Source organism: Podarcis erhardii (genome assembly GCF_964252035.2).
Source record: "Podarcis erhardii genome assembly, chromosome: 2".
In the NCBI taxonomy this organism is placed as follows: Eukaryota; Metazoa; Chordata; class Lepidosauria; order Squamata; family Lacertidae; genus Podarcis; species Podarcis erhardii.
In genome coordinates, this window is record NC_138498.1 from 121,305,035 (window position 1) to 121,585,286 (window position 280,252).

Below are 280,252 nucleotides of genomic sequence, written 5' to 3' on the forward strand. Positions count from 1 at the left end.
AATAATCATTAAAACCAATAACAAGGGGGTCCTTCCTCCTGGACCTGGTCCTCACTGACGGAGGAACTGAGTCACAAAGTGGAAGCACTGGGACCCTTGGGAGAAAGTGATCCTGTTTTCCTGGGTTTCATGATGCAGAGCCAAGAGAAACCCAAGTGGAGTCAGACATGCAATCTGGACTTGAAGAACGCTGATTTCCAGCAACCAAGATTGTGGTTTTATCTTGTGAACCGCCCTGAGATCTACAAATGAAGGGCAATATACTAATTTTGATGATGATGATGTTTCTTCTCTGACAATCATTCGCAGCTAAGTAAGATTGCCTTCCATGAATGCGATCTTAACAGTGGGTCCATAAAGTGACTGGGGAGGCCAATTCTGGATCCACACATCTTCCACAGTGGGGACCTAGGTTTCCGGGCGGGAGTTGATCACAGTGAGGGTTTGCCAAGCGTGCCTCCTTCTTAGCACGTTTCTCCCTTTCGTCCCAAGTTCCAGCGTCTTCAAAGTCCAGGACACCTTTGGCAAAGGTTGTTCTCCAATTGGAGCGCTCTCATAATGTTAAATTAGATCATCAGCACCATTTATATCCCCCTTACATGCTAAAATGTAAGCTCTGCCTCAGCTGTCATCTGGGAGCACCCATTCTAGAGGACGGCCTCCGTGGGAGACAAGAAGATGGGTCATATGGCAACCCTAAATAAAACAAGGAAGCTGAAAGGCACGGCCAATAAAATAAGCTGAACATGACAACAACAAAATCCCACGTATAACAAAAAGTCAGAAGATCAGGATAATGTCCTACAAATTGATTGACTGATTCTATTTTTATGCCGCTTTTTATTCAAATAAATCCCAAAGCGGTTTACAAATGAAAGATAAAAATAACATAATGACATCACAGCATAAATTGTATAGAATACTTTACAAATCATCAGTAAAACAATCACAAATCTTAAATAAAACAATTACCATCTATGTAACACTATTAACAAAACAACTAAAAAATAAGCTAAACATCACAGTTACATCAAGAATCATATTATAGGATTCATAGAGTACGACAGCATCCATATCTATAAAACAGTATTAACAACATTAACAGAACAGCAACAGAATAAAGTGTTGAATTTGTACATGTGCTCTCCCCTCCTCTATGACTCATAAACTTTCTTTCTATTTAAAGCATCAAAATACAGCTGCACATGATGTTCCTTGCGATGGAGGTGGTTAGCACAAAGACTGTCTCCCCTCACATCCTTTCTGCCACTATGACACTTCCATTTTCATAACTGAAAAATGGAATACCAGAATAAGACTAGGCTGCAATTTGGAGGTTAGGTAATACTTGAACGTGTGTTCAATTTTCATTAAAAATATCATTAGTTAACATATCTACATGATCAGTGTATTTTACAAATACTTGTAAAATCAGATTAGGCCCTTAAAACTGGTTTCCAGTTTTCTTAGAGAAAATGCCTTATTATTCCACAGATGGTAAAGGACTTATTTGCAAATGTCAAAAATGTTTTATTCTCTGTAACAAAATTGTTTGGAGGGTTTGCAATAAACTTGGTACACATTATCACTTATAGTGGGAATGTCAGTTAGTGCGAGATTTTTGGAATTCAGTTTTGACAGAAATGATAACTATTAATAGAGGAGCTATTGTTCGTTGTCCAAAACGCTACAGAATATTTTTGATGATACCAATGTCAAAATAATTGGCCTCATATAGGATCTGGGCAGCACAAAGTAATTAAAACACAAGGGAAAACAACCCAAAAGCTTGCACTCACTCTGGAATATAGCTAAAATGGAGAAAGTTCCTCAAAATTTTGAAAAGGACTAGAACGTCCAGACATTTAAAAATATGATTAAGCATTTCATTTTCAAGTAAACCCTCAACATAAGCCTGGTAAAGATGGAACTATACAGGATGATCTGATAAAAGTGATAGTCTTTAGTTGGTCTTTGCTATTTTAACTCATGTGCCTATCTTATGCTTTTGTTTTTCACCTTTTTCATCTGTTGTTATCATTGTTCTTTTTTATATAATTATTCTCCCTCTTCGCTCGCCTCTATCAATACCTGGCTCCCGGCCCACTGCTCGAACTCCTGCCCCTTCGGGACACTGGCTGAACAGGAAGGTTCAGAGCAAAAACCCTTCTCTCCCCCACAATAGAAGGCAAATGGGGCTCAGACCAAGCAAATGTCTATTGTAAAAAAACTAGAGTTAAGCAAATACAGTACAAAATTAACCAAAGATACAGTAGTGAATTCTAACACTGAGCACAATATTTGCCCTGGTCTTCGTAAGAGTTCTTCGTAGAAGTAATCATGGTCTTTTCACACTCCAAGCCTAAGATGTGAGTAAGATAGCTACTGCGACTAAAGCTCTTTCCACACTCCAAACACTCATACGAACATTTGTCTCCTGTATGAGTTCTTTTATGTCTAGTGAGGTGACTACTCCGAACGAAGCTCTTTCCACATTCCAAACATTCATAAGGCTTTTCCCCTGTGTGACTTCTTTGATGCAAAGTAAGGTTGCAGCTGCGACTGAAATTCTTCCCACACTCCAAACATTCGTGAGGCTTTTCCCCTGTGTGAGTTCTTTTATGTCTAGTGAGGGAGCCACTATCACTGAAGCTCTTCCCACACTCCCAGCATCCAAAAGGTTTCTCCCCTGTGTGGGTTCTCTTATGTCTTGCGAGGTGCCTACTCTGATAGAAGCTCTTTCCACATTCCAAACATACGTAAGTTTCCACTCCTGTATGGCTTCTTTGATGCAACATAAGGGAGCCTAGGCGACCAAAGTTCTTTCCACACTCCAAGCATTTATAGGGTTTCTCCCCTGTATGAGTTCTTTGATGCTGAGTAAGGGAGTAACCTTCCCTGAAGCTCTTTCCACACTCCAAACATTCATAAGGCTTTTCCCCTGTGTGCATTCTTTTATGTCTAGTGAGGCTGCTACGGTCACCAAAGCTCTTTCCACACTCCAAACAGTTATAAGGTTTCTCGCCTGTACGAGTTCTTTGATGGAGCTCAAGGGGGACACTCCGACTGAAGCTTTTCCCACACTCCCAGCATTTGTGTGGTTTTTCACCTAAGCGCAGTCTCTGAGGTGAAGTAAGCCTTGAGCGAGAAGCAAACATCTTTCCACACACTTTACATTCATACCTCCTCTCCTCTCTGGTGATCTGATTTCTGTTAACCCGAGAGGCAGCAGATTCACTCCCTGCCTTCTGCATTGGTCTCCCCTCTTGTGTGTTGGTTCCATCTTGAACCCCCAGCTTCCTTTGCTCCTCAGCTGTTTCAGGCGGCACTTCTGATGGGTCCGCCTCAGCCAGGATCCCCCAAACGTCTCCTGGTGGATTAAAAGGAAAAACTGGTAAAATGCTTCCTATGGGCATTTGGCTGGCCACTGTGAGAACTGAATCCTGAATTCAGTAAGTAAGACTTTGCTCTGAATCAAGTGTTCTTTCCTCCAGGAGAAATTAACAACACTCCTTCTAGTGAGCTAGTTGATAGTGCCACCAACAGGAATCCATACCTTCCATAGCTACTGATTAAGGAAAAAAGGATCCTTACCCAGAGAGGCCACCATCTCATGGATCTCTAGCATGACCTCATCATACAGAGCTCTCTGACCTGGATCAAGCAGGGCCCATTCCTCGTCAGTGAAATTCACGGCAACCTCCTTGAAGCTCACCGGCCCCTGGAAGAAGAAAGCAATTCCCTTCCTTGTAGATACTCCAAGGCAAGGTGTGGAAAACATTTCCCCTCCACTCACACTCCAATGGGGCAAGTGGGGATTTTAGCTGCAGCGCTCAGAAATCACCACTGCAGATAGCTCAGCAAAGACCCAATTTGTGGAAACTGTGAAATGTGTCCATTCCGTGTTAGGGACAGGACTCAAAGCAAAGCTGCCAATATCGTTGTGCAGGTATACGGATTATGGTGCATCTGCCTCTGCAATACTGTATGGTTCTGGTTGCCTGACCTCAAAAGCAGATTTGTTGACCCAGAAAACGCTGGGAAAAGAAATAAAAAGATCTTCTAATTTAGATGTACAGAGTTATGCACAGTGCAAAGAAAAGGGAGAGATATTATCAATCCTCTGTGATAATATTGTAATCCAGGGCCATCCAATGAGACTAAATGTGGGTGGCTCCCAACAGAATATTAAAAACACAATAAAACAGCAAACATAAAAAGCTTCCCTAAACAGGGCTGCCTTCAGATGTCTTCTAAAAGTCAGATAGCTGTTTATTTCCTTGACATCTGGTGGGGGGGGGGCGTTCCACAGGGAGGGCGCCACCACTAAGAAGACCATTAGAAAAACATTGAACAAACTATAGGTTTCCCTGCTGGCAATAAGAAATACAGAAAAACGAAGCTGCCAACCCACTTCCTCAGAAGCCCAGGTGTAAGAGGCCCTAAGGACTCCAGCTATCCCCAACATCTCACCCCCAATGATCTTTCCCCTACCTGAGCAGGGCACATGGTGGTCGCTTCCTCTCCAGGGTAAGGTAGGGAAGATTCACACTGTAGCTCAGATGCAATTGTACAGCCTGTGAAAGGGAAGTGGTGGCTGAATGAAAACATTGAAGATAAAATTTCCTAATTTGCCCAAATTAGCAAACAGGCCCTGAAAGCGTAACACAGGCATAGGCAAACTCCGGCCTTCCAGATGTTTGGGACTACAATTCCATCCTCCCTGGTCCTGTTAGCTAGGGATGATGGGAATTGTAGTCCCAAACATCTGGAGGGCTGGAGTTTGCCTATGCCTGGCGTAACATGTGTTTGAAGAGATTTATTTTGAATATGTCAAGACCAGTAAATGCATTACAAATTCCCAACTGCAATATTACGAAAGAGAAACCAATGGCGCATTATACACTAGAAAATGTGGAGAAACAAGGGGGAAATAACCAACAGCATATGCAAACAATGGTTCTGGAAATTCAAAATATGAATATACAGCTTATGTCTACTCAGTAAAAGAATATGCAAGGTCATGATTATCTACAACTTAATCAATGCTGGCCTGTCCTAACTCCACCAGCTGACCTAAAGTCACGGCCATTTAACTGACATGAAAAACACAGCTACCAGTCCAGAGTGAAACTACTGGCCTTAGATAAGTGGTACTAGAGACCAATCTGCTATCCTGGATATAGGATCCAGAAAATTTCAAACAGAGAAACAGGTCAGAAGAAAAATATTGTAAGTTAAGGTTTCCATTCTTAGGCTGCATTCTTTGACCCCATGAAGGTCACCCACCCACCAAATTTGGTCTACAGTTGAGTGTGGGAAGAAAAGAAGATCTGGATTTGCCCTGCTGGGTGATAAAATATTTTCTACACCTGTTCAAAGGCAAAGAGCGCACAGCAATGCATGATTTTAGGGGAAAATATATACAGAAATGCATTACATTAGGGCAAATATAAGAGGAAAATTGGAACTAAAATGCTAACTAAATTTTCAAGAGGTCCTTTTGTTTCATAATATGTCAAAACTAAATGCAACTTAAATTTAACACTGGGGGAAAATGAGACACATAGATAAAACTAAAATCGAAAGGTTTGTTGATGCCTATTGGATTTTTTAAAAAACCCTTTCGCATACTTTCTCCCAGCATATTTCAATGCAGCCAGAAAGAGAAGCTGAGAGGGAGGAAAGAAGCAAAGAACAGTGGGAGCAAATGTATTTATTACTTAGTTAGCTATTTTTGTTTTTAGAAATGATGGCTTTAGGCTTATTGGTTTCCACATGGGCCTGGGAATTTTAGCTGCGTTCTCTCTTTTAATGAATGAATTTATTATTACGGTCACAGACCAGTTCCTCTCTTTTAATTTTATCTGCGTTCCACTTGTGAGATTTTTTTTTATTTGAAAAAAGCGGTTTAGAAATATTGAAAATAATATAAAAGAACTACAGCTGCAGCTGTCCAGGATACATTCCTAAGGACCAGCCATTTATTTTAAAATGAAATATTTTCAGTGCAGAGGAGCACTTTTGTTCTCTAATGCAAAACCTTTTTTCTCTCTGATTGAGCTCCTCTTCTGCCCTATGGGAATCCCAGCTCATTCCTCCTCCTTCCTCTCTCTTTCCTCCTCGGTCCTTCCCTGCGGAGAAAGGAGGAGAGAAGATCTTCTGGGAGGAGTCTATAAGTTCCTCCAACCCAGCGCCTAACACAGGAAGTAATACCAGAGACCGGAAGCGGAAGCTCCTTCTCTGGCGCCGGCTTTCCTTCCGCTCTAGGAATCTCAGCTCCGTGGCTCCGCTTAACCCTAGCGGAGCCGACAGGCGGCAACCTCCCCCCCCCCCTTTTCTTTTTTCACTCTGGGAGCCTTTTTGGCTGAGGAGCAGGTTGCAAAGGCTCAAAGTTAATAAAGAATATACAAAATACAAAAAACAAGAAAAATAAACAAAAACGTTTCTTTTTTTTGTTTTATTATGTATTTTTGTATGTATGACTGTTACGGCAAAAATCCAGGTGCGGAATTACCCTTGCCACCCGGCTCGTCGGACGGAGTCCGCGGGTCCTAGCGGAGAAATGAGCTCAGCCGGAGACAGGAGCAATAAACGGAGATCCAAAGTTTATTGCGCAACAGGTTCAAAATGGCATTGAACCCCGATAATGGGGCGACATAAACTTTTAAAAGTTCCCTCCAAGTCCCAGAATACAGTGCAGAAGACGTCACGAATGCATCACAGAAAGGTGGGGTTACACAGATCAGCACTTCAGTACAGTGGGTGGGGGTTTACACAGATCAGCAGTTCAGTAATGTAGGGGTAGCATGGATCAGCAGTTCCGTAACGTAGAAGTAGCATGGATCAGCAGTTCCGTAACGTAGAAGTAGCATGGATCAGCAGTTCCGTAATGTAGGGGTAGCGGAAAGAAAGAAATATGCATAAACGTTCCCTGAGTACAGGTGATGGCAAGACAATGGCGGAGATATGCATCGCCCATCACCTGGCATTGCCCGGAGAAAGGGCTTGACGGAATGATTTGATCAGATTAGGGTCTTCCTGGGTACGTGACCTGCCGCTCAGGGGATTATGGCAGTGAGGCGGCAGCATGGAGTCCAGAGGGGAGAGAGTAGAATGATGTCAAAACGGATAAAATCGGAGCTTTGGCTGATTTTATATCATTTTCCGGAGGTTTCGGCCGCCTCGCCGGCCAAGTGTATATTGTATATTGGAAACGGAAACAAATGGATACATTGTAACCTGACTTTGACAGTTTTACGAGGTTGCTGGAGGTCGCTGGTTTCGGTTCCATTGTTCTCGCAGCGGGGAGCCGTCATCAGCTCGTCAGGAGGTTAAATGAGGCGTGCAAGAGCTCTCTGGGCTAGCTGCTGCAGGGGAATGCACGCTCTTGATTGGCTGAGGCGCAGCCATTATAGTCAATGGAGGATGTAGTTCGACACGGTCAACCCGTGAATAAAATAGGGCGAAGGAAAGGCATAGAAAAGAAGGGCTTATTTCGCCCGTATATGAAAGGAAGAATATTGTTTCATAAGGTCAAGGGGTAGAGTGTGGTGCAGGGGTATAGTGTGGTGCTTGTGCGACAGTGTGGGGGTTTCAGGAACTGGGCACCGTCGAGGTCATCGCCTCGGGCCCGCTTTCCAGAGGAGGAGGAGGAGGAGAGGAAAGGTACCCCCCCCTCCTTCCGTATCAGTCCCCCATTCGGAGATAGATTTGCATTAAAGTTCTGTAAGAACTTGCAAATCCTTTCTCCGCACCCTAAACCCCTGTGATTTCGTACTCCCCTTCCCCCAGGTGTCTCATTTGCACATATTCGGGGAAGACGGGGGCGCTGTGAGAACGAGAGTAGGCTCGGAGAGTAAGAGGGGTGGATGGAGCAGGACAGCGGAGAAGAGAGCAGCAAGGAGAGACACAGTGTATAGCACAGCAGAGCACAGAGATGCAAAGGACAATAACAAGGGCAGTAAGCAATATCACCTTAAGCAGCTGCCGGAGCCATCCGAGCTTGGGTAACCATCCCCATAAGTCTATGTCGGACAGTCCTTCATGTCGTATCTCATCCAGCTTCCCTGCCAGTTCGTGAATATTGTTTAAATGTCCGGTGATATTCAGAGTCTGATCAGTCACGTATGTACAGCACTCAGTGCCTATTAGGGCACATGTCCCTCCTTGACTGGACAGGAGAAAGTCCGTCGCAATCCTGGTCTGTAAACTAAGTTGTCTCACCTCTGACAGCTCTGACATCAAAGAATCTGTGATTTGGGTTGCCTCTTGCATGAACTTTAGAAGGATGTCAGTAAGCCGGAGGATGTCCACATGATTAGAGCCGGCCCCATAGGCAGGGAAGAGTGCTCGACCGACAGTCTCCCCATTAGCAGCGACATCGGACAGATCTGACAGCCCCTTCTGTTCTCTCTTATTCCTCTGTCTTCCAGGGGGTAGGTGTGGGACTACCCTTATACCGGGGACAATGTACCCGACAAAGCAGGAACCAGACATATGTGGGCTCACCCAGGTGTATGCGCGATGGCCACATATCCAGAATAGGCCGCTGAGGTAGGATTCCATCCGTCCGGACGCAAAGGCAAGCAACAGCATGGAGTCAGCGGGCTGAGGCTGCCAGGTTGGAGGGTGTCCGATAACGGCAGTCCAAGCAAGGGTGAGATTTGGGAATGTGTGGGATCCGGTCATATCAGTAACGGTGACATGGCCGGTGGGTAAGAGTTCTATGTTGGAGGTGCAGGTGCTGGACCCAATGAAAGTCCCTTCTCCGGTGAAAATGCGACACAGGGGTCCCTTTGTAGGGCCAGTAAGGTAGAGGTATTGGTGGGTCAGGTTCAGGGCAGTCAAGTTCCAAGAAGCGACGTCTCCGGACCGGAACTGTTCAGTGGTCACAGGTACCGGAACAAGGGGAAGACTTTGCTGGAGGTGGCTGGGTGCGTGTGCACATATCCAGCACTCCGGATAAGGTGCCTCTTTAGCCACCTGGCCAAGAAGTTTGATGTAAGAGTTCTGTTCCCAAGAGGATAGGAGATCCTCCCCCGGAAGGGCGGGATCTATGCCGAGCTGGCGAGGTGCCGTGCCGACTGGATGAAGTGGGTCGGTGGTATTGAGGAGTCGCCTGTCCTTGGCTATGCCCCCGCACCTCAGAGGACCAACGTTATCCCAAGTGGGAGAGCGTGAGGGATGCGCCGGATGATACCACCCTTCTAAATACTCTGCCCCTCTCCAGTCGTGGGTGACCCCAAGGTTCCAGAGACAGCAAAATCCTCTCAGGCAAAGTCCTTGTAGTTGGGGTTTTCGGGGTTTTGGGGTCATGAGGAGGCATTGGAATCCGAAAATGAAGTTATCAGAGGGGTTTGTCGAGTCGGTGTAGGACGAAACGGCCCCTCCGTTTTCGACTTCGGTCCAATTTGGGTTCCTCAGGAGTTCGCCGTTGCCATAAAGGAAATGAGTTCCGTTCCTACAGGTGAGGCGGTAGTAGGAATGGTCAAGGGTAACTGCTGCTGACCCAATTCGATGTACATATCTGTCTCGGATGAAAAGTTCCCAGTAATCGTTGTCAGTTAACCGGGGTACCAAGGAATGGCGTAACAATGTCCGGGACTCTGGGAGGCAAAAGTCAAAGTCCCCCATTCGTGCGGGATTTAACTTCCCACCGGTTTCGACTCTATGGTAGTCCATAAAATGGTAATCCGTATCTAATCCGGTGCAATGATCCATGGGTGTAGCTGGAGATCGGGCCAAAGTTCCATAAACGATAGAGATGAAATAGAGGTTCATAATCAAAGTGCGGGAATGGTGAGGCATTGTCAAAGGGGAAGAGTTATCAAAAGCGCGTCGTCAAGAGGACTGTCGGAGGCGGACTGTCAGAGGAGCAAAGGAGCTGTCAAGGGCGCGCTGTCAAAGGAGCTGTCAAAGGCGCGCTGTCAAAGGAGCTGTCAAAGGCGCGCTGTCAAAGGAGCTGTCAAAGGCGCGCTGTCAAAGGAGCTGTCAAAGGCGCGCTGTCAAAGGAGCTGTCAAAGGCGTTTCAAGCGTAGTTTGATAGTGTTGGGATCTGGGACGATCTCGGATGTCCAATTGGGTGGAACTGTGTCTGGTCCGGTCTGTTGGGCCCGATTTTGGCCCCGATCTGGTCCGGTCTGTTGGGCCCGATTCTGGCCCCGATCTGGTCCGGTCTGTTGGGCCCGATTCTGGCCCCGATCTGGTCCGGTCTGTTGGGCCCGATTCTGGCCCCGATCTGGTCCGGCCTGTTGGTCGTCGTCGTCGTCGATGTATGAAGTTGGTGGAGTGGGAGGGGTCGAAAAGGTGAAGTCGTCGCCGACGTCTTCCTCCGTCTCCGTGGGGGGTGGCGATGACTTACACCTGGTGTGATGTAACCATGAGTGTTTCTCACCTACTTTCACGGCGGTTGGCGATGTCAGGAGGATTTGGTAGGGGCCTTCCCACGCTGGTTGAAGGGGTGCCTTCTGATAGACCTTGACAAGGATCCAATCGCCTGGTTCGAAGGAGTGGGCTTGGACGTCGATGGGCAGGTTTTGTCCTTCGATGGCCGCGTAGTGGTGGAGACGTTGTAGCTGTGTCTGGAGCTGAATAACATAGTTAGTGAGCTCTGCTTCTCCTAGTTCAAGTTCTGAGAGTGGAAATAAAGTGTTGTAAATGGGAGGGGGTCTCCCAAATAAAAGTTCATATGGAGATAGTTTCAATGGTCCAGTTGGGGCACTCCGTATATTGTGGAGAACTAGTGGAAGTGCGTTTACCCATTTCAGTCCAGTGAGTTTGCATAGCTTTCCTAATTGTGTTTTAACTTCCTGGTTCATGCGCTCTACTTGGCCTGAAGACTGTGGGTGATAAGGTGTATGAAGGTCCCATTTTATTTGTAGGGCTTTGGCCACCAGTTGTACTATTTGAGCTGTGAAATGGGTTCCTCGGTCGCTGTCTAGTCGACGGGGTACCCCAAATCGAGGGATAATGTCCTGTAGGAGGGCCCTGGCCACTACAGAGGCGGTGGGTTTCTTACAGGGAAATCCCTCTACCCAGGAGGAGAGTTTATCGACTATGATCAAGGCGTGTTTGAAACCCTGACAGTGTGGTAAGTCGATAAAATCTAATTGCAGACTTTCGAAAGGGACGAATGCCCATAGCCTGGCTCCTGGCGGTGCTCTGGGTTGTCGTTTGGGGTTAAAGGAGCTGCAGGTAACACAGTTCTTTGACGCGGTCGTGGCTGCGACTGCAAGTCCGGGAGCGTACCAGGACCTTTTAACATGTTCTATCAGTCTCCCTTTTCCCCAGTGTGTACGTTGATGGAGGACCCTCACTAATTTTGGAACCCAGGCCTTTGGAAGGACAGTTCTGCCATCAGGGAGAACCCAAACGTCATTTTGTTCGATTGCGCCCACAGAGCGCCAGAGAGTCTTTTCTTCTTCGGGGGCTTCTTTGTAAATTTGTGTGGGATCTATGTTGAGTGGGATTTGTAAGGCTTGGAATTCTGATTCGTTGTTAGGGGGGCGGAGTGCGGCTGATTGGGCTGCTCTATCAGCTCGCCTGTTACCCCTCGAGATAGGGTCTTTACCACGGGTGTGAGCCTTACAATGGACCACTGCGATTGCGGTAGGTAGGTGGATAGCAGTCAGTAGTCTCTCTACCAAGGCGGAATGTGAAATTTTAGAACCCGCAGCGGTTAGGAAGCCTCTTTGTAACCATATCTGCCCAGTTGTATGGACTAGTCCGAAACAGTATTTACTGTCGGTGTAGATTGTAGTTCGCTTGCCTTCACTGATTTCACAGGCACGTATGAGTGCTATTAACTCTGCAGCTTGGGCACTGTATTGCGGGTTTATCGGATTAGATTCTACCACTTCAAAGTCCGTGACTACAGCGTATCCTGTTTTCCTTTCCCCTTCCACAACTTTTGAACTACCGTCTGTATAGAGTATTAAGTCTGGGTTCTCTAAGGGTAGGTGATCTAGGTCTTCTCTGGGTTTCTCGGCTTGGCGGACTATGGTCGCGCAGTCATGGTGTGGGGTTCCATCCTCGGGAAGAGGAAGAAGGGTGGCTGGATTGAGGGAGTTAACTCTCTTTATAGTGACGTTTGATGGTGTTAGTAGAAGAGCTTCATACTTATTTAGTCGAGAGTTTGAAAAATGATGACAGCCTCTCAGAGTTAATAGGGTGGAGACGGAGTGGGGCACATGGACGGTGATTTCATGTCCCAGGACTGTTTCCTGAGCCTTTTCAAGGAGGATCGCGGCGGCGGCTATGGCTCTTAGGCAGCTTACTGCCCCTTTTGCGGTGGTGTCTAATTGGAGACTATAGTATGCTACGGGTCTTTCTTGGTCTCGGAAAGGCTGAGTCAATACCCCTGAGGCTACCCCCATTTGCTCATGGATAAACAAGTTAAATGGGATCCTGTAGTCGGGTAAGCCTAGGGCAGGGGCGGACCTCAACTCTCGTTTTAATCGTTCAAAAGATTTGTATGCCTCTTCTTCCCAGACTAGGGTGTCTGGATGATCTTGGCGGGTCATTGCGGATAGTGGTTTTGTTATTTCGCTATAACCCGCGATCCAGGCTCTGCAGAAGCCAGCCATTCCTAAAAATCCTCGAAGTTGTCGTTTAGTTTTTGGAAGGGGAATTTTAGTGACTGCTTCGATCCTATCGGTTGCTAAGCTTCGGGTGCCTACTCCTAGGATATGCCCGAGGTACTTAACTTCTTGTTTGCAGTATTGCAACTTTTTTGGTGATACTTTATGTCCCTTTCTGGCTAATTCCGAAAGGAGATGCTTGGTGTCTTTTTTACATGCTTCCTCACTGGTGGAACAAAGGAGAAGGTCATCTACGTAAAGCAAGAGGGCGGAGCTTGCTGGGAGATGGATATCCTGTAAATCCTGGTGTAAGATGGCCGAAAATATTGCAGGTGATTCCACATATCCCTGGGGTAATCTTGTCCAAGTTAATTGACTGGGTCCCCAGGTAAAAGCGAAAAGGAATTGGCTAGCTGGGTCCAGAGGAATACTAAAGAAAGCGGAACACAGGTCTGCAGCAGTGTACCATTTGGTTTCTGCTGGAATGGCGTTCAAGAGGGAGTTTGGGTTGCCCACTACTGGATGGCGGGGTATCACGAATTGGTTCACCAGCCTCAAGTCCTGTACAAAACGGTATCGAACTGGGGCGCCCTCTGTCGATGGTTTCTTTACTGGGAGTACCGGAGTATTACATGGGGATGCACAGGGAATCAAGATACCTTTCTCTAGGAAGTCTTCTATCATAGGAGTTAGTCCCTCGATGGCTTCCTTGGGCAATGGATATTGTTTAGTACATGGGAAAGGCAAATCAGTTCTGTAGGTGATTTTTACTGGGGCTGCCGACAATAGGAGACCTACTGAGGTTGACTCAGTGCCCCATAGAGAGGAGGGCAAGTCACTTTCCAGTTCGGGAGGGAGTTCCGGAAATTGTCTGTCAGTTTTTACTTCTTCAATTATCCCTTGGAAAGCGGGAATGGATTCTTCTGGCATGTATAAGTAGATGCCCTCTTCGGAGCATTTGATGGTTGCATTTAATTTACAAAGTAGGTCCCTTCCTAAGAGGTTTACTGGGCTGCTCGTTAAAAGGAAGGTATGTTCAGCCAGTAGGGGTCCGAGGGTGACTTTGGTTGGACGTGATAATGGACAAGTACGGGGTATCCCATCTAGACCCATGACTTTCCTTGTCTCCAAACTTGGTTCCAAGTGGCTATCAGTTAAGGTGGAGTAGGTAGCTCCGGTGTCTAATAGACACTGGTATGGATGGCCGTCTATTTCAATAGTACAAAATGGTTCTTCGGAGGACAACGTTAGAATTGGGCAGATTGTTTGGGTTTGATTGGGATCCCCTTCTAATTGTCAATAATTCTCTTGGTCATCTGGAGGGGGTTGGTTAGGGGGGTGTAGGGGAGGTGTTGTAGCGTCCGTCCACGGGTGTGTGGATGTAGTGATTGCGGGCATTTGGGTCCTTGGTCCCGGTAGGGGTCTTTGGTTTTGAGTAGGGGCATTTGAAGGCGGCGGTTGTTTGTAGGGGGCAGGAGCCGCCTGAGGGTTATAGGCGACGGGCGGTGGGTTCCCATATCTATGGGTTGCGTTAGGATGCGGTGTAGCGTAAACCGTGTTATTGAGGTAGGGGCAAAACCTTCTAATGTGTCCCTCTTCTTGACAATAAAAGCATCCACTGGTAGTAGGTCCCCAGGGTCTATGGGGATTGGAAGACCCTCCTCCCCGTGTTCCCCTTCCTCGGGCGAAACCCCTGCCCCTGTTAGAGTTTAATTCCATGCTGAGGGCAAGGACTCGTTCAACTTCAGGTTTGGGATCTTTTTTCTTCCTCTCGTCTCGTGAGTTATATATTGATTTAGCGATGGAGAGGATTTCGCTGATGCTCTTTCCATCGTACCCTATTTGCAAGTTTAGGGCTTTCCTAATATCAGGGCAAGCTTGATCTTTAAAGAAGCCTTTCACTATTACTTCGTGCTGCGAGTTCTCTGGATCTATTCCTCCCCAGGTCTTTATGGCGGACACCAATCTCGTATAATAATCAGACGGGTGTTCATTTGCCCCTTGAAGCACGGTCTGGACTTTCGTCCAATTGACGGTGCGTTGTCCGGCGGCCTTAATGCCGTCCAAAATCGCCTTTTTAAACAAATTTAGGCACCATATCCCATTTGTAGTGTTGTAGTCCCATGTTGGTTCGGTGCGGAGGCATTGGGCCGTGAGTGCTTCTAGACCTGCCGGGCGACCTGTCTGGTAATCTGGGAGTTCAATCGCTTCGCCAGCTTTGGTTAAAATGTCTGCTTTCTCGGCTTCATTGAAAAGCGCGTTCAAAAGAACATGAACGTCTGGCCAGGTCGGTTTATGGGTCGAAAATATCGCGCTGACCTGGCGGTGACATTTATCCGGGTCGTCTCTTAATGATGGCATTTGATTCGACCAGGTTACTAAATCCGCCGTGTAGAATGGTTGGTGGGTATATACCATTCGGGGGGGTCCGTCTGGCTGCAACGGCGGGATTGGCAAAGCCCTTAAGGGCATCTGGACGGCTGTAGAGTCCGGTTGCCTGGACGTTCCCGGGGCCCCTTCAGGTCTGTCTAAGGGGTTTGAGCCTTCTAGGGTAGCATTTTGTATTTCTCTGGTCAAAGAATTGATGTTTTCTGAGATGGCGTTCTGTATCTCTCTTGCTCGTGCTAAGGGGCTAGTGTTTTCTGCGGTAGCACTTTGTACCTCCCTGGTTCTTGTTAGGGAGTTAAGGTTTTCTGAGGTGGCATTTTGCATCCCTCTGGTTCGTTGTCTGGTCATTATTTGGTTCGCTCCCCCCCGCGCTCCTTGTTCCCCTGTCTCTTCGCTGCTATCGTTACCATCCTGGTCATTGCCCTGACCGTTGCTTGGGGCGGATGGAGCGGTTTGTCTGTAGTAGAAGGGAATGAGCGCTTGTTCCACAGAATCATCTATAGGGTGACCTTCGTAAGGGGGCGGCAGGGACGGCCTTCCATGATTTAAGATAGGCAGTTGGTAGGTCGTAGCTCCCTTTGTAACTTGGAGCAATCCTCTGACTGTTTCAAAGGCGGCTAGGTATTCTAGTTGACGGGGTTTTTCTTCTATCAAATAGTTTCTTAGGTATCTCAGGCGGCCTTCATTAAAAGAGCCACTTGTTGGCCAACGCAACTCGGGCTTCGCGGAGGCTGTTCCGGCCGGCCAGGTTTCCCTACATAGATCTTCTAATTTCTGCCTCGATAGCAAGTTGTGCCCGGGAATAGACTTCCAATAAGAGATGACAAACTCAAGAGGGGAGTCGGGGTCTCTCTGGGATTCAGATGGCTTCCTTGAAGCCATCCTCCCGGGGCGAGCCCGCTCTAGTTTGGAAGCTTGGGTACCCATTTTATTCACGCGTGTCTGGGTAAGAAAAGGAGAAGGGAGGTCGTTAGGGGTTGCTTAGGGGTAAGAGGATTTTCAATAAGGGGTTTTGAGAGCTCTTTCTACCTATTCCTTATTTCTTTCTTTCCTATTTTCAATTCCTGGGGTTCCTTTTCCACTCTGCCGAGTCCCGCCCAATCCTCCCTGGGCTATGCCTCCTGGCAACCTCCTACCTATCGTCAATCTCAGGAAGAGGGGGCCCTACTGAACGCCCGCGTAGTGCGGTGCCAGATCGGGTGGTCCCTTGATAGAGTTTCGAACGGAAAATCCCCCTTGCTTTCGGAAGCGGGCTCACGCACGATTCACGTGTTACGTGGCTCGACCGGTGCGGCTGGGATTGATACAGACAGCAAGACCCCTTCCTGCCCCCTCCGTAAGGGCGCTCGGGAAGTTCGGAAAAGAATTCCAGCCCCTTGCTCTCAACTAGGATGTCCGTTGCGGGGAGTCGGCTATCTTTTCAAGCCGGGTCTCTCCGTCTTATTTTCGGACCCTAATTGGTGCGGCTGGCTGGAGAGTTTGGGAGAAGAAGGAGATAGAGCTCAGAACCCCCCTTTTGGGTCGAGCGGTGGTCCACGTTACCTCTCGCCGAACGGACCAAGAGAAGAAGGGTGAGAGAGATCGATAGAGAAGAGGGCAGAGAATTCAGTTGCCAGGAGATTCCAACCCCCTTATCCACCAGTGCACTGGGTTTCTCTACTATACTCACGAGTCTTCAACGTTGATCCCGGGATCGATGAATATGCCGGCCGGATTCCTTTTGCTCCCCGGCTGAACCCCTGGGGCGTTTGATTACCGCCCGGAAGATGGCCGAGGGTCCTAAGGATCTTCCCAGGCAAATGGCCTGGTGCCGGCTGAAGACTTCGGGGCCCCCGGTCAGCAACACGGGAGAACCGCCTCGCCCCACGTTGGGCGCCAAATGTTACGGCAAAAATCCAGGTGCGGAATTACCCTTGCCACCCGGCTCGTCGGACGGAGTCCGCGGGTCCTAGCGGAGAAATGAGCTCAGCCGGAGACAGGAGCAATAAACGGAGATCCAAAGTTTATTGCGCAACAGGTTCAAAATGGCATTGAACCCCGATAATGGGGCGACATAAACTTTTAAAAGTTCCCTCCAAGTCCCAGAATACAGTGCAGAAGACGTCACGAATGCATCACAGAAAGGTGGGGTTACACAGATCAGCACTTCAGTACAGTGGGTGGGGGTTTACACAGATCAGCAGTTCAGTAATGTAGGGGTAGCATGGATCAGCAGTTCCGTAACGTAGAAGTAGCATGGATCAGCAGTTCCGTAACGTAGAAGTAGCATGGATCAGCAGTTCCGTAATGTAGGGGTAGCGGAAAGAAAGAAATATGCATAAACGTTCCCTGAGTACAGGTGATGGCAAGACAATGGCGGAGATATGCATCGCCCATCACCTGGCATTGCCCGGAGAAAGGGCTTGACGGAATGATTTGATCAGATTAGGGTCTTCCTGGGTACGTGACCTGCCGCTCAGGGGATTATGGCAGTGAGGCGGCAGCATGGAGTCCAGAGGGGAGAGAGTAGAATGATGTCAAAACGGATAAAATCGGAGCTTTGGCTGATTTTATATCATTTTCCGGAGGTTTCGGCCGCCTCGCCGGCCAAGTGTATATTGTATATTGGAAACGGAAACAAATGGATACATTGTAACCTGACTTTGACAGTTTTACGAGGTTGCTGGAGGTCGCTGGTTTCGGTTCCATTGTTCTCGCAGCGGGGAGCCGTCATCAGCTCGTCAGGAGGTTAAATGAGGCGTGCAAGAGCTCTCTGGGCTAGCTGCTGCAGGGGAATGCACGCTCTTGATTGGCTGAGGCGCAGCCATTATAGTCAATGGAGGATGTAGTTCGACACGGTCAACCCGTGAATAAAATAGGGCGAAGGAAAGGCATAGAAAAGAAGGGCTTATTTCGCCCGTATATGAAAGGAAGAATATTGTTTCATAAGGTCAAGGGGTAGAGTGTGGTGCAGGGGTATAGTGTGGTGCTTGTGCGACAGTGTGGGGGTTTCAGGAACTGGGCACCGTCGAGGTCATCGCCTCGGGCCCGCTTTCCAGAGGAGGAGGAGGAGGAGAGGAAAGGTACCCCCCCCTCCTTCCGTATCAATGACTTTGTAAAATCTTAATAAATATTCTTAAAAACAACAACAAAGTTAATAAAGAATATGTCGTTTAGGAGGTTTACAACTATATAAAATACATACCTACCATGTTAAAATACACAATAACCATCTCATCTCAACATTAAGACTTCCTTGGTTCAAATATACAAAAAGCCAAGCAAGCTGAAAGGCATGGCCACTGAATCAGGCCAAATAAAAAATTCCCCTTCTAAAACGAAATGTCAGACTTTTGGGGGGGGGGGTGATTTTATTATTTTTCTTTTAAAATTGTTGTTTTGTGACAAATCTATACATCCTTTCCGCAGTGGGTGGTACTAGTGAAAGATGCAGGTCCTGCGACATTTTCATAACAGAAAGATGGAATACCAAGATAAGACGATGCTAGAATCTGGAGGTTAAGTGACACTGTTGTCTGTGGAACTATAATTAAACAACCATTTGTTGAAATAGCTGCACAACCGGTGTAGAACAATAAAATACTGTTATAAGAATTTTTAGGTCTTGTGGTTGTTTAGTCGTGTCCGACTCTTCGTGACCCCATGGAGCAGCGGCTTCTCCTGCATGACAACTCCAGCTCTTCCTCTTGCTTTAAGCCGCTCCTTGACCGTGGAGACAATGTGGGAGGGGATGGAGGGGACTGTGAGGCTGGACTCTACAGTGGTGCCCCGCAAGACGAAAAACTCGCAAGACGAAAGAGTTTTCCGTTTTTTGAGTCGTTCCGCAAGACGAATTTCCCTATGGGCTTGCTTCGCAAGACAAAACGTCTTGCGAGTTTGTTTCCTTTTTCTTAAAGCCGCTAATAGCCGCTAATAGCCATGCTTCGCAAGACGAAAAAACCGCAAGACGAAGAGACTCGCGGAACGGATTAATTTCATCTTGCGAGGCACCACTGTATCTGGGACTTTTGTCTTCCGCCTCTGAGCCTCCTTGAAATTCCTCTCCACCTCTGATTCCCCAGACTTCTCCCCTCCACCACCACCCATCTCCTGCCTCCAAGGGTGGCAGAGACCAACAATTGATGGCCTGTTCCCCTGCATTTTCACCCTGTGCCCCTGCCCAATTTCTGGACTCTTTTTTTAAAATAAATTTTATTTTTAACTTTTGACTTCCCTCCCCTCCCTTCTGCAGTTATTTATTTCGTATCTTTTTGTTACTGCATATCCAGTTCAAATAAATTTCTAATTTTTCCCTTATCCTCCCCTTAATTATCTCTTACTGCATATGTTTTTATCAATCCCACTGACGTTTTGTTTACAATGTGTCCTCAAATAATCAATAAATTTTCCCCATTCTATTTTAGTTGATACCATTTAGTTGATATCCCTTCTTGTAACTTGAAGCTATTGGTTCGAGTCAAACCCTTCAAAGCAGGAGAAAACAAGCCTCTTCCCTGTTCCATGTGACAGGCATTGTGATATTTAAAGATGGCTATCATATCTCATTCTCTTTTCCCAGCTAAACATACCCAACTCCTTCATAAGGCTTGTTTCCCAGACCCTTCATCATCCCAGTTGCCTTCCTCTGCAAACGTTCCAGCTTAATAAATCTCTTCAAAGTTTTTTTATTAATTAAATAATGTTGTGTTCATAATCCAGAGCCCAGGCCAATGTGCACAAAGAATAGGAAGTTCAGCTCTTTATTGGCAAAGCATTCGGTTACATCAGCAAGGGATATATGGAACACTTCTGCTAGTGTTAAAAAATAAAGGTGTGCTAATAGGTGTGCCGATATACCTCAGGTTCTTCTACCTACCTCTTGACTAGATTTCTGCAATACATTATATGTGAAGCTCTTTGTGAAGAAGGCTCAGAAAGTGGCAGCCAGATTCCCAACTGCTGCATGATGCTCTGAGCATATAAAACCTTCCTTCAGGATCAGCCCACAACCTGCATTCATCATCTGAGGCCTTTTTCACTCTGCATTCCTCCAAGCGAGATCCAGAGAGGTGGCAAGCATGGGACTTTTAGTGGTGGCTCCCATCACCCCAGGAGGCTACTTTGAGGAGGCAACAATATTTATTTTCAACCAGGCTTTTGGCATTTAACTTGCAGAATTTTAGATATTCTTGTCCTCTTTAAGGGGCTCAGGTATGCTTTCTACGTATACATGATTTTTTGGATTTTACTTTGATACAGCTGCTCACAGACTCTCATAGCTTCTCCCCACCTGAATGCAACGCAGCAATGACTTTTATACATGTCTCTGCACATACACACATTCCTGAGATAAAGGATGGATGAGTCAGCAGGCAGACACCCGGCCTTTGACCGTTGCAAGGTTACGCAGTGTACCTGGCACTCTATCTCTCAACATCCGGATGTGGAGGAAACAGCAGCACTCATTTATAAAATTACACAAACACGCCTGATCTGGTGTGCACAAGCAACCGGCAATTTCTCTTGTACGACAGCTCCAGCTATTATTATTTATTATTACACTCATCATTTTATTAAATTTGTATACTGCCCTATACATGCATGTCTCAGGGCAGTTCACAGGATAAAATCACAATATATAAACACAAAATATATACCGTATTTTTCGCTCTATAAGACGCACCAGACCACAAGACGCACCTAGTTTTTGGAGGAGGAAAACAAGAAAAAAAATATTCTGAATCTCAAAAGCCAGAACAGCAAGAGGGATCGCTGCACAATCCCTCTTGCTGTTCTGGCTTCTGGGATAGCTGTGCAGCCTGCATTCACTCCATAAGATGCACTTTCCCCTTACTTTTTAGGAGGGGAAAAAGTGAGTCTTATAGAGCAAAAAATACGGTAATCTAAACAACCCCCCCCCCTTTTTTTAAGGGGATTGGATGTCAATCAGCCTGAGGCCTAGTTAAAGAGCTTTTGCCTAGTGTGTGAACCTCCCCGAGGGAAGTATTCCACAAACGAGGGGCCACCGCAGAAAAGGCCCATTCTCATGTTGCCACACTCTAGGCCTCTCATGGAAGAGGCACATGAAGAAGAGCCTCAGAAGATGACTTCAGGGTCCACATAAGTGCTTATGGAAAGAGGAGGCCTTTGTTGCTGTTGCTTTATGCCCCTTGTTGTCAGTGGCGACAGTGGGTGAGGGGATGGAGGAGAGTCCAATGGCAGGACTCTTTCTGGGACCTTCCGCTATCTATCCAACCCACCACTTGCAACTCCTTCCAGAAAAAAAGGCCACAAACTGTTTCCTACTGAAAAAGCAGGTTGAAAGCAAAAACCCTTTCTCCTCTAAAATGGAAGGTATGCAGTGGTGCCTCGCAAGACGATATTAATCCGTTCCGCGAGTCTCTTCGTCTTGCGGTTTTTTCGTCTTGCGAAGCACCCCTATTAGCGGCTTAGCGGATTAGCGCTATTAGCGGCTTAGAAAAAGGGAAAAAACTTGCAAGACTCGCAAGACATTTTCGTCTTGCGAAGCAAGCCCATAGGGAAATTCGTCTTGCGAAGCACCTCAAAAGACGGAAAACCCTTTCGAGTTTTTCGTCTTGCGGGTTTTTCATCTTGCGGGGCACCACTGTACTGGGCTCCAAAGGCCTCAGAACAAGTAAGAGCTGGAGATAAGGGAATTCTAACACTGAGAAGAATCTTTCATTTGCTCTCTGCAGGAACTCTTGAGATCACTGAATCTCCTTCCACCTTCCAAGTGTAACATGTTTCCCTTTTATGACTCGTTAGATGTAAGTTAAGGGAATCTCTATGACTGAAGCTGTCTCCACCCTCCAAGCAATTATAAGGTTTCTCCCCTGTATGAGTTCTCAGATGCTGAGTAAGGTGGCCACTCTGACTAAAACTCGAGCCACACTCCAAACATTTATAAGGTTTCCCCCCTGTATGAGTTCTTAGATGCTGTATAAGGTGACCATTCCAACTGAAGCTCTTGTCACACTCCAAACATTTATAAGGTTTTTCCCCTGTGTGAGTCCTTCTATGTTTAGAAAGGGACCAATTAGCACTGAAGGTCTTTCCACACTCCCAACATCTATAAGGCTTCTCCCCTGTATGAGTCCTTTTGTGTCTTGTGAGCACGCTACACTGAATAAAGCTCTTTCCACATTCCAAACATTTATAAGGTTTCTCCCCTGTATGAATTCTTCTGTGTCTAGTGAGGTGGATATTCTGCCTGAAGCTCTTTCCACACTCCAAACATTTATAAGGTTTGTCCCCTGTATGAATTCTTTGATGCTTTATGAGGGAGTCACTGTGCCTAAAGCTCTCTCCACACTCCCTGCAGTGATAAGGTCTCTCGCCCGTATGAGTTCTTTGATGCAAACTAAGGTGACCACTCTGACGGAAGCTCTTTCCACACAACAAGCAATTATATGGTTTTTCGGCGGTATGACATATTTCCTGAAACGTAAGGTAGTCTATGCAACTGATGTTCCTTCCGAGCTCCAAACATTCATAAGGTTCCTCCCCTGTGTGAATTATCTGATTTTCGTTAATCTCAAAATCAGTGGATCCCCGCCCAGCATTCTGCATTTCTGTCCCCTCTTGTCTGTTGGTAACATCTTGAACCCACAGCTTCCGTTGCTCCTCCTGCTCCTCAGGAATTTCACATGCCACTTCTGACGGTTCTCCCTCAATCCAGATCCCCCAAACATCTCCTGATGGATTAAAAAGAAAACCTGGTAAAATGCACATCTGCCCATACTGGACTTTAATGTGGCCTTGAATCGAGGGCCTTCTCGGTCGTGGCACCCGCCCTGTGGAACGCCCTCCCACCAGATGTCAAAGAGAAAAATAACTACCAAACTTTTAGAAGACACCTGAAGGCAGCCCTGTTTAGGAAAGCTTTTAATGTTTAATAGGTTATTGTATTTTAGTGTTCTGTTGGAAGCTGCCCAGAGAGGCTGGGGAAGCCCAGCCAGATGGGTGGGCTATAAATAATAAATTATTATTATGATGATGACTGGCTTGTGTCTGTATTTTTATTTTATTTTACATTATCCCCAGAACATCCTCCTCATCCAACAGTAGCCCAGCCTTCCTTCTCTTAAATTCAGAAACATAGTGTGGAGAAACAAAATAGAGTGGTTTTTAAAGTTGCCAGTCTTTCCTGCTCTTGCCACAGGGGCTAGAGACTTCAAAAAACATGCACACAAATTGTCTGGTCCCTATGGCAGGAGTGAAGAACCTTTGCATGTCTCAAGATGCTGTTAAACTGCAGCACCCTTCAGGCTCAGCAAGCAAGTCCAGGGACAGACAGGGTGATTCAGAACAGTGATTCAGCATTGTATTGGCAGGGGACAAGGGGGGTCTGCACACCTGTCTTATGGGCACAAGGAGGCCCTTGGCAGCAACCCTGCTCAGGGGCAAAATAAGATTTGCAGGGGTTTGCATCATCATCATCATCATCTTCATCATCTTTTATTTATACCCGGCCAGAGCAATTTAAAATACAGGTTAAAATATAATTTAAAATGCAGCCTCATTTTAATAGTAGCCCACAGATCAAAACCATAAGGGGAGGGAAACATAAGGGTCAGACTGAGTCCAAACCAAAGGCCGGGCGGAACAGCTCTGTCTTGCAGGCCCTGCGGAAAGATGTCAAGTCCCGCCGGGCCCTAGTCTCTTGGGACAGAGCGTTCCACCAAGTCGGGGCCAGTACCGAAAAGGCCCTGGCCCTAGTTGAGACCAATCTAATCACCTTGCTACTTGGGACCTCCAAGGTGTTGTCATTTGTGGACCTTAAGGTCCTCCGTGGGGCATACCAGGAGAGACGGTCCCGTAGGTACAAGGGTCCTAGACCGCATAGAGCTTTAAAGGTCAAAACCGGCACCTTAAACCTGTCCCTGTACTCCACCGTGAGCCAATGCAGTTGGTAAAGCACTGGGTGAATGTGATCCCGCGGCAAGGACCCTGTAAGGAGCCTCGCCGCGGCATTCTGCGCCTGCTGGAGCTTCTGAATCAGCTTCAAGGGCAGTCCCGCGTAGAGAGAGTTACAATAATCAAGCCTGGAGGTGACTGTCGCATGGATCACTGTGGCCAGATCAGGGCGAGAAAGGTAAGTAACTCATAGCCAATGTGTCCATTCTCTGATGCCTATATCAGATGCATGTCCTGCTTTTGGGCTTCCTCTGGGCATCTGGTTGGGCTACTGTGAGAACAGAATTGTGGACTACATAGGCCTTTGCTTTGATCCAGCATGGTTCTTCAAATGTTCTTTGGCCCAGAGGAAAATCCCAACACTCTTTCTAGTGAGCTAATTGATAGTACCACCAACAGGAATTTATACCTTCCATAGTTATTGATTTAAGGGGGAAAGGGATATTTACCTAGAGAGGCCACCATCTCATGAATCTCCAGCATGACCTCCTCATACAGAGCTCTCTGGTCTGGATCCAGCAAGGCCCATTCCTCATTGGTGAAAGTAAAGAACAGGTCCTCGAAGCTCACCGATTCCTGGAAGAAGAAAAAAATCCCATTCCTTGGAGATACTTCAAGGCAAGATGTGGACAGCATCTCTCCTCCACTCCCACTGCAATGGGAGATGGATTCTACCTTTAGTGGTCAGAGATCAGCAAATGCAGATTTAATCTACCCATTAGCTCAATGTTTTTCAATTTTGGGTCTGCAGCTTTTGTTGGACTACAGCTCCTATCATCCCTGAGCACTGGTCATACAGTGGTACCTCGCAAGACGAATGCCTCGCAAGACGAAAAACGTGCAAGACGAAAGAGTTTTCCGTTTTTTGAGCCGTTCCGCAAGACGAATTTCCCTATGGGCTTGCTTCGCAAGACGAAACGTCTTGCAAGTTCTTGCGAGTTTGTTTCCTTTTTCTTAAAGCCGCTAAGCCGTTAATAGCCGCTAAGCCACTAATAGCAGTGCTTCACAAGACGAAAAAACCGCAAGATGAAGAGACTCGCGGAACGGATTAATTTCGTCTTGTGAGGCACCACTGTACTACCTGGGGATGATGGGAATTGTAGTCCAACAACAGGTGAAGACCCAAATTTCTCGTATCCAAAAATGCAAGAAGTGCTTTTGCACTCACCAGAAGCTCAGCTCTGCCCTCACCAGTCCTGGAAGGATCCTTTAAAAAGGTCCCATATGCTCAGAGACTTTGTGCCTGTCCATTGGGGGATATAGGAAGCCCAGAGCACTTGTTCTTTTATGAAGACGAATGTAGTGAGACCATTGATCCCCTGCTGGTGAGGCTCACCGACCTCCCGGAAAAGCAAAAATTTGAACTTGTGTACAGATCTGTAGGCGCAGACCATCCCCCAACTCAAACTAGTTCGTTAAGAAAATCCCCACACTCAGTTCCATGGTGACTCTGGGTCATCTCTCTGCGGTAGCTTATCTTAAAGTTTTAAGTGTCTATACGCTTATTGCATTTATAAATTTTAAATTTATTGTTGTACATTGTTTTAAATGTTTGTTTTCCTTCTAGGATTGTACCTCCAAGTGTGTTTTATAAGCTGGTCTCCGGCCGTAATAAATTATCTATCTATCTCCGTCAAGCCAACCCACTTCCTCAGGCAGCACCCTCAGAAACACAGGGATAAGAGTCAGGCCTTCGGTTTCAAGGAAGGGCGCACTCCAGCTATCCCCAACATCTCTACCTGATGACCTTGCTCCTACCTCAACTGGATGCATGGTGGTCGCTTCCTCTCCAGGGTAAAGCAGGGAGGGTCCACAGTGTTGCTCCAATGCCATTGCACAGCCTGTGAAAGGGAAGTGGTGGTCATTGAAGAAGACATTCCAAATTTGCCCCAATGCACAAGAGGCAATCAAATAGGCAATCAAATAGGACCTGAGAAGCTAGAGTTTTTGGAGAGATTTATTTTAAATACCTCAACAGAAGACTAGTAAAAGCCTTTGAACTTATGAAAGGCATGAGCAAAAGATTATCAAACAGAAATCAGCAGCACATCACACATTGAGGAAGCGTATCAATGAGGGAGAAATAAGCAACAGCATATGCAAATGGTGGTTCTGGAGTTGTAAATTTATAAATATACAGCTTAACTTTAAAACTTATGTCTACTCAGAAAATGAATAGGCAAGGTTAAAATTATCTACAATTTAACCGTTGCTGAATTCTCCATAGGCCTGCCTGAACTCCACCAAAATACACAGCCACTGAACTGACGAAAAAAACTCAGCTACCAATCCAGAGTGAAATTGCAGGGCTTAGGTAAGTGGTATTAGAGATAAATCTTGTATCCAGGATATAGGACCCAGAAAATTCCAGAGAATCAAGCCACGTAAAATTATCCCAAGTTACATGAGGAAGAGCTGCATAACGTTTTCCATTGTTTTAGGGTGTACCTTGACCCCCCCCCCCAGCTCTTTTAGGAAAAAGGAAACACAAGGTTTTGTAGTAGCTGGTGGCAGGGAAAGAGGGAGAAAGATCTGGATTTGCTCTGCCAGGGGATAAAGGGAAAGAGCACATAGAAAGGCATTATTTTAGGAAAAATTATATACAGAAATGCATTATATTAGGACAAATAAAAATATTAGGGAAACTATGTGTTCATTAGTAGAAATCCGCACTAAAACGCCGGCAAATTTGCAAGAGGTCCTTTCTTTTCATAAGATGTCAATGTCTGGGTGACTAAATTTAATACTGGGGGAAAGGAGACACGTAGAGAAAACTATAATTGAAAGAAAACTGCCAACAACTAATGGCTTTTTGAAAATCCTTCCCCACGATCTCTCTCTGCAACCCCAAATTTTGCAAACTTGCCCAGCACCTTTCAGAGCAGGCAAAAGGGACGCAGAGAGGCAGGAAAGAAGCGAGGAACTGTCAGGGTAACAGGACTTATTATTTAGCTTTCTTTGTTATTAGGAATGAGGCCTTTGTGCATAATAGTTTCTGGGTGGGTTTGTGAATTTTAGTTGTGCTCTATTTTTCTTTTGACCTGTGTGCCGCCTGCATACTCTTCTGATAAAGGGTTTAGATATTTCGAAAATAAAATAATGAAATAATTAGTAGATAAAACAAAACAAATTCCTTCCAGTAGCACCTTAAAGACCAACTAAGTCAGTTCTTGGTATGAGCTTTCGTGTGCATGCACACTTCTTCAGATACACTGAAACAGAAGTTTCCAGACCCTTCTATATAGTGAGAAGGTGGGGAGGGGTATTACTCAGAAGGGTGGTGGGAATGGGTGATTGGCAGATAGCTGTGATGAGCCTGTGGACGACTCTTAACCCATTCCCATTCGACTCTTCACCCATTCCCACCCCCCTTCTGAGTAATACCCCTCCCCACCTTCTCACTATATAGAAGGGTCTGGTGACTTCTGTTTCAGTGTATCTGAAGAAGTGTGCATGCACACGAAAGCTCATACCAAGAACTGACTTAGTTGGTCTTTAAGGTGCTACTGGAAGGAATTTGTTTTGTTTTGACTATGGCAGACCAACACGGCTACCTATCTGTAATTAGTAGATACATTCCGAGGGACCGACATTTTTCTATGAAATATTCTCAGTGCAGAGGAAGACGTTTGACTCTCTATTTAAAAACCTTTCTCTCTCTCGGGCTGAGCTGCGCAGCGGGGTCCGCCTTGCCTTCCTCCTCCTCCTCCGAGGCTCCTCTCCTGCCCTTTGGGAGTCCCAGCTCTTCCCTCCTCCTCGGTCTCTCCTTTCTCGCATCTGACCCGCAGGCGGGAGGAGAGGCCGCCTTCCCTGCGGAGAAAGGACGGGAGAAGATCCTCCGAGAAGCCCCTCTAGGGAAAGCAGCCGCCTCCCTCCGCCACCTCCCACAGGAAGGACAGACCCGGAACAGGAAGCGGAAGCTCCTTCACCTCTCGCGCCGGACTCTCTCCTTCCGCTCTAGGAATCTCGGCTCTATGCCTCCGGTTAACCTTTGCGGAGCCGAGCGCCAGGAACCTCTTGGCTGCTGCTTCGGGAAAACAGCGAGGTTTTGCCTGGAATGCCCTGCAGGATCAGGCCCCGAGTGCACGATCCTCTACTTCAGCAGGTGCCCCATGCAGGATCCAGTGACCATGGGCAGCCTTGGTACCAGACAATCATCATCAATATTATTATTATTATTATTATTATTATTCGAGAGTCTGAGATTATAGAAAAGATAATCTTTACCATTAAAGAGATTAAAGAGGCATTAAACTTCCATATGATGAAAATATATGGATATGAATAACTATTTTAAAATACAGTTACAGATAGATAGCCGTGTTGGTCTGCCATAGTCAAAACAAAATAAAAAAATTCTTTCCAGTAGCACCTTAAAGACCAACTAAGTTAGTTCTAGGTATGAGCTTTCGTGTGCTGAAGTATCTGAAGAAGTGTGCATGCACACGAAAGCTCATACCAAGAACTAACTTAGTTGGTCTTTAAGGTGCTACTGGAAAGAATTTTTTTATTTTATTTTAAAATACAGCAAATAATCCTAAAAAGATGTAACCAGGTCTTCACCTCCTTTCCCTGAACTTTACCAGCTTGTTATTGTAAGGAGAACCAGTTCTGAACAGGTACCTTGGTTTTTTTCCATTTCCCCTCATTCTGGGAGCCTATTTTGCTGATGAGCAAGTTACAATGTCTCAAAGTGTTGCGTTTAGGAGGCTTACACCTATATAAAATACATACATATATACACGTTAAAATGCACAATAATTTGGTCTCCACATCCTTAAAACATCTTTACTTAAAATACATAATAAAACAAGCAAGTTGAAAGGAATGAGCATTAGAATCAGAATAATACAACTGCAGAGTTAGATTGAACCCAGGGGTCATCTAGCCCAACCCCCTTGCAATGCAGGAATCTCAGGAAAGCATCCATGACAGGTAGCCAGCCAAACTCTGCTTAAAATACTCCAAGGAAGCAGAGTCCACAACTTCCCAAGGGAGACCAGGAGACCGTTCCAATGTCCAACAGTTCTTACTGTCATAAAGTTCTTCACGTTTAGTTGGTTCAAGTCCTGCCCTTCAGAGCAGGAGAAAACAGGATTGCTCTCTCTTCCATGTGATAGCCTTTTAAAATATTTGAAGATCATATCTCCTCTCAGTCTCCTCTTCAGGCTAAACATACCCAGCTCCAAGTTCTCCTCCTAAGGCTTTCCAGCTTGACAAAATTCTTAAATTGTGGTGCCTAGAATTGGACACAGTATTTCAGATGTGGTCTGACCAAGGCAGAATAGAGTGGGACTATTACTTCCCTTGGTCCATGGGGTCACGAAGATTCGGACACGACTAAACAACAACAACAATTACTTCCCTTGACACAAATTCTGTGGATGCAGCCTAAAATAGCATTAATTTCCTTTTTTGCTTCTGCTGCATCACACGGTTGACTCATGTTAAGCTTGTGTTCTACTAAGGCTCCTGGATCCTTTTCACATGCACTGCTAGAAAATCAGTTGTCCCTTATCTTCTATTTGTGCTGCAGGTTTTTTCATTCTATTCAGTTCATTAAAATGCCAGTGTGGTGTAGTGGTTAAGAGCGTAGTCTCGTAATCTGGGGAACCGGGTTCGCGTCTCCGCTCCTCCACATGCAGCTGCTGGGTGACCTTGGGCCAGTCATGCTTCTCTGAAGTCTCTCAGCCCCACTCACCTCACAGAGTGTTTGTTGTGGGGGAGGAAGGGAAAGGAGAATGTTAGCCGCTTTGAGACTCCTTAAAGGGAGTGAAAGGCGGGATATCAAATCCAAACTCTTCTTCTTCTTCTTCTTCTTCTTCTTCTTCTTCTTCTTCTTCTTCTTGGCAGCATCTCCCTTCTGAAGGTTCCTTGGGCTGGAGGTTGGGGCTAAAGCAGGTGAACCACACACAGCACAAATATATCCCACCAAGAACCCTCCCCTAGTCTGGACATTTCAGAAGCATAAAACTTGAAACCCTCATGAAGGAGAAGAAACATGCAGTCTGAAACTGTGTCCCTTTGACTAACATGTAAAAAAAAGTCTGGAAAATTAATGAACCTTCTACCCTGTTGCGGTTTCTTGACAAAGTCCTAAGATTTATTATACAGTTGTAGCTTGGTTTTCAAGCAGCTTAGTTATCAAAAGATTTGGCTCCCAAACTTCGCAAACCCGGAAGTGAGTCTTCCAGTTTACGAACGTTTTTTGGAACCTGAACGTCTGACATGGCTTCCGATTGAGTGCAGGAAGCTCCTTGGTTTTTGAACATTTTTGGAAGTCAAACAGACTTCTGGAATGGATTCCATTCGAGAACCAAGGTACGACCTTTTTTTAATGAGCATTTATTCGTAAGGGGCTAAACGTAGTAAAAACAGAATCAACCCAGACTTCATGACAACTGGAAACAGAAACAAATAGCAATGTCTTGGACAATGAAACAATTACAAGGGCTCAGGGAGACCTTTCGTCCATGAAGAGGGTGATCTGAGAGGCTACGCTCTTTGGAAAGATATAATGTATGTCAGCAGATTACCAGGTAAAGCATTCCCATCTATGAAGGATATCAGCCTGGCGACATCGAAGCGAAATTCACAGCACATGAATAAATCTTGGGGAAGGGTGAAATATGGAACAGCATATGTAACAAATGATTAAGTGCAAAAAATAAATTAGAACATGGATATGTAAATTTTACTCAGAAGAACAACCTGCAGCATAGCCACTACAAGGAATCATTCTATTTTATTATTATTTTGTAATTTCAGAAGAGATGAGAGATAAATATCAGAGCCTATAGGTAAGATGCAGATAAAAAAGGCTGGGAAACTGAAATGGGGAAGTAGGCAACCCCACTTGGAACTAAGCAAAAATATGGAACAATAAAATTTTATACATACAAGATTCAAAAGCAAGGTCTCTTTCAAGGTGTTAATTAATTAACTAAATTTTTGTTCCTAACCCAGAGCCCCAGCTCAATGTGGACAAACAACAGGAAATTCAATTCTCTATTGGCAAAGAACTAGGTTACATCAGCAAGGGATAAATTAACACTTCTGCTAATGTTAAAAGAAAAAATATGGTGGACTAACAGGGCCCACCATATACCAATGCACAGACTCACAAGAGACCTCAGGTTCTTCTACTAACACAGAGCTTTCCAAACTTTTCATGTTGGTGAAATGATTTCTAGACATATGTCATTTTGTGACAAAGTAATTCAGTTTTACTAGCAAACGGAAGGTTAAATGAACCCCTTTCCAGCCATGGGAGGAACTCAGGATACAATCACAACCTAAAAATGTGAAATATATAATCATAACAAAAATACCCCCCCCAAAAAAAACCCACCCCACATTCTAAAAGGGCATTAGATGTCAATCAGCCAGAAACCTGGTTAAGGAGAAAGGCTTTTGCCTAGTGCCTAGGCGCCAGGTGAACCTGCCCGAGGAAAATATTCCAGAGACAGGGAGCCATTGCAGAAAAGGCCCGTTCTCATGTTGCCACACTCCAGGCCTCTCAATGGAGGCAGCACTTTAAGAAGGGTCTCAGAAGATGACCTCAGTGTCCAGGTATCTTCATATGGAAAGAGACGGTCCTTGTTGCTATTGCTTAATGCCCCTCATTGTAAGTGGAGACAGGGTGAGGGGATGGAGGAGAGTCCAATGGCAGGACTCTTTCTGGAACCTTCTCTTCCGCCTCGGAGACTTCCTGCAACCCCTCTCCTGCCTTCAGTTTGGCTCTCCTCTACGACCACCTCTTGCCTCACGGGTGGCACCGAACCTCCCTGTAAATCTTCCACTATCCATCACTCAAACCCCTGCCCATCCCTCGCACTGGCTTAAAGAAGAATGCCCACAATCTGCTTTCATACTGAAAAAACAGGTTGAAAGCAAAAGCCCCTTTCTCCTCTAAAATGGAAGGCATATTGGGCTCCAAAGGTCTACTGTAAAGGTAAAGGTAAAGGTACCCCTGCCCGTATGGGCCAGTCGTGACCGACTCTAGGGTTGCGTGCTCATCTCGCTCAAGAGGCCAGGAGCCGGTGCCATCCAAAGACACTTCCGGGTCACGTGGCCGGCGTGACGAAGCTGCAACTGGCGAGCCAGCACCAGTGCCACACACGGAAACACCGTTTACCTTCCCGCTATAAAGCGGTACCTATTTATCTACTTGCACTTAGGGGTGCTTTCGAACTGCTAGGTGGGCAGGAGCTAGGACCGAATGACAGGAGCTCACCCCGCCGCGGGGATTCGAACCGCCGACCTTACAATCAGCAAGTCCTAGGCACTGAGGTTTTACCCACAGCGCCACCCGCATCCCAAAAGGTCTACTGTAGTCTATTGTAAAAACTGGAGATAAGGAAGGGGATTCTAACACTGAGTAGACTCTTTGGTTTGCTCTCTTAGGAGCTTTTGAGATCACTGTATATTTTTCTACCTTCCAAGCTTAAGATATTTCACTTCTATGGATTATTTGATGTGAGTTAAGGGAATATCTGTAGGTGAAGTTCTTGCCACACTCCAAGCAATTATAAGGTTTCTCCCCGGTATGAGTTCTCAGATGTTGAGTAAGGTGACCACTCTGACTAAAACTCTTCTCACACTTCAAACATTTATAAGGTTTTTCCCCTGTATGAGTTCTTAGATGCTGAGTAAGGGAGCCACTGAAGCTCTTTTCACACACCGAGCATTTATAAGGTTTCTCCCCAGTATGAGTTCTTAGGTGTTGGGTAAGGTGACCACTCTGACTAAAACTCTTGTCACACTCTGAACATTTATAAGGTTTTTCCCCTGTATGAGTTCTTAGATGTTGAGTAAGGGAGCCACTGAAGTTCTTTCCACATTCCCAGCATTTATAAGGTTTCTCCCCTGAATGCCTTTTTTTGTGAAAAGTAAGGGAATCTAGGCGACTGAAGTTCTTTCCACACACCAAACATTCATAAGGTTTCTCCCCTGTATGAATTCTTTGATGTTTAGAAAGGGACGAACTGACTGTGAAGCTCTTCCCGCACTCCAAACATATATAAGGTTTCTCCCCTGTATGTGTTCTTTTATGTATGGTGAGGTGACTATTCTGACTGAAACTCTTTTCACACTCTGAACACTTGTAAGGTTTTTCCCCTGTATGAGTTTTTAGATGCTGAGTAAGGTGAACACTCTGACTAAAACACTTGTCACACGCCAAGCATTTATAAGGTTTTTCCCCTGTATGAGTTCCTCGATGTTGCAAAAGGTGGCCACTCCGGCTGAAACTCTTTCCACACTCCAAACATTGATAAGGTTTCTCCCCTGTATGAATTCTCATGTGTCTTTTGAGCTGGCTACGGACACTAAAGCTCTTTCCACATTCGGAGCATTCATAAGGTTTTCTCCCTGCATGCCTTCTTTTATGAAAAGTAAGGGACTTTATGTGACTGAAGTTCTTTCCGCATTCCAAACATCTATAAGGTTTGTCCCCTGTGTGAGTTCTTTGATGGCGAGTAAGGGTGCCATTGTCACTAAAGCTCTTTCCACACTCCCAGCATCTATAAGGCTTCTCCCCTGTATGAGTTCTTTTATGTCTTGTGAGCACGCTACACTGAATAAAGCTCTTTCCACATTCCAAACATTTATAAGGTTTCTCCCCAGTATGAATTCTCTGATGCCTAGTGAGGGAGTCATTGTGCCTGAAGCTCTTTCCACACTCCCTGCATTTATGAGGTTTCTCGCCTGTATGAATTCTTTGATGCAGAGTAAGGTGTTCTTTCCGACTGAAGCTTTTTCCACACTCCCAGCATTTATATGGTTTTTCTGCTGTATGACCTCTTTTATGAAAAATAAGGTAGGCTCTGTCACTGAAGTTCTTTCCACCCTCCAAACATTCTTTAGGTTTGTCCCCTGTGTGTGGTATCTGATTTTTGTTAACCTGAGAAGCAGTGGGTTCCCTCCCCGCCTTCTGCGTTCGTCTGCCCTCTTGTCTGTTGGTTCCATCTTGAATCCTTAACTTCTGTTGCTCCTCAGCTCTTTTAGGTGGCCCTTCAGATGGGTCCCCCTCAGCCAGGATCCTCCAAACATCTCCTGGTGGTTTAAAAAGAAAAGCTGGTAAGATGCTGCAAAATGCACACCCGCCTATACTGGCCTTTAATGTGGCCTTGAATCTGCTTGTGTCTGTACTTATTTTTATTTTACATCATCCAACAGATACCTCACCTTTCCCTTTCTCAAGTTTGGGTGGATAAAGAGGGTTTTCTATAAAAATAATTTTAAAAAAGTTTTTTAAAGTACCCAGTTCTTATGAGAGGAATGGGGAATCTTTGTCCCTCCAGATGCTGCAGAAATACAACTCCTATCAGCCCCAGCCAACATGGGCAACAGCTAAGTTGTGGCTCAGTGGTATAAGGAAGGCTGAAGCTTCTTGATCCTGCCACAGGGATTGCACTGACTACCAGTTAGTTTTCATCTTCGGTTCCCTTTACCTTCAGGAATCAGCCCACACCCTACATTCATCATCTGAGGTCCTTCTCACTGTGCCCTTCTTCTAGCAAGGTACCAATTGTGCCAACACAAGCATGGGGCTTGGAGTGGTGGCTCTGCCCAGGGAGGCTCCCCAGGAGCCAATCACTGGCTAATTTTAGGAGGGATGCATTAATATTTCTTTTCAGCCAAGCTTTGGTCCTTTACCTTAAAGAATTATAGTGGCCTTAATTTTTGCATCCTATAATAACTTGCTTTTGAGTTGACCTTTCATGAAAAAGCAACTAAATGCAATGAATAGTAATGCATACTATCTGCCACACCGTCATTCTGTCGTGTATACTGCTAAGCAAGCTATGTGATTAAGCAGTCTATGACTGACCAAAAAGCAGTAACTTGCAACCAGCACACGTGAGACCCCTTCAGCCTTTGTTTCCATGCCATGCAGTTGTAAGCACAATCCTATCCAAAAAGCAAGTTCACACCCCACCAAATCAGAACTAGGGACCTCAGTGACCAGAAAAAAAAAGAATCAAGGAAAGTAACTCTTAATCTACAGTGGTGCCTCGCAAGACGAAAAGAATCCGTTCTGCGAGTCTCTTCGTCTAGCGGTTTTTTCGTCTTGCGAAGCAACCCTATTGGCGGCTAAACGGATTAGCGCTATTAGCGGCTTAGCGGCTATTAGCGGCTTAGAAAAAGGGGGGGGGAGCGAAAAAAAATCGCAAGACTCGCAAGACGTCTTCGTCTTGCGAAGCAAGCCCATAGGGAAATTCGTCTTGCGAAGCGCCTTGAAAACGGAAAACCCTTTCGTCTAGCGGGTTTTTCATCTTGCGAGGCATTCGTCTTGCAGGGCACCACTGTATATGTCTTTTCTTTGATGTCTATAAAATCATATACCAGAAGTGTGACTGTGCATCTGAATGCTGGACAATGTAGAACTTTGCTTTGACCCAACCGGGTTCTTCATATGTTCTTTTGTACAGGGGAAATGAAGAACGCTCCCTCTAGTGGCCAACAGGAGTTCACACCTTCACTAGCTATTGATCCAGGGGGAAAGGATCCTTACCCACAGAAGCCACCATCTCATAAATCTCCATCATGACTTCCTTGTACAGCGCTCTTTGGCCTGGATCCAGCAGGGACCATTCTTCGTCAGTGAAATGCAAGGAGACCCCCTCAAAGCTCATTGATCCCTGGAAAAGGAAAGCAATTCTCTTATTCATAGTTCATCCAGAGTAAGGTATGGAAACCTCTCCTCTGCAATGGGCAACTGGATATATTAAGTGTTCAGAAATCACCCAAAGCCGATGGAATTTACCCATTAGTTTAAGAATTCTAAGTCAAGTATTCTAACAAAAACATGTCACAAGTCTGTGAGATTGCCCAATTTCCTTTCCTCCAAGAGGGATTTAGTTTCCAGGAAACTGCAGGTTAGTTAGTTTCATGTTTGTTTTGGGGAAACTGGTGGAAATCATTATTAAAGACAATGACATAACCAAATGTACGTAAGCAAATTTATATAGTGCACCTTCAAGCAAAAAAATCCTAACTTAACACATCTGCAAATGGGATCTGAATTGGTGATGACTGAGAAGGAAAGTGACATTTGGGGTCATAGCTGATAGCTCAGTAAAGATATTGGCACAGGGTGTGAAAGTAGTGAAATGGGTCAATGCCATTTTAGGGAAAGATTCAAAACTAAGCTGCCAATATCATAGTGCTGATATACAAATCTATGGGGCAGCTGCCCTTATAAAACTGTATGGATCCAGTTGCATGACCTCAAAAAGAATATTGTAGATTCAGAAAATGTTGGGGAAAGAACAAACAAAATAATTAATGTGTTGGAAAAATATGAGGAATTACTAATCTGAAACAAAGGCGCTTGTGGGAAAATATGATAGAGATGTTAAAAGGTATGCATGGTATTTAGAAATAGGAGAGAGGGGCCGTTTCTTCCTCTAGGATGATACTGTAGTCCAAAGCTGTCCAATGAAGTTAATTGTGCACAGATTAAGGACAAACTAAAAGAAGCACTTTTCACAATGTTAAACTCAGCAATTCACTAACGCAATATGCAGTAATGGTCACCAAGTTAAAAGAGAATTAGGCAAATTCATAGCAGATAAGGTTATGATTGACTACCAGCTATGATGACTGTGCGCTGCCTCCACTTGTTTTGGGTAGTATATTCCTCATTGCCAGTTCCTGGGAATCACCTGAAGAGGCATGTTGTACTCAGCTCCTGATTAAAAATTTCCCAGAGGCATCTGCTTGGTCACTGTGGGAATAGGGTGCTGGACTAGGTGGGTTAATGGCCTGATCCACCAGCTAGGCTCTTCTTAGGTCATGTTCAAGGTTTCATGAGCAAAACTCAGTCGAGTAACCCACTTCCTCAGAGGCAGAAGCCTCAGAAGCACAGGTGCAAGATTCGGGCCCCTGCAAGAACGCTCTCTATAACAAGTACAGACCCATCTCTCCCTGATTATCTTTCCCCTACCTTAGCTGGATGCATGGTGGCCACTTCTTCTCCAGAGTAATGTAGGGAGAATCCACAATGTTGGTCTGATGCCACTGCAGTGTCTACCAAAGGGAAGGTCGCCAAAGAATTCATGAAAACATTGAAAATGAAGTATTTGCGCACGCGAAAGATTATAAAACAGAAATCAGCAGCACATTACACGCTGAGGTAATGTGAATATGCAAATGATGCATAGGGAAATAGTAATATAAAATAGTAATATAAAAATTAACTTTTAATCGTATGTTTGTCTGCACAGAAAAACAACAGGCAAGGACGGAATGGATCTCATGGACAGCTGAGATAACTCAGTCAGTAGAGCATTAAACTCTTAATCTCAGGTTGTGGATTCGGGCCACAAAGTAATGTGCAAACCTGCCCAGCACCTTTCACAGCAGGCAAGAGAGAGGAGTGAAGGGAGAGAGAGACAGTATTTATTATTTAAAACCGATGCCTTTATGTATATTAGTTTCTGCATGGTTCTGTGAATTTTAGCTGTGTTCTGTCTTTATTTTCATCTGTGTGCCACCTGCATGCTTTTCTGAAAAAGGGTTTAGATATTTTGAATATGAGTTAAAGTAATTACAAGTTATAGATAGGTAGCCGTGTTGGTCTGCCATAGTCAAAACAAAATAAAAAAATTCCTTCCAGTAGCACCTTAAAGACCAACTAAGTTAGTTCTAGGTATGAGCTTTCGTGTGCATGCACACTTGTGTATCTGAAGAAGTGTGCATGCACACGAAAGCTCATACCAAGAACTAACTTAGTTGGTCTTTAAGGTGCTACTGGAAGGAATTTTTTTATTTTGTTTTAATAATTACAAGACACATTCTGAGGGAACCGACATTTGTCTAGGAAATATTTTCAGTGCACAGGGACACTTTTCTGAGGAAGAGCTTAGATACCTTGAAAACATTTAATAACTACAGCTGCTACTGTCCAGGACACATTATTAAGGACCAGCAATTTATTTTAAAATGAAATATTTTCAGTGCAGGGGAGCAGGGCCTCAGTTTTCTACTAAAAACCCCCCCTCTCTCCCTCCCTCCCTCCCTCTCTGGGGTCCAGCTGCGCGGGGTCCGCCTGGCCTTCGTCCTCCGAGGAGGCTCCTCTTCGGCTGCCCTCGGGGAGTCCCAGCTCTTCCCTCCTCCTTCCCTTCCCACATCTGACCCGGAGGCGGCAGGAGGAGAGGCAGCCTTCCCGGCGGAGAAAGAACCGGAGAAGATCCCCCGGGAGGACGAGGAGGGCAGAGGAAAACCCAGCGCCCCCGACAAGGAAGGAAGGGGAAAAAAAGAAAGGCTGGTCGGGACAGGAAACGGAAGCTCCTCCTCTGGACTTCCCTTCCGCTCTAGGAATTTGGGCTCTATGGCTCTAGTTAACCCTTGCGGAGCCGAGAGGCTGCTACGGGCAGAGAGGGAGCAGTGGCAAGCCGATTTTGTCTGGGAAGCTTTGCAGGATCAGGCCCCGAGTATAGGATCCTCTCCTCTGAGGTGCCCCATGCAGGATCCAGTGACCACTGAGAGCCGGGGTATCATATGTACATAACACACCCTGCATTTATATGGTTTTTAACCCAAGTGCACACTGATGTGAAATAAGCATTGAATGTTATGGCAATCTCTTTCCACACCTCCAACAGTCATACTTTGTATCCTCTCTGCGAATTTAATTTTCTTCAACCAGAAAAGCACCATTCATTCCCCGCTTTATGTTTCTCTCCCCTCCTGTCTGCTGGCTACATTGTGAACCCCTTATTAATGTTACTCCTCCTGCTCCACGCTTCTTTCCTCCAAATATCTCCTGAAAGACCTAGTAAGTTTCCAAGCAAAATTCAAACTTGTCGATACTGACCTTTTAAAGCCCTAAATGGCCATGGTCTGTAGACCTGAAGGAACATCTCCATTCCCATTATTCAACCCAGACACTGAGGTCCACAACCAAGGGTGGTCCCCGCAATGTGAGAAGCTACAGGGAACCAGGCAGAGGGCCCTCCCAGTTGTAGCATCCACGCTGTTGAATGCCCGATCATCAGATGTCAAAGAGATGAGTAACCTTGATAACCTTTGGAAGACATCTGAAGGCAGCCCTATAGAAGGAAACCTTTTAATGGGAGATGTTTTTATATACAGTGAGGGGGGGGGAGTATTAGATCTCCAGCTAAATTTGCCCATTTGCCCTCTGATGAAGAAATGACCAGTCCTTAATTTTAATTGTAGGTTTATTGTAGCTGTGAGAGGCAGAACAACAACATCTTTATTCAACATCTTTATCAACGACTTGGATGATGGACTCAAGGGCATCCTGATCAAATTTGCAGATGACACCAAACTGGGAGGGGTGGCTAACACCCCAGAGGACAGGATCACACTTCAAAACAACCTTGACAGATTAGAGAACTGGGCCAAAACAAACAAGATGAATTTTAACAGGGAGAAATGTAAAGTATTGCACTTGGGCAAAAAAAATGAGAGGCACAAATACAAGAAGGGTGACACCTGGCTTGAGAGCAGTACATGTGAAAAGGATCTAGGAGTCTTGGTTGACCACAAACTTGACATGAGCCAACAGTGTGACGCGGCAGCTAAAAATGCCAATGCAATTCTGGGCTGCATCAATAGGAGTATAGCATTTAGATCAAGGGAAGTAATAGTGCCACTGTATTCTGCTCTGGTCAGACCTCACCTGGAGTACTGTGTCCAGTTCTGGGCACCCCAGTTCAAGAAGGACACTGACAAACTGGAACGTGTCCAGAGGAGGGCAACCAAAATGGTCAAAGGCCTGGAAGCGATGCCTTATGAGGAACGGCTAAGGGAGCTGGGCATGTTTAGCCTGGAGAAGAGGAGGTTAAGGGGAAATATGATAGCCATGTTCAAATATAGAAAAGGATGTCACATAGAGGAGGGAGAAAGGTTGTTTTCTGCTGCTCCAGAGAAGCGGACACGGAACAATGGTTCCAAACTACAAGAAAGAAGATTCCACCTAAACATTAGGAGGAACTTCCTGACAGTAAGAGCTGTTCGACAGTGGAATTTGCTGCCAAGGAGTGTGGTGGAGTCTCCTTCTTTGGAGGTCTTTAAGCAGAGGCTTGACAACCATATGTCAGGAGTGCTCTGATGGTGTTTCCTGCTTGGCAGGGGGTTGGACTCGATGGCCCTTGTGGTCTCTTCCAACTCTATGATTCTGTGATTCTAGGAAAAAACCCAGAAACCCAGAAGACAAAAGTCAGAGATTGACGTGCACATTGGACTTTAGGTGGACTTGAAACTGCTTGTGTCTCTATATTTTATTTTGCCTGTTCTACACAATATCCATTTCCTTGTCTAATGCAAGCCCACTCTTCGCCTTCCTATGTTCAAACTGCCATGATGAAAGCAGAAGCCAATAAACCAAGAAAATCTAACATAAATCACTGCTACTCAACTGTGGACATTAGGAGGCAGTCTGGACTCAAAAGGCCTCAGAGCAAGAAAAAGCCTATGATTAAACAGAGGGAGGTAGGCAAGATTAAAATCAAAGAAAGCTAAAGAAAGAAATTCTAACACTGAGCACAATCTTTGGTTTGCTTCCTGTAGGAGATCTTGATGTGACTGAAGATCTTTCCCCACTCCAAAACCTTCTAAGATGTTTTCCTATGAGTTCTTTGATGCCGGGTAAGGGAGATACTGTGAGAAAAGCTCTTCCCACACTGCAAACAGTCGTAAGATTCGTCCCCTGTATGAATTCTTTGATGTTTAGTAAGGTGGCTGCTGCAATAGAAGCTCTTTCCGCATTCTAAACACTTATAAGGTTTTTCCCGTGTGAGTTCTGTGATGTTTAGTAAGTGTTTCACTGTGACTAAAGCTCATTCCACACTCAAAGCATCTATAAGGTTTATCTCCTGTGTGACTTCTTTTATGTCTTGTGAGGTGGCCACTTTCATTAAAGCTCTTTCCGCACTCCCAGCATCTATAAGGTTTATCCCCTGAATGGGTTCTTTGATGGCTAGTGAGCTGCCGACACTGATAGAAGCTCTTTCCGCATTCCAAACACTTATAAGGTTTTTCCCCTGTGTGAGTTCTGTGATGTTTAGTAAGGGTGCCATTGTCACTAAAGCTCTTTCCGCACTCCCAGCATTTATAAGGTTTATCCCCTGTATGAGTTCTTTTATGTCTTGAGAGGTGGCTACTACGAATGAAGCTCTTGTCACATTCCAAACATTTATAAGGTTTTTCTCCTGTGTGACTTCTTTCATGCAATGTAAGGGAGTCTTTGCGACTGAAGCTCTTTCCACACTCCAAACACTCATAAGGTTTGTCCCCTGTATGAATTCTTTGATGCTTCGTGAGGGAGTCACTGTACCTGAAGCCCTCCCCACAGTCCAAACATTTGTATGGTTTTTCACCTGCATGCGTCATTTTATGTTTAGTGAGAATGCTCCTTTGAGGGAAGCTTTTTCCATGCTTCAAGCATTCATACGGTTTGTCCCCTGTATGGGTTGTATGATGCATATTAAGGGAGCTACTATTTCTGAAGCTCTTTCCGCACTCAAAGCATTTATGAGGTTTCTCACCTGTATGAGTTCTTTGATGCAAAGTAAGACCACCACTCTGACGGAAGCTCTTTCCACACTCCCAGCATTTATGAGGTTTGCCCCCTGTATGAATTCCTTCATGCGAAGTAAGGTGACCACTCTGACGGAAGCTCTTTCCACACTCCCAGCATTTATAAGGTTTTTCTCCTGTATGTGTTCTTTGATGCTTATTAAGGTAGTCACGCCGACGGAAGATTTTTCCACACTCCCAGCATTTATATGGTTTTTCACCCGAGTGCACTCTTTGATGTGAAATAAAAGTTGAGTGAGAAGGAAATCTCTTTCCACACACAGTACATTCATACTTCTCTATATGAATTTGATTTTCATTAACCCGAGAAGAGGTGGATTCCCTCCCCACCTTCTGCATTTGGGTCCCCTCCTTTCTGTAGGTTCCAACATGAAGCTGCAGTTTCCATTGTTTCTTCTGTTCCTCAGGTCTTTCAGATGCCACTTCTGATGGTTCTCCTTCAGTCAGGATCCCCCAAATATTTCCTAAATTATTAAAAAGGAACACTGGTAAAATGCGGTGTCTGTAATGATAATAATGACGATGATGATGATGATATTATTATTATTATTATTATTATTATTATTATTATTATTATACCCACCCTCCCTGGCCAGAGCTGGGCTCAGGGCAGCTAACACCAGTAAAATTACAATAAAACATAATAGGTCCATTCAGTCCCTCATCTGGCAATTGCTGCAGCTACCAGCGAGTGTCAGAAGATTCAGGACGCAACCTAACATTATGCTATGGAACTGATTGAAAAAGAATTTTCTTCACACCACCATTCATGGGCATAGCCAAGGAGGGGTGGGGGGGCAGCTCCCCAGATCAAGTAAAACATTAGAAATACATAACTAACTGACCAATCATGCCAGTTCTGCCTCCCTAACAAAAGTCCTGCCCACCCACCAAAAATCCCGCACCCATGCCACCATTGAAAAACATTCCTTTCCTTTTCTACTTTTTATCTCTCACAGCCCAGAACTCTTGCCCTGCAACTTTCCCGGTTTTCTTGCCAGGGGGGCTTCCTCACTCTCAACATCTCCCCCTCTCCATTCTCTGTAACTCACCAGATCCCTCTGGGGGTCCTGGGAGGGAACAGTTTTTACAGTTATACACAAACTAAAATAACCACCAACCCCAACTAAACATTTATAGTAAAGGTAAAGGACCCCTGGATGGTTGAGTCCAGTCAAAGGCGACTATGGGGTAGTGGCACTCATCTCACTTTCAGGCTGAGGGAGCCGGTGTTTGTCCACAGACAACTTTCTGGGTCATGTGGCCAGCATAACTAAACAGCAACGGGACACCATGATGGAAAACATTGCATACAGAAATGTCATTTACCTTCCTGCCGCAGTGGTACCTATTTATCTACTTGCACTGGCGTGCTTTTGAACTGCTAGGTTGGCAGGAGCTGGGACAGAGCAACGGGACCTCACCCCGTCACAGGGATTCAAACCGCCAACATTCTGATGGGCGAGCCAAAGAGGCTCAGTGGTTTAGACCACAGCGTCCCTAAACATATAACTAACACCAACTCGACAAAAACAAAACAGGGGAACCCAAACTAGAACTGTTTAAAACATTATAAAACATTTTTGCCATTTGCCCCCAGCCCAAGAGTTGTTCCAGCAATGTCCCAGTGGCCTCCCAGGAGCCTCTTTAGGCTTTTCAAGGTGAGTCTGGGCTGCGCCGCCTAGGCCAGGTGGAAATGGGCCTTGCAGCAGGGAGCAGGTCTCCCTTCCAGCCCTCAGGGCATGGTAGGCATGGTAGTGACCTGAAAGCAGGTCCTAAGGGGGCTGTGGAAGCCTCATTATGCGTGGAGCTCCCAGTCACAGTTTCCATGGTAAACGTGGGGTGTCTTCCTCCTGACCCCCACCAGAGAAGAAAGGAGGAGTGCTGTCTGAAAATGAATTTTTTCACCCCACCATTAAAAACCTTTCCTTTTCTGTTTACCTTTTATCTCTGCCAACCCAGAGCTCTGGGCCTGCAGCCTTCCTCGTTTTCTTGCCAGGGGGGCTTCCTCACTCCAAACATCTCCCCAGATCCCCCTCTCCACTCTCTGCAACTCACCAGATCCCTCTGGAGGTCCTGGGAGGGAACATTCAAAGGTGGTGGGAGACAGCCTCACCAGGTCAACCGTCCATCTTCCTCCTTCCATCCTCGCTAGGTTTGCAGGATCAGACACTTTCATCCTTCCTGAGGAGCTCTGAAGGCAAAACAAGCAGCATTTTCCTGGGATGGAAAAAAAAAGGAAAGGGAGCCTCAGAGAAGCTGCAGGGATTCCTCTGCCCTAGCTATTCTCCTGCCCCTGGAGAAGCTCAAATGGGGCATCCCCTCAGCAACGGTCCCCAACAGTTTTTAAACATGTTTTTGTGATTCCAAATTAATCTGTCTGCTTCCTCTATCCTTTCTTAAGGCTGGCATGGTTCACACATTATTGACCGGAAGGTACAACCCATTGAACTCAGTGGAGCTTACTTAGGAGTAAATCTGCAAAGGACTGCTGTGCATATTCTTCCTCTTCTGACACCCAGAAACACATCAGTCCTCTTCCCCTCCCTTCCTCCAGTCAAGACCTTCTTGCCTCCCCCCCCCCCGTCTTTTCTGCTCACTTGGAGGAGGGTCCATCCATTTCTTCTCATTCCCTCCCCCCCAAACCCCCTGGAACTCAGCTGACCTATCCCAGCCTTAACGGGTACTGGAGGTGGGGAGCCCCAGCTCAGGTCATTTCTAGGATCACAGATCTTTGAAACTATTTTACAGAACTCAGAAGTTTAAACAAGCTGCAGGTTCCTGGGAAGGCAGAAGTAAATGCAGAAGGCAGAAGTAAATGGAGCCTGAAGGGATTTTTCTTGCCACCATTTCCTTGTTTCCACTCTCCATCCCTCTGCTTCTGATTTAAAAGAGAGGTAGAGCTCAACTACATACTGATGAACACCCAGCCCAAACCCCCTTATGATCTCTCCCAGCGGCTTCATGTAGATGTTTAAAAGCATGGGGGAGAGGATAGAACCCTGAGGCACCCCACAAGTGAGAGCCCAGGGGTCTGAACACTCATCCCCCACCACCACTTTCTGGACACGGCCCAGGAGGAAGGAGCGGGACCACCATATAACAGTGCTCCCAAATCCTTTAAGACAGTCCAGAAGCATGTCTTGGTTGATGGTATCAAAGGCCACTGAGAAATCCAGCAGAACTAGGAAACAACTTTCACCTTTGTCCCTAGCTCGCCGGAGATCATCGACCAGAGCGACCAAGTTAGTTTCAGTCCTATGATGAGGCCTGAATCCCGATTGGAAGGGATCCAAATGGTCTGCATCCTCCAGGCATGCCTGGAGTTGTCCAGCCAGATGGATGGGGTATAAATAAACTCCTCTTCTTCTTCTTCTTCTTCTTCTTCCACCTGCTCAATCACCTTGCCCAAGAATAGAAGATTTGAGACTGGGCAATAGTTGGCCTTATTGGCCGGGTCCAAATATATTTGTTTAAGAAGCGGTTTAATAACCACCTCTTTCAATGGGTCTGGGAAGGCTCCTTCACAGGAGAAACCATTCACCATACCGCAGAGCTCATCACCCAGCCCTTCCCAGCTCGCTTTTATGAGCCAGGATGGGCAAGGATCAAGGAAACTGGTGGTTGGTTCACTTGTCCAAGCAGCTTGTCCACATCCTCAGAGGTAACATTGGAACTGATGCACCTTGACTAGACAGGACTCTAGCACGTTCCCACCCAGGCCCTGTTCCCATGGTGGAGTCTACGTCTTTCCGAATCCGAGCCACTTTATTTGTAAAATACTTTGCAGGAGATCTTGGGTTCCTTACCAGGCCCTAATGGCGAAGGTTGTTCTGTTAGATTGCGAACTACCTGAAAGGGTCTCCTGCTACTGTTTACTGCAGATGCAATAGAGGAGGTGAAGAAAGTCCTCTTCGCCATTGCTATCGCCACTTGGTAGGCTCAACGTTGAGCTCTAACCTGTGTCCGGTCCAATTCAGAATGAGTTTTCCACCGCTGGTGCTCTAGCCGTCTCAGAGAACGTTTCATGACCCTCAGCAGTGGGGAAACCCATGGGGCTGTCAGGGCTCCATGCAATCGGAGAGGACCCTTTGGAGCCAGGCAGTTGATAGTCCTAGTTAACTCCGCATTCCAGCAGGCCACAGGGAATCAGCTGAAAGGCCATCAACATGGGATAAAACATCCCCTACCACTCTCTCTGGAAACCATTTGGATCCATTAAGTGGCAGGGGAGGACCATCAGAATCAGTCCCACCTCCCTACAGAAGGGAAGGGTCGCAGAGAAGTCCAGTTGCACCATGAAGTGATCCAACCATGGCACTTCTTTTGTTTCGCTTTTACTTAGTGTCAGATCACCCACATCCATAGAGGTGAACACCAGGTCTAAGGCATGTCCACGACTATGAGTTGGGCCAAACCTATTCAGGGACAGCCCCATGGAGGCCATGCTTTCCACGAAGTCCAGAGCAGCCCCTTGTAAGGTTGTGTTGGCATGGATGTTAAAATCCCCTAGGACAACCAAACTATGTGTCTCCCGGAGAACATCCGCCATTACCCGAAGCAGCTCGGGCAGGGAATCCTTGGTGCAGCAGAGAGGTTGGTGCACCAAAAGGAATCCTGTACTGTCCCTATTGTCCAACTTCCAGAACATGCACTCAGAAAACTGGGTCTTCCCAGTAAGACGCCTGGTGTAAGCTAATGACGTCCTAAAAATCACTGCAACCCCCCTCTCCACCCATATAACCTGGGCTGCTGTGCATAAGAGAAACCTGGTGGACAAGCAGTGGCAAGGACAGGCCCATCTGCTTCATCCAACCAAGTCTCTGTCACACATGCCAGGTCAAGTCCTCCATCCATGATCAAGTCGTGGGTGACAGCGGTGTTGTGAATCATTGACCTGGCATTGCACAGCCGCACCTTTAGGTCATGTTGGTCTCCCTTGCCGATTCCAGTATTCTCCCAGTCAAGACCAGACCTGGAGGCAGGGATAGTCTTCAAACAACAACTAAACCTGCCTCCTCGATAATGAGATGGTCTGGTCTTAGTGTATCTCCTCCTCACTGATATCAGGTGTGCCAGTGCATCTCTCCCCTCCCCCCCCCCCCGCCCAGCCTGTGTAACCTGCCCTAGCTATTCTGTTGGCTGGGGCCAACTGCCAGGAAGCCCTGACTCTCTCCCCTTCAAAACAGAACACAAACTATACAATAAATCAATAAAACAGGAGAAACTAACTAAAAACAACTATTCACAATTATTCTGAAATTAAACTAGTCCCCAGCGCTAACTAAATGTTTATCCCACACCCAAGAGAGCAAAAACAAAATAAAAAAAAACAAAAAATGTGAAACGCCACAGATTAAAAACTATTAAAAACCCCCAGAGTTTGTTCCAATGAGTCTGGGCTCATCAGGACTCACAGCAGGGCAATGGCCTCCAGCCTCCCAGGAGTCTCTTATGGTCCCTGCTCCCAAGGCCAGGTGGGAAAAGGCCCTGCAGGTGTTAACGGAAAAATCCGAGGGCTCCCTTGGACAAAAAACAAAGACACCAACCAGGATTACTTGGAGCAAAACAGCAGCCTGTAGGCTTGGCCTTTATTGATCTGTTGCAACAGAGTGCTCCCCTCACCTGCAGGAGAGAGGAGGACCCAGAAAAATGGTGTGCAAGGCCTTATAAAGATTTTTGAAATTGCCGCCCTGTAGATCAAGACCAGGGACGCGGGTGGCGCTGTGGGTAAAACCTCAGTGCCTAGGACTTGCTGATCGTCAGGTCGGCGGTTCGAATCCCCGCGGCGGGGTGCGCTCCCATTGCTCGGTCCCAGCGCCTGCCAACCTAGCAGTTTGAAAGCACCCCCGGGTGCAAGTAGATAAATAGGGACCGATTACTAGCAGAAAGTTAAACGGCGTTTCCGTGTGCTGCACTGGCTCGCCAGATGCAGCTTGTCACGCTGGCCATGTGACCCGGAAGTGTCTGTGGACAGCACTGGCCCCCGGCCTCTTAAGTGAGATGGGCGCACAACCCTAGAGTCGGACACGACTGGCCTGTACGGGCAGGGGTACCTTAGATCAAGACCGCCCCCAGAAACATCACACATACATCACAGAAGGGGTGTAACCTAAGACCACCTCTCAGATACATCACACCTACATCACAGTCTAAAACAGAAATTTTAATATTGTTTTTTCTCCTGTTTTCGTTTATCTCCTGTCTGGCAGGTTACTTGATTGGATTTCCTGGGTAGCCTGGCCAGTCTTTTGTAATGATAAATACTTAGTTCCTGAGCCAGGTCACAGGCTCACACCCTATTCAAATACAGACATGCCCTTAAGACAGGATTTGTGAAGGAAAAGACAATAGGGAGGCTTTTCCATTTTGACCTTGCAGAGAAAAGATTTGGTCAGTTTAGGAATCAAAATGGTTCCAGGTTGGCCTTCCTGTGCTGATCTATATATGTGCTTGGTTGGCACACTTATGAACATTGCCATATATTTAAAACCATAAAATTCCTATGATACGGAAGGGGGGGCATGCCTTCTTCACCTTCTTCGCTACAATATATCCATTTATTTCCAATTGTCAATGTCAAAAGGGATTAAAATCTATAAAATTCATAGAAACTCAACGTGCCAATTTGCTCAATTTCTCTAGGACTCCATGACACCTCCCCTGTCCTCCATAATCCTTCAAGCAAGGTGTCAAGACCCTAATCCTGTCAAATCACTCTGCCAAATCTTTCCTCCGGGCAATGCCAGTACATGGACCATTGTCTTCTCATCACCGGTACTCAGGATGTGCTTATCTGCGCATATCTCCAGCTCTGCATATTCCCCCTCCCTCCTCCATATGTTAATCCTGTGTAACCCAACCTCTTCTTAATGTATTCATGATGTAACCTGTGTAACCCAAATTCTTCTTAATGTCTTCATGATGTAACTGGGATGTATTTTGCACTGTATCCTGGGACATGAAGGGAAGTTTTAAAAATTCATGTCACCCCTTTCTCGCTGTTCAATCTCGCCTTGAACCTGTTGCGCAATAAACTTGGATCTTCTCCAGCTTGCCCCTGTCTCCGGCTGAGCTCATTTTCCCCCGCAGGCACCCGCGGACTTAGTCCGACGAGCTGGGTGGCAGAGTAGCCTCGCACCCAGATTTTTACCGTAACACCTATCACACAGGGAATGGCCTTCAGGACCCACAGCAGGACAATAGATAAAACACTATAGCCCCCCACACCCTTCAGAGTAGCCTCGCACCCAGATTTTTACCGTAACACCTATCACACAGGGAATGGCCTTCAGGACCCACAGCAGGACAATAGATAAAACACTATAGCCCCCCACACCCTTACCTGGGAGTAAGGCCCACTGAACTCAGTGGTGCTTTCTTCTGCATAGACACTTAGATACTTACTAGATGCAAGGCAGCAGCACCAGATGAATCCACTGGGCTGGATCCCCCCCCCTCCAACTCAGCTACTTACTAGATGCAAGGCAGCAGCACCAGAGGAATCCACTGGGCTGGATCCCCCCTCCAACTCAGCTACTTACTAGATGCAAGGCAGGAGCATGAGAGGAATCCACTGGGCTGGACCCCCCCTCCAACTCATGCAGGCTGGACCCCCCCTCCAACTCAGCTACTTACTAGATGCAAGGAAGCAGCACGAGAGGAATCCACTGGGCTGGATCCCCCCCTCCAACTCAGCTACTTACTAGATGCAAGGAAGCAGCACGAGAGGAATCCACTGGGCTGGATCCCCCCCTCCAACTCAGCTACTTACTAGATGCAAGGCAGCAGCACCAGAGGAATCCACTGGGCTGGATCCCCCCTCCAACTCAACTACTTACTAGATGCAAGGAAGCAGCACGAGAGGAATCCACTGGGCTGGATCCCCCCCTCCAACTCAGCTACTTACTAGATGCAAGGCAGCAGCACGAGAGGAATCCACTGGGCTGGACCCCCCCTCCAACTCAGCTACTTACTAGATGCAAGGCAGCAGCACCAGAGGAATCCACTGGGCTGGATCCCCCCTCCAACTCAACTACTTACTAGATGCAAGGCAGCAGCACGAGAGGAATCCACTGGGCTGGATCCCCCCCTCCAACTCAGCTACTTACTAGATGCAAGGCAGCAGCACGAGAGGAATCCACTGGGCTGGACCCCCCCTCCAACTCAGCTACTTACTAGATGCAAGGCAGCAGCACGAGAGGAATCCACTGGGCTGGACCCCCCCTCCAACTCAGCTACTTACTAGATGCAAGGCAGCAGCACGAGAGGAATCCACTGGGCTGGACCCCCCCTCCAACTCAGCTACTTACTAGATGCAAGGCAGCAGCACGAGAGGAATCCACTGGGCTGGACCCCCCCTCCAACTCAGCTACTTACTAGATGCAAGGCAGCAGCATGAGAGGAATCCACTGGGCTGGACCCCCCCTCCAACTCAGCTACTTACTAGATGCAAGGCAGCAGCACGAGAGGAATCCACTGGGCTGGACCCCCCCTCCAACTCAGCTACTTACTAGATGCAAGGCAGCAGCAGGAGAGGAATCCACTGGGCTGGATCCCCCCTCCAACTCAGCTACTTACTAGATGCAAGGCAGCAGCATGAGAGGAATCCACTGGGCTGGATCCCCCCCTCCAACTCAGCTACTTACTAGATGCAAGGCAGCAGCACCAGAGGAATCCACTGGGCTGGACCCCCCCCTCCAACTCAGCTACTTACTAGATGCAAGGCAGCAGCACGAGAGGAATCCACTGGGCTGGATCCCCCCTCCAACTCAGCTACTTACTAGATGCAAGGCAGCAGCATGAGAGGAATCCACTGGGCTGGACCCCCCCTCCAACTCAGCTACTTACTAGATGCAAGGCAGCGGCACGAGAGGAATCCACTGGGCTGGACCCCCCCTCCAACTCAGCTACTTACTAGATGCAAGGCAGCAGCAGGAGAGGAATCCACTGGGCTGGATCCCCCCCTCCAACTCAGCTACTTACTAGATGCAAGGCAGCAGCACCAGACGAATCCACTGGGCTGGACCCCCCCTCCAACTCAGCTACTTACTAGATGCAAGGCAGCGGCACCAGACGAATCCACTGGGCTGGACCCCCCCTCCAACTCAGCTACTTACTAGATGCAAGGCAGCAGCACCAGACGAATCCACTGGGCTGGACCCCCCCTCCAACTCAGCTACTTACTAGATGCAAGGCAGCAGCATGAGAGGAATCCACTGGGCTGGATCCCCCCCTCCAACTCAGCTACTTACTAGATGCAAGGCAGCAGCACCAGAGGAATCCACTGGGCTGGACCCCCCCCTCCAACTCAGCTACTTACTAGATGCAAGGCAGCAGCACGAGAGGAATCCACTGGGCTGGATCCCCCCCTCCAACTCAGCTACTTACTAGATGCAAGGCAGCAGCATGAGAGGAATCCACTGGGCTGGACCCCCCCTCCAACTCAGCTACTTACTAGATGCAAGGCAGCGGCACGAGAGGAATCCACTGGGCTGGACCCCCCCTCCAACTCAGCTACTTACTAGATGCAAGGCAGCAGCAGGAGAGGAATCCACTGGGCTGGATCCCCCCCTCCAACTCAGCTACTTACTAGATGCAAGGCAGCAGCACCAGACGAATCCACTGGGCTGGACCCCCCCTCCAACTCAGCTACTTACTAGATGCAAGGCAGCAGCATGAGAGGAATCCACTGGGCTGGATCCCCCCTCCAACTCAGCTACTTACTAGATGCAAGGCAGCAGCACCAGACGAATCCACTGGGCTGGATCCCCCCCTCCAACTCAGCTACTTACTAGATGCAAGGCAGCGGCACCAGAGGAATCCACTGGGCTGGATCCCCCCTCCAACTCAGCTACTTACTAGATGCAAGGCAGCGGCACGAGAGGAATCCACTGGGCTGGACCCCCCCTCCAACTCAGCTACTTACTAGATGCAAGGCAGCAGCATGAGAGGAATCCACTGGGCTGGATCCCCCCCTCCAACTCAGCTACTTACTAGATGCAAGGCAGCAGCATGAGAGGAATCCACTGGGCTGGATCCCCCCTCCAACTCAGCTACTTACTAGATGCAAGGCAGCAGCATGAGAGGAATCCACTGGGCTGGATCCCCCCCTCCAACTCAGCTACTTACTAGATGCAAGGCAGCAGCACGAGAGGAATCCACTGGGCTGGATCCCCCCCTCCAACTCAGCTACTTACTAGATGCAAGGCAGCAGCACCAGAGGAATCCACTGGGCTGGATCCCCCCCCTCCAACTCAGCTACTTACTAGATGCAAGGCAGCAGCACCAGAGGAATCCACTGGGCTGGATCCCCCCCTCCAACTCAGCTACTTACTAGATGCAAGGCAGCGGCACGAGAGGAATCCACTGGGCTGGATCCCCCCCTCCAACTCAGCTACTTACTAGATGCAAGGCAGCGGCACGAGAGGAATCCACTGGGCTGGACCCCCCCTCCAACTCAGCTACTTACTAGATGCAAGGCAGCGGCACGAGAGGAATCCACTGGGCTGGATCCCCCCTCCAACTCAGCTACTTACTAGATGCAAGGCAGCAGCACGAGAGGAATCCACTGGGCTGGACCCCCCCTCCAACTCAGCTACTTACTAGATGCAAGGCAGCAGCACGAGAGGAATCCACTGGGCTGGATCCCCCCCCTCCAACTCAGCTACTTACTAGATGGAAGGCAGCAGCACCAGAGGAATCCACTGGGCTGGATCCCCCCCTCCAACTCAGCTACTTACTAGATGCAAGGCAGCGGCACGAGAGGAATCCACTGGGCTGGACCCCCCCTCCAACTCAGCTACTTACTAGATGCAAGGAAGCAGCACGAGAGGAATCCACTGGGCTGGACCCCCCTCCAACTCAGCTACTTACTAGATGCAAGGCAGCAGCATGAGAGGAATCCACTGGGCTGGATCCCCCCTCCAACTCAGCTACTTACTAGATGCAAGGCAGCAGCATGAGAGGAATCCACTGGGCTGGATCCCCCCCTCCAACTCAGCTACTTACTAGATGCAAGGCAGCAGCACCAGAGGAATCCACTGGGCTGGACCCCCCCTCCAACTCAGCTACTTACTAGATGCAAGGCAGCAGCACGAGAGGAATCCACTGGGCTGGATCCCCCCCTCCAACTCAGCTACTTACTAGATGCAAGGCAGCAGCAGGAGAGGAATCCACTGGGCTGGATCCCCCCCTCCAACTCAGCTACTTACTAGATGCAAGGCAGCAGCATGAGAGGAATCCACTGGGCTGGACCCCCCCTCCAACTCAGCTACTTACTAGATGCAAGGCAGCGGCACGAGAGGAATCCACTGGGCTGGACCCCCCCTCCAACTCAGCTACTTACTAGATGCAAGGCAGCAGCAGGAGAGGAATCCACTGGGCTGGATCCCCCCCTCCAACTCAGCTACTTACTAGATGCAAGGCAGCAGCACCAGACGAATCCACTGGGCTGGACCCCCCCTCCAACTCAGCTACTTACTAGATGCAAGGCAGCGGCACCAGAGGAATCCACTGGGCTGGATCCCCCCTCCAACTCAGCTACTTACTAGATGCAAGGCAGCGGCACCAGAGGAATCCACTGGGCTGGATCCCCCCTCCAACTCAGCTACTTACTAGATGCAAGGCAGCGGCACCAGAGGAATCCACTGGGCTGGATCCCCCCCTCCAACTCAGCTACTTACTAGATGCAAGGCAGCGGCACCAGACGAATCCACTGGGCTGGATCCCCCCTCCAACTCAGCTACTTACTAGATGCAAGGCAGCGGCACCAGAGGAATCCACTGGGCTGGATCCCCCCTCCAACTCAGCTACTTACTAGATGCAAGGCAGCAGCACCAGAGGAATCCACTGGGCTGGATCCCCCCCCTCCAACTCAGCTACTTACTAGATGCAAGGCAGCGGCACCAGAGGAATCCACTGGGCTGGACCCCCCCCTCCAACTCAGCTACTTACTAGATGCAAGGCAGCAGCACGAGAGGAATCCACTGGGCTGGATCCCCCCCTCCAACTCAGCTACTTACTAGATGCAAGGCAGCGGCACGAGAGGAATCCACTGGGCTGGATCCCCCCCCCCAACTTAGCTACTTACTAGATGCAAGGCAGCGGCACGAGAGGAATCCACTGGGCTGGATCCCCCCCTCCAACTCAGCTACTTACTAGATGCAAGGCAGCGGCACGAGAGGAATCCACTGGGCTGGACCCCCCCTCCAACTCAGCTACTTACTAGATGCAAGGCAGCAGCAGGAGAGGAATCCACTGGGCTGGATCCCCCCCTCCAACTCAGCTACTTACTAGATGCAAGGCAGCGGCACCAGAGGAATCCACTGGGCTGGATCCCCCCCCCAACTTAGCTACTTACTAGATGCAAGGCAGCAGCACCAGACGAATCCACTGGGCTGGATCCCCCCTCCAACTCAGCTACTTACTAGATGCAAGGCAGCGGCACCAGAGGAATCCACTGGGCTGGATCCCCCCTCCAACTCAGCTACTTACTAGATGCAAGGCAGCAGCACCAGAGGAATCCACTGGGCTGGATCCCCCCCTCCAACTCAGCTACTTACTAGATGCAAGGCAGCGGCACCAGAGGAATCCACTGGGCTGGACCCCCCCCTCCAACTCAGCTACTTACTAGATGCAAGGCAGCAGCACGAGAGGAATCCACTGGGCTGGATCCCCCCCTCCAACTCAGCTACTTACTAGATGCAAGGCAGCAGCATGAGAGGAATCCACTGGGCTGGATCCCCCCCTCCAACTCAGCTACTTACTAGATGCAAGGCAGCGGCACGAGAGGAATCCACTGGGCTGGACCCCCCCTCCAACTCAGCTACTTACTAGATGCAAGGCAGCGGCACGAGAGGAATCCACTGGGCTGGATCCCCCCTCCAACTTAGCTACTTACTAGATGCAAGGCAGCGGCACGAGAGGAATCCACTGGGCTGGATCCCCCCCTCCAACTCAGCTACTTACTAGATGCAAGGCAGCGGCACGAGAGGAATCCACTGGGCTGGACCCCCCCTCCAACTCAGCTACTTACTAGATGCAAGGCAGCAGCAGGAGAGGAATCCACTGGGCTGGATCCCCCCTCCAACTCAGCTACTTACTAGATGCAAGGCAGCAGCATGAGAGGAATCCACTGGGCTGGATCCCCCCTCCAACTCAGCTACTTACTAGATGCAAGGCAGCAGCACCAGAGGAATCCACTGGGCTGGACCCCCCCCTCCAACTCAGCTACTTACTAGATGCAAGGCAGCGGCACCAGACGAATCCACTGGGCTGGACCCCCCCTCCAACTCAGCTACTTACTAGATGCAAGGCAGCAGCACCAGACGAATCCACTGGGCTGGACCCCCCCTCCAACTCAGCTACTTACTAGATGCAAGGCAGCAGCACCAGACGAATCCACTGGGCTGGATCCCCCCTCCAACTCAGCTACTTACTAGATGCAAGGCAGCAGCACCAGACGAATCCACTGGGCTGGATCCCCCCCTCCAACTCAGCTACTTACTAGATGCAAGGCAGCGGCACCAGAGGAATCCACTGGGCTGGATCCCCCCTCCAACTCAGCTACTTACTAGATGCAAGGCAGCGGCACCAGAGGAATCCACTGGGCTGGATCCCCCCTCCAACTCAGCTACTTACTAGATGCAAGGCAGCGGCACGAGAGGAATCCACTGGGCTGGACCCCCCCTCCAACTCAGCTACTTACTAGATGCAAGGCAGCGGCACCAGAGGAATCCACTGGGCTGGATCCCCCCCTCCAACTCAGCTACTTACTAGATGCAAGGCAGCAGCATGAGAGGAATCCACTGGGCTGGATCCCCCCCTCCAACTCAGCTACTTACTAGATGCAAGGCAGCAGCACCAGACGAATCCACTGGGCTGGATCCCCCCTCCAACTCAGCTACTTACTAGATGCAAGGCAGCGGCACCAGAGGAATCCACTGGGCTGGATCCCCCCTCCAACTCAGCTACTTACTAGATGCAAGGCAGCAGCATGAGAGGAATCCACTGGGCTGGATCCCCCCCTCCAACTCAGCTACTTACTAGATGCAAGGCAGCAGCACCAGACGAATCCACTGGGCTGGATCCCCCCTCCAACTCAGCTACTTACTAGATGCAAGGCAGCAGCACCAGAGGAATCCACTGGGCTGGATCCCCCCCTCCAACTCAGCTACTTACTAGATGCAAGGCAGCAGCACCAGAGGAATCCACTGGGCTGGATCCCCCCCTCCAACTCAGCTACTTACTAGATGCAAGGCAGCAGCACCAGAGGAATCCACTGGGCTGGATCCCCCCTCCAACTCAGCTACTTACTAGATGCAAGGCAGCAGCACCAGACGAATCCACTGGGCTGGATCCCCCCTCCAACTCAGCTACTTACTAGATGCAAGGCAGCGGCACCAGAGGAATCCACTAGGCTGGATCCCCCCCTCCAACTCAGCTACTTACTAGATGCAAGGCAGCAGCATGAGAGGAATCCACTGGGCTGGATCCCCCCCTCCAACTCAGCTACTTACTAGATGCAAGGCAGCAGCACGAGAGGAATCCACTGGGCTGGATCCCCCCCTCCAACTCAGCTACTTACTAGATGCAAGGCAGCAGCACCAGAGGAATCCACTGGGCTGGATCCCCCCCTCCAACTCAGCTACTTACTAGATGCAAGGCAGCGGCACGAGAGGAATCCACTGGGCTGGACCCCCCCTCCAACTCAGCTACTTACTAGATGCAAGGCAGCGGCACGAGAGGAATCCACTGGGCTGGATCCCCCCTCCAACTCAGCTACTTACTAGATGCAAGGCAGCAGCACGAGAGGAATCCACTGGGCTGGACCCCCCCTCCAACTCAGCTACTTACTAGATGCAAGGCAGCAGCACGAGAGGAATCCACTGGGCTGGATCCCCCCCTCCAACTCAGCTACTTACTAGATGCAAGGCAGCAGCACCAGAGGAATCCACTGGGCTGGATCCCCCCCTCCAACTCAGCTACTTACTAGATGCAAGGCAGCGGCACGAGAGGAATCCACTGGGCTGGACCCCCCCTCCAACTCAGCTACTTACTAGATGCAAGGCAGCGGCACCAGAGGAATCCACTGGGCTGGACCCCCCCTCCAACTCAGCTACTTACTAGATGCAAGGCAGCAGCATGAGAGGAATCCACTGGGCTGGATCCCCCCTCCAACTCAGCTACTTACTAGATGCAAGGCAGCAGCATGAGAGGAATCCACTGGGCTGGATCCCCCCTCCAACTCAGCTACTTACTAGATGCAAGGCAGCAGCATGAGAGGAATCCACTGGGCTGGATCCCCCCCTCCAACTCAGCTACTTACTAGATGCAAGGCAGCAGCACCAGAGGAATCCACTGGGCTGGACCCCCCCCTCCAACTCAGCTACTTACTAGATGCAAGGCAGCAGCACGAGAGGAATCCACTGGGCTGGATCCCCCCTCCAACTCAGCTACTTACTAGATGCAAGGCAGCGGCACCAGAGGAATCCACTGGGCTGGACCCCCCCTTCCAACTCAGCTACTTACTAGATGCAAGGCAGCGGCACCAGAGGAATCCACTGGGCTGGATCCCCCCTCCAACTCAGCTACTTACTAGATGCAAGGCAGCAGCATGAGAGGAATCCACTGGGCTGGATCCCCCCCTCCAACTCAGCTACTTACTAGATGCAAGGCAGCAGCACCAGAGGAATCCACTGGGCTGGACCCCCCCCCTCCAACTCAGCTACTTACTAGATGCAAGGCAGCAGCACCAGAGGAATCCACTGGGCTGGATCCCCCCCTCCAACTCAGCTACTTACTAGATGCAAGGCAGCGGCACGAGAGGAATCCACTGGGCTGGACCCCCCCTCCAACTCAGCTACTTACTAGATGCAAGGCAGCGGCACGAGAGGAATCCACTGGGCTGGATCCCCCCTCCAACTCAGCTACTTACTAGATGCAAGGCAGCGGCACGAGAGGAATCCACTGGGCTGGACCCCCCCTCCAACTCAGCTACTTACTAGATGCAAGGCAGCGGCACCAGAGGAATCCACTGGGCTGGACCCCCCCTCCAACTCAGCTACTTACTAGATGCAAGGCAGCAGCATGAGAGGAATCCACTGGGCTGGATCCCCCCTCCAACTCAGCTACTTACTAGATGCAAGGCAGCAGCATGAGAGGAATCCACTGGGCTGGATCCCCCCTCCAACTCAGCTACTTACTAGATGCAAGGCAGCAGCATGAGAGGAATCCACTGGGCTGGATCCCCCCCTCCAACTCAGCTACTTACTAGATGCAAGGCAGCAGCACCAGAGGAATCCACTGGGCTGGACCCCCCCCTCCAACTCAGCTACTTACTAGATGCAAGGCAGCAGCACGAGAGGAATCCACTGGGCTGGATCCCCCCTCCAACTCAGCTACTTACTAGATGCAAGGCAGCGGCACCAGAGGAATCCACTGGGCTGGACCCCCCCTTCCAACTCAGCTACTTACTAGATGCAAGGCAGCGGCACCAGAGGAATCCACTGGGCTGGATCCCCCCTCCAACTCAGCTACTTACTAGATGCAAGGCAGCAGCATGAGAGGAATCCACTGGGCTGGATCCCCCCCTCCAACTCAGCTACTTACTAGATGCAAGGCAGCAGCACCAGAGGAATCCACTGGGCTGGACCCCCCCCCTCCAACTCAGCTACTTACTAGATGCAAGGCAGCAGCACCAGAGGAATCCACTGGGCTGGATCCCCCCCTCCAACTCAGCTACTTACTAGATGCAAGGCAGCGGCACGAGAGGAATCCACTGGGCTGGACCCCCCCTCCAACTCAGCTACTTACTAGATGCAAGGCAGCGGCACGAGAGGAATCCACTGGGCTGGATCCCCCCTCCAACTCAGCTACTTACTAGATGCAAGGCAGCAGCACGAGAGGAATCCACTGGGCTGGACCCCCCCTCCAACTCAGCTACTTACTAGATGCAAGGCAGCAGCACGAGAGGAATCCACTGGGCTGGATCCCCCCCTCCAACTCAGCTACTTACTAGATGCAAGGCAGCAGCACCAGAGGAATCCACTGGGCTGGATCCCCCCCTCCAACTCAGCTACTTACTAGATGCAAGGCAGCGGCACGAGAGGAATCCACTGGGCTGGACCCCCCCTCCAACTCAGCTACTTACTAGATGCAAGGCAGCGGCACCAGAGGAATCCACTGGGCTGGACCCCCCCTCCAACTCAGCTACTTACTAGATGCAAGGCAGCAGCATGAGAGGAATCCACTGGGCTGGATCCCCCCTCCAACTCAGCTACTTACTAGATGCAAGGCAGCAGCATGAGAGGAATCCACTGGGCTGGATCCCCCCTCCAACTCAGCTACTTACTAGATGCAAGGCAGCAGCATGAGAGGAATCCACTGGGCTGGATCCCCCCCTCCAACTCAGCTACTTACTAGATGCAAGGCAGCAGCACCAGAGGAATCCACTGGGCTGGACCCCCCCCTCCAACTCAGCTACTTACTAGATGCAAGGCAGCAGCACGAGAGGAATCCACTGGGCTGGATCCCCCCTCCAACTCAGCTACTTACTAGATGCAAGGCAGCGGCACCAGAGGAATCCACTGGGCTGGACCCCCCCTTCCAACTCAGCTACTTACTAGATGCAAGGCAGCGGCACCAGAGGAATCCACTGGGCTGGATCCCCCCTCCAACTCAGCTACTTACTAGATGCAAGGCAGCAGCACCAGAGGAATCCACTGGGCTGGATCCCCCCTCCAACTCAGCTACTTACTAGATGCAAGGCAGCGGCACCAGAGGAATCCACTGGGCTGGACCCCCCCCTCCAACTCAGCTACTTACTAGATGCAAGGCAGCAGCACGAGAGGAATCCACTGGGCTGGATCCCCCCCTCCAACTCAGCTACTTACTAGATGCAAGGCAGCAGCATGAGAGGAATCCACTGGGCTGGATCCCCCCCCAACTTAGCTACTTACTAGATGCAAGGCAGCGGCACGAGAGGAATCCACTGGGCTGGATCCCCCCCTCCAACTCAGCTACTTACTAGATGCAAGGCAGCGGCACCAGAGGAATCCACTGGGCTGGATCCCCCCCTCCAACTCAGCTACTTACTAGATGCAAGGCAGCAGCACCAGAGGAATCCACTGGGCTGGATTCCCCCCTCCAACTCAGCTACTTACTAGATGCAAGGCAGCAGCACGAGAGGAATCCACTGGGCTGGATCCCCCCTCCAACTCAGCTACTTACTAGATGCAAGGCAGCGGCACCAGAGGAATCCACTGGGCTGGACCCCCCCTCCAACTCAGCTACTTACTAGATGCAAGGCAGCGGCACCAGAGGAATCCACTGGGCTGGATCCCCCCCTCCAACTCAGCTACTTACTAGATGCAAGGCAGCGGCACCAGAGGAATCCACTGGGCTGGACCCCCCCCTCCAACTCAGCTACTTACTAGATGCAAGGCAGCGGCACCAGAGGAATCCACTGGGCTGGATCCCCCCCTCCAACTCAGCTACTTACTAGATGCAAGGCAGCGGCACCAGAGGAATCCACTGGGCTGGATCCCCCCCTCCAACTCAGCTACTTACTAGATGCAAGGCAGCACCACCAGAGGAATCCACTGGGCTGGATCCCCCCCCCAACTTAGCTACTTACTAGATGCAAGGCAGCGGCACCAGAGGAATCCACTGGGCTGGATCCCCCCTCCAACTCAGCTACTTACTAGATGCAAGGCAGCAGCACCAGAGGAATCCACTGGGCTGGATCCCCCCTCCAACTCAGCTACTTACTAGATGCAAGGCAGCGGCACCAGAGGAATCCACTGGGCTGGATCCCCCCTCCAACTCAGCTACTTACTAGATGCAAGGCAGCAGCACCAGAGGAATCCACTAGGCTGGATCCCCCCTCCAACTCAGCTACTTACTAGATGCAAGGCAGCAGCAGGAGAGGAATCCACTGGGTTGGATCCCCCCCTCCAACTCAGCTACTTACTAGATGCAAGGCAGCAGCAGGAGAGGAATCCACTGGGCTGGATCCCCCCCTCCAACTCAGCTACTTACTAGATGCAAGGCAGCGGCACCAGAGGAATCCACTGGGCTGGATCCCCCCCTCCAACTCAGCTACTTACTAGATGCAAGGCAGCACCACCAGAGGAATCCACTGGGCTGGATCCCCCCCCCAACTTAGCTACTTACTAGATGCAAGGCAGCGGCACCAGAGGAATCCACTGGGCTGGATCCCCCCTCCAACTCAGCTACTTACTAGATGCAAGGCAGCAGCACCAGAGGAATCCACTGGGCTGGATCCCCCCTCCAACTCAGCTACTTACTAGATGCAAGGCAGCGGCACCAGAGGAATCCACTGGGCTGGATCCCCCCCTCCAACTCAGCTACTTACTAGATGCAAGGCAGCAGCACCAGAGGAATCCACTAGGCTGGATCCCCCCTCCAACTCAGCTACTTACTAGATGCAAGGCAGCAGCAGGAGAGGAATCCACTGGGTTGGATCCCCCCCTCCAACTCAGCTACTTACTAGATGCAAGGCAGCAGCAGGAGAGGAATCCACTGGGCTGGATCCCCCCCTCCAACTCAGCTACTTACTAGATGCAAGGCAGCAGCATGAGAGGAATCCACTGGGCTGGACCCCCCCTCCAACTCAGCTACTTACTAGATGCAAGGCAGCGGCACCAGAGGAATCCACTGGGCTGGATCCCCCCTCCAACTCAGCTACTTACTAGATGCAAGGCAGCGGCACCAGAGGAATCCACTGGGCTGGATCCCCCCCTCCAACTCAGCTACTTACTAGATGCAAGGCAGCAGCATGAGAGGAATCCACTGGGCTGGATCCCCCCCTCCAACTCAGCTACTTACTAGATGCAAGGCAGCAGCAGGAGAGGAATCCACTGGGCTGGATCCCCCCCTCCAACTCAGCTACTTACTAGATGCAAGGCAGCAGCATGAGAGGAATCCACTGGGCTGGACCCCCCCTCCAACTCAGTTACTTACTAGATGCAAGGCAGCGGCACCAGAGGAATCCACTGGGCTGGATCCCCCCTCCAACTCAGCTACTTACTAGATGCAAGGCAGCGGCACCAGAGGAATCCACTGGGCTGGATCCCCCCCTCCAACTCAGCTACTTACTAGATGCAAGGCAGCAGCATGAGAGGAATCCACTGGGCTGGATCCCCCCCTCCAACTCAGCTACTTACTAGATGCAAGGCAGCAGCACCAGAGGAATCCACTGGGCTGGACCCCCCCCTCCAACTCAGCTACTTACTAGATGCAAGGCAGCACCACCAGAGGAATCCACTGGGCTGGATCCCCCCCCAACTTAGCTACTTACTAGATGCAAGGCAGCGGCACCAGAGGAATCCACTGGGCTGGATCCCGCCTCCAACTCAGCTACTTACTAGATGCAAGGCAGCGGCACCAGAGGAATCCACTGGGCTGGATCCCCCCTCCAACTCAGCTACTTACTAGATGCAAGGCAGCGGCACCAGAGGAATCCACTGGGCTGGATCCCCCCCTCCAACTCAGCTACTTACTAGATGCAAGGCAGCAGCATGAGAGGAATCCACTGGGCTGGACCCCCCCTCCAACTCAGCTACTTACTAGATGCAAGGCAGCAGCATGAGAGGAATCCACTGGGCTGGATCCCGCCTCCAACTCAGCTACTTACTAGATGCAAGGCAGCGGCACCAGAGGAATCCACTGGGCTGGATCCCCCCCTCCAACTCAGCTACTTACTAGATGCAAGGCAGCGGCACCAGAGGAATCCACTGGGCTGGATCCCGCCTCCAACTCAGCTACTTACTAGATGCAAGGCAGCAGCACCAGAGGAATCCACTGGGCTGGATCCCCCCCTCCAACTCAGCTACTTACTAGATGCAAGGCAGCAGCATGAGAGGAATCCACTGGGCTGGATCCCCCCCCTCCAACTCAGCTACTTACTAGATGCAAGGCAGCGGCACCAGAGGAATCCACTGGGCTGGATCCCCCCCTCCAACTCAGCTACTTACTAGATGCAAGGCAGCAGCACGAGAGGAATCCACTGGGCTGGATCCCCCCCTCCAACTCAGCTACTTACTAGATGCAAGGCAGCAGCACGAGAGGAATCCACTGGGCTGGATCCCCCCCTCCAACTCAGCTACTTACTAGATGCAAGGCAGCAGCATGAGAGGAATCCACTGGGCTGGATCCCCCCCCCTCCAACTCAGCTACTTACTAGATGCAAGGCAGCGGCACCAGAGGAATCCACTGGGCTGGATCCCCCCCTCCAACTCAGCTACTTACTAGATGCAAGGCAGCAGCACGAGAGGAATCCACTGGGCTGGATCCCCCCCTCCAACTCAGCTACTTACTAGATGCAAGGCAGCAGCATGAGAGGAATCCACTGGGCTAGGCGCTGGGGTGGATCCCCCGCCCTCCGTGCCTTGCAGAGCCAGACTGCTGCACTGGGGCAGTTACAAGAAATAATCAAAACCGGAGCCTCAGGGATCGCCCTCCCCAAGTGGAAACAAACCGAGAAAATGCACAAGGGGCGGAGCGATAGGCCACCCCCCCTGCCCTGGTTGTGATTGGCCCAAGACAGGAAGCGGAAGCCCTTCCTCCTCTGGCTACGGACTCCCCTTCCCCTCTAGGAATCTCGGCCCTATGGCTCCTGTTAACCCTTGCGGAGCTGAGTGGCAGGAACCTCTTGGCTGCTGGGGCGGAGAGCGAGGAGAGGCTCCCGGATTCTGTCTGGAAAGCCCTGCAGGATCAGGCCCCAGGGCAGCAGGATCCTCTCCCCCAGCTGGTCCCCCATGCAGGATCCAGGCACCCCTGAGAGCCATAGTATCATTATTATTTTTTATTATATGTACAGTATATGCCTCCTTTTCTCCAAGTCTGGGAGTCAAGGTGGCTTTCAGATAAAGCAGGAAGACCTATATAATCCTTAAAAAGGAATTCTACTCTAATAAAGATAGAAAGAGCTATTGAAGACATAAAACATAAACGATAAACATAAAAAGAAGCAACAAGGGGGTCATCTCTCTTGGACTTGGTCCTCACCTATAGGGAGGAACTGACCCACGAAGTATTTATGGAACTGACCCACGAAGTATTTTTATTATGTAGCAGGAAACGCCCCCCCCCCATCATCCAGTTTGTGCAAACTTCACACACACTCACACTCACGCGCTGCATGAGCCACACTTCTGTTATAAATTCATAGAAAAATCAACCATACATGGGATTTGCACTGTTCCATTTTTATTTTATTCCATGTGACAAGGACTATCAAAGGGGGGTGGCTTGGTTCTGGTCAGCCATAATCCCTTCACCATCTCAGCACATACACAGGAGCCCTGCCCAGTTGTTATGCCAACCCTGATGGTCCTAGACAGAAGACAATCAAGATCACAAAGAACTTCCATATAGGAGTGGATTCAGCTTGGACTGGAACAAAGGACAATGATCAGATCTTCCCTCAGGGGGCAGAAAACTGCGACTACCTTTTGTCTTCAGAGAATAATTCCTGGGAGGGGGAAAGGGGAAACCAGCCAGGTGACAGGACACTCAGGTTACCACCACAACTCCTCCCTCAACCCCTCCTTTCTGTAATGTATGCATGAGGACAGAGGTGCCTGGCATTCTCTGGTCCATGGGGTCACGAAGAGTCGGACACGACTAAACGACTAAACAACAACAAATGCATGATGTTTCTGGGGGTGGGCTTGACCTAGGGGATGGGAATTTCAAAAGTTTTTATAAGGTCTGGCACACCATTATTCTGTGTCTTTCCTCTCACCTGCAAGTGAGGGGAGCACCCTGTTGCAACAGTTCAATAAAGGCCAAGCCTACAGGCTGCTGATTTGCTCCAATTTACTCTGGTTGGTGTCTTTACTTTTTGTCCAAGGGAGCCCTCGGATTTTTCCGGTAACTATATTATTATTATTATTATTATTATTATTATTATTATTATTATTAAATTTCCATACCACCCTATATGTGCAGATCTCAGGGCAGCTCACAATATAAAATCAGAATATAAAAACAAAATACATAAACAAAAACATCCCAATAACACTCCCCCCCCCCAAAAAAAAACCACCAAGTACTGGGATCTTTGTGAGGAAGTGACCCTTTCCAAGTAGAATTGGATCCTGTCTTCCTGGGTTTCATGAGGCAAAGGCAAGGGAAAACCGAGTGGAGTCGGTGACGCACTCTGGACGCCCCCCCCCCCCCCAAAGGACACATGTTTAAAGCAGAGCCAGCTTGGCCAGAACCCATGGACATCATCATTACCATTTGTATTAATGTTATGGTTTTTTGTGTGTGTTTTTTAAATATTTATTGACATTTCGGAAATAATACAATATAAAAAATTATGTTTTTGGCCTTCCTTTTTCCAGGACAGGAAATCAAGGCAGGTTACTGTTAAATTGGAAAAGAAGTGATTAAACTTCAAGAGAGTTAAAATATATATGGATATAAAGGACTATTAAAAGTATTGATATTAAAAATAATAAAAGGACAGCAACACCAGCCTTTTCCTCAAAAACAGCCAGTTCCCAGAAGCTTATTTGGCATAAGGTCTTCACCTGCCGGCAGCCCATCTGACTTCTCTAGGGCAGGAGTTGCAAAGTCTGGCACTAGCCTAATCCTCCATGAATGGGCCTCATCCTGTAGTTCATGTGCTGTAGGAAGTGTCTTATCTCCTCAGGTTCTGGAGTTAACAACTGGTGGACAGAAATGCTTTTCTAACCACTTTTTCTAACCCATGCATTATTTAAAATTGTAACACATATAAAAGCATCATGAAACATCAAACATTAAAAACTTCCCGACCCAGGGCTGCCTTAAAATGTCTTCTAAAAGTTGTGTAGCAATTTATCTCAATGACAACTGATGGGAGGGAGTTCCACAGGGTTTGGTTTGACCAACACCTACATGACCAGTGTAGGAACGATAAAATACAACTAAAATCAGCTTAGGCCCTTAAAATCTCCAGTTTCCTTAGGGTAAATCCCTTAAAATTATTATAAAGATGCGTAAGTGCAAAATACGGAACGTTAAATGCAAGGAATGTTTTATGTGCCAAAGGAAATAAACTATGTATTTGTAAATTTACGTAACTCTCCTCTGGAAATCAATCTGCAGCATAGCAACCATAAGGAAGATTTCTGTGTTTTGCAGCCTCTGGAAACACCTGAGAGATTAATGTCATATCCTATGGGACGGATGCGGAAGAACAAAGATGTGTAGGAAAAACTGGAAAATGAAAATGGGGAAGTAGGCACCCCACCTGGGAATAAGCAAGAATTTTAAACAATAAAATTATATACACATACATATATATAGATATAATTATATATGTGTTTATTGCATGCATGCTACAAAAACAGGATCTGATTCAAGTTGTTTATTATTATTATTTATTAACTTTGTGTTTATGATCCAAAGCCCCCCCCCCCCAAGCTTCAAGCCCAAGGGGTTGACTGTCTCGGACACACAGCCCAAACAGAACAAGCAATGTGTAGCTGCAGGTAGGTAGCCGTGTTTGGTCTGCCGTAGTCGAAACAAAATAAAAAAAATCCTTCCAGTAGCACCTTAGAGACCAACTAAGTTTGTTATTGGTATGAGCTTTCGTGTACATGCACACTTTGTATCTGAAGAAGTGAGCGTGTGCATGAAAGCTCATACCAATAACAAACTTAGTTGTTCTCTAAAGTGCTACTGGAAGCAATTTGTAGTTTTGTTCTTTATTAGGAAAGCACTCCGTTACATCAACAAGTTTTGGGGCCACAGCAGGACCACAGGTCCAGCACCAAGGGCCTTCTGATGGTTCCCTCAATGTGAGAAGCTACAGGGAACCAGGCAGAGGGCCTCCCATCAGATGTCAAAGAGATGAGTAACCTTGAAGACATCTGAAGGCAGCCCTATAGAAGGAAACCTTTTAATGGGAGATGTTTTTATATATGTTGGGAGCTGCCCAGGGTGGCTGGGGCAACCCTGTTAGATGGGCGGGGTACAAATCATGGCTGTGGTGGTGAATAAAAAAAGAAAGCTGGTAAAAGACTGTGTAAAGTCCTCATCCACTCTGGACTTTAAGGACTTGAAACTGCTTGCCTCAACTAGGCTGGCCTCAACTAGAGCCAGGGCCTTCTCGGCTGCGGCTCCAATCTGGTGGAACGCTCTGTCACAAGAGACTAGGGCCCTGCGGGACCTGACATCTTTCCGCAGGGCCTGCAAGACAGAGTTGTTCCACCAGGCCTTTGGTCAGGGCGCAGCCTGACTCCCTCCTCTGGCAACCTGCACAGAATATTGCTTAATCGGTTGCCATTAATTTGATTTTAATTAATTTTTATAATGAATATTTTGAATGTGTGATTATTTGATTGTTTGATTATTTGATTATTGTTAGCCGCCCTGAGCCCGGCTTCGGCTGGGGAGGGCGGGATATAAATAAAATTTATTATTATTATTATTGTGTCTTTATATTTTATTTTGCCTCATCTACACAATATCTCTTTCCTTGTCTAATGCAAGCCCACTCTTCGCCCTCCTACGTTCACACTGCCATGATGGAAGGAGAAGCCAATAAACCAAGAAAATCTAATACAAAACCCTGCTACTCAGCTGTGGACATTAGGAGGCAGACTAGGCTCAAAAGGCCTCAGAACGAAGCAAAAGCCTATCATTAAACATAGGGAGGTAAGCAAGATTAAAAGCAAACAAAGATAAAGAAGCAATTTCTAACACTGAGCACAATCTTTGGTTTGCTTCCCGTAGGAGATCTTGATGTGGCTGAAGATCTTTCCCCACTCCAACTCCTATGTTTTCCTATGATTTCTTTGATGCCGAGTAAGGGAGCTACTGTAAGAAAAGCTCTTCCCACACTGCAAACAGTTGTAAGATTCGTCCCCTGTATGAATTCTTTGATGTTTAGTAAGGTGGCTGCGGCAACAAAAGCTCTTTCCGCATTCTAAACACTTGGAAGGTTTTTTATGTCTTGTGAGGCGAATACTGTCACTAAAGCTCTTTCTGCACTCGCAGCATCTATAAGGTTTATCCACTGTATGAGTTCTTTTATGTCTTGAGAGGTGGCTACTACTAACGAAGCTCTTGTCACATTCCAAACATTTATAAGGTTTTTCTCCTGTGTGAGTTCTGTAATGCTTCGTGAGGGAGCCATTGCGACTGAAGCTCTTTCCACACTCCAAACACTCATAAGGTTTCTCCCCGGTATGAATTCTGTGGTGCTTCGTGAGGGAGTCACTGTGCCTGAAGCCCTGCCCACAGTACAAACATTTGTAATATGGTTTGTGCCCTGTGTGGGTTGTATGATGCATATTAAGGGAGCTACTGTTACTGAAGCTCTTTCCGCACTGAAAGCATTGATGAGGTTTCTCTCCTGTATGAGTTCTTTGATGCAAAGTAAAGTGACCACTCTGACTAAAACTCTTTCCACACTCCCAGCATCTATAAGGTTTATCCCCTGTATGAGTTCTTTTATGCCTTGAGAGGTGGCTACTACGAATGAAGCTCTTGTCACATTCCAAACATTTATAAGGTTTTTCTCCTGTGTGACTTCTTTGATGCAAAGTAAGGGAGTCTTTGCGACTGAAGCTCTTTCCACACTCCAAACACTCATAAGGTTTGTCCCCAGTATGAATTCTTTGATGCTTCGTGAGGGAGTCACTGTGCCTGAAGCCCTGCCCACAGTCCAAACATTTGTATGGTTTTTCCCCTGCATGAATTCTTTGATGCTTCATGATGGAGTTATGGGACCTGAAGCTCTCCCCACAGTCCAAACATTTGTATGGTTTTTCACCTGCATGAATTATTTGATGCTTCGTGAGGGAGTCACTGTGCCTGAAGTTCTCCCCGCAGTCCAAACATTTGTAATTTGGTTTGTACCCTGTGTGGGTTGTATGATGCCTATTAAGGGAGCCGCTGTTACTGAAGCTCTTTCCGCACTCAAAGCACTGATGAGGTTTCTCCCCTGTATGAGTTCTTTGATGTGAAGTAAGGTTACCACTCTGACTAAAACTCTTTCCACACTCCCAGCATTTATATGGTTTTTCACCCGCGTGCACTCTTTGATGTGAAGTAAGCGTTGAACGATAAGGAAATCTCTTTCCACACACAGTACATTCATGCTTCTCTCTGCAAATCTGATTTTCATTAACCTGAGAAGCGGTGGATTCCCTCCCCACCTTCTGCACTTGGGTCCCCTCATTTCTGTAGGTTCCAACTTGTACCCGCAGTTTCCGTTGCACATTATGCTCCTCCACCCTTTCACGAGGCACTTCGGATGTTTCTCTTTCAGTCAGGATCCCCCAAACATCTCCTAATGGATTAAAAATGAAAACTGGTAAATGCTGTGTCTCTATCAGGCCTCATCCACAGAGGACTTTTAATGCTGAATTTAAGCTGATGCATCTCTATTTTTCATTTTGCATCATCCCCAGAAAATCCTCCTAATCTAACTGGCAGCTTGCCCTAACCTCTCTTAAATTCAGAAACATAATGTAGAACAGAGTTTCAACCTTTTCCTGGCCTTGGCCCCCTTCTGCCCTTGTTTTGTTCCTGTGGCCTCCCATCCAATCCTACAGGTAGAAAGGTAGCTATTCAAATGTTTTGATTGTAAATAGAACGGCATTTCTGTGCGTTGCTCTGGTTTCACCAGAAGCGGCTTAGTCATGCTGGCCACATGGCCCAGAAGCTATCTGCGGACAAACGCCGTCTCCCTTGGCCTATAGAGCAAGATGAGCGCACAACCCCAGAGTTCTCTGTGACTGGACCTAACGGTCAGGGGTACCTTTACCTTTTAAGAAAAAGTGGGACATTCCAGGATCGAATCTGAAAACTGGGATGACTTTTGTAAATCTGGGACTGTCCCTGGAAAATAAGGACACTTGGGAGAGTCTGCAAAAGGGACACCAGGAGTTCTGTATATATGGAAATATTTTAAAAAGCAACTGGTCCTTATCTTGTCTCAGGTGCCAAGGAACAATCAGCGGTGCATTTTCAGGCTCCTGATACATATCCTTTGCAGTCACATCCTGGTCCCTGCACGTCCCACCCCTGAGGCCACATATGTAGGGCGGCAGGACACGGTTTGAGGAAAATGGCTTTGTGGGCTAGAGAGGGACTGCCGCCATGACCCACAAGTCTCTCACTGCTGACCTGGTAGCTTGGCTGCTGCAAACCAACAAAATCTGTCTGAATACTCAGCCCATTCAGTCCCTGATCTGGCAATTGCTGTAGCTACCAGCGAGTGTCAGAAGATTCAGGACCCAACACAATATTATACTCTGAAAAAGAATTTTCTTCACACCACCATTCATGGGTGTAGCCAAGGAGGGGTGGGGGGCAGCCCCCCAGATCAAGTAAAACATTAAAAACACATAACTAATTGACCAATCACGCCAGTTCTGCCTCCCTAACAAAAGTCCTGCCCACCCACCAAAAATCCCGCGCCCATGCCACCACTGAAAAACATTCATTTCCTTTTCTACCTTTTATCTCTCACACCCCAGTAGTCTTGCCCTGCAGCCTTCCTCGTTTTCTTGCCAAGGGAGTTTCCTCACTCCAAACATCTCCCCAGATCCCCCTCTCCACTCTCTGCAACTCACCAGATCCCTCTGGAGGTCCTGGGAGGGAACATTCAAAGGTGGTGGGAGACAGCCTGACCAGGTCAACCGTCCATCTTCCTCCTTCCATCCTCGCTAGGTTTGCAGGATCAGTCACTTTCATCCTTCCTGAGGAGCTCTGAAGGCAAAACAAGCAGCATTTTCCTGGGATGGGAAAAAAAAGGAAAGGGAGCCTCCAGAGATTCACCTGCCCTAGATAGTTTCCTGCCCCTGGAGAAGCTCAAATGGGAAATCCCCTCTGCATCAGTCCCCAACAGTTTTTAAACATGTTTTTCTGTTCTGTCTGCTTCCTCTATCCTTTCTTAAGGCTGGCATGGTTCACACATTATTGACCGGAAGGTACAACCCATTGAACTCAGTGGAGCTTACTTAGGAGTAACTCTGCAAAGGACTGCTGTGCATATTCTTCCTCTTCTGACACTCAGAAACACGTTAGTCCTCTTCCCCACATTGGCAACCGTAAGAACAGAATCCTGGACTACATGGGCCTTTGCTTTGAACCAACAGGGGTCTTCGAATGTTCCTTTGTCCAGGAGAAATTACAACGTGCTTTCTAGTGATCTCATTGATGGTACACCAACAATAATTCACACCTTTGCTAGCTATGGATTAAGAAGAAAAGGATCCGTACCCACAGATGTCATCATCTCACGAATCTCCTCCATGACTTCCTCGTACAGAGCTCTCTGGCCCGGATCCAGCAAGGCCCATTCCTCGTTGGTGAAATGCACAGACACCCCATCGAAGCTCACCGATCCCTGGAAGAAGAAAACCATTCCCTTCTTTGTAAGCACTCCAAGGTAAGGTGTTGTCTTAAGTATACTACTTCTTCTCAGCAGGTGAGAGGGGCCAGGGTCAGCGGCTGTACCCGGAGCTGTTTTACGGGAACCAGGTCCAAACTGTCCAGCTGGAGTCCCAGCTTCACGGCGCGAGTGGGGGCAGCAGCTACCGACCGAGCACCCCTTCTCTGCGCACCTACAGGTCCCAGCACCTGTACCTCCAGCCCAGCCCAGCCCCCACTTCTCCTGCTCAGACGGCCGGGGGCGCTGTCTTGCCCAACTCCGCCTTGCTTTCGGGGGTGGCCCTCAAGGGGCAGTACGTGGAGATATCGGCCCTGCAGGCGGCGGAGCTTCCCAAGCTGCCAGCCACAGGCCTGCTGTACCAGGCTCCCCCTCCTTCCTTCATCTACAGCTCAGCCTTCTGCAGCAGCCAGCTGGCTCCAGAGCAAGCCCTGCTTCAGGTGCGCCAAGAACTTGCATCCCCCTCCGAGTTCTACCCAGCCGCCCTGGGGCAAGGCAGCCAGAGCAACTTCCTGACTGCCCCAGGCCCCGGCCAGCAGGTCCTGTTGCCCGTGGTGGAGCCGCCCCAGCTGCCCCCCGTGGTGAACTTTGGCTCCTTGCAGCAAGCGCCACCTTCTGCCCCTGCCCCTCCGCAGCCACCGCCTCCCCCCCACATGCCCCTGGTGTCCGTGGCCACCCAGGCTCTGCGGGCGCCCGGGCAGCTGGCCGGGCGCCTTGTCTCTCCAGCCGTGCGAGCCTTTCCTCACGGCGGAGTGGGCCGTAGCGAGCTCCATGCTCTGGAAATGAAGCCGCTACAAGATTACAGAAAACTCAATGGCCTGGGGTCTCCAGGGGCCCGGCCCCCCTCTGGGGGCAGGCCTTTCTCTGGAGGCTTTGGTGCCAGGCTGAAGTCCCCTGGTTCTGCCTATGGTGGTATCTTCCGTGCCCAGCGCTTTGAGGTCTACCAGCAGTCAGACGTCCTGCGCTGGAATCCCCGCTCCTGGGAGCGAGCCGCTCCACCGCGTGACGGCACGCCAGCACGCCGCCTTGAGCCAGACGTGCGCTCCCACACTGACAAGCAAGACCCCAGTCTCTCCAGCCACCATTAGCCCAGGATGCTGAACCCTCCCCTTTTTGATTCTGTTAACTTCCTCCCCCCTCTCCTCCCCAAGATCGTGGGAGGGCTGTTTGCAGGGGTTTGTTCCTCTCCCCCCCCCCCTTTGGTGTATCCTGAATACGGGGTGTCTCCTTAAACTCCTTTTCTGTTTGTATGGGGGGGTGACACTGGAATTTGCCCCTTGGAGTAGGGGTGTTAGACACTTAGTGGGTGCTCAGAGTGTAATTTGGGAGGGGGGCAAGGATCAGGATTTTGGGAGGCTCCCTGCTGAATGTATATTTGCTTATTTCCTTTGGTTTCACCCGAGTTTATTTTTCTGGTAGGGGGCTCTGTTGCCCTTTGATCTGAGGGGGGAGCAGCTCTGAGGTTTGGAGTGTAAATATATATAAATATGAACGTGTCGGGGGGGTCTCTCCTCTTCCCTCTTCTATTTATGGGGGCGGGGGGGAGGTGAGACTGGAAGCCTGTCTCCTCTCCTATTTGCTCCCCCGAGTTTGAAATAGGAAGCATTGAGTTTTTAAAAAGGTGGTCGAGCTGGTTTGTTTAATAAATAAAACCAAAAAAGTTGTTTAAAAAAAACCAATAAAATAAAAAGTCAAAAAAAAAAAAAGTATACTACTTCTAATACCCTTCTGGGGTATCTAGAGGCCGTATAAGAGATCTCTCTCAGGCGATCTTTATCGGTCAGAGGAAGCAGAGCCCAAGCAGAGTACAGTGGTACCTCGGGTTACATACACTTCAGGTTACAGACTCTGCTAACCCAGAAATAGTACCTTGGGTTAAGAACTTTGCTTCAGGATGAGAACAGAAATTGCGTGGCGGCAGCGGGAGGCCCCATTAGCTAAAGTGGTGCTTCAGGTTAAGAACAGTTTCAGGTTAAGAACGGACCTCCAGAACGAATTAAGTTCTTAACTCGAGGTACCACTGTATATTGATAGTAAAGCGGCTGGAAAGCCCGATCTTTATTAAGGGAAATAAAGTGCTGCAACCTGGTCTCCGCTCACGACACGCAGGAGGGAGGAGAACCCCGAAGCCCCTATAAAGACTTATGAAATCGCCCCCCCTCTTGCCCAAGACCAGCCCCCCAAACCTCATACATACATTCCTCCTCCTCCTCCTCCTCCTCCTCCTCCTTCCTCCGTCTCTCCTTCCCCGCATCTGACCCGGAGGCGGCAGGAGAGGCAGCCTCCCCGGCGGAGAAAGAACGGGAGAAGCTCCTCCGCAAGAAAGAAGAGGAAGGGAGAGGCCCCTCCACGTCAGGCTTTTGAATTTCAATTCAAAATCCTTTATTAGGCATAGCACACCACACATTGACAAACAACATATACAACTGTATAAAATACGGGTACAGCAAACACAATTTATCCTATCTGTAACTGGAACAATTTATCCTAGTCCTATTCTTAACTCCCAGAAATTAATGTACATGAATAATATAATACAATTTAATATGAAATAAAAATACAACACAGCAACGTCACCTACCATTAGAAACCACTAAATCTCTTTATCATGGCCCATTCTTTCATCATGGACAGCTCTCAAAAATTCGGCCACTATTAAAGTAACTTGATCATCGCCATCCGCCAGCATGTCCTGGACCGTTGGTTGAGTACAAATCTGTTTTTTGAATTTTAGGGCCTCATATAATTGTATTCTGGCATAACTACCAAAATCACAGGAGAAGAATATATGCTCCAGAGTATCGAGTTCCCTTTTCCCGCACCTGCAGAGACGCTCAGACTCTGGGATAGCTAAATATCTTCCTCTCACTACCACCGAGGGAAACATGTTGAATCTGGCCAACATAAACAGCCTACATGATTCATGATTCTTCAGATTTGTCATGTATCCCTATTGGAAATCTCTACACAAAGGGAGATTTAAGTGAATGGGAGAGCAGGTGCTGTGCTTTGCAACCTCAAGCATGGCGAGAGCACTTTTTTCTGTGAGAGTCTTCCTAATAATTTCCCATGTATCTTTGGGATCAGAGATTTCAAAGTCAGTTAGAATGAGCCCTATAGAATCCAGTTTTCTCCTACATATCAGTGATAGATTGTAGATTGCACTATCACTTAAGAGATCGTAAAGTAGAGAATTAGGGGATAGGGCTCTATAATGGAGGAAGATCCAATATTTCAAGGTCCTCAGCCATGCTCTAACTGATAAAGGCAATATTCCCAGCTCACAACATATTGTTTCATATTTTGCTGAGTTTGCAAGTCCTAATAATGACCTCAGAAGGGAAGCGTGAAATTTATCCAACCTCTTGAGGTCACCTGAAATCCACACTGGTGTGCCGTAAAGAAGTTGGGCACACAGTTTCATATCAATCACTTGCAATACAGCTGGGATGAATCTGTTTCCTACTGGAGAAAAAAAATAGGATTTTATATGGTGAGCTGTCACTTTGGCCTTAGCTATAGCAGCACATATATGTGTATTCCAATTCATATTATTTTTGAATGTGATTCCCAGATAATTGAAGTGCTTAACTTCCTGTATTAGATGTCCATTAATTATACATCCTTTTGGGTTCCCTCTCTTTCTGAATTGCATAATCTTTGTCTTCTCATAATTAATTTTGAGATTATTAAGAGACCAGTAGTTTGAGAAACTCTTAAATAATTTTTTTAAACCCAAAACAGAGAGTGAAATAATTACAGCATCATCTGCATAAAGTAGTAGAAAGAGTGGGCAATTGTTTAAATAAGGAATATGAGTGGTTGCGTTTTGAAGGAATAATGGTAGGTCAGATAAAAAAAGATTAAATAGGGTAGGGGCCAATATACAGCCTTGCCTAACTCCACGATTATTCAGAATAAGACCTGCGAGTCTACCATCTTTAGATACTTTAACATATATTTGGTTATTAGACTGTAAACTTTGAATCAGTGTAAGTAAATGTGGGTCAATACCAAGGTGTTCTAGTTTAGTCCATAGTTTGTTGCGATCAACCGAATCAAAGGCACTTTTTAAATCCACAAATGCCACAAAGAGTTTCCGTTTATTTCTCATGACATATTTATCCACAAGATGACTTAACACTAGACACTGGTCAAGAGTTGACGAGCCTGCCTTAAAACCAGCCTGCTCTTTACCAGGTAGGCCTTTTGTCAACATCCATTCTTCCAATTTAATAAGCAGAGATTTGGCATAGATTTTGCTTATGCATGGTAGCAAACTTATAGGCCTGTAATTCTCTTGGCAATTCCTATCACCTTTTTTAAAAATCGGTACCACTATTGAGTTGTTCCACGACTTAGGTACAAGGGCTGATTGATAGATAGAATTAAAAAGCGGCACAAGTTTAATGGCCCACCATTCTATATCTAATCTCAACAGATCTATTGGGATGCCATCCATGCCTGGTGATTTCCCTTGCTTAAACGAAAAGATTATCCTTTTCATCTCCTCAACAGTAATTTGGAATTGTGTGGTTTTTGCCAAAGAAACTTTAAAATTTTCCTTTTTACAAACTTGGTGATCATAAAAAACAGCAGTAAAATGTGAAATCCAAACCTCATCACTTATATTAGGGAGCTCAGTGGTATCTTTTATTGAGAGAAGTGACCAAAAAGTTTTAGTATCTTTAATTTCTAATGCAGTAACAATTTTGGACCATTTGGCTAGTGCAAACTCAGATTTTTTTCCAGGAGTACGTTCTTAAAAGCATTTTTCATTTCAAAATAAGTCTTCCAGAGACCTTGAAATTTGGTAATGTAGACTTCTTTTAGACAAGTTCTAAGTTCTTTCTTATAGTTAATACAATCTTTTGAATTTAAAGAATTATTGTGGCCTTAATCTTTGCAACCTACAGTAACTTGCTTTGAGATGACCTTCCTTGAAAAAGCAACTAAATGTGTGGTGTAGTGGTTAAGAGCGGTAGTCTCGTAATCTGGGGAACCAGGTTTGCGTCTCCGCTCCTCCACATGCAGCTGCTGGGTGACCTTGGGCCAGTCCCACTTCTCTGAAGTCTCTCAGCCCCACTCACCTCACAGAGTGTTTGTTGTGGGGGAGGAAGGGAAAGGAGAATGTTAGCCGCTTTGAGACTCCTGAAGGGGAGTGAAAGGCGGGATATCAAATCCAATCTCTTCTTCTTCATAATATCTGCCACGTCATCATTCTGTCATGTATACTGCTAAGCAAACTATGTGATTAAGCAGTCTATGACTAACCTAAAAGCAGTAAATTGCAACCAGCACACGTGAGACCCCTTCAGCCTTTGTTTCCACGCCTTGCAGTTGTAAGAACAATCCTATCAAAAAAGCAAGTTCACCTCCCACCCAATCAGAACCAGAAACCTCATTGGCCAGAAAAATGAGAATCAAGGTAAGTCACTCTTAACCAATGTGTCTAATCTTTGACTGTGTCTGTAAAATCACATTTCACAAGTGTGTCTGTGTGCATCTGAATGCTGGACTACATAGGATTTTGTTTCGACCCAACAGAGCTCTTCATACATTCTTTGTCATGGGGAAATTAAGAACAACCCTTCTAATTGATATTACACCAACAGGAGTTCACACCTTTGCTAGCTATTGATCAAGCGGGAAAGGATCCTTATCCACAGAAACCATAAATATCCATCATGACTTCCTTGTACAGCACTCTCTGACCTGAATCCAGCAGGGAGCATTCGTCATCAGTGAAATGCAAGGGGACCCCCCCAAAGCTCATTGAACCCTGGAAAACAAAAGCAATTCCCTTAACTGTAGTTCATCCAGAGTAAGGTATGGAAACCTCTCCTCTGCAATGGGAAATTGGAGATCTTAAGTGTTCAGAAATCACCCAAAGCCAATGGAATTTACCCATTAAAGAATTCTAAGTTAAGTATTCTAACATAAAAAAATATGTACGGTAACTTGTCTGTGAGACTGCCCAATTTCTTTTCCTCCAACAGGGAAGCCAATGTAAGGGATTTAGTTTCCAGGAAACTGCACGTTAGTTAGTTTCATGTTTGTTTTGGGGAAACTGGTGGAAAACATTATTAAAGACAATGACATAACCAAATGTACGTAAGCAAATTTATATAGTGCATCTTCAAGCAAAAAACATCCTAACTTAACACATCTGCAAATGGGATCTGGATTGGTGATGACTGAGAAGGAAAGTGACATTTGGGGTCATAGCTGATAGCTCAGTAAAGATATTGGCACAGGGTGTGAAAGTAGTGAAATGGGTCAATGCCGTTTTAGGGAAAGATTCAAAACTAAGCTGCCAATATCATGGTGCTGATATACAAATCTGTGGTGCAGCTGCCCTTAGGAAATGGTATGCATCCGGTTGCAGGACCTCAAAAATAATATTGTAGATTCAAAAAAAACATTGGGAAAAGAACAAACAAAATAATTAAGGCGTTAGAAAAATATGAGGAATTACTATCTGGAACAAAGGCGATTATGGAGAAATATGATAGAGATGTATAAAGGTATGCATGGTGTTTAGAAATAGGAGAGAGGGAGGTGTTTCTTCTTCTAGGATACTGTAGTCCCAGGACATTCAGTGAAGCTAATTGTGCGCAGATTAAGGACAAACTAAAGGAAGCACTTCCTAACACTGTTAAACTCTGCAATTCACTAAGGCAAAATGCAGTAATAGCCACCAATTAAGAGAGAATTAGGCAAATTTGTAGCCTGTGCCAGCACCCATCAGTGCCAGTTTCTTTTGTCTGCCAACCCAATCATCTTTATTGGACACTTATAAGAATACACTACAGCACTGACAATATAGGACTTGTATTTTGTACATACTGGACTTGGTGGTCAACTGAAAAGTTATGTTTTATTATATGATGTCACAGTGTTGATTTTGACACTATGAGAAGAGGCATCTAATTTTTGATAAGTAGTTTCTAGTAAATAACTTGCATTTGTTACTGTAAAGGGATCAGGGGTTGCTTGTGCATAAGCGCCAAACCGCTCCAAGCTGAGTAGTTGGCTAAAACTTTCCCTGACCGGACAGCCCTTACTTCGTGGCTGCCTTAATCACTGGCAGAATCCGTCAGTGGGTGTTTCCTGAACTTTTCCAACATAAGAGCTCCTTGACAGAAAGTCTCCGCCTGGATTCCCTGCGCGACAGCTTTCTGCGCAGAGTGGGCGTCCCCAGAGGAGGTCCTGAGCTCTCTCCACTGGTCTCGCTGGAAGCGTCCCTCCGCCTTCTCTCCGACTCCTCCTCCTTCCCTTCTTCCTCAGCGGAAGCTCTTCCTCTTTCCCTGCTGGTTCCCTCCCCAGCATCCGAGAGCCTCTCCACCCCCCTGAGCTGCGATGGCAGTTCCCTGACAGTTACCATACGGCCTATTACGTTCACGTGCTTTTACAACTGACCACCAGCCATGATAGCTGTGCACTGCCTACACTTGTTTTGGGCAGTAGATTCCCAATTGCCAGTTCCTGGAAATCACCTGAAGAGTGCTGTTGTACTGAGCTTTTGGTTGCAAATTTCCCAGAGGCATCTGCTTGGTCACTGGGGGAATAGTGTGCTGGACTAATCCACCAGCTAGGCTCTTCTTAGGTCATGTTCAAGGTTTCATGAGCAAAACCCCCTTCCTCAGAGGCTGCAGATTCAGGTCCCTCTGTTACTAGGAAGGACCAATTCCAGAGGTCCCCAACATCTTTCTCTGATTACCTTTCCCCTACCTTACCTGGATGCATGGTGGTCAAGAATTCATGAAAACATTGAAAATGAAGTCCCTAATTTACCCAAATGGGCAAGAGTGTGGTGAACAAACAGGACCTGAGAGGCTAATACGTGTTTGGAGAGATTTATTTTAAATAAATCAACAGAAGGCCACGAAATGCCTTTTAACCTATGAAAGATATGAGTGAAAGGGTATCAAGCAGAAATCAGCGCACATTACACACTAAATGTGTAAAAACAAACAACAGAATATGCAAATGATGCATGTGGAAACACAAAATATTAATATAAAACTTAACTTTTAAACTTATGTTTGTCTACTCAGAAAAAAGAATAGGCCAAGTCAAAATCATATCCAACTTAGCTATTGCTCTCTCATATAGCTTACCAATATACCCAGCTGATCTAAATACACATCCACTGAACGAATCTCATGGACAGCTCAGTCAGCAAAGAATGGAACTCTTAAATCTCGGGGTGGTGGATTCCAGCCACAAAATCTCCACAGCACTTTGCACAGCAGGCAAGAGAGTGGCATGAAGAACAGGGAGGTGTGGGAAGGGAGTAATTACAGTGGAATCTCAGGTTACAAACTTAATTCGTTCCAGAGGTCTGTTCTTAACCTGAAACCGTTCTTAACCTGAGGTGCACTTTCGCTACTGGGGCCTCCCGCTGCCAACTGAAGCTCTTGTCACACTACAAACATTTGTAGGGGCTATCCATTGTATGAATTATCTTATGGCTAGTGAGGTGACAACTCTGAATGAAGCTCTTTCCACATTCCAAACATTTATAAGGTTTTTCTCCTGTGTGAGTTATTTGATGCACAGTAAGGGAGTCTTTTTGAGGGACGCAGGTAGCGCTGTGGTCTAAACCACTGAGCCTCTTGGGCTTGCTGATCTGAAGGTTGGCTCGAAGGTTGGTTCGAATCCCTGCAACGGGGTGGGCTCCTGTTGCTCGGTCCCAGCTCCTGCCAAGCTAACAGTTCAAAAGCACATCAGTGCAAGTAGATAAATAGGTACCACTCCAGCGGGAAGGGAAATGGCGTTTCCGTGCGCTCTGGCACTCGTCACGATTTTCCGTGCGCCAGGAGCAGTTTAGTCATGCTGGCCACATGACCCAGAAAGCTGTCTGTGGACAAACGCCAGCTCCCTCGGCCTGTAAAGCAAGATGAGCGCTGCAACCCCAGAGACGTTTGCAACTGGACTTAACAGTAAGGGGTCCCTTTATCTTTACCTAAGGGAGTCTTTGCAACTGAAACTCTTTCAACACTGCATAGAGTCCCCTGTATGAATTCTTTGATGCTTCATGAGGGAGTTACTATATCAGAAGCTCTCCCCACAGTCCAAACATTTGTAATATGGCTTGTCCCCTGTGTGGGTTGTATGATGCATATTAAGGGAGCTAATGTCTCTGAAGCTCTTTCAAAGCATTAATGAGGTTTCTCCTCCGTATGAGTTCTTTGATGATCAGTAAGGTGACAACTCTGACTGAAGCTCTTTCCACATTCAAAACAGGTATAAGGCTTTTCCCCTGTATGAGTTCTTCGATGCCGAGTAAGGGCGCCACTCTCACGGAAGCTCTTGTCACACTCCCAGCATTTATAAGGTTTTTCTCCTGTGTGACTACTCTGATGCAAAGTAAGGGAGTCTTTGCGACTGAAGCTCATTCCACACTCCAAGCACACATAAGGTTTGTCCCCTGTATGAATTCTTTGATGCCTTGTGAGGGTGCCTTTGTGCCTGAAGCCCTCCCCACAGTCCAAACATTTGTGAGGTTTTTCACCTGCGTGAGTTCTTTCATGTCTAGTGAGGATGCTCCCCTTATGGAAGCTCTTTCCACACTTCAAGCATTCATACGGTTTGTCCCCTGTGTGGATTGTGTGATGCCTACTAAGGGAGCTACTCTGACTGAAGCTCTTTCCACACTCCCAGCATTTATGAGGTTTCTCCCCTGTATGAGTCCTTTGATGCGAAGTAAAGGAGCCACTATTACTAAAACTCTTTCCACACTCCCAGCATTTATGAGGTTTCTCCCCTGTATGAGTCCTTTGATGCGAAGTAAAGGAGCCACTATTACTAAAACTCTTTCCACACTCCCAGCATTTATGAGGTTTGTCCCCTGTGTGGATTGTGTGATGCCTACTAAGGGAGCTACTCTGACTGAAGCTCTTTCCACACTCAAAGCATTTATGAGGTTTCTCCCCTGTATGAGTCCTTTGATGCGAAGTAAGGGAGCCACTAAAACTCTTTCCACACTCCCAGCATTTATGAGGTTTTTCCCCTGTGTGGATTGTGTGATGCCTACTAAGGGAGCCACTATTACTAAAACTCTTTCCACACTCAAAGCATTTATGAGGTTTCTCCCCTGTATGAGTCCTTTGATGCGAAGTAAGGGAGCCACTATTACTAAAACTCTTTCCACACTCCCAGCATTTATATGGTTTTTCACCCGAGTGCACTCTTTGATGTGAAGTAAGCGTTGAGTGATAAGGAAATCTCTTTCCACACACAGTACATTCATGCTTCTCTCTGCAAATCTGTTTTTCATTAACCTGAGAAGCAGTGGATTCCCTCCCCACCTTCTGCATTTGGGTCCCCTCCTTTCTGTAGGTTCCAACTTGAACCCGCAGTTTCCGTTGCTCCTTCTGCTCCTCCGCTCCTTCACGTGACAGTTCTGATTGTTCTCCTTCAGTCAGGAACTCCAAAACATCTCCTAATGGATTAAAAAGGAAAAGTGGTAAAATGATGTGTCTGTATAAGGTAGGGGTCGGCAATCTACAGCTCCTGGGCCACATCTGCCCAGGGGGGGTCATTTAACCAGCCCCTGAGCCACCCCCGAACCCTGCCACGCGCTCTGCAAGTCTCTGCACGCTGCGCTAAACCATCGCGGCGACTCACTTCCGCGGCACTGGCGGGGCTTCCTATTGGATGCAGCAAACTCCTGCAACCAATAGGAAGCTGGAGGCGCCTTCTCCACGACAGAAATAGTGTCTGCAGGGGGGGGTGTTCTCACAATCCTGCGCTCGCTGAGATCTCCGGGGGAGTGAACCAGCCCAGGCTCAGTAAGTTTGCCGACCCCTGGTTTAAGGCCTCATCCACACAAGACCTTTAATGCTGATTTGAGGCTGCTTGCAGCTCTATTTTGCATTTTGTACCATCCACAGAAAATCCTCCTCATCTAAATGGCAGCCTGCCCTTCCCTTTCTTAAATTTAGAAACATGATGCAGAGCAGAGTTCCCCCATCTTTTTCCAACCGTGGCCCCTTTCCGACCTCAATTCCTTCCTGTGGCCCCCACCCCCTTCCTACCGGTAGAAAGGTAGCTACTGAAATGTTTTGTTTGTAAATAGAACCTCTTTTATAATTTATTTATCATAATATTTTTATGATATATACAAAATACAACTACATAAAATGATAGGAGCATAATGAAATGTTGTTGAAGCAGATAAACATAAGAATCATAGAGCTGGAAGGGACCCCAAGAGTCATCTTTCTAGTGCAACCCATACAAACGTAGGGATCTCAGCTGTAGCATCCTTGACAGATGCCCATCCACCCTCTGCTTAGAAACCTCCAGGGAAGGAGAGTCCAGAACCTCCAGAGGGAGATCTTTCTTGTACTGTATTATAAAAAGTAAACAACACTTATTTGATCCCAGTTATTTGACACAGAGCAGGAAACCTACAGATAACAGTCCAAAAGCATACCGTCCAACATTTCTCCGATGAAAATAGATACGTTCTATTCCAGAATAATAATAATAATTTTACTATTATTACCCCACCCATGTGGGACAAGAAGCTACAGTTAAGTTCAAAATTGGGAAAGGCGTACCTCAAGGCTGTATATTGTCCCCCTGCTTATTTAACTTATATGCATCATGGGAAAGGCTGGGCTGGCTGAATCCCAAGCGAGAATTAAGATTGCCGGAAGAAATATCAACAACCTCCGATATGCAGATGACACAACCTTGATGGCAGAAAGTGAGGAGGAATTAAAGAAACTATTCATGAGAGTGAAAGAGGAGAGCGCAAAATATGGTCTGAAGCTCAACATCAAAAAAACTAAAATCATGGCCACTGGGCCCATCACCTCCTGGCAAATAGAAGGGGAAGAAATGGAGACAGTAAGAGATTTTACCTTCTTGGGCTCCATGATCACTGCAGATGGTGACAACAGTCACAAAATTAAATGATGCCTGCTTCTTGGGAGAAAAGCAATGACAAACCCAGACAGCATCTTAAAAAGCAGAGACATTACTTTGCCGACAAAGGTCCGTATCGTTAAAGCTATGGTTTTCCCAGTAGTGATGTATGGAAGTGAGAGCTGGACCATAAAGAAGGCTGCTCGCCAAAGAATGAATGCTTTTGAATTATGGTGCTGGAGGAGACTCTTGAGAGTCCCATGGACTGCAAGAAGATCAAACGCATCCATTCTGCAAGAAATCAGCCCTGAGTGCTCACTGGAAGGACAGATCGTGAAGCTGAGGCTCCAATACTTTGGGCCACCTTACGAGAAGAGAAGACTCCCTGGAAAAGACCCTGATGTTGGGAACGATGGAGGGCACAAGGAGAAGGGGACGACAGAGGGCGAGATTGTTGGACAGTGTTCTCGAAGCTACGAACCTGAGTGTGTCCAAACTGAGGGAGGCGGTGGAAGACATGAGCGTCTGGCGTGCTCTGGTCCATGGGGTCACAGAGAGTCGGACACAACTATACAACAACAACAACAACACCCCGCCCATCAGATTGGATTGCCCCAGCCACTTGGCGGCTTCCAACATATATAAAGACATAATAAAACATTGAACTTAAACTCTTCCCTATACAGGGCTGCCTTCAGATGGCTTGGAGGTTGCATAACTCCATACCCTCCAACATTTCTCTGGGACATCCTAAGGAAAAGCAGGACATTCCAGGATCAAATCAGAACCTGGGATGACTTCTGTAAATCTAGGACTGTTTCTGGAAAATAGGGACACTTGGAGAGTCTGCAAAAAGGACCACAGGGAGTTCTGTATATATGGGAGAATTTTAAAAAGCAAGTGGTCCTCACTGACCTAGTGCAAAAAGATCTAGTCACCCGGAGGAGCAGTGGCTGCCTAGAAAAAACACTATAGCCCCACGCACCCTTACCTGGGAGTAAGGCCCACTTAACACTGTGCTGCTTTGTTCTGAGTAGACACTGAGTTATTTACTAGATGCAATTCAGCAGCACCAGACGAATTCACTTGGCTGGGCGCTGTGGTGGATTTCGTGCCCTGTCTTGCAGAGCCAGACCAACACTGCCGACAGACCCTGCGGCCTGATCTGCTAGGCACTGGGGAGAATTGCACCCCACCTCTTGCGGAGTCAGACCCAGGCTGCCACTTGGCCTGGCACTGGCGGAGCAACAAGCAGTGGTCAAAACAGGAGCCTTAAGGATCACCCTCTCCAGCTGAAAACAAACCAGGACTGCTCCAAGAAATGCAAAAAGGAAAAAAATAAATAAAAGTAGTGCTAGGCTGCCCCCTGACTTGGCTGTGCATCATTGAGCAGATATTCAGTCAATCAGGATTTTTAAAGGGGGGAAAATGATTGTAAGCGGTTTAGTCCTGCTGGCCACATGACCCAGAAAGCTGTCTGTGGACAAACCCTGGCTCCCTCGGCCTGAAAGAGAGATGAGCGCTGCAACCCCAAATTAGCCTTTGACTGGCCTTAGCCGTCAAGGTGTACTTTACCTTTTCTTCACCTTTATTTGACACAGAGGGAGAAACCTACAAACAACAGTCCAAAAGCATACCTTCCAACTTATCTCTGATGAAAATAAGTACGTCCTATTCCATAATAATCATTTTACTATTAATACCCTGCCCATCTGACAGGTTGCCCCAGCCATTCTGGGCAGCTTCCAACATATATAAAAACTTAATAAAACATTTTAAAAACCTTCTCTACACAGGGCTGCTTTCAGATGGCTCGGGGGTCGGATAACTCCATACCCTCCAACATTTCTCTGGCGAAAACAGGGACATCCTAAGGAAAAGCAGGACATTCCGAAATCAAATGAGAAACTGAGACGGCTTCTGTAAATTCAGGGCTGTCCTTGGAAAATAGGGACACTTGGAGAGTCTGCAAAAAGAGCACAGGGAGTTCTGTATATCTGGGAGAATTTTAAAAGCAAGTGGTCCTCACTGACCTGGTGCAAAAGATCTAGTCATCTGGCGGAGCCCTGGCTGCCTAGAAAAACCACTATAGCCCCACACACCCTTACCTGGGGATAAGGCCCACTGAACTCAGTACTGCTTTGTTCGAAGTAGACACTTAGCAATGTTCTAGATGCAAGTCAGCAGCACCAGACGAATCCACTCGGCTAGGCCGACACTGCCAACAGGCCCTGTGCCCTGATCTCCTAGGCGCTGGTGTCGATTGCACCCCACGTCTTTCAGAATCAGGCCCAGGCTGCCACCTGGCCCAGCACTGGAGGCAGCTACAAGCAGTGGTCAAAACAAGAGCCTCAGAGATGGCCATCTCCAGCATGAAACAAAACAGGACTGCTCTAAGAAAATGCACAAAGGAAAACAGAAGAAGTAGCGCTACGCTGCCCTGGTGGGCCACCCCCTTACTTGCTTGTGATTGGCCGAGAGGATAGCCAGCCAATCAGGATTTTGAAACCAAAACAGAATGATTAATGGCTTTTTCCATTTTCTTCTCACTTCCCTCTGTCGCTTCCTAGCCTCATGCTGTACAGCCCCCCAATTTATATAATTTTCACCTGGGACCCCCTTGGAAAATCCTGGGGCCCCTGTTGGGAAACACTGATGTAGAGAAACAGGATAAAGAGTGTTGGTTTTTTAAAAGTTGAAAGTCCTTAAGGGAGGAATTGGGAACCTTTGGCTCTCCAAATGCTTCTGAAAAAGTCCCATCAGCTCCAGCAAACATGGACAGTCAACAGAGAGGATGTTGGTATTCAGCAACTTCTGGGAAGGAGCCAGGCGTCCCTACACCTGTCTTATAGGGAAAAAGAGGTCCTTGTAAGCATTCTACTCAGGTGGCAGAATAAGATACCCATCACGACTCTTTCCTCTCCCTTCCACAAGCAGAATCCAGAAATAATTGTGCTGCAGGATAACAGGTGAACATTTACTGGACAAGGGTCTTAGAACATGTTTGGGAGCCCGAACAGTAAGTTGGGTGTCATTTCCCCAACAGGCTTAAGCACCTCCCCCCTCTCGTACACAACCCTCCTGTGTAGGCTCAGTTCCCAAAGCACCTGGCTCCTCCTATTCTTCCTGTAAGTTGTTGGGGGCAGAGAGGAAGTTCAGATCCATGCCACTCCATCCATTCTGTCCTGTACACTGCTTTGCAAGCAATGCATTTAGGCCGACTAGGACTCTCCCCCAATGCAATAAATCACAACCAGCACACAGCAGACCTCTTCAGCCTTTTGTTTCCGTGACATGCAGTTGTTCACCCCTCACCCAATCCAACAAGAGACCTCCCTGGCCAGAAAAAAAGGGAAATCCAGGCAGGTAACTCATAGCCAATGGGTCCATTCTTTGATGGCTTCCTATAGACATCTGGTTGGCAAGCATGAGAACAGAATCCTGGACTATGTGGGTCTTTGCTTTGAACCAACAGGGGTCTTCGAATGTTCCTTTGTCCTGGAGAAATTACAAAGTGCTTTCTAGTGATCTCATTGATGGTACACCAACAATAATTCACACCTTCGCTAGCTATGGATTAAGAAGAAAAGGATCCGTACCCACAGATGTCATCATCTCACGAATCTCCTCCATGACTTCCTCGTACAGAGCTCTCTGGCCCGGATCCAGCAAGGCCCATTCCTCGTCGGTGAAATGCACAGACACCCCATCGAAGCTCACCGATCCCTGGAAGCAGAAAACCATTCCCTTCTTTGTAAGCACTCCAAGGCAAGGTGTTGTCTTAAGTATACTACTTCTAATACCCTTCTGGGGTATCTAGAGGCCGTGGAAGAGATCTCTCTCAGGGCATCTCTATCGGTCGGAGGAAGCAGAGCCCAAGCAGAGTACAGTGGTACCTCGGGTTACATACGCTTCAGGTTACAGACTCTGCTAACCCAGAAATAGTACCTTGGGTTAAGAACTTTGCTTCAGGATGAGAACAGAAATTGTGCTCCGGCGGTAGCAGGAGGCCCCATTAGCTAAAGTGGTGCTTCAGGTTAAGAACAGTTTCAGGTTAAGAACGGACCTCCAGAACGAATTAAGTTCTTAACCCAAGGTACCACTGTAAATTGATAGTAAAGCGGCTGGAAAGCCCATCTTTATTAAGGGAAATAAAGTGTTGCAACCTGGTCTCCGCTCACGACACGCAGGAGGGAGGAGAACCCCGAAGCCCCTATAAAGACTTTTGAAATCGCCCCCCCTCCCTCTTGCCCAAGACCAGCCCCCCAAACCTCATACATACATTCCTCCTCCTCCTCCTCCTCCTCCTCCTCCTTCCTCCGTCTCTCCTCCCCCGCATCTGACCCGGAGGCGGCAGGAGAGGCGGCCTCCCCGGAGAACAAAGAACGGGAGAAGCTCCTCCGCAAGGAAGAAGAGGAAGGGAGAGGCCCCTCCACGTCAGGCAGCTGCGTCCCACAGGAAGGAAGGAAGGACTGGCCCGGAACAGGAAGCCGAACCTCCTCCTAGCGCAGGAATCCCCTTCCGCTCTAGGAATCTTGGCTCTGTGGCTTCGTCTTAACCCTTGCGGAGCCGAGCGGGAGGAACGTCTTGGCTGCTCCTGGCGGAGAGCGAGGAGAAGAGTAGAAGCCCTGCAGGATCAGGCCCCGAGTACAGGATCCTCTCCTCCAGCAGGCGCCCCATGCAGGATGCAGTGACCATTGAGAGCCATAACATATGCCTCCTTTTCCCCAGGACTGGGAGTCAAGGTGGCTTTCAGATAAAACAGGAAAACTAACATAATCCTTAAAAAGTAATTCTACTCTAATAAAGATATATACATAGAAAAAAACTATTAAAAATAGCTAATAATCATAGAAAGAAGTAACAAGGTTGTCCTCTCTTTTGGACCTGGTCCAAACCTACAGAGAGATACCGAATTATTATTATTATTATTATTATTATTATTATTATTATTATTAAATTTGTATATACCCGCAGGTCTCAGGGCAGTTCATAAAATAAAGTCACAATATGAAAACAGAAGATACACTATCAAAACAAAAACTACCCAATAACTCACCCCCCAAAAAAACAACAACTCAAGTACAGTGGTACCTCGGATTACATACGCTTCAGGTTACAGACTCCGCTAACCCCAGAAATAGTACCTCGGGTTAAGAACTTTGCTTCAGGATGAGAACAGAAATTGTGCTCCGGCGGCGAGGCAGCAGCAGGAGGCACCATTAGCTAAAGTGGTGCTTCAGGTTAAGAACAGTTTCAGGTTAAGAATAGACCTCCGGAACGAATTAAGTACTTAACCCAAGGTACCACTGTACTGGGATCTTTGTGAGGAAGTGACCATTTCTCGGTAGAAAGTGACCCTGTCCTCCCAGGGTTCATGCTGAGCGGAGTCAGAGATGCACTCTGGACTTTAAGAAGGTTGATTTCCAGCAAGTGACATCTAGAACCCCCCCCCCCAAAAAAAGGACACATATTTGAAGCAGAGCCAGCTTGGCCAGAACCCATGGACATTCTCCTTACCATTGTTGCAAAACTGCTAGGCTGATTGAAAACTCACATGCAGCAATAGAGAAAACAAAGAGTTCCTTTATTTGTAACCGGCAGCAAAGTGGCTCAGAATACTCAGCCTCGAGCAACAGGTTCCAGGGGCTTTTATACCCTTTGGCCTTTCAGCATCTAGCATTGAATATTCATATACTGCAGCAAAATTTAACCAATCATTTTGAAGGAGTGAGGACCAGGGGTCCACCTGGGTCCACTTTGGAGAGCCAGGCTGGAGCCATTTTATAAGCTGAAAGCCATCTTAGAAAGCAAACTAAAAGGCTAAAAGCTATCTCTCTTCTGTTTGCAAAAGCATTCTTTGCAAATGCAGCAAATGTGGTCTGAGCACTTCACACCTGCTCTAGCTGCTGACCCAATTCCAGTAAACAGACCGAGAATAGAGCGAACAACAGGAAAGATGTAGCCCACCACAAAATAAGGTGAGAACACGGATGGCCGATGTGGTTTTACCAGGAATTGCAAAGAGGTCAGATAGATTTTAAACTTGCAGCGCCACCTAGTGGATAACGCAGCCTGGAACCGAAGGGCCACCATCAATTCTTTAATTGGTTGAGCAGGAATGTGTAAGGGGTGGGTCAAGGGCTGAACTGTGCTTTTGCCAAAAGGTATAAAAGTTGTCTGCCCCTGGTGTTCGTGGGCATTCTCTCATTTTTGCTGAATGTACCCACTTTGCTTTGCTTGTCTGACAAATAAACCAAAGTCAATAAAAATATTGCTGCCTGGATTTTTCCATTCTGGTCTAGATTCTGAATTTACAGAATCTGAAGTCTCTAACATTTCTGGTGCCACAGGTGACTCGGATCAAGGACCTTAAGTCCTCAAAAAGACCAGAAGGCAGCTCCCTTGTCCTTTTCTAGGCAGGGCGCAGGGGAAGAGCCAATAGGCCGCTTACTCCTGGCGCCACCGAGGTTTTTCTTCGGAGGAGGGCGAAGCCAATTTGGCCCTTCTGCTGGATCCTGTGAGAGGAGACAACGGATTGAAGGACCGAGGTTGGGAGAACAGGGCAGAGACCAGCCGGCTGGGGTGAGTACATGGGCAAAGGGCCCTGAGGACATAGGAAACCTCCTTGGCTAAGGAGAAGGGACAGACTGATCACCTGTCCAGCGTGCTTGGTGGCAGTAAGGGTAGAGTTGGCCCCTGAAAACCACCCACGCTTAAGGATTTAAAGGTATAAGGAAGGCAGAAAGGAAAAAGGGGGGGAACCGGGAGGCTAGTGTGTGGTACAGCGTCCAGTGAAAGAGGCACTTGGTGCATGTGTGTGTGTAACCCCAGGGTATTCCCCTGGGGTAGAACCAATAAGTACTTCGTTTCCCAGCAGCGCGAGCTCGACTGGGCAAGGAAAATTGGGAACTGCATGTGTGTGTGTTTGGTGTTTGGGGACGCTGCACAAGGACCATATTAAATATGGGAGGGGGTGGCTCGAAAGGTCCAATAACTCCCCTGCAATGCATGCTGAACAATTTCAAGAAAGGATTCAGCGGAGACTATGGCATTGTGATGACGCCAGAACGCTTGCGCACTCTGTGTGAACTGGGAAGAAACATAGAGGCTCTAGCTGGGACAGGGCAACAAGGAGTATCTCTTTGAGGCTGAGTATCTACTTAGGGAAGAGTTTCAGACTCAGATGTAGCTCTGGGAGCGATGGATGGGATCGCTCCAGAGATCCCTTAGGCTATCCAAGTTAGTATATAGAACTAGAGTGCATACAAAGCTTTCAGATCTCTGGACCTCAATGAAGGCAAGAGTTCAGCCAGGCAGAGCTGGAGAATTCTCTGCTGAGCTGTGGCTTTGGTAGTAAGGCAAGCCTCCTAGTTTCTCCAAAGCCCATTACTGAACTGGGAAGCACATGAGCCTTGCAGACCTCCAATAGTTTTGATCCCTATAGTAACTACAGCTTGACCAGGGAGGCCAACCTAAATCCCAGAACTTAGTTAGGGAAGAGCTGGGTACCTCTGTGACCAGCGGCAGTTTGGAACACATCAGGGAAACCACCAGCAGCCCCCTAGCTTCTCTGATGACCAGTGAGAGGTGGTCTATGGCTAGGAAATACGAAATGCTTTCAGACCTATAGCAGTTACAGTTGAGACAGGGAGGACAATTTAATTGGTGTTCTTAATCAGGCACCAGCTGGATGGCTCAGAGCTCAGGTGTGTCTCAGAGAACACTGTAACAGACCCCTGGTTTGAGGCTTAGGCAGAGGAGCCTCAAGAGAAGACCTGCATCTTTGTGGCCACCACAGTTGACAAGTTAGTTGCCACAGAAAAAGGATGAGGGAACAGATGAAGAAGCAAGCCGGACACCTGAAGCTGACCACAGGGTGTGAGCAGCCAGGGTCAGGTGTCTGCTGGCAGAGCTACTAGAAGTTTAAAAAAAAAAAAAAAACCTGCATAAAAAAGAGGAAGAACTTTCTCCATTTAACTTGGATGAGTTTGTGAACATGGATGAAGTTCTAGAGGTTTACGTGATAATAGAGAACCCCCCCACCCCCCTGGCTGAAGAAATATAAGACTGCTCAATGAAATTAAAGGAGCACAGGCAGGAAAACGCCTCAAGAAGCCCATTTACCAGGGATCCGAGGCAAAAGTGCCGTGGTGGCCCCCTTGGGAGGACAGGGACAGCCCCATATCCTCAAAGCTCCACCGCTGCCCCGATATGCGGCCCCAGGAGCCGAAGCAGGAAAGGGGGGGGGGCTGCCAGCCAGCCCAGAAGTACACAAGGCAGAGCCCAGTGACCAGGTCCTGGATGAATTATACCCCAGTCTTACAGAATTGAGGAAAAAGATGAGCAAATACAGAAGTTCGACCACTATGTATCGAGATGCTGCAGACGCTTATCACAGGGGTCGAGAAAAAGCCTTTTGAAAGTACCTAAAACAGTGCAGATCCAATCAGCCCACGTCCAGTGTAGAGGCAGGGACAACAGTCCTGACCCCCCTTCGCGTGGTTTTTGACAATCCACCACCTCCACCCCCTGCACGTCCGGCAGGTCAAGACGGTGGTCAAAATGTCCTTGCCCCACCTGCCCCGCCACCGCAGCCTAGGACATTCACCCTTCAATATGTCCCCTTCACCACCATTGATTTGATGAATTGGAAGACCAGACCCACACCCCTGCGTTCGCTGAGAAGCCCCAGGCAATTGTGGACTTGCTGTCCTCTATATTTGCAGCACATGAGCCTACCTGGACAGACTGTCAGCAATTGCTGAACACTCTCTTTACTTCAGAGGAAAGGAGGAGAATTAATACACAGGCTCTAGAACACCTAAAAGAACAGCAGGTTCAGGAGGCAGAGTGGCCTCAACGATATCCCTTAACCAACCCACAGTGGGACCCAAATAATGTGGACAATCGCAATGCTCTAAGTACCTATCATAGGACAATGTGCAAAGGACATTAGAACCAAAATCCAAAACAGCCTGGGTTCCAGGACATGTCCAGATCTCAGCTCATGGCCATCGCCCAGAAGGTGTTTAAACAAAGAGGAGAGACTGAGAAGAGGGAGAAAAAAGCAGTGGAGGAAAGAAAAGGCAGCAGTGTTAGGCACGGCAATGGCTCACAGCACAGGGATCCGAGGGGTCCGCCGTAGCCATTCAGAGACCCGCAGCCAAGGGGGAGGAAGATGCCTGCTCAGCAACAGCAAGGCCATAAGAATTACCCCTGTAAAAGGCTGCATGGAGCCAATTGGGAAGTCTGGTCAAAATGCATGTATTACTGACTGGCAGAAAAGCAGCTATGGGAAAGTACACAGGCTGAAACAGGCTTTGCCCAGCCCATTAAGAAGTTTACAGGCGCAGTGGAGGCTTGTGAAGCAGACGTGGTTGATGCTCTTGAGCAGCCGTGGGTTGTGTGGCAAGCAGTGAAGACGGCATGTCAGGCCGCAGTAGAAGCCAGACCAGAGGGACCTAGAGGATGCCCAGAAAGAGTACCAAGCCCAGAGGGGGCTGAGTACCAAGCCCAGAGGGGGCTGAGGTTGCTTTGGGAAGTTGTTTCTATGGTTCAATGCATCTGTGTGATGGACTGTGTGTTGGAGAAAGGCTGAAAAGGCAGTGGCAAGCTGTTCCTCAGGCAATAGAGCACCCAAAAGTGGGGGTGCAGGCCAGGCAAGCCATTCCAAGAGTTCTGAGGAGGCCAAAGTCTCCAAGAGTTATTTGTCCTTTGAGGTGAAGTCCAACAGCGAAAGGCATTGCCATGCAATTGGCAGCTGGATGCAAGGCTAACATCTATACTGATTCTAAATATGCCTTCTTAACCCTGCATGCGCATGGCGCCCTATGGAAAGAGCCGGGAAAGCTCTGAAATACGGTCCAGAAGTTGAGACGTTACTAGAAGCTGTATGGGCCCCCAAAGAGATTGATGTGATGCACTGCAAAGGCCATAGCAGAGGTCGGGACATGGTCACCACCGCCCTCAACCCAGCTACCCTGTTGCCGGTAGGAGAAGGTGAGGAGCAGACACACGATTGCATTGAGATTATGGACACAAGACTGGACCAGGAGAAGTGGCCAAGGGAAATCGATTGGCAGACAGAGTGGCCAAGGAAGCAGCCCGGTAACCAGCCCCAGCCTCAGTTATTGGAGCAGTGGTCCCAGAAGCGATCTTAAGCACTGCTAACAAACCAGATACTATGAGTCCACCCACATGAGGCCAGATGCCACAACCAAGCAGCTGGAGAAGTATGTCTATATAGCCAACCTTTATCAACTTGCAGCCCAGATTTCCAGGAAATGCCTGCTATGCCAAAAGAATAATCCCAGAACTCACTCCAGATGATGTGGAACCGCGTTACACCCTTGATGAACGGCAGTGGGCCAGCCAAGAAGGAGCAACGCTCCAGGAAGGACCAGACAGCCGTGTTTTTGGTGCCCCAGCATCTGGCCAGCGTGATTGTGAAGAATTACCACGAATCCACCCATTTGGGAAGCCCAGCTGCTAAAGCACATAACTAACTGCTGCTATATCCCAAAACTGTGTCCTGTGCACCAACCAAGAGACTGAGATCACCCTTTGAGCTTTTGTATGGCAGGCCACCTCCTTTCGTCCGAGACATCCCCGCCAGTTTGGGGCAGATGAAAAAATCACATCACCCAAGGACAAGTGCAATCCCTTTGTTTGTCGTGTGTGTGTTTGCTTCCTTTCCAGGTATTCCCTCGAGTGTACATCGTGCAGTCCCGCGGCAGTCTCACTGAGCCGGTTCACCAGTTCCTCTGGGTGACAGCGTCTGGCGACCCCCTCATCCCCAACTGCAGTGAAAGTAGCCGAGGTGATCCCCTGGGTACATCACACGCGTCTGAAATCCTGCTGACCCTCTGAAGCTGATCATCACCTTGTGTTTGACGCTACCGGGAATGCGTTGAGCCACGGGCAACGAGATCCTGCGACTACTCATCACAAGGACAGTCACAAAGACTTTATCTTTTCTCTCTTATTTTCTGTATTGATTTGCTCTATGTCTTATTGCCCTGACCCTACCGAGCCATACCAACCCTATTGGCCTGCTGACCTCTGCTATGACTGGTTCGTCTTGCCGGTGGTAAGGGACGGCATACGCGTTGGCTCTTGGGAACGAGGGTTCAATAGGGCGGCCGCAGTACAGCATCCCACTCTCCCACTGTGGCTCTTTATTCACTGCATTGCCCAGCGCACTTGGATGTGGCTCCTCCGGAGAGCTGCAGGATCGGTCGAAATCTATCGAGTTCTAGACTGCTCTTGTGGTTGTGGGAGAATAGCCCGCTGGTTACATGGTAAAGCGATATATCAACCCCATTTGACAAACCAGGCCAAAATCTTACTCCAGGTGTTGCATGGGAGGGTGTCTGAATCAGGTGCACATTAAAATTGCTGAACAGGTGCCTGTAAATTCTGCAGTCCCACCTCTGATTATTGTGGTGGCTCGAGTCTCCCAAAATCCCAGAATACTGCCTGAACTATTGGGCCTGGTAACTCCACACCTAATACCCTTGAATGTGGCAGGGTATTCTTGTGGCTGCATAAGAGTTGCCACCCAGTAGACAGACAGGGCACCTAGTTCCAGAAGAATTGGATGGGAGGGGTGCCCGAGGGCAGCATCCCCAGGGTAGAGACTTGCTCTCCAGCAAATTTAGAGGCACCACTAGGACTTTTGGTATTGGGACCAGAACCCCTTGATATAGTCACCCCGTGTGTCAGGCCATTGCAGGGGTGGATATATTCTTGTGGGTGCAACATCATTTACGTGGAAGAAGAAGCCCCTTTTGGATATAGTACTCTCCCAGGAGACCACAGGGGTCTCCACCCACCGGGAATGGTTGGGAAGTTGATCCAAGTGGTAGGAGCTTCCGAAATAAGGTGGAGAGTCACCCCTGAGGCCCAGCAAATAATTGAATATGAATATCAGTGGGCCCTTCAGCAGTAAAAGAATATTAGGAATGACCCCGAGTATTGGTGGGAGGAACTATGGAAATATTGAGGTTGGTGGGTAGGAGTGGTATGTACTGCCCTCTTTCTTTGGATGTTCATGTATTTTTGCTGGCATTGGCCAAAGCGGGAAAGAGTCCCCTGGCCTCCCATGCCAACTTTTCCCATCTGGCTCTCTATGATGTGGTACCTATTGATCCATCAAAACGAAAATGATGAACCGGAATTGGTCAGCATTTTCGTGATGGAAAGGGGGGAATGAAGGAGTGAGGACCAGGGGTCCACCTGGGTCCACTTTGGAGAGCCAGGCTGGAGCCATTTTATAAGCTGAAAGCCATCTTAGAAAGCAAACTAAAAGGCTAAAAGCTATCTCTCTTCTGTTTGCAAAAGCATTCTTTGCAAATGCAGCAAATGTGGTCTGAGCACTTCACACCTGCTCTAGCTGCTGACCCAATTCCAGTAAACAGACCGAGAATAGAGCGAACAACAGGAAAGATGTAGCCCACCACAAAATAAGGTGAGAACACGGATGGCCGATGTGGTTTTACCAGGAATTGCAAAGAGGTCAGATAGATTTTAAACTTGCAGCGCCACCTAGTGGATAACGCAGCCTGGAACCGAAGGGCCACCATCAATTCTTTAATTGGTTGAGCAGGAATGTGTAAGGGGTGGGTCAAGGGCTGAACTGTGCTTTTGCCAAAAGGTATAAAAGTTGTCTGCCCCTGGTGTTCGTGGGCATTCTCTCATTTTTGCTGAATGTACCCACTTTGCTTTGCTTGTCTGACAAATAAACCAAAGTCAATAAAAATATTGCTGCCTGGATTTTTCCATTCTGGTCTAGATTCTGAATTTACAGAATCTGAAGTCTCTAACAATTTGGGACAGCACCCTTCCTTTATTCCTTATAAGCTTACTTCCTGTTACAGTTAGGTAGTTGTGTTGGTCTGCCATAGTCGAAACAAAATAAAAAACAATTTCCTTCTAGTAGCACCTTAGAGACCAACTAATAACAAACTTAGTTGGTCTCGAAGGTGCTACTGGAAGGAATTTTTTAAAATTTTGTTTAAGCTTACTTCCTGTTATTGCAAAGAGCTCAGCATTGCACAGAAACTGTTAGGCACTCTGCAATTTCCATACAAGGCTTCTCCTTTTCTTGCTTTCAGCGTTTCGCGGATATTGCAATGTAAGCTTAAGCAATGGGGTGGGTTTGCTTAGCCCGGATTTGCAAATCTGTCCCTGGACAAATTCCGTCCCCAGAATGTCCCCAGATGTGCAAATCTGTCCTCGGGAAACATGGCAGCGGCAGCCTCAGCAGCTGGGAGCCAGCCTGGTAGCGCAGTTGGCTCTGGCTGGCTTCAGGAGCTGCTCACTGTCCGCTGCCATGGCGCCCGCCATTTTTCCTTGCTGGAACATATGGCGAGGAAAAATGGCGGGCGCCATGGCAGCCAACTGCGCTACCAGGCTGACTCTAGGCAGCTGACTGCCACTGCTGCTGCCACTGCCAAAGGGGAACCAGGGATGTCCAGCAGTACAGATCTCCTGTCCCCTTCCCCCTTTGTTTTGACTGATGGGCGAGGGTCTGGAGTTGTGGGTGGTTGGCCGTTGCCCAGTTTTTTAAAAAACTCTGCGCATTGATGTTTCACAGGGTGTGAAAGAAAGGCTTTGCACCTTTATACAATATGTATGTGTGCTTGGGCCCAGGGTCTTTTGCCTCACCATCCCCACTACTGACTCCCTGTTGCTACTCAGCTTAAAACAAAAAAGTGTCCCCGGATTCATTGGAAAAAATCTGGTAACCATAGGTTTGCTGCCTATGTGTCTGACTGCTCAACAGGATATGGCTGCCACACCATTTATATTAATATTATTATGTTTATGGCCTGTGTTTTTCCAGGACTGGAAGTCAATGCAGCTTACCGATAAAATAGAAAAAGTAGTGATTAAATTCCAAGAGAGTTAAAATATATATGGATATAAAGAATTATTAAAAGCATTGATATTAACAGTAATAAGTTGACAGCAACACCAGTCCTTTCCTCAAAAACAGCCAGTTCCCAAAAGCTTGTGGGCATATGGAGGTCTTCACCTGCTGGCAGCCAATATGGCTTCTCTAGGGCAGGGGTTGCAAAGTCTAGGACTAGCCTCATACTCCATAAATGGGCCTCATCCTCTTTTAAAGCCACCATGTTTCCTGTGAGAGCAGATTCTGTAGTTCATGTTCTGTATGAAGAAGCAATACAGTATCTTATCTCCTCAAGTTCTGGAGTTAATGACTGGGGGACAGAAATGCTTTTCTGTCCACTTTTTCTATCGGATGCATTATTTTAAATTGTAACACATATAAAATCATAATAAAACATCAAACATTAAAAACCTCCTGACACAGGAGCTTTTAAATGTTTTATTATGTATTATTATTATTTATTGAGATGTCTTCTAAAAGTTGTGTAGTTCTTTATCTCCTTGACATTTGGTGGGAGAGCGTTCCACAGGGTTTGGTTTGACTAATATCTACAACGAACAGCGTTGGAACGATAAAATTCAAATAAAATCAGCTTAGGCCCTTAAAATCTCCAGTTTCCTTAGGGAAAACCCCTTAAAATTATTACACTGATGCGTAAGTGCAAAATATGGAATGCTAATTGCAAGGAATGTTTTATGTGCCAAAGGAAATAAACTATGCATTTGTAAATCTAACTCTCCTCAGGAAAACAATTACAGATAGGAAAACAATCTGCAGCATAGCAACCATAAGGAACGTTTCTGTGTTTTGCAGCTTCTGGAAAGACCGGAGAGATTAATTTCATATGCTATGGGACGGATGCGGAAGAACAAAGATGTGTAGGAAAAACTGGAAAATGAAAATGGGGAAGTAGGCACCCCACCTGGGAATAAGCAAGAATATTAAACAATAAAATTATATACACATTCATATATAATTATATTATTATATATGTCCTTGGGCACGCATGCTACAAAAGCAGGATCTGATTCAAGTTGTTTATTATTATTATTTATTAACATTGTGTTTATGATCCAAAGCCCCCCCAAAGCTTCAAGCCCAAGGGGTTGACTGTCTCAGACACACAGCCCCAAAATTAAAATGGGATCTCGGCTAGCAGCACATGGGATAAATCCCCATATGGGATAAATCCATGTCTTCTTTTGTAACTACAAGCTAAAGCATGTCTTCAGAGAGCATACTGTGAACTGAATGTAAGTAAACTATTCATTACTTATAAGGAAGACTCTTGTGTCTTTATTCTTTTAGGCGGGAATCAAAGGGGTTTTACCAGGAATATACTCCAATCTGGGCATGCCAGATTGGATAGCTTAGAGATTCATATGAATCTGCAAACTAGTTTCTTGCTGTGTAAATGGGGAATGAGCTCTGCTATATGTAACCCACTAGCATGAGTGCGGAAGGATAATATATAATCAATATAGCCTCTCCTACGATCCACAACATTCCCACACACATACCCCTCAAGTGCTTTTGCCTGGCTGGAATAGGTCACTAAATTATGTTGTTGCCCCTTGTATGCAAAGATGGACTCAAGTGGGAGTAGAATTCTCTGGCTTGTTTTGTGGCTGGAATGCAAAACTCACATCACTTTCGTCTCCGGCCATGTGGCATGTGGTCCCCAGCTGGTTTTTATTTTATTTAACAAAAATCGCATAACCGTAGTAAAACCTCTTGGTGGGTTTCAAGAAATATCAATGAAAAGTATCAATGAAAACAGTTCAAAACAACGGAAAACATTTACAGATGACTGAAATTAAGAGCGAAAAGGATTCAAAGGCATCAACATCTACGTGTTGTTTTAAGCCGGAGCGAAACAGAGAACAGCAAAGGCATCTGTCTGGTCTCAATAGGCAAGGAGTTCCAATGTGTAGATGCTGCTGCACTGAAATATTGATTTTTCACAACTAAGGATTATGTGGCACTGGTAACATTGTCCATTCTGAAGACCGAAGCAGTCCCATGGGCTTATATGAGAAAGGCAACCCTGCCTACAAGGGAACACACTTTCTCCCTGCATGCCTAGCACCGGGAGGGCACCATTCTCCCGTTTAAGGTAGTGTGACACAATAGTGCATAAAACAAGACCACAAGAGCCACCAGGTTGTTCTGAAACAAAAGTTTGGGATAACACCTAAAATCATACACACATAACCAGTTATCTGATAAGAATAATTTAACGTAGCAAATAATTTAAAAAAAACAACAACACCCATGCAGTGCAACACCTGCAAAGATAGAATCAATATTATTCGATATAATAAACGCTATTAGATACATATATTTGCCATTATTTGTAAACTGTTTTCCAGCATCAGGTATTCAAGCCAAAAAGTGGCTATACATACAGATAGGTAATGAGGTCCACTCTAGAAGACCTAAAGGCCAAAAAGCATTTGACGCCCAGTAGAGTTTTGATACGTTGCATATATTTGGCTAAATTGTTTTATTAGGTTTATTAATTCCATGTTTATTATTTCTTGTTACCTATGAACTACTTTAAATCGCTCTTACCAAACACTTGGTTATGTGCATATGGTTTTAGTTCTGATAATAATAATAATAATAATAAATTTTATTTATATCCCGCCCTCCCCAGCCGAAGCCGGGCTCAGGGCGGCTAACAACACTAAAACAATACAACATTATAAAACATTATAAAAATGAGTTAAAAACAAAATTAATGGCAACCATAAGCTAAAGTCTTGAAAAGATTGCCAAAGGAGGGAGTCAGGCTGCGCCCTAACAAAAGGCCAGGTGGAACAGCTCTGTCTTGCAGGCCCTGCGGAAAGATGTCAAGTCCTGCAGGGCCCTTGTCTCTTGTGACAGAGCGTTCCACCAGGTTGGAGCCGCAGCCGAAAAAGCCCTGGCTCTGGTTGAGGCCAGCCTAACCTCTCTGTGGCTTGGGACCTTCAAGGTGTTTTTATTTGAAGACCGTAAGTTCCTCTGTGGGGCATACCAGGAGAGGCGGTCCCGTAGGTACGAGGGCCCTAGGCCGTATAGGGCTTTGAAGGTTAAAACCAGCACCTTAAACCTGATCCTGTACTCCACCGGGAGCCAGTGCAGCTTGTATAGCACCGGATGAATGTGATCTCTAAGCGAAGACCCCGTAAGGAGTCTCGCTGCGGCATTCTGCACCCGTTGGAGTTTCTGGGTCAGTCTCAAGGGCAGCCCCACGTAGAGCGAGTTACAATAATCCAGTCTGGAGGTGACCGTCGCGTGGATCACAGTGGCTAGGTCAGGGCGAGAGAGGTAAGGAGCCAACTGCTTAGCTTGGCGGAGATGAAAAAATGCCGCCTTTGTTATAGCTGCAATCTGCGCCTCCATAGAGAGGGAGGTATCGAAGATTACACCCAAACTCTTAACGGATGGTGCTGGCACTAATTGCACCCCCGCAAGAGATGGGAGTTGCCCCCTCAGTCCCAAGTCGTCCCGTCCCAGCCAGAGGACCTCTGTCTTCGAAGGATTTAACTTCAACCGGCTCCCACGAAACCATCCAGCCACAGCCTCCAAGCATCTGATCAGTGTGTCTGGGGCCGAGTCCGGGTGGCCGTCCATCAACAGATAGAGTTGGGTGTCATCAGCATACTGATGGCAGCCCAGCCCAAAACTCCGGACAAGCTGGGCGAGGGGGCGCATAAAGATGTTAAAAAGCATCGGGGAGAGTATTGCACCCTGGGGCACACCACACACCAAGGAGTGGCGGGATGACAATTCCCCCCCAAGCGCCACCCTCTGTCCCCGACCAGAGAGAAACGAGCGCAGCCATTGAAGGACTGTGCCCTGGATCCCCACGTCGGCAAGGCGGTGGTCTAGGAGTTCGTGATCGACCATGTCGAAGGCTGCTGACAGGTCTAGAAGAATCAGCAGCCCCGACCCGCCTCGATCCAGCTGCCTGCGGAGATCATCTGTTAGGGCGACCAGAGCCGTCTCGGTCCCATGACCAGCGCGGAAGCCGGACTGGAATGGATCCAGAGCTGATGTTTCATCCAGAAACCTACCAAGCTGTTCAGCAACCGCTCTCTCAATCACCTTACCCAGGAATGGAAGATTCGAAACCGGGCGGTAATTGGATAGATCTAAAGGATCTAATGATGTTTTCTTTAAGAGCGGGCGCACCACTGCCTCCTTCAGTTCCCCTGGGAATGTCCCAGCGCCAAGAGACAGATTGATGATATCCCCCAGGGGGCCCCGCACCTCGTCTGGACACGCTCTAATCAGCCAGGACGGGCACGGGTCGAGAGGACAGGTGGTGGGCTTTCCAGCTCGGAGGAGTCTGTCCACATCAGCTGGGGATATCCAGTCAAAGTGGTCTAATACTGAACCCGAGGACAGTCGAGGGGCCTCCAGTTCCTTTATTGTATCCAAATTGGCAGGGAGGTCATGGCGGAGCAATAAGACCTTCTCCGCAAAAAAGCTCGCGAATGCCTCACAGCTGTGTGTCGAATTGTTATTTAAATTTGGCTGTCCTTCAAGGGACGTTAAAGACCGAATTATACTAAATAATTGCGCCGGGCGAGAGCTAGCGGATGCAATGGAGGCCGAGAAGTAGGACTTCTTAGCGGCCTTCACTGCCATCTCATAGGTTTTCATAAAAACCCTATAAGATGTTCTTGAAGCTCCGTCACGGGCACCCCGCCATACTCGCTCTAGCCGTCTGAGGTCCCGCTTCATTTTCCGGAGCTCCTCGGTAAACCAGGGAGCCCGGTTTCTGCGGGGTCGCAGAGGGCGCTTAGGTGCGATCTCATCGATGGCTGCCAGGAGCTGGGTATTCCAGGCCTCAACAAGCTCAGTCAATGAGTCGCCAGGGGGAGAAAGGTCCCGCAAGGCTTGACGGAATCTATCAGGGTCCATCAGCCTCTGCGGGCGAGCCCAAATTGGCTCGCCACCCAAGCAGGGTGGGGGTGGAACGTCAATCCTGGCTTTCAGAGCATAGTGATCAGACCATGGCACCTTCATTGAAGGAAACATGATCACATCTATACCGATGCCAAAGATCAAATCCAGCGTGTGGCCTGCTTGATGTGTGGGGCCCGAAACAAACTGGGAGAGCCCTAGTGTCGCCATGGAAGACACCAGGTCCAGAGCCTGTGAGGAGGGAGTGGCATCAGCATGGATGTTGAAGTCCCCCAATACCAATAGGTTAGGGAACTCCAAGGCCCAGCCAGCCACCGCCTCCAGCAGGCCTGACAGGGTGGCTGCTGGTGTGCTAGGTGGCCGGTACACCAGCCAGACAGCCAAGCTCACCTCGGAGCCCCACACTAGGCCAACACATTCAATGCCGGGGATCGATGGCGAAGGTAGAGCCCTGAAAGAACAATCTTCCCGGATTAATAACGCCACCCCTCCCCCCCGGCCCACAGTCCGCGACTGGTGAAGGACGGAGAAACCCGGGGGCGCCATCTCTCGTAAGGGAACAGTATCCCCTTCACGCACCCAGGTCTCAGTCACACATGCCAGGTCAACCCCCTGCGAGGTGAAGAAATCTCGCAGGGTGGCGGTTTTGTTGCCTATAGACCTGGCATTGCACAACACCAGTGACGGAGGTGAGTAATCCTTGCTCACCCTACCCTCGTCTCTCGGGATGGGGCGCAGATTGGAAGGGGTACGAGCATATCCGTATCTCGATCCCCTTCGCCTATGACATCTGCCCCCACCGCCATACCTCCCTCGCCCCTGCACAGTAGGAATCCCAAGCCTAATATTCGCCTCCATTTACAGAATATAAAAACAAACAAATAAAAACAATTACATGAAAACAAAACCAATCCCCACCCCACTCCACAACCACCCAACCCTGACCCAGAATAAACCAAAACAAAAAAACCCTGACCCAAAATAAACCAAAACAAAATAAAAATACATAGATAAAAACCACCGCTTATGGTGGTACAACTAAGCAAAAAATAAAAACCGTTTAAAACATATAAAAACACTTCAAACAACCACTGCAGCAGCACTAGTGTCCCCCAAAGCTGCGGCAGTGGTAAGCGTGGGCCCCGCCCCCTGGCCTGATGGAAAGTGGGCCTGCAGGGGGAAGAGCCCTCCCCACAGATGCACGGCAAAGCGGCAGCAGCAATGATTCCAAGGGCTCCAATGCTGAGATGGAGTCTGGGGCCCGCCCCCAGGCCCAAGGTGGAGAATGGGCCTGCAGGGGGAGCGGTCCTCCCCAAGACTCACCGGCAAAGCGGCAGCAGCAGTGTTCCGGGCCTCCTTGGAGTCTTTTATGCTGGGGTGGAGTCTGGGGCCCGTCCCCAGGCCCAAGATGGAAAATGGGCCTGCAGGGGAAAGAGCCCTCCCCACAAACGCACGGCAAAGCGGCAGCAGCGATGTTCCAAGGCCTCCTTGGGGCCTTATATGCTGAGGTGGAGTCTGGGGCCCGCCCCCAGGCCCAAGGTGGAGAATGGGCCTGCCAATCCATTTCACCACAAGAGTCTTCCATGCATTTTGCGATCGGGTCTGGTGTTCAAAACCTCCCACCTCCCTTGTTCCACCTCCTCCCCACCGTTGCCGGCCTAAGCGTTTTGGCTTGAGGGGAGACAGGACTTTGCCCTTACTCCTGGCACTAGGTTGCCACCCATTTGCCCTTGCTCCCCGAGGGCTGGGACTTGGCTTCCTGTGCTCCTAGCACGATGGACGGGTGCTGTCTCTGTAGGTGCAAGCGCAGGCTGCTGGTACTATAATGTGCTGCGTCTCTGCCCCTACTCATGACCCGCCTACAGTGGCTGCAGACAGCAGTGCTGGGATCCACTCCCACCTCAAAGTGGTCCCACACGATGCTCTGCCGCTTCTGTGGTGAATCAGGCTGGCTGCCTTCGGTCTGGGGGGTCAGCGCCACCCCAGGAGCAGTGGGGGAACCGTAGGAGGTACCCCCTTGCAGCACAGGTGGGATGTATTTCTGCTGCTCCTGCTCCACAGGGCTCCAGACAGAAGCACCTCTGTCTAGGGAAGAGGAGTGGAAGAGATCTTCATCTTCAATCAAGCTGAGGGCATCTAATACAGACACTTCCTCCGATAAGCTGATGTCCACCAGTGGGCTGAGCTCTCTCCCTTCGCTCACTAAAGTGGATGACTCTGCAAGACTGCTGCTGCCGGGGCCTCCTGCCTCTTCAAACAACACCCCGGCAGTAGGAGAAGGCTTGTCCCCGCGACCAGAAGATTCAGGAAAGTTAGGAATCGGGAGAGGTGGCTGATGTTGCCCAACACAAGCAGTACTAGGAGGAAGATGGACTAATACGACTGGGGGCAAATCAGTCTGGACTGTGTTGCTGCAGCTGTTGCTACTGCCAGCCGTTCTGCCTTGGGTAGGCCTAGTAATAAGGTCGCAACCGTGAGGAAAGACCTTTCCGTGCTTGAAAGTTTTATGTGGCTTTTCCCCCGTGTGGATTTTTTGATGAGAAGTAAGAGCTCTTTTCTCTGTGAAGCACTTTCCACACTCCAAGCATTTGTGTGGCTTCTCCCCCGTGTGACTTCTTCGGTGAGTAGTGAGATGTGCCTTCTGTGAAAAGCCCTTTCCACACTCCAAGCATGTGTGCGGTTTCTCCCCAGTGTGAATTCTCTGATGAGTAGTGAGATGTGTCTTTCGTAAGAAGCTCTTTCCACACTCCAGGCATTTGTGTAGTTTCTCCCCCGTGTGAATTCTTTGGTGAATAGTGAGATCTGCTTTCTGACAGAAGCTCTTTTCACATTCTGGGCATTTATGCGGTTTCTCCCCCGTATGTATTCTCTGATGGGAAGTGAGCCTTCTCTTCTGCATGAAGCTTTTTCCACACTCCAAGCATTTATGTGGTTTCTCCCCCTTGTGGATTCTCTGATGGAAAGTAAGGTAAGCCCTCTGACCGAAGCTCTTTCCACACTCCAAACATGTAAATGGCTTTTCTCCTGTGTGAATTCTTTGATGACTAGTGAGATTTATCTTCTGACAAAAGTCCTTTCCACATTCCAAGCATTTATATGGTTTCTTCCCTGTGTGTGTCCTTTGATGAGTAGTTAGGGCAGAACTGTGTCGAAAGGTCTTTCCACATTCCAAGCATTTATATGGTTTTTCCCCTGTATGGATCCTTTGATGAGTAGTTAGGGCCGAACTGTGACGAAAGCACTTTCCACATTTCAAGCATTTATGTGGTTTTTCCCTTGTGTGAATTCTTTGATGAGAAATGAGACTTATCTTCTGACAGAAGCTCTTTCCGCATTCCAAGCATTTATACGGTTTTTTGCCTGTGTGGATCCTTTGATGAGTAATAAGTGCAGAACTGTAACGAAAGTCCTTTCCACAATCCAAGCATTTATGCGGTTTCTCCTGCGTGTGAACTCTTTGATGGGTAGCGAGATGTGTCTTCTGACAGAAGCCCTTTCCACATCCCAAGCATTTAAATGGTTTCACCCCTACATGGATCCTTTTATGGGTAATGAGGTCCAAACTTTGACAAAAGCTCTTTCCACACTCTAAACATTTGTATGGTTTCTTTCCTGTGTGGATTTTGTAATGGGTTCTGTAACAGTTCTCCTCCACGACTTCTTTATACAGAGCTTTCTGGTCAGGATTCAGCAGATCCCACTCCTCCTCAGTAAAATACACAGAAAACTCCTCAAACAACCCTAGACCCTGAAAGAAAGGAAATAGTTGCTACTTTATAGATAACTATGGGGATGAGGGACCAACTCCCTTCTCTTGCGGGGGCCCAATTAGTGCTATTACCTTCCGTTAAGAGTTTGGGTGTAATCCTTGACGCCCAAACATGGAGGCGCATGTTACAGCAACAGCCAAGGCGAGATTTTTCCACCTTCACCGCTTCAAGCAGTTGGTCCCTTACCTTTCCCGCCCTGACCTGGCCACAGTGATCCATGCAATGGTCACCTCCAGGCTTGACTACTGTAATTCGCTCTACGTGGGGCTGCCCTTGAAGCTGTCCCAGAAACTCCAACGGGTGCAGAATGCTGCAGCGAGGCTCCTCACGGGGTCTCTGCCATGGGAGCATATTCACTCAGTGCTTTTCAAGCTGCACTGGCTCCCGGTGGAGTACAGGGTCAGGTTTAAGGTGCTGGCTTTGACCTTTAAAGCCCTCCATGGCCTAGGACCCTCGTACCTACGGGATCGCCTCTCCTAGTATGCCCCACGGAGGACCTTAAGGTCCATAAACAGCAACACCCTAGAGGTCCCGGGCCCTAAAGAAGTTAGATTAGCTTCAACCAGAGCCAGGGCCTTTCAACACTGGCTCCGGCCTGGTAGGAACGCTATGCCTCATGAGACCAGAGCCCTGCAGGATCCGATTTCTTTCTGCAGGGCCTGTAAGACAGAGTTGTTCCGCCTGGCCTTTGGCTTGGAGCCAATTTGATTCCTTCCCCCTCTTTCTTTTTCCTTTTTCCTTCTCCTCCTGTGATGAGGCCGCATTTTAATATTTTAATTTTTCAATATTTTAATGTTGTATTTTAATTTTAATTTAATTCTTCTAAATAGCTACCCTGAATCTGGAATGCATGGTGAAGGTAAAGGTAAAGGGACCCCTGACCATTAGGTCCAGTCACGAACGACTCTGGGGTTGTGGCGCTCATCCCGCTTTACTGGCCGAGGGAGCCGGCGTACAGCTTCCGGGCGTCATGTGGCCGGCATGACTAAGCCACTTCTGGCGAACCAGAGCAGTGCGCGGAAACGCCGTTTACCTTCCCGCCGGAACGATACCTATTTATTTACTTGCACTGTTTGGGGTGCTTTCGAACTGCTAGGTTGGCAGGAGCTGGGACCGAGCAACAGGAGCTCACTCCATTGCGGGGATTCGAACCGCCGACCTTCTGATCAGCAAGCCCTAGGCTCTGTGGTTTAACCCACAGTGCCACCCACATCCCACGGAATGCATGATACCAGGAGTGAAATACATTGTTTGAAGGTACTATGGAATATTTGAGGGCTTCACATCTTTTATCTCTTTCACATGAGGCAGCTGTAGAATGGAAAAGGGAGGAGTTTAAAACAGCCAGCTTTTTTTATTCAGGGTCTCCCCCTTCTTACCGTACTCAAACAACATCAGAGGTTAGAGTAAAGCGGGTGTCGAGGGACAGACAAAAAGGGGGGGGAGGGTTTAAAAAGGCAGAGGTTTGAGTAAAGCACTGGTGGAAAGACAAAGAGCAGTTGGTCCTTAAAAAAAACCAAACCAGTTTTAACAAGGAGAAAAATCAATGATGGGGAACAACACAGACGCTGACACCAAAAAAGCTAACACAACTAATCTGTTCCCAACTCCCTTCTTGCTGTATTTGAATTATTCTTCAAAAACTGCCATTTTCCTGTGTGTCCTCTGCTTCCACTGTACTGAAAGCTCTGTTGTTTAAAATCATCATTCTCCGAAACGGTGAAATCAGCCATGATTAAGTGGGCACAAGATATTGGTCATAACATTATGTTTGCTGACTGGGAAAAGTTGTGGACCACCGGAATGAAATTTACGGCATGTAATGCCTTAAGAGAGAATATTATGAAAATGATTTATAGGTGGTACATGACCCCAGTCAAGCTTGCAAAAATCTATCATTTGCCCAATAATAAATGTTGGAAATGTAAAGAAACTGAAGGAACATTCTTTCACCTTTGGTGGACGTGCCCAAGGATTAAGGCGTTCTGGGAAATGATATATAATGAAATGAAAAAGGTATTTAAATATACCTTCCTGAAGAAACCAGAGGCCTTTCTCCTGGGCATGGCCGGCCAATTGGTGTCAAAGAAGGATAGAACGTTTTTTATGTACGCTACAACAGCAGTGAGAATACTCATCGCAAAGTATTGGAAGACACAAGATCTACCCACCTTGGAAGAATGGCAGATGAAGGTGATAGACTATATGGGACTGGCAGAAATGACTGGCAGAATCCGAGACCAGGGAAGAGAGACAGCGGAAGAAGATTGGAAGAAATTTAAGGACTATCTTAAGAAACATTGCAAAATTAATGAATGTTAGAATGACGTTGGTTTAGAAATTATGTGGTTTACAGCTGTAATGGTTAAGTAAAAAGAAAAGAAAGGCTAAAAATTAAATGAAAAATAAGGGAGAGGATTTGCTGAATTAATAATTAGAAATTGGAATACAGAAAGGGGAGGTATTACGAAGTCGGGGAAATAAGTTACAAGAAAATAAGGGATTGAAATTATACTTGTTTTTGTTTTTTGTTTGTTTGTATTGTTGTTTTGTTTTTATATAATCTTTGAAACTTTAATAAATATCTTTAAAAATAAAAAATAAAATCATCATCTTCTCTCTGTCCCTCCACCCCCAGCTTTACTCAAACTTCTGTCCTTGTTTTCCCTGCCCCTTTCAGTGTCTCTTCCCTTTTGCTGTACTCAAACTTCTCCCTCTCCCATTCTTCAGCTGCCTCATGTGAAAGAGAAGAGATAAAGGATGTGGAGACTTCAAATATCCCATAGTTCTGTGCTCAAATCTCTACTATTGTTAAATACCACAATTTTCCTCACAGTAGTACTCCATCCCTGCTTTACTCAAACCTCTGTCATTGTTGACAAACACCCCACTCAGCGTCCTTCACTTCTTGCTCCCATGCCAGGGCCAGTACTGTTGTGCAACCTGCCTTCTCTTTTGTTCCCTTAATGGACTACCAAAACCCATAACATTCTCCAAAGAAAGATTATTATTGTCCTGAGGAACTTAAACATTCTTCAATGGCATTCACAGCCTCCTAGGCAGGCTGCTTTGAAAGAAGAAAAGAGGAGGAGAGAAATCTGTTTAGGGGTGAGCAGAAGAAAAAGGTCCCTAGGTGGTTCCAAGCCTCTTTCAACGCTGATCGATCCACCTACCTGATCCGGTTCCACAGCAGCTGCTTCTTGACCATCGCAAAAAGGAGAAGCCCGAGGAGGTCTTGCCAGCCTCATTTCATCACCTGTGAATGACAACCATAAGTGCGAAGCCAGTAGCACTGGTTTAAGTTCTCAAGAATTGGATGCCAATTCACTTTTGAACCAAGTTTCCAAAGAACAAAAACACATCCCAAGAATTTATAGCATAATCAATAGAGGGAGATGGAGTTAGTCTTTACCCAGTGAGGTGGCATGTCTGTCTATCTCCTGAACATTATCCCTTTGCAAGAGATTGCACTTGGTCTCTGACAGAACCTTCTCCGGCGCAGAGAAATCTTCAGACACTTCTGCAAATGGCCCCTTTACCTGAAATAACAATAAAGGGATCAAAGACAGAAAACGGGGAGAAGGATTAGTAAAGGCACACTAGAAATAAAAGGTCTTGGTCGTTGGGACATTCCTACGTGGATGAATCCCAGAAAAGATTTGACAATTACAGAGAGCGTTAGCCCACTGTCCCTCAGATTCTGAGTCCCTTGGAAGTCCCAGGACAAAACTATATTTTACCTGCAGCTCTGCCTGCTTCTTCTCCTCTGCCTGGCTCAGGAGGAAACCTTCGGCCAGGGCCACTGCCTGGCAACAGGTCTCTGCTCCACATTCCCTTACCCAGCTCTCAATTTCTTCTGGGAGGATGGTCAGGAACTGCTCCAGAATCACCTGGTCCAGGATCTGATTCTTTGTGTGTCGCTCTGGTTTCAGCCACTGGCAGCAGAGATGGTGGAGCTGGCTGCACACCTCTCGGGGCCCTTTGGCCTCTTGGTGGCAGAACTGTCTGAAACGCTGGCGCTGCACATCTGAGCCGGGCGTGTCCTCCTTCCCCAGGACCTTCTGCACTGTTCTTTCCCAGAGTTCCCTGGGGCCGCCTGCCTGGTTTGTACAAGGACTTCTTCCTGCTTTGTGGGCAGCTGAATCTTCCTTTTCCATCCTTGATCTCTACTCTAAGGAAGTCTCTGACTGGGCCCAAAATACCTCTCCCTTTTCTGCAAGAGGCTGTCCAAAATGGAGGTTCTACCAAGTCCTGCAAAATGAACAAATGGTTTGGTGAGTGAATTATACCTTTCTGAAGAGGAAGATTTCCCCTGGAAATGTAGATGAGTCTGAATATCAACCAGGACCTCCCCCAGAAGTAAAGGCAGTTAGATGCTAAGACCCAGAGAAAAATGAGACTTGTTGGCGAGTTTCCTTGAAGTATTTGTTCTGGTTGAGACTCAGAAGATCCCTCCCAGTGGTCTGTCCTCTACAACTAAGAAGAGCCTGGCTGCTGGGTCAAGACAAAGATCCATTTTGTGCAACCTCTTGTTCTCACAGTGAAGATGAAGAGTTTGGATTTGATATCCTGCTTTGTCACTACCCGAAGGAGTCTCAAAGTGGCTAACATTCTCCTTTCCCTTCCTCCCCCACAACAAACACTCTGTGAGGTGAGTGGGGCTGAGAGACTTCAGAGAAGTGTGACTGGCCCAAGGTCACCCAGCAGCTGCATGTGGAGGAGCGGAGACGCGAACCCGGTTCACCAGATTACGAGTCCACCGCTCTTAACCACTACACCACACTGGCTCTCTCCAATGCGAAGCCTGCAAGAAGCACATGAGCACAAAAGCAACCGGTATCTAGAGGCATCCAGTCCCTGGCGCTGGAGGTGATATAGCTTTATACAATCATACAATCATAGCTTTATACAATCATAGAATTACAGAGTTGGAAGAGACCCTGAGGATTATCTTGTCCAACTCCCTGCAATGTAGGAATATGCAGCTGTCCTGTACAGGGATCAAACCGGCAACCTTGGTCAACTGTCAACTGTCATGAAGCTTAGTTTAAAGAAAAGCAGCCACGACGCTGACACAAAACACCACACAAGAACTGAAGCATTGACACCCAACCACCGACCCCACTCACCATGCCCCTCCCCCCTTTCTTCCTACCCTAACATTGTACACAACACTAATGCCTCACAGCAAATGAAACTGATCTGTAGAAAACGCAACTTGAAAAAAGAGACAATACATGTATTTTTTTGTAAATTAAGAAATCTTCTAAAAAATATTTTAAAAAGAAAAGCAGCCACTTAACTAATGAAATGGCAACTGATTAACTTTCAAACTCTCTTGTGCAATAAATGTACATTTCTAGAATTACACAACTTTTAGGAAGACATCTGAGGGCAGTCCTGTATCGGGAAGTTTTTAACGCTTGATGTTTTTATTATGTTTTTATATATACTGTAATCCGCCCAGAGTGGCTGGAGAAACCCAGCCAGATGATTGGGGTATAAACAATAAAATTAGCTGTTGTTGTTGTTATATATTTGTTTCATGCAAAGACAGAACATTTCTCTGCAGTGCCTGCTATCTGGTATACATTCTCAACACATGGAGGCTCCACTCCTCTGGGCAGAGATATATTTCCCCCCTCCTGCTTTCTTCTCATCCCATTTAAAGTTTTGCACCGACTCTCTAAGACGTCAGCCTGGATAGCTCCGTCGGTTAGAGCATGGTGCTAAGACGTAATGCCAAGGTTGCATGTTCGATCTCCCTTTGGGACAGCTGCATATTCCTACCTTGGACCAGACGATCCTCGGGGTCCCTTCCAATTCTACGATCCTGTGAATCTCTTCCCTCTGGACAGGGCTCAGTAATAATAATAATAATAATAATAATAATAATAATAATAATAATAATAATATTTATACCCCGGCCAGAGCCGGGCTCAGGGCTTCTAACAACAGTAAAATTACAGTAAAAACATAATGGGGGGATATTTAAAATACAGGTTAAAATGCAGAAATGTGCAGAAATGCCCCAGAGGACAGGCGAGAGACTTTCCACCTTCCCAATGTGAAGCACACCCAAACCCTCCTTTCTTCCAGTTGCTGACCGGATCTCTCCCTCCCTCCCTTTCCCAGGAATCACCCCCAAAGCTCTCCCGACCCGACCAGGAGGAAAACACCCGGGGCAGCCCCTGCCAGAGCCCCACCCCCCCCACTCGAGAAGGCGGGGCTTCGCCAGTTGCTCTGGAGACACCCGAACCCCGCCTTCTTCCTCCTCGCGTCCTCTCTAGGAATCTCCCTGCCAGGCATTTCTATTATGCCGGGAGCCTGCTCTCTGTGAGAATGGTGCGTCCAAAACACTATGCAAAGGCTTAATGCTGCAGAATAGGGTCCTGGGATGTCATGTGCCGGAGGCAGTTTTCCCCCCTCCAGATTTTTTCACTTAGGAGCAGCTTATGCTTCTGTCCGCCGCAAGAGTCAGTCTGTCAGTATTATTTATTGAATTTATATACTGCCCTATACCTGGAGGTCTCAGGTATTAGTCCGTCTCAGATACTACTACTACTACACCTGGCTTGAGAGCAGTACATGTGAAAAGGATCTAGGAGTCTTGGTTGACCACAAACTTGACATGAGCCAACAGTGTGACGCGGCAGCTAAAAAAGCCAATGCAATTCTGGGCTGCATCAATAGGAGTATAGCATCTAGATCAAGGGAAGTAATAGTGCCACTGTATTCTGCTCTGGTCAGACCTCACCTGGAGTACTGTGTCCAGTTCTGGGCACCACAGTTCAAGAAGGACACTGACAAACTGGAGCGTGTCCAGAGGAGGGCAACCCAAATGGTCAAAGGCCTGGAAGCGATGCCTTATGAGGAACGGCTAAGGGAGCTGGGCATGTTTAGCCTGGAGAAGAGGAGGTTAAGGGGTGATATGATAGCCATGTTCAAATATATAAAAGGATGTCACATAGAGGAGGGAGAAAGGTTGTTTTCTGCTGCTCCAGAGAAGCGGACACAGAGCAATGGATCCAAACTACAAGAAAGAAGATTCCACCTAAACATTAGGAAGAACTTCCTGACAGTGAGAGCTGTTCGACAGTGGAATTTGCTGCCCAGGAGTGTGGTGGAGTCTCCTTCTTTGGAGGTCTTTAAGCAGAGGCTTGACAACCATATGTCAGGAGTGCTCTGATGGTGTTTCCTGCTTGGCAGGGGGTTGGACTCGATGGCCCTTGTGGTCTCTTCCAACTCTAGGATTCTATGATTCTACTACTACTACTACTACTTTATTGCTTATACCCTGCCCATCTGGTCAGGTTTCCCCAGCCACTCTGGGCAGCTCCCAACAGCACAACAGAACATCAGACATTAAAAACTTCCCTAAACAGGTTTGCCTGTGTCATAAGAAACGCCGCCCCCCCCCCCAAATCATTCAGTTTGTACAAACTTCACACACACTCACACTCACACACTACATATGCTACACTTCTGTTATAAATTCACATAAAATCAACCATACATCGGATTGGCACTACTCCACTTTTAATTTTACTCCATGAAGGAAGGACTACAAAATGGGGAAGGTTTGATACAGGGCAGGCATAATCCCTTCACCATCCCAGCACATCCCAGCACATCCACAGGAGCCCTGCCCAGTTGCTATGCCAACCCTGATGGTCCTAGACAGAAGACAATCAAGATCACAAAGAACTTGCATATGGGAGTGGATTCAGCATGGACTGGAACAAAGGACAATGATCAGATCTTCCCTCTGGGGGCAGGAAACTGCAAACTCCCCTCTGTCGCCTGGAAAGTACTCATGGTGAGGGGGAAAGGGGGAACCAGCCAGGTGACAGGACACTCAGGTTACCACCACAACTCCTCCCTCAACCCCTCCTTTCTGTGATGTATGTTTCTGGGGGTGGTCTTGATCTACATTTGACAAGGTGCCCCATGACACTCTGATGGTGTTTCCTGCTTGGCAGGGGGTTGGACTCGATGGCCCTTGTGGTCTCTTCCAACTCTAGGATTCTATGATACAGGGTGGCAATTTCAAAAGTCTTTATAAGGTCTTGCACACCATTTTTGTGGGTCCTTCCTCTCACTTGCAAGTGAGGGGAGCACCCTGTTGCAACAGTTCAATAAAGGCCAAGCCTACAGGCTGCTGTTTTGCTCCAAGTTATCCTGGTTGGTGTCTTTGTTTTTGTCCAAGGGAGCCCTTGGATTTTTCCGTTAACACCTGTTACATAAATGCGTTTCATAAATGTGTTTACATAAATGTGCGGTTTTCTCCCAAATGAAGTGCAGAGTGCTTGAGGACCGGGACATTCGCAGGGAAACCAAAATGCTTGTTTACAAAGCCATTGTACTACCAACCTTACTGTATGCTTGTGAACCATGGACCACTTACAAACACTATCTCCAACTTCTCGAAAGATTCCATCAACGGTGTCTCTGAAAAACCTTACACATCACTTGGGAGGACAGGCGAACTACTATCAGTGTACTGGAAGAAGCTCGCAGGCCAGTGTTTCCCAGTTGTCAGTGTTTATAACTACATTTTTTAAAGATTTGCCTTGAGACAGTCTTTAAACCTCTCGTTGACCACCAGCATTACACTTTCAATTTTTAAGTTCGGAATACAGTAGTTGCTTTGGAAGATGATAATCAGGCATCTACACATCATGATCAGTCCAACAAAGTTGATGTTGAAGAATCATTGCTTCAACACTGGTGATCTTTGAAACCACCATTTATAAATGGTGCAAACTAACGTGGGTGTAGCCAGGATTTATGTTGGGGGTGAGAGCAGGAAGCCCACCTGTTAATCTTCCTAGGTCTAGCAGATTCAGAAAGAAACGTCTCAACCACAGTTCATAGAATTGTGGAGTTGTAAGGGACCCCGAGGGTCATCTAGTCCAACCCCCTGCAATGCAGGAATCTCAATTAAAGCATCCCTGACAGATGGCCATCAGTTGTTTTAAATTATTTTCTTGTGACCCCCAAGTGCTCAGAAAAAAACTCTCAAAATCTTCCCACAATTTCTACTTCTAGTTAGCATTTTTATTTATTTACTTGATTTAGGGGGAGCTGTCCCCCACTGCCTACACCCATGGAAAATAATCATTCCAGCGACTGGCAAGTCAAGAGAGTTTTAAACAGCTGCATAGGCAAGTGTGCACACCGACACACACACACACACACACCACACACACACACACAACACACAGGTCTTGGAAGAGAAGCGTTGAAGTAAAAAAAAGAGTATGCCTGACTTGGTCATTCCAGAAAACCGGAAATCCAAGAAAGTGGGCAGCCTAAATGAGTGAGTGGCAGAAGATGGTTTGGTCACAAGTTGTAACCATGAAGGCGATTTTTGCCATCTGGTGGTATAGATTTCTTAGACGGACACAAGATGCACTGACAACAATACAGACACCAGAGACACCTGGGGAATGCTGAAAAGCTCTACAGTCTCTATTTTTGTAGATTGACCTTTTTACATTTGCTTTTTACATTTGCCTTGTTTGTGCATAATTTTTTTTTAAGGGAAAAAAAACCAGCAAGGAAAGAGAAGCAGAGTCTGGACAACAATAAAAGAAATTGGACAGATTTATTTATATCAAAGCTCAAAACTGGTGAAAATATGCAAGCTCAGCAACAGCTGAAATATAAGGAATGTATGAGTGACAGACCAGAGAACAATTAATAGATGGAAAACAAATTACCGTAACCAAACAGCTATCAAGGAAATATGCATATTACAAAAGGGTACCCACAATCCTGTCCCATGACTGAACTTTAACACAAGGCTAGTTCTTTTATTTATCAGGCTGGACTAAATGTTTTCTCTATGCCTGAAAGTGCACGTTTAGAGTTTTTGTATCGTTCTATTTTGCTTTTCTCCCAGGAGGTCAAGGTTGTGTACACTGTATTCCCTGCACCTTTTTAATTTTTACAACAGCCCTGAGAGGTAGGCTAGGCCGAGAATTAGTAGCTCAGGGTGCAGCCCTAACCTAAGACCCACCAGGATGGGCGAGTTTTGATGTGGACGTAGAGCATCTCTGGCTCACTTGACTATGTCACATAATTCAAAACCAGATATACCCGTGTGATATGGCAGAGCCAGACAGGGAAGGACTTAAGGTGGGTCCTAATTCCATTTGACCTGGCAACCCAGAGGAAATCACACAATCCTTTTTACCAGTGTTGTCACACTTTTAAAAGAGGAAGCCAATGTAGGTTTCTTAAAGCAGGCTTTCTGGGAGTGGTACCAGGGAGCGGGTGGGGACTGGATTCTAATTCTGTTCAGCTTCTTCCTGTCCGGACTAGTTAAAATCCTTCTAGGCGTATGCTCAGCGGAAGCAGATTTGGGGGAAAACACATGAAAACAGCATTTCCTAAGAAACAGGATATACTACCAGGCAGAGGGCCTTCTTGGTGGTGGCGCCCGCAAGTTATTAATATTTGATGTTTTATCATGCTTTTAATATTCTATTGGCAGTCACCCAGAATGGTTGGGAAAACCCAGCCAGATGGGTGGGGTATAAATAATATATTACTAATTAATTATTATTATTATTATTATTATTATTATTATTATTATTATTATTATTATTTCTTCTTCTGATGTTGGCAGAGAAGCATCACCGCCACTGGTGCTGATTACAGATATGATTGTGCCATTTTGGGGTGAGAGCTCAAAATCAATGCCACAAGTGATGGTGCTTTACACCGCTGGCAGAAGCAGCAGGGCAAGTGGGGCAGCCTTGGGTGTGCCAACTTGGGGGGGGGGGCCTTCTGCCACCTGAAGTAGGACCACTTCTGCCCTCAGGACTCTACTCAAGCCATCCCCCATCCCCCATTCCTTGCCAGTTTAGCTCTAATCTGAAAGCGGAGTTCAGCTGTCTCAGACTCACGTTCCATATTCAGACTGCTTCTACACTTTCCAAACTACAATCATTTAAAAGGCTTCTCCCGTGTGTGAATTATTTGATGGGAAGTGAGATTTGACTTGCGAGTGAAGCTCCTCCCACACTGCAAGCATTTATATGGTTTCTCCCCAGTGTGAATTATTTGGTGAGTGGTGAGATGGATCTTCTGTGAAAAGCTCTTTCCACACTCCAAGCATGTATGCGGTTTCTCCCCAGTGTGAATTCTCTGATGAGTAGTGAGATGTGTCTTCCTTAAGAAGCTGCTTCCACACTCCAAGCATCTGAACAATTTCTCCCCTACATGGATCTTCTGATGGGTAACAAGGGCAGAATTTCGATGAAAGCTCTTTCCACACTCTGAGCATTTATATGCTTTCTGCCCGGTGTAAAGTCTTTGATGAGCAGAAAGATTTTTCTTCTGACGGAAGCTCTTTCCACACTCCAAGCATTTAAACGCTTTCTCCCCTGTATGGATCCTGTGATGATTAACAAGGGTAGAAGTGTTACGAAAGCTTGTTCCGCACTCCAAGCATTTATATGGCTTCTCCCCTGTGTGAATTCTTTGATGTGACGTGAGATTCGTCTTCCGAGTGAAGCTCTTTCCACACTCCAAGCAGTTATATGGTTTCTCTCCAGTGTGGGTTCTCTGATGAGTAGTGAGGTGTATCTTCTGTGAGAAGCTCTTTCCGCAGGCTAAGCACTTAAAAGGTTTCTCCCCTGTATGGATCCTCTGATGAGTAAAAAGGACATAATTTTGGTGAAAGCTCTTTCCGCACACTAAACATTTATATGCTTTCTCCCCTGCGTGAGTTCTTTGATGAGCAGTCTTCTGATGGAATCTCTTTCCAAACTGCAAGCATCTGAACAGTTTCTCCCCTGTGTGAACTCTTTGGTGAATAGAGAGATGTGTCTTTCGTGAAAATTTCTTTCCACATTCCAGGCATTTAAATTGTTTTTCATCTGTGTGGATTTTGCAATGAGTTTTCAGTTTTGATTTAGAAGGGAAACTTCTCCAATATACAAAGCCCGTACTTGCTTCTTTTCTCTTTTGCGTATTTTCTTGGACTGGGATTTGATGGCTCACGCTGCCATGAGAAGAAGGGGACTTATTCCTCCCCTTTTCTTCCCCTTCAGGTTTCCTTCTCTGAGCTCCTCTCTGTATACATGTGTCCCATTCTGCAAACACCCCATGTGGTTCTCCCTCATTTTTGGTTTTCCATTCATGTCCTGTCACAAAGAAGAGAGGAAACTATTAAGAACCTGAGGTACAAATGGAGTTCCACAGCTAGCTGGCAGTGACACATAAAGCTTGTGATAATGGAGGAATGGAAAGATCTTAGCTGCAAAGCAGGTCTTATCATCCATTTATCAGCTATTTTTAACACCATAACTGCCAGCCAGGATTCTATACTCTATTCTATTGGATCCATAGAGACCGGAACAAAACTGTCACCTCAGACATGAAACTCCCTGCGGGATCTCAGGCAGCCACTCTCTCTCAGACTAGGCTAACTCACAGGGTTATGGAATGGGCAAATCATGGAATAATCACGTATATTCTCTTTTGGCAGAAGCTCATTACAGCCGTACCTTGGTTCCCGAACACCCTGGGAGTCGAACGTTCTGCTTTTCAGGCATAGAGAAAACATTTAGTCCAGCCTGATAAATAAAAGAACTAGCCTTGTGTTAAAGTTCAGTCATGGGACAGGATTGTGGGTACCCTTTTGTAATAAGCATATTTCCTTGATAGCTGTTTGGTTACGGTAATTTGTTTTCCATCTATAAATTGTTCTCTGGTCTGTCACTCATACATTCCTTATATTTCAGCTGTTGCTGAGCTTGCATATTTTCACCAGTTTTGAGCTTTGATATAAATAAATCTGTCCAATTTCTTTTATTGTTGTCCAGACTCTGCTTCTCTTTCCTTGCTGGTTTTGATTGGCTGTCATCAGTTTAAAAGGGAAACCTGACCAGCAGTGATGTGGTGGTGTAAGAGAAGCGTGGTCAGAGAGAGAGAGAGAGAGAGTTTTCCTATTTGCCTTAAGGTGCAGCCAGGTACTCTGTTTGACTGTATGAACTGCTCGTGTATTATAGCCTGTAGATATTTTTATATATAGCTCACAATAAATATACTGCATTTAAGAACCTGGAACTCTGAGCACTTCCGCTAAAGTGCCGCAAAGAATTCGTGACACAGACTGGAAGAAAGGGAACTGAGCTGCTAAAATAGAGGAAATGTGCAAACCGGCCCATTATTTTAGGCTCTAAATGCTATTCTCATCAACTCTGAAAACAAGGAACCTTACCAAGAGAGAAAGCATTCCTACAATTCTCCTCCATGACTATTTTATGCAGTGCCCTTTGGTCAGCATCCAGCAGATCCCACTCCTCCTCTGTGAAATCCACAGCAACCTCCTCAAACAACACGGGACCCTGAGAGAAAAGGAAATAGTTGCCTTGTTGTAGGTAATCTTTATTTTAAAGGTAAAGGTAAAGGGACCCCTGACCATTAGGTCCAGTCGTTTCTGGGGTTGCGGCGCTCATCTCGCTTAATTTGCTGAGGGAGCCGATGTTTGTCTGCAGACAGTTTTTCCGGGTCATGTGGCCAGCATGACTAAGCCGCTTCTGGAGAACCAGAGCAGCACATGGAAACGCCGTTTGCCTTCCTGCCAGAGCGGTACCTATTTATCTACTTGCACTCTGACGTGCTTTCGAACTGCTAGGTTGGCAGGAGCAGGGACCGAGCAACAGGAGCTCACCCCGTCGCGGGGATTCAAACCACCGACCTTCTGATGGGCAAGTCCTAGGCTCTGTGGTTTAACCCATAGCGCCACCCGTGTCCCTTATCTTTATGTTATTTACCAGCAAAATCCAGACTATGCCTCAAAGTAAGATGACTTGAGTATTATCCTGCAGAACTTAAACCTTCTTGAGGGGCACCCACAGCCTCCCTCGTGGGCAGTTTGACAAACTCAAAGAGAGAAGGTTACATTGGAGGTGAGCAGAAGACAGAGGAACCCAGGCTGCCCCCTAACGTCTCTCCCCACAATGACCCTTCCCCCTACCTGATCTGGTGCCACAGCAACTGCTTCCTGTCTGTTGCGAACAGGAGATGGCTGAGCAGGTCTTGCCACCAGTATTTCTTCACCTGAGAGACAAAGATGGTGGGAAGGAAGTAGCACGTGCTTGTCTTAGCGGCTAAGTGACATGTATCAGGGTAGGACACACTGACTTTACAAAATGTCTCCTCCATTGTACTTATTTTTTTATCTACCTTGACATTATCTAATTAACATTAACACTGGCTATCTTAACATAATATATGAAAATGCAAGGCCCAATTCCACCTGGCCCACACTCACCCTGAACAGCTAAAAGGCTCCTGGGAGGCTGGAAGGACATAGCTGGAAGAACTCTTGGGTTGGGGCAACTGGCTAAAATGTTTTTGTATGTTTTAAACAGTTCTAATTTTGGTTCCTCTGTTTCATTTTTGTTGGGTTGGTGTTGGTTAAATGTTTAGTTGAGGTTGGCAGTTACTTTAATTTGGGTATAACTGTAAATTGTTTGTTGTTGTTGGTTTTATTTATTTATTGGTTTGTTTGTTGCTGGCATAGGATATCTTGTTTTTAATGTTTGATGTTTGGCTGTGTTTTATATGTTGCAAGCCACCCAGAGTGGCTGGGGAAACCCAGCCAGATGGGAAGGATACAATTAAAATATTATTGTTATTATTATTATTATTATTATTATTATTATTATTATTTATTTGTTCTCACGGCTTGAGGCCTCAAATACTGAAACCCACTCGTTTTTCATCTTTGGAAAATGATGGGGGGAAGCATCTTCCCCTGAAAGTTTCGGGAGAATGTAAGAAGAAGAGTTTGGATTTGATATCCCGCCTTTCACTCCCTTTAAGGAGTCTCAAAGCGGCTAACATTCTCCTTTCCCTTCCTCCCCCACAACAAACACTCTGTGAGGTGAGTGGGGCTGAGAGACTTCAGAGAAGTGTGACTGGCCCAAGGTCACCCAGCAGCTGCAGGTGGAGGAGCGGAGACGCGAACCCGGTTCACCAGATTACAAGTCTACCGCTCTTAACCACTACACCACACTGGTAAGAAGATTCCATACATTTCAGGAAGTTCAGGTTCATTCTTACTGAGTAATGCAGCACCTCCACTGCTCTCCAGAACGTTTCTCCTTAGCAGGAAGCACTCTTTCAAATCAAGTGAAGAATTCTCTCTCTCAGGAAAATTAGCTGCCACCTCCGCAAAGAGACCCTTTACCTGAAACAACAATGAAGATATCGAAGACAGTGAATGGGCAGAAAATTAGAGAAAAGGGCAAAAGGTCAAGAGGAGTTTGGGACATTCCTCCGCAGATGATTTCCAGGAAGTGACTGGTTCACATTCTGGGCCCCTTGGAAGTAGCAGGATGAAACCCTCTCTCACCTGCTGCTCTGCCTGCTTCTTGTTCTCTGCCCAACTCAGGAGAAAACCTTCGGCCAGGGCCACCGCCTGGGAACTAGTCTCCGCTCCACATTCCCTGACCCAGCTCTCCATCTCTGAGGGAAGGACGGTCAGGAATTGCTCCAGGATCACCAGGTCCAGAATCTGAGTCTTTGTGCATCGCTCTGGCTTCAGCCACTCATGGCAAAGGTGGTGGAGTTGGCTGCAAACCTCTCTTGGTCCCTCGGCCTCATGGTAGCAGAACTTTCTGAATTGCTGGCGCCGCACATCTGAGCTGAGGGTCTTTTCCCCATCCAGGCCGGCTGAGTCTTGGTCTTCCATCTTTCTTACTGTTCCAAAGATGCCTCCAACTGGGCTACAGACTCCTGAAAAGCGGAGATACAAGGTTGGATTAAGGAGCTGAGGGACCCTCCTTCCTCCAGGAAGGAACACATGAAGTAAGGTAGCACAAAATAATGATTTTGGTATCCTAAAGGTTATCAAATTTATTACCGCGCAAGCTTCAGTATACTACAAAAGAAAACCCGTGGTATTTCACAACTCTCAGCATAACACCTACAGAATATATTTCACTACCCTTATAGAAAGAAAACACTCTGACCTTCCTTTGAGTTGTGCTTGTAGGTTTAATGGTTTTAGTCATCTCTTGTTGTTGGACTTTAATATTATTGGGATGAATGTTGTTTTACTGTTTCCTGATGGTTTTATTTCTTACGTAGCAAAAGTTAGCAAAAGTTTTGAATTAAAGCTGCCACTCTGCTGAATGAATCTTAGTTGATTACTTTAAGATTTACTTAGAAATATTAACATTCATTTAGAAATATTCCAATTGTTTACTGGAAACAAAATCATATTGCTTCCCTGTATCTGAGAACTAGTACACTGCTTCTCTAATGTGAATATTCTATTCCTCTCATTCACTGCAATATCCCTGGCCCAATATTTCCCTAACTGGACCAGGGTTTTGTCCACCTCTCTCTCTTTCCCTCTTTGTCTGTATCATCGATGGAGAAAAACACACCACATTTCTATCCAGTTGCGCTCCAAAATTTCTTTCAAGTATCACTGGCTAGGACTGTTCTCTGCTAGAGTTTACAGGCTCCATTTTCAGCCTGTAACCAAATGTCTGCAACTGTTTGTTGACTTTTAATGTACTGTTTTCAATTCTCTTTCATAAAAGCAGTTTGCTTCCTTTGAATCAGTCTCTCTCTCCTGCCTTTGATTAAAAGGGCACAATTTTTCAGTAATGCCCATTGTGAAAAGATCCCGTTTACACTTCAGGGGTTTCCATGTCTGTAAGTGACCTTGTGCAGTTGTGTGACTAATGAATTCTATCTAATGAAGAAAACGTACAGACAGGAAACCCGTGCAAGTTAAAGAAAGCCATTCAAGAGCTAATTCCTCACGATGCAGCTGCAAGGCACTTCGTAACTGCCTTGGCAGCGTTGCTGGGCAGAACTGGCACAGTCAGGCTGGGTAGGTAAGGGGCTCAGGTTACAGCATTCAAGGGCAGAGAACATAGAGCACTCTGGAGAGAAGCATTGGAACTAACACCTTTGAGGAAGAGTCACAGGACTCCATTGCAAGAGAATTGCAAAAGAACTCTTGCCTTGAGGACTTTGGCACAGCAAGGGCTTCGTAAGCAAAGAAACCGTCTGGGCTCAGAGAGGGAAAGCTGCTTGTAACATCTTGTAAATAAATAAGTGTGTATAAAGCGTTGGTGTTGGGCTAGTAAAGACTGCCCACCTAGCAATTCGAAAGCACGTCAAAGTGCAAGTAGATAAATAGGTACCACTCCAGCGGGAAGGTAAACTGCATTTCTGTGCGCTGCTCTGGTTCGCCAGAGGCGGCTTAGTCATGCTGTCCACATGACCTGGAAGCTGCCTGTGGACAAACGCCGGCTCCCTCGGCCTATAGAGCAAGATGAGCGCACAACCCCAGAGTCGTCCGCGACTGGACTTAACGGTCAGGGGTACCTTTACCTTTACCTATAAAGCATTGGTGTTGGGCTAGTAAAGACAATTAGTGTTGTGTTTTCATTTGTGGGAAGCTGCCCAGAGCGGCTGGGGTAACCCAGTCAGATGGGTGGCATAGAAATATTATTACAGTGGTACCTCGGGTTACATACGCTTCAGGTTACAGACTCCGCTAACCCAGGAATAGTACCTCGGGTTAAGAACTTTGCTTCAGGATGAGAACAGAAATTGCGCAGCAGCAGGAGGCCCCATTAGCTAAAGTGGTGCTTCAGGTTAAGAACAGTTTCAGGTTGACTGAATTAAGTACTTAACCCAAGGTACCACTGCATTATTATTATTATTCTTACCACTGTAATATTATTATTCTTACCACTGTAATATTATGATTATTATTATTCTTACCACTGTAATATTATGATTATTATTACCACTGTAATATTATGATTATTATTACCACTGTATTAAATGCAGTTTACCTTCCCGCTGGAGTGGTACCTATTTATCTACTTGCATTTTGTATTATTGATTTTCTGCTAAACAGCTGCTTCCTGCGATGAGCTTGAATGAGCTTCTGCAGTGCAAACACCCAGGAAGATGCACAAGCATCTTCAGCCATGGGCTGAAATAGGTTTGCTCTTCGTAGAGGTGCCCCCTCCCTCTTTTTAACAGTTGTCACCTGGGCATCTCCCTTCCCTTCCCTTCCCGTCGTATTTTCCTGCCTTGCCTCTTGTCGTCCCCGCCCCCCAACCCGCCTTCCAGCCCGGCAGACTCAGACCCACAAACTGGAGCCTCGAAGGCCAGGAAGGGGGCTCACCGGATCCCGCGAGGAGCCACCGGGCGGCCAAGGCACGTCCCTCCAGGGGGAAAGTCCCGGCAGGAAGGCGAGTTGGGTGGGAGGGGCCTTCGCTCTGGAGGACTGGCCGCCCCTTCCCCCGCCCGCCTCGCCTTTTACCTTCCTCTCTAGGAATCCAGCTGAGCTCATTTTAACCCTTAGGAGGCCACGCGGCAGGATCCCCGTGGGACGTAGGCTGAAATATACTCAGAGTCGCAAAGTGATTTCATGCTCTTTATTCAGCTCATAGTGATGTGGAGGAATGAATGAAAGTCCCCTCAAAGTATCTGCTTTATATACATTTTTTACACAATGGGCTGCCCATGATTGGCTAATTCTGGAATTCTACTGTAAGCCAATCAGGTTGTGGATTCACTTCTATCTGGAGCATGATTGGGTGGTTCCTGCCAACCAATCATACTGCTGCATTGTTCTAAGACCAATCAGACTGCTGCATTCTGGATCCTATTGTTCTAGGACCAATTAGACTGCTGCCTTTTGGATCCTATTGTTCTAGGACCAATCAGACTGCTGCCTTTTGGATCCTATTGTTCTAGGACCAATCAGACTGCTGCATTTTGGATCCTATTGTTCTAGGACCAATCAGACTGCTGCAGTTTGGATCCTATTCAACTCAGTACATAACATAGGCGAAGAGCCCGGCTGGTGGACCAGTCTAGTCTAACTTCTTACTCTTGAAATATTTTATGAAACAGCGGCCTAGAAACAAATAATGTGTAAATAAACGAGGTAGAAGGCCCACTCCAACCTCACCTCGAGTTGGGTGCCTTAATTATTGTTGTTTTTGTTAGCCGCTCTTCACCACGTGGTCCCAGGGTGGGTCAGAAAAATGTAAAACGCAAAATTAAAAACCAAATTAGTCACAACTATATGGGTGTGTGTGAGAGAGAATGTAATTTGGTCTACACACACACACACACACACACACACACACACAAACACAACATATATATATATCTCCCAGCCCTTTAGCAATTTAACCTAATGGTTATCAATCAATCAATCAATCAAAATAATAGTTATAATAATACCCTGCCCATCTAGACTGGGTTTCCCCAGACAGTCTGGACAGCTTCCAAAATATATAAAAGCATATAAAACATTAAGGAGCTTCCCTACACAGGGCTGCCTTCAGATTATCTTGTAAAAGTTGTGCAGCTCTTTTATCTCCTTGACATCTGGTGGGAGGGAGTTCCACAAGGCGGGTGCCACCACTGAGAAAACCCTCTGGCTGGTTCCCTGTAACCTCACTTCTCTGAGTGAGGGAACTGCCAGAATACCCTCGAAGGAGGACCTTGGTGTCCAGGCAGAACGATGGGGGTGGAGATGCTATTCCAAGGCTTCAGGGCTGAGGCCATTTACAGCTTTCAAGGTCAGCACCAACACTTGAATTGTGCTCGGAAACATACTGGGAGCCATTGTAGACCCTAAAGGCGGTGTCAGCGATTCTATGGCTGTGATTCATTGAAGGGTTTAGAGTAGACCTTTTGGGGCTCTTCCATCTCTACAATTTTAAGGTTCTCTCTTGTGGGATGGTGGGGGATTATCGCTACCAGTCCAAGCAGGACATCCACCCCAAGCGCTGGTCTAACACTTCAGCTGCCCCTCATTCAGATGCAACAGAGAGCTAAAGCTTGGTGTCACCTGCATATAGATAATAGCTCCAAGAGGCTTCTTATAGTTAGGGGACAGGATGGAGCCCTATGAGACACTCCCATGGCATTGACCAGAAAGGTGCCATGACCACTTTCTGGAAATAGCCAGAGATAGGAACAGATCAACAGTGCCCTAAAACCCCACCTCCCTGAGACACTCCAGAAGAACACTGGAATCAACTTTTGATAAATCTCAACAGGGGCAACCAAAGCAGTTTCTGTATCATGACTAGGTCTGAAGCCAAAGTGGAACAGATTCAAAAATTATGCCAAAAATCCGCCTCCATCTGCTGCCATTTTGTGACTGGTGGGCCTCAGTAATTTTCAGCCATCTCAAGTGGACCCTGGGAGTAGAAAGTTTGGGCACCTCTGCTGTGGACTTTTGCATTGGGTCTCTGGAGACCCGAGTTCGGATCCCAGCTCAGACATGAAGCTCACTAGGTGGACTTGGGCAATCACTCACTCACCCCCAGCCTAGTCTACCTCATGATTTTTGATTTTTATTGTTATTCATGTTTTTATACTGTATTTTATGCTGCTTTTATAATTAAGTGTTTTAAAGTGTTTGAAATTTGTTGTTAGCCACCCTGAGCCCGGTTTTTGAACCGGGAAGGGCAGGCTATAAATAATTTATTATTATAAGGTTGCTCTGCAGAAGAACCACAGAACCACCACTTGCCACCCTCTTCCAGAGCAATGGCAGGATACCGACATGATAAAATAAAGAGTCCTTGTCATTTTCAGGCAGCAGGTTCTAAGGTGACTCCCTGACTTCTCCAGTTAGGATGTTGGGGAAAGCGTTTGGATGTGCTGGGCACGAGGCCTTGGAGATGCTACCAGTCAAAGCAGGCAATACTGGCTTAGATATTGGGTGATTTGGGGCAACTACCCAAAGGATCCTCTGGTCCCATACCTGGCAACTTCATTTTGCTGATGTGGGCACTGCTGAGAGTACCACAAGCACCAGACTGGACTGGACACCTTCATCTGCCCCAGCTACAACAAAACATGTCTCTTCTGCATCAAGCTCTACAGCCACAGCAAGCGCTGCAGCCTTCCGCCAGCTTGACTTCATCCCAAAAGGCGCACTCCTCCATTGTTTCCTGAGACAGACGCATGCCAGCACTGTGGCTTTGGAAATCCAATGCCCTTGTTCATTCCCTTACTGAAGGGCTGGATAACCTCCAGTCTACAATTTGTATATTTTGTATTTTATCTGTACCGTTTTGAAACGCCTCAAAACTGTGAACTGATTTGTAAAATGCTTCAACTAATTATTTTATTTATTTATTAAATACACAACAACAACAACAACAACAAAAACAACCACCACCACCACCACCACCACCCCTGATACATTTAAAAGGCCATAGAATAGATTGTTTAATCAGCCACAGGACTGGTTGAACAGGAATGTTTTTGCTTGGCGCCTAAGGATATTTAACGAAGGTGCCAGGCGGGCCTCCTCGGGGAGAGCATTCCACAAACAGGGAACCACTGGAGAAAAGACCTACTATCATGATGCCACTATCCAGACCTCTAGCAGAGAGGGTGTATGAAGAAGGGCCTCAGACGATGACCATAGGGTTCAGGCTGGCTCATAGACGGAGAAATGGTCCTTGGGGTTATTACAACCTTGAGCCATTTAAGGCTCTGTAAGTCATAACCAGCACTTTGAATTGGGCCTCAGATGATGATCGCAGGGCCTGGTTTGGCTTATACGGAGACTGCTTTGTAGAAACGCTGTCATTTGAGGTGGAGTATCTTCCATCAGCTTCAGTTGGTGGCCCAGCTGTTCCCCTATCTGGACAGGGATAGCCTAACACCTTTAGTCTAGGCTCTGATAACCTCAGGGTTAGATTACCGCAGTGTGTTATATATGGGGCTGCCTCTGAAGATGGTTTGGAAACTTGAGCTGGTACAGAATTGAGCGGCCAGGTTGCTCACCGGGGCAAGACAGTTTGAGCATATAATGTCAATCTTGGCTGCCAGTTAGTTTCTTGGCCCAATTCAAAGTGCTGGTTATGACTTATAAAGCCTTAAATAGGTCAGGACTGTAATACCCCAAGGACCACTTCTCCCTGTATGAACCAGCCTGAACCCTGCGATCATTGTCTGAGGCCCTTCTTTATGTGCCTCCTCCACAAGAGGTCTGGAGGGTGGGCTCTGACAGGTGGCAACATGAGACCAGGCCTTTTCAACAGTGGCTCCTCGTTTGTGGGATGCTCTCCCTAGAGAGGCTTTGTAGAATTGACTTTGTTTTTACAAGTTTGTAACATAATACTACTGCTATTGCCGATAAATGGATTTATATCTCAGGCCATTCTATCAGGATTCTCACATTCTACAACGGATCCAGTCTTCCAATCTGTATTTATCCCCAAATGGCCCTCAGGACTCTGCCCCATCCCCCACCAACTCAACTCCAATCTGAAATAGGACAGAATCGCATTCCATATTCTGATCATTTCTCTAGCTCCCCTTCTGAGTGAATTCTTTGAAAAGCAGTCTCTTATTACTAAAGCATTTTGTACACTCCCGAAAATTTATGGTTTCTCTCCTGCGTGGATTTTTTTATGAGAAACGAGACTTATCTTCCGCGTGAAGCTCTTTCCACATACCAAACACTTAAATGGTTTCTCCCCGGTGTGAATTCTCTGATGAGCAGCAAGTGATTCCTTCCGACAAAAGTTCTTCCCACAGTCCATGCATTTATGCGGTTTCTCTCCTGTGTGAATTCTTTGATGAGCAGTGAGCTGTGTCTTCTGACAGAAACTCTTTCCACACTCCAAGCATTTGTATGGTTTCTTTCCTGTATGGATTCTCTGATGATTAACAAGGGCAGAACTGTGGCGAAAGCTTTTTCCACACTCCACGCATTTATGTGGCTTCTCCCCTGTGTGGATCCTTTGATGAATACTGAGGCCTCTGTTTCTCTTAAAGGCCATTCCACACTCCAAACATTTAAATGGTTTCTCCCATGTATGAATTATTTGATGAGTGGTGAGGTTTGTGCCTGTACTAAAGGTCTTTCCACATTCTAAGCACTTAAAGGGTTTCTCCCCCGTGTGAATTCTTTGATGATTACTGAGATTTATCTTCTGACAGAAGCACTTTCCGCATTCCAAGCATTTAAATGGTTTCTCCCCTGTATGGATCCTTTGATGGGTTACAAGGTCAGAATTTTGACAAAAGATCTTTCCACACTCCAAGCATTTATGTGGTGCATCCTTTCTGTGAATTCTTTCATGATAAGTAAGATGCATTTTCCAATAGAAGCTCTTTCCACATTCCAAACATTTGTATGGTTTCTCCCCTGTGTGAGTTATTTGATGATGTGTTAGGCTTCTGTTTCTACTAAAGGTCTTTCCACATTCCAGACATTTGTATGGTTTCTCCCCTGTGTGAGTTCTCTGATGAGTGGTGAGGTGTGTCCTTCGACAGAAGCTCTTTCCACATTCTGAACATTTATATGGTTTCTCCCCTGTGTGAGTTCTGCGGTGGGAAGCAAGATTTGTCTTCTGAGAAAAGCTCTTTCCACACTCCAAGCATTTAAATGGTTTCTCCCCTGTATGGATCCTTTGATGGGTAACAAGGAGAGAATTCTGAGAAAAGTTCTTTCCGCACTCCAAGCATTTATGCGGTGTTTTCCTTGTGTGGATCCTTTGATGATAAGTGAGATGGATCTTCCAACAAAAGCTCTTTCCACATTGCAAGCATTTAAATGGCTTCTCCCCTGTGTGAATTCTTTGATGAGTAGTGAGATGTGTCTTCCGGAAGAAGTGCTTTTCACATTCCGAACATTGGTATGGTTTCTCCCCCAGGTGAATTCTGTGATGGTTAGTGAGATTCCTCTTCTGAGAGAAGCTCTTTCCACACTCCAGGCATTTGTATGTTTCCCCCCTTGCGTGAATTATTAGATGAGTAGTGAGGCTTCCGCTTCTGTTAAAGGTCTTTCCACATTCCAAGCACCTATACAGCTTCTCTCCTGTGTGAATTCTCTGATGAGCAGTGAGATGTGTCCTCCGACGAAAGGCCTTTCCACATTCCAAGCAATTAAATGGTTTTTCTCCCGTGTGAATTCTGTGGTGTGCTGTCAGATTTCTCTTCTGAGAGAAGCTCTTTCCACACTCCAAGCATTTATGGGGTCTCTCCCCTGTGTGGACCCTTTGATGAATACCAAGGCTTGTGCTTGTATTCAAGCCCTTTGCGCATTCTAAGCTTTTGTGTGGTTTCTCCCTTGTGTGGATTTTGTAGTGAGTTTTAAGTTTAGATTTAGAATGGAAACTTCTCCAACATACAAAACATGTAATTGTTTCTCTTCTGTTTTGCGTTTTTTCTTGGACTGGGATGTCATTGGAGTCAGTGCCCTGAGAAGCAGGGGAATGATTCCTCCTCTTCTGTCCTTCTGTTTTCCTTCTCAGCTGCTCCCTCTTCATACATGTGTCTCTTTCTGCAAACACCCCATGTAGTTCTCCCTGATTCTCAGTTTTCCATTCATAACCTGCTTCAAAGAAGAAACGGAACTCTTAAGACAATGGAACCTCAAATCTTGACAACCACACACAATTCTTTTGATAATGGAAGAATGCAAAAATGGAAAAGTCTTAGCTGGGAGGTAAATCTTCCCATCTGCTCATCTGCCTCTATTAATACCTTGACTGACACCCAGTGTCCTATGTATTATTGGATTAGATACATGAAAGACTCAAATTCAGATCCCAGCTCAGATATGAAGTTCACTGAATTGTACTCAGCAATCATCCTCTCTAAGTAGCTCAACTCAAACTGCCAAACAACCCCATGCATTCTCTTCTGAACCCCTTGGAGCAAAGTGGGATAAAAATGAGGAGAGGCCCTGTGATTCAGAGCAATGCATTCAGAAGTACCCGCAACCTGCATTCCCACCCTGCCTTCAGAGGGTGCGTAACCCCATCAAGAGCAGGCTGTCTCCCACCCATCCAGTCTAGGGAACCTCTCCCAGTAAGAGTGCCTCAGTCTTATCTGGATTGAGCTCCATCTTATCGGTTCTCATCCAGTTCATTAGCGAGGCAAGACCACGGCCCAGCACAAGACACCCACTGCCTCATCTGCAGGTGTAAAGGGGCAGCAGGAATGTGTGTCATGAGCACATTGTGGACAATGAACTCCGAAACCCCTGATAAGCACACTCAGAGGTTTCATGTGGATGTTAAACAGCATGGGGGATAAAATAGAACCCCCCATGGAAGACTCCAGGGGACCAAAGAGAAATCCCCTGGCATCACCCTCTAGAAATGACTATCCAAGTAGACCTGGAATCACTGCAAAGCTGAGCAACCCACTCTGACAACCACTCTAGAAGGATACCATGGTTGATGGTATCAGAGGCTGCTGAGAGATGGAAGAGAATTAATGAGGAAACATTCCCTCTGTCTCTCTCCAGATGTAAATCATCACCAAAGCTGGGCCATAGCTGGGCCTAAACCCTGACTGAAATGGATCTAGTAAAGTTATTTAAGTTACTTATATAATATAGTCTAAATCATATAATCATCAACTAAACAAACTGGGAGCCTTACTGAGAGAGACTACCATCCCACAATTCTCTTCCATGACTTCGTTATGCAGTGCCCTCTGGTCAGGATCCAGCAGAGCCCATTCCTCCTCTGTGAAATACACCGCCACCTCCTCAAAGGACACCGGACCCTGAAGAAGAAGAAGAAGAAGAAGAAGAAGAAGAAGAAGAAGAAGAAGAATCGGAGGAGGAGTTGGAGTTTGGACTTGATACCCCGCCTTTCACTCCCCTTAAGGAGTCTCAAAGCGGCTAACAATCTCCTTTCCCTTCCTCCCCCACAACAAACACTCTGTGAGGTGAGTGGGGCTGAGAGAATTCAGAGAAGTGTGACTAGCTCAAGGTCACCCGGCAGCTGCATGTGGAGGAGCGAGGAAGCGAACCCAGTTCACCAGATTACGAGTCCACTGCTCTTAACCACTACACCAGGATGGTTAGAAAATTCAGTGCTTAGACTGCATGCAAATTACATGCTCCCATGCTGAATGTGGAGGAACGGGGAAGCGAACCAGGTTCACCAGATTACAAGTCTACCGCTCTTAACCACTACACCACACTGGCTCTCCTCTCTGAAAGAAAAGGAAATGGTTGCCTCTTTATAGAGAACGTAAAAGATTATTGACCACCAAACTCCAGAAGACTCCTGAGGATTCTCCTGCAGAGCAACGAGGTTTGTTGAGGCCCAGGGAAATGAGCAGAAGACAGAGGTGCCCAAGTGGCACGCAGCTTCTGTTCCCCTAGAGATGAGTTCCCCTACCTGATCTGGGTTCACAACAGCCGTTTCCCATCTGTTGCCAAGAGGAGATGGCCAAGCAGGTCTTGCCAGCGCCATTTCATCACCTGCGAGAGATGAAGTTGGTAGGTAGTTTGCCTCCCACATTAAGCAATGCATATCCAAGTACATGTTGGAATGACAAAACGTTTCAACCACTGTGTATATTTTGGATGTTAAGAGTATAAGAAAGGGCTCTTGTTAAGAACTTGAGAAGAGCCTGCTGGATCAGGCCAATGGCCCATCTAGTCCAGCTTCCTGTTCTTACAGTGGCCAACCAGATGCCTTGGGAAACCCCCAAGAGTATCTGAGCACAAAGAGCAGCTCTTCCCTCTTTGGCTTCCAGCAACAAGTGTTGAAAAGGATACTGCCTCTGGCATGAAGACAGAGCATAGCCATCACAGCTAGCAGCCATGAGAGCCTTATCATCCATGAATTTGTCTTATCTTCTTCGAAGTTGACCCGGAAACTACATTTCATCCAGAATGCGGCAGCTAGACTGGTGACTGGGAGTGGCTGCCGAGACAATATAACATCGGTCCTGAAAGACCTATATTGGCTTCCAGTATGTTTCCGAGCACAATTCAAAGTGTTGGTGCTGACCTTTCAAGCCCTAAACGGCCTCGGTTCAGTATACCTGAAGGAGCATCTCCACCTCCATCGTTCTACCCGGACACTGAGGTCCAGCTCCGAGGGCCTTCTGGCGGTTCCCTCACTGCAAGAAGTGAAGTTACAGGGAACCAGGCAGAGGGCCTTCTCGGTGGTGGCCCTGTAGAACGCCCTCCCATCAGATGTCAAGGAAAGAAACATCTGAAGGCAGCCCTGTTTAGGGAAGTTTTTAATGTTTGATGTTTTATCGTTTTATAAATATTCTGTTTCCCAGAGTGGCTGGGGAAAGCCAGCCAGATGGGAGGGTATAAATAATAAATTATTATTATTATATCCCAAGTCAGTGGCCCTCACTGATGCCATCCATCATTTAACCAAATGCTGCATGCTGTACTTTTAAATAACCTTTCCTGAATATTCCAACATTCTGTTTTATTGGATGTCTGTAGGTTCTAGTGTTAGGAGAGAAAAACCTGTTTCCGTTTTCTCCATGCCATCTCTGCACACATTGTATATTTCAGTTGTGTGCAAACACTTGTGTTCCTAACTTGGGCACTTGGCCTGATACCCAAGGACTGATTTAAGTTCTCAAGTAATTAAAATACATCTATCTTTTGAAGTTTGAAAAATGCTGGAGACAACAGTCTTCCCATGATTAAACAACGCTGGGGGAAAGTGTTGCCCCCTCAAAGATTTAAGGGAGTACAAAAGGATCCCATGAATTTCTTACATAATCAATATAGGGAGATCAATTTAATAATATTTACCCAATGAGATGGGATGTCCATCACTCTCCTGATTGTTACCACTTTGCAGAGGACTTTCTCTGGTCGCTTCTGCAGACAAACTCCTTATCTGAAATAAAAGAGGGTGAAATTCAAAGTAACACTAAGGTGTTTGTTCCATCAGTGCAAACATTTCCGCTTGCCTGATGGAATGATCTCCCCTTTAGAGACAGGACAAACGTTTAATGGTAAACAAAGGGTTGGGCCAAGAATTCATTTCATCAGATATTTGGGGGGAAAGGAGTGGAATTTTTGTATATTAACCAGAAATTGGAACCTAAGCAAAGATTAAAGGATGAGGAGGGGAGAATAATAGCAGTGGAAATTAACTGGGAAGGGGAACGTTTCTTAATCATAGGAATATAATAATAATAATAATAATTTATTATTTGTACCCCGCCCATCTGGCTGGGTTTCCCCAGCCACTCTGGGCGGCTTCCATAAAAACCAGAAATACACTAATACACTATGCACCCAATGAAAGAAAATAGGATTTTTTAAAAAAACACTAGAGGAATATACATTTGAACAAAATGATGGCAAAATAATATTAATGGGAGATCTAAATTGAGTAACATTGTTGACAGGAAAATACGTAAAACTGAAACAAAGGAAGGGAAATTACCCAATTCTGTTTTTGATATAAAAAACATGGATCTACTAGATCTATGGAGACTTAAACATCTGATGGAACGTCAATTTACTTATTAATCCTTTGTGAAAAATTCCGCAAGCAGAACAGATGCCGTATGGGCATCTAAAGAATTAGGGCAACGGGTAAAAAAAAAAGAGTAAGAGATATTACCAAGGATATTACCAATCTGGCCCAGTGAGTATTTCAAAGACAGCAAATGTGCAGCAGAATTAGGAAAGGCATGATAGAGGGGAAAGGCCTTAGTGAGTTTGGGACATTCCTTTGTGGGTGATACAGTATCCAGAAAAAGTGTGGCTAATTTAGAGTGAAACCCCCAGCCCTCAGATTAAGAGCCCTTTAGATGAAACTCTCTCTCACCTGCTGTTTCCTGTCCTCTGCCCGGCTCAGGACGAAACCTTCTGCCAGGGCCACCGCTTGGGAAGTGGTCTCTGCTCCACATTCCCTTACCCAGCTCTCTATCTCCGGAGGGAGGACAGCCAGGAGCTGCTTCAGGATCACCAGGTCCAGGATCTGAGTCTTGGTGTGACCCTCTGGCTTCAGCCACTGACGGCAGAGATGGTGGAGTCGGCTGCAAACTTCATGGGGGCCCTTTTTGGCGAAATACACAGCAACATCCTCAAAAGACGCTCGACCCTGAAAGGGAGGGAGGTAGTTGGCTCTTTTATGCAGCTCATAATGATTTTGTCCTACTAGAATCCAAAAGACTACACAAGGGAAATGTTGACTTGCGCTCTTAAGTGGCCTCTGCAGCCCCTCCAGCGGGCAGCTTTGGCAGATGCAAAGAAAATGAGATTCATTTGTTCAGATCCAAGAAGGTGATCAGTCGACAAAGCCTTCATGTGCCCCCTCCTTGAGAGATCCGGAAAGTGGCAACATGAGAACAAGGCCTTCTCTGTAGTGGCTCCCTGTCTATGGAATGCTCTCCCCAGGGAGGCCCGCCTGGTGCCTTCATTATACACCTTTAGGTGCCAGGCAAAAAAGTTCCTTTTTAACTAGGCCTTTGGTTGATCCAATTTACATCCTATGCCCTTTAAAAATGTGGTTTTTTTTGGGGGGGGGCTATTGGGTTGCTTTTACTTTTAGTAGGTATTTTGTGATTTTATAACTTGATTTTATTTTGTGAACCACCCTGACCCCCTTGGGTATAGGAAGGTATAAAATAAGAAGAAGAAGAAGAAGAAGAAGAAGAAGAAGAAGAAGAAGAGGAAGAAGAAGAAGAAGAAGAAGAAGAAGAAGAAGAAGAAGAAGAAGAAGAAGAAGAAGAAGAAGATTATACTTTTCCTCCTTCTTGCCCCTTACCTGATCTGGTTGCACAGCACCTGCTTCCCCTTCACCACAAAGAGGAGACAGCCAAGAAGCTCTTGCCGGTTTCATTTCATCACCTGCGAGAGACAAAATGGTGGGAAGCCAATAGCAACTGCTTGTCCTACAGAAGGTCACATCTCCAAGTACAAGTTGACATTAGAAAATGGCGCATCTATTGTAGATATTCTGAATGCTCCTAACCAGATAGAGGTTAAGTGGCACGTTTTACATACATGCTGACATTTCCAAAATGTCATCTCCTCCATTGGACTAAGTCATACCTTGGTTCCTGAACGGCTTAGCTGCCGAACAAATCAGCTCCCGAATGCCGCAAACCCGGTAGGAAGTGTTGGCAAACGTTTTTCGGAAGCCAAACGTCTGACGCGGTTTGTGCTTGAGTGCAGGAAGCTCCTGCAGGTCCTGCAGCCAATCAGAAGTCGCGCCTAGGTTTTCGAATGGTTTCGGGAATCGAACGGACTCCCAGAACAGATTAAGTTCGAGAACCAAGGTACCACTGTACAGTCATACCTCTTGTTTCAGGTTGCGTCCCGTGGCAACCCAGATGTACCAGAAAGGGTTACTTCCGGGTTTTGCCGCTCGTGCATGCGCAGACACGCAAAATGACATCACGCGCATGAGCAGAAGTGGCAAATCGCGACCTGTGCACGTGCAGATGCGCAGACGCGCAGACGCGGGTTGTGTTCCTTTCACGTTGCAAACAGGGCTCTGGAATGGATCCCGTTCGCAACCAGAGGTACCACTGTATTTGGCATGCTTCCATACATTGTGCGTTTCATTTGTGGGAAACTGCAATTCTCCCTATTTGGGTTCTCAGCCAGAAACCCAAGCACTCATGTAAGTGCTCAAGTATTGAAAACAGGTTCATTTTTTAACAGATTCATAAGGCTATGAAAAGGGGGCCTCCCTCTGAAAGATTCATGAGAACATAAAAGCGTCCCGTGGGAGATGCAGTTAATTCTTACTGAATGAGGCTGCAACTCCCCAGCTCCCCTGAACATTCCTCTTTTGAAGGAAACACTGCTTGGCATCTGACGAAGCTCTCTCTGCTGCAGGGAGGTCAGTTGTTGGTTCGGCAAACAAACCTTTTACCTGAAACGAGGAGGAGATTGAAGTCAGTCAATGAGGTGAAGGATTAGAAAAGACACAATAGAGGCAAAAGGCCTTGGGGAATCTGGGGCCTGGTGCTGTGGGTTATTTCTATTTTTTTAAAAAAAGGTTCAATTACAGGCTGTTTTAAGATTTCCCCCCTTCCGTTTTTGACCCCCCTGGAAGTACGAGGATGAAACTCTCTCTCACCTGCGGCTCTTCCTGCTTCTTTTCCTCTGCTTGACTCAGGAGGAAACCTTCGGCCAGGGCCACCGCCTGGGAACTGGTCTCCACTCCGTATTCCCTCACCCAGTTCTCCATCTCCGGGGGGAGGACAGCCAGGAATTGCTCCAGGACCACCAGATCCAACAGCTCATTCTTTGTGTGTTGCTCTGGTTTCAGCCATTCGCAGCAAAGACGGTGGAGTCGGCTGCAAATCTCTCGGGGGCCCTTGGCTTCTGTGTGGTTGAAATGCCCAAAGGGGAGCTGTAAATATGAGCTGAGGGTATCCTCCTCTTCCAGAATCTTCTGCATTGTTCTTTCCCAGAAGTCCCCACTGCTCCCAACCTGGATTGTATATGGGCCTCTACCGTCTTCAAGAATGACAGAGTTTTCCTCTTCCATCTTGTTTCATCTGTGTTCCAAGGAAGACTCTCCAGTTGACCCTGACAAACTGGAACGTGTCCAGAGGAGGGCAACCAAAATGGCCAAAGGCCTGGAAACGATGCCTTATGAGGAACGGCTAAGGGAGCTGGGCATGTTTAGCCTGGAGAAGAGGAGGTTAAGGGGTGATATGATAGCCATGTTCAAATATATAAAAGGATGTCACATAGAGGAGGGAGAAAGGTTGTTTTCTGCTGCTCCAGAGAAGCGGACACGGAGCAATGGATCCAAACTACAAGAAAGAAGATTCCACCTAAACATTAGGAAGAACTTCCTGACAGTAAGAGCTGTTCGACAGTGGAATTTGCTGCCCAGGAGTGTGGTGGAGTCTCCTTCTTTGGAGGTCTTTAAGCAGAGGCTTGACAACCATATGTTAGGAGTGCTCTGATGGTGTTTCCTGCTTGGCAGGGGGTTGGACTCGATGGCCCTTGTGGTCTCTTCCAACTCTAGGATTCTATGAGTCTATGACCCCAAGAGACTCTTCCCACTTCCGCCCTAGCTGAAAGTGCTACCAAGTCCTGAAAAATCAAGCCATTCCCAGATGGTTTTATTAACCCACCGTCAGAACAGAAAGATTTCCCTTGAGGAACCAGACTGTTTGAAGATACTGGAGGACCTAATAATAATAATAATAATAATAATATTTTATTTATATCCCGCCCTCCCCAGCAGAAGCCAGGCTCAGAGCAGCTAACCAGAGTAAAAATATTACAGCTTACATAAAATCATAATCATTTAATTGAAATAAATTCTAAAATCAATTCATTCTAAAATCAATTCAGAGTCAAATAAATGGCAACCATTGGGCTAGAGTTCTGAGGATTACAAAAGGAGGGGAAATCTTGCATTTTCTTTCATTGCAATTTGAATTCTACAGAAATTTATTGCCTTTCAGTACAGTAATACAATGCACTAAAAAAGGAACGAAAGAAGCAATTGATATACAAATTAAAATCATTCAGCACTCAGAGCTGCTCACTGCAGTTGTTGCAGCAGACAGAAAAAAAGCATTAAGTGGAGTCCACCAAGACCCTCAGTGATTTTCAAGTGGTCCATGTGGGAAAAAGTTTGAGAACCACAGCTATGATTAATTTTGATTCCCAAACCTCCAAACCTTCTCCCTGTTTACTAGATTGCTTTTTTTATTCATTGAGTGGGAAAACATTTAGGATAAATAAGGCTTACTATATTAATGACAGATATCAGAGCCTAAAGGAAATTTAACTGGCTGTAGCAGCAGTATGGGTTTCATCAATTTGTTTCAGGGTTGCTGCATATTAATAAGTAAATTACTAATTAAAAGCACACCAGCAATGGGGAAAAAGAGAACTAGGGCATTGAAACATCATCAATTCCCTATTTATTTCAGGCAGTTGCATTTTATACTATAAAGAAATATAAGAACAAAATTGTGTGGGCTCCACCCTCCCCTGTCCAGCAGCAGGCTAGCCCTCAACAAGGAGCTTTTTCTGCTTTTTCTCTGCGAAGAAGCCCCCTCTCTCCAGACTCAGTCCACATACCCGTCTGCTTAGCAACAAAGAACGAGGCACGCTTAGCAACCTTGCTTCCTGCAGAAGCCTTAGACAGCTGCCTCTGCCTATTCCTTTGCAAATGTCAGATTGGCATACTGGTTGTTGGTTTTTTTAATAAAAAAATATTTAAAGAAAGCTAAAAGCCCATCACCACCACCCTGCCCAGTACGTGTGAACCCCATGTCTGTAGCTCTGTGTCTCCCTATGGGTTGAATGAAATGGGGATAAAGCCCCATTAACCCGCCCATGCTCTCCATCGCAGAATCATAGCACTGTAGAGTCGGAAGGGACCTAGGGGGTCATCTAGCCCAACCCCCTGAAATGCAACGTAGGAATCTCAGCTCGAACACCCACGACAGGTGGGCAGGATGCTGGGCTGGGTGGGCAGGGCTGAGCTCTTGGCAGTGGCATAGTGTGGGGGTGCAGGGGGAGCTGGCCGCACCGGGCGCAACATCTGGGGGGTGCGCTCGCCGCCTCCGGAGTCGCCGAAGAGCCTCGGGTGCAGGCTGTAGCAGAGCCCCATGTCTCGCGGAGACGACGAGCTGTGCGCGCGTCCGGGCTGAAGGCGTCCGGCAGGCAGTGGCTCTCAGTGCTCGCCGCGGAGGGCGCGCCAGGCAGCCCCTCCTCACAGCCCCGCCACCGCCGCCGCTGCAGCTGCTGGGCCGTGTTGCATTTTCCTCACCTCTCTGCCCTCCTCCCCCTCCGGGCAAGCGGCGTTGTTTGGGCGGCAGTGCCAGCGGCAACTCGCCTCAGATCACCTGACACGGACTGGCCGCCGCCGCCGTGGCTACCTTACCGTAAATACCCCAGCCCAGGCAGCAGCAAGAAGAAGCTGGCAGCGGCGGCAGGTTAGGGGTTAGGGGCGCAAATTACTTGCCTTGCCCCGGGTTAGGGGGCGTAAATTACTTGCCTTGCCCCGGGTTAGGGGGCGCAAATTACTTGCCTTGCCCCGGGTTAGGGGGCGCAAATTACTCGCCTTGCCCCGGGTTAGGGGGCGCAAATTACTTGCCCTGCCCCGGGTTAGGGGGCGCAAATTACTTGCCTTGCCCCGGGTTAGGGGGCGCAAATTACTTGCCTTGCCCCGGGTGCTGACAACCCACGCTACGCCGCTGGTGTGAACCCCATGTCTGTAGCTCTGTGTCTCCCTATGGGTTGAACGAAATGGGGATAAAGCCCCAATAACCCGCCCAATCTATCCATCGCAGAATCATAGCACTGTAGAGTCGGAAGGGACCCCAGGGGGTCATCCAGCCCAACCCCCTGAAATGCAATGTAGGAATCTCAGCTCGAACACCCACGACAGGTGGGCAGGATGCTGGGCTGGGTGGGCAGGGCTGAGCTCTTGGCCCCCCCCACCGCTTCCCAGGGGGTTTTCTAAGCCCCCTCTTCCCGGTCCTACCTTGCAGCCCCTCCTGTGCACCCTCCTCCCCTTCCCCCCAAATGCACAAAGCCAGTGGGGGGCTCACCGGACCTCAGAAGGGGCCGCCGAGGCAGCGATCGCGCGAAAGAACCAGCCGCTCGCTTCTGCTCCAAAGGAATCGCAGCATCAAGGGAAGAAAGAGCTTGGGGGAGGAGGGGACTTAGCTCTGGAGGACTCGCCCCCCCGCACACATTCCTTTCCTCTCTAGGAAGCGGGTCGCGTTCGCTTTAACCCTTCGAAGCCCGGGCTGCAGGGTCAACGCCCCTACAAGTCACTCAAAAAGAGGAGGATAACACATAGGGAGGAATGAGGAGGTTGGTTGGTCGGGAAGGGAAGGGGCTGGTTTTCAAGCTTTTTCTTTCCTTTCCCCCTCCCCTCAAGAAGCAGGGCTTCTGATCTCTCTTTTTTCGTGTGTGTGTGTGTGTGTGTGTGTGTGTGTGTGTGTCTTAGACTCACAGTTTAGGTTCCCAATCAAAAGTTGAAGCACAGAGGACTCCAATGCAGACTTGGGATAGGAGCTAACAGCAGCCCTCCCCCCACATGCTTTGGAGGCTATATGATGATGATTTATGGATATGATAACCCACTGCATCTGTCACTCTTTTTTTTTTTTTATAAATATTTATTAAAGTTTTTAAATATAAATGCACAAATAATAAACAATCTTACTTCTATCACAGACATAATTTCATAACTTCTTTGGACTCCCTCGCGTCTCCCGCTCCCATTTACATCGTTAAAAGTTTTTTCCAAGCAAATTATCAACTTGTTTACAATCTCATGTCCACACATTCAAATATAATCTAGCACTTCTTCCAAAAAGTTTTATATTTTCTTTAGTCTCACTTATCATCAAATTTCAAATCTAATTTAGTGGTGGCCAATTTTTTATAATCTAGCATCCTTCTTAACATTCAACCAAATTACAATGTTTTTGTAGATACTTCTTGAATTTCTCCCAGTCTTCCTCCATCTTCTCTTCTCCCAGGTCACGGATTCTGCCAGTCATCTCGGCCAGTTGCATATAGTCCATCAGTTGCATCTGCCACTCTTCCAGCGTGGGTAGATCTTGAGTTTTCCATTTTTTTGCGATGAGTATCCTTGCTGCCGTTGTTGCATACATAAAGAATGTTCGGTCCTTCTTTAACACCTTCTGGCCGACAATACCCAGAAGGAAGGCCTCTGGTTTCTTAGTAAAGGTATACTTAAATACCTTTTTCAGCTCATTATATATCATTTCCCAGAATACCTTCACCTTAGGGCATGTCCACCAGAGGTGAAAGAATGTTCCTTCGTTTTCTTTACATTTCCAACATTTATTATCAGACGAATGGTATATTTTGGCAAGTTTAACTGGGGTCATGTACCATCTATATATCATTTTCATTACATTTTCCTTCAGAGCATTACATGCGGTGAAGTTCAGCCCAGTGGTCCACAACCTTTCCCAGTCCTCAAACATGATGTTATGCCCAATGTCCTGTGCCCATTTTATCATAGCCGATTTAACCATTTCGTCTTGTGTATTCCATTTTAACAGCAAGTTATACATTCTAGATAATACCTTAGTCTTTGGTTCTAACAATTCAGTTTCTAACTTCGATTTCTCCACCTGGAACCCTAACTTTTTATCATTTTTAAAAACTTCTTTAATCTGAGCATAATGTAACCAGTCTCGCACCTTATCCTTCATCTTCTCTAAACTCTGCAATTTCCAATTGTCTCCATCTTTTTCTAATATTTCCCAATATTTTGGCCATTTGGCCTCCATATTGGGTCTTTTTAGGGCCTTAGCCTCCAGAGGTGAAAGCCACCTTGGAGTTTTATTTTCCAGTAAGTCTTTGTATTTTGTCCAGACATTAAACACTGCTTTCCTGACAATATGGTTCTTAAAGGCCTTATTGATCTTAACTTTATCATACCATAAGTATGCATGCCAACCAAAAGCATTGTTAAAACCTTCCAAGTCCAACACGTCAGTGTCTTCGAGAAGTAGCCAGTCTTTTAGCCAGCAAAAAGCTGCGGCTTCATAGTACAACTTTAAGTCTGGCAGGGCAAAGCCCCCTCTTTCTTTCGCATCTGTTAATATCTTAAACTTAATTCTGGGCTTTTTGCCCTGCCAGACAAATCTGGATATATCTTTCTGCCACTTCCGGAAGCACTCCGTTTTGTCCACAATCTGTAATGTTTGAAACAAAAACAACATTTTTGGCAATACATTCATCTTGATAGCAGCAATTCGGCCTAACAAAGAAAGCTTCAATTTTGTCCAACTATCCAAGTCTCTCTTAATTTCAGACCAACATTTTTCATAATTATCCTTAAATAGACTCAGGTTTTTTGCTGTTATGTTTACCCCTAGGTATTTTACTTTTTTAACCATAGTTAGTTCTGTTTCTCTCTGAAACCGTTCCGACTCTATATCTGTCAAATTTTTTCCCAACACTTTAGTTTTCTGTTTATTTAATTTAAATCCTGCCACCCGACCAAAATCCTGTATCAGTTGTAATACTCTTTTCGTACTAGATTCTGGCTCCTGCAGAGTCAAAACTAAGTCATCTGCGAAAGCTTTCAATTTGTATTGTTTTGCTCCGACCTGAATCCCTTCCACCAACCGGTCCCCTCTGATTAAGTTCAAGAGCACCTCCAGAACCGAAATAAATAACAAAGGGGAAATCGGGCAGCCTTGTCGTGTTCCTTTTTCAATTTTGAACTCTTCTGTAACCACATTGTTAACTATTAGTTTAGCCTTTTGTTCTGAATATATTGCGTCAATCCCATTCTCAAACCCCCGTCCCACTCCCATTTCATTCAAATTTCCCTTCATAAATTTCCAAGAAATATTGTCAAAGGCCTTCTCCGCGTCTATAAAAATTAACACTGCTTTTGTATTTATATCTGTTTGCAAAAGTTCCAAAACGTCAATAATGTTCCTAGTATTTGCAAACATATGTCTGCCTGGGAGAAAGCCTGCCTGGTCTTTATGAATTACTTCATTAAGAACTCTTTTAAATCTACTTGCCAAAATGTCTGCAAATATTTTGTAATCCACATTCAGAAGGGAGATGGGACGATAATTTTTAAGTTGTGTCTTTTCAGCTTCAGATTTTGGTATCAATGTGATAAAAGCTTCCTTCCACGATTCCGGCGCCTTCTTCCCTTCCATAATTTCATTACAGACCTCCATCAATGGTTGGATCAGATAGTCTTTTAATGTCTTATAATACTTGGAGGTCGCATCTGTCACTCTTAGCTCATAAAATGCAGATGTAGGGGATGTGCTCCCATCAGATGTCAATTAAATAAAAAACTATCTGACTTTTAGACAGTGGCGTAGCGTGGGTTGTCAGCACCCAGGGCAAGGCAAGTAATTTGCACCCCTAACCTGCCACCGCTGCCAGCTTCTTCTTGCTGCTGCCTGGGCTGGGGTATTTACGCTAAGGTAGCCACGGCGGTGGGTGGCGGCGGGTCCGGGTCAGGTGATCTGAGGCGAGTTGCCGCTGGCGCTGCCGCCCAAACAACGCCACTTGCCCGGAGGAGGAGGAGGACAGAGAGGCGAGGAAAATGCAACATGGCCCAGCAGCTGCAGCAGTGGCGGCGGCGGCGGGGCTGTTAGGAGGGGCTGCTTGGCACGCCCTCCGCGGCCCTGACGCGCGGGGACTGCATCTGTCACTCTTAGCTCATAAAATGCAGATGTAGGGGATGTGCTCCCATCAGATGTCAAATAAATAAAAAACTATCTGACTTTTAGACAGCGGCGTAGCGTGGGTTGTCAGCACCCGGGGCAAGGCAAGTAATTTGCGCCCCCTAACCCAGGGCAAGGCAAGTAATTTGCGCCCCTAACCCCTAACCTGCCGCCACTGCCAGCTTCTTCTTGCTGCTGCCTGGGCTGGGGTATTTATGGTAAGGTAGCCACGGTGGCGGCGGGTCAGTGTCAGGTGATCTGAGGCAAGTTGCCGCTGGCGCTGCCGCCCAAACGACGCCGCTTGCCTGGAGGAGGAGGAGGGCAGAGAGGCGAAGAAAATGCAACATGGCCCAGCAGCTGCAGCAGCAGCGACGGGGCTGTGAGGAGGGGCTGCCTGGCGCGCCCTCCGCGGCCCTGACGCGCGGGGACTGCGGCGAGCGCTGAGAGCCGCTGCCTGCCGGACGCCTTCAGCCCGGACGCGCGCACAGCTTGTCGGTTCCGCGAGACATGGGGCTCTGCTACAGCCTGCGCCCGAGGCTCTTTGGCGACTCCGGAGGCGGCGAGCGCCCCCCCCCCAGATGTTGCGCCTGGTGCGGCCGGCCCCCCCTGCACCCCCCACGCTACGCCACTGCTTTTAGAAGACATCAGAAGGCAGCCCTGTTTAGGGAAGTTTTTAATGTTTGACTGTGTTTTTAATATTCTGCTGGGAGCCGCACAGAGTGGCCGGTGAAACCCAGCCAGATGGGTGGGGTATAAATAATAAATTATTATTATTATAATGATACGAGAGTCAGCCAGTGTTGTTGGAGTGTCAGATTAGGACACAGGAGACCAGAGTTCAAATCTACACCCAGTCAAGATGCTCACTGGATGACATTGCCCCACTCATTGCCACATTGCCAGTGTGGTGTAGTGGTTAAGAGCGGTAGATTCATAATCTGGTGAACCGGGTTCGCTTCCCCGCTCCTCCACATGCAGCTGCTGGGTGACCTTGGGCCAGTCACACTTCTCTGAAGTCTCTCAGCCCCACTCACCTCACAGAGTGTTTGTTGTGGGGGAGGAAGGGAAAGGAGAATGTTAGCCACTTTGAGACTCCTTAGGGTAGTGATAAAGTGGGATATCAAATCCAAGCTCTTCTTCTTCTCCACCACTCAAATTCATTGTGCTTGTGAGGAGAAGATGGGCAGGGGGAGAATTTTATCAGCTCCGGCTGATGTCTTGGTAATCCCACCCACCCACCTACAGGTTTAGGGAGCTGCTGGTTGTTTATGATCAATAACAAAAACCCTATAAATTAGTACACAGTACTGTAATACATATTTTCTTCTTCTTGACCCTTTTTGGGAACGTAAAGGAACACTTGGAGAAAACCAAACCCAACTCCTGCAAATGCCACATCCGCCTTTCACTTCTTCCCAGATATCCCAGCAGCCCCAAACCTCTTCCCCACTGATCCATCAGAAACACTGGAAATAAAGACACCCCTCTTCTTCCTAGAGCCATCTTGATCATGCAGATCTTTCTCCCTCTCTTTTTTACTCCTATTTTGCCATGATCAGAAACAATGCTAGGGGCACTGGCAGAGGAAGGGGGCAGAGGGAGCGTATCGCCCCTGGCACCATTGGGGAGGGGGGGTACCATTGCGGTTGCCCCCGACACACGCCGCGCACCCCCCCGCCTGCTCTCCAAACCCCACCCCACCCCGGTACTGGGGCATGCAGCTTTGCCACTGGCTAGGTGTCATCGTAATCAGCAGAAATATCACAGAACAGTTGTGCAAACTGGAATAGCGGTGAATCTCCCACACAAGGAGTGGAGTCAGAAGAAAGGTTAATATTCCATTTCTCCACAAACAAGTGCTATGGTCAGTGGGCTTTCACACATTTCGGCAATATTGCAAGACTGGAGAAAATACAGAATACATTGAAGATCTTATTGTCAATAATCACATTCTCTCACTTAGTATGGTTTTTAGGCACTAGGCAAGGAAACATCTGTGAATGTTTCATCCATTTCTTTATTTACAAATCCACACCCTTCTCTTCAGTTGTGGCAAGGCTCCCAAAGTGGCCTACAAATATCAGTAATGATAATCCTATAATTTAAAAGACACATCAGAAAAAGAAAAGGGATGAGGAGGGAAGAGGAAAAAATCAAATCCATGCTTCAGATGTTAGCTGCAGAGTTCTAATCATAACCAGTTAAGAAGAGGAGCCAAATACTTCCGTTGCTTAGAATTGCAACAGCAGGGGGAGGCACAAGTGGGATTTTCTGCTTTGGTGAGGTGCCAAAATAATTTGTCCAGTCTTGGATAATCTATACCAGGGACGGGACTTCCAATTCTTGCTCCACATCAGGCAGCAAAACGTCCCATGCTAGCTCTGCCAGTGGAGGTTGTCAGTCTGATGGAAGAGAGTAAAAGGAAATAAGCTATCAAATGAAACGGGCAGTGAATTAAAAAAAATCTTATTTATTCTCGTCTGGGAATATTTATGGCAGGAGGTTTCCAAATTCTGTTTTATGTAAATGAATATGGAATTTAAAGAAAGGGTTCACAAGTGCCATCATGAAATGGTTTTATTCCCTTTATGAATCCTTTGAATATTCTTATTCCTGGGACCTCTACATCCTCCAGGAATTTATATGGTACTGTAGCCTTATGGAGTTCACCGATTGGGTCTGCATTGCTCCGGGACAGGAGGAAGGAAGTCAAAATGACACCGAGGTTGGTTCAAAGAAAGAGTTTATTCTGCTCTCCGGATAGCAGAAGGCACCTGCGTGGTGAGTCCACAGCAAGTACAAAGAAATGACAAGTTTAATGCAGCATTTATATCCTCCAGGCACCCTCTCCCTCCTTCCAACCACGTCAGCCTATGTATGCAGGTTGACATCACATATGTTCCTGCTCTGGTACTCTCAACCATAAAAGGGATTTCCTTCCTGCACTCCTGACCATAAAAGGATATTCCTGTTCCTACTCCTATCTTGGAGCAAAAGGTCACTACTTCCGAGAACACGCTCTGGCGTTAGTCCCAGACTTGGGTCTCCCCGTCATTTGTGGTCAGAACATAAGATATGTCTGTGTCTGTTCTACTGGTAAAGTCAAGGCCAGTCTTGCCGTCAAACTGATAAGGGAGAGAGCTGTGTTCTTGTTTTGCATTTGCTCAACGGCTAAAGTTTATGCATTTTAGCTAAGGAGAAATGGGGATTTTGGTGCAGTTTAAAAATGCCTGCACAGTCAGTTTTGGGTTTGGGAAACCCATTCCTTCAGTACCACCCCATGTGGATTTTTTTGATATGAAGTGAGAGTACTCTCCAAACCCCTTTCCACACTCCAAGCATATGTATGGTTTTTTCCGTGTGAATTCTTTGATGATAAGTGAGAGTTAAATTCTGTTTGACGCTGTTTCCATATTCGAAGCTTTATTCGAATAATTCGAATAATTCCTGCCCTGTACAATTTGTTTGATGAAAAGTGAGACATGTCTTTCCACACTCTAAGCATTTAGATGGTTTCTCCCATGTGAATTACTTGATGACTAGTAAGGTGTGCCTTCCGACAAAAGCTCTTTCCACATTCGGAGCATTTAAATGGTTTCTCCCCTGTGTGAATTCTCTGATGACTAGTGAGGTATGCCTTCCGACAAAAACTCTTCCCACATTCAAAACATTTAAATGGTTTCTCCCCTGTGTGAATTCTCTGATGACTAGTAAGGTATGCCTTCCTACAAAAACTCTTTCCACATTCCAAGCATTTAAATGGTTTCTCCCCTGTGTGAATTCTTTGGTGGTTAGTAAGATGTATCTTCCGAGAGAAGTTCTTTCCACATTCCAAGCATTTAAATGGTTCCTCCCCTGTGTGAATTCTTTGATGAATAGTAAGATCTGTCTTCCAACAGAACCATGGTTTCTCACCTGTATGAAACCTTTGATGAGTAGTAAGACCTGTCTTCTGACCAAAGCTCTTTCCGCACTCAAGGCATGTGTATGGCTTCTCCCCTGTGTGAATTCTTTGGTGTGAAGTGAGACTTGCTTTCTGTGTGAAGCACCTTCCACATTCCAAGCATCTAAATGGCTTCTCTCCTGTGTGAATTCTTTGATGAATAGAGAGAGTTCTTTTATCTGTGAAGTTCTTTCCACACTCCAAGCACTGGTGCCGTTTCTCCCCAGTATGAATTCCTTGATGAGTAGTAAGGTGTGTCTTGCGATAGAAGCTCTTTCTGCACTCTAAGCATGCGTATGGTTTCTCCCCTCTGTGAATTTTTTGATGGTAAGCAAGAGTTAAATTCTGTTTGAAACATTTTCCACATTCCGAGCATTTAAATTGTTCCTGCTCTGCATGCTTTCTTTGATGAGCAGTGAAGCGCTTATTATTATGGAATCTCTTTCCACACTCGAAGCATTTATGTAGTTTCTCCCCTATGTGAATTCCTTGATGACTAGTAAGGTATGTCTTATGACAAAAGTTCTTTCCACATTCCAAGCACTTAAATGGTTTCTCCCCTGTGTGAATTATTTGATGCAAAGTAAGAGTTCTCTTCTGTGTGAAGCTTTTTCCACATTCCAAGCATCTAAATGGTTTCTCCCCTGTGTGAATACCCTGATGATTTTTAAGATATGCCTTCCGACAAAAGCTCTTTCCACACTCTGGGCATTTAAATGGCTTCTCGCCTGTGTGAATTCTTTGATGTAGAGTGAGAGTTGTCTTCTGTGTGAAGCTCTTTCCACACTCCAAGCAAATAAATGGTTTCTCCCCTGTATGAATTCTTTGATGAGTAGTAAGGTGTGTCTTGCGATAGAAGCTTTTTCCACACTCCATGCATGTGTAAGGTTTCTCCCCTGTGTGAATTATTTGATGGTAAGAGAGTTAAATTCTGTCTGAAACACTTTCCACATTCCAAGCATTTAAACAGCTCCTGCCCTGTATGTTTTCTCTGATGAGCAGTGAGATGTATTGCATTATGAAAACTCTCTCCACACTCGAAGCATTTATGCAGTTTCTCCCTTGTGTGAATTCCATGATGACTAGTAAGGTATGCTTTACGACAAAAGCTCTTTCCACACTCTGAACATTTAAATGGTTTCTCTCCTGTGTGAATTCTTTGATGCAGAGAAAGAGTTGTCTTCTGCGTGAAACTCTTTCCACATTCCAAGCATCTGAATGGTTTCTCCCCTGTGTGAATTCTTTGATGACCAGTAAGGTATGCCTTCCGACAAAAGCTCTTTCCACACTCTGAACATTTAAATGGTTTCTCTCCTGTGTGAATTCTTTGATGCAGAGAGAGAGTTGTCTTCTGTGTGAAGCTCTTTCCACACTCGAAACTTCTAAATGGTTTTTCTCCTGTGTGAATTCTTTGATGACCAGTAAGGTATGCCTTCCGACAAAAGCTCTTTCCACACTCTGAACATTTAAATGGTTTCTCTCCTGTGTGAATTCTTTGATGCAGAGAGAGAGTTGTCTTCTGTGTGAAGCTCTTTCCACACTCGAAACTTCTAAATGGTTTTTCTCCTGTGTGAATTCTTTGGTGATCATCGAGATATACCTTCCGAGAGAAACTTTTTCCACATTCCAAGCATTCATGCAGTTTCTCCCCTGTGTGAGTTCTTTCTTGAGTAGTCATATGTGTCTTGCAATAAAAGCTTTTTCCAGAGTCCAGGCATGGGTGTGTATCTCTCCCATGTGGATTTTGTAAGGAGTTTCAAATGCTGGTGTAGGGTGGAAATGTCTCTGACAGAATATACTTGCTTCTTTACTTGTCTGTATTTCTTCAGCTGGGATCTGATGGCCATCACTGCACTGAGAAATAAGGAACTGATTCCACCTTTTCTCTTCTCCTTCTGGTTTCTTTTCCTGCTGCTCTGTCTTTAAAGTCATGTGTGCTTCTGGCAAGAACCAATGTAGATCTTCCTGATTCTTGGATTCCCACTCATGACCTGTTGAGAAAGAGAGGACACTATCAGGAGCCTGAGGTGTAACTGGAAGCTCGAATCACTGAACGAAAACACATCATGCTTGCGATAAAGGAGTGACAGAAAATTATTAGCAGACCTTACTATTCATATCCCTGCCATTGTTAACACCTTAATCGAAAGTTGAAGTTCTAGAGACTATTGGACTGAGTCCATGGGGACCCATGTTCAGCACCTAGCTCACACACGGATATTGCTGAGTGATAGTGATAAGTTGCCTACCTAACAGGGTTGTTGTCACTATAAACCATAGCACAACCCTATGTATTCTCTTCTGAACTCTTTTGGGCAATGGTGGGTGGATATATGATATGTACGAGAAGAGAGCCTGTTATTCCACATGGGAGCATGTAATTTGCATGGAGTCTAAACACTGAATTGTCTAGCCAGCCTGGTGTAGTGGTTAAGAGCAGTGGACTCATAATCTGGTGAACTGGGTTCGCTTCCCCGCTCCTCCACATGCAGCTGCTGGGTGACCTTGGGCTAGTCACACTTCTCTGAAGTCTCTCAGCCTCACTCATCTCACAGAGTGTTTGTTGTGGGGGAGGAAGGGAAAGGAGATTGTGAGCTGCTTTGAGACACCTTAAGGGGAGTGAAAGGCGGGATATCGAGTCCAAACTCTTCTTCTTCTCTTCTAGTCAACGGATCCTGGATTAATGAACCCTTGGATGTGCTAGGCCTATTTAACCTACTGTTTAAATGGCAAGGTTAGCCATGAATCTTGTAAACAATAAAAAATATAGAAAGCCTGTTGGATTGAGTCTGAAAAATATACAAAATGTGCAAAAATACTTTATATTGCATTTTCTGTACAATATTATGGTCAAAGGGGAACCTTACAGAGAGAGGCAGTGATCTCACAATTCTCCTCCATGACTTCCCTGTGCAGGGCCCTCTGCTCCAGATCCAGCAGGGCCCACTCTTCCTCGGAGAAATACACTGCTACGTCCTCAAAGCACATGGGACCCTGAGGGAAAAGGAAAACATTGGCCTCCTGATTGATATGATTGAATGCTAAAATACAGAAAAGTCCTGCAGAAATTAAACCTTCTCAAGCGGCATCCGCAGCCTCCCTCATGGGCACCTTGGGGAGGGGGTTGAGTAGAGGACAGAGGCACCCTGGGTGCCCACAGCTCCGCTCCCCCCACTGATCCTACCCCCTACCTCCTCTGGTTTCATCACAATAGCATCAACGCCACCACAGAGAGGAGACTTTGAATCAGATCTTGCCAGCCTCATTCCATCACCTGTGAGAGACAAAGGTGATGGGAAGTCTGTAGCACCTGATTCTCCCAGAGATCCCATGAGACAAGCCTAGGTACATGCTGTTGTTACACAATGCCTCATCCACTTTCCTACATATCTTACACAATGCTTCCACACCTTATATTAGTGAGTTGTGTGAAAATGCAATTCTTCACACTTGGACTATTGGCTAGAAATTGAAGTACAGTGGTACCTCGGGTTACATACGCTTCATGTTACATACGCTTCAGCTTACAGACTCCACTAACCCAGAAACAGTACCTCGAGATAAGAACTTTGCTTCAGGATGAGAACAGAAATTGTGCTCCGGCAGTGCAGCAGCAGTGGGAGGCCCCATTAGCTAAAGCGGTGCTTCAGGTTAAGAACAGACCTCCAGAACGAATTAAGTTCTTAACCCGAGGTACCACTGTACTCCTTTAAGTCATCAGGAACTGAAAATACATTCATTTTTTTCAACTTTGAAAAAATTTGGGGACAAGCCGATTCAGGAGAAAATAAAAGAACCCTAAGGATTATGGGTATAATCGATAGAGGGAGATCCAGTTAATTCTTACCAAGCGAGGCGGCCACTCTGTCGCTCTCCTGAATGTTCCTCCGTTGAAAGGGATGGTTTCTGTCATCCGATGCAGCCTTCCATGCCCCATGGAAATCAGCGGCCCCTTCAACAAACAGACCTTTCCCCTGACACAACAATGGGGATACCAAAGATGAGAAGGATTAGAAAAAGCATGAGAAAGGCCTTTATGAGTTTGTGGATGATTTGCAGAAAAGGCCTGACAGTTAAAGAGAACATTAGGATACCCTCCTACACATTTTGAGCACCTTGAAGGTACCAGGATGAAACTCTCACTCACCCGCTCTTCTGTCTGCTTCTTGTCCTCTGCCCGACTCAGGAGGAAACCTTCGGCCAGGGCCACCGCCTGGGAACTGGTCTCTGCTCCACATTCCCTCACCCAGCTTTCCATCTCTGGGGGGAGGACCGCCAAGAATTGCTCCAGAATCACTAGGTCCAGGATCTCCTTCTTTATGTGTTGTTCTGGCTTCAGCCACTGATAACAGAGATGGTGGAGTCGGCTGCAAACCTCTCTGGGTCCCTTGGCCTCTTGGTAGCGGAAATGCCTGAAACGCTGGCGCTGTGCCTCTGAGCTGAGGGGTCCCTCCTTACCCAGTTCCTTCTGAACTGTTCTTTCCCAAAATTCCCCAGAGCTTCCATCTCTTCCTGCTTCAGTTGTTTCTTTCTCTTCCATCTTTGAGCTCTGTTCCAAGGAAGCCTCCAACTGGATCCAAGAGACCCCTCAGTCTTCTGCCAAACTGGAGGTGCTATCAAGTCCTGAAAGTCAAGACATTATTTGGTTAACTAGTGTTTCCCAACCTTGTGCCTCCAGCTGTTTTTGAACTACAACTCCCATCATCCCTGACTAGCAAGACCAGTGGCAAGGGATGATGGGAATTGTAGTCCAAAAACAGCTGGAGGCACAAGGTTGGGAAACACTGAAAAAAACACTTTCAAGAGAGTAAGAGTTTCGCTCAGGAAATGTGGCTGAGTCTGGATAGCAATATTTTTAAGGATATAGATATTTCTAACTATCAATATGGTGAAAGTGCTTTCAACAGCATCATAGTCTCTTCTTCATTATACACTTTTATGAATATTTTTGAAGTGTTAAGATGTACAATCTATTAAAATTATAGAAATAATTGCAATAAAAACAACACAACTGTAGTAGTACATATAAAATATATATAAATACAAACACACATACAGTAAGCCTGCAGCTTATGAGCATCTAACTTGTGCATATTCAGCTTTAAGTGTGGCAAAATGAATGAATGAATGAATGAATAATAGGTGCAGAAAATGACTTGGGCAATCCCATCCACCACTGAACCAATGGAATATTTTATTTGGAATTTTGGCTTTAGGCTTGATTCCCAGAACGCAACCCCCAAGTAAGTTGTGGGCTTACTGTACTGGGTGGGTTACAGAATTAACACACAACATCAAAAACAGTTGAAAACAGTTTCCTATCATAAAAATTATGGTGGGTCCTAGCAGCATCCACAAAACCGTCTCCCCTGTGCAAATTCAGGTGGACGTCAGAAATCAGTTTACTTAGGATTATTACAACAAGCATCCCTTTTCTTTTAAAGAAGTTACAATAGAATGGATCTCTAGAAAAAGCTGTTACTGCCTTTTCCATTGAGTCCCAAGGAGAAGACGGTCATTCAGAGGCCCCAGTGGTGGCAGTTGGGGTGCGGGGGAGGCCCATGGTGGGATCTGGTGGTGGGGTTCCCCTAAATCCAATAGGATGATCCATTCAACTAAGCATTGCAGACCTGCTTTGCACACCCTCCTCTTCCCCAACCCCCCATATCAAACCCCCTGGTTTATATATATGGGGGTCCTAAGTGGATCTGCTGCACAGGCCCCCCTCCCTATGTGGGTAAAATGGGGCTAGGGTCCCAATAGTTCCCCCTTCCCAACAGCTGGTGACCCTCTCCTTTTCATGCCTGGCATTGGATTTTGGAAATCAGCCCCCAAGAGACATTTTTTACTCTCCCTCCTCACTTTCATCCCTTGTGCATCCTCCCCCCCCCAAAAAAAAAATTAGGGAGGGGCTCTCACCAGATCCCACAAAAGCAGCACTTTTGTGGGTGCGGGGGGGGGGGGTAGCAGAGAGATCAGTGACCAGTTTTACTCCAAGGGACATGAAAGGGGTGGTGTGGGGGCTTTGGCTCCCCCCCTTCTGAATTTAACCCTTAGAATGCCAACCCCGCACACTCTGATGAAGGGGGTTTTTTGGGGGGGGTGAGGTGGCAAGAAAATCAAAAGTAGGAAGAAAACCAGGCCCTTCCTCAACAGCTGCCTCCCATTTTAATCAAAACAATGGGAGGAATGGTCTGGTATCCTGCCACGAAGCAAGGGCACCCCATCACCTTCTGCCCTGCCAGATCTGGACCCAGCGATGTGCCGACCGGTGCCAGGAGGGGAGATGCGTCTGACATGGCAGTACCTTGGGCGGGCAGCATGCTAGACGGACTCCCTCACAAGGAAGGAGATTGGGTGGCCATCTGTCAAGAGATCCTTTAGCTGCGATGCCTGCATTTCGAGGGGGGGTGCGTGTGTGGACTAGATGACCCTTGTTACCGGAAAAATCTGAGGGCTCCCTTGGACAAAAAGTAAAGACACCAACCAGAGTAAATTGGAGCAAATCAGCAGCCTGTAGGCTTGGCCTTTATTGAAGAAAGACTGTCGCGACAGGGTGCTCCCCTCACTTGCAGGTGAGAGGAAAGACCCAGAAAAATGGTGTGCAAGACCTTATAAAAACTTTTGAAATTCCCCTCCTCTAGGTCTAGCCCACCCCCAGAAACATCATGCATACATTACAGAAAGGAGGGGCTGAGGGAGGAGTTGGTGGTAACCTGAGTGTCTTGTCACCTGGCTGGTTCCTCCTTTCCCCCCTCCCCATGAGTCACTTCCAGGAGACAAAGGGGAGTTTGCAATTTCCTGCCCCCAGAGGGAAGATCTGATCATTGTGCTTTGTTTCAGTCCATGCTGAATCCACTCCCATATGCAAGTTCTTTGTGATCTTGATTGTCTTCTGTCTAGGACCATCAGGGTTGGCATAGCAACTGGGCAGGGCTCCTGAGGATGTGCTGGGATGGTGAAGGGATTATGGCTGCCCTGTATCAAACCTTCCCCATTTTGTAGTCCTTCCTTCATGGAGTAAAATAAAAGTGGAACAGTGCAAATCCGATGTATGGTTGATTTTCTATGAATTTATAACAGAAGCGTAGGGTATGTAGTGTGTGAGTGTGAGTGTGTGTGAAGTTTGTACAAACTGAATGATTGGGGGGGGGGGTTCCTGCTACACCCTTGGGGGTCCCTTCCAAACCCTATAACTCAGAATCACAGGCAATGAATCATCTGGTCCCCAACCCCCTGGCAACGCAAGTCCTTGGGGGCATTTAATGAGGCGAGATCCCCCCTCCGCCGCCGGTTCCGCACGAGAAGCGGCCGCCCGTTGAATTCTGCAGGCGGCTCCCCCTCCCTGCCCGGAGAAACCCCTGCGAGGAGACCCGGAAGTGCTCAGCAGCAGGCGCAAGTCGAGAAATAGCGGAGGCCATAGAGCGTCCAAGCAGCGGATGGCCGTTGGGTGCCCCTAGCAACGCCTCACTTGCCCTTAGCAACGCCGCGTGGCCGTTGGGCGCCTCCTAGCAACGCCTTGCGTACCCTTAGTAACGCCGCTAGGCCGTCCCTAGCAACGCCTCACGTGCCCTTAGCAACGCCGCGCGGCCGTTGGGCGCCTCCTAGCAACGCCTCGCGTACCCTTAGTAACGCCGCTAGGCCGTCCCTAGCAACGCCTCACGAGCCCGTAGCAACGCCGCCCGGCCGCCTTTTCCTTTGCTGGCTTTCTCCATGCCACAGATAGGTAGCCGTGTTGGTCTGCCATAGTCAAAACAAAATAAAAAAATTCCTTCCAGTAGCACCTTAAAGACCAACTAAGCTCTCTATATTGGACAAACAGGCCAAACCTTATGCCAAAGAATAAACGGACATAAATCTGACATCAGGAATCACAAGACAGAGAAACCAGTAGGAGAACACTTCAATCTCCCAGGACATTCTATACAAGATCTCAAAGTAGCTGTTCTATTACAAAGGAATTTCAGAAATAGACTGGAAAGAGAAGCTGCTGAATTGCAACTTATTACCAAACTTAAAACCATGGAGAGACCTGGTCTGAACAAAGACCTTGGATTCTTATCTCATTATACATGACAAAGCCATTTTTCACCTTCTCACCCCTTGCTTTTTCCTGTAAGACCTATTGCAGTCGTTAAGAGTCGTCAACAGGCTCATCACAGCTATCTGCCAATCACCCATTCCCACCACCCTTCTGAGTAATACCCCTCCCCACCTTCTCACTATATAGAAGGGTCTGGTGACTTCTGTTTCAGTGTATCTGAAGAAGTGTGCATGCACACGAAAGCTCATACCAAGAACTGACTCAGTTGGTCTTTAAGGTGCTACTGGAAGAAATTTTTTTATTTTGTTTTCTCCATACCGGCGCTTCTGCCTCAGCTGCTGCCTTTGCCTCCTTCGTCCTCACGGCCTTACATTCCCCTCTACCGCTCTCCGGCTGCTTCGAAGCCTCTTGCGGGTGTCTCCCTAACCCCCGCCCCGCCATTACGTTTATATACCGCCTTTTCTTCCGAGGAGTTCAAGGTGGTGCGCGTGGTTCTCCACGTCCCCAGTTCGCCCTCACAACAACCCTGTAAGGTAGGCTGGGCTGAGAGACGTTGGCTGCCCAAGGTAGCTTCATGGGGATACGAACCCTGCTCCCAGTTCTGAAATTTATCTTAATATAATGTAACTTTACTTTCCCTCCTTTCACCAATTAACAATCTATTTTTTTCTAAACCCTTGTAACACCACATAACTTCATTCCGACATCCTTCTAACATTCATTAATTTTACAATGTTCCTGTAGATAGTCTTTAAATTTCTTCCAATATTCCTCCACCAAACAAAAATTGGAAAAGATGGAAAGGATTTGCTGAAATAGTTAACCGAGCTATAATACAAAAAAGGGAGGTGTGAGGAGGTCAAGGAAACAAGCAAATGAAAGAGAAGTTATGGGAAGACTAGCTGTGTTGTTTTTTCTTTTCTTTTTTTCCTTATTGTGATGTGTTGTTTTGTTTTTGTTCAATATGGTGTTTTTACTTTTTCTTTTTGTAACCTTTAAATTTTTAATAAATATTATTTTTTAAAAAGCACACGAACCCTGCTCCCAGGTCCAGGGGTGCCAACGTAAATAATGTTTTTGGGGGGCAGGTAAGCCCCACCCTGCATAATCGACCACGTAAGATTGTTTTGCAAAATAACTTCATTTGAATAGAAAAAAGTTGCTTAGCAAAAAGGGAAGAAGAAATAACTTATAGCAGTATCTTACGTAAATAATTTACTAGGGTCTTAACAGCCAAGAACAAATTATTTAATCGTTGATTTAATTTTATTTATTTATTTTTTTAAAATTGATTTATCCCATATTTGATCCTGTGAACATTCCCCCACCCTGCCTTGAAAGCCACAGCTGGATTGGAGTCTGTGCTGCCTGAACTCCAATTTTCCTCTTCCTCATCCCTGTTTAGGGAGCTTCATAGAATCTTAGAGTTGGAAGGGACTCCCAGGGTCATCTAGTCTAACCCCCTGCAATGCAGGAATCTCAGCTAAAGCATCCAGGACAGATGGCCATCCAATCTCTGCTTAAAAACCTCCAGGGAAGGAAAGTTATTCCTGATGTTTAGTCGGAATCTCCTGTCTTGTAACTTGAAGTGGTTAGGAGATGCCCAGATTACAGTACCAGCTTGGGTAAATTAAATCTTTTGTGTGTGTGTGTGCGCGCAAAACATCATATTCTCCTCTCCCGCACCCTCTCCTTGCCTTTGAACATTTTCTGCACTTGGAAACCAGAGAACATTCCTTTGCCCTTTCCATTTCCTCTTTGCACATTTAATTTCCTGATTCCAAACACAGCCTCCTATATAAACACACACACACAAAAAAACATACCACCACCACCAATTCAAAATGAAGGACAGGTAAGCTGGAAATGGACTTTTTGTTATTCATTTATTATTACATTTATAGCCCACCTTTCCTCAAATGAACTTGAAGTGGCTTCATAGTTCTCCTATTCCCAATTTTATATATTCACAACAATCCTGAAAAAAGCTGACTGACATGAACCTTTCTCCTACCATCTGTGACTGGATTAAAGACTTTCTGATAGATCAGACGCAAACAGTGAGGATTGGACATGTAACATCGAATTCCTTAAAAATCAGTACTGGCACACCACAGAGACGTGTGCCGAGTCCCTACCTGTATTCATTGTATACGTATGATTGTATATCATCTGATCAGTCTACTGCAATTATTAAGTTTGCAGATGACACCACCATAATGGGTTTAATAACAGGTGGAGACAAATCAGCATATAGAGGGGAGGTAAAAATATATATATACATGGTGCCTAGGGAACAACTTGCACCTTAATATCAGCAAGACAAAGGAGGTGGTGTTGGACTTTTGGAGGAAGAGAGAACTAGCCCCGCTGTACATTGGGGAGGGCTGTGTGGAGAGAGTCTCTTTCTTTAAATTCCTAGGAGTTTATCTCAGTGAAGATCTTACTTGGAAAATAAATACAATCCAGGTGGTTAAGAAAGCCCAACAGAGACTCCATCTCCTCAGAGTATTGTGGAAGAACGATGTCAATCTGATGATCTCCTTCTACCGGTCAACAATAGAAAGTGTCCTTTCATACTGCATCACAGTGTGGTACGCTGGTTTGAGATCAACTGATAGGAAGTGCCTACAGAGGGTGGTGAATACAGCACAAGATATTATGGGCTGTCCCGTGAATCCGCTGGATGAAATAGCGGAAGAAGGTTGCCTCGGGAAAATTCTCAGGGATGATTCACACCCTGGCTGGCACTTTCTTGATCTCCTGCCCTCAGGCAGAAGATATAGAAGCATGATTAGTCGCACTAACAGGGTAAAGAACAGCTTCTATCCGTGGGCTGTTAGGCTGCTGAATGAAAAGAGAACAACAGGACAACTGACTTCTGGGTTTGGTAGGTGTGCGTCAGTAAACGAGAGGAATTAAGACTAAGATAGCTGAGTGGGGGGTGCTCGTGTAATCTCACTGTATACAAGGTGTACAAGTGACAATAAAGTATTTCAATATAACCCTGTGAGGTAGAACTAGGCTGAGAGCCAGTGGCCCAAGGTTACCCAGTGAACTTCATGGCTTCATGGGGATTTGAACTCTGGTCTCCCAGGGCTGCTTCAGTTTAAATGAATGGGGCCAAGAGGGAGGGGTGTAGCTTAAGGAAGAAAAGGAGGGTACTCTACGTCCCCAAGAAATATTTAAATGGTTATGTGCATCATTTCATGTATTTCCACTCCAAGCACTGGAATAGTTTATCCCATGTTAATTCAAAGAAATGAGAACTTTATTTACGTGGAAACTCTTTCCACACTGCAAACATTCATATCGCTTTCCCCTGTATGCATTTTTTGATGGGAAATTAGTGTTTTCTTCGCACTAAAGCCCTTCCCGCACTCCGTACATTTATATGGTTTTACTCCTGTGTGAACTCTGTCATGACAACGGAGGTTTGCGTTTGTATTGAAACTCTTTCCACACTTCAAACAATGATACGGTTTCTCCCCAGTATGAATTCTTCGATGAGGAATGAGGTCTCTGTTCAGGCGAAAGCACTTTCCACACTCCAAGCATTTATATGGTTTCTCCCCTGTGTGAATCGTTTGGTGAGACGTGAGGTGCCTTTTCCGTGTAAAGCTCACTCCACACACCAGGCACTGATAAGGTTTCTCCCCTGTGTGGATTCTTTGATGATAACTAAGATCAGTCTTCCGAATGAAGCTCTTTCCACACTCCAGGCACTGATAGGGTTTCTCTCCTGTGTGTAGTCTTTGATGATTACTGAGAGTTATATTCTGTCTAAAGCTCTTCCCGCACTCCAAGCACTGAAATGGTTTCTCTCCTGTGTGGATTGTCTGATGGGAAGTGAGGTTTATCTTTCGAACGAAGCTCCTTCCACATTCCAAGCACTGATACGGTTTCTCCCCTGTGTGAAGTCTTTCATGATAAGTGAGATTTATCTTTCGAATGAAGCTCTTTCCACAGTCCAAACATTCATAGGGTTTTTCCCCTGTGTGAGTTTTATGATGATAGCTGAGAGTTATGTTCTGTCGGAAGCTCTTTCCACACTCCAAGCACTTATATGGCTTTTCCACAGTGTGGGTTCTTTGATGAGTAGTGAAAGCTTTCATATCACTGAAGCTCTTTCCACACTCCAAGCACTGGAGTGGTTCCTCCCCTGTGTGAATTCTTGGATGTGTCATGAGGCCTGTCTTCTCATTTAAGCGCTTTGCACCTCCAAAACATTTATATGGCTTCTCCACCATAAGGATCCTTTGAGGGGTAGTGAGGCTAAAACTTTGACAAAAGCTTTTTTCACATGCTGCAACAAAGATAAGAAACAGGTAAGAACTTGAGGTAAAAATGCTAATGTTTTAGTTGCTAATGTTTTAATCAATAAAGATTATCCAGTATAAGAAACGTGCAAAGAAAAATAATGCTAAAAGTTGATAGATTCAGTTACAGATAGGTAGCCGTGTTGGCCAAACCTTACGCCAAAGGATAAACGGACATAAATCTGACATCAGGAATCACAAGACAGAGAAACCAGTAGGAGAACACTTCAATCTCCCAGGACATTCTATACAGGATCTCAAAGTAGCTGTTCTATTACAAAGGAATTTCAGAAACAGACTGGAAAGAGAAGCTGCTGAATTGCAACTTATTACCAAACTTAAAACCATGGAGAGACCTGGTCTGAACAAAGACATTGGATTCTTATCTCATTATACATGACAAAGCCATTTTTCACCTTCTCACCCCTTGCTTTTTCCTGTAAGACCTATTGCAGTCGTTAAGAGTCGTCAACAGGCTCATCACAGCTATCTGCCAATCACCCATTCCCACCACCCTTCTGAGTAATACCCCTCCCCACCTTCTCACTATATAGAAGGGTCTGGTGACTTCTGTTTCAGTGTATCTGAAGAAGTGTGCATGCACACGAAAGCTCATACCTAGAACTAACTTAGTTGGTCTTTAAGGTGCTACTGGAAGGAATTTTTTTATTTTGAGTTGATAGATTGCTAAACTTTCTAAACAGTTTTAAACTAGTACAGAAATTATGGGTGTTGCAGTCCTGTAATGTCTGTAATGCTGAAGACTCTCCACTCCTGGACAAGTGAAACTTCGACCCTTACCAAGAAAGGTTGCCATCCCACAATTCTCCTCCATGACTTCTTTATGCAGATCTCTCTGACCAGGATCCAGAAGTGCCCACTCCTCCCTGGTGAAATACACAGCCACCTCCTCAAAGGACACGGGACTCTGAGAAAAAGGGAAATAGTTGAAAGATTACATTAAGATACATTGATTCCCAAAATCCATGAGACTCTTCAAGGAAGAGGGGCAATTCTGCAGAAATGAAATCTCCTCTATAGATAATAGTTTGTGTTATCTATTACATTGGTTCCCAAACACTTTGCCCTGTGGATGTTGTATGATTTTTAATTGTACTTTTATTTCCTATATTGCATTTTATCACATGAAAATTTGAATTCCATGGAATGATTTAAATATTTGACTTCCTTGCAGGCAGTTCTGACAGAAGAACCAAGAAGCAGGGATTTCAGTTCAGGCCTAGGGAGGTGGGGACCGAGTAGCCTGCCTCCAGCCTGCCTCCTGTGATCTGTCCTCCCTACCTGATTCAGTTCAATAGCAACTGCTTCCCCTTCACCACGAAGCAGAGATGGCTGATGAGGTCTTGCCAGCATCATTTCATCACCTGAGAGAAAAAAAGCTGGCGATAAGCCAGGAGCACTTGCTTCTCTCATAGGTTAATCAATGCATCCCTAAATACACATGGGTGTTAGAAATTCTTTTATCTGTTAAGCATACAGTGGCACCTCAGGTTTAGAACTTAATTCGTTCTAAAGGTCAGTTCTTAACCTGAAACTGTTCTTAACCTGAAGCACCACTTTAGCTAATGGGGCCTCCTGCTGCCACTGCACCTCCGCCATGCGATTTTTGTTCTCATCCTGAAGCAAAATTCTTAACCCGAGGTACTATTTCTGGGTTAGCGGAGTCTGTAACCTGAAGCATCTGTAACCCGAGGTACCACTGTATTTCAGAGCTTTATATTCTGTTTTATATGTGTGTGAAAGGACATCTCTTCCCTTTGGGGCTCTGGGCTGCCAGTTTCTTCCCCCAAAAGATTAAAGGAGCCTGTGGATTTATTTAACACTTGACCAAGATAAACCCAATTGAGATACATCCCATCAGTCATTATTATTATTATTATATTTATTTATATCCTGTCTTATCCCCAGACCAGGACTTTAGGCAGCTTACATTAATTATAACCACACAGATGAAATACAAAAAGCTAAAACATAAAAAGAGAATAATTAAAATGTTGGTTAAACTCTAGGAGAATTAAAGCAATATAAAAACAAACCTATTAAGATACAGATATTAAAAACAGCACAGCACTAGTAAAAGCCCTTTTCCACTGGTAAAAGCCCTTTCCTTAAAAAACAGTCAATTCCCAAAGGAAATGTGGTCTTTCAGATAGCTTGGACCTAAGCGGTATAGGGATTTATAGCTCATAACCAGCACTTTGAATTGCACCTGGAATCAGACTGCTAGCCAATGTAGCTGTTCTAACAAGGGAGTTCTTACCCAGTGGCCCCTGTCCAGTGTCTGATGGAGCCCTTTCTGCCTCTGGGAAATCCAGGCCGGCTTTGGCAAATAGACCTGTAACCTGAAACAACAATAAGAATTGGAGACATCAACTGTGGAGAAGGATTGGAAAAGGAAAGACAGAGGCAGAAACCTGAAGGGTTATTAGAAGTCTTTCCTTGGATCCTTTCAATTTTTGTGTTCCGCAGAATTCAATTTGTTATGCATTAAAATACAAGAAATAAAATAAGCAACCAAGACACAATTAAAAGTAAATATAAATATTTAACGTTGATCAACTGAATAAAACTCATGGACCACTAGCAGCTCACAGACCACAGTTTGGGAGACCTCTGATCCAGATGACAACCTCACCTGCTGCTCTGCCTGCTTCCTCTCCTCTGCCTGACTCAGGAGGAAACCTTCGGCCAGGGCCACCGCCTGACAGCTGGTCTCTGCTCCACATTCCCTGACCCAGTTCTCCATCTCTGGGGGAAGGACAGCCAGGAACTGCTCCAGGATCACCAGGTCCAGGATCTGAGTCTTGGTGCATCTCTCCGGCTTCAGCCACTGACGACAAAGATGGTGAAGTCGGCTGCAAACCTCTCGGGGCCCCTCAGCCTCCTGGTAGTGGAAATGCCTGAACTTTTGGCATTGCACATTTGTGCTGGGGGTGTCCTCACCTGGAATCTTCCATCCTGTTCTTTCCCACGGTTCCCCAGGGACCTCTTACTGCTTCAGGCCCAGCTGAGTCTTTCTCTTCCATCTTTGATCTGTGTTCCCTCCAACAGGGTCCAAGAAGCTTCTCTTGCTTCTGCCAATGACTGCTGTTACTGGAGTCGCTGCCAAGTCCTAAAAATTCACGACATTGATGGGTGAGTGAATTATTACGCTGTCAGGGCATGGAAGATTTTCCCTGAGGAAATATGGATGACTCCAGCCACCCATCAGAAGGAAGGGCAGGTGAAGAAGAAGAAGAAGAAGAGGAGGAGGAGTAGTTTGGATTTGATATCCCGCCTTTCACTCCCTTTAAGGAGTCTCAAAGCGGCTAACATTCTCCTTTCCCTTCCTCCCCCACAACAAACACTCTGTGAGGTGAGTGGGGCTGAGAGACTTCAGAGAAGTATGGCTAGCCCAAGGTCACCCAGCAGTTGCATGTGGAGGAGCGGAGATGCGAACCCGGTTCCCCAGATTACGAGAATACCGCTCTTAACCACTACACCACACTGGCTCTCTGAATGACAAGAGGACTCTAAGGTGAGCTTCTGGGGAGGTTCCTTCATGTGTGGGCCATGGATCAAAGCCTTCAACCTGGTTGAAGGTCAGAAGGGTCTGGTTTGGTGTAGGGCTAAGACCTGGAAGAGACTAGGGTTCTAGTCACTACCCAACAAAGAAGCCCACTGGGTAACCTTTGGCCAGTCATTGCCTCTCAGCCCAACCTACCTCACAGGGTGGCTGTGAGGATAAGATGAGAGGAAGAAGCATATCTGCTACCTTGAGTTCCTTGGAGGAAAAGGTGGTATGTAAATTTAACAAATAAATACATAAATAAGGTGGAGCATCCGTCCAACAGCTCTGTTGCTCACAGCTCCTCCCTCTCTCAGTGGTACAAACTCCCTCTCTCAGTTGCACATAGAAAAACAGCACAGTACACATCAGAAAGGTGAGTTGGGGGAGCTCTGTTGGGGAAGTTGGTTTAGGGTGGGTTACAGAAAATTGGTACTTCATTGACAAGTTAATATGTATTCAGCGTTTGTGATTGAGTTAATTTCCCAGTATTTGCTCTCTTCCCAGGTACATAGAAAAAGGATTTACCAGCGGCACTGGCATTGACAATGCCATTACAGTGGTACCTCGGGTTACATACGCTTCATGTTACATACGCTTTGTCAGCATTGCCCTTGAGCCAGTGCACCAGCTGGACTCATGCACTTCAACCCCGACTGGGCTAGGCGAGCTGGGTAGCACTGCCAGCGACCACCTTTCTCACAGGGACAGGTCACCGTGCTGTGGACTCACAGCTTAGAGCTGAGAGCACTGGATTCACTCTCTCAATAATACAGTCATTGCACAGCAGAGTTTTGCAGAGTCTTGCAGAGTATAAACCACTCGGAGAGCAGCTCTGTAGAATATCTTCCTTTTATTCTGTAACTACAACTATGATACAAAACTATATACAGAGCTAAAAGATCTAAGCATAAATCAATGCTACACTGAGAGTCTGCAGCTGCTCTTAGCAGCAACCTTATCTCTAGACACGATCTCTAACACTCTCTCTCTCTCCGATACACTGACTGACTCACTCGCTGGCTGACTCGCTCACTGACTAAGTAGAAAGCAGAACATTGCTCCTCCTCTCTGTAGAATCAGCAGGCTCCTCAGGAGATTCTTGGATATGGGAGGGGTGAAATCTCCTCACGCTTCAGGTTACAGACTCCGCTAACCCAGAAATATTACCTCGGGTTAAGAACTTTGCTTCAGGATGAGAACAGAAATTGTGCTCCGGCGGCGCAGCAGCAGCAGGAGGCCCCATTAGCTAAAGCGGAGCTTCAGGTTAAGAACAGTTTCAGGTTAAGAACGGACCTCTGGAACGAATTAAGTACTTAACCCGAGGTACCACTGTAATTTACAGATCAGGGGATAAGCTTGTAGATACAAATCAAGATACACAGTAAATTACGTCCGCACCTAGGGGACACAGTTTACATACAGAGAAAAGTTGTTATAATTTCCAGATGGCACGCTAAATGCATTTCTTACAGAAAAAAATGGATGCCATTTATTCAGTCTTGAAACATTGAGATAAACATTGACATTTTCTCAACGTTCTATTGCAGCTCAGGAACTTGAGAGCTCGGGGAAGGGTTTCTATCCTAGGGAGTGCGGGGAAGGAGTTGGGGTGTCCTGGGGGTGTCATCAAGCATTTATTTACATGCCCTCGAGTAGGCGAATTGACAGCTGGGTGCCCAATAAAATTCTTACATCATACTCAACGTGCAACTGAGGATGAATTTCCCTAGAGCTCAGCTCAGTGCTGCACAAAATGGGGAGACACTCACCAGGCTACAGAAGGGGCCATCGATGCAGCTCCTGGGAAAGTCAAAGCCCACTTTCGCCCCCACTCTGCAAGCAGGAAGCTACACAAGGCGGAACTGCATTGGCACTGGAGGATCCCGACTGCCCCCCTCCTCCCTAATTCCCCCCCCCTTTCCTGCCTAGGAACCTAGCTCAGTTGCTTTTAACCCTGAAGAGGCCATGCAGCACAATCTCTCTCTCTCTCTCAAAGCAGGAGCCCAAGAGGAAACGCTCACAGATGGGGCTCAACTGGCCAGATGAAGACTCAGCCCCATTTCAGGTTCCCAAGCGAACATTGGGGGGGGGTTTGCAGTGGTGGTGGGGGGAGCGGACAGCAATGCAAAGACTTTGGAAAGAAATCAGAGGCAGAACGCACGCCAAATTGCGCATGTTTCTGCCCCATTCATGACAACAGTCGAATGTGAACCTGAAGTTGAGGGGCGGTTTCCTAGAGGGGAAAAGAATAGCGGGTGGGGAGGGGACTGGGTCCCCCAGAAAGGGGTCAGCAAACTTTTTCAGCAGGGGGCTGGTCCACTGTCCCTCAGACCTTGTGGGGGGCCGGACTATATTTTGGAAAAGAAGAAGAAAAAGAAGGAGGAGGAGGAGGAGGAGAAATTCCTATGCCCCACAAATAACCCAGAGATGCATTTTAAATAAATGCACACATTCTACTCATGTAAAAACACGCTGGGCCAGATTGAGAAGGCGATTGCGCCAGATCCGGCCCCTGGGCTTTAGTTTGCTCACCCATGCTCCAGAGCAGCCTACCAGCTGCTTCCTGCCTCCGCCTCTGCCTTCACCTTCACCTTCACCTCCACCTTTGCTGCAAAGGCTGCATGGGGCGTGGGAAATGGCTGGATTCTTTCTTTTGCTGTAAGGGCTGCATCTGGAGTTTACCTCCCAGTCTGGGGTGGGCTCCCCTTTGTGCTATGGGTGAAGGGGGGAGTCAGGGGGGCTGGAGGGGGAAGGTGCCTGGGAAAGGTGGAGGTGGAGATGTGGGGAGATCAGCCAGTTAAATTGGGAGAAAAATGGGGGCAGAACTTTTGGGGGAGGTGGAAGAGGGGGTGCCAACTTGAACAAAATATTGGGGGGGCTCGTAAGCCCCACCCTGCATAATCGATCACATGATGTGGCATGGACATACCACGGCATGTCAACATGGGGGCAGCCCCCTCCAATATTTTATTGGGGGGCCTGAAGGAACCTGGCCTATGGGAGTTGGCTCCTATGCCCCCCATGCATCCCCCACCAGAACACAACTGGTGAACCCCAGTTCCAGATGGTCACCGCTGTGTCCTACATAAAGGGGAAAAAATAGTTAAGATTTAGTCGGAAATGTAGGTGAGCTCAATAGGCTAATAAATGACCTGAGAATTATTGTAAACAGGTCAAAACAGGTCAGCAGGTTTAGAATAAATTCAGCAATATAAAATATGTGGAAATAGAATGTGAAAAGAGAAGATACAGATTGATTAGAATATGCAGTGGTAAAAGACAGTAAAGGATCAAGCCATAGAAAGGTGGAAGGGAAGGAAATGTCTCAGTTTTTGATTGTAATAATGTTGAAAACTGTAATGATGAAAAAACAAATAAAACCATATTGTAAAAGAAGAAAAAGATCTTCTGGTCTGAAAATTTACTCATTGAGCATTTCTAGAGCTGAGTGGCAGCTTTGATATGAATTAGCCTTGTCAGCCAAGACAGCCTTTTAGCATAGAAGTCAAAGAAAGAGGGTGACCATACATGTGCAAAAAGTCCTGAATGGCGTGGTGAGAACTTGTAGAAAGCAGTTTTCTCCTCCCATTTATAGTCCTAGAAGCTCCGGCTATCCCATGAAACTGACTGGTGAGAGATTCAGGGCAGGTATAAGGAAGTACCGATTGATGCCTCGCAAGACGGAAAACTCGCTAGACGAAAGAGTTTTCCGTTTTGGAGGTGCTTCGCAAAACGAATTTCCTATGGGCTTGCTTCGCAAGACGAAAATGTCTTGCGAGTTCCTGCGGGGTTTTTTTTCTCCCCCCCCTTTTTCTAAGCCGCTAAGCGCCACTAAAAGCCGCTAATAGCGCTAAGCCGTCAATGGGCTTGCTTCACAAGACGAAAAAACTGCTAGACGAAGAGACTCGCGGAACGGATTCTTTTCGTCTTGCGAGGCACCACTGTTTTTATATCTATCTATCTATCTATCTATCTATCTATCTATCTATCTATCTATCTTATAGGGCTTTATTCACCTGCTGCACAGTCTCATCAATGGATAAAAACTAATCAGGGAAAACAAGTGTCCCTATTGCAATTTTTTAGATAAATAATTACATAAAGATACAGTATGGACAGTTTCTAGTTGCTCACTTCCTGCCTGAAGCATTTCCTTTCCCCATTCATAGCAGTGACTTGTATCTAACGTTAAACCTGCCCAAAGTACACCCACTGAACTTAATGAACACGACAACTTGGGTCCGTTAATTTCAGGGCGGTCCAACTTTTCATACCAAGGGGCTGCAAGAATACTTTATCGCAGAACACATGGGCCACACAGTGAATTAAATTTCCATATCGTAAATTGAAGTATTCACAATATAGTTAATATTATTTAAAATACACAATGAAGGAAATTAATGAAATATACAGTACCTAAGTAAATACACATATATTTAATAATTAAAACAAATTTAATACACAAACAGATGTAGGTGCTTTTGTTAACACACATAATTTTTTTAAAAAGGCTTTAAGATTCCCTCCCGCTTGAATGTTGTGGGGGGCCACGAAAAAAAGCTGGACCACCTTGGTCTACTCTAAGCAAGATTAACACTGGATATGACTAGTTTGAATGATGTCTCTCTATATGGATTCCCTAATGGGAAGAAGGGAAAAATTTGGATGGAAGCATTTTTATGGATTCACCCCATGTGATTTCTCTGATAAGTGAGCATCACTCTCCCAAGAGTTAATACAGTTTTCCCCTTTTAAATTCATTGGTGGCAATGGATATTTATGTTTCTTTGAAGCTCTTTCCAAACTCCAAGCACTGTAGGCTGCATAAGAGTCTATTTGGGCAATGTCCCACCAAGTGAAATTTCAAGCAAAAGCCCTGTTTAGGGAAGTTTTTGATGTATGACATTTTAAGCTATTTTTAATCTTTGTTGGAAGCCACCCAGAGTGGCTGGGGAAACCCAACCAGATGGGCACGGTACAAATAAATCATCATCATCATCATCATCATCATCATTTAACATCCCTTCCCACCCCTTCTCAAAACCTCACAATCTTCTGCCAGAATACATGTGCAAAGTCTTGAAGGTGCTATTATGTTCTTTTTGTTGCCCTATTACAAAAAAAGAGTAGGATGGGCCACACTCCTGGCACTCCTGAAACGGATTCTTCCTGCTGTGAAAACCTCAATGAAGATGGGAAATGGTACTGTATTTTTCGCTCTATAAGATGCACCAGACCATAAGACGCACCTACTTTTTGGAGGAGGGAAACAAGAAAAAATATATTCTGAATCTCAGAAGCCAGAACAACAAGAGGGATCGCTGAGCAGCGAAAGCAGCAATCCCTCTTGCTGTTCTGGCTTCTGAGATAGCTGCACAGCCTGCATTCGCTCCATAAGACACACACACATTTCCCCTTACTTTTTAAGAGTCTTATAGAGCAAAAAAGACGGTACATTTAATAAAATTCTTTCCCCATTTACAAGCATTGATATTGTTTCTCCCCTGTATGGATTCTCTGATGGGAAGTGAGACTTTCTTTCCAGCTGAAGCTCTTCTCACATTCCAAGCACTGGTAGGGTTTCTCCCCGCTGTGAATTCTTTGATGGCGGCGGAAATGTGTGCTTCTGTGGAAGCTCTTTCCACACTCCAAGCACTGGTAGGGCTTTTCCCCTGTATGAATCCTTTGATGGGAAGTGAGACTGTCCTTCCAGCTATAGCTCTTTCCACACTCCAAGCACTGATATGGTCTCTCCCCAGTATGAATCCTTTGATGGGAAGTGAGACTTCTCTTGGTGGTGAAGCCAATCCCACATTCCAGACACTGGTAGGGTTTGTTCCCACTGTGAATTCTTTGATGGGCGTGGAGGTTGGAGCTCTGACTGAAGCTCTTGCCACATTCTAAGCATTCGTACGGTCTCTCCCCTGTATGAATTCTTTGATGACGACAGAAATCTGTGCTTCTGTTAAAGCTCTTCCCACAATCCAAGCACTGATATCGCTTCTCTTCGGTATGAATTCTTTGATGGGAAGTGAGATTTTTCTTCCAGCTGAAGTTCTTCCCACATTCCAAGCACTGATAAAGTTTCTCCTTGTTGTCAGTTCCTTGATGGGAACTCTGATAGATGCTTTCTCCACACTCCAGATATTCATATGGCTTCTCTACTGTGTGGAGTTTGTCATGGTCTCCCTGATTCTTGGTTTCCAATTTGTCACCTTCTGCAATGACAACAAAAACTAATGAGAGAGCCTTAGGAGGAAACAGAACCCCAAAATACGGAACAATGCCCAATAATGCTTGTGATGAAGGAAGAAATGAAGGGACTTTGATGAGAGGCAGATCTTACTACAGAATTAACTCCCTTTGGTCGCCAGCATTAACTGAGAGCTGGCTTGCTACAGACTGTTGAATCTGGGCTGTGTAAAACTGGGTTCGGCTTAGTGTCGAAGATCATTGGGTCATCTTTGACCAATCACTCTCCCTTTCAGTCTAGCCTACTTCACAAGGTTGATGTGCAGGTAAATGATACAACCATGTCCATTCTCTTCAGAACTGTGAGGAGCAATAGAAAAGATGAAAATACGATAGAATGTAAAGGTTAGGCTTAGAAGTTCCATGGACAATCCCTGACTTCTCTAGCTAAAGCAATGGTGGTGAACCTCTGGCACATGGGTCTGATGAGGGCCTGTGAGGTTGTTTTCTGCTAGACCTGCAACTTCTGGTGTGGGAAGGTAAAACGTTGCTGTAAATGAATAACGAGGAGCTTAAAATACACTCCTGTTTGCTCCTTGCTGGTGGGGCTCCCTCTCAGTAACCATCAGCTGATCGTCTCTGTCAGGATGTCCCACTGGGATCAGCAGCATTAGGGAATTCTTCATCAGGAACTGCCTAGGTCACCTGATAAGGCTCCTGGAGCTGATCAGCTGATGAGCCTGAGATTTATCACTTTGAAGTTCATCTGCAATTGCCCATGAAAGGCAGTTAAGCCAAACAGCAAATTATACAAATTGTACCTACGGGACCGCCTCTCCTGGTATGCCCCGCGGAGGACCTTAAGGTCCACAAATGACAACATTTTGGAGGTCCCAAGTCACAAAGTGGTTAGATTGGTCTCAATTAGGGCCAGGGCCTTTTCAGTACTGGCCCCAACTTGGTGGAACGCTCTGTCACAAGAGACTAGGGCCCTGGGGGACTTGACATCTTTCCGTAAGGCCTGCAAGACAGAGCTGTTCCACCTGGCCTTTGGTTTGGACTCAGTCTGACCCTTATGTTTCCCTCCCCTTATGGTTTTGACTTTTAAAATGAGGCTGCATTTTAAATTGCATTTTAACCTGTATCTTAAATTGTTCTTTTTCTTTTTTCCTATTATGTTTTTACTGAAATTTTATTGGTGTTAGCCGCCCTGAGCCTGGCTCTGGCGGGGAGGGCAGGGTATAAATAAAAATTATTATTATTATTATTATTATTATTATTATTATTAGGGGTGGGTAGGACTTTGGGTAGGGAGGACTCTTGAAGAGATATTTCCACGAAGGCAAAAGCGTCATATAGCTATGGGAATCTGAGATGAGTAAAAGCCCACCTCTTTTCTGAGATGGATTGCTGTTTGGGCCAATCATGAAATCCATCTCTGAAGTCAGTGGTTTCCTTTGGCCAACCAGAAAATTAATGAGGGGCTACTTCTACCCTGAGCAACCCTGAAACTCACATTTCAAAGGCCTGGGAAGTTCAGACCAGTCTGACAACTCTTTAGAAGGGCATAACTGGTGTACGAGTCCTGAGACAACACAGTAGATACTTGCCCAAATGCTGTACGTGGTGCCACTGAGCTGCATCAGATCATTCACCATAAAACAGACATACTGAATTTCACAGCAGATATTATCATCCAACAGGGAGCCATACCAAGAGACGCCACGATCACACAGTTCTCCTCCATGACACTGTTATGCAGCATTCTCTGGTCAGGATTCAGCAGGGCCCACTCCTCATCTGTGAAGTATACAGCCACGTCCTCAAAGAACACCGTACCCTAAAAATTAAAAGAAATTATGTCCTCCTGATAGAAAGAATAAAAGCTTTCTACTACTATTTGCTCTCCAATATATTATATCTATGAAGTGCTGTGCTGTCTTAATTGGGTTCTTTTATTTCCCATTTTAAAAGTGGGCATTTATATTTTAGTATCTGTGTATCTGGTGACAATAGTCACGAAATCAAAAGACACCTGCTTCTTGGGAGAAAAGCGATGACAGATCAAGCCAGCATCTTAAAAAGCAGAGACATCACCTTGCCAACCAAGGTCCATATAGTAAAAGCTATGGTTTTCCCAGTAGTGATGTATGGAAGTGAGAGCTGGACCATAAAGAAGGCTGATCGCCGAAGAATTGACGCTTTTGAATTATGGTGCTGGAGGAGACTCTTGAGAGTTCCATGGACTGCAAGAAGATCAAACCTATCCATTCTTAGGGAAATCAGCCCTGAGTGCTCACTGGAAGGACAGATCCTAAAGCTGAGGCTCCAATACTTTGGCCACCTCATGAGAAGAGAAGACTCACTGGAAAAGACCCTGATTTTGGGAAAGATGGAGGGCACAAGGAGAAGGGGACGACAGAGGACGAGATGGTTGGACAGTGTTCTCGAAGCTACGAACATGAGTTTGACCAACTGCGGGAGGCAGTGGAAGACAGGAGTGCCTGGTGTGCTCTGGTCCATGGGGTCACGAAGAGTTGGACATGACTAAACAACAAAATCTGTGCAACTGGTTTTTATGCTGCTGATAAGTCTTGCTGGCACCTGTCTGTCTCAAGAGATAATGGAGTGTTCCTCCAGGGGTGAAGTCAAACCACTGCATTAGCAGCACCAAAGTGACCTCCCTGGGGCACAATCCTGAGCAGTGTGTCTGGAGGTCCTGGGCTGCCCACATGACAAGACCCCGCTCTCGGCCTCACTGATGTGGTCCAAAGCAAAACAGAACAAGACGTTTGACACCAGCTTGGCTGCAGCAGTTGCCGGAAGGAGGCGTGGAACTGCCGCCCAACCATCTTAGAGACTCCAATCCCCTGTTCTCACAGTGGCCAATGGGAAGCCCGCAAGCAAGGCCTAGGACACAACAGCACTCTGCCCACCTGTGATTTCCTGCAACTGGTATTTGGAGGCATAATGTCTATGACAGTGGAGGTAGAACACAGTCATTGTGGCTTGTAGCCGCTGATAGCTTTATCCTCCATGACCTTGTCTAATCCTCTTTTAAAGTCATCCAAGGAGTGGAATGTGAATGGACAAAGGGCGGTGGCAATAAATTATCTCTACACTCCAGGTCCGGAAACAGATTGCTGGATATTCACATGTTCGGGAAAACAACAAAGGTGCTGACTGCAAGGAAACAACAAAGGCTAGCCATGAAAACGGATTAAAATTAATAGAAGGATGAGAAGGTGATTAAAGAAGAAGAATGAAGTAGCAACATCAGGAAGCAATGGACATATGTTTGTAACAGGAGCGGGAAACCTTTTTAAAAAAAAATAATTTAAAAATGTATTAAATTTATTCAGTTTCATTTGATGCCCACAAGTCTTCCTAGTGTAATGAGAGAAGGAGAAACATTTGCCCATGCTGTGTAGAATTTTATACACTTCTACTCTGATGAGTCAGTGCTTAACCTGACTTTTATTCTGCTTCATTGTGGAAAAAATATTTTAAAAAATTTAAAATTGTCCAGTAACACCTTAGAGACTAACTAAGTTTGTTCTTGGTATAAGCTTTCGTGAGCATGCACATGAAAGCTTATACAGAGAACAAACTTAGTTGGCCTCTAAGGTGCTACTGGACAATTTTTATTTTTAAAAATATATTTTGACTGCGTCAGGCTAACACGGCTACCTACCTGAATTGTGGAAAATATTCCCTCTGTGACCTCTAAAATAAGCGTGGGACCGTCTGCGGAGCTGAGACCAGGCTTCCTAGCTTCAGAAGATGCAACTGGCATACATTAGAGAATTGACTCCGGCGCAAAAGAATGCAAAATAAAGAAGAACCTAAAATTGATAGCTAACTGCTAGGCGATGTGGCTCCTTATTCTCAGGATTTAAACATTCATTGAGTAGCTTTGAAAGCAAGGTGGAAGAGAGAGAGATTGCTAAAGTCTGAAGGAGGGGGCAGGAGAACCCAGACGGCCCCCAGTCTCCTGGATGACCCTTCCCTTACCTGATCTTGTTCCACTGAAACTGCTACCCTTCCATTGCAATGAGGAGATGCCTGAGGTGATCTTGCTGAAATCATTCCTTCACCTGCAAGATATAAAGGAGGATAGAAGACAGAAGACAGGAGCACACGCTTGTCTCCAAGATTCAGCAATGCATGCCTAACTACACATGGATCAACTAAGTTAGTTCTAGGTATGAGCTTTCATGTGCATGCACACTTCTTCAGATACACTGAAACAGAAGTCACCAGACCCTTCTATATAGTGAGAAGGTGGGGAGGGGTGTTACTCAGAAGGGTGCTGGGAATGGGTGATTGGCAGATAGCTGTGATGAGCCTGTTGACGACTCTTAACGACTGCAATAGGTCTTACAGGAAAAAGCAAGGGGTGAGAAGGTGAAAAATGGCTTTGTCATGTATAATGAGATAAGAATCCAAGGTCTTTGTTCAGACCAGGTCTCTCCATGGTTTTAAGTTTGGTGATAAGCTGCAATTCAGCAGCTTCTCTTTCCAGTCTATTTCTGAAATTCCTTTGTAATAGAACAGCTACTTTGAGATCTTTTTATTTTGTTTTGACTATGGCAGACCAACACGGCTACCCATCTGTAACTACACATGGATCTTAAAGGTAAAGGTACCCCTGACCGTTAGGTCCAGTCGCCAACAACTCTGGGGCTGCACACTCATCTTGCTCTATAGGCCGAGGGAGCCGGTGTTTGTCCGCAGACAGCTTCTGGGTCATGTGGCCAGCATGACTAAGCCGCTGCTGGCAATCCAGAGCAGCGCACAGAAATGCCGCTTACCTTCCCGCCGGAGCGGTACCTATTTATCTACTTGCACTTTGACGTGCTTCCGAACTGCTAGGTGGGCAGGAGCTGGGACCAAGCAACGGGTCGGCAAGCCCCAGGCTCAGTGGTTTAGACCACAGCGTCACGCGCCACATAGATCTTCGAAGATACCTATTGAGTATTTCTACTCATTTTATGTTATAGTGTGGAACACATCTCTCCCGCTTTCGATGCTTGGAAAAAAAGGTCGAAATGCTGGTCTCCATGTATAAATGATGAAATGTTGTAAATCAACACATTTCTCAGTGGTGGAAAAGGCTGGAAGACAACAATCTACTACTACAAATGATTAAAGGGGCCTTGGATTTATTTCAAAATCAAATTAAGATCAATCCTCACCCAGTGGCCCCTGTCTGGTGTCCAATGGATTCCTCTCCACCTCTAGGACATTAGTGCCCTTTTTTGCAAACCGATCCTGTATCTGAAACAGTAACGAGGATGGAAGACATCAAAGGGGGAGAAGGGTTAGAAAAGCCATGACAGAGGTAGGAACCGAAGAGTTGCTGAATATTCTTCTTTGGATGTTTCCCCCCCAAAAATTAAGAGAATTTTTGGGAGACCCTCCCTCACATTCTGCGCCCCTTGAGATTATCTAGATGAAACTCTCACCTGCTGCTCTTTCTGCTTCTTGACCTCTGCTTGACTCAGGAGGAAACCTTCGACCAGGGCCACTGCCTGGGAACTGGTCTCCGCTCCACATTCCCTCACCCAGCTCTCCATCTCCAGTGGAAGGACAGTCAAGAATTGCTCCAGGATCACCAGGTCCAGGATTTGAGTCTTGGTGCGTTGTTCCGGCTTCAGCCACTGACGACAAAGTCGGTGGAGTTGACTCCAAACCTCTCGGGGCCCCTTGGCCTCCTGGTAGCAGAACGCCCTGAACTGCTGGCGCTGAACATCTGAGCTGAGGTCGTCCTCCTCACCCAGGACCTTCTGCACTGTCCTCTCCCAGAATCGCCTACTGCTCCCAGTCTTGATGGCATCACAGCCTCTTCCTTTTTCGGGGCCTGCCGAGTTTTCCTCTTCCATCTATGCTCCAAGGAAGCCTCCAAGAGGTCTGAAGGAAGTCCTCGGTCTTCTGCCAATTTCAGTCTGCCCTAGTTAGAAGCGCTACAAAGACCTATAAAGCCAATACGTTGTTCTGTTATTAGACGCTACACTGTCAGGAGAGGAAAAATTGTTTCCTGAGCCAGTCTGAAGGGTTCTCGCTAGCAACCAGGCCAGATTATAGTGATGCAATAGCCCTCCTCGACTGAAAGTTACGAAGCAAAATGTGCCGGCCACCTTTTACGCCAGCTTTCCTCAACCTATAGGCCACGGGACACTCCTGGGCCTCAGCACCCTTCCAGGTGGGCCTTGCAGCCTCAACACTCCCCATCCTCACTCTTAGATATAAGCAAGGCTGGCCGCTTCTCTCTGTTTCTCAGTGGTGTTGCAAAGGCAGGGGAGTCAGCCTGGTTCCTCAACACCCTTTCTTTCATTGCTTTAAAGCAAAGAGTGAATTAGTGAATTCAGAACTGTCATAACAAGTGAGTTGTTTTTGAGCATCAGGCAAAAGTTAGGAATCACCCAGGGTCCCGAAGAGAGACTGTCCCCCAACCCACCCTGATTTAGTGCATCCTTTTCATCCTAGCAAGTTAAAGGCAGCTTTTTTGTAACATCTGAGATCACAAAAAGGTTGTTTTCTGCAAATCCTTCTACACAGTCATGTGACTGAAAGTCCCCTGGCAGGTGTGAGCAATGGGGCTCTGCAGTGCCCCACCACCAATTGGCCAGAGAGTGTATTAAATGGGATTATTTCCCTTTCATACAACAGGATGTGGGGCAGTCATGAGAATTTTTCCCAGGGAGGAGCAAAGCATTGCTATGATTATTAAGTATTCAATCTATATCCCACTCCTCCTTACGAAGGGGTAAAACACTGAAAGGTGGGGGGAGGCTAGTTTGTCCCCCAAAATGTACACACACACACAATGCCTCAGGTTCTACAAATACTAGAAACTTTGTCTCTCTTTTAAAATAGGAATCTGGATTATGGTTCGTGGAGAAGGGAGGAATTTTCCCCTTACACACCCACTAAACAAATCCATTCGACCATGTTGGTTTGCTTTCAGTCGGTGGTCTCTGCTGCATTTGATTCCTTTGATTAAAAGACTGCTTGTAGTTTTAAGGAATATTTTCCGTTCAGTCTCATGTTTGGGTGTTGCATGTCTGAATGGGCACATGCATGTCAGTCAGGAGGCTTGATATCTCCACTTACTTTTTTGGGGGGGAGGGGTGCATTATCATTCTAATCAAAACTGCAGTCGAATATGCACTTCCATCGAGGTCAGGTCAGCGTTGTACTTTAAACACTTCCCTCCGGTATGATTGACATCCTATGCCCTTTAAAAATGTGGGCTTTTGGGGGAGGGTGGGTTATTGGATTGCTGTTGTTTTTATTTTGATTATGCATTTTGCGGTTTTATATTTTGATTTTATTCTGTGAACCGCCCTGAGACCTATATAGGGCAGTATCTGAATTCAATATAATAAATAATAATAATAATAATAATAATAATAATAATAGCAATAAAACTACAAGTGGTCTTTTAATCAAAGGAATCAAATGCAGGAGAGACCACGGACTGAAAGCAAACCAACAGGGTCGAATGGATTTGTTTAGTGGGTGTGTAAGGGGAAAATTCCTCCCTTCTCCACGAACCATAATCCAGATTCCTATTTTAAAAGAGAGACAAAGTTTCTAGTATTTGTAGAACCTGAGGCTGTGTGTGTGTGTGTGTGTGTGTGTGTACATTTTGGGGGACAAACTAGCCTCCCCCCACCTTTCAGTGTTTTACCCCTTCGTAAGGAAGAGTGGGATATAGATGATGATGATGATGATGATGATGATGATGATGATGATGATTATTATTATTATTCCAAAGCGGCCACTTGACCTTGCAGAGAGGGAATAGACCTGATCCCTGACTTGGGTGCTCTGTGGGGGATCTTGGATGGATCAGCTGAGCAGGCACCCTCCCCCTGCAGCCCTGGGAATCCCCTTTACCCAAATGCATCAAATTGGGGCGTGGGGGGGGGGCTCGGAAATAGAGACTCACCAAACCTCAGAGGTGTCCACCGATGTAGCACTTGCGAGGCACAAAGGCCACTTTCGGACCCCGAAGGTGGGAAGCCAGGAAGGGGCACCGTGGGGAGGAATGTTTGTTCTTGGTGTTCCCCCTCCCTCGCCCCCAAATCCCATTTCCCTTCCTCTCTAGGAAACCAGTTCCGGCCCATTTTAACCCTTAGAAAGCCAAGCAGCGAGAGGGGCTGCGCGAAGCTCGGTGGTGCAACTCCTGCAAAAGGCGTGCGGAAGCTCCAAGCTCAATCCGCGACATTTCCACGTGGCAAGTGATGGGGAAGAGATCCAGGAAGAGAGAGAGAGATGGCCAGGCTGCAGCGTCAGTTATCTTAAGTTGGGTATAACTGTAAACTGATTGTTGTTGTTGTTGTTGTTGTTACTACAAAATAAAGAAAATCCTTCCAGTAGCACCTTAAAGACCAACTAAGTTGGTTCTAGGTATGAGCTTTCGTGTGCATGCACACTTCTTCAGATACACTGAAACAGAAGTCCCCAGACCCTTCTATATAGTGAGAAGGTGGGGAGGGGTATTACTCAGAAGGGTGGTGGGAATGGGTGATTGGCAGATGGCTGTGATGAGCCTGTGGACGACTCTTAACGACTGCAATAGGTCTTACAGGAAAAAGCAAGGGGTGAGAAGGTGAAAAATGGCTTTGTCATGTATAATGAGATAAGAATCCAAGGTCTTTGTTCAGACCAGGTCTCTCCATGGTTTTAAGTTTGGTAATAAGTTGCAATTCAGCAGCTTCTCTTTCCAGTCTATTTCTGAAATTCCTTTGTAATAGAACAGCTACTTTGAGATCTTGTATAGAATGTCCTGGGAGATTGCCAACAGTGTCCTTCAGCTCTCTATATTGGACAAACAGGCCAAACCTTACGCCAAAGGATAAACGGACATAAATCTGACATCAGGAATCACAAGACAGAGAAACCAGTAGGAGAACACTTCAATCTCCCAGGATTCTTATCTCTTATGCACACGAAAGCTCATACCTAGAACTAACTTAGTTGGTCTTTAAGGTGCTACTGGAAGGAATTTTTTTATTTTGTTTTGACTATGGCAGACCAACACGGCTACCTATCTGTTGTTGTTACTGTTATTGCTTTTATTGATTTATTGGTTTGTTGCTTGTATAGGATTTTTTAAAAAAATGCTTGGTGTTTTGTTGTGTTTTATATGTTGTAAGCTGCCCAGAGTGGCTGGGGAAACCCAGCCAGTTGGGCGGGATATAAATTAAAAGTTGTTGTTGTTGTTGTTGTTGTTGTTGTGCGACTTTCAAAGGAGGAATCAGGCCCTGAACTCGAGGGTGTTTCGGTCTGGGGCTGCATACATGCCCAAGACACTGCAAAAGGATCCTGGGGAACTGTGGTTTGTGAATGGTGCTGGGAACTGTAGCTCCGAGGGGTACACTACAGTTCACAGGATTTGCACACATGCTTTAAACGTATGGCATGTGTGTTGCTCCAGAGCTTCATATTTCTTGATCCAAAGGACTGGGCTGCCTGTAACTGATCAGCTTCAGCGGTGCCCTATGATCGTAGAATTGTGGAGTTGGAAGGGACCCCGGGGGTCATCTAGTCCAACCCCCTGCAATACAGAAATGATCTTTACATTTGGCTGTGTACTTCCAATCTACGGGCTCCCCATTCCAGCGCAGGAACCCTGGTCTGCCAGTCTCCTCTTTTAGAAGCAGCTAACACTTCCTGCCAACCTAGCAGTTCGAAAGCACCTCAAAGTGCAAGTAGATCAATAGGTACCACTCCGGCGGGAAGGTAAACGGCATTTCCGTGCGCTGCTCTGGTTCGCCAGAAGCGGCTTAGTCATAGAATCATAGAATCATAGAGTGGAAGAGACCACAAGGGCCATCGAGTCCAACCCCCTGCCAAGCAGGAAACACCATCAGAGCACTCCTGACATATGGTCGTCAAACCTCTGCTTAAAGACCTCCAAAGAAGGAGACTCCACCCCACTCCTTGGCAGCAAATTCCACTGTCCAACAGCTCTTACTGTCAGGAAGTTCTTCCTAATGTTTAGGTGGAATCTTTTTTCTTGTAGTTTGGAACCATTGCTCCGTGTCCACTTCTCTGGAGCAGCAGAAAACAACCTTTCTCCCTCCTCTATGTGACATCCTTTTATATATTTGAACATGGCTATCATATCACCCCTTAACCTCCTCTTCTCCAGGCTAAACATGCCCAGCTCCCTTAGCCGTTCCTCATAAGGTAAGGCATCGTTTCCAGGCCTTTGACCATTTTGGTTGCCCTCCTCTGGACACGTTCCAGTTTGTCAGTGTCCTTCTTGAACTGTGGTGCCCAGAACTGGACACAGTACTCCAGGTGAGGTCTGACCAGAGCAGAATACAGTGGCACTATTACTTCCCTTGATCTAGAAGTCATGGACACTGGACACATGACCGGGAAGCTGTACGCCGGCTCCCTCGGCCAATAAAGCGACATGAGCGCCGCAACCCCAGAGTTGGTCACAACTGGACCTAATGGTCAGGGGTCCTTTTATTTTAACATCAGTAATCGCTGCCACTCTCATGGAACCTGTAAAAAAAGATATCCATTCCCTTTCAGGCCAGAAGGGGGCGAAGAAGAAACACACATATATACAGAGGGCAAACCAAGGTTTAATGTGCTGAGATAAGACAATAGGCACACAAACACAAACCACAGTTCCTCGTGATTGTTTTGCAGGGGTTAAATGTGCTTTGGATGTATTTGGAGTGCACGGAGAGATGCAGAGGGAGCTGATCCTGCTGCTTGGCGGTCTCTCTCCCCCTAGAGGTTTTCCCCATAGCTTGTCACCTTTAAAAAAAAAAAAGCAATGTCCAGCATTGAACTCGTGGGCTTCTGCCTGCAAAGAGCTGCTGCCCTGCCTCTTGCGTTACAGGCAGCCCCTCTCGCCTTTTTGGCCTTTTAAGGGTTAAAGCGAACCGAACCGGATTCCCAGAGCGGAAGGGAATAGGGCGGGAGATAAGGGGGGGGGTTTGCAGAGTCCTCCAGGAGGAAAGCCCCTCCCTCCCAAGCCCCTCCCTGCCTGGCTTTTCCCCGGGGGGAGGAACGTGGTCTTTGTCTCTCCCAGCGCTGCACTGGGGGGACCCTTCTGGGAGCCGGTGAGTTGCTGTTCCCCCTTTCTTTTGTGCATTTGGGCGAAGGAGAGGGTGCAAAGGGGACCTGATCCAGCCAGGATGCCCCCCAACCACGGAGGGCAGCCTTTTTCTCTCCCTCTGTGCAAAGGCAGGAGATGCGTTTTGAAATATTGCAGGGAGGGGAGCATTTAAAGTTGATCTCGGTGCAAGTGTATCTCCATCTGAGCTTTGATTAGATTTCGTAGCCCCTTCCCATTAAGCAGGCAGTGGCTTTACCAAGGCTTCTGGAGGACACGCATGTGCCCATTCAGACGTGCAATGGCTGTGAGACGGAGAGGATCATTTGAGACTGAATACAAAGCCCTAATGAGAACTATTGGAGGTCTAGTAATCAGAAGAATCAAATGGCTGTAGTGGGGGAGGAGAAGTAATGGAGGGAGCCCCCCCCCCCCAACCTGCAAAGAACCATAATTCACAGATTCCCCTGTTTGGGGGGGGGGAAGCTGGATGGTTAACTGCTTAGCAAGGGAAGGCAGGTTGGTGGTGACCATTTATTTTACTGCACCTTTTATGTCTCCTTTCTGAAGCCTTAGCCTGAGAGATGCTACCAGTTACATGTGGACACCACTGAGCAAGGTGGACCAGTGGTTTGATTGGTCATTTCTGCCCTTTAGGATTAACCTCATCTTGGGCTACAGAGGCCATATTCTGTGCCCTCATGCTGTCCTTGGCTATTGTATCTCCAATTGAGCTTTGATTAGATTTAGTGGCCCCTCCCCGTTAATCAAGCAGTGGCTTTACCAAGGGTTCTGGAGACACCATTCAGATGTGCAACTCCTGTGAGACAGAGAGGATGATGTGAGACCGAATACAAAGCACTGCTCAGAACTATTGGAGGGCTAATAATCAGAGGACTCAAATGCAGGAGAGAGTCAGACTGAAAGTAAACATACCTTTGCAGTGTTTATTGGAGACCCAGTCAGATGGGTGGGGTACAAATAATAAAATCATTGTTATTTTTAATGGGAGAGAAGAAATGGATTCCCACAGATTCCCAGCTATATTTTTTGTTGTTTTAAGGAGTGCTGTAACAAAAGCCTGGGAAGAAATCATCTCCTCATCCCCTGTGCTTCAATTGCTACATCCCAGTTATGCAGCCAAATACAGAACACTGACCAGTTTGCCAGCCTTAACAAATAGCAGCAAAACTGCCTTTCTTTCTGTATGCTTTGAGTAATGCTGGTTTAGACAGTGGCCTGCGTATTTTGTCTTGTTCCTTTTAGGAGAGCTAGAGACTCCTGCTGCACTGCTATAATCTGGCCCTGGTTCTAGCAAAACTCATCCAGGCTCGCTTGGAGAATATTTTCCCTTTCCTGGCAGTGTAGCAATCCCGTAACAATGTCTTTGTTTTGTAGGGGTTGTTATCAGCTCTAATTAGGACAGACTGAAATTGACCTAAGACAGGAATTCTTTTGGACCTCTTAGAAGCTACCTTGGAGCAGAGATGGAAGAGCAAAACTCAGCTGGCCCTGAAACAGGAAGAGGCCACAGTACCACCAAGCCTGGGAGCTCTGGAGTATTCTGGAAGGTCCTGGGTGAGGATACCCTCAGTTCAGCTGTGCAGCGGCAGCAGTTCAGGCATTTCTGCTACCACGAAGCCAAAGGACCCCGAGAGGTTTGCAACCAACTCCATCATCTTTGCCGCCAGTGGCTGAAGCCAGAGCAACACACAAAGAATCAGATCCTGGACCAGGTGATCCTGGAGCAGTTCCTGGCTGTCCTCCCCCCGGAGATGCAGAGCTGGGTGAGGGAGTGTGGAGCGGAGACCAGTTCCCAAGCGGTGGCCCTGGCTGAAGGTTACCTCCTGAGCCAGACAGAGGACAGGAGGTGGAAACAGCAACAGGTGAGAATGTTTCACCATAATGGTTCCCAAGGCATTCGGAATGTGAGGGAGGGTATCTCAAAATTCCCAACATTTTTTGGAAAGCATCCAGATGAAGGTTGTCCAAAAACCTCTGCCCTTCCTTCTCCTCGATCTCTGTTTTGACTCCTTATTACTGTTTCAGGGACAGGATCTGCTTGCAAAAATGGACACTGATTTCCCTGAGATGGAGATGATTCCATTGGACAGCAGACAGGGGCCACTAGGTAAGGACGGTTGGGATGTATCTCAGTTTGGTCTCTCTCTGTTGAGTGTGAAATAAATCTAGTGACTCTTTTAGTCTTTGGTGGCAGACGAGACTCCCCTGCAGCCTTTTTCACTGCTCCCAATTCCCCTTAGGTGCTTTTACATAACTGATACACAGAATGGGTATAAACATACAGTGGTGCCCCGCAAGACGAATGCCTCGCAAGACGGAAAACCCGCTAGACAAAAGGGTTTTCCGTTTTTGGAGGCGCTTCGCTAAACGAATTTCTCTATGGGGTTGCTTCGCAAGACGAAAAAATCTTGCGAGTTCCCGCATTTCCCCCCCGCTTAACAGCTGTTCCGCTGATAAGCCGCTTCTCAGCTGATCGCTAAAAGCCGCTAGACCGCTAATAGCGCTAATCCGCTAAGCTGTCAATGGGCTTGCTTCGCAAGACGAAAAAACCGCTAGACGAAGAGAATCGCGGAACGGATTAATTTCGTCTGGCGAGGCACCACTGTATGTATTTATAAAGACCCATTGGTAGATAAATGTTTATCACATAACCCCTGAAACAAGGAAGTGCTCCTGGCTCCCCACCACATTTTTTCCCTCGCAGGTGACTGGATAATGCTGGCAGAACCTCCTCAGCCATCTCCTCTTCACAGTGGAGGGGAAGCAGCTTCTGTGGCACTGGAACAGGTAGGGGTGGCAGGTCAGTGGGGAAAAAGAGGCTGGGGGCATCCAGCATATCTCTGTCCCCTCCTCACCTCCCTGGGCCTGAATGAATCTCTCTCTCACTTTGCTTCTTGGAAGCCTGTCCTCAATAAAGTCTTTGAAGGCCGCTCAGGGAAGGTTTCAATCAAAAGAAGAATGATCAGCCCCCTCAACTTAACTAGGCCTTTAGATGGATCTAGAACAGCGGTGTCCAAACTTTTTTCAAAGAGGGCCAGATTTGATGAAGTGAAGGACCATGAGGGCCCACCAAAGTTGTTGAGGTTTTTTTTAGGATTAAGTCCCCAAAACGGACTTTGGACATGCCTGAGCTAGAATCATCTGGTTGTAGTAGTACATTCATACCTTGGTTCCCGAATGGCTTAGTTGCTGAACAAATTGGCTCCTGAACGCTGCAAACCCGGAAGTAAGTGTTCCGGTTTGCGAACGTTTTTCAGTAGCCCAACATCCAACGTGGCTTCCACTTGAGTGCAGCCAATCAGAAGCTGTGCCTTGGTTTTTGAACGGTTTTGGGAGTCAAATGGACTTCCCGAATGGATTAAGTTCGAGAACCAAAATACCACTGTATTTATAAATTCAAAAAAGGCTTAATACTAAAGTAGATTTTTAAGAAGCTAACAAAGAATAGTAATAGTGCCACTGTATTCTGCTCTGGTCAGACCTCACCTGGAGTACTGTGTCCAGTTCTGGGCACCACAGTTCAAGAAGGACACTGACAAACTGGAACGTGTCCAGAGGAGGGCAACCAAAATGGTCAAAGGCCTGGAAACGATGCCTTACCTTATGAGGAACGGCTAAGGGAGCTGGGCATGTTTAGCCTGGAGAAGAGGAGGTTAAGGGGTGATACAATAGCCATGTTCAAATATATAAAAGGATGTCACATAGAGGAGGGAGAAAGGTTGTTTTCTGCTGCTCCAGAGAAGCGGACACGGAGCAGTGGTTCCAAACTACAAGAAAGAAGATTCCACCTAAACATTAGGAAGAACTTCCTGACAGTAAGAGCCGTTCGACAGTGGAATTTGCTGCCAAGGAGTGTGGTGGAGTCTCCTTCTTTGGAGGTCTTTAAGCAGAGGATTGACGACCATATGTCAGGAGTGCTCTGATGGTGTTTCCTGCTTGGCAGGGGGTTGGACTCGATGGCCCTTGTGGTCTCTTCCAACTCTATGATTCTATGAAAGAAGAAGAGGCAGTTACACAAAGATAAAACACCCATTGTTGAAATACATAATTCCCATTAAAACCTTACAGTAAACACCCATAATTAAAAAGTGCCAAAAATGGTCCAATCAGGAAAGGCTTCTTTTTTCTTGTAGAGTCCAGCATCCTTCGAGGATGTGGCTGTGCATTTCACAGATGAGGAATGGGCACTGTTGGATCCTGACCAGAGAGCTCTGCATACAGAAGTCATGGAGGAGACCTGTGGAATCTTTGCCTCTTTTGGTAAGGCTCCCAGTCGCTTGATAGTATCTGTTATGAATTATCAGTTGTTATCCACGATCAATTGCTGATAAAAGTGATGAATCCCTATATTCTGATGTGGTTCAACGGTGTCACCTGCAACATCAGGGATTCTTTTTTTTATATATAAATAATGTTTATTAGTTTTCAGCTACAAAAAAACCAACTATATGCCGCATTGCATCAGTGCCAAATTACAATTGCAATTCAATTATAATTAAACAGCCAATTACATATACATATTTTGTATGACTTCCCGCATATTAGATTTCAGGGTGCAGTATTTTTGTTTTCATTCTGCTTACAAAGGGTTATTTAATCCAATTGCATTTATTCTTAATCATAGTCCTTTATCCACAGCTACAATGTTTTTAACTTCCATTCGTATTGAAACATTAATAATTTATATTTCTGCAAGAAACATTCTGTAATCTTTCTATTTCCTGTGCGTGAGGTTTGTTTTATATTTATATTAATTTATTTTGTTTTGCCCATATTGTTTCTTCATTCTATTTAGCCTTCGTCCTGCACAGCTCAGCCACTTCCGGTCTTTCTTTCTCCCTTTGTCTGAAAAACATGAGGCTGTAATTGCCATACACCATATTTATTTCATTCTAGGAACAGAGATAGTCTGGTGCCCTGCCAAAGCATTGGCAAGCCCCCATTTTCTCTTTTTCCTTTAATCATACGCGGTAATGATCTGGCATTCCGCCAAGCCTTGGCAAGTCTTCAAAGACCCCTCTGAGCTAGCGATGCAGTGAGAAATAAATCCTTTTTAATGATTTGAATCCATATCCAGTTTCTCACACAGTTCAATTTTGCACTGTCATCCATAAATAAACTCCCATTTTCTTTGATCTTTTCCTGCCTTCTATTATTTTTTTAGCAGTCGGTGTGGGTTTATGTAATCATTTATGTAACAAATAAAATATATATATATAGAAGGGGTAAAGGCTCCCCCCCCCCCCGCACATACCATCTTTTACAACGAAGGAAATTTTTCTTTCCAGTTCAAATATTTACATCCTTGTAGCCATTTCATTTTAGCAGATGGTAATCTTGTCCTATCCAGCCAAGCACACGTCTGTAAATTAGTCTGAATTTTACTCTAATAAACAGAAGAGCCTCTGCATCTTGATGGCCGCATCAGAGGATTACTGATAGGCGAAGTGCTTTTTGCACCCAGCGTCTCCCTGCTCCTGCATTCCATATAGGAGCGAAAGTCAGATATCAAGACAATCTCCAAGTGAAGCTCACTTCCCCTTGGGGGGAGCTTACAAGGACAATTATCCTCAAATCATCTTTGTTTATCCTTCGCAAACGATCTCCACTAATGTGGGAGCGGCAGCCATTAAGACAAATGAGCACCGGAAGTGAGAACATCAGGGATTCTAACCCTTTCTAGGATCTTTCCTGTTTTTGATGTCATGCAGACAAGATTTAGGACTAAGAAGTGTGACTCATGTTTTTAAAAGCATTGCATGTTAATATATCATAAGCGTAAATGTCTCCAACAAAGATTAATTAACTAGCAGTGGCATAGCGTGGGGGGTGCAGGGGGGGCCGGCCGCAACATCTGGGGGGGGCTCTCGCCGCCTCCGGAGTAGCCGAAGAGCCTCTGGCACAGGCTGTAGCAGAGCCCCATGTCTCGCGGAACCGACAAGCTGTGCGCGCGTCCGGGCTGAAGGCGTCCGGCAGGCAGCGGCTCTCAGCGCTCGCTGCGGTCCCCTCATCCTCACAGCCCCGCCGCCGCTGCTGCTGCTGTTGCATTTTCCTCGCCTCTCTGCCCTCCTCCTCCTCCTCCAGGCAAGCGGCGTCGTTTGGGCAGCAGCACCAGCGGCAACTCGCCTCAGATCACCTGACACGGACCCGCTGCCGCCGTGGCTACCTTGCCGTAAATACCCCAGCCCAGGCAGCAGCAAGAAGAAGCTGACAGCGGTGGCAGGTTAGGGGTTAGGGGCGCAAATTACTTGCCTTGCCCCGGGTTAGGGGGTGCAAATTACCGTATTTTTCGCTCTATAACACGCACCTGACCATAACACGCACATTGTTTTTAGAGGAGGAAAACAAGGGAAAAAACATTCTGAATGAAACAGTGGATGTGTCATTTTTGGGCTTCATGCTGTGGCCACAGACATGTGATCTGATGGTGAATTTGGGGTGACCCAATGCCAAAATCCTGAGAATTCCTGTGGATCCATGCTTTGTAACCACGTTTTTGCACCATTGCAGCCCCAGGCAACAGTGGGTGCGTGATTTTTTTGGTGCAGGCTGTAGCCATGGACATGCTATGTGATCTGATGGTGAATTTGGGGTGACCCAATGCAAAGATCCTGAGAATCCCTGTGGATCCATGCTTTGTAACCACGTTTTTGCACCATTGCAGCCCCAGGCAACAGTGGGTACGTGTTTTTTTTGGTGCAGGCTGTAGCCATGGACATGCTATGTGATCTGATGGTGAATTTGGGGTGACCCAATGCAAAGATCCTGAGAATCCCTGTGGATCCATGCTTTGTAACCACGTTTTTGCACCATTGCAGCCCCAGGCAACAGTGGGTACGTGATTTTTTTGGTGCAGGCTGTAGCCATGGACATGCTATGTGATCTGATGGTGAATTTGGGGTGACCCAATGCAAAGATCCTGAGGATCCATGTGGATCTATGCTTTGTAACCACATTTTAAGTGGGGAGCGAAGGAAAAACAAAGAAGGGACATTAGAGGGGTGTGCAGAGAAGCAGCTGGCTAAGAATGCAGGAGAGGGATTTAACGGGTTGGAGGAAAGAAAGGCAAAAGTTTTCCCCCACCCAAGCCAGCCAGCCATCTCTCTCTCTCTCTCTCTCTCTCTCTCTCTCTCTATCTCTCTATCTCTCTATCTCTCTATCTCTCCCTCCCTCCCTCCCTCCCTCCCTCCCTCCCCCCTCTCTCTCCCTTCCCCTCCCCCCCTCTTTCCCTTCCCCCTCTCTCTCCCTCTCCCCCAGCAGCACCGGAGCTTGCCTGGAGGGGAGGGGCTTTCCCTGCTCTTTGTTCCGTTTCAGCAAACACAGCAACGAAACAGAGGAGGGTGGGCAGTAAGACCCTGAGGCAGAATGCAGGAAAGCACCCGCTTCCTCTTTTCAGTTTTCCCTTCTCTGTGAAGCGCCACGATTTGATTTTTGCCTGGCGATTTGATTTTTGCCTGATTTTTCGGCTCCAGGGACCACACATTCGCTCTATAACACGCACAGACATTTCCCCTTCCTTTTTAGGAGAAAAAATCTGCGTGTTATAGAGGGAAAAATACGGTACTTGCCTTGCCCCGGGTGCTGACAACCCACGCTACACTGCTGTTAACTAGGTTGCTGTATACACAAGTTGGTCTAGTGCTTCTCCTAATTAGAGTTGAGAAGTTACTAAAACCTTCCAAAATGCATATCATTTGGGAGTGTAAGATGTGCCCCCCCATCTAAGTCCCTTCAGTTTTTCCTTAGCTGTCAAACGTTAATTGCATTTTTTCATAATGCGAGGCTCCATTTATTACTAAGGCTCTAATCAGTTTCTGTCTTCAATTTAGATCGTGGAGAATTGGAAAGCAGAAATAAGAGAAACTGCTATGAAATCTATACAGTGGGGGAGCCATATAAATATTGGGAGTGTGGAGAGAGCTTCAGTCAGAGCTCCCTTCAAATAATTCATACAGGGGAGAAACAATTTCAGTGTTTGGAATGTGGAAAGAACTTCATTCGGAGCGATCATCTCACTTCCCATCAAAGAATTCACACAGGTGAGAGACCATATCAATGCTTGGAATGTGGAAAAAGCTTCAGGTTGAAACATAATCTCACTTCCCACCAAAGAATTCATACCGGGAGGAAACCGTATCAGTGCTCAGAATGTGGAGAGAGCTTCCGCTGGAAGAGAAGTCTCACTTCCCATCAAGGAATTCATACAGGGGAGAAACCATACGAATGTTTAGAATGTGGAAAAAGCTTCAGTCGGAGACACCATCTCACTTCCCACCAAATGATTCACAGTGGGGAGAAGCCCTATCAGTGCTTGGAATGTGGGAAATGCTTCAGCCAGAGTTCACATCTCACGACCCATCAAATAATTCACAGCAAGGAGAAACCATTTCACTGCTTGGAATGTGGAAAGAACTTCAGTCGGAGCAGCCATCTCATCCTCCATCAAATGATTCATACAGGAGAAAAACCATATCAGTGCTTGGAATGTGGAAAGAACTTCCGATGGAAGGAAAGCCTCACTTCCCATCAAAGAATTCACACCGGGGAGAAGCCATATCAGTGCTTGGAATGTGGAAAGTGCTTCAGTCGGAGCAGCAGTCTCTGTTACCATCAAAGAATTCACACAGGGGAGAAGCCATATCAGTGTTTGGAGTGTGGGAAGAATTTCAGTCAGACCTCCCATCTGTATTCCCATCAAAGGATTCACACAGAGGAGAAACAATTTCAGTGCTTGGAATGTGGTAAAACCTTCAACTTTAAGAAAAACCTCACTTCCCATCTAAGAACTCACACAGGGCAGAAACAATATAAATGCTTGGAATGTGGAAAGTGCTTCAAAGACAGTGAGAGTCTCAGTTCCCATCAAAAAAGTCATACAGGGGAGAAACCATAAAATCAGTGACAACTGAGGGTCACTGGTGTAGCTTGGCTACTTAAGAAGTCACAGTGGCACTGCTAACCTGTTTCTCCCCATTCTTCCTTGCAAAGTTACTTAAGCATTGCAGTTGAACAAATACTGTGCATCTAACAAACTGGAAACTGGTTCAGAAAGACTGGTCTCTGCCATCACTGCTGATTCACTGCTAGGACAAAAGTTGTGTTGCCTCCACCTGTACTGTTTCTCTGCCTGTTGCCTTCCTCTGCAAAGAAAGAGTGGACATGTAAAGATGTCGGTTGTATAAATGCTCAGCAGCTAACTAAAGTATTTTACCTTGGTTCAGAATCGCTGTCAGAATTCCTGGAGTTGGTTCATGCCACGATAGTATTGATGTATGTACATTGATAGGTAGTCTACATGTGAAGGGGACGCGGGTGGCGCTGTGGGTTAAACCACAGAGCCCAGGACTTGCCGATCAGAAGGTCGGCGATTCGAATCCCCGCGACGGGGTGAGCTCCTGTTGCTCCATCCCTGCTCCTGCCAACCTAGCAGTTCAAAAGCACGTCAAAGTGCAAATAGATAAATAGGGACCGCTCCGGCAGGAAGGTAAACAGCGTTTCCGTGCGCTTCTCTGGTTCACCAGAAGCGGCTTAGTCCTGCTGGCCACATGACCCAGAAGCTGTACCCCAGCTCCCTTGGCCTATAAAGCGAGATGAGCGCCGCAGCCCCAGAGTTGGCCACGAGTGGACCTGATGGCCAGGGGTCCCTTTACCTTTAATACATGTGAAGAGATTTCAAAAGAGTGTGTGAAAGGATATTGTTAGGAGACCAGTAATATAAAGAAGACATGATGCTTCCAGTTCTGATAATGCAGGCATGCTTTTAGTCCAGTGGACTCTGTTGGGGTAGCCGGGCATAGGAAGGGGTTCCTCCGTGAATATCAAACACAAGGTGATCACAAGTGCAAGGTCAAATGAACCAGTTACGGTGGTAACAACTTGGAGGCCTCACTATATCTGTGAATAATGTATGTCAACTCGTTCAGTTGTACAGTGGTGTTGTATCTTGGTTAGTTGGTGTTTGTTAGAGCAACAGTGATACCTTGTCTCTGTATATACAGTGGTGCCTCGCAAGACGAAAATAATCCGTTCCGCGAGTCTCTTTGTCTAGCGGTTTTTTCGTCTTGCGAAGCAACCCTATTAGCAGCTTAGCGGATTAGCGCTATTAGCGGCTTAGCGGCTGTTAAAGGCTTTGCGGCTAAGAGGCTATTAGCGGCTTAGCGGCTTGGAAAAAGGGGGGGAAAGCGAAAAAAATCGCAAGACTCGCAAGACGTTTTTGCCTTGCGAAGCAAGCCCATAGGGAAATTCGTCTTGCGAAGCGCATCGAAAAACGGAAAACCCTTTCGTCTAGCGGGTTTTTCGTCTTGCGAGGCATTCGTCTTGCGGGGCACCACTGTACTTGCATCTGAAAAGCCTACAAACTGGAACTTACTTTTCCATGCTTAAATTGTCCCAGAGCTGTTTGCTGAACCTATTACTTTTACAACATTAAAAGATTTGGACCTTACTCTGCTTCTGTGTGGTGCCTCAAGCAAGATCCACACTTCCACATCAGATTCGCAACAGCCTCCAGTCCGTGGGTTCCACAGCTGCTACTGTTATTCTGACGGAATAAAAGCTGTCTTAAAACACTGGAGTGGTTAATTGGAGAAAAATCCACTTCAGATTGGCATATCTCTGCACATTGGCAGCTATCCCATTACTTGAACTATTGTTTAAAGGGACATACTAGACTACTGAGCTTGGAAGCTTGGGGGCTGCTGTTCCTCTTAAGTAGGCACCAGAGAAAGAAAGCATCTTATTGATTCTATTAGAAACATCAGAAGCCCTTCATCAGAAGACTCCATGAGAGGTCCAGATGGTGAAAACATAAGAATGGGCATTTTATGTGGTGGCTGCCTGTTTGTGGAATGCTCTTCCCAAGGAGGATCGCTTGGCGCCTTTTAGGGTTGCCATATGTCCTCTTTTTCCAGGATACGTCCTCTTTCTCATGGGTATGTAAAATGAGAGTCGTCATAGAGATCTACAGTTAAAAGTAGAAGTCGGCAAATGTGTCCTCTTTCTTGATCTTCAAAATATGGCAACCCTAGAGCCTTCATTACATATCTTTAAGCTCCTGGCGAAAATGTTTCTCTTCAATCAGGCTAATGGTCTATGGTCTTTTAAATGTGTTTGTGTGAGGGGGATAATTTTGTTTTCATTAAGTGTTTTGTGTTCTCATTTTGTATTTTTATGTTGTGAACCAGTCTGTGACCTTCTGATGAAGGGTTGTATACAAATTTAATAAACAATAGTGATAACAACAACAATACAGTGGTGCCTCGCAAGACGAAAAGAATCCGTTCCGCGATTCTCTTCGTCTAGCGGTTTTTTCATCTTGCGAAGCAAACCCATTGATGGCTTAGCAGATTAGCGCTATTAGTGGCTTAGCGGCTTTTAGCGGCTTATCAGTTTAGCGGATCAGCTGATAAGCGGCTTAGCGGCTTAGAAAAAGGGGGAGGAAAAAAAAGTCGGAAAAACTCGCAAGACATTTCATCTTGCGAAGCAAGCCCATAGAGAAATTTGTTTTGCGAAGCGCCTCCAAAACGGAAAACCCTTTCGTCTAGCGGGTTTTTCGTCTTGCGAGGCATTCGTCTTGTGGGGCACCACTGTAATAATACTGTGCCATGGTCTTTGGATAAAGGGCAGTATACTAAATGAATGAATGAATGAATAAAATAAATCTTCAAACCTTTCCCAAGGGACTGTCACAGAGAAGAATGAATAAATTTATATTTGGAGCATACACTTTATTTAATACTGTTAAGTTGTTGGCAAAAAAACCAGACTAGCATCTGAGGTAGTATCTATATTCACAGGCAAACTATAACTCAGCTACAAATATTTTACGGGAAAATTTATTCAACTGAGTGTATTTCAGGAGCTCCTTAAGCCAATATATTGAAAACTAAAAAAAAGAGAGGCAGCAACTCCTTTTCCATAGCTAAAAGAGAAACCCCAAGAAACTAGAAAAAGGACAAGCACATCTTGCAGTTTCATCTGGCAGGGTAATTCCAATTCATTCCTCTAGAACCTATCAAGCTAATGAAGCAATTTAAATTATTTAGTTATTTCAAAACTAGATATTTAGAAGGAACAGCTGCCCCTGTAAATTCTTCCACATACAGGGGCCTCTACATCTAGGCCTTATCGCTAGCAGGGGAAGTGGGGAACATTTTGAATCCTCATGAAAAAAACTCCAGAGGGAATTAGTGTTTATACACTTATTTGACTGTGGTCCTGCAGGGGCTGTTGCTTTGGAATAATAATAATATTTATTATTTATACCCCGCCCATTTGGCTGGGTTTCCCCAGCCACTCTGGGTGGCTTCCATAAAAACATTAAAATACAATGATTCATCAAACTTTAAAAGCTTCCCTGAACAGGTGTCTTCTAAAAGTCAGATAGTTCTTTCTTTCCTTGACATCTGATGGGAGAGCTTTCCACAGGGAGGGAGCCACCACTGAGAAGGCCCTCTCCCTGGTTCCCTGTAACTTGGCTTCTTGCAATGTGGGAACCGCCAGCCCTCGGTGCTGGACTTCAGTGTCCAGCAGAACAATGGGGCTGGAGACGCTCCTTCAGGTACACTGGAGAAAATCCCCTGACCCTCCAAGGCCTCCAGAGAGGGGGGGGGGCAAGAGATAATTGTTTGGATCCTTCAATTCTAGTGCTTTTCTGGAAGAGAGCGGAAGGGAAAAGGTGGAGAAAATCCACTAGATCAGGGTTTCAAAAAACTTGTGTCTCCATCTGTTTTCTTTCGGACTACAATCCCCATCAACCCTGACCACTGGTCCTGTTAGCTAGGGATGATGCGACTTGTAGTCTAAAAACAGATGGAGACCCATGTGTGTGGGGGGGGGAGCTGCTGTCATGAGCTTGTCCTGCATTCGAGTAGGACCCTGGCAGAGACACATGCCCAACTGGCATGTTCTCTCCCTCCTGGTTGTTCGGGAGCTTCAGAAGCTTTCTTCTGCCCAAACATCACATCGGCACACTTAGGCATCTGCAGAGTTTGTGCAGTCCGTGTAACAGAACTCAGCAACTCAGCATTTTGGCTAATCTACTTTACTTACATATTAACACACACGGAGCACTGCAACATGACTCCCTCTCTAGAGTCAGACAGCAAAGAGAGAACAAAGGACAATACAGTGGTACCTCGGGTTAAGTACTTAATTCGTTCCGGAGGTCCGTTCTTAACCTGAAACTGTTCTTAACCTGAAGCACCACTTTAGCTAATGGGGCCTCGCGTTGCTGGAGCACAATTTCTGTTCTCATCCTGAAGCAAAGTTCTTAACCTGAAGCACTATTTCTGGGTTAGCGGAGTCTGTAACCTGAAGCGTATGTAACCCGAGGTACCACTGTAGTCCCACTTCGCAGAACACAGTAACACAAACATCCTGTCTCTGTCACTTCCCACTCTGTGGAGTCAAAACATACATCGTCATGTGACAGACAAAATTCCCATGACTGCAATCATGGAGCAGGAATTCTAACAGCTGCTCTAGGACTGAGGAGAAGTGCCCAAAGAGAAACAATTGGGGAATTGTTAAGATTTCCCCAACAGACATCTCGCCATCTTCCCCCTTAGCAAGTCTGATAGCTGGCTCCACGATGACAGGAGAAGAGCAGATGCCCAGCCTCTGCATTATAGACAGCCCTTCTCGCCTTTTGGCTTTGTAAGGGTTAAAGCGAACCGATTTGCATTCCTAGAGAGGAAGGGGACCAGGAGGGGAGGAGTGCAGAGTCCTCCAGGAGAGAAAGCCCTTCCCTCCCAAGCTGGCTTTTGTCTCTCCCAGCGCTGCATTGGGGGGACCCTTCTGGGAGCCGGTGAGTTGTTCCCCCTTTATTTTGTGCATTTGGGCGAAGGGGAGTCCCAGGGCTGCAGGAAGGAGAGGGTGCAAAGGAGACCTGATCCATCCAGGATGCTCCCCCAAACAGGGAGGGCAGCCTTTTTCTCTCCCTCTGTGCAAAAGCAGGAGATGCTATTTGAAATATTGCGGGGAGGGGAGGATTAAAAGTTGCTCCCGGTACAAGTGTATCTCCAGTTGAATTTTAATTTGAATTAACATCCCCTCCCCGTTAATCAGGCAGAGGTGTTACCAAGGCTTCTGGTTGGCAGACATGTGCCCATTCGGAGGTGTGCAACTCCTGAGTGATGGAGAGGATCATTTGGGAGTGAATACAAAGCACTGCTGAGAATCATTGGAGGTTTAATCATCAGAGGAATCAGTTGAAGGAGAGAGTATTTAAATGTCTTTTTAAAAATTTTAAAATTCAAAATCGAATGGCTGTAACACAGAGCATCTCCCCATGCTTAGTGCTATGTACCACTCAGATATTTTGCACCAAAAGTGAGAACACCCAACCTTGAAAAAGAGCAGCACATATTGTTTCTGTTCCGTTTCACATTTTAAACCTACTTTACTCCTGCTTCATTTTGCTCATTAACTGTCTTGGTCCAATCACTAATGCGCTGCTCAACCTACCTCACATTGCTATTGCACACATCTGACAGTCCCTCGTTGTTTTCAAATGTGTGGGAAAAGGGGAGGAGTCAGGCTGAGTTCTCTGGCATTGTAATAAGGAGCCTGTTTCATATCTCAGGGTGAGAAGGGGAAGTGAAGAGGTTGTGAGATCCATCTATAAGGACGCTGAGATCCAGTAGTAATTCTTGGCCTACGTTTTGAGAAATGCTGGCATAGAAGGTAGTCTGCATATTTTTGCTTTTTAAGTTTCCTTCTAGGAGAGCTGGAGACTCCTACTGCACCACTATAATCTGGCCCTGGGTTCTAGCGAAACTCATCCAGGCCTGCTCGGATAATATTTTCCCTTTCCTGACAGTGTAGCAATCCCGTAACACAGCAGTATCTTTGTTTTGTAGGGGTTGGCATCACTTCTAATTAGGACAGACTGAAATTGACAGAAGACCAAGGAACTCCTTTGGACATCTTGGAGGCTTTCTTGGGGCACAGATGGATGAGCAAAACTCAGCTGGCCCTGAAGCAGGCAGAGGCTGCAGTGCCATCAAACCAGGGAACTCTGGAGTATGCTGGAAAAACTCAGTGCAGGAGGTCCTAGGTGAGGATACCCTCATTTCAGATGTGCAGCGACAGCAGTTCAGACATTTCTGCTACCACGAAGCCAAAGGACCCCGAGAGGTTTGCAACCAACTCCATCATCTTTGCCGCCAGTGGCTGAAGCCAGAGCAACACACAAAGAATCAGATCCTGGACCAGGTGATCCTGGAGCAGTTCCTGGCTGTCCTCCCCCCGGAGATGCAGAGCTGGGTGAGGGAGTGTGGGGCAGAGACCAGCTCCCAGGCAGTGGCCCTGGCTGAAGGTTTCCTCCTGAGCCAGGCAGAGGACAGGAAGCAGGAACAGCAACAGGTGAGAGTGTTTCACTGTGATGGCTCCAAAGGCATTCAGAATGTGAGGGAGGGTATCTCAAAATTCTCTGCTACTATCCCAACATTTTTTGGAAAGCATCCAGATGAAGGGTGTCCAAAAACCGCTGTCCTTCCTTCTCCTCGATCTCTGTTTTGACTCCTTTTTTAATAAATATTTATTAAGGTTTCCAATTTAATACAAACATAAATACCACAAAAAAGAAACAAATAATACACAAAAAAGAAAATACAGGAATATCAAAAAGACACAATTTAAAACAAAACAAAACAAATATAATTCCCATCACTTATTTCCGTTACCTTATGTCTTGGACCTCCTCTCACCTCCCCCTTTTGTATTCCAGATCAAATCTTATTTCAGCAAATTCTTATTATAACTTAATATAAATTATTTTAGCTTATTACTCAGCCTTTGCATTACAGCTGGTAACCACTTAATTTCAGTCCAACATCATTCTAGCATTCATTAATTTTGCAATATTTCTGTAAATAGTCTTTAAATTTCCTCCAGTCCTCTTCTGCCATCTCTTTTCCCTGGTCTCGGATTCTGCCGGTCATTTCTGCCAATCCCATGTAATCGATCATCTTCATCTGCCATTCTTTCAGAGTGGGTAAATCTTGGGTCTTCCAATATTTTGCGATGAGAATTCTTGCTGTAGTTGTCGCATACATAAAGAAAGTTCTGTCCTTCTTTGGCACCAATTGGCCGACCATGCCTAGGAGGAAGGCCTCTGTTTTTTTTCAAGAAGGTATACTTAAATACCTTTTTCATTTCATTATAAATCATTTCCCAGAAAGCCTTAATCCTTGGGCATGTCCACCAAAGGTGAAAGAATGTACCTTCAGTCTCCTTACATTTCCAACATTTGTTATTGGGCAAGTGATATATTTTTGCAAGCTTGACTGGGGTCATGTACCACCTATAAATCATTTTCATAATATTCTCTTTTAAGGCATTACATGCCGTAAACTTTAAACCGGTGGTCCATAACTGTTCCCAGTCAGCAAACATAATATTGTGTCCAACATCTTGTGCCCATTTAATCATAGCTGACTTCACCGTTTCGTCCTGAGTATTCCATTTCAGCAGCAAATTATACATCTTTGACAAATTCTTTGTTTTAGGTTCTAACAATTCTGTTTATAATTTCGATTTTTCCACCTGGAATCCAATTTTTTTATCCAATCTGTTTTGACTCCTTATTACTGTTTCAGGGACAGGATCTGCTTGCAAAAATGGACACTGATTTCCCTGAGATGGAGATGATTCCATTGGACAGCAAACAGAGGCCACTAGGTAAGGACGGTGGGGAAGTATCTCAGTTTGGTCTCCCTCTGTTGCGTGTGAAATAAATCTAGGGGCTCTTCGAATATTTGGCAGCAGATGAGACTTCCCTGCAGCCTTTTTCACTGCTCCCAATTTCCCTTACATGTTTTTACACAGCTGATAGTGTATATAGAATGTATATATTTGTAAATGTTCAAAATATTTTTTAAAGGCCCATTGGGAGCTAAATGTTTATCACTTCACCCCTGAAACAAGGAAGTGCTCCTGGCACCCCACCACATTTTTTTCTCTCGCAGGTGACTGGATAATGCTGGCAGGACCTCCTCAGCCATCTCCTCTTCACAGTGGAGGGGAAACAGCTTCTGTGGCACTGGAACAGGTAGGGGTGGTAGGTCAGCGGGGAAAAAGAGGCTGGGGGCATCCAGCATATTTCTGTCTCCTCTTCACCTCCCTGAGTCCGAATGCACAGTTCTATTAAAACCTTAAAATAAACACCTATTTTTAAAAAGTGCAACACAATGATCTAATCAGGAAAGGCTTCTTTTTTTCTTTTAGGATCCAGCATCCTTTGAGGATGTGGCTGTGCATTTCATGGACGAGGAATGGGCACTGCTGGATCCTGACCAGAGAGCTCTACATACGGAAGTCATGGAGGAGACGTGTGGGATCCTGGCCTTACTTGGTAAGGCTCTCAGTGGCTTGATAATATCTGTCGTGAATTATGAATTATTATGCACGATCAATTGCAGATAAATTTGATGAACCCCTATATTCTGATGTGGTTCAGCAGTCGCCTACAGTAGCCAGGATTCAATCTCCCTGTAGTTAACCTTGAATGGGCATCTGTGTACAGTGGTGCCCCGCAAGACGAACGCCTCGCAAGACGGAAAACTCACTAGACGAAAGGGTTTTCCGTTTTGGAGGCGCTTTGCAAAACGAATTTCCCTATGGGCTTGCTTCACAAGTTCCTGCGGGTTCCCCCCCCTTTCCCCCCTTTCCCTAAGCCGCTAATCAGCTGATCCACTGATAAGCCGCTTATCAGCTGATCGCTAAAAGCCGCTAAACCGCTAATAGCGCTAATCTGCTAAGCTGTCAATAGGCTAGCTTCGCAAGACGAAAAAACCGCTATACGAAGAGCCTCACGGAACGGATTAATTTCGTCTTGCGAGGCACCGCTGTACTGTATTGCCTTTCAAGATGTATCCTCCAGTTATGCCCATTTAAGCAATTGCCTGACTGGTTTCTACTGCCCTGGTAGTAAGCTGGATCTGGCCTGCAGACCCTGTGAGTCAACCAGCACCCCTACACATGGGCCAACTTGGATAGGTGGGCAGGGATGACCTTCTGTCAATCACTTACCATTGTTATGACATGATGTGACAATTTGAAAGGAGCAAACAACCCCCCCTTGATGGCCGACTGTCAACATCAGTCTGCAGATCTGGATGGAGAATGAATTATCAGGATGGAGAATGCAGCAGATCCCAGTGGAGCTGATCAGCTGATGGCTAGGGAAGCCACTGAAAGTGGATGTTGGGGCCTAAGTTTTTATTTAATCATGCTTGTATCTTTCCTTTGTTCTTATAAGTTCAGAAGGTTATGCATGCACTTGAGACACACGACACAAAGATCTTTTCTATGCAAAGGAGAAATCATAGAATTGTAGAGTTGGAAGGTTCTCTGAGGGTCGTCTAGTCCAACCCCCTGCAATGCAGGAATCTCCACTAAAGCATCCATGACAGATGGCCATTCAACATCAGCTTAAACTCTTCCAACAAATAATAGGGAGCCTGTTCAACTTTCCAACAGCTCTTACCTTCGGACAGTTATTCCTGATTTTTTAATTGTTTTTATAAAAAAATTCTAGAAGGCTGGGGAAGAAGAAAGGAGGGAGAGAGCAGGGGAGAGAGAAGGGGGGTAGTAAATCGAAAATTATTCCTCATGTTTAGTTAGAATCTCCTTTTTTGTAACTTGAATCCACTGGTCTGTGTCCTACCCTCTGGAGCAGGAGAAAACAGGCTTGCTCCATCTTCTATGTGACAGCCCTTGAGATATTTGAAGGCTCTCATATCTCCTCTCAACTGTTCCTCAGAAGGCTTGAAAAATTGCATTTTTACATAATTTGAGGCTCCATTTCCTTCTAAGGCTCTAATCAGTTTCTGTCTTCATTGCAGGTGGTGAATTGGAAAGCAAGACTAAGGGAGACTACCACAAAATCTATACAGTAGGAGCACCATGTAAATATTGGGAGTGCGGACAGAGTTTCCACCAGAGCTCACTTAAAGGAATTCATAAAGGGGAGAAACAATATCAGTGCTTGGAATGTGGAAAGACCTTCAGTCGGAGTGACCATCTTACTTCCCATCAAATAATTCATACAGGCAACAGACCATATCAATGTTTGGAATGTGGAAAAAGCTTTAGCTTGAAACATAATCTCACTTCCCACCAAAGAATTCATACAGGGAGGAAACCATATCAGTGCTTGGAGTGTGGGGAGAGCTTCTGCTGGAAGAAAAGTCTCACTTCCCATCAAGGAATTCATACAGGAGAGAAGCCATATGAATGCTTAGAATGTGGAAAGAGCTTCATCCAGAAGGAAACTCTCACTTCTCACCTAAAAATTCATACAGGGAAGAAACCGTATCAGTGCTTAGAATGTGGAAAGTGTTTCAGTCGGAGAGATCATCTCACCTCCCACCAAATGATTCACAGTGGGGAGAAGCCCTATCACTGCTTGGAATGTGGAAAGAACTTCAGTCAGAGTTCACATCTCATGACCCATCAAAGAATTCACAGCAAGGAGAAACCATTTCACTGCTTGGAATGTGGAAAGAGCTTCAGTCGGAGCAGCCATCTCATGTCCCACCAGATGATTCATACAGGAGAGAAACCATATCAGTGCTTGGAATGTGGGAAGAGCTTCCGCTGGAAGGAAAGCCTCACTTCACACCAAAGAATTCATGTAGGAGAGAAACCATAGAAGCTGTCGAAGCTGGGGGTCAGTCGACCTGGCGGGGCTGCTAAGAAGTCACAGAGGTGTGCTGCAAGTAGCCATTGACAGGCTCCTCCATGAATTTATTCAATCCCCATTTACAAACATGAGAGTTGCTGGCTGCCAATACTTCTTGTGGGTAGGGGTGAATTCCACAGTTTAAATGTGTCCTTAAATGTGTGCTTAAATTGGCTTTCCTGCCAGTGTGGTGTAGTGGTTAAGAGCGGTAGTCTCGTAATCTGGGGAACCGGGTTCGCGTCTCCGCTCCTCCACATGCAGCTGCTGGGTGACCTTGGGCCAGTCACACTTCTTTGAAGTCTCTCAGCCCCACTCACCTCACAGAGTGTTTGTTGTGGGGGAGGGAGGGAAAGGAGAATGTTAGCCGCTTTGAGACTCCTTAAAGGGAGTAAAAGGCGGGATATCAAATCCAAACTCTTCTTCTTGTTTTGAACATCTGTGTGTCCTTGAAGGAAAGGAGGGAAGCTGGTGAGTGGTGGCGGCAGCATGGTAGTTTTAGGCCTGGGGTGCCATGGTTACATCCCGAGATCCTGCCACCACCAGACATATGATTAGGAATCCCCAACAGTAAATACAGTGGTGCCTCGCAAGACGAAAAGAATCCGTTCCGCGAGTCTCTTCGTCTAGCGGTTTTTTCGTCTTGCAAAGCAAGCCCATTGACGGCTTAAGAGATTAGCGCTATTAGCGGTTTAGCGGCTTTTAGCGGCTTATCGGATAAGCGGATAAGCGGCTTAGCGGCTTAGAAAGAGGGGGGGGGAGGAAAAAAACCCCGCAAGCAAGCCCATAGGAAATTCATTTTGCGAAGCACCTCCAAAACGGAAAACTCTTTCGTCTAGCGAGTTTTCCGTCTTGCGAGGCATTCGTCTTGCGGGGCACCACTGTATTGACTAAACCAGGAATAAGGGACCTGTGGCCTTCTTGTTGCTGTTGAGTATGGACATGTGGGGTGGGGGGTTAGAGGGGGAAGAAAAATGCAACACAACTGATGTCATTCTTTTGTCTGTCTAAAAAGGGCAATGTAAGAACATTAATTCAGCGGTCTAACGTTACCTGTCTGCTGTTTTGGTTCCCTGTCTTGCACCAGGAAGATACGTGGCGTAAACATGGGAGGACAGAGGCTCAAAGAAAGATGTGTTCTCCGAAGCCCACATTCCCAGCATGCGTGCACTCCTGTCTCAGCGACGACTACTCTGGCTTGGTCATGTATGCATAATGGAAGATGTCAGGATCCCCAAGGACATGCTCTGTGGGGAGCTGTCTTCAGGCATCGGGCCTGTTGGCAGACCAACTCTGTGTTACAGAGATGTCTGCAAACATGACATGAAGGCTGACAACAGTAACCCTGCATGTGGGATAGCCTAGAGATAGTCAGGTTGTGTATCCACAGCAGTGACCCTAAACCTCCATCCCAGCCAAATTCACCCACAACCCAGTCTGCCTCTTAGGGACAATCTGCCTTGGTATCCCAAATCTCCTCTAGTTGTAATCCTCGATGCTGGGACAGTTTGGCCAACTTTCACAAACACCCTTGGGTCACCTTCCTCTGGTACAGGCATGTCCAAAGTCTGTTTCAGGGGCCTAATCCTGCCTGCCGGTCGATTTAATCCGGCCCCTGTGGCAGTATATGTCCTGGGGTAAAAAAAGCTCAGCAACTTCAATCCTAAAAAAAAGCTCAGCGACTTTGGTTGGCCCTCGTGCATGTTTATTTCATCAAATCTGGCCCTCTTACACAGGGCAGCTTCTCAGACTAGCTTAGTCCCCAGCTCCCTTCTCCTGATTTTCCACATACAGTGGTGCCTCGCAAGACGAAAAGAATCCGTTCCGCGATTCTCTTCGTCTAGCGGTTTTTTCGTCTTGCGAAGCAAGCCCATTGGCAGCTTAGCGGATTAGCGCTATTAGCGGTCTAGCGGCTTTTAGCGATCAGCTGAGAAGCGGCTTATCAGCGGATCAGCTGTTAAGCGGCTTAGCGCTTAGGAAAAGGGCGAAAAAACCGGAAAAACCCCGCGGGAACTCGCAAGACATTTTCGTCTTGTGAAGCAAGCCCATAGGGAAATTCGTTTTGCGAAGCGCCTCCAAAACGGAAAACCCTTTCGTCTAGCGGGTTTTCCGTCTTGCGAGGCGTTCGTCTTGCAGGGCACCACTGTATTAACATATTGTGTATTAATATTTAGGCCTTAGCCATTCTCCTCAGCTTTTCTCTCTGGTCTATTCCTCACACTTTCCTTATCAACTCCCTATCTCGCAACTGAACTCCCCTCAACTGACTAAATGCTGATAGTCAGCTTCCAACTGACAGGAACCTCCAACCAATCAGATTCTGCTGACGCCCAAACCAACCAATCAGACTGAATTCTCAAAAGCAACCCTCTCTCAGAACCTGCCATGGAAAACTACTGCTATGCAGGCTTTGCAACCTCATAACAACACAAGGCCTCAAACCTTTAGTCGCAGAATATTTCCCCTTCCAAAACAGAAACGTGAACTAATATATAAACCACAATTGCCGAAAAACATAGTATAGTAGTACCTCGGGTTAAGTACTTAATTTGTTCCAGAGGTCAGTTCTTAATCTGAAACTGTTCTTAACCTGAAGCACCATTTTAGCTAATGGGGCCTCCTGCTGTCGCCGCGCCGCCGAAGCACGATTTCTGTTCTCATCCTGAAGCAAAGTTCTTAACCCGAGGTACTATTTCTGGGTTAGCGGAGTCTGTAACCTGAAGCATATGTAACATGAGGTACCACTGTAAAATTATTTAGGTAGCTAAGTAAATAAAGAATTGTGTAATTATGTAATATATCCTTGCTCAATGCCTTTAAAAATACTTAATATATTCTTCACCTTTCCTCCAAGGAGCTCAAGGTGGTGTATATTCTTCTCATGAACTATCCATAAACAGTGCCTCAGTCTTATTTGGATTAAGGTTCGCTTTTTTAGCTCTCACCTGGCCAGTCCATTCCCAAGACTAGACCAAAAAAAAAATGCTCAGAGTGTGGGCACCCTCAGGTACTGTAGCACCCTGCTTGTGGTTAACGCTTAGCTGGAATGAAATATTCAACGCAGCAATAGAGAAATTAAAATAGTAATTTATTTGTCAGACAAATAAATGAGAGGCACAGTGGTACATGGTTACCAAGCTCTGGCCTGGCCTCCTGCCATTCTGGCCAGCACTTATATTTCCTTAATCCAGCCCCCTTGCTCCTCCTTTGGCTGCCTCTGTCCAATCAGCCTAGTTGAAATTCCTATTGGCTGTTTGCTAGAACCAATCACAAAAGATACACCCATTTCCTTGCCCTTTTATGGGACACAAAGAGCTATCTATAAATGACAAATAAGTAGTAATATATCTTACATGTGTCTCAACAAGGAATCTTAATTACCAGCTCACCTCTTGCCCTCCTTGCCCTATTGCCTTCCAAAACAAATGGTTAATCTTGAATTTTTATCTTGAACTTTTATCTTAAACAGATGTCAAGGATCTTGAGTTCACATCAACATTGAAAGATCTCCTTCATTTGAAGGTTTCTAAACAAAAAGGCCTGACAACTATATATCAGGAGTGCTCGATGGCGTCTCCTGTCTGGCAGGAGGCTGGGCTCATTTGCCCCTCTGGTCTCCTATTGCAATATGACTCTATGAAATAAGAATCTAGCATTTCTTAAATCCTTTGCATAATTACATTTAAGCTAATATATTTCATACATTATCATAGGTAGCCTTTTAAAAGGAAAAGAAATCTTAAAAGGATCTCAGTTTAAGAAAGAAACAGCTTTAGAAAAGACTTTCCCAAAAATGCTCTCTTTCTTCCAGCCAGACCAGTTGCTTTTCTTTTCCATTTGCTCTTGGCCTTTTAACCTTAAGAAGAAGATATGGCTCATTTTACTGGGAGGCACATGGTATTATTGTACTATTTACCCATTCTTAATTTTATGTTTTCTCAGCCTTTTTTATCTTCTGTAACATGCAAGGTCAGTGTCCTCGCTCTCAGCCTGTAATTCCCTTTTTTACGACTTTGAGAATTGTTTTCTGCTATAAATCAGGGGGCCCCCTTGTCTAGGAGAAAAAACATTGCCAAGGTTTTTTAGTCTTCTGCCTGGCATGAAACATTTGAAAATCTTTAAGCTCATTTTAAAATTCAGGCCCTGATCAAAATATAGAAGCTTTGATAAAAATGCAGGCTTATGATTAGATGCCTCAGTACTAGACTGGAAACACCTTCAAATTATATTCAAATGCATTCATATAAAATGTGAAGTTTGGGCAGTGACTGGCCCAAGGTCACCCAGTGAGCTCTGTGGCTGAATAGGGATTTGAACCCTTGTCTCCCATGTCCTTGTCCAACCCTCCACAACACAATAAGTACATAAAGAATAAAGGTTTTGGCCTGGTGGAAAAAGTGAGGTGTGAGCTGGGGTATTTTTTTTTTGTTTTGTTGCTGTTATTTATAATAATCGTTTGTATCTTTTTAGATCTTACGTGGAAATTGTTCAGTTTTGTTGTGTGCCTTTTGATGTCCTTTATTTAACCATAACAACTTCTTTTATTACATTTGCAATTATGAAATTTTATGTAATTTTATGCAATTTTCATGTTTAATGTTTTATTATGTATATATATTTTGTATATGCTGGAAGCCGCCCAGAGTGGCTGGGGCAACCCAGTCAGATGGGCGAGATACGAACAATAAAATTGTTGTTGCTGTTGTTGAAATGAAGTTGATGATTATGATGATCAGGTTGGAGAAAGCAATACAACTGTTGAGCTTTCCCGGCCAGCTTCCTCAGGTCCACACAGAGGAGGCGATGCAGGATAACAAGAGGTAGATGCTTGGCCACGGGTCCTGCCCATAGCTGTCAACTTTCAGATTTGAAAATAAGGGATCAGCAGCCTCACCAGTCTACGGGATATCTAACAATCCGGGATAGCAGCGGGAAACGGCGCTGGAATAAGGGAATTTCCTGCCAAAAAAGGGAAGGTTGACAGCTATGGTCCTGCCTTGCTGGGGAGAAAGTGGCTGGACTTCTTTTGCTGCGAAGGCAGCTTTTGGGACACCCCCTTCTGAGATAGGGTGAGCTCCCCGTTGCGCTGTGGGGTGAAGGGGAGTCAGAAGGCTACAAAAGCAGAACCTGGGAAAGGCAGAAAAGGGGAGGTGCTTCTACAGTGGTGCCTCGCAAGACGAAATTAATCCGTTCTGCGAGTCTCTTCGTATAGCGGTTTTTTCGTCTTGTGAAGCAAGCCCATTGACGGCTTAGTGGATTAGCGCTATTAGCGGCTTTTAGCGGCTTATCAGTTTAGCGGATCAGCTGATAAGCGGCTTAGCTGCTTAGAAAAAGGGGGGGGGGGACCCGCAGGAACTCGCAAGACATTTTCATCTTGCGAAGCAAGCCCATAGGGAAATTCGTTTTGCGAAGCGCCTCCAAAACGGAAAACCCTTTCGTCTAGCGGGTTTTCCGTCTTGCGAGGCATTCATCTTGCGGGGCACCACTGTACTTGGAAAGTCGGGGAAGTTTCCCATTGAAAGGACACCCACCCATCATCCCCACAATGCCAGCCTGTGCAGTTTTGACGTGGCCAAACCCTGAGCAGAGAGGAAGCTTATTTAAGAAGGAAAGTGGGCTCAACAGGTGTCAAGGGTTTTTTTTTTAAGGGTGGGGAGCTGGGGATAATAAAATACTGTTGCAAAATTAAGAAATATGATTTATTCACATATTTACACCTGAGTTCGGATGGAGGGAGTCCAGACCTTACAGCATGGTCATCTTAAGAGGGGCTTGTGCCCCACAGCAGTGCAGCAATGGCGTCCAGGGCATCTCTCCCAGCCTGCCTTCAGCCAGCCTGCCAAAAAATGGATCTCTGCCTTTTCCTCTCCCCTTCTTCTTCCCAGCACACCTTGCCCGAAACACTATTTTCCTTTCCCCTCTGGTTCTGATAAATGATGATGATAATGATGAAGGCAAGCTTTGGGTGAGGCAGCTGTGGTATAACATAGCCAAGCTACAGGGAACCGGGCAGAGGGCCTTCTCGGTAGTGGCACCCACCCTGTGGAACGTCCTCCCACCAGATGTCAAAGAGAAAAACAACTACCAGACTTCTAGAAGACATCTGAAGGCAGCCCTGTTTAGGGAAGCTTTTAATGTTTAACACTCTATTGTATTTTAATATTTTGTTGGAAGCCGCCCAGAGTGGCTGGGGAAAACCAGTCACATGGGCGGTGTATAAATAATAAATTATTATTATTATTATTATTATTATTATTATTATTATTATTATTATTATTATTATTGAAGCCCATCACCTTGGCAACTCCTGCCCAGGCCCAATAATTCCTTTTCAGTTGGTTCATCAACACCTTTTTGCCTCTAATTCATAGAAAATCAACCATACATCGGATCTGCACCGTTCCACTTTTATTTTACTCCATGAAGGAAGGACTACAAAATGGGGAAGGTTTGATACAGGCTAGCCATAATCCCTTGAGCATACCAGCACATACACAGGAGCCCTGCCCAGTTGCTATGCCAACCCTGATGGACCTAGACAGAAGACCATCAAGGTCACAAAGGACTTGCATATGGGAGTGGATTCAACACGGACAGGAACAAAGGACAATGATCAGATCTTCCCTCTGGGGGCAGGAAACTGCCAACTCCCCTTGTCCTCTGGAAATGACTCATGGGGAGGGGGAAAGGAGGAACCAGCCAGGTGACAAGATACTCAGGTTATCTTCACAACTCCCTCAACCCCTCCTTTCTGTGATGTGTCAATGATGTAGTCATGATGTAGTTCTAGGGGTGTAGTTTGGGGGATTAGTAACTAATAAAACTTGGGGTCTTCTTTTGTTCTGGGCTTCCATTTTGTTTTACCTGGTGGCAGGTGGGAGTCTTGTCGCGACAGTCTTCAATAAAGACCAAGCCTGCTGGCTGCTGTTTTGCTCTGGTATTCCTGGCCGGGGTCCTTGTTTTTTTTGTCCAAGGGAGCCCTCAGATTTCTCCATTAATAGTCACAAAGAAAAAGCTGGTCACTTGGGAAGAGGATGTTGCCACCCCATATAGAATTACAATGCTGGAAGTGACCCCAAGTCACTTAAGTGCCAACTCCCTTCTGTGCAGGAATCAAAGCAAAATAATCCCTATGGATCTGATTTACTGCTCTTGGGTACAATAGGAACCTCCATGTGTAGAGGAAGTATATTGGATAGCAAATGCCACACAGAGAAGTTATTGTGCTTTTCCATTGAACAATTAAATTGTGCCTGAATTAAGGGGGGGGGGAAAGGTTATGCAAATGTAGGGTTTGGGGGGTTTATTTGCTTAGTTGACATAGTTGAGTGGGTTAATAAACTGCCTACATGTATGAAAATTAAGTTGCATTTTAACATTCAACCATCCCACCCACCCAGTATTGATATATTGATAGTTGCTTCTTGTATACATTTGTGAAAATAGTAATAGAATATTTGGAGAGGAGAATTTCTGTAGTTCGGGGGCAACTGAAGAAAGTTTAGTTTGGGCTTTTACTTTGGGGCTTTAAAAACTTAGAACCCGAAGAAATATATACAGTGGTGCCTCGCAAGATGAAATTAATCCATTCCGTGAGGCTCTTCGTATAGCGGTTTTTTTGTCTTGCGAAGCAAGCCCATTGACAGCTTAGCGGATTAGCGGCTTTTAGCGGATCAGCTGATAAGCGGCTTAGTGGCTTAGGAAAAGGGGGAAAAAAGGGGGGAAACCCCGCAGGAACTCGCAAGACATTTCGTCTTGCGAAGCAAGCCCATAGGGAAATTTGTTTTGCGAAGCGCCTCCAAAACAGAAAACCCTTTCGTCTAGCGGGTTTTCCGTCTTGCGAGGCGTTCATCTTGCGGGGCACCACTGTACCCTCCCAAGGGATTATGTGCCTGCCACCTGAGACTTCTCCTGCATGGAAGCTGGGGAGTCTCCTGACCTGTCTTGTCATCGAACAGCCTCTTCTTCCACCACTGTTTCGACTCTTCCTCCTTCCCCTGCTTTGACTCCCGCCTTGTGGGCACCACCAAACCCCATAAATTGCTGGTCGCCTCTCCTGGTCACCCCCTGGGCCCCCTGTCACACGCCTCAGAGCCCGGCCAGTCCCTGACAATCTGCAAGATGGTATTTTGTATTCTTTGCCGATTACAAAAAACGAAGCTTTTGCAGAGGAATTCTGGATAATCTCGGGCTGCATGCACACAACAGTTTATTCCGTTTTCCTGTTAATTTCCGCATTGTATTTGAGCTTTCACACAACACAAAATCCACTTTCAGAAATATAGCAGAATATAGATTGCGGGAGGCAGTGGAGGACAGGAGTGCCTGGCGTGCTTTGGTCCATGGGGTCACGAAGAGTCGGACAGGACTAAATGACTAAACAACAAGGGTAAGTGTGGTGATCATTTCCATGTTATTGGCTCCAGGAAAAAAAAATCTGTTTGCCAATTGCACTATATTTTCAGAAGTTGATTTTACATCATGTGAAAGCTTGGATATAAGGCAGAAATTAACAGTTAGGGAAACGGGAAAATGGAATAAGCTGTTGGGTGAATGCGGCTTCAGCCTCAGCTGGGAAAGGCCTGACTAGGAGATGGCGGAGTTTAGTAAGGCAAGGCCAAAAGGGATTAATAGATTAGCAGCAGTTCACTGGTCTGGCTCGCTAACGGGATTGCCTCTCCTACCCAGCTGAAATTCCTTTTCTGTTTCTCGTGTGTGTGGAAAAAAGATCTGGGGAAATGGTGAATGTGACACTCCTTCAAGAAAGCAAAATTAAAGGGAAAAACTGTTTCCACTGATGAAGAACTTTGTTGAGGCCACGTTTCTGTACTACTACAATACTGGTACAAAATTAAAATACCAATACAATACAGTAACACAGAATATAATCAATGCACTAATCACATTTGCCAGAATATAAAGCACTTCTCAGTATGACACACACCCCAGCTTCAAAAAGTTGAACTCCAGAAAAACAATAATTGATAATATTAAACATGTTGGGAAATCTTCTAGGACGTTTTCTTGCAGTTCCGCTGCAATTTGATCCTTGTGACCTAAAAACGCTGCTTTATAGTTCCTTATTAGGTTCAACGACTGCAGTTTTTAAGTAGCCATGTTATGAAGATTCAAGCCTCCTTTAACTCAGTGTACATAACAGTAAATATAATCAGAATATGTTTTACAACATATACTTGTGTTACAATAGTTACAATAGAGACATCCACATTCAGTAATGACTGAGAGGGAAGGCACACATGAGATAAAATTAAAAACTTGGCCAATCTGGAGAAAATAGCAACATGACTTGGGAACACTTTGGGTGATTTGTTTCAACACTTACATAATTTGTGAACATGTTGTCCCTGATGTTGCCTGTCATTTAAGTGCTTAATAAACACAAACGTCTATTGTGTCTAATCCCCCTCCCCTATTTTTTAAACAGCATATTGTCAGCTTTCCAATTGTACAAAACTTTTTCCAACAACACAGTCTGCATCCAACTGCATATTAAAAACTTGATGGCAAGTACTTTTATGATTCCTCTTGTACATGGATTCTTTGATGGGAAGTGAGGCTTTTCCTGCAGCTAAAGCCTTTCCCACATTCTAAGCATTTATATGGTTTCTCCCCAGTATGAATCCTTTGATGGGAAGTAAGATTTGACTTCTGATGGAAGCTCTTTCCACATTCCAAGCACTTATATGGTTTCTCCCCTGTGTGAATTCTTTGATGGGAAGTGAGTTTGGAGCTTTGACTGAAGCTCTTTCCACATTCCAAGCATTTATATGGTTTCTCTCCTGTGTGGCTTCTCTGATGTATAATAAAGCTTAAGCTATTGCAGAAGCTCTTTCCACATTCCAAGCATTTATACGGTTTCTCTCCTGTGTGGCTTCTCTGATGTATAGTAAGGCCAATGCTGTGACGGAAACTCTTTCCACATTCCAGGCAGTGATATGGTTTGTCCCCACTGTGAATTCTTTGATGAGAAGTGAGATTTTTCTTCTGGCGGAATGTGTTTCCACATTCCAAGCACTGATAGGGCTTCTCCCCGCTGTGGATTTTTTGATGAGAATGGAAGTTTGTGCTTTTGTTGAAGCTCTTTCCACATTCTAGACATTGATATGGTTTCTCCCCTGTATGGATTCTTAAATGGGAAGTGAGCTGGGAGTTCTGAATAAAGCTCTTTCCACATTCCGAACATTTATATGGTTTCTCCCCGGTGTGAATTCTTTGATGGGAAGTGATATCGCTCTTCCGAACAAAGCACTTTCCACACTCCAAACACTGAAATGGTTTCTCCCCACTGTGAATAACACGGTGACGATAGAAGTTTGTGCTTCTGTTAAAGCTCTTTCCACACTCCAAACACTGAAATGGTTTCTCCCCACTGTGAATTCTTCTGTGACGATGGAAGCTTGTGCTTGTATAAAACTTCTTTCCACATTCCAAGCATTGATGTGGTTTCTCCCCCGCATGAATTCTTTGATGAGAGGTGAGGCTTTTCTTCCAAGTGAAACTCCTTCCACATTCCAAACACTTATATGGTTTCTCCCCTCTGTGAACATGGAGACTCTGGCCAAAGAACCCTCCACTCTCTAGATATGGCTTCTCCACTGTGAGGAGTTTGTTGTGGTCTTCCTTATTCTTCATTTCCAGTTCATCACCTTCTGCAAAGAAGACAGGACACTCATTAGAGCCTTAGGAGGAAATGGAGACCCAAATTTCTGAACAATGCTAATAAACATTTGTGATAAAGAACTGAAGGGACTTAGATGAGAGGCAGATCTTACTGCCTCTGTTGCTGACATCTGCTGTGCTACAGAATGTTGGATTTGGACACGGGTTTTGTTTCCATCAGGGACGCGGGTGGCACTGTGACGCTTAGGCTTGCCGATCAAATGGTTGGCGGTTCGAATCACCACAACGGGGTGAGCTCCTGCTGTTCAGTCCCAGCTCCTGCCAACCTAACAGTTTGAAAGCACGCAGTGCAAGTAGATAAATAGGTACCGCTCCGGCGGGAAGGTAAACGGCGTTTCTGTGCACTGCTCTGGTTTTGCCAGAAGCGGCTTAGTCATGCTGGCCACATGACCCGGAAAAACTGTCTGCGGACAAATGCCAGCTCCCTCAGCCTTTAAAGCGAGATGAGCGCCACAACCCCAGAGTTGTCAGCGACTGGACTTAATTGACAGGGGTCCCTTTACCTTTACCTCTTTGTTTCCATCTCAGGGATGGAGCTCATTTGAGGGCTGAATTAGATTCTTTCTCTTTCTCTGTCTCAGCTTAGCCTGTGTCACAAGGTTGTTGTGCAGGTATATGGAACAGCACATGCGTAATGATACAAACATCATAGTATAAAAAATAAAAAGGATAGCCCCCATAATTCACTGGCAGAGGATGTCATTTGCATGGAGAACCTCTGGTCTATGGTTGCCCATGGAGGCCATGAACTCCCAAGCTGATCCTGAAGCATTCTCATCATGGATATTGAAGTGACCCAAATCTACAGTTCTGGAATCCTCCAGCATCACACCCAAAACAACTGCAGCCAGCTTGGCCAGGGAGGCTGATGAGCAACAACATCTCTAGCCTATCTCTTTGACCCAGCACCAGATGAAGGGCCTCCAGTCCAGTTCCACACTCCGAGAGAGGGATTTGGTAGTAAATGAACTCCTGTGAGCTACAGAAACATTTCCTTCCTGCCCCTCCAGTCTGGGCTGATACCACACCAAGTATTTGGGTGGGCAAAGCTGAATCAAAAGTGTTTCAAGCCTTGCAGATTGTGGACAAGATGGACTGTTTCAAGAAGTGGCAGAGAGATATCTCTAAATTTGTCTGGCAGGGCAAAAAGCCCAGAATAAAATTTAAAATATTAACTGACGCGAAGGAAAGAGGGGGGTTTGCCCTGCCAGACTTTAAACTTTATTATGAATCAGCAGCTTTCTGCTGGTTGAAAGACTGGCTGCTTCTTGAGAACATTGACATTTTGGATTTGGAAGGTTTTAATAATGCTTTTGGATGGCATGCATATTTGTGGTACGACAAGGTTAAACTGCACAAAGCTTTTAAACACCATATTGTCAGGAAGGCATTATTTAATGTCTGGATAAGGTACAAGGATTTATTGGAAAGCAAGACCCCAAGGTGGTTGTCACCCATGGAGGCAAAGGCTCTGAAAAGACTCAGTGGCAGAAATGACTGGCAGAATCCGAGACCTGGGAGAAGAGGCAGTGGAAGAGGACTGGAAAAAGTTTAAGAACTATCTGCAGAAATACTGCAAAGTTTATGAATGTTAAAATGATGCTGGATATAAAAACAATATGGCACAAGGGATATAGTGTTAAGAAGTATGCTAAAATGTAATAGAAAAAGGGTGAAAAATTAAGGTTATATTATGTCAAGGTAAATAATATGTTAAAGGCATTTAAACATAAGGAGGAAAGATTGGAGACATAATAGAAGTGATTTCAATAATTGGAAACCAGTTTTGAAAAAGGGTAAGGATTTGCTGTATTTGATTAGACAAAGACGAACACAAAAAAGGGAGGTGTGAGGCGGTCAGGAAAGTAAGCTATGTAAATATAATTTTAAAGGTTGGATTTTTCATGTTTAATTCTTTTTTTCTTATTTGACCCATGTTTGTGACTGTTTTTGCTGTTTTGCATCTTTCTGATGTTTTTTTTCTTCTTTCCTGTTAAAAAATAAATAAATATCTTATAAAAAAAAAAAGAGTGGCCCACCCAACTCCCTCACTCAGGTCTCAATAATGCATCCCAGTTCAAGCTTCTGGTTTTCAAAATAGATATTACGCCCCAATATGAGCCTTACTGAGAGAGGTCATGATGCCACAGTTCTCCTCCATGACCTTGTTATGCAGAGCTCTCTGGTTGGAATCTAGCAGCGCCCACTCTTCATCCGTGAAATACACAGCTACATCTTCAAAGGTCATGGGACCCTGCAAGGAAAAAGAGACATTTCCCCCTCCTGAAAGATAGCATAAAGATTACCTACTACTTGTTGCTGTTGTTTAGTCGTTTAGTTGTGTCCGACTCTTTGTGACCCCATGGACGAGAGCACGCCAGGCTACTACTACTGTCGATAAAATTTTACGTATGTCTATGTTTTAGGAGAAGATATAACTCGTGACTGCCATGGCACCTCAAATCAGGGCTAGATTAACCATTAAGCAAAATAAGCACGTCCTTACGGCATCAAAGAAAGGGGGGAAATTTTCCATTGCCGCATTTACCAAGATTTTTGCAATTAGAAAAAGTATGGAATACCCCCCCCCCCCCAAATATCAATAAAGTGGAAGCATACAAAAATAAACATTAGTTTCCATCTTACTGTAGGTTTTGATTCATTTCAAAAAATAAGAAATTATTTTATGGTTTACTATTGTTTTTATTTTGATTTAGCTATATATGGGGGGGGGGGAGGGACACACCAAAATCTTTTAAGGGCTTAGAGCTTCTAAAGCTGCAAAGTTTTTTGGAAGCCGAATGTCCGACGTGGCTTCCTCTTGAGTGCAGGAAGCTCCTGCAGCCAAACGGAAGCTGTGCCTTGGTTTTCGAACGGTTTTGGGAGTCGAAAGGACTTCCGGAACAGATTCAGTTTGTGAACCAAGGTACCACTGTAGAAGCTTGGTGGTTCAAGCCTACCCAGGGATGGTTGAGGGGAGGATTCCTGCACAGCAGGAGGTTGGACTCGATGTCCCTTGGGGTCCCTCCCAACTCTACAATTCTATGATTACTAATTTATTATTCCTCTCATCAATTGGTTTGTGATGTCATTATTCTGCATAATCATTATTCTTTGCATTAACCTTAGAATCATAGAATCATAGAGTTGGAAGAGACCACAAGGGCCATTGAGTCCAACCCCCTGCCAAGCAGGAAACACCATCAGAGCACTCCTGACATATGGTTGTCAAGCCTCTGCTTAAAGACCTCCAAAGAAGGAGACTCCACCACACTCCTTGGCAGCAAATTAGAATGTCAAACAGCTCTTACTGTCAGGAAGTTCTTCCTAATGTTTAGGTGGAATCTTCTTTCTTGTAGTTTGGAACCATTGCTCCGTGTCCGCTTCTCTGGAGCAGCAGAAAACAACCTTTCTCCCTCCTCTATGTGACATCCTTTTATATATTTGAACACGGCTATCATATCACCCCTTAACCTCCTCTTCTCCAGGCTAAACATGCCCAGCTCCCTTAGCCATTCCTCATAAGGCATCGTTTCCAGGCCTTTGACCATTTTGGTTGGTCAAATGGACCTTCTTTGAGTGGCCTTTCAAGCTTTCTTGAGGGCATATTTTTTTTAAAATGAAGAGATGGAGAGATTTGGGGAACTGAGCAGAGGAGCCTATTTCCCCACTGACCTGTCCCCTTACCTGATCCAGCGTCAAAGAAGCTGCTTCCCTTCCACCGCAAATATGAAGTGATTCTTCAGGTTTTGCTGGCATTGTTTGGTCACCTGGCAGAAACAATAGGTAAGTGGGAAGCTGGTAGCACAACACAGAGATTCAGCGATGTATGTCTTAACTATACTTGGGCCTTGGGAAAAATCCTAACTGCTATGTGTTTCTACCCATTTTATATTTCAGTTGTGTGAAAAAGCATCTCTTGCCCTTTGGGCTCTGGGCTGCAAAACAAAAGTGCAGGTCCCCGTGTATAAACTAGAGGAATGTTGCAAGTAATCACATTTTTGAGCTGCGGGAAAGGCTGGAGACAAGTGTCTTCTCTCAAAGGATCAAGGAGCCCAGATAATTATTTCACAATGGAGAGAGGGACACCAAATGGAGATACAACAGTGATCCTTACCTGGTGGCCTCTGTCTGGTATTCAGTGGAGACCTCTCTGCCTCAGGACGACCAGTGCTTACTTCTGTAAACAGACCCTTTACCTGAAACAGCAACAAGTATTGAAGACATCAAATGGACAGAAGGATTAGAAAAAGAGTGGCAGAGGCAAAATACAGTGGTGCCTCGCAAGACGAAATTAATTCGTTCCGCAAGTTTTTTCTTCTTGCGAGTTTTTCGTCCTGCGAAACACGGTTTCCCATAGGAATGTATTGAAAATCAATTAATGCGTTCCTATGGAGACCGCTTGCCAGGCTGGCAGTGCGGAGAAGGGCTTTTCTCCCCACCACAAGCCTTCAGGACAGGTACAGGAACAGAGGGGAAGGCGCGCAGTGCTTCTCCTCTGTTCCCGGGGCTTGCGGTGGGAGGCGGGTTTTTTCTCCCCACGCCAACATTCAGAACAGCATTCTGAAAGTTGGCAGTGGGAAGGAAAACCCTCCTCCCACCGCAAGTCTTCAGGACAGCCACCCAAATGCTGGCGGCGGGAGGGGGTCTCTCCGCCCCACTGCCAGCCTTCGGAGCAGCCTTCCGAAGGCTGCCGGTGGGGTAGAGAGACCTTCTCCCACCGCCAGCCTTCAGAGCAGCCTTCCGAAGGCTGGCGGTGGGAGGAGGTCTCTCCGCCCACCGCCAGCCTTCGGAGGAGGTCCGAGGACAGTGGGGAAGACGCGCTGCGCTTCCCCGCTGTCCCGGAGATTTCCCTATGGGCTTTCGCCTTGCAAAGGAAGCCCATAGGGAAATTCGTTTTGCGAAGCGCCTCCAAAACGGAAAACCCTTTCGTCTAGCGGGTTTTCCGTCTTGCGAGGCGTTCGTCTTGTGGGGCACTACTGTAAAATAAAATACTGGCATTGGCTATCCTTCCTTGGATGCCTTCCTGGAAAAGTTGGACAATTTTAAGAGATGCTCAGGATATTCTCCCTCATGTTGATTCTATCTAGCTTAAATGCTCTCACCTGCAGCTCTTCCCGCTTCTTGTCCTCTGCCTGGCTCAGGAGGAAACCTTCAGCCAGGGCCACCGCCTGGGAACTGGTCTCCGCTCCACACTCCTTCACCCACCTCTCCATCTCTGGTGGAAGAACAGCCAGGAACTGCTCCAGGATGACCAGGTCAAGCATCTGATTTTTCGTGTGCCGCTCTGGCTTGAGCCACTGATGGCAAAAACGGTGGAGTCGGCTGCAAACCTCTCGAGGCCCCGCAGCCTCCTGGTAGGAGAAATGCCTGAAACGCTGGCGTTGTACATCTGAGTTGAGCTTGTCCTCTTTACCCAGCATCTTCTGCACTGTTTCTTCCCAGAATCCCCCACTGCTCCCAGTCTTGATGGGCTCATGTCCTCTTCCTGCTTCAGCGGCAACAGAGTCTTCCTTATCCATATTTCTTTCACAGAAGCTTCTAACAGGTCCGGAGAAACTCCCTTTGGCTTCTGCCAATTTCTCTCTGTCCTAAATGGGAGCGCTACCAAGTCCTACAAAGCCAAGACATTGTTCGATTATAGAATTACTACACTGTCACATTTCCCTGAGAACATAATAAAGTAAGGACATAAGAAGAGTATGCTGGATCAGGCCAATGACCCATGCAGTCCAGCATCCTGTTCTCAAAGTGGCTCACCAGAGGCCAGTGGGAAACCTGCAACCAGGAGCTGAGTACAAGAGCCCTCTCCCCTTCTGTGGTTTCCAGGATCTAGTATTCAGAAAGATTACTGACTTCAACTGTGGAGGCAGCCATGGATTGCAATATCCTGTACTGTACATAGGGATGCGGGTGGCCCTGTGGTCTAAACCACTCAGCCTCTTGGGCTTGCCAGTCAGAAGGTCGGCAGTTCGAATCCCAGAAACAGGGTGAGCTCCTGTTGCTCTGTCCCAGCTCCTGCCAACCTAGCAGTTTGAAAGCACACAAGTGCAAGTAGATAAATAGGTACCGCTGCGGCAGGAAGGTAAATGGCGTTTGTGTGTGCTCTAGCTTCCATCACAGTGTTCCATTGCACCAGAAGCGGTTTAGTCATGCTGGCCACATGACCCAGAAACAATAATTTATAATAACTTATGATATTTATTATTTATACTCCGCCCAAGCTGTCTGTGGACTAATGCTGGCTCCCTCGGCCTGAAAGCGAGATGAGCACCTCAACCCCAGAGTCGCATTTGACTGGCCTTAACCATCCAGGGGTCCTTTACTTTTTACCTTTTACCTACTGTACATGTCTGGAGCTATGCATGTCCTCCTTCACAAACTCATCAGCCAGAAAAAACACACCACATCTTTATCAAGCTGTCTTCCACCATTACATCCATGGATCTTTAACTAGTCCTAGTTTTCATCTACGGCTTTTAAAATCATTTTTCACCCTCAACATGCAAATTTTATCCTGCCCCCGCTTCTCCCCCAGGAGGTGTGATTCATGGGGCAGCAGATAAAGTGATGCCACCCCATCAATGTGCAAACAGATTTCGACTGTGCCATTTATCTGTTTTGTTTTAGTTTCCATTGTGATGGGTTTCCAGGTGATGGGGGTCTAGAGGAATTTTTCCAGGGAGGGGCAAAGCAGAAAACCAAAAGGTGGAAGAAGGCTAGTTTCTGAGGTCAGGGGAGGGGAAAGAAGTTAAAATTATGCATTTTGCCTCATATTTCTACATGTGCTAAGAATTAACTCTTCTTTTTTTAATATATATTTATTAGGTTTTTGCGAAAGAAAAAAAAAACACATAACAACCACACAAATAAAAAAGAACAAAACGTAATACAGAAAAATAAGATTCCACCCAACAAAATAAAGAACATAAAAACTCCAACTTTTAGAATCATACTTAATTAACTTTCTTTCTTGACTTCCTCACGCCTCCCTTTTTTGTGTTCCTCTTTACCCATTCAGATACAGCAAATCCTTACCCTCTTTCAAAACTCATTTCTAATTATTAAATTCATTCTATTATGTCTCCAATATTTCCTCGTTATACATAAACACCTTTAGAATATTATTTACTTTCGACATAATATAACTTTAGTCTTTCACCCTTTTCTATTACGTTTTTGCATACTTTTTTAATCTGTATCACTAATGCCATGTTATTTTCATATCCAACATCATTTTAGCATTCATAAACTTTGCAGTGTTTCTGCAGATAGTCTTTAAACTTCTTCCAGTCCTCTTCCATTGATTCTTCTCCCAGGTCTCGGATTCTGCCAGTCATTTCTGCCAACTCCATATAGTCTATTACTTGCGTCTGCCATTCTTCCAAGGTGGGCAAATCTTGTGTCTTCCAATACTTTGCGATAAGTATTCTTGCTGCTGTTGTCGCATACATAAAAAACGTTCTATCTTTCTTTAACACCAATTGGCCACCTATGCCCAAGAGAAAGGCCTCTGGTTTCTTCAGAAAGGTATATTTAAATACCTTTTTCAGTTCATTATATATCATCTCCCAGAAAGCCTTAATCTTTGGGCACATCCACCAAAGGTGAAAGAATGTACCCTCAGACTCTTTACACTTCCAACACTTGTTATCAGGCAGGTGATAAATTTTTGCAAGCTTGACTGGGGTCATGTACCACCTATAAATCATTTTCATAATATTCTCTCTTAAGGCATTACATGCTGTAAATTCCAGTCAGCAAACATAATGTTATGACCTATGTCCTGTGCCCATTTAATCAGAGCTGATTTGACTGTTTCATCCTGTGTATTCCATTTTAACAGCAAGTTATACATTCTTGAAAGAATCTTAGTTTTAGGTTCTAACAGTTCTGTTTCCAATTTCGATTTTTCCACCTGGAAGCCCAATTTTTTGTCCAAATTATAGGCCTCTCTTATTTGATCATAATGAAGCCAATCTCGCACTTTATCTTTTAATTTCTCAAAACTCTGCAGTTTCAGTTTATCTCCTTCTAATTCTAATATCTCCCAATATTTCGGCAGAATTAACTCTTCTTTAAAATAAAATTACAATGGAAACCGGGAATCTGTGGATTATTATTCACGGTGCGGGGGCACCTGTGTGAAATACAGCCTCCCTTACACACCCTTTCTACCATGCAACAAATTGGCTTAGATTTCTTCAGTTAAAATACTGCCAGTAGTTTTCAGGGAGGGTTGCCATGTATTCAGTCTGAAAAGCTCCCCCTCTACATTCGTGGGGGTTGCATTTCTGAATGGGCACATGCATGTCAGTCATGAGCCTGGTAAGCGTGTGAGGGTGTTGGGAGGAGGTGTTACGGTAATTCTAACCAAATTAAAATGGAAAACCGGCACCTAAAAATATGAAAAGGGTTGGCGGAAATGACTGGCAGAATCCGAGACTAGGGGGAAGAGTCGGTGGAAGAAGATTGGAAAAAAATTGAAGTTTATCTACAGAAATATTGTAAAATTAAGGAATGTTAGAAGGATGTTGGAATGAAGCTATGTGGTTTTAGCAGAAATGTTATAAAGGATTAAGTAAAAAAGGACTGGCAATTAGTGAAAGAGGAGAATGTAAAATTATAGTATGTCAAGATAAATTTTTAGGATAAAAACAAAGATGGAAAGGATTTGCTGAAATATCTGATTGAACTAGAATACAAAAAAGGGAGGTGTGAGGGGGTCAAGGAAATAAGCAAAGGAAAGAAAGTTATGTAAAGGTTGGATTTTTTTTTGTTTTTTTGTGCTGTGTTTGTTTAAGTTTTTCTACTTTTCTTTTTGTAACCTTCAAAACTTTAATAAAATCCATTATTAAAAATATATATATATGAAAAGGGGGAGCATGGGGCGGGTGGGGTAGGGCATTAATTGTATTTCGATTGCAGCTGAAGACACCCCACCATGGAGATCAACTCAGCATTGCAGACCCACCCACAAGGTATCCAAAGGGGGCTCCTGGCTTTGCAGAGAGGGGGCTGAAAGAAGATTCCGCCTCTGGCTTGGGTGATCCAACTGATCCAACTGATCCACTGCGGCCCTGGGGACCCCCCCCCTCCTTTCAATCAAATTCACAAAATGGAGCAGGGGGCGACGAAACTCACCAGATTTCAGGAAGAGCCAGGGTTGCATCAATAGGGGAAACAAAGGCCACTTTCACCCTTCAAATGAGAATCCAGGCAGGAAGTGACTTTGGAAGGAGATGCTTTTTGCTCTGGAGGACCTCGCCCACTTCTTCTCCCCCCCAAAAAATTCCCTTCCTCTCTGGGAATCTAGTCCAGTTCATTTTAACCCTAAGGAGGATAAACAGCTGGACCACCTCTCCTTGCCTGCATCTCTCTCAAAGCAGGAGCCAAAGAGGAAAAGAGCACTGTGGACACACAGAACAGATGGGCATTTTTAACAACTCAGCCACACTTCAGGTTCAAAAACGAAACGGCCAGAAGAAGTGGTTCGGTGAATGGGAGGACGTTTCCCCACTGCCATCACCAAATTGAAATAAATGCTGCCCCTGCCTGCAGACCAGCGGCGTAGCGTGGGTTGTCAGCACCCGGGGCAAGGCAAGTAATTTGCGCCCCCTAACCTGGGGCAAGGCAAGTAATTTGCACCCCCTAACCCGGGGCAAGGCAAGTAATTTGCGCCCCCTAACCCGGGGCAAGGCAAGGAATTTGCGCCCCTAACCCCTAACCCGGGGCAAGGCAAGGAATTTGCGCCCCTAACCCCTAACCCGGGGCAAGGCAAGTAATTTGCGCCCCTAACCCCTAACCCGGGGCAAGGCAAGTAATTTGCCGCCCCTAACCCCTAACCCGGGGCAAGGCAAGTAATTTGAGCCCCTAACCCCTGACCTGCCGCCGCTGCCAGCTTCTTCTTGCTGCTGCCTGGGCTGGGGTATTTCTGGTAAGGTAGCCACGGCGGTGGCGGCGGGTCCGTGTCAGGTGATCTGAGGCGAGTTGCCGCTGGCACTGCCGCCCAAACGACGCTGCTTGCCCGGAGGAGGAGGAGGGCAGAGAGGCGAGGAAAATGCAACATGGCCCAGCAGCTGCAGCAGCGGCAGCGGGGCTGTGAGGAGGGGCTGCCTGGTGCGCTCTCCGCGGCCCTGACGCACGGGGACCGCGGCGAGCGCTGAGAGCCGCTGCCTGCCGGACGCCTTCAGCCCGGACGCGAGCACAGCTCCTCGGTTCCGCGAGACATGGGGCTCTTCTACAGCCTGCACCCGAGGTTCTTCGGCGACTCCGGAGGCGGCGAGCGCGCCCCCCCCCGATGTTGCGCCCGGTGCAGCCGGCCCCCCTGCACCCCCCACGCTACGTCACTGCTGCAGACCTTGCAGCTTGGGGGGTGGGTGGATTTGATTTATTACACAATACTTTGTTGCTGAGCTGTGGCTTCTAACTAACATGGAGAAAACACCTGGCTAGTCAGCCCGGAGAGATTCAGATGAGACCGCGAACTCTTGACATAACTTCCAGGGTTTAGGGAGGGGAATAATTTTTCCCACAGGTCTGGAAATTTATTTACTCCCAAATGTCAATCAACATTTGATGATCTCCTTCTACTGGTCCACAATAGAAAGTGTCCTTTCATTCTGCATCACGGTGTGGTACGATGGTTTGACATCAACTGATAGGAAGTGCCTACAGAGGGTGGTGAATACAGCACAAGATATTATGGGTTGTCCCGTGAATCCGCTGGATGAAATAGCAGAAGAAGGTTGCCTCAGGAGAGAGAGGAAAATTCTCAGGGATGATTCACACCCTGGCCGGCACTTTCTTGATCTCCTGCCCTCGGGCAGAAGATATAGAAGCCTGATTAGTCGCACCAACAGGGTAAAGAACAGCTTCTATTCGTGGGCTGTTAGGCTGCTGAATGAAAACATGACAACAGGGCAACTGACTTTCAGGTTTGGTGGGTGTGCGTCAGTAAACGAGGGGAATTAAGACTAAAAGAGCTGGTGGGGGGTGCTCCAGTAATCTCACTGTGTCCAAGTTGTACAAGTGACAATAAAGTCATACAATCATAGAATCCTAGAGTTGGAAGAGACCACAAGGGCCATCGAGTCCAACCCCCTGCCAAGCAGGAAACACCATCAGAGCACTCCTGACATATGGTTGTCAAGCCTCTGCTTAAAGACCTCCAAAGAAGGAGACTCCACCACACTCCTGGGCAGCAAATTCCACTGTCAAACAGCTCTTACTGTCAGGAAGTTCTTCCTAATGTTTAGGTGGAATCTTCTTTCTTGTAGTTTGGAACCATTGCTCCATGTTCGCTTCTCTGGAGCAGCAGAAAACAACCTTTCTCCCTCCTCTAAGTGACATCCTTTTATATACAGATAGGTAGCCGTGTTGGTCTGCCATGGTCAAAACAAAATAAAAAAATTCCTTCCAGTAGCACCTTAAAGACCAACTGAGTTAGTTCTAGGTATGAGCTTTCGTGTGCATGCACACTTCTTCAGATACACTGAAACAGAAGTCACCGGACCTTTCTATATAGTGAGAAGGTGGGGAGGGGTATTACTCAGAAGGGTGGTGGGAATGGGTGATTGGCAGATAGCTGCGATGAGCCTGTTGACGACTCTTAACGACTGCAATAGGTCTAACAGGGAAAAGCAAGGGGTGAGAAGGTGAAAAATGGCTTTGTCATGTATAATGAGATAAGAATCCAATGTCTTTATTCAAACCAGGTCTCTCCATAGTTTTAAGTTTGGTGATAAGTTGCAATTCAGCAGCTTCTCTTTCCAGTCTATTTCTGAAATTCCTTTGTAATAGAACAGCTACTTTGAGATCTTGTATAGAATGTCTTGGGAGATTGAAGTGTTCTCCTACTGGTTTTTCTGTCTTGTGGTTCCTGATGTCGGATTTATGTCCATTTATTCTTTGGCGTAAGGTCTGGCCTGTTTGTCCAATATAGAGAGCTGAAGGACACTGTTGGCATTTTATGGCATACACAATGTTAGACGATGAGCAATTAAATAGTCCCGAGATGGTATGTGTGATGTTGTTGGGGCCAGTAATGGTGTTGTCCGGGTGTATGTGGCAGCAGAGTTGGCATCTGGGTTTATTGCAGGCTCTGGTGCCAGTGTCCGTGTTAAGTCTGGTTATAGTATTATTGTGGGTTAGGAGTTGTTTAAGATTGGGGGGCTGTCTGGAGGCAATGAAAGGTCTTCCTCCCAGAGCTTGAGAAAGAGAACTGTCATTGTCCAGGAGAGGTTGTAGATCTCTGATGATGCGTTGTACTGTTTTAACTTGGGAGCTGTATGTGATGACTAGAGGTGTTCTGTTATTTTCTTTTTTGGGTCTGTCTTGCAGCAAGTTCTCTCTGGGTATCAGTCTGGCTCTGTTGATCTGTTGTCTAACTTCATCTGCTGGGTATTTTAGTTCTAAAAAGGTTTGCTGTAGATCTCTTAGGTGAGAGTCTCTGTCTGTAGAATTGGAGCAGATGCGGCTGTAACGTAGTGCCTGGCTATATACAATGGACTGTTTGCCGAAAGGAGAGCCATAGATAATCTCAGAAACAACCCAGACATTATAATTAAAGAAGCGGACAAAGGTGGAGCGGTCGTCATCATGAACAAAACTGACTACATTCAGGAGGCTCACAGACAACTTTCCAATACCGCCTTTTACATAAAATTGGACTCAGACCCCACACAAGAATACAAAAAAGAACTGAACAAGATTGTTAAGGAGCTACCCCCACACATCCAAGAACAGATCCTCACAAACACACCAACAGAACCTCGACCAGGAACTTTCTATCTTCTACCTAAAATACACAAACCAGGAAATCCAGGACGCCCCATCATTTCAGGTATTGGCACTATTACAGTGGGTGTCTCCGGTTATATGGACTCTGTTCTGAAACCATATGCCATCAGTGCTCCCAGCTATGTACGTGACACCACAGATTTTCTGAGGAAAATACAATCTTTAAATAATCTTCCCAACAATACTATACTAGCTACTATGGATGTGGAATCTCTGTATACCAATATCCCACACAACGATGGTTTACAAGCTATAAGGAATACCATTTCAGATAAAACCACAGCGGACTTTGCTACCAAACTCTGCCAATTTGTCCTTACCCACAACAACTTCAAATTCGGTGATGACCTGTTCCTTCAGATCAGCGGCACAGCAATGGGCACCCGCATGGCCCCACAGTATGCCAACATCTTCATGGCGGATTTAGAACAACGTTTCCTAAACTCCTACCCACTCAAACCTCTCTTGTACCTGCGATACATTGATGATATTTTTATCATCTGGACACATGGTCAACAGACCCTGGACACCTTCCACCAGAAATTCAATGATTTTCACCCCACCATCAACCTAACAATGAATCAATCTATGCAAGAAATACATTTTTTGGACACTACTATAAAAATACAGGATGGGCGCATAGACACCACCTTATACCGTAAACCAACTGACCGACAAACATATCTACATGCCTCTAGCTACCATCCCAAACATACCAAACAGTCCATTGTATATAGCCAGGCACTACGTTACAGCCGCATCTGCTCCAATTCTACAGACAGAGACTCTCACCTAAGAGATCTACAGCAAACCTTTTTAGAACTAAAATACCCAGCAGATGAAGTTAGACAACAGATCAACAGAGCCAGACTGATACCCAGAGAGAACTTGCTGCAAGACAGACCCAAAAAAGAAAATAACAGAACACCTCTAGTCATCACATACAGCTCCCAAGTTAAAACAGTACAACGCATCATCAGAGATCTACAACCTCTCCTGGACAATGACAGTTCTCTTTCTCAAGCTCTGGGAGGAAGACCTTTCATTGCCTCCAGACAGCCCCCCAATCTTAAACAACTCCTAACCCACAATAATACTATAACCAGACTTAACACGGACACTGGCACCAGAGCCTGCAATAAACCCAGATGCCAACTCTGCTGCCACATACACCCGGACAACACCATTACTGGCCCCAACAACATCACACATACCATCTCGGGACTATTTAATTGCTCATCGTCTAACATTGTGTATGCCATAAAATGCCAACAGTGTCCTTCAGCTCTCTATATTGGACAAACAGGCCAGACCTTACGCCAAAGAATAAATGGACATAAATCCGACATCAGGAACCACAAGACAGAAAAACCAGTAGGAGAACACTTCAATCTCCCAAGACATTCTATACAAGATCTCAAAGTAGCTGTTCTATTACAAAGGAATTTCAGAAATAGACTGGAAAGAGAAGCTGCTGAATTGCAACTTATCACCAAACTTAAAACTATGGAGAGACCTGGTTTGAATAAAGACATTGGATTCTTATCTCATTATACATGACAAAGCCATTTTTCACCTTCTCACCCCTTGCTTTTCCCTGTTAGACCTATTGCAGTCGTTAAGAGTCGTCAACAGGCTCATCGCAGCTATCTGCCAATCACCCATTCCCACCACCCTTCTGAGTAATACCCCTCCCCACCTTCTCACTATATAGAAAGGTCCGGTGACTTCTGTTTCAGTGTATCTGAAGAAGTGTGCATGCACACGAAAGCTCATACCTAGAACTAACTCAGTTGGTCTTTAAGGTGCTACTGGAAGGAATTTTTTTATTTTGTTTTGATCCTTTTATATATTTGAACATGGCTATCATATCACCCCTTAACCTCCTCTTCTCCAGGCTAAACATGCCCAGCTCCCTTAGCCGTTCCTCATAAGGCATCGTTTCCAGGCCTTTGACCATTTTGGTGGCCCTCCTCTGGACACGTTCCAGTTTGTCCGTGTCCTTCTTGAACTGTGGTGCCCAGAACTGGACACAGTACTCCAGGTGAGGTCTGACCAGAGCAGAATACAGTGGCACTATTACTTCCCTTGATCTAGATGCTATACTCCTATTGATGAAGCCCAGAATTGCATTGGCTTTTTTAGCTGCCGCGTCACACTGTTGGCTCATGTCAAGTTTGTGGTCAACCAAGACTCCTAGATCCTTTTCACATGTACTGCTCTCAAGCCAGGTGTCACCCATCTTGTATTTGTGCCTCTCATTTTTTTTGCCCAAGTGCAATACTTTACATTTCTCCCTGTTAAAGTATTTCAATTTCAATTGTGGCACCCTTAAGAAGACTTAACCAACTCAAGCGACAACCTTGCATGTATTTAATAGGTGGTACCCTAATGGACTTCAGCAGATGTTGTGCCGTTAGCCATTGTAACCGACTTGTACGGGTTTCTCTATTAAAAGATATTAAAACACATAAGGGAGGGGGAGGGGAGGGAGAGAGGGATGGAATGTTGGGGTGTGTTCTGTGCTGATTGGCTGAGGTTGAAGTGTGACCGTTAGAACAGGTGTGTGGGTGGGCGAGAAAAAGACAGTTGGGTTTGGGAGGGAAAAGGGAAAAGGTGGCCAGTTTGAGTGTTGAGTAGGCAAGATTGGATAGGAATAGGATTCGGAATAAGACTTATAAGCACACGTTATGAAACGCAAACAGTGTTATTGATAACAAACCACACAAGAACGTGTTATAACCAGCTTTTAGTATAATCATAATTTGTTCCTATGTCCTCATGTCTGGCCAAGCTACCAAGACTGCGACAAAGTCAGTCACAGATATAATTTTCTGTATGACGGCAGCAGAGTCCTTTACCTTACCTTTTACCAGTTGTTAGGAGATTGCTTGAGGTTTTGGAAGCCCAGAGCCAGGAACCCTATAAGGTGACAGACATAAGGCAAATAGGGAACATGGCAGGAGGGAAGCTGAGAGAAATTTTATAAAGCAAAAGTGTTTAGTGGTTTGAGTTAAAGGACACTCTTGCTCCAAGTGTTGGGCTTGGGTAGGGGAGGGTATGACAAGTGGCTGTTCTGCGATAGACCCAGGCCAGATAGCTACTCTGAACCAAGCTAAGACATTTCCCTGAGCCGATAAGGTTGCTTTCAAGGTAGAACTATAGAAAACGTTTCTTTTGTGCTAGGTTTTCTCCTTGCACAACGGAAGGGATTGCTCCCACACACCCCTTATATTTGCGCCAATACTTTGGCCACCTCATGAGAAGAGAAGACTGTCTGGAAAAGACCCTGGTGTTGGGAAAGATGGAGGGCACTGTCGGAAATCAAGCCTTTATCAGTAGAAACTGGCAACTCTCCCAGGCACCCGGCATGATTCCCTGTTGACCTCCCTGGCTGCATTCCCCAGCAAGATCCAGGCGAAGTCTCGATAGGCGATTCTTCTCAAACGTGAGAAGAAAACACCCCCTCTTTCCTGCCCCCTGGCAGGGGAAAGAGACAGACAGAAACGTATTTACATGCCTTTATTTCTGTCTTTGCAGCATTACAAAAAACATGACTGCTCTCTTCAAACTCCAGCAGTGTAGTAACAAACACTTCCTGTACTTCCGGGACAGGAACAAACGGAAGAACTCATATTACACTCTGAGCTAATTCCGGTGCTTCGCACTGTGAGTTGACTGTCCCTCTGTTTCCCACGGGCAGTCCCAACATTCCCATCATGTTTACTTTTCAAGCTAGCACTTTGCAGCTGCATTGCATCCATGTCGTAACAGGCACAAGGAGAAGGGGACGATAGACGACGAGATGGTTGGACAGTGTTCTCAAAGCTACGAACATGAGTTTGACCAAGTTGTGGGAGGCAGTGGAAGACAGGAGTGCCTGGTGTGCTCTGGTCCATGGGGTCACGAAGAGTCGGACACAACTAAACAACTAAACAACAACCATGGTGGTGTACGAGGTTCTTCTTGGCAGTGGGCAGTGGGCGACAGCGGCCACAGATGTCACAGGTGGAGGCTGGGCACCCACAGCAATTTTTTTGTGAGTGCCCGGGCCCCTGGAGATGGTGCCAGTGCCACCACATGCTATCCTCACAACAACCCTGGGAGGTAGGTTAGGCTGAGAGATCATGACTGGCCCAAGATCATCCAGTGAGCTTTGTGACTGAGTGAATCCTGGTCCCCTAGGTCATAGTCATACTCTCCAAGGATTCCACCACTCTGTTATGGGGCTCCCTCATCCCTTCAGAGCAGATCTGGGGATGGCATGGGTGCATGCAGGAGGAGGAGCACAAATATAATTGAATGCCACCCTAAGGATTTATACAACTGTCATGTTTAAATGTCCACTGCTTTGTTGCAAATGAGGAGGAGGAAGAGAATGAGAACAAGTGGAAACCACACTTTTGTCCTAGCAGAGAAGCAACAGTGACAGCAGGGGCCTCTTCTGAACCAAAATAAGACACTTTTATTTATTGTATGTATTATTTTATTTTATATATTCATATACTGCTTTAAACTTAAGACAGTCCCTAGCTGGCTGGCTATTATTATTATTATTTATTAGATTTCTATTACAAACCATGTAGCAATGAAACTGAGAAGCTATAATATACCGTATTTTTCGCCCTATAGGACGCACCGTCCCATAAGGCGCACCTAGTTTTTTTTGGGGGGGGAAATAAAGGGAAAAAAATTATTTCCCCCCCAGGCGCGGGGCTGGGGCGGGGGAGGCCCGAGCTTCCCCCGACCCCAGTCCCCAAACAGGCAGCTCTCTGCAAGCCGTGGGAGCCCAGCGCTGGCTCCCGCTGCTTGCGGAGAGGTCCGTGAAGCCTGGACACGCTGAGCTCAGCGGGCGCAGGCTTCGGCATGCAGGCAACTCTCCGCAAGCAGCGGGAGCGCTCCTGCCGCTTGCAGAGAGGTCTGCGAAGCCTGGAGAGCGAGAGGAGTCTGTGCGCACCAACCCCTCTCGCTCTCCAGGCTTCAGCGAAAGCCTGCATTCGCCCCATAGGACGCACACACATTTCCCCTTCATTTTTTGAGGGGAAAAAGTGCGTCCTATAGGGCGAAAAATACGGTAATACTATCCTGTTAAACAAAACTGCAATGTGGTAAAACCAGTGCTTTTTTCTGGAATACACGGTACTGGCACCTTTCTTTTTTCCAAATGCTAAAAAGTGTGGCACTTACTGTAACAACCTCATGGCACCTTTTCTCCTAAAAAAAAAAAGAGAGCACTGGATAAAACAGTACGATCTTTAAAAACAAAACCATTGCAAACTTTAAAAACAAACACTTGGAAACATATTTAGAGTCAGGGAATATTTTAGAGTCTTCAGCCTTCCAAATCAACCCCCTGATTCACAAAGTACTACAGATCACACCTAAATTCTACCTTACATCTACAAAGATCATATAACCCCTAATGCTCATTCAGTGTCACTCTGTTCACACACCGCTCACACATCCACACATACCCACAGACGTACCATCCAAACACTCCAATATCTCACTCTCGAACTGTAATGTCATCAGCCACTCCTTCCTCTGAACAAAAGGATAGTGGAAAAACATCAAGGAGGTAATGAAAACATTCATTGACAATACACGTAGGTCCTGCTATCCAAATGCTTGTTATATGAAAATTCACTTATCCAAACATGACGGATTAGTACCTAAACCTCACTATACACACCACAGATTCAGATATCGAAACAGCCAGACCTGTGTGTAGTTTAAGTCTTAAACAAGCCTTTTTATGTGTTGATGGTACCGAGCAGTTGTTTCACAAGAAACCATGGTGGGTGTAGGGGAGGAAGGGGGAGAGAGCAGATAAATAAAAGGGTCTTTTCCCCTTCCTTGTTTGCCTTCAGCAAGGTTTCAGAGTTTTCCTGGGTTTTTCCGTCATTTGGGGGTCAAAATTATGTGGCTGAGAACACATTAGAAATTTCCCCATAGGAATAAATGAAATCATAGAATCATAGAGTTGGAAGAGACTACAAGGGCCATCGAGTCCAACCCCCTGCCAAGCAGGAAACACCATCAGAGCATTCCTGACATATGGTTGTCAAGCCTCTGCTTAAAGACCTCCAAAGAAGGAGACTCCACCACACTCCTTGGCAGCAAATTCCACTGTCCAACAGCTCTTACTGTCAGGAAGTTCTTCCTAATGTTTAGGTGGAATCTTCTTTCTTGTAGTTTGGAACCATTGCTCCGTGTCCGCTTCTCTGAAGCAGCAGAAAACAACCTTTCTCCCTCCTCTATGTGACATCCTTTTATATATTTGAACATGGCTATCATATCACCCCTTAACCTCCTCTTCTCCAGGCTAAACATGCCCAGCTCCCTTAGCCGTTCCTCATAAGGCATCGTTTCCAGGTCTTTGACCATTCTGGTTGCCCTCCTCTGGACACGTTCCAGTTTGTCAGTGTCCTTCTTGAACTGTGGTGCCCAGAACTGGACACAGTACTCCAGGTGAGGTCTGACCAGAGCAGAATACAGTGGCACTATTACTTCCCTTGATCTAGATGCTATACTCCTATGGATGCAGCCCAGAATTGCATTGGCTTTTTTAGCTGCCGCGTCACACTGTTGGCTCATGTCAAGTTTGTGGTCAACCAAGACTCCTAGATCCTTTTCACATGTACTGCTCTCAAGCCAGGTGTCACCCTTCTTGTATTTGTGCCTCTCATTTTTTTTGCCCAAGTGCAATACTTTACATTTCTCCCTGTTAAAGTTCATCTTGTTTGTTTTGACCCAGTTCTCTAATCTGTCAAGGTCGTTTTGTTGACTTGTTCTGAGAATGCTCACCTAACAAACAATTTCCTAAGAATGCACTGTGTTTAAATAGCAGGTTGCTATCTCTCACCAAAGAACTGGTGGAATGGTAAAAGGTAAGGTAAGGTAAAGGACGGTTAAGTTCAGTCGACTTTGACTATGGGGTGCGGCTCTCATCTCTGTTTTCAGGTTGACAGGTTGTCCACAGACAGCTTTCTGGGTCATGTGGCCAGCATGACTAAACCACTTCTGAAGCAACGAAACACCTTGATGGAAGCCAGGGTGCACAGAAACACTGTTTACCTTCCTGGCACGGCGGTACCTATTTATTTACTCATGCTGGTATGGTTTTGAACTGCTAGGTTGGCAGGAGCTGGGACAGGGCAACAGGAGCTCAGCCCGTTGCGCCAATTCAAATGGCTGACCTTACGATTGATTGGCAAGCGCAAGACACTCAGTGGTTTAGACCACAGCGCCACCCGAATCCCATGCGGGTGCAATGGTAAACACCTCCCCCTTGTACTACTTCCTCTTACCAGGTGCCCTCAGACAATTTAACCCACAAAAGAAAGTACTCCATACACAATCTTGAAGGAGAAGAAGAAGAGGAGTTTGGATTTGATATCCCGCTTTCTCACTACCCGAAGGAGTCTCAAAGTGCCTGGAGGCGGTTGGAGGATGGATGGCGGCTAATGGATTGAAGTTGAATCCTGACAAGACAGAAGTACTGTTTTGTGGGGATGGGGCGGGCTGGTGTGGAGGACTCCCTGGTCCTGAATAGGGTAACGGTGCCCCTGAAGGATCAGGTGCGCAGCCTGGGAGTCATTTTGGACTCACAGCTGTCCATGGAGGCGCAGGTCAATTCTGTATCCAGGGCAGCTGTCTACCAACTCCACCTGGTACGCAGGCTGAGACCCTATCTGCCCACGGACTGTCTCGCCAGAGTGGTGCATGCTCTAGTTATCTCCCGCTTAGACTACTGCAATGCGCTCTACGTGGGGCTACCTTTGAAGGTGACTCGGAAACTACAACTAATCCAGAATGCGGCAGCTAGACTGGTGATTGGGGGCGGCCACCGAGACCACATAACACCAGTCTTGAAAGACCTACATTGGCTCCCAGTACGTTTCCGAGCACAGTTCAAAGTGCTGGTGTTGACCTTTAAAGCCCTAAACGGCCTCGGCCCAGTATACCTGAAGGAGCGTCTCCACCCACATCGTTCTGCCTGGACACTGAGGTCCAGTGCCGAGGGCCTTCTGGCGGTTCCCTCATTGTGAGAAGCAAAGCTACAGGGAACCGGGCAGAGGGCCTTTTCGGTAGTGGCGCCTGCCCTGTGGAACGCCCTCCCATCAGATGTCAAAGCGATAAATAACTACCTGACATTCAGAAGACATCTTAAGGCAGCCCTGTTCAGGGAAGTTTTTAATCTGTGATATTCTAGTGTATTTTTGCATACATGATTTTTATTGTTTTTAAATCATAACAAACTAAAAAGAAACAATTTACATCTTATTATCACAGATTCCTTTCTTTGAGACTTCCTTCAACTTCCCCTCGAATCATCCATGCCCTTATTTAACAAATTTACGCAGATCCTAGTTTATATTGACATTATTTTCTCTTTCCTTCTTTTTCTCTTTAGACAATATTCCTACCTTTTCACAGAGCCTTTTTAAACCCAACTAGCGTTATCTGACCCTCACTTATATTATCCAGATACTCCACAAATTTCCCCCAGTCATCAATGAACCTTTAGTCTTTTATATATCTAATTTTCCCCGTCAATCTGTCCATCTCCGCGTAGTCTAACAGTTTTGCTCTCCATTCCTCAAGCGTCAGTATGTTCTGTTGTTTCCAATTTTGAGCTAGTGTATTTTTGGTTTCTATGGAAACCGCCCAGAGTGGCTGGGGAAACCCAGCCAGATGGGCGGGGTACAAATAAATTATTATTATTATTATTATTATTATTATTATTATTATTATTATTATTATCCTTTCCCTTCCTCCCCCACAACAAACACTCTGTGAGGTGAGTGGGGCTGAGAGACTTCAGAGAAGTGTGACTGGCCCAAGGTCACCCAGCAGTTGCATGTGGAGGAGCGGGGAAGCGAACCCGGTTCCCCAGATTACGAGACTACCGCTCTTAACCACTACACCACACACTACACCACACTGGCTCTCTCACAGTTTGCTTCAGCAATGCCGGTTTTCTGGCTCTGGAGTTTTCTGGCTCTGGAGGGCAACTGTCAACAATGAATGGTTCCACTCACTTCCTCTGCATTTCTGCCCCAACAAAACAACTCCCAGGGCCACCAGGAAGCAACTGGTAGCCTTCTCTCTGTTCCTCATCATTTGCCCCTTACCCCTAGAACTGGAAAGCTTAAAGAGATTGTCTTATCAGTTTAGTATTTGTACAAGTGTAATGGTTAAGTGCCCACAGTAAGTTTGCAAGAGAGGAAGATGGAGAGAAAACCAGAACTTGGTTACACCAGAAGGCACAGCTTTTATGATTTCACCCCTGTGTGAATTTGTTGATGGGAAATGAGACTTCTCTTGCAGCGGAAGCTCTTTCCACATTCTAAGCATTGATACGGTTTCTCCCCGCTGTGCATTGTTTGATGATGATGGAAGTATATGCTTCTCGTAAAGCTTTTGCCGCATTCCAAGCACTGATACGGTTTTTCTCCACTGTGGATACTCTGATGACAACGGAAGCTCGTGCTTCTCGTAAAGCTCTTCCCACATTCCAAGCACTGATATGGTTTCTCCCCACTGTGAATTCTTTGATGGCGGCGCAAGTTTCTGCTTGCATTAAAGCTCTTCCCACATTCCAAGCACTGATGCGGTTTCTCTCCTGTATGGATTCTTTGATGGGAAGTGAGACTTTCCTTCCAGCTGAAGCTCTTACCACATTCCAAGCATTCAAATGGCTTCTCCCCTGTATGAATTATTTGATGCGAAGTGAGACTTTTCTTCCACTTGAAGCCCTTCCCACATTCTAAACAATGATAGGGTTTCTCCCTGCTGGCAGTTCTTTCGTGGGAATTCTGACTCAGGATCTCTTCACACTCTAAATATTTAGATGGCTCCTCCGCTGTGGGGATTTTCTCATGGTTCGTTGTTTCCAATTTGTTACCTTCTGCAATGGAGATAGAAATTTTTTTTAGAGCTTTAGGAGAAAATGGAGACCTAAATTAGTGGAACATACCAAAGAATCATAAGAGTTGGAAGGGACCCAAGGGTCATCTAGTCCAACCCCCAGAATGCCTGTGAGAAAGAAAGAACTGAAAGGATTTAGATGGGAGGCAGATCTTATTGCACAGAGCTGCTACCATTTTCTGAGAGCTGGTGTGCTTCACTGTTGGATTTGGTTGTTGTGAGAGAAAAAGATGCCCGTTAACATTAGCCTATAAAACAAAGCTAAGCCAAATTTCAAAATATAAATAATTTTGGCAAACTCCCTCAGAAAATATTGGAGTGAGGTAACATGACCAGGTTTTAGGTGTTTTAAAATGTTGACATTCCCTGTCAGTAACATTTGAGACGTCTAGTTCCTTGGTATTTGGTAGCATTTACAAATACCCAGCAAGGACTCCTAGTAATGTGGAAGAAAATCCTGTGGCCACTTATCCCTCAACCAGAGGATCAAAGTAAGGTTGAGGGACATTGGAAACAAAACTAAAATTTCATATACAGTCCATGAGGGTTAAAGCTTAATGGTTACTCTAATTAGGCACAACGCTTTTGCTTCAGTCAAATCCACTTTGCAGAAATAATAATTTCACTCAAAACTTCCACTTTAAATCTGTTTCTAATTAAACTGATTCCTCCTAAAATAGCTATTTCTTCTACTTGGGCCTAGAATAGCTTTTTGTTCTACTAAGCCAGTAAAACACTTCCAACCGTCTTCTAGGATCTTTCCCTTCTACTCAGGGAAATGATCTGGGTTGCCATGCCTAGCAAAACCCAAAACAGTCTCTAGCCAAGACCTTTCTAAACCCAATCCAAGCCATATCTGACAATTAAATTGTCAGCTTCTATCTTTTAACTCTCCATTCCCTCCTGATTGGTTGACATACCACCCAGCCTAGATTGGTTTCTGGGTCTCCAAGGTCCAATCATCACAAAAAGCACAGTCAAACAAAACACAATTTTCTTACTAAAACCAGTCTAACTTTGCTAGTTACATGTTACCTGTCTTGGATTTTAGAGCAAGTGCGCAGTTCCTTGAACATGGCTGTTAAAGAGAGCATCTTTGGACTCCTGTCCTGATGTTTTCAGGAGGGGAAAAGCTTAAAATGTTATGGGAATTTGATACTAGTAAAAGCCCACTTCTTTTCTGAGATAGATACTTGTTTGGCCTAATCATGAAGTCTGCTCAGTTTTTGATGTCAGCGGTCTCTTTCGCCAACCAGAAAATGACTGAGGCTACTTCCACTTCCGTAACAATTCTGAAATTTACATTTCAAAAGGCCTGGGAACTTCAGACCCGTTTGATCTCTGTTTAAAAGGACATAATTGGACAAAGTATATTCTGAGATGAAACAATACATTGCTGTTCATTCAATGTTAAATGCGGGGGCATATAGAACCCAGATGCTATAGGTGGCACTTTTGAGTTATATGATAATTTTGTTGATACATCACACATGTAACTATTTTCAAAGTTGATATTATGATTCAATTGGGAGGCTTACTGAGAGAGGCCATGATCCCACAATTCTCCTCCATGACTTCGTTATGCAAAGCTCTCTGGTCAGGATCCAGCAGCGCCCACTCCTCGTCTGTGAAATACACAGCAACATCTTCAAAGGACACTGAACCCTAAAAGAAAAAGGAAATATTTACCCCTCAGAGACAGCATAAACAATAACAACTTCTACTGAGCACACTTGGAGACTTTGCCAAGGACAGATTTCAAAGCAGCAAAGCGGTAAGAGATTCATTCGGGCCTCGGAAGGTGAGGAGGGGACAGAAGTGCCCTGGTTGCCTCCAGCCTCTCTCCCCACACTGATCTGCCCCACTACCTGATCTTGTGCCACAGAAGCTGCTTCCCCTCTGCTGTGAAGAGGAGATGGCTTAAGAGCTCTTGCCAGCATCACGCCATGACCTGCAAGAGACAAAGTTGGTGGGAAGTCAGTACAGTGGTGCCCCGCAAGACGAATGCCTTGCAAGACGGAAAACCCGCAAGACGAAAGGGTTTTCCGTTTTGGAGGCGCTTCGCTAAAAGAATTTCTCTATGGGGTTGCTTCGCAAGACGGAAAAATATTGCGAGTTCCCGCGGGTTTTTTCCCGCTCCCCCCCCTTTCCTAAGCCGCTAATCCGCTTATCAGCTGTTCCGCTGATAAGCCGCTTAACAGCTGATCGCTAAAAGCCGCTAATCCGCTAAGCCATCAATGGGCTTGCTTCGCAAGACGAAAAAAACGCTAGACGAAGAGAATCGCGGAACGGATTCTTTTCGTCTTGCGAGGCACCACTGTATCAAGAACTACAAACAGGCCTTAGAAAAAGGCTTATGTGTCAAGAGTTTATGAATACAGTGGTACCTCGGGTTACATACGCTTCAGGTTACATACTCCGCTAACACAGAAATAGTGCTTCAGGTTAAGAACTTTGCTTCAGGATGAGAACAGAAATCGTGCTCCGGCAGCGGCAGGCCCCATTAGCTAAAGTGGTGCTTCAGGTTAAGAACAGTTTCAGGTTAAGTATGGACCTCCAGAACGAATTAGGTACTTAACCCGAGGTACCACTGTATATGTGTTTAAACCTATTTAATATTTCAATTATGTGAAAACACTTCTTTCAATGTACAGTCATATCTTGGGTTAAGACGCTTCAGGTTGTGTGTTTTCAGGTTGTGCACCACGCCGAACTGAACCCAGAAGTACTGGAACGGGTTACTTCCAGGTTTCAGCGCTAAAATCACACTTTGCGTATGTGCAGAAGCGCCAAATCGTTGCGGATCACGTTCGCAACCTGAGCATCCACTGTATCAGCTTTTGACCATAAGTCAAAGTACAGGTCTCCATAGATAACATAGCAAAACATTGAAAATAAAGACATTTTTCATCTCTGGAAAAAGGCTGGAGAAGAGGGTCATTCACCCCAAAGAGCCCACATATTTTTTTCACACTCGAAATAGGGGGACCATATTGAGATAGATCCCACCAGACCTTACCCAGTGGCCTCTGTCTGGTGTCTGATGGAGTCCTCTCCCACTCGGAGAAATCAACGTCCATTTTTGCAAACAGATCTTTTCCCTGAAAGAGCAACAAAGATTAAAAAAAAAAAAAGAATGGGAAGAAGAATAAAAAGAAGGGATGAGAGATGAAGAAACCTTCAGGGTTACCAGATATCCTTGGATGCTTTATGGAAGCAACAGGATAAACACTCTCACCTGCCTCCTTCTCTTCTTCTCGTTCTCTGCTTGGCTCAGGAGGTAACCTTCGGCCAGGGCTACAGCCTGACAGCTGGTCTCTGCTCCACACTCCCTCACCCAGCTCTCCATCTCCAGTGGAAGGACAGCCAGGAACTGCTCCAAGATCACCAGGTCCAGGATCTGAGTCTTAGTGTGTCGCTCTGGCATCAGCCACTTGTGGCAAAGACGGTGGAGTCTGCTGCAAACCTCTCGGGGTCCTTCGGCCTCTTGGTAGTGGAAATGCCTGAATTGCTGGTGCTCAACATGTGAGCTAAGGGTGTCCTCCTCACCCGGGATCTTCAGTCGGGTTCTGTCCCAGGATCCTCCGCTGCTCCCTGCCTGGATGATACTGGGACAACTTCCTAAATCCTCATCCATCTTTGATACTTCTTTTATGGAAGAACTGAACAGAACCAAAAGAACCCCTTTGTCTCCTTCCAGTTTCTCTCTCCAAAAATAAGACAATCCTAAGTAGAAGTGCTACCAAGTCCTGAAAAGGCAAGCCGTTGAATTATTGTTAAGCTATGGAATTATTACACTGCCAGGACAGGGAAAATGTGGATGAGTCTGGCTAGCAACCAGATATATTCTGTATTGCTGTAATCCACCGTGGGGCATTTTAGTGAGGGCAGGCAATAGAGCTAAATAATAATAATAGCAGCAGTCTGGTTGAATGTAAGAAGGTGCGGCATCTGTTCTACTGGTCTGTTCCCTGACACTCCTTTCCCCTTGCGGCACCCTCCCTCTCTTTAACACTGTCATCCTTTGTTTCTGAAAGTTCCCAGCCACAGCTCTCCTCATCCCTAAGGTCCTGGCACCTCCAAGTACAGTGGTACCTTGGGTTACATACGCTTCAGGTTACATACGCTTCAGGTTACAGACTCCACTAACCCAGAAATATTACCTTGGGTTAAGAACTTTGCTTCAGGATGGCTCGGCGGCAGCAGGAGGCCCCATTAGCTAAACTGGTGCTTCAGGTTAAGAACAGTTTCAGGTTAAGAGCAGACCCCCAGAACGAATTAAGTTCTTAACCTGGGGTATCACTGTATCTATTTATTTATTTAGGCGTTTGTACCCCCAGAGTGGCTTACAAGCAGTGACTGTATTAAAAAAATATACCGTATTTTTCGCCCTATAGGATGCACTTTTTCCCCTCCAAAAATGAAGGTGAAATCTGTGTGCGTCCTATGGGGCGAATGCAGGCTTTCGTTGAAGCTTGGAGAGCGAGAGGGGTCAGTGCGCACCGACCCCTCTCGCTTTCCAGGCTTCAGGAGGCTATCCGCAGCTTGGGGAGCCTGCGGGAGGTCCCGCAGGGCTCCCTAGGCTGCGGATAGCAGCCTGCTTGCCCAGAGCGCGGGGTGCCCTGAAGCGGAGTGCCCTGCGCTTCGGGCAGACATCGGGCAGCCCCACAACCTCGGGGGACAGCGGGGAGGCGCAGCGCCGCTATCCCACTGTTCTCCGACCTGGTTTTTTTTGGGGGGGAAATAAAGGAATTTCCCCCCCCTTTATTTCCCCCCCAAAAAACTAGGTGCGTCCTATGGGACGAAAAATACGGTAGTTCCTGCCTGCAAGTTTACAATCTGGAAAAAAAACAACCCATGACACACAATGGAAAAGTGACAGGGAGGGGAAAATCAAACTCAGGCGTCATTTCTTATACTGATCAGCTTGCACAGTTCGGGGGCAGCAGGTGCCTATCCTCTGTGGTTTAAAAACCCCATTCTCACCTGTTTCAAAAGCCTGACTTTGCACTCCAAACCCTTCTGAAGGAAGGAAGCTGATACTTGCCCAACGACTCACCCCAAAGCCCTTCCCTCTGATGGGTTTGGGACTGCTCTGCTTGTCTGTTTTAATTTCTCTTCCGAACAGCTGGATCTCTGCTGCTTTCGATCAGCAATGCTTTCTTTGCCGATCTCAAAAAATATTTCCCCCTCCACCTCTTCAGAAGGGTTGGGTGCCTGAATGGGTAAATGCGTGTCATCTTAGGAGGCTTGATTAATTGCTGTTGTGTGTGTAATTCTAATCAAAGTGCAATTGAAGAAATACTTCCATGCAGATCAGTTTTAACAACCCCCCCCCCCACTCTGTTTCAAAAGGGGCCGTCTGGCTTTGGAGAGAGAGGACGAACCTCCACTCCCAAATTTGGGGGCGTCCCGTGCAGTGGCGTAGTGTGGGGGTGCAGGGGGGGCCGGCTGCACCGGGCGCAACATGTGGGGGGCGTGCGCTCGCCGCCTCCGGAGTCGCTGAAGAGCCTCGGGTGCAGGCTGTAGCAGAGCCCCATGTCTCCAGAACCGACGAGCTGTGCGCGCGTCCGGGCTGAAGGCGTCCGGCAGGCAGCGGCTCTCAGCGCTCGCCATGGTCCCCGTGCGTCAGGGCCGCGGAGGGCGCGCCAGGCACCCCCTCCTCACAGCCCCACCGCTGCTGCAGCTGCTCGGCCATGTTGCATTTCCCTCGCCTCTCTGCCCTCCTCCTCCTCCTCTGGGCAAGCGGCGTCGTTTGGGTGGCAGCGCCAGCGGCAACTCGCCTCAAATCACCTGACACAGACCCACCGCCGCCACCGTGGCTACCTTACCGTAAATACCCCAGCCCAGGCAGCAGCAAGAAGAAGCTGGCAGCGGCGGCAGGTTAGGGGTTAGGGGTTAGGGGCGCAAATTACTTGCCTTGCCCCGGGTTAGGGGCGCAAATTACTTGCCTTGCCCCGGGTTAGGGGGCGCAAATTACTTGCCTTGCCCCGGGTTAGGAGCGCAAATTACTTGCCTTGCCCCGGGTTAGGGGGCGCAAATTACTTGCCTTGCCCCGGGTTAGGGGGCGCAAATTACTTGCCTTGCCCCGGGTTAGGGGCGCAAATTACTTGCCTTGCCCCGGGTTAGGGGCGCAAATTACTTGCCTTGCCCCGGGTTAGGGGCGCAAATTACTTGCCTTGCCCCGGGTGCTGACAACCCACGCTACGCCTCTGGTCCAGTGGATGGGTCGGCTGCACAGACCCCCCTCTGCAACCTCCCCCCTGCAGCCCTGGGACTCCCCTGAACCCGAATGCACAGACTAGAGGGGGGTCGACTCACCGCCTGCTTTCAGAAGGGCCCATTTGAAGGGTGCTTGGGAGAAATAGAGGGCTCCTCCCTTCCTGATCAAAGTGATAAATCCAGGCTTTGGGGGGAGACGCTCTTCCTCTGCAAGACTCCAGAGCCCCCCCCTCCTCCTCCCCGCCCTCCTAATTCCCTTCCTCTCTAGGAATCCAGATAAGCTCACTTTAACCCTTAGAAGTCACAAGCTGCCTAAGCTGCTTAGTGGTAAAGCACTGCCTTGGCATACAAGAATCATAGAATCCTAGAAGAGTTGGCAGAGACCACAGGGGCCATCGAGTCCAACCCCCTGCCAAGCAGGAAACACCATCAGAGCACTCCTGACATATGGTTGTCAAGCCTCTGCTTAAAGACCTCCAAAGAAGGAGACTCCACCACACTCCTGGGCAGCAAATTCCACTGTCGAACAGCTCTTACTGTCAGGAAGTTCTTCCCAATGTTTAGGTGGAATCTTCTTTCTTGTAGTTTGGATCCATTGCTCTGTGTCCGCTTCTCTGGAGCAGCAGAAAACAACCTTTCTCCCTCCTCTATGTGACATCCTTTTATATATTTGAACATGGCTACCATATCACCCCTTAACCTCCTCTTCTCCAGGCTAAACATGCCCAGCTCCCTTAGCCGTTCTTCATAAGGCATCGTTTCCAGGCCTTTGACCATTTGGGTTGCCCTCCTCTGGACACGTTCCAGTTTGTCAGTGTCCTTCTTGAACTGTGGTGCCCAGAACTGGACACAGTACTCCAGGTGAGGTCTGACCAGAGCAGAATACAGTGGCACTATTACTTCCCTTGAGTTCAATCTGTGGCCTTTAAACTTTAAAAGATCAGGTGGCTAAGGACGGGGGAGATTCCAAGGGCAAGGACACGCAACTGGATCATCTCTCTTGTGGGCCTCTCAAAGGAGTAGCCAAGGAGGAATCTTGACCTGAGCACAGGTTTGATCTGGGGCTGTGTGCACTTCAGATACATTGAAAACACGTTTTACCTCCACGAAAGAATTTTGGAAACTGCCATTTGTTAAAGGTGCTGGGAATTGTAGCTTGGCAAGCTACAGTTCCCAGGATTTTTGCATTGGCAAAAATGACAGCTCAGTTAGAGCATGGTGCTGGTAACACCAAGGTTGCAGGATCAGTCCCCGTATGGGAGATCTGCAGATTCCTGCATTGCAGGGGGTTGGACTAGATGATCCCCAAGGTCCCTTCTAGCTCTGTGATTCTATTATATGTAGGGTGTGTATGCAGACTGAGGGACACCTTTGGTTTCCAGCTCCTGATTTATTGACTGAGAGGACTGGACCGCCTATAACTGATCAGGTTAATGGGTTTTGGCCGTACAATTTCTACGCTGGGTTACTGAAATCTGTTTAGAGGCCAGGCTCTCCATTTCTGCACAAGAACCGTGACCTGTGAGAAACCTCTTTAGGAGTAGCAAATTGCAGCCGTGTCGATGCTCCCTTTGAAGCAGTGCCCTGTCCTTGTATGAACTTACAAAACACCTTATTTTTAATTCAATGTGGTTGTTTTGAGGACTGTGCTTGACAGCTCTGGAATCAGTCATCGCACACTGGATCAACATCTTCATCTACTGTGACCCCAAGGGTCTCCTTCTAGTCCGACTCTATGAGCGTATATATGAAATTAAGATTTTGTTTTACTTTTTGCTCCAACGAGGTCTTAGAAATCTCTTTTTGTTTAAACCACTCCAAAAAATTAGAATCATCAGCAAAGTAAGGAGCAATGATTCTCTTGTTCACCAAACAATTTTACTCATACCATTTTTTTTTGGGGGGGGGCGGTCCATGAGCGATTGGAGGACTTAAATTATGAAGCTGTAGAGACCTAAGTAAAAAGTCCCTTTTCTATGGCAGAGGCTCATTCTATGGCACTGGCTCTATAAAATTCTATGGTGCTCTATAGAATTCAGTGACATTTTAAAGGCTAGCAAGTGTATTATTGGATAAACTTTCATAGGTTATCAAGAACAATGCATCTGATGACGTTTACCACATGTACTGCAGCTCCAAAAAGAGAGCTTATGCCACAACGAATCTGTGAACCTTGAGGGTGTTGAAGATAGAAGAAAAGCCCTTTGGCAAATTTAAATCACAATTACAAAAAGTAGGGTAGTGCAGATGAGAACCAGTCTACAGAGCTTCTATGTACAGTGGTGCCCCGCAAGACGGAAAACCCGCTAGACGAAAGGGTTTTCCGTTTTGGAGGCGCTTCGCAAAACAAATTTCCCTATGGGCTTGCTTCGCAAGACGAAAATGTCTTGCGAGTTCCTGCGGGTTTTTCCCCCTCCCCCCTTTTCTAAGCCGCTAAGCCGCTTATCAGCTGATCCGCTAAAAGCCACTAATAGCGCTAATCCGCTAATCCGTCAATGGGCTTGCTTCGCAAGACGAAAAAACCGCTAGACAAAGAGACTCGCGGAAGGGATTAATTTCGTCTTGCGAGGCACCACTGTTGTACGGATGCGTGAACTGCAAGCCTCTCCCCAGCAGACAACCACACTCTGGATATGCTGATGACCTACAAGTAAAGTTCAATGTTTGTAGGTCTCACTATCCTGACCGACCCCCAGAGTGATTTTTCTTTGACTTTTAGGATGCGTTTTTCATGATTTCAAACCTGGCCACACAGACCCCACTCCCCCCAATTTAAAAGTAAGTGACAGACCAAGTGAAAACAAGACTTTTAATTATCATCATTGTTCATTAGCATTTCATTTACATCTGTCCAACTTTTCCTTCAAGGAGCTTGAGGCAGCGTTCATGGGCCTCCTTAGTCCAATGTTATTCATACAACAATCCTGAGAGGTAGCATAGGCTGAGATACAGCGACTGGACTGAGGTCACCCAGGGAGCGTCGTAGCCGAGTGGTGATTTAATCCCTGGTCTCCCATGTCCAGTTAATATTCTTCCGCTTTATTCCACATTCTGGAAAATAGACATAAAAGCTGATACACAGCTTGCCCAAAAATGGAAAGAAAAATTCTGACAAAAGAAGAATGGATTCAAAAACTTATGGAATATGCAGAAACGGTGAGACTTATCAGAAAAATAAGAAATCAAGATAACAAACTTTTTTACAAAAGAAAGGAAATGGTTTACTGAATATTTCCAAACAAACTGTAAATAGATAATAACATTGGCAAGATTACTGAAATAACCTGCAGTTTTATAAGAGCATACATTTAAAGTAGATGAATAAATGATTAAGTTAAGTTAATTCGGAATATGCAGAAAAGATAAAAAAAACGCAGAAAGGAACCGGAGAAAGGAACAGCAGAAAGAAGGGGAAGGAAGTAGTTTCGAAATGTTAAAATCATTGTAAAATTATTGAAATGTACAAAACTGAAAATCATAAATAAAAATTATATATATAAAAACAGAATCCCAGGTTATCTAGGTGGTGCTACTCAGCTACATGAGAATATTGTTGGTCCATCACATATAAAATTATGGTTTTCAAACAAATATATACAGCATGGAGCCTCACCAAGAGAATCCATGATGCCACAGGTCTCTTCCATTACTTCCTTATGCAGAGCTCTCTGGTCAGCATCCAGCAGAGCCCACTCTTCCTCCGTGAAATTCACAGCCACATCTTCAAAGGATGCTGGATTCTAAAAGAAAAAGGAAACAATTCCACCTCAGAGATCGCATATGGAATATCCATTACTCATCATTGGGTTGTTTTAATGGGACTCCCTTGCTGTGCATTCTGATTATGGGTGTTTATTTTAGCATTATAATGGTACAGTATCACGGTGTGTTTTCATGATGTGTGTTTTGATTTTTAATCTTTCCATAACTACTGTATTTTTCGCACCATAGGACGCACCGGACAATAGGACACACCTTGTTTTAGAGGGGGGAGAACACGAAAAAAAAAAATCTCCCCCTCTCTGCCCAGCGACCCTTCAGCGAAGCGGCAGGAGGTGCTGCGCAGAGAGGGGGAGAATTTTCCCCCTCTTGTTTTCCAGCTCTAAAACAAGGTGCCGTTTAAGGTGCGTTCAGGCGGCTACCTTGGAAGCCTGGAGAACGAGAGGGGTCGGTGCGCAACGACCCCTCTCGCTCTCCAGGCTTCAGGTTCCTTTTGACCTGATCTTTGGGGCTGGCGGGGGAAGCCCACCACCAGCCCCAAAGAGCAGGTTGGGGAGCAGCGGAAAGGCGCAGCGGAGAGGCTGCTGCCGTAGTTCGCGCGTCACTTCTCCAGCCAGGAGAGGGTCGCGGGGGGGCTGCTTTAGCCCCGCGGGCGCTCTCCCGGCTGGAGAGGTAACGCGCGGCTATAGAGGCTCCTGCTATAGCCGCGCGTCACCTCTCCAGCCGGGAGAGGGTCGGGGGCTATGGCGTCTTCGCTCCATAGGACGCTCACACATTTCCCCTTCATTTTTGAAGGGGAAAAAGTGTGTCCTATAGAGCGAAAAATACGGTACTTTTTGTTTGTCAGCTCTTTGGAATCCTATTTTAGCATTAAGTGTTTTAAAAATCCATAAATAATACTGCTGCAACCACCAAGATATAATTCTAGCTTTATCTGAGGTTTTAAACACATAAACACAAACCAACATACATACACAAACAAACAAGTATAATTTCAATCCTTTCTTTCTTGAGCCTTATATATATTATATATATATATATTTTTAAAAAATTCTAGCTTTATCTGAAGGGCTTGTTAATAAGAGGTGGCTGGTCATTATTGTCAGCATATAAACCTCCTTTGAGTGGCCTTCAAAGCCTTTGCTGAGGACAGATTTTAAAGAGGCAAAGCGGAAGAGAGATTCATCCAGGCCCAGGCAGGTGAGGGGACAGAGGCACCCTGGCTACCCTCAGCCCCTCTCTCCCCACTGATCTGCCCCCCTACCTGTTCCAGTGCCACAGAACCTGCATCCCCTCCACTGTGAAGAGCAGATGGTTGAGGAGGTCTTGCCATCATCATTCTGTCACCTGTGAGAATCAAAGTTAGTGGGAAGACAGTTGAACTTGCTCCTCTCGGAGGTTAAGTGATGCATTCTTAAATATACACAGGCCTTAGGGGGGAAAAAACTTATTTTATTCAAGTGTTTATAAACAGATGTGTTTATACCATTTTATATATCAGTTGTGTGAAAATGCGACTCTCCTCCTTTGGGCAAAATGTGCAGGTCCCCATGCTTATGTAGTGAGTTGTTTTATGCAAGGATATTTTTCATCTGTGGAAAAAACTGACGACAAGTGTCTCCCCCCCCCCAAAAAAAAACCCACAACGGATCCGCCAGATTTATTTCACACTCAACAGAAAGAAGCTAATTTGAGATACATCCCATTAATATTTACCCAGGGGGTGGAAAATACTAGAGAAAAGTGTCCTTCCAGAAAAGATTAAACGAGCTCAAAGCCAGTTTCCAAGATGAAATTGGGATAAATCCCATTAAATATTACCAAGTGGCCTCTCTCTGGTGTCCGATGCAGCCGTCTCTGCCTCTGAGTAATCAGTCTCCATTTCTGCAACCATATATTCTCCCTGAAACAGTAATGATGATTCAAAACACAGAATGGGAAGAAGGATTAGAAAAGGGATGACTGTGGGGTGGGGAAACTTCCTTAAATGCTTTCCAAAAGAGAATGGGCAATTAGTAGAGACTTTTGGGATACCCTCCCTCCGATTCCAAAACTTCTGGGACTATCTAAATGAAACCCTCTCTCACCTGCTGTCCTGCCTGCTGCTTCTCCTCTGCCTGGCTCAGGAGGTAACCTTCAACCAGGGCCATCGCCTGGGAACTGGTCTCCGCTCCACATTCTTTCACCCAGGTCTCCATCTCTGGTGGAAGGACACTCATGAACTGCTTCAGGATCAGCAGGTCCAGCATCTCCTTCTTTGTGTGTTGCTCTGGCTTCAGCCACCGATGGCAAATATGGTAGAGTCGGTTGCAAATCTCTCGGGGCCCCTGTGCATCCTGGTAGTGGAAATTCCTGAACTGCTGGCGATGTACATCTGAGCTGTGGGTGCTCTGCTCCCTCAGGACTTTCTGCAGCGAGGTTCTCCAGGATGCCCAACCGCTCCCAATCTTGGCGGCATTGCGGCCTCTTCCTGCTTCCTTGCCCATCTGCGCTCCAAGGAAACCTCCACGAGGTCTAAGGGAACTCCTTCGTTCTTCTGCCATTGTGTGTCCTAACGAGAGGTGCTACCAAATCCTACAAAGCCAAGACATTGCTCTGTTATAAGATTGCTACACTGTCAGGAGAGGAAAAATGCTCGCTGAGCAAGTGTGGATGAGTCTCACTAGCAACCAGGGCTGGATTATAGTGGTACATCATCATCATCATATTGTTGTTGTTGTTGTTGTTGTTGTTGTTGTTGTTATTAAATAATTCAATAGTGCTCCTGGAAGAAAAGTTATGATGCAAAATATGCAGGCCAACGTCTATGTCAGCTTTTCTCAAAACATTGGACAAGAACCACTTCTATAATAATAATAATAAATTTCTATCCCGCCCTCCCCAGCCAAAGCCGGGCTCAGAGCAGCGTCAGGCTTCTTTTTTTTTTTTAATTTTTTATTGAGAGTTTTTTTATTACAATAGAAAGAAAAAACAGCATAGCAAAAAACAAACAAAAAAGAAAAACAAACATAAAATTTAGCATCATATAATAACCAACTTTTCTTCATTTTTGGACTTCCTCACGTCTCTCGCTCCTACTTTCCAAATTTATAAAACTTTAACCAGCAATTTATCACCTTGTTTCCATTCTTATTGTACACGTTTCCAATATTTTGTCCCTAACTTTGAATATTTTTGTCTAGGTCTTAAATCTCTAATCTTACCATAATATTTATTCAAAATTTATTTTTCTCATAAAATTCACTCATTCTCACAGTCTTTTCACCAAATTTTATGGTGCCCTGTTATTTTCAAATCCCTCATCCTTCTTAGCACTCATACAATTTACAGTGTTTTTGTAGGTAGTCCTTGAATTTCTTCCAGTTCTCTTCCACTGCTTCCTCTCCCAGAGCAGCGTCAGGCTTCTTTCAGGTGGACCTCAGGGTCACTTCATTCTCCCTCCTCACCTTGTGAGACAAGCAGACCTCAGCACTGTAACACCAGAGGGGTCAGCCTGGCTCTGTCATGAAATTCTACTCAGTATTGATCCAGAGCAGATTCCAATGTATAGCTGCAGAGTAAAAACTTAAAACACGTTGCAGAGTTCCCAGAAAAAATAGACCAGAGGCAACTGATATTTCATCCAGCAGAGCTTTACTGCTACTGAAGGCCAATGAGCATAATGGTCACAAATCCAATATATTCAGGATTGGCCCTGTCCATAAGAAATAAAGTTGCAGCAGACTTAAACTTACAATAACTTAAGCCTTAATACCAAGCATACTATCTACAGACCACGCCAGAAGGAAGAGGCAGAAAGTGAAAGCCAGGCTCCTTCTGGCCTCTTTTTATAGTCAGCAAGACCTTGAAAAAGAGATAACAGAACCAGTTTAAGCAAGCTGTAGTCATACCTCGGGTTATAGACGCTTCAGGTTGTGTTTTTTTTGGGTTACGGACCCACCAAAAACCCGGAAGTACCGGAACGGGTTACTGCCGGGTTTCGGGGGTCGTGCATGCGCCGAATCGCAACCTGTGCGTGTGCCCAGACGCACCGCTGTGGGTTGCAAACGTGAATCCCGCATGGATCACATTCGCAACCCGAGCGTCCACTGTACTCAGTTTCTCCACCCCCATCATTCTGCCCGGACACTGAGGTCCAGCGCCGAGGGCCTTCTGGCGGTTCCCTCATTGCGAGAAGCAAAGCTACAGGGAACCAGGCAGAGGGCCTTCTCGGTAGTGGCTCCCGCCCTGTGGAACGCCCTCCCACCAGATGTCAAAGCAATAAACAACTACCTGACATTCAGAAGACATCTTAAGGCAGCCCTGTTCAGGGAAGTTTTTAACGTGTGATTTTACTGTATTTTTGGTTTCTATGTAAGCCGCCCAGAGTGGCTGGGGAGGCCCAGCCAGATGGGCAGGGTATAAATAATAAATTATTATTATTAATAATAATAATTATTATTATTATTTCTCTGAAGGAATAACCCAAACACCAGGAACCTTCTGCTTGAATTTTTTCACACAGAGAAGCTTCCAGAACCCTCTTTCTGCACTAAGAAATGCAAACTGACATGTTACTCCCTGTGTTTTAAAACAATGTGAGTGTAGTCAATGGCTGTGACTGAGAAGTGAGTTGCTTGTCACAAGCCAATGGTAAGAAATCCCTTGGGTCCTAATGAGTTGCCATTTCAGTGATGATTCAGTGTACATTTAATCCCAGCAAACGCAAGGTGGCTTTCCTGTACTTCTCAAAATATCTGTACACAGTCATTATATGTAGATTCATCACTGCCAGCAAAAAAAAAGGCAAATAAAAAATGCTGGAAGGAGGCTTAGAAATGTCTCCGTTGTCCATTCATTCAATAATAATTCATTGTACAATGAAATTATAGACCAATTTTGTACATGTCCACTCAGAAGTACAGTTATACTTTGGAAGTCGAACAGAATCCGTTCTGTTTGACTTCCAAAACGTTCAGAAACCAAAGCGCGGCTTCTGATTGGCTGCAGGAAGCTCCTGCAGCCAATCGGAAGCCGCAGAAGCCCCGTCAGATGTTCGGCTTCCAAAAATAGTTCACAAACTGGAACATTCACTTTTGGGTTTGTGGCGTTCAAGAGCCAAAATCTTCAAGAACTAAGCTGTTCTAAAACCAAGGCATGACTGTACATCTTTTGTTTTTGGGGCTTACTCCCACATAAATTAATATGCAGACAGGATTGCAGTAATCGGGTCACATTAAGATTGGTTGAAACTGTACGGATCTGCAAGTGGGCCAGAAAAACGTGGCTCTTTATAGTACAAAAATGCATTGGTCTGGTTAAAGGAAGCAAAACCTAAAGCCTTTAGCAGCCATCTTATTCCTTTTTCTATAACTTCAGAGAAGCCGTGTGATGTAAGTGAAGCTGAACCTCAGTGATTAGACCAAGGCAACCAGTGAGAAAAAAAACAATAACGTAAGCTTAAAAAGTGAAACAGCGGGGACTCAATGAGTATTTTTGGTGCTATTTCTCAAGGGGGGAGTAGGAATGTAGCAATCTAAGCTTGAGGGTGGTGCTTAATTTCTGGGGCTTTGTTTATCTTCCACAGCTCCAGGAGTTTGCTTTTAATTTTCAAATATTAGGTTCAATTTTTAATTCTTCTATCCATGGCTTCCAGATTTTTGCCTAAAGGGAGGGATTTGTGCACTGTGTTAAATAAAGAAAAGGGCCATGAAATAGCCAAGGACAGCATGAGGGCACAGAATATGGCCTCTGTAGCCCAAAATGAGGTTAATCCTAAAGGGCAGAAATGGCCAATCAAACCACTGGTCCACCTTGCTCAGTGGTGTCCACATGTAACTGGTAGCATCTCTCAGGCTAAGGCTTCAGAAAGGAGACATAAAAGGTGCAGTAAAATAAATGGTCACCACCACCAACCTGCCTTCCCTTGCTAAGCTGTTAACCATCCAGCTTCCCCCCATAACAGGGGAATCTGTGAATTATGGTTCTTTGCAGGGTGGGGTGGGGGGGGCTCCCTCCATTACTTCTCCTCCCCCACTACAGCCATTTGATTCTTCTGATTACTAGACCTCCAATAGTTCTCATTAGGGCTTTGTATTCAGTCTCAAATGATCCTCTCCGTCTCACAGCCATTGCACGTCTGAATGGGCACATGCGTGTCCTCCAGAAGCCTTGGTAAAGCCACTGCCTGATTAATGGGAAGGGGCTACGAAATCTAATCAAAGCTCAGATGGAGGTACACTTGCACCGAGATCAACTTTAAATGCTCCCCTCCCTGCAATATTTCAAAACGCATCTCCTGCCTTTGCACAGAGGGAGAGAAAAAGGCTGCCCTCCGTGGTTGGGGGGCATCCTGGATGGATCCGGTCCCCTTTGCACCCTCCCCTTCGCCCAAATGCACAAAAGAAAGGGGGAACAGCAACTCACCGGCTCCCAGAAGGGTCCCCCCAATGCAGCGCTGGGAGAGACAAAGACCACGTTCCTCCCCCCGGGGAAAAGCCAGGCAGGAAGGGGCTTGGGAGGGAGGGGCTTTCTCTCCTGGAGGACTCTGCAACCCCCCCCCTTATCTCCCGCCCTATTCCCTTCCGCTCTAGGAATCCGGTTCGGTTCGCTTTAACCCTTAAAAGGCCAAAAAGGCGAGAAGGGCAGGAGGCGGGGCGGCTGCTCTTTGCAGGCAGAAGCTCCAGGGTTCAATCCGTGGCATTTTCCCTATTATGAAAAGCCAGGGAGCAAGTCCTGGGGAAGACGCAAGGAGGAGCCACCCCCTGAACACAGAGGGGGGTTTTGAACAGGGTTCTGGGCACGCCAGAAACACATTCACATCGCATGTTATCCTTGCAAAATAATAATAATAATAATTAATAATAATAATAATAATAATAATAATAATAATAATAATAATAAAAAATTTATTATTTATACCCCGCCCATCTGGCTGGGCCTCCCCAGCCACTCTGGGCGGCTTCCATAGAAACCAAAAATACAGTAAAAAGGATCCTGGGAGCGGGAGGTTGTTAGAGGAGCCACTGGGAATTGTGCCTCTGTGAGAGGCAAGCTACGGTTCGCATGATTTTGAAAAAATTGGTTGGGGGGTGGGGATGCCCTTTAAATGCATTGATGTGCCAGGCTCCTTTTTAGGCCTTGCAAACACCAGCCCTGCTGGCTTCTTGTTACTGGAAAAAATCCGAGGGCTCCCTTGGACAAAAAGTAAAGACACCAACCAGAGTAAATTGGAGCAAATCAGCAGCCTGTACGCCTGGTCTTTATTGAACTGTTGCAACAGGGTGCTCCCCTCACTTGCAGGAGAGAGGAAAGACCCAGAATAATGGTGTGCAAGACCTTATAAAAACTTTTGGAATTCCCCTCCTCTAGGTCAAGCCCACCCCCAGAAACATCATGCATACATTACAGAAAGGAGGGGCTGAGGGAGGAGTTGTGGTGGTAACCTGAGTGTCTTGTCACCTGGCTGGTTCCCCCTTTCCCCCTCCCCATGAGTACTTTCCAGGTGACAGAGGGGAGTTTGCAGTTTCCTGCCCCCAGAGGGAAGAGCTGATTATTGTCCTTTGTTCCAGTCCCTGCTGAATCCACTCCCATATGCAAGTTCTTTGTGATCTTGATGGTCTTCTGTCTGAGACCATCAGGGTTGGCATAGCAACTGGGCAGGGCTCCTGAGGATGTGCTGGGATGGTGAAGGGATTATGCCTGCCCTGTATCAAACCTTCCCCATTTTGTAGTCCTTCCTTCATGGAGTAAAATTAAAAGTGGAACAGTGTAAATCCGATGTATGGTTGATTTTCTATGAATTTATAACAGAAGCGTAGCGTATGTAGTGTGTGAGTGTGTGTGTGTGTGTGAAGTTTGTACAAACAGAATGATTGGGGGGGGGGTTCCTGCTACATTCTCTAACCGCCAACCCACACTTGCTCCCTTGCTCAGTTAGTCATCTCTGGGGCACTGCCTTATTTTTGCCCTGCAACCGTCTCCACACACACCCGCCCCATTTTTTTTCGGGGTGTGTGTGTTGTGCTTAGTTCGATTTTTCCGCCCTCCCTGCTCCTTGAGGCTCAGACTGTCTCATTAAGAAGGATTGCTAAGGGCTCTCTGGCCAGAACTCGTTGCTCCCGGCTTCCTCCTCGGTTGTTAAGAGGGGTTTCTAAGGGCTCTCTGGGCAGCGTGGACTCGTTGCTCCCCTTCCGTTGTTAAGAGGGTTTGCTAAGGGCTCTCTGGGCAGCGTGGACTCGTTGCTCCCCTTCCGTTGTTAAGAGGGGTTGCTAAGGGCTCTCTGGGCAGCGTGGACTCGTTGCTCCCCTTCCGTTGTTAAAAGGGGTTGCTAAGGGCTCTCTGGGCAGCGTGGACTCGTTGCTCCCCTTCCGTTGTTAAAAGGGGTTGCTAAGGGCTCTCTGGGCAACGTTGGACTCGTTGCTCCCCTTCCGTTGTTAAGAGGGGTTTCTAAGGGCTCTCTGGGCAGCGTGGACTCGTTGCTCCCCTTCCGTTGTTAAAAGGGGTTGCTAAGGGCTCTCTGGGCAGCGTGGACTCGTTGCTCCCCATCCGTTGTTAAGAGAGGTTTCTAAGGGCTCTCTGGGCAGCGTGGACTCGTTGCTCCCCTTCCGTTGTTAAAAGGGGTTGCTAAGGGCTCTCTGGGCATCGTGGACTCGTTGCTCCCCTTCCGTTGTTAAGAGGGGTTGCTAAGGGTTCTCTGGGCAGCTTGGACTCGTTGCTCCCCTTCCGTTGTTAAAAGGGGTTGCTAAGGGCTCTCTGGGCAGCTTGGACTCGTTGCTCCCCTTCCGTTGTTAAGAGGGTTGCTAAGGGCCCTCTAGATGACTAAACTACTAAACAACAACAACAACAAAGGGCCCTCTAGGCTTTCTGCTCCTTTCACCTAGTCTGGAGACGCCAGGTTTTGCATTTATGCAAAAATGTGTCAAAATCAGAAAAGTGAAATGGTGTTTTATTTATTTATTATTTGCACAACAGGGTCATTCCAGGTCCCAGGCAAAGCTCTCTATACTCTGTAGATATTTATACGGTTTCCCCCTTATGTGAATTCTTTGGTTCAAAACGTTGTCGCCACATTCCAACCATTGATATGGTTCCGCCCTGCTGTTGCTTCTTTGATGGGAGCTCTGACTGAAGCTCTTGACAAATTGTTAAATGGTTTCTTCCTAGCGTGAACTCTCTGGTGCAAAATGAGACTTGACCTTGTCAAAATAGTCTCCGCATTCCAAGCACTTCAATGGTGTTTTCCACAGGTGAAATTTTTGATGGTTGCCAAGAGATTTTGATGGTTGCCACTCTCATCTGCGGCCTTTCCTGGTTCTTCTCCTCTGCCCGGTTTAAGAGGAAACCTTCGGCCAGGGCCACCGCCTGGGAACTGGTCTCTGCTCCACATTCCCTCACCCAGCTCTCCATCTCTGATGGAAGGACAGTCAGGAACTGCTCCAGGATCACCAGGTCCAATATCTCACTCTTTGAGTGTTGTTCTGATTTCAGCCACCGATGGCAGAGATTGTAAAGTCGGCTGCAGGCATCTCAGGGACCCTCAGCCTCCCGGTAGCAGAATTGTCTGAACTGCTGGCGCTGGACTTCTGAGGTGAGGGTGTCCTTTTCATCCATTGAATCCTGCAAAGCCAAGACATTGTTCTATTGTAAAACTGCTACACTGTCAGAGAAGAATAATGTTCCCCGAGCAAGGGTGGATGAGTCCAACTAGTAACCAGGGCCGGATTATAGTGATGCAATAGTCCTTCTGAAAGGATAGTTAATAAACTAAATGTTCAGGCCACCTTCTAAGCCAGCAGTTCTCATAGAATTGGACCTCTACTGAGCCTCAGCATCCCTGCATGTGGGTCTCGCAGCCTCATTATTCCCCCTCCTCAGCTTGTGAGAAATGAAAACTGGAAACCTGTGTTAATATGCTTAAAACTGCCCAGTGTGTTGGCCAGACTGCCTCTGTTACATGCACTCCTGTCCCCATTCAACAGCTTTGTTTACTTTCAGACAGGTTGTCACCTGCATTTGATCATTTGCTTAAAAGACCGCTTGTCCATTCTCAGCAGTGTTTTCCATTCCATCTTCCCCTCTGCATGTGTTGCATATCTGAATGAGCACATGCAAGTGACCATTGCCTAACTAATGTGGGAAAGGAACCTTAAATGCAGTGATATAAGAAAAATACAGTGGTACTTCTGGTTACGAACTTAATTTGTTTCAGAGGTACGTTCTTAACCTGAAACCATTCTTAACCTGAGGTACCACTTTAGCTAATGGGGCCTCCTGCTGCTGTCACGCCACCGCCGCGCGATTTCTGTTCTCATCCAGAGGTAAAGTTCTTAACCCGAGGTACTACTTCCAAGTTAGCGGAGTCTGTAACCTGAAGTGTTTGTAACCCGAGGTGTTTGTAACCGAGGTACCACTATACTGCTCCCTTTCCTTTATGGGGTATCTAATAGCCCATATAGAGTCCTTAAATAGGTTCTCTATCAGTAGAAGAAAATAAGAGGTCAACCAGAGAATGTTGTTGTTGTTGTTTAGTCGTGTCCGACACTTTGTGACCCCATGGACCAGAGCATGCCAGGCACTCCTGTCCTCCAATGCCTCCCGCAGTTTGGTCAGACTCATGCTGGTAACCTTGAAAACACTATCCAACCATCTCGTCCTCTGTCGCCCCCTTCTCCTTGCGCCCTCCATCTTTCCCAACATCAGGGTCTTTTCCAGGGAGTCTTCTCTTCTCATGAGGTGGCCAAAGTACTGGAGCCTCAGCTTCACAATCTGTCCTTCCAGTGAGCACTCAGGGCTGATTTCCTTCAGAATGGAGAAGTTTGATCTTCTTGCAGTCCATGGGACTCTCAAGAGTCTCCTCCAGCACCATAGTTCAAAAGCATCAATTCTTCGGCGATCAGCCTTCTTTATGGTCCAGCTCTCACTTCCATACATCACTACTGGGAAAACCATAGCTTTCACTATACGGACCTTTGTTGGCAAGGTGATGTCTGAGAAGCAAAGCAGATAGTAAGCATGATCTTTATTAAACTGTTGCAGCAGGTCCCCCCCCCCCCCCGCTCACCCCACGCAGGGAGGGAGGGGAGGAACCTAGAACAATGGTGTTCAAACTCTTATATAGACATTTGAAAATTGACTCCCCTGCAGCTCAAGACCATCCCCCAAAACATCATACAAACATCACTGGATGTCTACAGCAGAAAAACCTGTCTGCCAGGATACCTGATAATGGTCACTGATTGCTTTTACCTGGGCATCCTGGCCATTCTTTTGTGATGGTAAATTGTTCCTAAATCCAGGTCACAGGCTCACACCCTATTCATACACAGATATGCCCTTAAGACAGGATTTGTGAGCAAAGAGACAATGGGAAGGCTTTCCCATTTCCTTCCTCCTTGCAGGGAAACATTTGAGGTCAATTTGGGAGAGAGTCAGAATGGTTTCAGGATTGCTCTCCTGTACTATATAGGTAGTTTATATACTTATGTAGGTTTGCCTTGTAAATTTATGAATCTATGATTTATTATATGTGAGACCTTAGAAGTCCTATAACAGTAGGGAGCTTCTTGACTTTGCAGAGGGACAGAATCTGAGCTCCTTACTTGGGGGGTGTCCCCTGGATGGATCATCTGCACCCTCCCCCAAAGAAGACTTGGACTCTCCCCCAAAATGCACAATATAGGGGGGGGTTGACTTACCAAATCTCAGAAGGGCCCCTTGATGGGATCTTGGGAGAGCCAGAGGCCACCTTCACACCTCCCACCCCCCAAATCCAAAGCCAGGCAGGAAGGATTTTGGAGGGGGGGGGGTGATGCATTGCCCTGGAGGACTCCACCCCCTTCCCTTCCTCTCTAGGAGACCAGTTCAGTTCCCCTTAACACTTAGAAAGCTATGCAGGAAGACTGCCTGTAGCTCAGCAGCAGCTGGAAGGGAAAATCCTTCCCATTCAGAAGCTCCAGGGTTCAAACCTTGACGTTGCCTGTTGAGAAAACCAGGTGGAGAGGGAAGGCCAAGGAGCAGGATCAGCTCCCTTTGTGCCTCTCAAAGGGGGTGGATCATGCTCTGACCCACGCAGGGGAGCTTTGGGCACACGCCAAATACATTCAGAGTGCATTTTTACCCGGGAAGCGTAGTTTCTGGAGGGTGTCGGATGTTGTGCCTGTGAGGGGTAAACTACAGTTCCCATATTTCGGATGGGGGGGGGGGATATGTGCTTTAAATGCAGGGTGTGCTCATAGTCCGAGTGACACCCCAGGTTCTCAGGCTTCAGATTTCTTGTCCCAAAGGGCTGGGCTGCTTCTAATAACTGATCAGATTGAATTGAGAGGAAGTCAATCACATTTTAGTGCCATTGACATAAATGGGGCAAATTAATCTCGATTTTCCAATACCAGTGTATCAGTGGCATCAGCAGCTGGGTTTTGTGTGAGTATGGATTAGACCCTGACCTGTCACTTTATCTGTTCAAGGGTCCTTTATCTTTTACCTTTACCTTATCACCATACCATCATGTCCCCAAATGTGCTTTTCTGTATTTTACAACCCTTCTGCCCCAAACCATGTGTATACATAATAGGGTTGCCATATGTCTGGAATTTTCCGGACATAGTTGGAATACGACTGTCGGAACAGTGTACGGGCGGAAATTGCTCAAATGTCCAGGAAAATCTAGCAATCCATGTCAGACGTCTAGATTTTGGTGAATTTCCTTAAAAATAGCTCCAAAACATCACACACACACACACACACACACACACACACACACACGAGTCTCAAACCTTGGTTCCCGAACACCTCAATTTGGAATGCTTTGGATTTCAGTGGCGCTGCAGCATGTCAAAATATGGTGGAACCTCAGTTGTCAAACACTTCGGAAGCCAAACAATTCGGAACCCAAACGCCAACAACCCGGAAGCGAATGCTTCCGTTTCCGAATGCGCCTCAGAAGTTGAACGGCTTCCAAGGCGCATTTCTCCATTTTAAAAAAGGAATTTGCCGACCGGCAATTGCGCCTTGGTTGTCAAACGGTTCAGAAGTCTAACGGTCTTCTGGAACGGATTGCGTTCAACAATCAAGGTTCCACTGTAATTTTATTCATTCCTCTGGATCCTATGGTTTAAAATGAACTGAGCTGGATTCTAACAGCTGTAGGGACATTTGTGGGGTTGGGATTGGGGAGAGAGAAGCAAGTAGAACCCTCCAAACACTCAAAAAGGTCAACTCCCTTCGTCCAGCAGGTGAAAACTTTCTTGTTCTGACACTTTGGAGAACTGACTGCTTTGAATGAAAGGGCTGGTGCTGTGCTGTTCTTGCTGTCGTTATTTTTTATGGTTTAACAATTGTTTTAAAGAAAAGATTGTTCTTTTCTTTTTTAGCCGTTCTTGTTCTTATCAACAAACTGCCTTGAGTCCCATAAGGGGGAAAGGCAGGGTATCAATAAATAGAAGGATAACACAGTACTGAATAGTCTTTCATGGATTGTCAAGAATGATTCATCTGACCAAGTGGACTACAACTCCAAAACAGCTTGTGCCTCCACTAGATTTTAACCCTGATCTCCCAGGTCCCAGTCCATTAAATATGTTTCTATTTTATTTCACTTTCTGGAAATAAGACATAGGAGTAAATAAGGTGGGTCCTGGGGGAATTCTTTTCCCATAGTCCTAGAATTGGATGGGTACTTTGTTAAAAGTCCTGCGACTAGCCTATTCAGCCTGCAATTCTGGACATAATTATCTGTAGATTACATTGAATTCAGTGAGGATTCGTTCTGGGAAATGTACAGCTATCATGATATAAATCATCTCTACAAATCGTGACCTGTGATGGGTCCTGGAAGTTTAGGGTAAATGCACACTAAATGTGTGTTGCCAGCAATGTTTAATTACTAGCAAATAATAATAATAATAATAATAATAATAATAATAATAATAATAACAGTTTTTATTATTATTTATAGCCCGTCCATCTGATTGGGTTGCCCCAACCACTCTGGGTGGCTTCCAACATATAATAGGATATATATAACATATATAAAGGATAATAAAACATTACACATTTAAGAGCTTCCCTATACAGCACTGTATCTTTCCTATCAAAAGAAAGAATAGAGATCTCCAGGGTCAATATTATCGTTCTCCAAAGGAAAACTCAAGAAACAGGAAAAATACAGGAAGCAGGAAAGATAACCATTCTGTCATTTCTAACCAGGGGCATCTCCTTTCAACTTCAAACTTAGAAATATGGACAGAATAGTAAACCTAGAGGGACTTGTAGGAAACAATGGTATAATGAAATAAAGGCATTATGACCCTCTCTCATGCAGGGAGTCCCCTTCCCTTTCTCGTAAGGATACACTGGCCCAAAATAGTACAGTGGTACTTCAGGTTAAGAACTTAATTCGTTCTGGAGGTCCGTTCTTAACCTGAAACTGTTCTTAAGCTGACGCACCACTTTAGCTAATGGGGCCTCCTGCTGCCGCTGTGCCGCCGCCACACGATTTCTGTTCTCATCCTGAAGCAAAGTTCTTAACCCGAGGTACTATTTCTGGGTTAGCGGAGTCTGTAACCTGAAGCGTCTGTAACCTGAGGTACCACTGTACTTAAATCCCAGATTTTCATTGGTTGGGTAGCTCAAAGCTCCAATGGAATACCCTTCTTCATGCCTTGCTGGAAATGGACGAAAAGAAGGACTGAGAGAGATGCTGTAGCCTTGCTGGTAGAGGTTATTTATGGGAAGAGCAGAACTCCATACCAAAGGCACTGAGATATATGTGAGAGCTGGACACACCTATGCACTCAGATGGACACCATGCAACACAGCCCTGTCCTGACCTATGACTTGCCAGCATTTATTCCTTTCATAGTTTGATTCCATCATGCTTTGCTTGATGGGAAGTGAGATAGGCCCTCTGACTGAAGCTCTGTCCACATTCCAAGCACTGATACGGCTTCTCTCCGTTATGAATTCTTTGATGAGCCGTGAGATGGTAGCTCCGGCTGAAGCGCTTTCCGCATTCCAAGCACTGAAATGGTCTCTCCCCTGTGTGAAGCGTTTGATGGGAAGCGAGAATTTGCTTCAACCTGAAGCTCTTCCCACATTCCAAGCACTGATACGGCTTTTCCCCCGTGTGAAGCGTCTGGTGGGAAGCGAGAGTTTGCTTCAACCTGAAGCTCTTTCCACATTCCAAGCACTGATACGGCTTTTCCCCCGTGTGAAGTGTTTGATGGGAAGTGAGGTTTACCTTTAAACTGAAGCTCTTCCCACATTCCAAGCACTGATAGGGTTTCTCCCCTGTATGAATTCTTCGATGGAAAGTGAGACGGTCGTTCCGAGAGAAGCTCTTTCCGCAATCCAAGCACTGAAATGGCTTTTCCCCTGTGTGAAGTGTCTGGTGGGAAGAGAGATTATGCTTTAAATTGAAGCTCTTTCCACATTCCAAGCACTGATATGGTTTCTCCCCTGTATGAATCCTTTGATGTGTAGTCAGGCTGTCACTCATACTGAAGCTCTTCCCACATTCCAGGCACGGATATGGTCTCTCCCCTGTATGAATTCTTTGATGGGAAGCGAGACGGTTGTTTCGACTTAAGCACTTTCCGCATTCCAAGCACTGATAAGGTTTTACCCCTGTGTGAAATGTTTGGTGTTTAAGGAAGTCCGTGCTTCTTTTAAAGCTCTTACCACAGTCGAAGCATTGATACGGTTTCTCTTCTGAATGAATTATTTCATGCCTAGTGAGATTTGACTTCCTGCTAAAGTTTTTCCCACATTCCAAGCACTGATACTGTTTCTTCCCACTGTCCATATTTTGTTGGGACCTCTGGCTGAATCTCTCTCCACTCTCCAAATTTACATTCTGCTCTCTCACTGCGTAGACATTATCGTGGTCTCCTTTATTCTTGGTTTCCAATTCATCACCTTCTGCAATGAAGACAGAAAACTGATTAGAGCCTTAGGATGAAACAGAGTTCCAAAATATTGAGCAATGCCAAGGAACAGTTGTAAAAAATGGAAAAACTGAAGGGACTTTGATGTGAGGCAGATCTTTCTAGCAGGGCTCCTAAAGTGGACCCAGAGGCTGTTAGCTCCAGAGCTATGACTTCTAGTGTGGAGAAGAAAATATGTGACTGCCCACAACCAGCTGGCTGCTTAAAATGCAAGTAAGGCTCCTGTCAGGGACTGGACAGAGGGGAAATGGTGGAAACCACCTCCCCATCCTGACCCTTCCAGGGGGGAGGAAGAGGGAGATAGTATAGATTTGCAACAGGGGTTTGAGGGAGGTAGCAGCTCAGAGGCAAATGAGGGGAAAAGCTGGGAAATCGTGGGATAGCTGGAACAACACCCAGCTGACACGTTGGCATTAGAAAGCATTCCAGACCCACCAACTCCCAGAACCCGGCGAGCCTTAAAAGTAGGAGAGCAAAGAGCTCAAAGACAGAGGGCACGTGGCAGCACCCGTAGAAGTGACGAATGAGGAAGTGGGAGAGACGGGAGTGGAGATTCACTCAGGACAACGCCATTATCTAAGAGGCTGGGTTCTATAGCCTCTCTGTAAAGATTGAAATAAAAAAGGACGGTAAGAAACTTTCCCTTGTCTTTATACTTTCCTGGGCCGAGGACAGAATCCCAACAGCTCCCTTCTCTGCACTGATCAGCTGATCTGCCCAAACTAAGATCAGCTGCATTAGGGTGTTTTAGAAACCCTCAGGTAAATGTGAAAGGATTTTCCGCACTGATCAGCTGACTGGCGCTGAAAGCTGGCCTTCAAGGGGGTTTTGCATCACCCCCTTTCTAATTGCCCCCTGATGTCATAATGTCATCAGAAGATTGATGGACAGATATGTGTGACCACCTGTCAAAGTTGGCTTATGCATAGGGCAGGGAACTATCCGCCTCACCAGCCAGATCCAGTTCCCCTTGCTCATCTAATGGATCTTAGATGGAACTGTTCAATGTGCTGGCATGGACCTTTGGAGGGATGCTGTCAGCCAGAGGAGACAACACTGGGCAAGACTGACCAATGGTTAGAGCAGTCAAAACCACTTTGCTAATTGTTTAGAAGGGGAGGGAAAACGAACAGCGAGTTAAACAGACGATGAAGGGGTCATTACATTGTCGTTCATAAATCTTTCCCTGGCTTTCATGGCCTTCATCACAAAGACCGCTACCACATGGGTAATGCGTGGGTTTGCATCAACTAACAAAAATTTTACTCTATCTTCAGGACTGGTGGGTATAATTTGCAGCAATGCGCCTCTAAAGCCCGAGTAAATGGGGCAATAGAGGAAATAATGTGTAAGATCCTCTTTAATTTTCATAAGGCAAGGACATAAACGATGTTCAACTGGGGTTTTGGTGTATCTACCGGTCAGATAAGCAGTTGGCAATGTTTGAAACCGTGCCATGGTGAAAGCTCTCCGAAGGGTGGGATCAGTGATCTCCACCAAGTAGTTGGCACAGGTTTTGTTGGCATAGTATGTAATGAATTTTAATATTTTTAACTACTGATTTTAGTGTTGATTTTTGTGCACAGGCATGGTCCTCACAATAAATGGATTTGATTTTGTTTAGAAGGGGGAAACTGGAGGAATCATATTCAGAGACAAAACAATATACCATCTTCCATTTGAGGTTAACTGCAGAGGTGTTAGAATACCAGATGCCGTAGGTGCTGCTGCTGAATTCCAGCACAAGGTTGTATGTCCATCGCACCTATAAACACCTCACTTTCATAAGAGAGATAAAACAGACAGCCTTACTGAGAGAGGCCATGATCCTACAGGTCTCCTCCATGACTTCCTTATGCAGAGCTCTCTGGTCAGGATCCAGCAGCACCCACTCCTCATCTGTGAAATGCACAGCCACATCCTCGAAGGATGCTGTACCCTAAAAGAAAAAGGAAATATTTCCACCTCAGAAACAGCTCATTACTAGGTTGTCCATTGCCTATAAATTGTTGTGTTGCTTTAATGGCATAACTTTTTTTTTTTGCACAATTTAATTATGATTGTTTATTTTAATGTTTCAACGGAATTGCTTCATTTCTGTCAACTGCTTTGTCAACTGTTTAGAAGCTTACCTTAGCATTAAGTGTTATTTAAATTCATACGTAGCACTGCTACTATTAAGAAACAATTCTAGCTGCATCCAAAAGGATAGTTAAGGTGAGGTGAAGGTGAAGGGACCCCTGACCGTTAGCTCCAGTCGCGGATGACTCTGGGGTTGCAGCGCTCATCTCGCTTTACTGGCCGAGGGAGCTGGCGTACAGCTTCCGGGTCATGTGGCCAGCATGACTAAGCCGCTTCTGGCGAACCAGAGCAGCGCACGGAAACACCATTTACCTTCCCGCTGGAGCGGTACCTATTTATCTACTTGCACTTTGCTGTGCTTTGAAACTGCTAGGTTGGCAGGAGCTGGGACCGAGCAACGGGAGCTCACCCCATCGTGGGGATTCGAACCGCCGATCTTCTGATCGGCAAGTCCTAGGCTCTGTGGTTTAGCACCACCCACATGGTAGCTGTTCCTTATTCTCAGGATTTAAAGTTTCCTTGAGTGGCCTTCAAAGCTTTTGTTCAGGTCACATTTCAAAGAAGGAAAGTGAAAGAAAATTGATTCTGGCTTAGAGCGGAGAGAACAGAGGCAATCTGGCTGCCCCCAGCCTCCCCCCCCCCCCCACTGATTTGCCCCACTACCTGATCTGGTACCACAGAAGCCGATTCCCCTCCTTTGTGAAGAGAATATGGCTGAAGAGATCTTTCCAGCATCATCCCATCACCTGTGAAATACAAAGTTGATGGAAAGTTTGTCTCAGAGGTTAAGCATTGCATGTCTAACTACAAACAGGCTTTAGAAATAGTCTCATCTGTTGAGTTTTTTATTCCAATATTATATTTCAGGAGTGTGGAAATGCATCTCTCCCACTTTGGGCTTTTGTCCGCAACTCAACATGCGTGTCCCCACATTTAAAAACAGGGAAATGTTGTTTTGAGCTACGGAAAAGGCTGGAGAAAATTACCTTCTGCTCTAAACACTAAAGGAGCCCATGGAAGTATTTTGCAATTAAACACGGAAGGCAAACTGGGATCTGTTTCTGCAATGCTTACCCAGTGGGTGCTTTCTGGTGTCCAATGGAGTCCTCTCATTATCAGAGAAATCAGAGCTCATCTCTGCAAACAGAACCTTCCCCTGAAACGGCAATAAAAATTCAAAACATGGAATGGGGAGAAAAAATATAAAAGGCATTACAAGAAGCAGAAACCTTAAGGATTATTGTATATCCTTCCTTGGAAGCTTTCAAAAAATGTTGCAATTACTAGCGAATTTTGAGGTACCCTCCATCACATTTGAAGTTCTTGGTGCTTTCTAGATTGCAGCACTCACCTGCCAGTTTTCCTGCTTTTTCTCCTCTGCCTGGCTCAGGAGGAAACCTTCAACCAGGGCCATCGCCTGGGAGCTGGTCTCCGCTCCACATTCCCTCACCCAGCTCTCCATCTCTTGTGGAAGAACAGTCAGGAACTGCTCCAGGATCACTAGGTCCAGGATCTCCTTCTTTGTGTGTTGGTTTGGCTTTAGCCACTGATGGCAAAGATGGTGGAGTTGGCTGCAAACCTCCCGAGGGCCTTTGGCCTCCTGGTAAAGGAAATGCCTGAAACACTGGGGCTGAACGTACGAGATGAGGGTGTCCTTCGTCCCTGTGTTCTCCCAGAATCCTCTACTGCTCCCAGTCTCGATGGCATCCCGGCCACTTCCTGCTTCAAGTCTTCTGGAATCTTCCTCCTTCATCGGTGCTCCCAGGAAGTCTCCAAGAGGTTCACAGGAACTCCTTTGCTCTTCTGCCAATTTCTGTCTGTCCTAATGAGAGGTGCTAGCAAGTCCTAGAAGGCCAAGATATTGTTCTTCTGTAAAATTGCTTCATTTTCAGAATAGGAAGAATGTTCCCTGAGCAAAGGTGGATGGGTCTCAATAGTTAAAAATAGGTAAAGAACCCCTGGAGGGTTAAGGCCTCGGTCCAGTATACCTGAAGGAGCATCCCCACCCCCATCGTTCTGCCCGGACGCTGAGGTCCAGCTCCGAGGGCCTTCTGGCGGTTCCCTCACTGCGAGAAGCCAAGTTACAGGGAACCAGGCAGAGGGCCTTCTCAGTAGTGGCGCCCGCCCTGTGGAACGCCCTCCCACCAGATGTCAAAGAGACTTTTAGAAGACATCTGAAGGCAGCCCTGTTTAGGGAAGCTTTTAATGTTTGATGCATTACTGTATTTTAATATTTTGTTGGAAGCCGCCCAGAGTGGCTGGGGAAGCCCAGCCAGATGGGCGGGGTATAAATAATAATAATAATAATAATAATAATAATAATAATAATTTTTAAATAATATTTATTAAAATATTGTTGTTGTTGTTGTTGTTGTTATTATTATTATTATTATTATTATGTCCAGTCAAATTCGACTATGGGGTTGTGGTGCTCATCTCCACTTTCAGGCTGAGGGAGCTGGCGTTTAAACATAGACAGCTTTCTGGGTCATGTGGCCAGCGTGACTAAACTGCTTCTGGCACAATGGGACACCGTGACGGAAACCAGAGCACACGGAAACGCCGCTTAACCTTCCCGCCAGAGCGGTACCTATTTATCTACTTGCACTGCTGTGCTTTTGAACTGCTATGTTGGCAGGAGCTGGGACAGAGCAATGGGAACTCACCCCGTCACGAGGATTTGAACTGCCCAAGAGGCTCAGCGGTTTAGACCACAGTGCCACTCGCATCCCTAACCAGGGCCTGATTATACTGATGCAGTAGCCCTCCTGGAAAGAAAGTTATGAAGCAAATTATACAAGCCGCCTTCTAAGCCAGCAGTTCTCAAACTATGGGCCATGGACCACTACTGAGCCCCAGCATTCTTCCATTTGAGACTTGCAGCCGCTTCCTCAGCCTGTGAGACGATCTCACTTGAGAACTGAAACAGAACTGAAATATCAGAGGTATTACTTTGGTTCCTCCCTGCCTCTCTGTATATTGAAATTATGAAGGAAGCCGCAGCTGCATTTGGAAACTAGCCAATACTTAGTAATCCTTTGGGGTCCTAAAGAGCTGCAGTCTCCTCCTCTGCCTCCTCCTCCTCCTCCTCTCATTTAGTGCACATTTCATCCTAGAAACAAGAATGCCAATTTCCTGCTGGCCTGAGATCAGAAAGAAGCTGCTTTCTGCAAGCACCTTTATGGAGTAATTCGTGGGTGGGTGCTAAATAACTCCTTACCTCTGATACCTCTTGGAACTCAGCCTATGCTAAGAATGAAGGACCAGGTGTGCAGCTTGGGAGTCATTTTGGACTCACAGCTGTCCATGGAGGCGCAGGTCAATTCTGCATCCAGGGCAGCTGTCTACCAGCTCCACCTGGTACGCAGGCTAAGACCCTCCCTGCCCGCAGACTGTCTCGCCAGAGTGGTGCATGCTCTGGTTATCTCCCGCTTGGACTACTGCAATGCGCTCTACGTGGGGCTGCCTTTGAAGGTGACCTGGAAACTACAACTAATAAAGAATGTGGCTGCTAGACTGGTGACTGGAAGTGGCCGCCGGGACCACATAACACCAGTCTTGAAAGACCTACACTGGTTCCCAGTACGTTTCCGAGCACAATTCAAAGTGTTGGTGTTGACCTTTAAAGCCCTAAACGGCCTCGGCCCAGTATACCTGAAGGAGCATCTCCACCCCCATCGTTCTGCCCGGACACTGAGGTCCAGCGCCGAAGGCCTTCTGGCGGTTCCCTTATTGTGAGAAGCAAAGCTACAGGGAACCAGGCAGAGGGCCTTCTCGGTAGTGGCGCCCGCCCTGTGGAACGCCCTCCCATCAGATGTCAAAGAGATAAACAACTACCTGACATTTAGAAGATGACATCTGAAGGCAGCCCTGTTCAGGAAAGCTTTTAATGTGTGACATTTTAATGTGTTTTTAATTTTTGTTGGAAGCCGCCCAGAGTGGCTGGGGAAACCCAGTCAGATGGGCGGGGTACAAATAAATAATAATAATAATAATAATAATAATAATAATAATAATTACTACTACTACTACTACTACTATTTAAGGTTCGTTGCCATGCAGACAACCCTATTTCCCAGATCCTGGAAGCAGAAACAAGGGAACCGTCTGTCTTGGATCTGGTCCTCACCAATAGGGAGCAATTGAAAATGCATTCTGCTTAGGTCAGTTACAGATAGGTAGCCGTGTTGGTCTGCCATGGTCAAAACAAAATAAAAAAATTCCTTCCAGTAGCACCTTAAAATAAAAAATTTTTTATTTTGTTTTGACCATGGCAGACCAACCCGGCTACCTATCTGTAACTGGAACTATGGAAGGCACCACATTGAGCCGCATGAAATGGAAGTCCATCAACCTCACCAAGAAACTTGCACAGGTACAGACTGATATCTTCTTTCTTACTAAATGCAAGAACCTGGACATTATACCCAAGGGTCTTAGAATTAAGAACCCTCTACAATCCACGTATCCCACTGAATATGCAAGAAAACTATGCAGCACTTTCTCTAAGAAGCTGCTCAAACATCTGATCAGCGTTCTCTACTCTAAACAGAAGCTAATAAAGGAGTTACAGATAGGTAGCCGTGTTGGTCTGCCATGGTCAAAACAAAATAAAAAAATTCCTTCCAGTAGCACCTTAAAGACCAACTGAGTTAGTTCTAGGTATGAGCTTTCGTGTGCATGCACACTTCTTCAGATACGGATTATTGGTATCTGAAGAAGTGTGCATGCACACGAAAGCTCATACCAAGAACTAACTCAGTTGGTCTTTAAGGTGCTACTGGAAGGAATTTTTTTATTTTCTAATAAAGGAGGAACTCCTTGTATTGGACAACTCTATCAGGAACCACCAAGCTTGGCAAGAGTTCCAAAACTCAGTTGGTCTTTAAGGTGCTACTGGAAGGAATTTTTTTATTCTGCTTAGGTCAGCTAAATGTTTCGGACCTGCTTTGCAGCCTCTCCCAACGTTTCAAAATTTGGCTTTGCGGGGAGAGAATCTGCGCTCCCTGATTGGCGGGCTTGGGGATCCCCTGGATGGATCAGCTGCACCCTCCCCCCCAATGCACAACATAGATTGGGGGTCGACTTACCAAATCCCAGATGGTCTCCCACCCCCAAGTTCAAAGCCAGGCAGGAAGGACTATGGAGTGGGGGGGGGCATGTATTGCCCTGGAGGACTCCGCTCCCTTCCCTTCTCTCCAAGTTCCTTCCTCTCTAGGAAGCCACTTCAGTTCTCCTTAACCCTTAGAAAACCACACAGCTGAGGTTGTTTACTGGACCCGATAGGGAGCCCTGCTGATTCCACCCCAGGATTGTTTGTTATCTTGACAGTTTCAGGGAGGGTTCCCCCCCCCCCTTCCCCAAGTAGTTTGGCGATTTAGGGGCTGGGTGACCTTTCTTTCAGTACAGGGACGGTGACCACTTGCCAGACTCTTCTTTAGATGCCCTTTGATGCAACGCTACATCCTTATATGAACAAAACAAAACAAATTCCTTCCAGTAGCACCTTAAAGACCAACTAAGTCAGTTCTTGGTATGAGCTTTCGTGTGCATGCACACTTCTTCAGATACACTGAAACAGAAGTTTCCAGACCCTTCTATATAGTGAGAAGGTGGGGAGGGGTATTACTCAGAAGGGTGGTGGGAATGGGTGATTGGCAGATAGCTGTGATGAGCCTGTGGACGACTCTTAATGACTGCAATAGGTCTTACAGGAAAAAGCAAGGGGTGAGAAGGTGAAAAATGGCTTTGTCATGTATAATGAGATAAGAATCCAAGGTCTTTGTTCAGACCAGGTTTCTCCATGGTTTTAAGTTTGGTGATAAGTTGTAATTCAGCAGCTTCTCTTTCCAGTCTATTTCTGAAATTCCTTTGTAGTAAAACAGCTACTTTGAGATCTTGTATAGAATGTCCTGGGAGATTGAAGTGTTCTCCTACTGGTTTCTCTGTCTTGTGATTCCTGATGTCCGATTTATGTCCGTTTATTCTTTGGCGTAAGGTCTGGCCTGTACTATGGCAGACCAACACGGCTACCTATCTGTAACTGTCCTTATATGAACTTCCAATACATTTCACTTTTTTTTTAATTTCATGTGATTGTTTTGAGATTTGTGCTGGAGCACAGATCTACACAGATCTACACAGATCTTTCAGATGATCTACACCAGTCTTGCTTTCAGATGACAAATGGGTCCTTGCGCTCAAAAAATATATTCTTCCAACTGTTCACTTTCCAGTGAAAAATACCGTTTGAAAGATTATTAGATCTAGAGGTAGTCCAATTTTGGTCTCTTTGGCATCAGTGGGATAAGTTAATCTCTGTATGAATAAACACTGTGAACAAAATAATTACCACCATATATACTTTTCTGTATTTCATTCCTTTATTCAACTGGCAACCCTTCTGCCCCAAAACTTGAGTATACATATAACTGAGGGTAGCATTTCACACTTCTGTTGAATATAGGCCACAAAAGCTTCTGCCAGAATAAATTGGCTGGTCTTTTAAGGCACCACAGGATTGTTTTTAAGTCCCATGGATTTAAATAGAGCTACAGCATGACAAAAATACTTTATTTTTCTGCTTGATGCTAAGGGTTAAAATGAACTGAACTGGATTCTAAGAGTGGAAGGGATATCATCCCTCTTTTGCCCTCTACACCCTGGGTTATCTTTTCATATTCCTGACTAGCTTCCCCCAAGTGCTGGCACGGCCGATTAAATGGGAATTAAATGATTTGAACGACATGTCGGGTTGTGGCTCAACCGTTTCCTTGAAGGCCACACTTTCAGAAAGCATGTTTGCTCCTTGAGCAGCCTTCTTCTCCTTTCTCTGATCTACAATGAGTCCTCTGAAAGTGTGGGGGGAAGGCTAGGGAGCTGGAATTGGAAGACCATGAAAAGGGTCTTAGGGGGCTGGGCTGGGGTGAATCTGGGACTGAATGGGAATCTGGCACAGAGGACTTGACTCCCCAGACTGGGAGAGGGGGACATGGATCCTGGGGACGGGCCTCGCAGGCATTCATAAGAGTGGATTTTAAGAGCAAAAGGGAAAGAGGTGTGGGAATATGGAGAAGGTAAAGGTAAAGGTAAAGGTACCCCTGCCCGTACGGGCCAGTCTTGACAGACTCTGGGGTTGTGCGCCCATCTCACTTAAGAGGCCGGGGGCCAGCGCTGTCCGGAGACACTTCCGGGTCACGTGGCCAGCGTGACATCGCTGCATCTGGCGAGCCAGAGCCGCACACGGAAACGCCGTTTACCTTCCCGCCAGTAAGCGGTCCCTATTTATCTACTTGCACCCGGGGGTGCTTTCGAACTGCTAGGTTGGCAGGCGCTGGGACCGAGCAGCGGGAGCGCACCCCGCCGCAGGGATTCGAACCGCCGACCTTTCGATCGGCAAGTCCTAGGCGCTGAGGCTTTAACCCACAGCGCCACCTGCGTCCCTTCATGGAGAAGGTAGGGTCCTCCTAATAAATAACATTATTATTATTATTAACTTGCAATGTTTTTTGATGCTTTTTATATATGTTGGAAGCCACCCAGGGTGGCTGGGACAGTCCAGTTAGATGGGTAGGGTACAAAATTATTATTAACCATCAAAAGTCAGTAAGATGTTCTTCTCCCTCCCAGCTTGGAGTCTCCCATTTCAGCAGGAGACAAACCAAATCAACAGCATTTTCCTCCAAACCTCTCTCATTTCTGTACCTCTGACTTCCCCATTACCCTTCTTCAACCTTCCTTCTTCTCTTTTGCACTCTATATCCTGGACATAGCCGGAATACTGCAGTTGGAAGCAGTGTCTGGGCAAAAATTGAGGAGAGAAGGGAAAAAAAATGTCCGGGAAAATCCGAATGTACGGCAACCCGTGTCAGCAGTGTTGTTGAGGGTTATTTTCCTTAAAAATAGCTCAAAAACTTTGGCCCAAAAGAAAAAGAGCTCAACAATTTTTGTGCCCGGATTTTCACTTTTTGAAATATGACCACCCTATTTTATATTGTTTGCTAGCTTCCCCCAGTTGCTAGTGCAGCCCATTAAATGAGGAACCCCTCATGTGAACAAGCGTGGTTCAGCTCTTTCCTTGAAGGCTAAACTTCCACAGAGTCCAGAATCATGTTTGCTCCCTCAGCAGCTTCCCTTGCCTTCCCTCACCTGCCATAACTCCCAGGAAGATGTAAATTATGTGGTTAGAACTGCCAGCCTCACTCTTCAAAAAGAAAGAACAAGAAGCATGTCAAGTGTTGGATCAACATCTTATTTACATCTAGCTGTGAACTGCTGTTTGTAACCTGTAAACCCGTTGGGAGTGCTAGTGATTTAGTCAAGAAAGCTTTCAAAAGCTCAGCTGGGAGTGTCAGAGAAGAACCAGGAGAAGACTTGATCATTGTAAGTAAGTACCACACTATAGTTTTCATTTGCAAAACAAAATGTTTTACTCATACTATTTAGGAGGGCGTAAGGGATTGGGAAGACTTAAGGTGGAGATACCTTCTCATTGTTGGTGGTTCATTATAAAATATTATATGTCTACTATATATTCTATATTATATAATAAGCAATCATTTCTCACCAGGGTCATGTACTTTCAACTTCAAACTTAGCAAAGTGAACAGAATAGCAAACAGACAGGAACTTGTAGGAAATAAAGAATAGTACACAGAAATAAAGGTGTTATAACTTTCACTCATCCAGGGCAACCCCCCCCCTCTTTGCTTTAAGGATTCCTTGGCTCAAAATTGTACTTAAATCATTGGCTCAGAATAGTACTTAAATCCCAGATTGCCAATGGTTGGGTAGCTCAAAGCTCCTTCTTTATTCCTTGCTGGAAACAGACCAAAAGGAGGACTGTGAGAGATGCTGTAGCCTTGCTGGTGGAGGTTACTGACAGGGAGAGCAGAACTCCCAAGCCAAAGCCAGAGAACTCTGCTCCCTGACTTAGGTTCTGCATACTTTGGGCTAGATATGTGCATCCCCTTCCTTTCTCACTTTATTTCAAGTGGCAAATTAACACACTCGCTTTCTAGGCTTTTGGAATAGCAAGGTATCATTTTTACTCTCAAGATCGTGGTGTGTGCGCTGCGCGACTTGCTACCCACTTATATTGCAACCACTCTTTGAAAACCACCCCCATATTATTTCATTTTTATACAGCCTTTCATCCAAAGATCACAGGGCAGTTTACAATACTAAAACAACAACAGCATGAGACATAATACCGTAATGGCAAACGAAAACAGCACCCCTCCAGTATTCTGTGTCGTTTTTATTTCATTTAATAAAACAATCTTTATTTATTTATTTATTTCTCTGATGTGTGCAACATCTTTATGGGGCATAAGGTTAAAGACAGAAACAGATATTCATAATGGATGCATGTTTAACTCCAGTAAAGACGCTCATTGATCTATAAAGTTGGAAGGGACCACGAGCGTCATCTAGTCCAAGGCCATGCAATGCAGGAATCTTTTGCCCAACATGGAGCACTAACACACAACTCTGAGATTAAGAGTCTCGTGCTCTACCGACTGAGCTATCCCAGGTCTTAAATATCCTGAATATCTTACATGAATGCCGGACAAACCTGTGGGTTCGGATGCACACTTTGTGGCACAGCCAGGTCCAGTGACTGCCAGCTGTCACTGTTTTTATAATATCATTCCATCATGAATTCTTTGATGGGAAAGGAAAGTTTCTTTCCAGCGGAAGCTCTGCCCACATTCCAAGCACTGATACGGCTTCTCCCCTGAATGAATTCTTTGATGGGAAGTGAGACGGTGGTTCCGACTGAAGCTCTTCCCACACTCCAAGCACTGATATGGTTTCTCTCCGTTATGAAGTCTTTGATGGGAATTGAGATTCTGCTTTAAGCTGAAGCTCTTCCCACACTCCAAGCACTGATATGGTTTCTCCCCCGTATGAATTATCTGATGGGAAGTGAGATTATCCTTCCGACTGAAGCGCTTTCCACATTCCAAGCACTGATATGGTTTTTCCCCTGTATGAATTCTTTGATGATTATATAAGTTTGCCCTTAAATTAAAGCTCTTTCCACAATCTAAACATTGATATGGTTTCTCACCTGTATGAATTATTTGATGTGAACTCAGGTGGACCCTCTGAATGAAGCGCTTCCCACATTCCAAGCACTGATAGGGTTTCTCCCCTGTATGAATTCTTTGATGGGCCGTGAGAGTTGCCTTTTGGCTGAAGCTCTTCCCACAGTCCAAACAATGATATGGGTTCTCCAAGGTGTGAACTCTTTGATGTGAAGTGAGATGGGAGCTTTGACTGAAGCTCTTCCCACATTCCATGCACTGATATGGTTTCTTCCCCGTATGAATTCTTTGGTGGGAAGTGAGATGAGCAATCTGACTGAAGCGCTTCCCACATTCCAGGCACTGATATGGTTTCTCCCCTGTATGAATTCTTCGATGGGCAGTGAGACTTGACTTCTGGCTGAAGCTCTTTCCACAGTCCAAGCACTGATACGGTTTATTTTCTGTATGAACTCTTTGGTGGGAAGTGAGATGGGCGATTTGGCGAAAGCTCTTTCCACATTCCGAGCATATATATGGTTTCTCGCCAGTGTGAATTCTTTCGTGCTTAGTGAGACTTGACTTCCTGCTAAACTTCCTACCACATTCCAAGCACTGATATGGTTTCTCCTCGCTGTCAGTTTCTTGTTGAGAGCTCTGACTGAAGACCTCTTCTTTCTCCAAATATATATTCAGCTCCCCCACTCCGTGATTATTGTTGTGGGTTCTCTTATTCTTGATTTCCAATTTTTCACCTTCTGCAAGGAGAACAGAACTGGATGAAGAAGTGATTACTGAGCCATGTCAAAAAACAGTTGTGATAAAGAACAAACTGAAGGGACTTTGATGGGATGCAGAGCTTTCTACAGAATTAACTGCCCCTTAACTGGCATTAAGGAACAGGTGCCATGCTACAGACCACTGGTACTCAAACTTCTTCTCTGGGCCACATAAAAATTTGCTCATGCCAAACCATTTTTTTAATTGATAAGAAATACATTGGAAAAACAAAAGAAATCACCCCTATCAATGCTTGATTTATAAAATAGAACACAACTACTTTATAATATGATCACGGGACACCCCGAAAGTATAAAAGAATGTAAAAACAAAACAAATTCCTTCCAGTAGCACCTTAAAGACCAACTAAGTCAGTTCTTGGTATGAGCTTTCGTGTGCATGCACACTTCTTCAGATACACAGATACATGCACACGAATGAGAGGTGTGAGCTTGCTTTTATATTAGGTCTACTTTGAGACAAACAAAGACTTGTATCCTCATCAACACAAAGAAGGCTTTCTCTTTTCTGATCTTTCATATCTGTCAGAAAAGATATTCTGATAAGATATCTATCCAGATACCATACTCTACTATATGCTACACTGAAGTGTTTAAATTTTTCTTCGATTGTCTTTTAATCTTCCCACTACACTTGCCATCCTCTCCTGCAACACAGGCTGGCGTGCCAAACCCTTTGAGAACCACTGCTAGAGACAGCTGAAATTTGGCCATGGGTTACAGGGAACCAGGCAGAGGGCCTTCTTGGTAGAGGCATGTGCCCAGGGGAGAAAAACAATTATATGACCTTCCATAGGGAAGCTGTGTCTCTGTGTGTGTGTTATATGATAAGTACAGTGGTGCCTCGCAAGACACAAAGAATCCGTTCCGCAATTCTCTTCGTATAGCGGTTTTTTCGTCTTGCGAAGCAAGCCCATTGACAGCTTAGCGGATTAGCGCTATTAGCAGTCTAGTGGCTTTTAGCGATCAGCTGAGAAGCGGCTTAGCAGCTTAGGAAAAGCAGGAAAAAAGCGGAAAAAAAACCGCGGGAACTCGCAAGATTTTTTCGTCTTGCGAAGCAACCCCATAGAGAAATTCGTTTAGCGAAGCGCCTCCAAAACGGAAAACCCTTTCGTCTAGTGGGTTTTCCGTCTTGCGGGGCACCACTGTATGTAATATTTGTTTACAATGTTTTTGGATTGTTTTCAATCTTTTTTGTTGTTGTTTTGTTTTTTCTGTATTATTTAAACAAAAATAAATAAACATGCAATCAATTATATGACCTTCCGTAGACATCTGAAAGCAGCCCTGAATCAGGCTATTTTCAATATCTGATGTATCATGTTGTTTTTATATATATGTCCAACTACCGAGAGACTGCTATCTACTCCAAGTATGAAAAAACTGGTTGTGATCTACCCACTGTCATTGCCAGGAATTGTTGAGCTTTTCTAAGGAGATCGATAAGGACCATCCAGGTGATCACTTTACTAAATACCAAGATCGACCTGGAACGCCTCTGTGATCGACCGGTCAATCGCAATTGACCCGTGGTACATGCCTTTTTTATATTATGTTGGAAGCTGCCCAGAGTGGCTGGGGAAACCCAGTCAGATGGGTAGGGTACAAGTAATAAACTATCATCATCATCATCATCATCATCATCATCATCTTCAGAAACAAAACGGTTGATCGTTTTCCATTCCAGGTTAACTGCAGGGGCATTAGAATAAAGGCAATGGCCCCTGTACAGTTAAGTCCAGTCAAAGGCGACTATGGGGTTGTGGCGCTCATCTCCACTTTCAGGCTGAGGAAGCCAGCGTTTGTCCACAGTGATGGAAACCAGAGCGCACGGAAACACCATTTACCTTCCTGCTGCTGTGGTACCTATTTATCTACTTGCACTGGCGTGCTTTCGAACTGCTAGGTTGGCAGGAGCTGGGACAGAGCAATGGGAGCTCACTCCGTCACAGGGATTCGAACCACCAACCTTCCGATCGGCAGGCCCAAGAGGCTCAGTGGTTTAGACCACAGGGCCACCTGCGCTGTAGTGGGTGCGGTTGAATTCCATCACAATACCATTGGTTCATCACAGTTCTTGTGACCCAACAGAGAGACTTACCGAGAGACACCATGATGCCACAGGTCTCTTCCATGACTTCTGTATGCAGAGCTCTCTGGTCAGGATCCAGCAACACCCACTCCTCATCCGTGAAATGTATAGCCACATCCTCAAAGGTTGCTGGACTCTAAAAGAAAAAGGAAATGTTTCCAGCTCAGAGAAGCATATGGATTACCTGCTCTTCATTATCTATTAATTGCTGTGTTTTTTAATGCCATTTTCGTGCTGCGCATTTTAATTATGGGTGTTTTAAGGGAAACGCTTCATTGCATGTTTTAACGATGGCTGTTTCGAGCTTATTCTTTCTGTAACCACTTTTCATAGAATTTCATTATAGAATCATAGAATCCTAGAGTTGGAAGAGACCACAAGGGCCATCGAGTCCAACCCCCTGCCAAGCAGGAAACACCATCAGAGCACTCCTGACATATGGTTGTCAAGCCTCTGCTTAAAGACCTCCAAAGAAGGAGACTCCACCACACTCCTGGGCAGCAAATTCCACTGTCGAACAGCTCTTACTGTCAGGAAGTTCTTCCTAATGTTTAGGTGGAATCTTCTTTCTTGTAGTTTGGATCCATTGCTCCGTGTCCGCTTCTCTGGAGCAGCAGAAAACAACCTTTCTCCCTCCTCTATGTGACATCCTTTTATATATTTGAACATGGCTATCATATCACCCCTTAACCCCCTCTTCTCCAGGCTAAACATGCCCAGCTCCCTTAGCCGTTCCTCATAAGGCATCGTTTCCAGGCCTTTGACCATTTTGGTTGCCCTCCTCTGGACACGTTCCAGTTTGTCAGTGTCCTCCTTGAACTGTGGTGCCCAGAACTGGACACAGTACTCCAGGTGAGGTCTGACCAGAGCAGAATACAGTGGCACTATTACTTCCCTTTTTGTATGTTGTCAACTGTTTAGAAGCCTACGTTAGCATTAAGCGTTGTTTAAATTCATAAGCAATACTACTACTACTACTAAGAAAAAACAATTAATTCAGGTCTAGGGAGGTGAGGAGGGGACAGCGGCACCATGGCTTTCCCCAATTCTCCCCCCATACTGATTTCCTCCCCATACCTGTTGCAGTGCCACAGAAGCTGCTTCCCTTCCATTGTGAAGAAGAGATGGCTGAGGAGGTCTTGCCGGCATCATCCTGTCAACTGTGAGAGACAAAATTAGTGGCAAGCCAGTAGCACTTGATGGTCTCAGAGATTAACAAATGCATGCCTAAGTACACACAGGCCTTGGAAAAAGTTTTATTTTTTAGTGTTTAATAAAGAAATGTGTTTATATGTGTTTGTATTTCCGTTGTGTGAAATACTTTGGGTTTTTGTTCTACTTTGGGCTTTTGTTCTCAACTCAAAAGTGCTGGTTCCCATGTATTGGAAATAAATGCATGTTTAAGCAGTGGAAAACAGTTCCAAATATTAAAGGAGCTTTAATATTTGTTCCAAATATTGTTCCAAATATTAAAGGAGCTCCTAGATTTATTTTGCACTCAACAGAGGGAGACCAAACTGATAAACATCCCATTCATCCTTACCAAGTGGACTCTGTTTGGTACCAGATGGAACAATCTTAGGAAAAACCGTGCTCCTTTCTGCAAACTGATTCCGTCTCTGAAACAGTAAGGAAGAATCAAAACAAGGAATGGGGAGAAGGAATGACAGGAGCAAAATCCTAATGCAGGGGTCAGCAAACCTTTTCAGCAGGGGGCCGGTCCTCAGATCTTGTGGGAGTCCGGATTTTTTTTGGGGGGGGGGGGGAGAGGGGAATGAACAAATTCCTATGCCTCACAAATAACCCAGGGATGCATTTTAAATAAAAGAACACATTCTACTCATGTAAAAACACACTGATTCTCCGACCGCAGGCTGGATTTAGAAGGTGATTGGGACAGAGCCGGTCCCTGGGCCTTTGTTTGCCTACCCCTGTCCTAATGGGATCTGGACAGCAGAGTTTTAAGATACCCTCCCTTATGTTCTGAACCCCCTGGGGACTATCTAGATAGAACACTCACCTGTGCCTCCTCCTGCTTGTTGTCTGCCTGGCTCAGGAGGAAACCTTCGGCCAGGGCCACAGCCTGGGAACAAGTGTCTGCTCCACAGCCTCTCACCCAGCTCTCCATCTCCGGTGGAAGGACAGCCAGGAACTGCTCCAGAATCACCAGGTCTAGGATCTCCTTCTTTGTGTGTCTTTCTGGCTTCAGCCACTGGCAGCAAAGATGGTGGAGTTGGCTACAAACCTCTCGGGGTCCCTTGGCCTCCTGGTAGCAGAACTGCCTAAACTGCTGGCTCTGCACATTTGAGCCGAGAGTGATTTTCTCACTCGGGATTTTCTGCACTGACTTTCCCCAGAATCTCCCACGGCTCTCAGTCTTGATGGCATCGTAGCCTCTTCCTGCTTCAGGGCCAGCCGTGCCTTCCTTTTTCTTCTGTGCTCCAAGGAAGCCTCCAGGAAGTCGAAAGGAACTCCTTTGCTCTTCTGCCATTTTCTGTCTAATTAACCAAGACATTGTTTTGTTATGGGATTGCTATGCTGTAAGGAGAGGAAAAATACTCCCTGACGAAGTATCTTCAGAAACCTGGGATATATAATAGTGATGTAATAGCCCTTCAGGAAGAAAACTTTTCAAGTAAAATATGCAGCCCACCTTCTAAGTAGGCCATTCTCAAAGTGCGGGTCATAGACCCTTAACCTCACTCTGTGAGGTGAGGCAGTTTCAGTCTGAGACACAAGAGGAGCTGGTCTGGTTTCTCACTACCTTACCGTGTTTTTTTAAAAAAAGATTGAAGTTGGAGCTGTGATTGACAGGTGAGTTGTTTGGATGCCAGGCAATAGTTAGGCATCCTGGGGACCTAAAAAGCTGCCATTTCCTCCTCTGATTTAATGCACATTTCATCCTAGCAACCAGAATGCAGCTTTCCTGTACATCTTAGATTAGGAACAGGTTATTTTTTCCCTTCCCCCCTTTCCATTTTACTGTCTTTTCTCCAGTTTCATACCCACCATATGAGGTAGAAACATAGAATCATAGAGTTGGAAGAGACCACAAGGGCCATCGAGTCCAACCCCCTGCCAAGCAGGAAACACCATCAGAGCACTCCTGACATATGGTTGTCAAGCCTCTGCTTAAAGACCTCCAAAGAAGGAGACTCCACTCCAGCAAATTCCACTGTCGAACAGCGCTTACTGTCAGGAAGTTCTTCCTAATGTTTAGGTGGAATCTTCTTTCTTGTAGTTTGGAACCATTGCTCCGTGTCCGCTTCTCTGGAGCAGCAGAAAACAACCTTTCTCCCTCCTCTATGTGACATCCTTTTCTATATTTGAACATGGCTATCTTATCCCCCCTTAACCTCCTCTTCTCCAGGCTAAACATGCCCAGCTCCCTTAGCCGTTCCTCATAAGGCATCGTTTCCAGACCTTTGACCATTTTGGTTGCCCTCCTCTGGACATGTTCCAGTTTGTCAGTGTCCTTCTTGAACTGTGTGACTGGAGCAGGGCAGTCGGTGAGCAAACAGAATAAGGCGAGTTCAAAATGTGAAACTGCCCAGACTTTGGGGGATTTTTTAATGCCGCTTCTCAAGGCTGGCAAAACGGGCTGTGCCTTTCCTTCTGCTGCAAAAGGAGAACAAGAAGAGCGGAACGAAGCCATCCAAACATAGAGGAGGGCGGGAAGAAACTTGCTTTGTGTGGGTGGTTTCCCCCCCCCCCTGCCTTTCATTCTGGAGCAATGGTTTGGGGGAGCAGGATTGAAACAGCTGAGGGCAATGTGAGGAGCACACTGTATCTGTAGCCTGAGATAAGGCTTAACCCTGAAAGATTGTCCTTTGGGTCCCTTCCAACTCTACAAGTCCGTGATTCTTATGACCTCCTTTGATGGGCAGAAGCACTGCTGCCAACTTGCGAATCTGGCAACCTAGAAACTTAATGCCAACATCTATCTATCTATCTATCTATCTATCTATCTATCTGTCTGTCTGTCTGTCTGTCTGTCTGTCTACATTTATCTATAAACCTGGCTTGGCTTTGCAGAGACAGGGAGGGAGGGACAGAACTTCCACCCCCTATGACCTCCTTTGATGGGCAGAAGCACTGCGTCAATTTGTGCATCTGGCAACCTAGTAACTTAAGGCCAACATCTGTCTGTTTGTCTGTCTGTCTACCTACATTTATCTATAAACCTGGCTTGGCTTTGCAGAGACAGGGAGGGAGTGACAGAACTTCCACCCCCTATGACCTCCTTTGATGGGCAGAAGCACTGCGTCAATTTGTGCATCTGGCAACCTAGTAATGCCAACATCCGTCTATCTATCTATCTATCTATCTATCTATCTATCTATCTATCATCTATTTACATTTATCTATAAACCTGGCTTGGTTTTGCAGAGACAGGGAGGGAGGGACAGAACTTCCACCCCCTATGACCTCCTTTGATGGGCAGAAGCACTGCGTCAATTTGTGCATCTGGCAACCTAGTAATGCCAACATCCGTCTATCTATCTATCTATCTATCTATCTATCTATCTATCTATCTATCATCTATTTACATTTATCTATAAACAGGCCTGGCTTTGCAGAGACAGGGAGGGAGGGACAGAACTTCCACCCCCTATGACCTCCTTTGATGGGCAGAAGCACTGCGTCAATTTGTGCATCTGGCAACCTAGTAACTTAAGGCCAACATCTATCTATCTATCTATCTATCTATCTATCTATCTATCTATCATCTATTTACATTTATCTATAAACCTGGCTTGGTTTTGCAGAGACAGGGAGGGAGGGACAGAACTTCCACCCCCTATGACCTCCTTTGATGGGCAGAAGCACTGCGTCAATTTGTGCATCTGGCAACCTAGTAATGCCAACATCCGTCTATCTATCTATCTATCTATCTATCTATCTATCTATCTATCATCTATTTACATTTATCTATAAACAGGCCTGGCTTTGCAGAGACAGGGAGGGAGGGACAGAACTTCCACCCCCTATGACCTCCTTTGATGGGCAGAAGCACTGCGTCAATTTGTGCATCTGGCAACCTAGTAATGCCAACATCCGTCTGTCTATCTATCTATCTATCTATCTATCTATCTATCTATCTATCTATCATCTATTTACATTTATCTATAAACAGGCCTGGCTTTGCAGAGACAGGGAGGGAGGGACAGAACTTCCACCCCCTATGACCTCCTTTGATGGGCAGAAGCACTGCGTCAATTTGTGCATCTGGCAACCTAGTAACTTAAGGCCAACATCTATCTATCTATCTATCTATCTATCTATCTATCTATCTATCATCTATTTACATTTATCTATAAACCTGGCTTGGTTTTGCAGAGACAGGGAGGGAGGGACAGAACTTCCACCCCCTATGACCTCCTTTGATGGGCAGAAGCACTGCGTCAATTTGTGCATCTGGCAACCTAGTAACTTAAGGCCAACATCTATCTATCTATCTATCTATCTATCTATCTATCTATCTATCTATCATCTATTTACATTTATCTATAAACAGGCCTGGCTTTGCAGAGACAGGGAGGGAGGGACAGAACTTCCACCCCCTATGACCTCCTTTGATGGGCAGAAGCACTGCGTCAATTTGTGCATCTGGCAACCTAGTAACTTAAGGCCAACATCTATCTATCTATCTATCTATCTATCTATCTATCATCTATTTACATTTATCTATAAACCTGGCTTGGCTTTGCAGAGACAGGGAGGGAGTGACAGAATTT

The 280,252-nt window shown here is 46.3% G+C and overlaps 16 protein-coding genes and 4 long non-coding RNA genes across 32 annotated transcripts in view; 3 read left to right on the forward strand and 17 right to left on the reverse strand.

The window, feature by feature from the left end:
• Positions 1-820: 820 nt before the first annotated feature.
• Positions 821-27,495, reverse strand: LOC309337004 (uncharacterized protein). Its single transcript, XM_081853605.1, has 4 exons — positions 27,477-27,495; positions 25,644-25,726; positions 24,335-24,461; positions 821-3,370 (listed from the first exon to the last, which is right to left on the reverse strand). Exons 2-4 carry the CDS (start codon positions 25,716-25,718, stop codon positions 2,283-2,285), a joined length of 1,290 nt encoding a protein of 429 aa, XP_081709731.1. The 5' UTR covers positions 25,719-25,726; positions 27,477-27,495; the 3' UTR covers positions 821-2,282.
• Positions 27,496-32,212: 4,717 nt separating this feature from the next.
• On the reverse strand, positions 32,213-48,899 carry LOC309336570 (uncharacterized protein). Its single transcript, XM_081852536.1, has 8 exons — positions 48,805-48,899; positions 44,662-44,779; positions 43,518-43,679; positions 42,512-42,529; positions 41,408-41,923; positions 36,838-36,920; positions 35,404-35,530; positions 32,213-33,941 (listed from the first exon to the last, which is right to left on the reverse strand). The coding sequence occupies exons 3-8, from the start codon at positions 43,636-43,638 to the stop codon at positions 32,332-32,334; spliced, it is 2,475 nt and encodes an 824-aa protein (XP_081708662.1). The 5' UTR covers positions 43,639-43,679; positions 44,662-44,779; positions 48,805-48,899; the 3' UTR covers positions 32,213-32,331.
• Positions 48,900-62,800: 13,901 nt separating this feature from the next.
• On the forward strand, positions 62,801-99,288 carry LOC309337433. Its single transcript, XR_014154293.1, has 3 exons — positions 62,801-63,201; positions 87,405-87,553; positions 97,496-99,288. It is a non-coding gene; the product is annotated as an uncharacterized lncRNA (long non-coding RNA).
• On the reverse strand, positions 63,676-64,352 carry LOC309336006. Of its 2 annotated transcripts, none has more exons than XR_014153854.1 (2): positions 64,130-64,352; positions 63,676-64,074 (listed from the first exon to the last, which is right to left on the reverse strand). It is a non-coding gene; the product is annotated as an uncharacterized lncRNA (long non-coding RNA). The 2 variants fall into 2 exon arrangements; XR_014153855.1 differs by having other exon boundaries at positions 64,127-64,352.
• LOC309336756 (uncharacterized protein) lies at positions 66,916-73,233 on the reverse strand. Of its 2 annotated transcripts, XM_081853032.1 has the most exons (4): positions 73,079-73,233; positions 70,713-70,839; positions 70,064-70,189; positions 66,916-68,775 (listed from the first exon to the last, which is right to left on the reverse strand). In XM_081853032.1, exons 1-4 carry the CDS (start codon positions 73,133-73,135, stop codon positions 67,256-67,258), a joined length of 1,830 nt encoding a protein of 609 aa, XP_081709158.1. In that variant the 5' UTR covers positions 73,136-73,233; the 3' UTR covers positions 66,916-67,255. The 2 variants fall into 2 exon arrangements, with proteins under 2 accessions (XP_081709158.1, XP_081709159.1); XM_081853033.1 differs by lacking the exon at positions 70,064-70,189.
• Positions 79,441-88,390, reverse strand: LOC309336918 (uncharacterized protein). Of its 2 annotated transcripts, none has more exons than XM_081853427.1 (3): positions 88,285-88,390; positions 86,364-86,490; positions 79,441-81,331 (listed from the first exon to the last, which is right to left on the reverse strand). In XM_081853427.1, exons 1-3 carry the CDS (start codon positions 88,285-88,287, stop codon positions 80,049-80,051), a joined length of 1,413 nt encoding a protein of 470 aa, XP_081709553.1. In that variant the 5' UTR covers positions 88,288-88,390; the 3' UTR covers positions 79,441-80,048. The 2 variants fall into 2 exon arrangements, with proteins under 2 accessions (XP_081709553.1, XP_081709552.1); XM_081853426.1 differs by lacking the exon at positions 88,285-88,390 and adding an exon at positions 87,047-87,248.
• A 3,881-nt stretch (positions 99,289-103,169) lies between the features above and the next one.
• On the reverse strand, positions 103,170-123,719 carry LOC309336560 (uncharacterized protein). The gene is made up of 5 exons (XM_081852504.1): positions 123,557-123,719; positions 120,749-121,131; positions 108,782-108,908; positions 108,543-108,625; positions 103,170-105,347 (listed from the first exon to the last, which is right to left on the reverse strand). The coding sequence occupies exons 2-5, from the start codon at positions 121,085-121,087 to the stop codon at positions 103,308-103,310; spliced, it is 2,589 nt and encodes an 862-aa protein (XP_081708630.1). The 5' UTR covers positions 121,088-121,131; positions 123,557-123,719; the 3' UTR covers positions 103,170-103,307.
• Positions 114,956-120,586, reverse strand: LOC309337021 (uncharacterized protein). Of its 2 annotated transcripts, XM_081853648.1 has the most exons (4): positions 120,106-120,156; positions 119,366-119,448; positions 118,607-118,733; positions 114,956-117,527 (listed from the first exon to the last, which is right to left on the reverse strand). In XM_081853648.1, exons 3-4 carry the CDS (start codon positions 118,638-118,640, stop codon positions 116,326-116,328), a joined length of 1,236 nt encoding a protein of 411 aa, XP_081709774.1. In that variant the 5' UTR covers positions 118,641-118,733; positions 119,366-119,448; positions 120,106-120,156; the 3' UTR covers positions 114,956-116,325. The 2 variants fall into 2 exon arrangements, with proteins under 2 accessions (XP_081709774.1, XP_081709775.1); XM_081853649.1 differs by lacking the exons at positions 119,366-119,448; positions 120,106-120,156 and adding an exon at positions 120,457-120,586.
• A 2,193-nt stretch (positions 123,720-125,912) lies between the features above and the next one.
• LOC309336525 (uncharacterized protein) lies at positions 125,913-136,706 on the reverse strand. Of its 2 annotated transcripts, none has more exons than XM_081852418.1 (8): positions 136,248-136,706; positions 135,914-136,040; positions 134,925-135,007; positions 133,983-134,258; positions 132,953-133,040; positions 131,562-131,644; positions 130,812-130,938; positions 125,913-129,754 (listed from the first exon to the last, which is right to left on the reverse strand). In XM_081852418.1, the coding sequence occupies exons 1-8, from the start codon at positions 136,659-136,661 to the stop codon at positions 127,797-127,799; spliced, it is 3,156 nt and encodes a 1,051-aa protein (XP_081708544.1). In that variant the 5' UTR covers positions 136,662-136,706; the 3' UTR covers positions 125,913-127,796. The 2 variants fall into 2 exon arrangements, with proteins under 2 accessions (XP_081708544.1, XP_081708543.1); XM_081852417.1 differs by having other exon boundaries at positions 125,915-129,757.
• An 8,630-nt stretch (positions 136,707-145,336) lies between these two features.
• Positions 145,337-148,274, reverse strand: LOC309337147 (uncharacterized protein). The gene is made up of 2 exons (XM_081853864.1): positions 147,253-148,274; positions 145,337-145,739 (listed from the first exon to the last, which is right to left on the reverse strand). Exons 1-2 carry the CDS (start codon positions 148,154-148,156, stop codon positions 145,735-145,737), a joined length of 909 nt encoding a protein of 302 aa, XP_081709990.1. The 5' UTR covers positions 148,157-148,274; the 3' UTR covers positions 145,337-145,734.
• Positions 148,275-148,815: 541 nt separating this feature from the next.
• Positions 148,816-153,717, reverse strand: LOC309337087 (zinc finger and SCAN domain-containing protein 30-like). 3 transcript variants are annotated; one of them, XM_081853770.1, is made up of 7 exons: positions 153,588-153,717; positions 151,739-151,903; positions 151,428-151,540; positions 151,128-151,254; positions 150,472-150,554; positions 150,148-150,274; positions 148,816-149,271 (listed from the first exon to the last, which is right to left on the reverse strand). In XM_081853770.1, the coding sequence occupies exons 2-7, from the start codon at positions 151,818-151,820 to the stop codon at positions 148,955-148,957; spliced, it is 849 nt and encodes a 282-aa protein (XP_081709896.1). In that variant the 5' UTR covers positions 151,821-151,903; positions 153,588-153,717; the 3' UTR covers positions 148,816-148,954. The 3 variants fall into 3 exon arrangements, with proteins under 3 accessions (XP_081709896.1, XP_081709895.1, XP_081709897.1); XM_081853769.1 differs by having other exon boundaries at positions 151,428-151,903; XM_081853771.1 differs by lacking the exon at positions 150,148-150,274 and having other exon boundaries at positions 149,082-149,271; positions 151,428-151,903.
• Positions 153,718-158,573: 4,856 nt separating this feature from the next.
• On the reverse strand, positions 158,574-162,643 carry LOC309336952 (uncharacterized protein). The gene is made up of 5 exons (XM_081853482.1): positions 162,300-162,643; positions 161,925-162,006; positions 160,946-161,028; positions 160,445-160,571; positions 158,574-159,630 (listed from the first exon to the last, which is right to left on the reverse strand). The coding sequence occupies exons 1-5, from the start codon at positions 162,408-162,410 to the stop codon at positions 158,600-158,602; spliced, it is 1,434 nt and encodes a 477-aa protein (XP_081709608.1). The 5' UTR covers positions 162,411-162,643; the 3' UTR covers positions 158,574-158,599.
• Positions 162,644-168,665: 6,022 nt separating this feature from the next.
• LOC309336940 (uncharacterized protein) lies at positions 168,666-177,541 on the reverse strand. The gene is made up of 6 exons (XM_081853467.1): positions 177,364-177,541; positions 174,875-175,382; positions 174,605-174,686; positions 173,421-173,503; positions 171,120-171,246; positions 168,666-169,432 (listed from the first exon to the last, which is right to left on the reverse strand). Exons 2-6 carry the CDS (start codon positions 175,289-175,291, stop codon positions 168,693-168,695), a joined length of 1,449 nt encoding a protein of 482 aa, XP_081709593.1. The 5' UTR covers positions 175,292-175,382; positions 177,364-177,541; the 3' UTR covers positions 168,666-168,692.
• Positions 177,542-180,411: 2,870 nt separating this feature from the next.
• LOC309336779 (uncharacterized protein) lies at positions 180,412-191,762 on the forward strand. The gene is made up of 6 exons (XM_081853098.1): positions 180,412-180,505; positions 181,967-182,384; positions 182,548-182,629; positions 183,227-183,309; positions 184,656-184,782; positions 188,352-191,762. Exons 2-6 carry the CDS (start codon positions 181,986-181,988, stop codon positions 189,413-189,415), a joined length of 1,755 nt encoding a protein of 584 aa, XP_081709224.1. The 5' UTR covers positions 180,412-180,505; positions 181,967-181,985; the 3' UTR covers positions 189,416-191,762.
• A 17,230-nt stretch (positions 191,763-208,992) lies between these two features.
• LOC309336750 (uncharacterized protein) lies at positions 208,993-240,048 on the reverse strand. 6 transcript variants are annotated; one of them, XM_081853020.1, is made up of 6 exons: positions 239,963-240,048; positions 236,880-237,390; positions 236,661-236,742; positions 235,510-235,592; positions 235,180-235,306; positions 208,993-210,876 (listed from the first exon to the last, which is right to left on the reverse strand). In XM_081853020.1, exons 2-6 carry the CDS (start codon positions 237,276-237,278, stop codon positions 209,741-209,743), a joined length of 1,827 nt encoding a protein of 608 aa, XP_081709146.1. In that variant the 5' UTR covers positions 237,279-237,390; positions 239,963-240,048; the 3' UTR covers positions 208,993-209,740. The 6 variants fall into 6 exon arrangements, with proteins under 6 accessions (XP_081709146.1, XP_081709144.1, XP_081709145.1 ...); XM_081853018.1 differs by lacking the exons at positions 235,180-235,306; positions 235,510-235,592; positions 236,661-236,742; positions 236,880-237,390; positions 239,963-240,048 and adding exons at positions 213,035-213,161; positions 214,595-214,677; positions 215,025-215,106; positions 216,013-216,521; positions 226,071-226,091; XM_081853019.1 differs by lacking the exons at positions 235,180-235,306; positions 235,510-235,592; positions 236,661-236,742; positions 236,880-237,390; positions 239,963-240,048 and adding exons at positions 213,035-213,161; positions 214,595-214,677; positions 215,025-215,100; positions 216,013-216,521; positions 220,052-220,186.
• On the forward strand, positions 230,495-232,842 carry LOC309337481. Its single transcript, XR_014154346.1, has 2 exons — positions 230,495-231,092; positions 232,670-232,842. It is a non-coding gene; the product is annotated as an uncharacterized lncRNA (long non-coding RNA).
• Positions 240,049-242,658: 2,610 nt separating the features above from the next.
• On the reverse strand, positions 242,659-250,150 carry LOC309337178 (neurotrophin receptor-interacting factor homolog). Its single transcript, XM_081853910.1, has 6 exons — positions 249,989-250,150; positions 245,671-246,157; positions 245,405-245,486; positions 244,848-244,930; positions 243,477-243,603; positions 242,659-242,914 (listed from the first exon to the last, which is right to left on the reverse strand). The coding sequence occupies exons 2-6, from the start codon at positions 246,124-246,126 to the stop codon at positions 242,862-242,864; spliced, it is 801 nt and encodes a 266-aa protein (XP_081710036.1). The 5' UTR covers positions 246,127-246,157; positions 249,989-250,150; the 3' UTR covers positions 242,659-242,861.
• Positions 250,151-258,110: 7,960 nt separating this feature from the next.
• On the reverse strand, positions 258,111-266,806 carry LOC309336778 (uncharacterized protein). The gene is made up of 6 exons (XM_081853097.1): positions 266,682-266,806; positions 262,943-263,436; positions 262,666-262,747; positions 262,255-262,337; positions 261,322-261,448; positions 258,111-259,483 (listed from the first exon to the last, which is right to left on the reverse strand). Exons 2-6 carry the CDS (start codon positions 263,342-263,344, stop codon positions 258,420-258,422), a joined length of 1,758 nt encoding a protein of 585 aa, XP_081709223.1. The 5' UTR covers positions 263,345-263,436; positions 266,682-266,806; the 3' UTR covers positions 258,111-258,419.
• Positions 266,807-270,813: 4,007 nt separating this feature from the next.
• LOC309336920 (uncharacterized protein) overlaps positions 270,814-280,252 on the reverse strand; it is a 10,443-nt gene continuing 1,004 nt past the window's right edge. The window contains exons 2-6 of the mRNA XM_081853430.1: positions 276,535-277,012; positions 276,058-276,133; positions 275,592-275,674; positions 274,524-274,650; positions 270,814-272,380 (exon numbers count right to left, since the gene is read on the reverse strand). Of these exons, the coding sequence (XP_081709556.1) occupies positions 271,233-272,380; positions 274,524-274,650; positions 275,592-275,674; positions 276,058-276,133; positions 276,535-277,005 (1,905 nt within the window). The 5' untranslated portion in view covers positions 277,006-277,012 and the 3' untranslated portion in view covers positions 270,814-271,232. The remainder of the gene's footprint in view (positions 272,381-274,523; positions 274,651-275,591; positions 275,675-276,057; positions 276,134-276,534; positions 277,013-280,252) is intronic.
• Positions 278,009-279,554, reverse strand: LOC309336143. Its single transcript, XR_014153911.1, has 3 exons — positions 279,441-279,554; positions 279,079-279,213; positions 278,009-278,698 (listed from the first exon to the last, which is right to left on the reverse strand). It is a non-coding gene; the product is annotated as an uncharacterized lncRNA (long non-coding RNA).

Bases quoted from the DNA above. Each gene is read 5' to 3' on its own strand.
- LOC309337004 (XM_081853605.1), bottom strand. From the start codon at position 25,718: ATGGCATTGGAGCAACACTGTGGACCCTCCCTGCTTTACCCTGGAGAG. The intron at 24,462-25,643 runs GTAGGAGCAAGG...TTCTTCTTCCAG, and splicing joins CCACCATGCATCCAGTTGAG to GAATCGGTGAGCTTCGAGGA. The intron at 3,371-24,334 runs GTAAATATCCCT...TTAATCCACCAG, and splicing joins TGAGATGGTGGCCTCTCTAG to GAGACGTTTGGGGGATCCTG.
- LOC309336570 (XM_081852536.1), bottom strand. From the start codon at position 43,638: ATGAAAGTGTCTGATCCTGCAAACCTAGCGAGGATGGAAGGAGGAAGA. The intron at 36,921-41,407 runs GTGAGAAACCTC...TCCCTTTGGTAG, and splicing joins GCATCAAAGAACTCATACAG to ACACTGCAGTGGCATCAGAC. The intron at 35,531-36,837 runs GTAGGGGAAAGA...TTCCTTTTCCAG, and splicing joins CCACCATGCATCCAGCTAAG to GGATCAATGAGCTTTGAGGG.
- LOC309336756 (XM_081853032.1), bottom strand. From the start codon at position 73,135: ATGCGGGGAAGGAGAGACGGAGGAAGGAGGAGGAGGAGGAGGAGGAGG. The intron at 70,840-73,078 runs GTATGTATGAGG...TTCTTCTTCCAG, and splicing joins GGAGGAGGAGGAGGAGGAAT to GGATCGGTGAGCTTCGATGG. The intron at 70,190-70,712 runs GTACGGATCCTT...AGAGCTCCTCAG, and splicing joins TGAGATGATGACATCTGTGG to GAAGGATGAAAGTGACTGAT.
- LOC309336918 (XM_081853426.1), bottom strand. From the start codon at position 87,103: ATGCGGGGGAGGAGAGACGGAGGAAGGAGGAGGAGGAGGAGGAGGAGG. The intron at 86,491-87,046 runs GTATGTATGAGG...TTCTGCTTCCAG, and splicing joins GGAGGAGGAGGAGGAGGAAT to GGATCGGTGAGCTTCGATGG. The intron at 81,332-86,363 runs GTACGGATCCTT...TTAATCCATTAG, and splicing joins TGAGATGATGACATCTGTGG to GAGATGTTTTGGAGTTCCTG.
- LOC309337021 (XM_081853649.1), bottom strand. From the start codon at position 118,640: ATGGAGGAGAATTGTAGGAATGCTTTCTCTCTTG. The intron at 117,528-118,606 runs GTAAGGTTCCTT...TCTTTGTGACAG, and splicing joins TAGGAATGCTTTCTCTCTTG to GACATGAATGGAAAACCAAA.
- LOC309336560 (XM_081852504.1), bottom strand. From the start codon at position 121,087: ATGGAAGACCAAGACTCAGCCGGCCTGGATGGGGAAAAGACCCTCAGC. The intron at 108,909-120,748 runs GTGAGAGAGGGT...TTGTTATTTCAG, and splicing joins AGAAGCAGGCAGAGCAGCAG to GTAAAGGGGCCATTTGCAGA. The intron at 108,626-108,781 runs GTAAAGACTAAC...TGTCATTCACAG, and splicing joins CAGACATGCCACCTCACTGG to GTGATGAAATGAGGCTGGCA.
- LOC309336525 (XM_081852417.1), bottom strand. From the start codon at position 136,661: ATGGAAGAGGAAAACTCTGTCATTCTTGAAGACGGTAGAGGCCCATAT. The intron at 136,041-136,247 runs GTGAGAGAGAGT...TCCTCGTTTCAG, and splicing joins AGAAGCAGGAAGAGCCGCAG to GTAAAAGGTTTGTTTGCCGA. The intron at 129,758-130,811 runs GTAAGGCTCCCA...TCTTCTTTGAAG, and splicing joins TGGGATGGTAGTCTCTCTCA to CAGGTTATGAATGGAAAACT.
- LOC309337147 (XM_081853864.1), bottom strand. From the start codon at position 148,156: ATGGAGTGTGGAAAAAGCTTCTATCGCAAGACACACCTTACTACTCAT.
- LOC309337087 (XM_081853769.1), bottom strand. From the start codon at position 151,820: ATGGAAGAGAAAGAAACAACTGAAGCAGGAAGAGATGGAAGCTCTGGG. The intron at 151,255-151,427 runs GTGAGTGAGAGT...TTGTTGTGTCAG, and splicing joins AGAAGCAGACAGAAGAGCGG to GGGAAAGGTCTGTTTGTTGA. The intron at 149,272-150,147 runs GTAAGGTTCCCC...CTTTCTCAACAG, and splicing joins TGAGATCACTGCCTCTCTCT to GTCATGAGTGGGAATCCAAG.
- LOC309336952 (XM_081853482.1), bottom strand. From the start codon at position 162,410: ATGGAGAACTGGGTCAGGGAATGTGGAGCAGAGACCAGCTGTCAGGCG. The intron at 160,572-160,945 runs GTAGGGAGGACA...CCTTTTTCTCAG, and splicing joins TTGCTATTGAACTGAATCAG to AGTCCCGTGTCCTTTGAGGA. The intron at 159,631-160,444 runs GTAAGGGTCGAA...TCTTTGTTGCAG, and splicing joins TGGGATGGCAACCTTTCTTG to CATGTGAAAAAAGCTTTTGT.
- LOC309336940 (XM_081853467.1), bottom strand. From the start codon at position 175,291: ATGGAAGAGGAAAACTCGGCAGGCCCCGAAAAAGGAAGAGGCTGTGAT. The intron at 174,687-174,874 runs GTGAGAGTTTCA...TTACTGTTTCAG, and splicing joins AGAAGCAGAAAGAGCAGCAG to ATACAGGATCGGTTTGCAAA. The intron at 171,247-173,420 runs GTAAGGGAAGGG...TTTAATTTTTAG, and splicing joins TTTCAGTGGAACAAGATCAG to GGTACGGTGTTCTTTGAGGA.
- LOC309336779 (XM_081853098.1), top strand. From the start codon at position 181,986: ATGGAAGAGCAAAACTCAGCTGGCCCTGAAACAGGAAGAGGCCACAGT. The intron at 182,630-183,226 runs GTAAGGACGGTT...TTTCCCTCGCAG, and splicing joins CAGCAGACAGGGGCCACTAG to GTGACTGGATAATGCTGGCA. The intron at 183,310-184,655 runs GTAGGGGTGGCA...TTTTTCTTGTAG, and splicing joins CTTCTGTGGCACTGGAACAG to AGTCCAGCATCCTTCGAGGA.
- LOC309336750 (XM_081853018.1), bottom strand. From the start codon at position 216,429: ATGGATAAGGAAGACTCTGTTGCCGCTGAAGCAGGAAGAGGACATGAG. The intron at 215,107-216,012 runs GTGAGAGCATTT...TTGCTGTTTCAG, and splicing joins AGAAGCGGGAAGAGCTGCAG to GTAAAGGGTCTGTTTACAGA. The intron at 213,162-214,594 runs GTAAGGGGACAG...TTTTCCTTGCAG, and splicing joins CTTCTTTGACGCTGGATCAG to GGTCCCATGACCTTTGAAGA.
- LOC309337178 (XM_081853910.1), bottom strand. From the start codon at position 246,126: ATGGCAGAAGAACGAAGGAGTTCCCTTAGACCTCGTGGAGGTTTCCTT. The intron at 243,604-244,847 runs GTAGGGGGGCAG...TTTTTCTTTTAG, and splicing joins GTTCTGTGGCACTGGAACAG to AATCCAGCATCCTTTGAAGA. The intron at 242,915-243,476 runs GTGAGGCTCCAT...TCTATTTTCCAG, and splicing joins TGGCATCATGGATTCTCTTG to AATGTGGAATAAAGCGGAAG.
- LOC309336778 (XM_081853097.1), bottom strand. From the start codon at position 263,344: ATGAAGGAGGAAGATTCCAGAAGACTTGAAGCAGGAAGTGGCCGGGAT. The intron at 261,449-262,254 runs GTAGTGGGGCAA...TTTTTCTTTTAG, and splicing joins CTTCTGTGGTACCAGATCAG to GGTACAGCATCCTTCGAGGA. The intron at 259,484-261,321 runs GTAAGGCTGTCT...TCTTCATTGCAG, and splicing joins TAGGATCATGGCCTCTCTCA to AAGGTGATGAATTGGAAACC.